This window comes from Aspergillus brunneoviolaceus (assembly GCF_003184695.1).
Source record: "Aspergillus brunneoviolaceus CBS 621.78 unplaced genomic scaffold BO95scaffold_13, whole genome shotgun sequence".
NCBI lineage: Eukaryota > Fungi > Ascomycota > Eurotiomycetes > Eurotiales > Aspergillaceae > Aspergillus > Aspergillus brunneoviolaceus.
The window spans coordinates 51,647-307,856 of record NW_020290743.1 but is presented as its reverse complement, the minus strand read 5'-3'; the positions used below and the strand labels follow the sequence as shown (position 1 = coordinate 307,856).

General features: G+C 52.9%; 87 protein-coding genes and 2 non-coding genes across 89 annotated transcripts; 40 read left to right on the top strand and 49 right to left on the bottom strand.

Moving 5' to 3' along the window:
- Positions 1 to 903: 903 nt before the first annotated feature.
- On the top strand, positions 904 to 2,615 carry BO95DRAFT_489980 (S-adenosyl-L-methionine-dependent methyltransferase; the record flags this gene model as incomplete). The annotated part of the gene is made up of 5 exons (XM_025590594.1): positions 904 to 1,155; positions 1,217 to 1,346; positions 1,424 to 1,547; positions 1,666 to 2,114; positions 2,293 to 2,615. 5 exons carry the CDS (start codon positions 904 to 906, stop codon positions 2,613 to 2,615), a joined length of 1,278 nt encoding a protein of 425 aa, XP_025445185.1.
- Positions 2,616 to 5,956: 3,341 nt separating this feature from the next.
- On the bottom strand, positions 5,957 to 6,913 carry eng2 (putative GPI anchored endo-1,3(4)-beta-glucanase; the record flags this gene model as incomplete). The annotated part of the gene is made up of 1 exon (XM_025582289.1): positions 5,957 to 6,913. A coding segment is annotated over one exon (957 nt), but the record flags the coding sequence as incomplete, so codon positions are not given.
- Positions 6,914 to 9,977: 3,064 nt separating this feature from the next.
- BO95DRAFT_460916 (uncharacterized protein) lies at positions 9,978 to 11,587 on the bottom strand (the record flags this gene model as incomplete). The annotated part of the gene is made up of 3 exons (XM_025588777.1): positions 9,978 to 10,069; positions 10,124 to 11,096; positions 11,156 to 11,587. The coding sequence occupies 3 exons, from the start codon at positions 11,585 to 11,587 to the stop codon at positions 9,978 to 9,980; spliced, it is 1,497 nt and encodes a 498-aa protein (XP_025445183.1).
- Positions 11,588 to 12,363: 776 nt separating this feature from the next.
- On the bottom strand, positions 12,364 to 14,233 carry BO95DRAFT_440152 (O-phospho-L-serine:2-oxoglutarate transaminase). The gene is made up of 10 exons (XM_025585891.1): positions 14,076 to 14,233; positions 13,881 to 13,999; positions 13,644 to 13,818; positions 13,422 to 13,590; positions 13,242 to 13,364; positions 13,168 to 13,193; positions 12,930 to 13,115; positions 12,689 to 12,881; positions 12,546 to 12,636; positions 12,364 to 12,490 (listed from the first exon to the last, which is right to left on the bottom strand). The coding sequence occupies exons 1-10, from the start codon at positions 14,180 to 14,182 to the stop codon at positions 12,408 to 12,410; spliced, it is 1,272 nt and encodes a 423-aa protein (XP_025445182.1). The 5' UTR covers positions 14,183 to 14,233; the 3' UTR covers positions 12,364 to 12,407.
- A 473-nt stretch (positions 14,234 to 14,706) lies between these two features.
- On the bottom strand, positions 14,707 to 14,796 carry BO95DRAFT_t74. Its single transcript has one exon. It is a non-coding gene; the product is annotated as a tRNA-Asp (tRNA).
- A 310-nt stretch (positions 14,797 to 15,106) lies between these two features.
- BO95DRAFT_383394 (uncharacterized protein) lies at positions 15,107 to 16,708 on the top strand. The gene is made up of 4 exons (XM_025583419.1): positions 15,107 to 15,480; positions 15,562 to 15,794; positions 15,853 to 16,214; positions 16,378 to 16,708. The coding sequence occupies exons 1-4, from the start codon at positions 15,376 to 15,378 to the stop codon at positions 16,620 to 16,622; spliced, it is 945 nt and encodes a 314-aa protein (XP_025445181.1). The 5' UTR covers positions 15,107 to 15,375; the 3' UTR covers positions 16,623 to 16,708.
- Positions 16,709 to 16,945: 237 nt separating this feature from the next.
- Positions 16,946 to 17,347, bottom strand: BO95DRAFT_429259 (uncharacterized protein; the record flags this gene model as incomplete). The annotated part of the gene is made up of 2 exons (XM_025584885.1): positions 16,946 to 17,121; positions 17,182 to 17,347. The coding sequence occupies 2 exons, from the start codon at positions 17,345 to 17,347 to the stop codon at positions 16,946 to 16,948; spliced, it is 342 nt and encodes a 113-aa protein (XP_025445180.1).
- Positions 17,348 to 19,919: 2,572 nt separating this feature from the next.
- Positions 19,920 to 20,810, top strand: BO95DRAFT_44339 (uncharacterized protein). The gene is made up of 2 exons (XM_025586659.1): positions 19,920 to 20,642; positions 20,695 to 20,810. The coding sequence occupies exon 1, from the start codon at positions 20,070 to 20,072 to the stop codon at positions 20,532 to 20,534; it is 465 nt and encodes a 154-aa protein (XP_025445179.1). The 5' UTR covers positions 19,920 to 20,069; the 3' UTR covers positions 20,535 to 20,642; positions 20,695 to 20,810.
- Positions 20,811 to 21,934: 1,124 nt separating this feature from the next.
- Positions 21,935 to 23,558, bottom strand: BO95DRAFT_450918 (FAD-binding oxidoreductase; the record flags this gene model as incomplete). The annotated part of the gene is made up of 6 exons (XM_025588050.1): positions 21,935 to 21,962; positions 22,041 to 22,085; positions 22,165 to 22,489; positions 22,545 to 22,788; positions 22,818 to 23,173; positions 23,228 to 23,558. 6 exons carry the CDS (start codon positions 23,556 to 23,558, stop codon positions 21,935 to 21,937), a joined length of 1,329 nt encoding a protein of 442 aa, XP_025445178.1.
- A 550-nt stretch (positions 23,559 to 24,108) lies between these two features.
- On the top strand, positions 24,109 to 24,958 carry BO95DRAFT_407804 (phosphoribulokinase/uridine kinase family protein; the record flags this gene model as incomplete). Its single annotated transcript, XM_025584081.1, is given in 3 exon segments — positions 24,109 to 24,184; positions 24,250 to 24,375; positions 24,389 to 24,958. 2 exon segments carry the CDS (start codon positions 24,250 to 24,252, stop codon positions 24,956 to 24,958), a joined length of 696 nt encoding a protein of 231 aa, XP_025445177.1. The 5' UTR covers positions 24,109 to 24,184.
- A 102-nt stretch (positions 24,959 to 25,060) lies between these two features.
- Positions 25,061 to 25,731, bottom strand: BO95DRAFT_450916 (GFA family protein; the record flags this gene model as incomplete). Its single annotated transcript, XM_025588049.1, has 4 exons — positions 25,061 to 25,092; positions 25,152 to 25,272; positions 25,347 to 25,508; positions 25,624 to 25,731. 4 exons carry the CDS (start codon positions 25,729 to 25,731, stop codon positions 25,061 to 25,063), a joined length of 423 nt encoding a protein of 140 aa, XP_025445176.1.
- A 706-nt stretch (positions 25,732 to 26,437) lies between these two features.
- BO95DRAFT_356384 (translation initiation factor eIF-2B subunit family protein) lies at positions 26,438 to 28,190 on the top strand (the record flags this gene model as incomplete). The annotated part of the gene is made up of 2 exons (XM_025582300.1): positions 26,438 to 26,598; positions 26,651 to 28,190. The coding sequence occupies 2 exons, from the start codon at positions 26,438 to 26,440 to the stop codon at positions 28,188 to 28,190; spliced, it is 1,701 nt and encodes a 566-aa protein (XP_025445175.1).
- Positions 28,191 to 28,758: 568 nt separating this feature from the next.
- BO95DRAFT_356267 (alpha/beta hydrolase) lies at positions 28,759 to 29,658 on the bottom strand (the record flags this gene model as incomplete). The annotated part of the gene is made up of 2 exons (XM_025582294.1): positions 28,759 to 29,157; positions 29,212 to 29,658. 2 exons carry the CDS (start codon positions 29,656 to 29,658, stop codon positions 28,759 to 28,761), a joined length of 846 nt encoding a protein of 281 aa, XP_025445174.1.
- Positions 29,659 to 30,291: 633 nt separating this feature from the next.
- BO95DRAFT_356498 (uncharacterized protein) lies at positions 30,292 to 31,684 on the top strand (the record flags this gene model as incomplete). Its single annotated transcript, XM_025582309.1, has 5 exons — positions 30,292 to 30,444; positions 30,515 to 30,551; positions 30,607 to 30,674; positions 30,742 to 31,115; positions 31,255 to 31,684. 5 exons carry the CDS (start codon positions 30,292 to 30,294, stop codon positions 31,682 to 31,684), a joined length of 1,062 nt encoding a protein of 353 aa, XP_025445173.1.
- A 668-nt stretch (positions 31,685 to 32,352) lies between these two features.
- Positions 32,353 to 35,722, bottom strand: BO95DRAFT_440143 (putative kinesin family protein (KlpA)). Its single transcript, XM_025585890.1, has 6 exons — positions 35,474 to 35,722; positions 35,276 to 35,420; positions 34,902 to 35,219; positions 34,392 to 34,523; positions 32,768 to 34,332; positions 32,353 to 32,708 (listed from the first exon to the last, which is right to left on the bottom strand). Exons 1-6 carry the CDS (start codon positions 35,489 to 35,491, stop codon positions 32,532 to 32,534), a joined length of 2,355 nt encoding a protein of 784 aa, XP_025445172.1. The 5' UTR covers positions 35,492 to 35,722; the 3' UTR covers positions 32,353 to 32,531.
- Positions 35,723 to 36,289: 567 nt separating this feature from the next.
- BO95DRAFT_383377 (coronin) lies at positions 36,290 to 39,080 on the top strand. The gene is made up of 9 exons (XM_025583418.1): positions 36,290 to 36,467; positions 36,538 to 36,566; positions 36,625 to 36,684; positions 36,745 to 36,887; positions 36,946 to 36,994; positions 37,060 to 37,163; positions 37,239 to 37,700; positions 37,749 to 38,436; positions 38,506 to 39,080. Exons 1-9 carry the CDS (start codon positions 36,434 to 36,436, stop codon positions 38,743 to 38,745), a joined length of 1,809 nt encoding a protein of 602 aa, XP_025445171.1. The 5' UTR covers positions 36,290 to 36,433; the 3' UTR covers positions 38,746 to 39,080.
- A 1,660-nt stretch (positions 39,081 to 40,740) lies between these two features.
- BO95DRAFT_440142 (uncharacterized protein) lies at positions 40,741 to 41,090 on the bottom strand. Its single transcript, XM_025585889.1, has one exon. It carries the CDS (start codon positions 41,082 to 41,084, stop codon positions 40,914 to 40,916), a length of 171 nt encoding a protein of 56 aa, XP_025445170.1. The 5' UTR covers positions 41,085 to 41,090; the 3' UTR covers positions 40,741 to 40,913.
- Positions 41,091 to 42,188: 1,098 nt separating this feature from the next.
- Positions 42,189 to 43,376, bottom strand: BO95DRAFT_44101 (uncharacterized protein). The gene is made up of 3 exons (XM_025586087.1): positions 43,005 to 43,376; positions 42,822 to 42,931; positions 42,189 to 42,758 (listed from the first exon to the last, which is right to left on the bottom strand). Exons 1-3 carry the CDS (start codon positions 43,046 to 43,048, stop codon positions 42,364 to 42,366), a joined length of 549 nt encoding a protein of 182 aa, XP_025445169.1. The 5' UTR covers positions 43,049 to 43,376; the 3' UTR covers positions 42,189 to 42,363.
- Positions 43,377 to 45,587: 2,211 nt separating this feature from the next.
- BO95DRAFT_429247 (uncharacterized protein) lies at positions 45,588 to 50,031 on the top strand (the record flags this gene model as incomplete). Its single annotated transcript, XM_025584884.1, has 10 exons — positions 45,588 to 46,107; positions 46,190 to 46,417; positions 46,567 to 46,654; positions 46,698 to 46,758; positions 46,812 to 46,870; positions 47,156 to 47,168; positions 47,242 to 47,349; positions 47,404 to 48,083; positions 48,148 to 48,369; positions 48,423 to 50,031. The coding sequence occupies 10 exons, from the start codon at positions 45,588 to 45,590 to the stop codon at positions 50,029 to 50,031; spliced, it is 3,588 nt and encodes a 1,195-aa protein (XP_025445168.1).
- Positions 50,032 to 51,299: 1,268 nt separating this feature from the next.
- Positions 51,300 to 52,518, bottom strand: BO95DRAFT_429246 (lysophosphatidic acid acyltransferase LOA1; the record flags this gene model as incomplete). The annotated part of the gene is made up of 3 exons (XM_025584883.1): positions 51,300 to 52,146; positions 52,190 to 52,430; positions 52,488 to 52,518. 3 exons carry the CDS (start codon positions 52,516 to 52,518, stop codon positions 51,300 to 51,302), a joined length of 1,119 nt encoding a protein of 372 aa, XP_025445167.1.
- Positions 52,519 to 53,069: 551 nt separating this feature from the next.
- Positions 53,070 to 55,340, bottom strand: BO95DRAFT_440132 (putative MFS transporter). The gene is made up of 3 exons (XM_025585888.1): positions 54,615 to 55,340; positions 54,223 to 54,469; positions 53,070 to 54,170 (listed from the first exon to the last, which is right to left on the bottom strand). The coding sequence occupies exons 1-3, from the start codon at positions 55,078 to 55,080 to the stop codon at positions 53,153 to 53,155; spliced, it is 1,731 nt and encodes a 576-aa protein (XP_025445166.1). The 5' UTR covers positions 55,081 to 55,340; the 3' UTR covers positions 53,070 to 53,152.
- A 1,325-nt stretch (positions 55,341 to 56,665) lies between these two features.
- Positions 56,666 to 59,145, bottom strand: BO95DRAFT_43918 (putative protein kinase). The gene is made up of 2 exons (XM_025585674.1): positions 57,514 to 59,145; positions 56,666 to 57,456 (listed from the first exon to the last, which is right to left on the bottom strand). Exons 1-2 carry the CDS (start codon positions 59,003 to 59,005, stop codon positions 56,909 to 56,911), a joined length of 2,040 nt encoding a protein of 679 aa, XP_025445165.1. The 5' UTR covers positions 59,006 to 59,145; the 3' UTR covers positions 56,666 to 56,908.
- A 2,102-nt stretch (positions 59,146 to 61,247) lies between these two features.
- BO95DRAFT_383360 (uncharacterized protein) lies at positions 61,248 to 62,649 on the top strand. The gene has a single exon (XM_025583417.1). It carries the CDS (start codon positions 61,558 to 61,560, stop codon positions 62,446 to 62,448), a length of 891 nt encoding a protein of 296 aa, XP_025445164.1. The 5' UTR covers positions 61,248 to 61,557; the 3' UTR covers positions 62,449 to 62,649.
- Positions 62,650 to 63,560: 911 nt separating this feature from the next.
- On the bottom strand, positions 63,561 to 64,790 carry BO95DRAFT_512140 (cysteine hydrolase family protein; the record flags this gene model as incomplete). The annotated part of the gene is made up of 4 exons (XM_025591499.1): positions 64,356 to 64,790; positions 64,012 to 64,285; positions 63,780 to 63,847; positions 63,561 to 63,720 (listed from the first exon to the last, which is right to left on the bottom strand). Exons 1-4 carry the CDS (start codon positions 64,586 to 64,588, stop codon positions 63,561 to 63,563), a joined length of 735 nt encoding a protein of 244 aa, XP_025445163.1. The 5' UTR covers positions 64,589 to 64,790.
- Positions 64,791 to 66,558: 1,768 nt separating this feature from the next.
- Positions 66,559 to 67,702, top strand: BO95DRAFT_440126 (uncharacterized protein). The gene has a single exon (XM_025585887.1). The coding sequence runs from the start codon at positions 66,994 to 66,996 to the stop codon at positions 67,501 to 67,503; it is 510 nt and encodes a 169-aa protein (XP_025445162.1). The 5' UTR covers positions 66,559 to 66,993; the 3' UTR covers positions 67,504 to 67,702.
- A 698-nt stretch (positions 67,703 to 68,400) lies between these two features.
- Positions 68,401 to 68,868, top strand: BO95DRAFT_512138 (uncharacterized protein; the record flags this gene model as incomplete). The annotated part of the gene is made up of 1 exon (XM_025591498.1): positions 68,401 to 68,868. The coding sequence occupies one exon, from the start codon at positions 68,401 to 68,403 to the stop codon at positions 68,866 to 68,868; it is 468 nt and encodes a 155-aa protein (XP_025445161.1).
- Positions 68,869 to 69,272: 404 nt separating this feature from the next.
- BO95DRAFT_471552 (uncharacterized protein) lies at positions 69,273 to 71,306 on the top strand. The gene is made up of 5 exons (XM_025589602.1): positions 69,273 to 69,667; positions 69,712 to 69,997; positions 70,019 to 70,051; positions 70,126 to 71,000; positions 71,051 to 71,306. The coding sequence occupies exons 1-5, from the start codon at positions 69,348 to 69,350 to the stop codon at positions 71,202 to 71,204; spliced, it is 1,668 nt and encodes a 555-aa protein (XP_025445160.1). The 5' UTR covers positions 69,273 to 69,347; the 3' UTR covers positions 71,205 to 71,306.
- A 789-nt stretch (positions 71,307 to 72,095) lies between these two features.
- Positions 72,096 to 73,668, top strand: BO95DRAFT_471551 (phosphotransferase family protein; the record flags this gene model as incomplete). Its single annotated transcript, XM_025589601.1, has 2 exons — positions 72,096 to 73,511; positions 73,561 to 73,668. 2 exons carry the CDS (start codon positions 72,096 to 72,098, stop codon positions 73,666 to 73,668), a joined length of 1,524 nt encoding a protein of 507 aa, XP_025445159.1.
- Positions 73,669 to 74,219: 551 nt separating this feature from the next.
- BO95DRAFT_356427 (uncharacterized protein) lies at positions 74,220 to 75,527 on the bottom strand (the record flags this gene model as incomplete). Its single annotated transcript, XM_025582306.1, has 2 exons — positions 74,220 to 75,077; positions 75,141 to 75,527. 2 exons carry the CDS (start codon positions 75,525 to 75,527, stop codon positions 74,220 to 74,222), a joined length of 1,245 nt encoding a protein of 414 aa, XP_025445158.1.
- Positions 75,528 to 78,269: 2,742 nt separating this feature from the next.
- On the bottom strand, positions 78,270 to 79,574 carry BO95DRAFT_440123 (protein transporter TIM23). The gene is made up of 2 exons (XM_025585886.1): positions 78,784 to 79,574; positions 78,270 to 78,721 (listed from the first exon to the last, which is right to left on the bottom strand). Exons 1-2 carry the CDS (start codon positions 79,375 to 79,377, stop codon positions 78,698 to 78,700), a joined length of 618 nt encoding a protein of 205 aa, XP_025445157.1. The 5' UTR covers positions 79,378 to 79,574; the 3' UTR covers positions 78,270 to 78,697.
- Positions 79,575 to 79,769: 195 nt separating this feature from the next.
- Positions 79,770 to 85,323, top strand: BO95DRAFT_407754 (THADA/TRM732 family protein; the record flags this gene model as incomplete). Its single annotated transcript, XM_025584079.1, has 10 exons — positions 79,770 to 80,024; positions 80,129 to 81,069; positions 81,121 to 82,090; positions 82,141 to 82,377; positions 82,424 to 82,652; positions 82,708 to 83,018; positions 83,068 to 83,579; positions 83,628 to 83,768; positions 83,823 to 84,448; positions 84,502 to 85,323. The coding sequence occupies exons 1-10, from the start codon at positions 79,870 to 79,872 to the stop codon at positions 85,321 to 85,323; spliced, it is 4,944 nt and encodes a 1,647-aa protein (XP_025445156.1). The 5' UTR covers positions 79,770 to 79,869.
- Positions 85,324 to 85,398: 75 nt separating this feature from the next.
- Positions 85,399 to 86,506, top strand: BO95DRAFT_440122 (uncharacterized protein). The gene has a single exon (XM_025585885.1). It carries the CDS (start codon positions 85,673 to 85,675, stop codon positions 86,396 to 86,398), a length of 726 nt encoding a protein of 241 aa, XP_025445155.1. The 5' UTR covers positions 85,399 to 85,672; the 3' UTR covers positions 86,399 to 86,506.
- Positions 86,507 to 86,606: 100 nt separating this feature from the next.
- On the top strand, positions 86,607 to 89,253 carry BO95DRAFT_383340 (PX and BAR domain-containing protein). Its single transcript, XM_025583416.1, has 6 exons — positions 86,607 to 86,909; positions 86,966 to 87,246; positions 87,298 to 87,564; positions 87,622 to 88,677; positions 88,730 to 88,843; positions 88,900 to 89,253. Exons 1-6 carry the CDS (start codon positions 86,819 to 86,821, stop codon positions 88,993 to 88,995), a joined length of 1,905 nt encoding a protein of 634 aa, XP_025445154.1. The 5' UTR covers positions 86,607 to 86,818; the 3' UTR covers positions 88,996 to 89,253.
- A 253-nt stretch (positions 89,254 to 89,506) lies between these two features.
- BO95DRAFT_440116 (Arabinanase/levansucrase/invertase) lies at positions 89,507 to 91,653 on the top strand. Its single transcript, XM_025585884.1, has 4 exons — positions 89,507 to 90,990; positions 91,107 to 91,315; positions 91,386 to 91,414; positions 91,499 to 91,653. Exons 1-4 carry the CDS (start codon positions 89,744 to 89,746, stop codon positions 91,556 to 91,558), a joined length of 1,545 nt encoding a protein of 514 aa, XP_025445153.1. The 5' UTR covers positions 89,507 to 89,743; the 3' UTR covers positions 91,559 to 91,653.
- A 166-nt stretch (positions 91,654 to 91,819) lies between these two features.
- On the bottom strand, positions 91,820 to 92,732 carry BO95DRAFT_440115 (uncharacterized protein). The gene has a single exon (XM_025585883.1). It carries the CDS (start codon positions 92,469 to 92,471, stop codon positions 92,268 to 92,270), a length of 204 nt encoding a protein of 67 aa, XP_025445152.1. The 5' UTR covers positions 92,472 to 92,732; the 3' UTR covers positions 91,820 to 92,267.
- A 165-nt stretch (positions 92,733 to 92,897) lies between these two features.
- Positions 92,898 to 98,547, top strand: BO95DRAFT_471545 (putative ubiquitin-specific protease UBP12; the record flags this gene model as incomplete). Its single annotated transcript, XM_025589600.1, has 5 exons — positions 92,898 to 92,956; positions 93,266 to 95,187; positions 95,253 to 96,613; positions 96,678 to 97,377; positions 97,435 to 98,547. 5 exons carry the CDS (start codon positions 92,898 to 92,900, stop codon positions 98,214 to 98,216), a joined length of 4,824 nt encoding a protein of 1,607 aa, XP_025445151.1. The 3' UTR covers positions 98,217 to 98,547.
- Positions 98,349 to 99,270, bottom strand: BO95DRAFT_43702 (uncharacterized protein). The gene is made up of 3 exons (XM_025585258.1): positions 99,025 to 99,270; positions 98,673 to 98,888; positions 98,349 to 98,623 (listed from the first exon to the last, which is right to left on the bottom strand). The coding sequence occupies exons 1-3, from the start codon at positions 99,087 to 99,089 to the stop codon at positions 98,482 to 98,484; spliced, it is 423 nt and encodes a 140-aa protein (XP_025445150.1). The 5' UTR covers positions 99,090 to 99,270; the 3' UTR covers positions 98,349 to 98,481.
- BO95DRAFT_512130 (uncharacterized protein) lies at positions 99,038 to 100,479 on the top strand (the record flags this gene model as incomplete). The annotated part of the gene is made up of 2 exons (XM_025591497.1): positions 99,038 to 100,185; positions 100,460 to 100,479. The coding sequence occupies exons 1-2, from the start codon at positions 99,453 to 99,455 to the stop codon at positions 100,477 to 100,479; spliced, it is 753 nt and encodes a 250-aa protein (XP_025445149.1). The 5' UTR covers positions 99,038 to 99,452.
- A 101-nt stretch (positions 100,480 to 100,580) lies between these two features.
- On the bottom strand, positions 100,581 to 102,792 carry BO95DRAFT_440111 (uncharacterized protein). The gene is made up of 6 exons (XM_025585882.1): positions 102,181 to 102,792; positions 101,585 to 102,095; positions 101,476 to 101,515; positions 101,219 to 101,381; positions 100,953 to 101,157; positions 100,581 to 100,875 (listed from the first exon to the last, which is right to left on the bottom strand). The coding sequence occupies exons 1-6, from the start codon at positions 102,481 to 102,483 to the stop codon at positions 100,781 to 100,783; spliced, it is 1,317 nt and encodes a 438-aa protein (XP_025445148.1). The 5' UTR covers positions 102,484 to 102,792; the 3' UTR covers positions 100,581 to 100,780.
- A 220-nt stretch (positions 102,793 to 103,012) lies between these two features.
- On the top strand, positions 103,013 to 106,039 carry BO95DRAFT_383329 (uncharacterized protein). The gene is made up of 5 exons (XM_025583415.1): positions 103,013 to 103,236; positions 103,303 to 104,257; positions 104,353 to 105,162; positions 105,230 to 105,258; positions 105,340 to 106,039. Exons 1-5 carry the CDS (start codon positions 103,126 to 103,128, stop codon positions 105,874 to 105,876), a joined length of 2,442 nt encoding a protein of 813 aa, XP_025445147.1. The 5' UTR covers positions 103,013 to 103,125; the 3' UTR covers positions 105,877 to 106,039.
- On the bottom strand, positions 105,942 to 107,415 carry BO95DRAFT_383326 (uncharacterized protein). Its single transcript, XM_025583414.1, has 8 exons — positions 107,192 to 107,415; positions 107,067 to 107,108; positions 106,984 to 107,010; positions 106,795 to 106,867; positions 106,416 to 106,711; positions 106,289 to 106,358; positions 106,099 to 106,236; positions 105,942 to 106,032 (listed from the first exon to the last, which is right to left on the bottom strand). Exons 1-8 carry the CDS (start codon positions 107,369 to 107,371, stop codon positions 106,001 to 106,003), a joined length of 858 nt encoding a protein of 285 aa, XP_025445146.1. The 5' UTR covers positions 107,372 to 107,415; the 3' UTR covers positions 105,942 to 106,000.
- A 1,327-nt stretch (positions 107,416 to 108,742) lies between these two features.
- BO95DRAFT_489878 (uncharacterized protein) lies at positions 108,743 to 109,363 on the bottom strand (the record flags this gene model as incomplete). Its single annotated transcript, XM_025590593.1, has 1 exon — positions 108,743 to 109,363. One exon carries the CDS (start codon positions 109,361 to 109,363, stop codon positions 108,818 to 108,820), a length of 546 nt encoding a protein of 181 aa, XP_025445145.1. The 3' UTR covers positions 108,743 to 108,817.
- A 515-nt stretch (positions 109,364 to 109,878) lies between these two features.
- BO95DRAFT_512126 (uncharacterized protein) lies at positions 109,879 to 110,807 on the bottom strand (the record flags this gene model as incomplete). The annotated part of the gene is made up of 3 exons (XM_025591496.1): positions 109,879 to 110,069; positions 110,171 to 110,278; positions 110,360 to 110,807. The coding sequence occupies 3 exons, from the start codon at positions 110,805 to 110,807 to the stop codon at positions 110,041 to 110,043; spliced, it is 585 nt and encodes a 194-aa protein (XP_025445144.1). The 3' UTR covers positions 109,879 to 110,040.
- Positions 110,808 to 110,976: 169 nt separating this feature from the next.
- Positions 110,977 to 111,407, top strand: BO95DRAFT_460879 (uncharacterized protein; the record flags this gene model as incomplete). The annotated part of the gene is made up of 2 exons (XM_025588776.1): positions 110,977 to 111,136; positions 111,217 to 111,407. The coding sequence occupies 2 exons, from the start codon at positions 110,977 to 110,979 to the stop codon at positions 111,405 to 111,407; spliced, it is 351 nt and encodes a 116-aa protein (XP_025445143.1).
- Positions 111,408 to 111,967: 560 nt separating this feature from the next.
- On the bottom strand, positions 111,968 to 114,828 carry BO95DRAFT_440107 (F-box/WD repeat-containing protein). The gene is made up of 2 exons (XM_025585881.1): positions 114,030 to 114,828; positions 111,968 to 113,930 (listed from the first exon to the last, which is right to left on the bottom strand). Exons 1-2 carry the CDS (start codon positions 114,381 to 114,383, stop codon positions 112,218 to 112,220), a joined length of 2,067 nt encoding a protein of 688 aa, XP_025445142.1. The 5' UTR covers positions 114,384 to 114,828; the 3' UTR covers positions 111,968 to 112,217.
- A 1,215-nt stretch (positions 114,829 to 116,043) lies between these two features.
- BO95DRAFT_356144 (autophagy-related protein 17) lies at positions 116,044 to 117,702 on the top strand (the record flags this gene model as incomplete). The annotated part of the gene is made up of 1 exon (XM_025582288.1): positions 116,044 to 117,702. The coding sequence occupies one exon, from the start codon at positions 116,044 to 116,046 to the stop codon at positions 117,700 to 117,702; it is 1,659 nt and encodes a 552-aa protein (XP_025445141.1).
- A 372-nt stretch (positions 117,703 to 118,074) lies between these two features.
- On the bottom strand, positions 118,075 to 120,139 carry BO95DRAFT_440105 (serine/threonine-protein kinase RIO1). The gene has a single exon (XM_025585880.1). The coding sequence runs from the start codon at positions 120,060 to 120,062 to the stop codon at positions 118,341 to 118,343; it is 1,722 nt and encodes a 573-aa protein (XP_025445140.1). The 5' UTR covers positions 120,063 to 120,139; the 3' UTR covers positions 118,075 to 118,340.
- Positions 120,140 to 125,190: 5,051 nt separating this feature from the next.
- BO95DRAFT_450885 (cytochrome b5 reductase family protein) lies at positions 125,191 to 127,523 on the top strand (the record flags this gene model as incomplete). Its single annotated transcript, XM_025588048.1, has 4 exons — positions 125,191 to 125,237; positions 126,536 to 126,609; positions 126,684 to 127,309; positions 127,374 to 127,523. The coding sequence occupies 4 exons, from the start codon at positions 125,191 to 125,193 to the stop codon at positions 127,521 to 127,523; spliced, it is 897 nt and encodes a 298-aa protein (XP_025445139.1).
- Positions 127,524 to 127,774: 251 nt separating this feature from the next.
- On the bottom strand, positions 127,775 to 129,074 carry BO95DRAFT_440100 (phosphatidylinositol phosphate kinase family protein). The gene is made up of 2 exons (XM_025585879.1): positions 128,679 to 129,074; positions 127,775 to 128,588 (listed from the first exon to the last, which is right to left on the bottom strand). Exons 1-2 carry the CDS (start codon positions 128,949 to 128,951, stop codon positions 127,833 to 127,835), a joined length of 1,029 nt encoding a protein of 342 aa, XP_025445138.1. The 5' UTR covers positions 128,952 to 129,074; the 3' UTR covers positions 127,775 to 127,832.
- A 290-nt stretch (positions 129,075 to 129,364) lies between these two features.
- Positions 129,365 to 131,998, top strand: BO95DRAFT_440099 (arginine--tRNA ligase). Its single transcript, XM_025585878.1, has 4 exons — positions 129,365 to 129,849; positions 129,954 to 131,248; positions 131,298 to 131,711; positions 131,809 to 131,998. Exons 1-4 carry the CDS (start codon positions 129,436 to 129,438, stop codon positions 131,813 to 131,815), a joined length of 2,130 nt encoding a protein of 709 aa, XP_025445137.1. The 5' UTR covers positions 129,365 to 129,435; the 3' UTR covers positions 131,816 to 131,998.
- Positions 131,999 to 133,216: 1,218 nt separating this feature from the next.
- BO95DRAFT_429220 (glycoside hydrolase family 28 protein) lies at positions 133,217 to 134,418 on the bottom strand (the record flags this gene model as incomplete). Its single annotated transcript, XM_025584882.1, has 3 exons — positions 133,217 to 133,675; positions 133,734 to 134,150; positions 134,203 to 134,418. 3 exons carry the CDS (start codon positions 134,416 to 134,418, stop codon positions 133,217 to 133,219), a joined length of 1,092 nt encoding a protein of 363 aa, XP_025445136.1.
- Positions 134,419 to 138,413: 3,995 nt separating this feature from the next.
- On the top strand, positions 138,414 to 140,813 carry BO95DRAFT_471532 (putative ABC transporter; the record flags this gene model as incomplete). Its single annotated transcript, XM_025589599.1, has 8 exons — positions 138,414 to 138,597; positions 138,657 to 138,897; positions 138,952 to 139,210; positions 139,259 to 139,718; positions 139,770 to 139,849; positions 139,912 to 140,065; positions 140,144 to 140,421; positions 140,529 to 140,813. 8 exons carry the CDS (start codon positions 138,414 to 138,416, stop codon positions 140,769 to 140,771), a joined length of 1,899 nt encoding a protein of 632 aa, XP_025445135.1. The 3' UTR covers positions 140,772 to 140,813.
- A 1,019-nt stretch (positions 140,814 to 141,832) lies between these two features.
- Positions 141,833 to 142,915, bottom strand: BO95DRAFT_339441 (uncharacterized protein; the record flags this gene model as incomplete). The annotated part of the gene is made up of 1 exon (XM_025581953.1): positions 141,833 to 142,915. A coding segment is annotated over one exon (1,083 nt), but the record flags the coding sequence as incomplete, so codon positions are not given.
- A 4,599-nt stretch (positions 142,916 to 147,514) lies between these two features.
- BO95DRAFT_43198 (uncharacterized protein) lies at positions 147,515 to 148,430 on the top strand. Its single transcript, XM_025585035.1, has one exon. The coding sequence runs from the start codon at positions 147,697 to 147,699 to the stop codon at positions 148,312 to 148,314; it is 618 nt and encodes a 205-aa protein (XP_025445133.1). The 5' UTR covers positions 147,515 to 147,696; the 3' UTR covers positions 148,315 to 148,430.
- Positions 148,431 to 148,969: 539 nt separating this feature from the next.
- BO95DRAFT_43196 (uncharacterized protein) lies at positions 148,970 to 151,316 on the top strand. The gene has a single exon (XM_025585031.1). The coding sequence runs from the start codon at positions 149,178 to 149,180 to the stop codon at positions 151,125 to 151,127; it is 1,950 nt and encodes a 649-aa protein (XP_025445132.1). The 5' UTR covers positions 148,970 to 149,177; the 3' UTR covers positions 151,128 to 151,316.
- Positions 151,317 to 152,134: 818 nt separating this feature from the next.
- On the top strand, positions 152,135 to 154,117 carry BO95DRAFT_43194 (uncharacterized protein). The gene has a single exon (XM_025585028.1). The coding sequence runs from the start codon at positions 152,443 to 152,445 to the stop codon at positions 153,982 to 153,984; it is 1,542 nt and encodes a 513-aa protein (XP_025445131.1). The 5' UTR covers positions 152,135 to 152,442; the 3' UTR covers positions 153,985 to 154,117.
- Positions 154,118 to 154,535: 418 nt separating this feature from the next.
- On the top strand, positions 154,536 to 156,799 carry dbp9 (ATP-dependent DNA/RNA helicase). Its single transcript, XM_025585877.1, has 4 exons — positions 154,536 to 154,822; positions 154,879 to 154,955; positions 155,028 to 155,506; positions 155,568 to 156,799. The coding sequence occupies exons 1-4, from the start codon at positions 154,603 to 154,605 to the stop codon at positions 156,703 to 156,705; spliced, it is 1,914 nt and encodes a 637-aa protein (XP_025445130.1). The 5' UTR covers positions 154,536 to 154,602; the 3' UTR covers positions 156,706 to 156,799.
- Positions 156,800 to 156,876: 77 nt separating this feature from the next.
- BO95DRAFT_512111 (uncharacterized protein) lies at positions 156,877 to 159,010 on the bottom strand. The gene has a single exon (XM_025591495.1). The coding sequence runs from the start codon at positions 158,902 to 158,904 to the stop codon at positions 156,997 to 156,999; it is 1,908 nt and encodes a 635-aa protein (XP_025445129.1). The 5' UTR covers positions 158,905 to 159,010; the 3' UTR covers positions 156,877 to 156,996.
- A 153-nt stretch (positions 159,011 to 159,163) lies between these two features.
- BO95DRAFT_440090 (tafazzin) lies at positions 159,164 to 160,931 on the bottom strand. The gene is made up of 4 exons (XM_025585876.1): positions 160,455 to 160,931; positions 160,350 to 160,368; positions 160,140 to 160,250; positions 159,164 to 160,063 (listed from the first exon to the last, which is right to left on the bottom strand). Exons 1-4 carry the CDS (start codon positions 160,666 to 160,668, stop codon positions 159,250 to 159,252), a joined length of 1,158 nt encoding a protein of 385 aa, XP_025445128.1. The 5' UTR covers positions 160,669 to 160,931; the 3' UTR covers positions 159,164 to 159,249.
- A 137-nt stretch (positions 160,932 to 161,068) lies between these two features.
- BO95DRAFT_440088 (mitochondrial 54S ribosomal protein mL60) lies at positions 161,069 to 162,232 on the top strand. Its single transcript, XM_025585875.1, has 3 exons — positions 161,069 to 161,186; positions 161,360 to 161,589; positions 161,698 to 162,232. Exons 1-3 carry the CDS (start codon positions 161,143 to 161,145, stop codon positions 161,748 to 161,750), a joined length of 327 nt encoding a protein of 108 aa, XP_025445127.1. The 5' UTR covers positions 161,069 to 161,142; the 3' UTR covers positions 161,751 to 162,232.
- A 130-nt stretch (positions 162,233 to 162,362) lies between these two features.
- BO95DRAFT_356288 (uncharacterized protein) lies at positions 162,363 to 163,151 on the bottom strand (the record flags this gene model as incomplete). Its single annotated transcript, XM_025582296.1, has 1 exon — positions 162,363 to 163,151. One exon carries the CDS (start codon positions 163,149 to 163,151, stop codon positions 162,363 to 162,365), a length of 789 nt encoding a protein of 262 aa, XP_025445126.1.
- A 6,267-nt stretch (positions 163,152 to 169,418) lies between these two features.
- Positions 169,419 to 170,651, top strand: BO95DRAFT_440086 (uncharacterized protein). Its single transcript, XM_025585874.1, has 2 exons — positions 169,419 to 170,279; positions 170,334 to 170,651. Exons 1-2 carry the CDS (start codon positions 169,850 to 169,852, stop codon positions 170,420 to 170,422), a joined length of 519 nt encoding a protein of 172 aa, XP_025445125.1. The 5' UTR covers positions 169,419 to 169,849; the 3' UTR covers positions 170,423 to 170,651.
- A 1,721-nt stretch (positions 170,652 to 172,372) lies between these two features.
- BO95DRAFT_512106 (uncharacterized protein) lies at positions 172,373 to 172,852 on the bottom strand (the record flags this gene model as incomplete). Its single annotated transcript, XM_025591494.1, has 2 exons — positions 172,509 to 172,852; positions 172,373 to 172,450 (listed from the first exon to the last, which is right to left on the bottom strand). Exons 1-2 carry the CDS (start codon positions 172,689 to 172,691, stop codon positions 172,373 to 172,375), a joined length of 261 nt encoding a protein of 86 aa, XP_025445124.1. The 5' UTR covers positions 172,692 to 172,852.
- A 1,602-nt stretch (positions 172,853 to 174,454) lies between these two features.
- On the bottom strand, positions 174,455 to 175,720 carry BO95DRAFT_42981 (uncharacterized protein). The gene has a single exon (XM_025584910.1). It carries the CDS (start codon positions 175,520 to 175,522, stop codon positions 174,746 to 174,748), a length of 777 nt encoding a protein of 258 aa, XP_025445123.1. The 5' UTR covers positions 175,523 to 175,720; the 3' UTR covers positions 174,455 to 174,745.
- Positions 175,721 to 176,592: 872 nt separating this feature from the next.
- On the bottom strand, positions 176,593 to 180,132 carry BO95DRAFT_407688 (uncharacterized protein; the record flags this gene model as incomplete). Its single annotated transcript, XM_025584078.1, has 5 exons — positions 176,593 to 178,327; positions 178,381 to 178,738; positions 178,788 to 179,000; positions 179,054 to 179,293; positions 179,797 to 180,132. The coding sequence occupies 5 exons, from the start codon at positions 180,130 to 180,132 to the stop codon at positions 176,829 to 176,831; spliced, it is 2,646 nt and encodes an 881-aa protein (XP_025445122.1). The 3' UTR covers positions 176,593 to 176,828.
- Positions 176,611 to 176,696, top strand: BO95DRAFT_t78. Its single transcript has one exon. It is a non-coding gene; the product is annotated as a tRNA-Val (tRNA).
- A 1,475-nt stretch (positions 180,133 to 181,607) lies between the features above and the next one.
- On the top strand, positions 181,608 to 183,041 carry BO95DRAFT_450873 (toxin biosynthesis protein; the record flags this gene model as incomplete). The annotated part of the gene is made up of 5 exons (XM_025588047.1): positions 181,608 to 181,793; positions 181,861 to 181,990; positions 182,061 to 182,169; positions 182,231 to 182,756; positions 182,811 to 183,041. 5 exons carry the CDS (start codon positions 181,608 to 181,610, stop codon positions 183,039 to 183,041), a joined length of 1,182 nt encoding a protein of 393 aa, XP_025445121.1.
- A 444-nt stretch (positions 183,042 to 183,485) lies between these two features.
- Positions 183,486 to 185,460, top strand: BO95DRAFT_471524 (uncharacterized protein; the record flags this gene model as incomplete). The annotated part of the gene is made up of 7 exons (XM_025589598.1): positions 183,486 to 183,681; positions 183,754 to 183,931; positions 183,987 to 184,135; positions 184,213 to 184,321; positions 184,382 to 184,521; positions 184,572 to 184,758; positions 184,812 to 185,460. The coding sequence occupies 7 exons, from the start codon at positions 183,486 to 183,488 to the stop codon at positions 185,458 to 185,460; spliced, it is 1,608 nt and encodes a 535-aa protein (XP_025445120.1).
- Positions 185,461 to 186,206: 746 nt separating this feature from the next.
- Positions 186,207 to 187,576, top strand: BO95DRAFT_440082 (EXPERA domain-containing protein). Its single transcript, XM_025585873.1, has one exon. The coding sequence runs from the start codon at positions 186,308 to 186,310 to the stop codon at positions 187,307 to 187,309; it is 1,002 nt and encodes a 333-aa protein (XP_025445119.1). The 5' UTR covers positions 186,207 to 186,307; the 3' UTR covers positions 187,310 to 187,576.
- Positions 187,577 to 188,856: 1,280 nt separating this feature from the next.
- Positions 188,857 to 189,557, bottom strand: BO95DRAFT_440080 (uncharacterized protein). Its single transcript, XM_025585872.1, has one exon. The coding sequence runs from the start codon at positions 189,412 to 189,414 to the stop codon at positions 188,989 to 188,991; it is 426 nt and encodes a 141-aa protein (XP_025445118.1). The 5' UTR covers positions 189,415 to 189,557; the 3' UTR covers positions 188,857 to 188,988.
- A 766-nt stretch (positions 189,558 to 190,323) lies between these two features.
- On the bottom strand, positions 190,324 to 192,637 carry BO95DRAFT_407678 (Zn(II)2Cys6 transcription factor). The gene is made up of 6 exons (XM_025584077.1): positions 192,468 to 192,637; positions 192,326 to 192,406; positions 191,834 to 192,259; positions 191,542 to 191,760; positions 191,202 to 191,491; positions 190,324 to 191,131 (listed from the first exon to the last, which is right to left on the bottom strand). The coding sequence occupies exons 1-6, from the start codon at positions 192,563 to 192,565 to the stop codon at positions 190,461 to 190,463; spliced, it is 1,785 nt and encodes a 594-aa protein (XP_025445117.1). The 5' UTR covers positions 192,566 to 192,637; the 3' UTR covers positions 190,324 to 190,460.
- Positions 192,638 to 193,159: 522 nt separating this feature from the next.
- Positions 193,160 to 194,189, bottom strand: BO95DRAFT_42860 (uncharacterized protein). Its single transcript, XM_025584852.1, has 2 exons — positions 193,434 to 194,189; positions 193,160 to 193,373 (listed from the first exon to the last, which is right to left on the bottom strand). Exons 1-2 carry the CDS (start codon positions 193,962 to 193,964, stop codon positions 193,275 to 193,277), a joined length of 630 nt encoding a protein of 209 aa, XP_025445116.1. The 5' UTR covers positions 193,965 to 194,189; the 3' UTR covers positions 193,160 to 193,274.
- Positions 194,190 to 195,428: 1,239 nt separating this feature from the next.
- BO95DRAFT_42857 (uncharacterized protein) lies at positions 195,429 to 196,445 on the bottom strand. Its single transcript, XM_025584848.1, has one exon. It carries the CDS (start codon positions 196,314 to 196,316, stop codon positions 195,522 to 195,524), a length of 795 nt encoding a protein of 264 aa, XP_025445115.1. The 5' UTR covers positions 196,317 to 196,445; the 3' UTR covers positions 195,429 to 195,521.
- A 465-nt stretch (positions 196,446 to 196,910) lies between these two features.
- On the bottom strand, positions 196,911 to 198,395 carry BO95DRAFT_356402 (uncharacterized protein; the record flags this gene model as incomplete). Its single annotated transcript, XM_025582303.1, has 1 exon — positions 196,911 to 198,395. The coding sequence occupies one exon, from the start codon at positions 198,393 to 198,395 to the stop codon at positions 196,911 to 196,913; it is 1,485 nt and encodes a 494-aa protein (XP_025445114.1).
- Positions 198,396 to 199,350: 955 nt separating this feature from the next.
- BO95DRAFT_460849 (uncharacterized protein) lies at positions 199,351 to 199,689 on the bottom strand (the record flags this gene model as incomplete). Its single annotated transcript, XM_025588775.1, has 2 exons — positions 199,351 to 199,500; positions 199,558 to 199,689. The coding sequence occupies 2 exons, from the start codon at positions 199,687 to 199,689 to the stop codon at positions 199,351 to 199,353; spliced, it is 282 nt and encodes a 93-aa protein (XP_025445113.1).
- A 368-nt stretch (positions 199,690 to 200,057) lies between these two features.
- On the top strand, positions 200,058 to 200,888 carry BO95DRAFT_450868 (ankyrin repeat domain-containing protein; the record flags this gene model as incomplete). The annotated part of the gene is made up of 2 exons (XM_025588046.1): positions 200,058 to 200,679; positions 200,728 to 200,888. The coding sequence occupies 2 exons, from the start codon at positions 200,058 to 200,060 to the stop codon at positions 200,886 to 200,888; spliced, it is 783 nt and encodes a 260-aa protein (XP_025445112.1).
- Positions 200,889 to 201,363: 475 nt separating this feature from the next.
- BO95DRAFT_440072 (SH3 domain protein) lies at positions 201,364 to 204,915 on the top strand. The gene is made up of 2 exons (XM_025585871.1): positions 201,364 to 201,556; positions 201,779 to 204,915. The coding sequence occupies exons 1-2, from the start codon at positions 201,494 to 201,496 to the stop codon at positions 204,695 to 204,697; spliced, it is 2,982 nt and encodes a 993-aa protein (XP_025445111.1). The 5' UTR covers positions 201,364 to 201,493; the 3' UTR covers positions 204,698 to 204,915.
- A 135-nt stretch (positions 204,916 to 205,050) lies between these two features.
- BO95DRAFT_440070 (GNAT family N-acetyltransferase) lies at positions 205,051 to 205,939 on the bottom strand. Its single transcript, XM_025585870.1, has 2 exons — positions 205,443 to 205,939; positions 205,051 to 205,353 (listed from the first exon to the last, which is right to left on the bottom strand). Exons 1-2 carry the CDS (start codon positions 205,885 to 205,887, stop codon positions 205,112 to 205,114), a joined length of 687 nt encoding a protein of 228 aa, XP_025445110.1. The 5' UTR covers positions 205,888 to 205,939; the 3' UTR covers positions 205,051 to 205,111.
- Positions 205,940 to 206,371: 432 nt separating this feature from the next.
- BO95DRAFT_440069 (putative mitochondrial carrier protein) lies at positions 206,372 to 208,742 on the bottom strand. Its single transcript, XM_025585869.1, has 2 exons — positions 208,440 to 208,742; positions 206,372 to 208,315 (listed from the first exon to the last, which is right to left on the bottom strand). The coding sequence occupies exons 1-2, from the start codon at positions 208,458 to 208,460 to the stop codon at positions 206,849 to 206,851; spliced, it is 1,488 nt and encodes a 495-aa protein (XP_025445109.1). The 5' UTR covers positions 208,461 to 208,742; the 3' UTR covers positions 206,372 to 206,848.
- Positions 208,743 to 209,471: 729 nt separating this feature from the next.
- BO95DRAFT_356280 (histone H4) lies at positions 209,472 to 209,768 on the bottom strand (the record flags this gene model as incomplete). Its single annotated transcript, XM_025582295.1, has 1 exon — positions 209,472 to 209,768. A coding segment is annotated over one exon (297 nt), but the record flags the coding sequence as incomplete, so codon positions are not given.
- Positions 209,769 to 211,410: 1,642 nt separating this feature from the next.
- Positions 211,411 to 213,492, bottom strand: BO95DRAFT_356423 (protein phosphatase regulator GAC1; the record flags this gene model as incomplete). Its single annotated transcript, XM_025582305.1, has 1 exon — positions 211,411 to 213,492. One exon carries the CDS (start codon positions 213,490 to 213,492, stop codon positions 211,411 to 211,413), a length of 2,082 nt encoding a protein of 693 aa, XP_025445107.1.
- Positions 213,493 to 225,527: 12,035 nt separating this feature from the next.
- BO95DRAFT_42472 (uncharacterized protein) lies at positions 225,528 to 225,888 on the bottom strand. Its single transcript, XM_025584689.1, has one exon. It carries the CDS (start codon positions 225,777 to 225,779, stop codon positions 225,564 to 225,566), a length of 216 nt encoding a protein of 71 aa, XP_025445106.1. The 5' UTR covers positions 225,780 to 225,888; the 3' UTR covers positions 225,528 to 225,563.
- Positions 225,889 to 230,808, bottom strand: BO95DRAFT_42486 (uncharacterized protein). Its single transcript, XM_025584694.1, has 2 exons — positions 230,807 to 230,808; positions 225,889 to 230,736 (listed from the first exon to the last, which is right to left on the bottom strand). Exon 2 carries the CDS (start codon positions 230,612 to 230,614, stop codon positions 225,998 to 226,000), a length of 4,617 nt encoding a protein of 1,538 aa, XP_025445105.1. The 5' UTR covers positions 230,615 to 230,736; positions 230,807 to 230,808; the 3' UTR covers positions 225,889 to 225,997.
- BO95DRAFT_42465 (uncharacterized protein) lies at positions 230,758 to 231,442 on the bottom strand. The gene has a single exon (XM_025584680.1). The coding sequence runs from the start codon at positions 231,335 to 231,337 to the stop codon at positions 230,933 to 230,935; it is 405 nt and encodes a 134-aa protein (XP_025445104.1). The 5' UTR covers positions 231,338 to 231,442; the 3' UTR covers positions 230,758 to 230,932.
- A 2,524-nt stretch (positions 231,443 to 233,966) lies between these two features.
- On the bottom strand, positions 233,967 to 235,242 carry BO95DRAFT_42441 (SAP domain-containing protein). Its single transcript, XM_025584670.1, has one exon. The coding sequence runs from the start codon at positions 235,017 to 235,019 to the stop codon at positions 234,114 to 234,116; it is 906 nt and encodes a 301-aa protein (XP_025445103.1). The 5' UTR covers positions 235,020 to 235,242; the 3' UTR covers positions 233,967 to 234,113.
- A 978-nt stretch (positions 235,243 to 236,220) lies between these two features.
- Positions 236,221 to 240,407, top strand: BO95DRAFT_512088 (U2 snRNP complex subunit HSH155). Its single transcript, XM_025591493.1, has 2 exons — positions 236,221 to 236,351; positions 236,429 to 240,407. Exons 1-2 carry the CDS (start codon positions 236,342 to 236,344, stop codon positions 240,127 to 240,129), a joined length of 3,711 nt encoding a protein of 1,236 aa, XP_025445102.1. The 5' UTR covers positions 236,221 to 236,341; the 3' UTR covers positions 240,130 to 240,407.
- A 308-nt stretch (positions 240,408 to 240,715) lies between these two features.
- On the bottom strand, positions 240,716 to 242,981 carry BO95DRAFT_440058 (Sec1 family protein). The gene is made up of 2 exons (XM_025585868.1): positions 242,454 to 242,981; positions 240,716 to 242,396 (listed from the first exon to the last, which is right to left on the bottom strand). Exons 1-2 carry the CDS (start codon positions 242,673 to 242,675, stop codon positions 240,840 to 240,842), a joined length of 1,779 nt encoding a protein of 592 aa, XP_025445101.1. The 5' UTR covers positions 242,676 to 242,981; the 3' UTR covers positions 240,716 to 240,839.
- A 694-nt stretch (positions 242,982 to 243,675) lies between these two features.
- BO95DRAFT_383237 (putative plasma membrane SNARE protein (Sec9)) lies at positions 243,676 to 245,413 on the top strand. Its single transcript, XM_025583413.1, has 2 exons — positions 243,676 to 245,031; positions 245,084 to 245,413. The coding sequence occupies exons 1-2, from the start codon at positions 243,829 to 243,831 to the stop codon at positions 245,141 to 245,143; spliced, it is 1,263 nt and encodes a 420-aa protein (XP_025445100.1). The 5' UTR covers positions 243,676 to 243,828; the 3' UTR covers positions 245,144 to 245,413.
- A 2,427-nt stretch (positions 245,414 to 247,840) lies between these two features.
- BO95DRAFT_320791 (DUF3455 domain-containing protein) lies at positions 247,841 to 248,583 on the top strand (the record flags this gene model as incomplete). Its single annotated transcript, XM_025581793.1, has 2 exons — positions 247,841 to 248,371; positions 248,476 to 248,583. Coding segments are annotated over 2 exons (639 nt in total), but the record flags the coding sequence as incomplete, so codon positions are not given.
- Between the last annotated feature and the right edge of the window lie 7,627 nt (positions 248,584 to 256,210).

Sequence of the window (256,210 nt, the reverse complement as noted above, 5' to 3'; positions counted from 1 at the left end):
TGTGGCGCTGGAGACCCCGGGAAGGAAGACGATTGGAAGCTTCTCTCCGAAGGAGGGATTGGCATTGATAACGCCCGATGGGGGGGGTGGAATGCATCACGGTCGGATTCTTTCTGAGTCAGCTGTATCTGGCTGGTTGTTCGCCCCATTGATGTAATCCCACTCGGCTGGCGTGCAAATATACCTCAGCTTGCAGAATAGATTGAAGATACAAAGTATACTACATCACCGTAAACACCACCATTGAACCCAATGTGCTAATTCAGCTCCGAGGTATTCAGACAGAAAACCAGTTTCAACGTGCACCCATTCAACCCCCACAGAGATAATCCCTGTCTTGCAGCTTCACCTCCTGCTGGAAGTGCATCCAACGTGTAACACCGTCCCACGTAATCCGTCTACTCTCCCGTTTCGTTTCTGAAGCCCAAAAAGAAAAAACAGACCACCCCCAAAACTAAATTAAATCTCCGATTCCTTCGCCCCCCTCCCCCCTCGCGGGGTCTAGCCCTGTCATCAGCAAATTATTGGAAACCCTATACCCTATACTGATAGAGTACCCCTACGCATCCGTCTTGCACGGATAGCTGCACGCATCAGGCCGCATCCAAGGATAACCCCCCAGTGCAGGGTCCATCGATATAAAAGCCCTAGGGACCATGCCCGATGATTCACACCGCTGTTCACACCCCCCGAGATTTCTTCCACCGCTGGAAAAGCAAAACCAATTGCTCAGACTTTGTTTTTTTTCCTGCCTGCGTATACTTCCTGCCCTAGACGCGCTCTAGACATTCTATAAACCTTGTCGAACTGCAATAACTGTCATTGCCATCCTGCCTGTGCATGAAGCATACGCCCTCACTTCTTCTGGATTGTCTCTGCTTTTGCTAGCACCGGTCCAGCAACATGGCCCCGATTTCCCTCGGTGACAGCAGCAACAGCGGCCGCAGCAGCAGCAGCAGCAGCAGCAACGAAGCTCCCACGCCCACCGCACCAGAATCCTTCCTCCCGCTCCTCGAGCAAATCAAGCAAGCCGTACTGCAGGAAGAGAGCCCCGACCGGACGGCCAAGTCCCACTTCCAGCTGCTGGGACTGGTGGACCAGCTGCGCCTCGCTATTGAGAGCCCGACCGAGACGCTGCTGCGGTTAATCTACCAAGTGAGAACCCTTGACACCTGGCAGCAGTAATCCCGGTTCGTCACTAACTACCCCAAAAAAGCCCCCGCAGAACGCTGCCCTCCGTACAGTGATGGACATGAACCTATTCCCACTGCTCATGGACCACCGCCCCGCCGGGCTGTCGGCGACCGCGCTGGCAGAGAAGACCGGCGCAGAGCGGGCGTTGATCGGTACTTGACCCCACCCACATTTTCCAGACCAAGACAATAATCCACATGCCCTTACTGATGCTTGACGGTGTGCACAGTCCGACTCATGCGCGTGATGGCCTCATTAGGGCTATGCACGACCCCGACGGCGGAGCACTACGCCGCCAACGAGAAGACCGCCGCGCTGATCGCGCCCATTGGTCGGGACGGGGTGCCATGCATGTACGTTTACCCTTTACCTTCGTACCTATGCAGCAGCAGCAGCAATATCTCCCCAAACCACCATCAAACCTACAGTCCCTCTCAAACCAAGAAAAAACCACTAACACCCCGCCCAAAGCTACGACCTAACACTACCAACCCTCTCCACCCTCCCGACCTACTTCGCCACGCACGCCTACACCACCCCCAAAGAATACGCGCACGCGCCCATGAAATGGGCCGTCGGCGCCAGCCAGTTCGAGTGGCTGGCGGCCCACCAGCCGCGCCAGCAGCGGTTCAACTCGTACATGGCGAGTCGGCGCGCGGGGAAGCCCGAGTGGTTCGAGATGTATCCGGTGGCGCGGCTGACCGATCCGGCGTTGCCGGCACTCGAGGATGACCCGGAGGCGGTGTTGATTGTGGACGTCGGCGGGAACCAAGGGCACGATTTGCTCGCGTTTCAGGCCCGGTACGCCGATCTCCCCGGGCGGCGGGTGCTGCAGGATCTACCGAAGGTGGTGAAATGGGATGTCGGGAGCGGGATTGAGGCGATGGGGGTTAGCTTTCTGGAGGAGCAGGCTGTCAAAGGTACTTTCCCCTTCCCCTCCCCCCTCTCTCGGTGGAGCTTTGCTTGTGGGCTGTGGTGGTGGTGGGTTGTGGTGGTGTATGGGGTTCACCCACCCCTTGCGACATCCAACTTTACCCCCCGGGCTTAAAACTCGGTGAGCACCGCGGTCACCGGCCAAGTATATGCTAACGGTGGCAGCTGCACGAACCTACTACTTCCGCGCCATCTTCCACGACTGGCCCGACGCCACCTGCCTCCGCATCCTGCAGAACACCGTCGCCGCCATGGACCCCGCGCACTCGCGGGTGCTGATTGTTGACATGGTCCTGCCCGACACGGACGTGCCGCTGCTGCAGGCCTCGCTGGATATCCAGATGATGAGCATCGGGGCGGGCGTGGAGCGCTCGGAGCGCCAGTGGCGGGATCTGTTGGGGAAGGCCGGGCTGGAGGTGACGGGGATTTGGAATACGAATCCCGGGATGGAGTCGGTGATCGAGGCTGTTATCAAGCCAAGGCAGTAATCTTATTCTCTACGGTGGGCTATGGTTTGGGTATGTGTGGGGAGGAGGGGGGGGTGCTCTAGAGGCAAAGACAGTGATCGGTGTTTCAACTGTGAATAGGGTGGTGTCTGTGCGTCTCTGGGTCCTACTGGTACATAACTTATCCGGGTAGGGAAGTTGATAGAGAGATAGATAGATGGGGATGGGGATGGGGATGGTACAGGTATGAAGGAAGGTCGGCGTTAGGTTGACATTTTGGTGTTGCGTGGGTTAGGGTTTTTTGACAGGTCCAATAAACTAAACTAGAAACTTTGTTTCCACCACTGATGCCTCCCTCATCCACCACCCAAACACGAAATTCCAGCACGATATCCAGAGTCTCCGGCGAACACGAAGTTGCCTTCAATCCTAGGAAACCTCCTTACTGAGTTTGAGGTGTTACAACAGCAGCAGCGCAGCCTCAATTGACTTCCTACCACCCTCCTCCAACTATCCCTCAACCGCAACGCACCAAAGCAAAAGGTAACCGAACGTTACTAATTCCAACTCGGCTCCAAACCCCAGACCTCCAACCCATACACTTTCCGCCCCTTGCATAACCACCACCATCTTGCAACGTAACCCCCTTCAAATAGACTAAACACCTCACCTCAGTGCCGCCGCAGCGGTCACGATCGGTATCGGTATCGGGATCTTTCATCCGCCACGCACGCACCAACCACACAGCCTGCTCCTCGTCGCCACGGCACCCCCCCCCCCCCCATCGTAGAACAAGCACTCCACGACGACCACGCAACCCCACCCCGAAAAGTGCATATGAATTAAATCCACGGCCAGCGTAGCTTGCCTTTCCGTCCTCTGACTTTTCCTCTGCACAACTAACAACTAACATCGTATCATCATGCTTTATTGGAGTTTGAGCCCCGAACCGATGGACCAAAGGTTGTCAGTTGGAGCTGTCATATTGGTTTACCGCAAGGGGGTGGCTGCGGCGGCGGCGCGGTCATGGGGTCACGGACTGGGAAGGTCGGTTTCACGGCACTCGAAGCCGGATGGGGGGACTACCTTCGCACCGTGAGAAGCACCAAGGGATGTGGAGGCGGGGTCGGAGACTGGACTGGATGGGACTGAACTGGACTGGTTACAGTGACTATTGTTTTGAATGGCGCCTTCTCGGTTCGTTTTGCTTCCGGATGGGTTGGAGAGAGAAGAGTCAGGGATACGGTGTGGACAAGCACTGCATTGGCCCCTGGCTCTCGTGTCGAGGCTGCACTCGGTCGATACTTCCTTCGAAATGGCATTGTGGTTATGTGGAATCGGACTGCTGATGAAACAAGCTGGTCATTGATTTTCCTGACAGGTTTCTGATACGACAGCTAATACTTCCGTGTTTTGGGTCAACTGATGGTTTGCCTTGTGGCTATACTGCGTTTCTGTGAACCTCATTGTCTACACTATCACTTCTGAACTATTCTAAACAATCTTTCGGACTCAATTGATTCAACTATTTAATCTATCTAGATCTGGCAAATAACAAAGTTGAAGCCAGCAGTATTGTAGCAACAGCCATCAACATGCCAGCACCAGCAAGTGGACAAAGTTATAATACATGATTCCACGATGAAGGGAAGATAACTTCCATGGGATATATGGCAACAAAAAACATTTAAACAATTATATCAGTGGCTCTAAACCAGCAAAATCATGGCGAGAGCGCCAACGATGCCGGACGCACCGAGGGACATCTTACTAGCACCACCGGTGAAGAGGGCGGCGGCAGGAGTAGTGGCAGACGAGGAGCCCGAGCTGGAGCTGGAGCCAGATCCCGAGCTGGAGCCCGAGCTGGAGGTTCCAGAGGTGCTGCTAGACAAGGTAGGAGCACTCGTGGGAACGCCAGGGGCGGCAAGTCTGCTAGACGAGGGAGCGACGGAGAACGAAGGCACGGCAGAGCTGGAGGCGCCGAAGCCGACGGCATCAGCACCGGACGGGATAACGCCAGAAGAGCCGGATCCGTGGCTTCCACTGGAGGAAGCAGAGCTACCCTGGCCGTTGGCTTCGGCGCTGGCACCGCTCACAGTAGAGCCATTGGCAGATGCAGCCGCAGATGCGGAGACACCAGAGCTGCCATTGGCTTCAGCACTGGCACCGCTTGGGGCAGAGGCCGAGCCGGAACCAGAAACAGAGCTGCTTGAGCTGCCGTTGGCTTCGACACTTGCTCCAGAGGCAGTGGAACCAGCGGAGCTACCCGAGCTGCCGTTGGCCTCAGCACTTGCGCCAGCAGTAGAACCAGTGGAGCCGGAGCCAGTGGAGCCAGTAGACCCGGTAGAACCAGTGCTAGACTCGGAAGAGCTGCCAGTGGAGGAAGTGCCAGCGGAGGTGTTTCCAGAAGAGCTACCAGTTGAGCCGGTCGACCCAGTGGAGCCGTTGGAAGAGCTGCCAGTGTTGCCAGAGGAGCCAGTAGATGTACCCTGGCTACCGTTGGACTCTGCACTAGCACCGCTGACAGTAGAAGAAGGAGACGAGCCGGTGCTAGACTGAGTAGACGAACCACCAGTGGAAGGGGTGTTGTCGGAAGAACCAGTGCGCGACTCTTCAGATGCAGAAGCGTCGGTAGAGGAGCCGGTAGTAGATCCGGTCGAGCCGGTAGAGCTGGTAGAGCCGGTTGAGCCAGTAGAGCCGGTTGAGCCAGTAGAGCCAGTAGAGCCAGTAGAGCCAGTAGAGCCAGTAGAGCCAGTAGAGCCAGTAGAGCCAGTAGAGCCAGTAGAGCCAGTAGAGCCAGTGGAGTCAGAATCAGAGCCAGCCCCAGAGCCGTTGGCCTGAGCGCTAGCACCGCTGACAATGGTCGAGGAGGCAGCAGGAGAAGAACCGGCCCCGCTGGCGTTAGACCCAGAGGAAGCGCTTCCGCCGGTAAGACCAGCAGCACCAGTCCTCTCTGCAGAGCAGACAGTGGCAGTAGCAGTGACGGTCACATAGCGAGTGGATCTGGACACGGAGCTCGAGTTTTCACCGGCAACGGAGATAACACCGACAGTGGCGACCTGAGAAGTGGATTCGGAATCGGCAGAGGCGGACTCGGCGGCGGCAGCGGGAGCAACGGTGGTGGCGGCAGATGTGGCGGCAGCATTGGTAGCAGCACCGTTAGTAGCAAAAGAAGCGGTGGCAGCAGCATCGGTGGCAGCAGAACTGGCAGAAGCAGCGGTAGCAGCAGCGTTGGTAGCAGCATTAGCAACAGAAGTCGTGGCAACAGTAGCAGAGGCGACAGACTCGGTCTCGCTGGCGGTAGAGACAGACTGAGCAACAGAAGTGGCACTGCTGGCAGCGACAGAAGCAGAGACAGAGGCAGAGGCAGTCGAGTTACCAGTCTGAAAGATCTTGATGTAGTTGATCTCCCAGAAAGACTCCTCAAAAGCAGAAGGGTTCTCGGCAACATAGGCAACACAGCTCTTGGTAGCACTGGTCTTGTCGCTGATAGGGCAGCCGGACGAGAGGAAAACACCACCGGCCCAGTCACCGCAGAAGGTAGTGTCGAAGATGAACTTCTGAGATTTGAAGTGTTCGGCGAAGTTGCAAGAGCCCTGCAAGTGGCCCATGGGAGTGCCGAAGGCAGAGATATCGGGGGTGCCAGCAGTAATCGACGTGGGAATTGAGTCACGAGCAAAGTACCAGAACTTGATGTAGTCCTCCTGCCACTCCATAGCATACACACCACCACCTTGCTCGTTAAAGGGGGTGCCTGAAGAACCCTCTGAGCTCTGGACGACACAACCCGTGGTTCCAGCATCCTCACCACAGTGCGTGGCGGTCAGGGTACCAGTCATATCACTTTGGGCGGAGACATCGCAGGTGCCGCTAGTGTGAAGGACAATCTCGCTGGCCGTGTTCAGGTTGACAGCCTCGATGATATCAATCTCACCATCGGCTGGCCAATTGGCACCGGTCGACCAGAAAGCAGGCCAGGTACCGCATACGCTCCCGGGCATGTGTGCAAGATCAATAATGAAAAGTCCGTGGTCATAGTACTTCTTGCTCTCGATGCGGACCGACTCACGACCGGGTCCGGTGGTGCTTAGCTTTGTTGTGTGGTCAACACCCATGTAGAAGGAGCCATTGTTGTTGACCTTGACTAGTCCGGAACTCTCGGCATAGCTTTGGTTAGTGTAGGTGACAAAGCCGTTCGTGGGGTCCGCGCCGGTGTAGAAGTCGAAGTATTCGAGGAAACCTTCGCCTTGCCAGGTTTGAACGAGGTTGTAGCTGGAGGCAAGGGCAGGCGAGATAAGAGCGAGTGAGCTCAAGCTGAGAAGCGTGAATGAAGAAGGCATCGTCACTGGAGTGAGGTCAAGCGAGCGAGGGCGATGCAAATGTTGAAGAAACTAGGCCCTGAGGGATAGGTAGAAGATGAGATCGCGGAAGAGGCTTTCCCGCAACGATTGGCGTCGGTAAGGGTGGTAAGGAATGATAGACAACAGCCTTCAAGGCCGATGACGTGGAATGAGAACGAGAGATCGAGGCGCAGAAATCAATCTGCAGCGAAAGGAAACAAAAGAATGTATGGGAATTATGAACAATCGGAAAGGGAGAGAGAGGAAAGGAAGGGAATGTACATCGAACCAAGAGAAAAGGAAGTATGCGAAACCCGGCTCACGGCTGGGGGCAGGTCGGTCAATAATATAATAGGATAGTAAAATCCTAAATAGAACCATAACACACACCCTGCCTAGCCAGAGCTCCAATGTTGAGTGGCTGCGGACCAGCATGGTTGTCGCCGGCCATAGCGAAACGGCTAGTCATTGTCGGCTGGGCCCATTCACCGAGCGTCAACGGAACACGGCCATTGGAGAGGGGGAGAAAGGGTGGTTCGTGCCGCGTTACTACTACTAGGTAGCGGGCTTTCCAGGCACGGAACGAATCAGCAAGCGGAGCTGCATGAGTTTAGTTTTCCTTTCATTCTTGGGCTCGGCATGTCGGGTGGATCGAACAACAGAGCAGAGACGTGGTGGTGGAAACCTGAAACGCGACGAGACTGCCCGAGGGGGAAGATGAAACAGGAGACTGTCTTGGGTGTGATTGCGCTGCTAGCTGGTCGAGTTCTGCATGCAACGGACAAGTCGATATGTAGAATGAACCAGGATTGTTGATCTATTGATTGTATTGCATCTTTGACCGATCGCAATTGAGCAGTGTTGTTGTTGCTGCGCTGCGGAGCGGGAGGGAGATAGACGATGGTGTGCTTGGGGGGCAACCATCAGCCCGTTCACATTCTCGACCGGTCCAGCAGCGTCGCGGGCAGAATTGCCGATCCGGGGCACCAGTCCGAGGCAGAAGCAGAAGGCATCGTGCGAGGACCAAATCTTAATGGCGGGCGGGGATTATCAGGTTGACCGTCGACTAGATAGATAGACTATGCTCCTATGCTCCATTCCCGCGTCGGGGTTGAGTCCGTCCAGAGTCCAGAGTTCTAGACACGGAGAGGGTGGAGCAACACGGACGACGCCGTTGTTTCTTTGAGACCAAGTGGAGGAGAGAATAGAGACAAGAATAGCATCAAAGAGAACTGGAACCGTGTATGAGAATTACCTTTCCTTCAGCAATCATCTGCGCAATCCTCTGCACTGAATGAATGGATAATCGATGAAGAAACGAAGGCGACTGGAGATGCCATTCCAGTAACTGAGGTTGTTGCGGAAGAAAGAATGTCAGAAACGCGTATCCGCGGCACGATTCAACTGGTGCCTGGCTGCCTGGCTGCCTGGTTGATGCCTCGAGAAAGCGTCAACTGTGGCTGGGGTGGGGGTGGGGGAAATTCTCCCGCGTTGCTGTGGCTCAACCGCGCCGACGCGTGGCTGACCGCCCCTCCCATCTCCCTCCAGGAGTCGATCACCTCATGTAGATTTCCTATGCTCATCTATCCCATGAAATTGGGCCTTAGTTCCAACTCCTAAGGTCATTCAATTTTTCTACTCCAGTCTCAACTCTTATCATCATTCCTTATCACTGACAAACCACTTTCCCTGAACCAAATCTCCGTCCCCAGCACGAACAGAAGTCTACTTTTTTTGTCCCGAGCTTCCCCCTGAGCTACCCAGAAAGCAGGTGTTCTGCCCATGGGCTGAGAAAAGCCAAGCCAATCCGATGGAGACGGCCTTACGGTCCTGGACATGTGGTCCTGTGGTGCTATGGGTCCCTCGGCCCAAAGAGCCGTAACTTATCAGCAGTAGTAGTACTATTTCTAGCGACCACAGAGGTTTTCAGCCGACTGTGCTGGCGGGACAAAGACAGACCTGTGATGCATCTAGCTATGGGGACTGCTTCCCCCTCCACGCAGTACTGACAACGCCTGTCATATTCTCTTGGCTTTGCTCCCATATCTCACATGAGTGTCATGACACATGATAATCCTATCTTGACAGAGGCCTAAAATCTGACATGCAGGGTTGAAAATCTCCGTGCTCGCCAGTTTACTCCGGTAGTCTTCCAGATTGAACCCTGATCCGCGCTAGTCTCAGATTCTCGTATCCCCCTCGCTAGTCGCTACTGTTGACTTTGGGGAACAGTCATGACTTGACTGCTCGATTTCAGGTACAGCTCAGCCAAGAGAACCCCTGGCTCGTGCTATGGGTAGAATTGGTCGACCTAGGGACTTTGCTCGCTCTAATTGTACACTTTGTGGGATCGGAATCGCTATTCAGGTCCCTGGCGACCTGCATGACTCGGTCAATGCCTGGTCTATCGATTCGGTCATGTCCGGACCAAGAATGGGGCATGTTGCGGGCTTTTGTACGGTTGGCCACAAATTGAGAAAGCCTCCATAGAAGACCCTGTGATCCGCAGGGTGTGACTGGTTGTCAGATACTTCGTAGACCCTCGCTAAAATGGTGGAATCCGACCTATTCCATCCACCATCGTAGAGTTGCCACGAACACCATTCTAGGACGTTCGATGGAATTCAAGGTCGAACACAACCGACGCATGGTAGCGGCGGTATGTCATTCGCATGTCGGGCTTAGAGCCACGCGACGATTCCTAATCCCCGGAAGAACCTTCCTTATTGATGTCGGTCGCCGACCGTGGCTTTGAGACAAGTGCTCATTTTTCCCAGACACATAGGATGCACTTGTTGCCGACGGCTCTTAACGACCACACGCTCCTCATATTCCTGACATCGCATGAGTTATTGCAAGGCGGTCTTTACTAAGAAGTCGATCACCTTCGCAGGAAAGATCCGACCTCAGGCAGGCGTGCCGGGAGAGGGCCCTGTTACAGTAAATGAGCTGAGTTTCCCTCCCGTGTCACATCACATGCATGGAGAATGCGAAACCGGTCTGCTCGTCGAAACGAAGGCCACCGCCTGCCTTAACTTCGAAGTAAGTACACCTAGTCCATGCCTCAGCCCCCAGTACACTCTCGGAGAGCCTTTTCCACATCGCGACGACGGAAGCCGGGTGTCCATCCAAGGCAAATGCCACACCCCGACAAAACTAGATCGCGTTAGCAGATGATTCAACACGATGGTCAACTCTCGAAGCACATACTTTTGATTAACCGCTTCGCGTTCACCGCCGGAGCAGGCTGACAGGAATCCTTCTCGACTTCCGGCGGAGCATGTGCAAACAGGCGAACGCCCTGTTCACGAAGATAGCCCTCCAAGTCACCCATGTCGAACCAATCGCCCGCGAGAACTTTCTGTAGATGCGGTGGGAACTCTAGCAGAGGCTCCGGCAAGACCACCCATCGAACACCAGGCCGATGTAGGTAACTCGCCAATCCAGCCTTCGCGGCAGTCCACGGGTAATGGGTGCCTGCTCCACCCAGGCTGAAGAAAGGGATGTCCTTCCAGTCTTCGTAGCGTTTCTTTCCATCTTTCGTGTTAAGCGCAGCATAGAACAGGCCCGTTAGGGTCTTACGGTCTACGATGGTGAGAGGCAAGCAGAAGTGTCTCATTATGCGCTCCGTGCTGATGTTGTCGTCGCATAAGGCAAGACAGCCGTGGTAGATGCACGACATGTGCAATCGACTCATGAATACAGACAGCTCCATCTCCTGGATATCCGGCAGCACCAGCTGCTGGGGAGGAGGCCTGAGAGCCGGCCTGAATGGCGTCATCTGCTTTCCAGATTGGAAGATGGGTAGAACAGGAGGATAGGTCTTCCCGAAGTCAATAGGCACCGAGAACTGAAACCCATTCCCCGGAGCAGAGGACTGGGCAGAACTAGTTTTCGAGGATGCCGACGAGGGCACCAGGGCTGTCGAGTCTGCTCCGTCCTTGTTGGCATCTTTTGCCAGATTAAGACACGTCTGCACGGTATGGTGCAGATGCTCGGCCAGATGAGGGTTCGACTCTAAAGCCCCGGACTGAACGAGCTGGTCGCTGAGCGAAAGTACAGCAGAGCTCATCTGCTCGACCACGGACTCTAATTCTCCGATGCGACTCTTAAGGGAAGACATGTTCGCTTCCTTCCGCGAGCGATAGGCGCGCTGCGCAAGGCGAATCTGCCGCCGTCGCCTCTGAGCAATATTTAAGCAGCTGCATGTCGGGTCAGGCGATAATGATAACAAAGACATACCTCTTCAGGGTCTTCCGCCAAGGATTCATCGAGTACTTTTCGAGGCCGACCTCGTTTAGCAGTCGTACTTGCCCCCGATGCAGGCTTCTCAACCTCGGCGCGTTGGCGCTTGGGATGCTCTGCTACAACATGATCTGCATGCGTCTGCTGGCTGTCGATTGTGCTTGAAGTACTATCGATCTCAAAGACATGGTCGGACGTGATGCCACCGGATAAGATTGGCTGGGTAGAGTCCCCAGGTAACGATTCAGCAGACTCGGGCACCGGGTACGAACAAGCTGAGAGCAGCGAGGTGATCTGTGGTGACGCCATGGAATCCGACGCAGGGTGGGTAGAACCAAAGAACTGATCGTGAATAGTCTCCCAGGGCACTAAAGTGGCGTCGGTTTCCGATGCACCTTCTTGTGTTGCGGCATAATTCAGATGCGCCATAGCATCATAGGTGGGGGTATTTATGTCTTAGGTGACAGGATGCTACTCTGTCGAAAGATATAAAAGCCGCAGATGAGCTGTTATAGAGACGGACACTTAAGTTTGTATGCTATCAGCCGGTTGCCACGCGCGAGGATTCATCAGCATCGTCAGCAAGAAGGATGCCACCCAACGGGGCGACTATCGGCGCGGTCAGATTGTCAACGGTTGGGTAATATAATCTGGGACGCCCCAAGGCCTGTGCTAATGCACGCATAACTCTTGGCTATGCAGAAAACGAAGTTGTCTTGTTGGGAGGCGGGATGGGGATTCGTGGGATCCCGCCTCGGCCCCAACTGTTCACTAATCATTTTTTTTTGCCTCAGGCGAGAACACGCTCGTATTTTCTGCCTGCTTTGTCACTAAGTCCAAGTTGTGCGCGAGAGCGAGCCCGAGAAGGCGGTGAGGAAAAGAACAGTTTCGCCCGTTGTTCATCGGGAGTCACCCGCTTTTTAGATCCGAGCCATTCTGCCTGCCACCGCCTGTTTTGAACAGGTTCGCAGGGCCGAGTTTCGTCCCTGGCATGGTAAGGAGCAGATAAGAAGTGCTACTTCTAATGTTCTTTGGATTCTGGTCTTACGACATATAGTACGGGGTGGTCCGTTTCGTGAGAAATACGAGATTATATTAGTTGACTGTTGAGCCAGACCTGGTAAGAGCTCGGGAATATATTCTCAGTCTCTGTTTATAGCCTTTTAGCCTTTTAGCCTCCAAACGCCCAGTCATCAAAACATGATGGCTATTTATGTGCAGATATCACTTTTAATCTCTCAACGACCTCTTAGGCAGCGAACTCCTTCAAGTAGGCAACAAGCTTCTCAACGCCGGACTCGGGGATCGCGTTGTAGTTGGAGGCACGGATACCTAGATGTCTCGTTAAACACCATCATGAGTGATGCCAACCAACAACTAAACTTACCTCCGACGCTTCTGTGGCCCTTGAGACCGGTAACGCCACGCTCAACAGCGCCCTTCAAGAAAGACTTCTCCGACTCGTCGACGTTGCCACCCTGCTCGGGTTAGTGCATTTCGCGTGCAGCTTCGTTTCTGCGGTAGACATACCTTGGTCACACGGAAGCAGACATTCATCCGCGAGCGGACGCTCTTGTCCGGAACAACGCGGTAGACCTCAGGGTATGCGTCGAGAGTCTGGTAGATAAGGTTCGCCTTCTTCTCGGCAACGGCCTGCTGTCCATCAACCTTGTTGGGGAACTCGGCAAGGAGCTTCTTCAACACCTGACCGGCGATGTAGACACTAGATGACATCAGCCACGCACAGTTGAAAGAGCTTCACGTTGCATACTCGAAAATGGGCAGAGTGTTGTAGAGACTGTTGTTCTTGGCGATGACGGAGTAGTCGAGGATGGTGGGCGCAATGGGCAGACCGAGCTTGCGCAGGATAGCGGGAGAGGCGGGAGGAGAGACCGGGGGCAGGAGGTCCTTCTTGATGATCACTCCAGTAACTCCAGGCGTACCGAGGTTCTTCTGACTTTTTGGGGGTTAGTACCATAATTGAGGGGATGGTATGGATCTGCCCTTACGCTCCGAAGAAGATGACGGAGTAGTTCTGTTCCGAGTTAGCGCATGCTAAAACGACATTTCAGGTCATCCTTACCTCGACCGGAATCCGTCTGGAGAGGATGTTCGACGAAAAGTCACCGATGACAATGGGGTCATTGTCTGTGCCCCTGGGCTCCAGCACCTTGGGGAAGCCAGGGAATTCGACACCATCGACAGTCTACAAAGCACACATTTTAGCAGGGCTTCAACCACGGTCGGAGCACCGGGTGCCTACCTCATTGTCGCACATGTACACCATAGCAGCCTTGGGGCTCAACGACCAGGTTGATTCGTCCGCGATCTTGCCGAACTTCCCATCGTTGATCGTTCTCGAGTCACTGACGACATTGACACACTCGGGTCCGAGGAGGCGGGCAGCTTCTTGGCTGGCTTTCAATGACCATCTGCGCAGGCCATTAGTCCAACAGCGCCGTAATTGATCGGTCGGGACACTCACGATCCAGTCACAAGGTAGTCCAACCGCAATTCCGATTCGACCTTCTTGAGAACCTCCTTCAGCGCGTCCTCCTCGCTGATCTCGGGGTGTTCCTTCACGATCTTCTGTCTTTGCTTCTCGACCCAAACGGATACGATATTGTAGACGACTGCGGAGAATTGGCCGGAGCCACCACCTGCAATGGACGAGTCAGACGACCGAGCCGTAGCCGCAATGACGAAGGAGTGCCGCAAATACCTTGCATGAACAGGATCTCGTAGGAGGAAGGGATGTCGAGGAAGTTGGCGAGGTCAGCCTTGGCAGTGTTCAGGATATTCGAGGCCAGCTCGCTGCGGTGGCTGTGCTCTGCTACACCCCTATAGAATTGAGCTGTCAGAGAAAAAAATGGTTGCACGGGTTGGCGATAAGATCGCCGGGATCGGAGCGCCTCACAAGCCAGTGTCTTGGTAGTTCAACAAAGCCTCAGCGGCGGTGGTGAGAACGTCGGTCGGGAGGGCGGCGGGGCCGGCACCCATGTAGGTGATGTCTTCTCTTCTCATGATGGCAGCGATTCTGTGGATTGGTGGTGCTGTTGGAGATGTCGGGGTTGGATCGTGGGGAGGGATAAGATGAAATTTAATGACGTGCCCCTCGCTCGTGACTCACTAAGGCAGGTACTGGTCAGTCCCGGTCCGACGTTACATAATTGTGGTACGAGAACCCCACCACAGAAGGGAGCTGTTTACATTGTGTCTGTTGAACTAGACTCCGTTCTTTGGCCTTCAATTGCATAGTTCTGGAGTTCGATACCGAAGGGTGGGGCTATCAATGGCGTGATTGAGAGAGGGATTTCCAGTACTGGAGCGTAGTGCATAAAAAGCTTTAGACCGAAATACAAGTCAACATGAGCCAAGAAGGCTGTCCATGCTAGCTTGGATTGTGTACAGGATTTCAATTACTGGACATCAATTAAGTTCCAGACCAAAATCTACCGCACGTGGCAAGAGACGATAACAAAGATCATGATGATGATGAAGCGTGAGTGGTAAAAGCATGACGCAAAAAGAGTGACGCAAAAAGAGATCTCCCCGACTGGGAGTCGAACCCAGGTCTCCCGCGCTTGTTCCTGTTCAGGATTGACAAGCGGAAATCATGACCGTTAGACCATCGAGGAATTGATGAAACAAGTATGTAATCTTTGGTCTTAGGTTAGGGAATTAACACAGATGCAAAAAAAAAAGAACCCAAATCACCCTGCTTCCTACAACATGTGTTTTGGCGCATGTCTGAAAGTAGCAAATGATACCGATTTAAGAACGCATTGACAACGAGACTTTATACCAAGTCAGGACTTGATTGTGGCTTATTAAACTGAAAAAGGACGCACTTATGCCCATTGAACTTACCGTTGCACGTGGCGGATGATCAGCTTGAGATCCCGCTGATTGCCCTTTCAGACATGTAATTCTAGTCCGCGCTGATGGCCAACATCAACATAACACTTCGTACAAAGCATATCTGCTTCGACAACCTAGACTCTCGAATCATGGTACATACAGTACACTAGCGACCAGCAAGGTCAACACCAAAGCCACGACCGCGGACAGGGGCAAGTGGATCCCCGATCTCCAGCGGCCCGGGGCCACCGGATCCAAACCATTCATCATCGGCCTCCTCCACATACGCATATATCACCCTCAAACCTATCCTCCCAATACACCCCAGAACATACACCCAGCCCCCACCAACCAAAATGACAGTCATAGCAGTAGCAGGCGGCACCGGCGGTGTAGGCAGAACGATCGTCGAGACCCTCCTCCAAGAAACCACCCACAAGATCATCATCCTAACCCGCAGTGTGCGTAATTTGTCCTCGGCCTCAAAATACAAAATTCCCAGGCCCCCAGGCCCCCAGTCCCCAAAGCTTACCCTCATGCAGACCCCACAAGACCCCCCCACCTCCCGAACCCAGCACCTCCAAATCAACTACGACGACATCCCCGCCCTCACGGACCTCCTCACCACCGAGGGGATCACAACCATCATCTCGGCCATCGGCATCACCACCGACGCCACCAGCCAAGCGCAACTGAACCTCATCGACGCCGCCGAGCAATCCCCCACCGTCACCCGCTTCCTCCCAAGCGAGTACTCTTTCATCCAGACGCCCGAGTAATCTCCTACCCTACCCTCCCCCCCCCCCCCACTCAATGCTGATAAACATCAAAAGCCTCCTCGAAATCGACCCCAGCATAAAACACTGGCTCGCAGCCGCCAACAAGCTGCACCACGAGGCCCCGTCCCTCAACTTCACCCGGGTGATTCCCGGCTTCTTCATGGATTACTGGGGGATGCCGCACGTGCGCACGCACCTGCAGCCGGGGGTGTTTGGGGTTGACGTCCAGAACGGTCGGGCGGCGATCCCCGGCGACGGGAACGACCGGTTGTGCATCACGTATACGTACGACATGGCGCGGTTTGTGGTACGGTTGCTGGAGGAGGTGGATGCGGGCGAGTGGCCGGAGTTCAGTGTTGTGGTGGGGGATGTGGTTACTTATAATGAGTTGGTGGGGTGGGTGGAGGATATCAGAGGTTTGTTTTGCCCTTTCCTTTGTAGAAGTTCTGGAGAGAAAGAGGGGGGGGGGGGTTAAGGTCGGGGGCCAAAAGTGAAGCAAGAGGAAAAGGAACGGAAGACACCGTCAGAAAGCACGCGAACGAGACCAGGATCCATTCTAACCAGACTTTCCACATCCAGGTCGAAAATTCTCCGTTGTATACGACAGCCCCGAGAAGATCAACCAAGGGCAGGTCACCGTCCCTGCCGTCCCAGAGGGCTACACCGAGGCGGAAGCCCACGAGGTGACCGTGCTGGTCAGTCGGCTCACCATCGCGGGGGTCTTCGATCTGCCCGTGGAAGGGCGGCTGAATGCCCGATTCCCCGGGATCAAACCGGTCAAGATGAAGGAGTTTCTGGTTGATGCGTGGAAGGGGAAGAACTGAACCCTACTCCCCGGCTGTATCCTACATCCCACTATCTAGTCTTGCGTATCTTACCGTTGGATAGGCTAGGCAAACGAAACAGATGAAGATTTTCTTTGCTTTATGCGGATCTTAGGTATATCATAACAACACAGTCTGAAACGCTGCGTGGACTTTTCTTCCGAACCCCAAGCTAGAACAGAATTCAATGTAAAGTATGTCACGCACACCACGGGCAAAACACGTAAGACAACACCGGAGGAGCCCTCGATCAGTACCCCATCGATCGAATCGAACCAATCTCTACCCCACGCGCAAATCGAGATCCCATTCTTACACCCTACCTAGACACTCACCCACCAAGGACCGAGCCAGCCATCCATAGCCTCGTTGTAGTAAATCTCATCAACACCATCATCGTCCTCCTCGTCCTCCTCGCCCTCGTCCTCCTCGCCCTCGTCCTCCCCATCCTCATCGTCCTCATCGTACGCATATTCGACGAACAAGTCTTCGAGGTTAACTGACACCGGCAATGAACGCAATGCACGTTTGGCAGGGCCAGGAAAAGGTCATCACGTACAGGTAACAGTAGTTCCTTGGGTAGGTGCCGCCGCCGCCGCAGCAGCAGCAACGGCAGCAGAGGTAAGAGGGTCAGTGGCCTCCACCAGCTTGGCCAGGTCAGCCTCGGTGATTTCGTCGCCGGGCTCGCGGGTGTGCAGGGGAATGTTTTCGATCTGTCCGGACATTTTGTGCTGGTCTCAGAGGGGTTTGAGTTGCCACAGAGTGAGAGAGGTCAAGGGCAGGGCAGGTGGTATAGAAAAAGTTGAAGGCACTGGAAGTTAAAGGGAGGTCGGTTACTAGCCAGAGGAGAGATACGTCTCTGCTCTCGCGGGATTGTCTATTTATAAATGTCTTGTCCACTGTCGAGATGCCCGTCTAAGAACATAAGTCCTTGACATTAACATGAAATGCTAAAACGCAATGAAGCAGGTTCATTTGGACGGTGGGAGGTCTAGACCACCAGCTCAAGCAACACTCTCGCCTCAGGAAAGAAAAACGTGTGGCCTTGGTTGGAAGACCGACAAGCCCTTTTTCTCACAAATTGATTGATGGCGTATAATAGCCAGGGATGTTATATCGACAGACACATTGGACAATTCGCCGCCACCACAAAGATTCAAAGCTCAGCCACCAGCCACAAGACCAAAGATGCAACCCGCTGTATCACATGCTCATCAAACAGATAAAACCAGAAACAAGAATCCGCGTTAACGTGGCTCTGGTTTTCCTGATCTCTGGTGTGGTGAGGCTTCCACAAGTTTCCAATCTGGAGACCACGGGACCCCAAGGTAAATCGAACGGCGTGCTGGGTCCTAAGGGCTTCGTATCCTCCATGATGGATGCTGCCTCTAAGTTGCAGAAAGGCTCGGCCCGCCTGTGGACATCGTGGTCAGTCAAACAGACAATTCTCTCAGAGTCGCAGCACACCCACCCCAGTGGAAGGCTATCATGGTGCTATCTGGAGTTGACAGCAGATATCCGATGGTATCCATCAAAGTGAAGGAGTCGTGAGCCTCAGCAGACGTGCGGCCCAGGCGCCTTCTCGCAGAGCGTTTGCGACCGTGTCCCTGGGTTGGCTCCTGGTCGGGTTCGCCCAGGGCAGGACTGACTTCTTCTTTCGGTTCGGAAGCGTGCATGACTGCGACGGACGGTCGACCGTTGGATGCGAAGGCTTCTTTCTCAATTGGCGATAAACTTGTATTTGGCACGAGCAATGTGTACGCACAGTTAGGAAGGGGTCAGGGGACAGATCTTGCCATTCAGGATAGTGTTCGATCTGCGGACCCCCTCTCTAAGCTTCTCTGAGTTGTGGACTGTGCGGACAATTCGCAGTCATCGTGTGGGCGCATAGCATCTTTAAGTGTTCTTTGGGGCTGCTGGCTCCTCAGGGGACGATGCAGGCAAGGCCGAAACTCGGCAGAAGACACGCGAGCAGCCTGAGCCGCTTTTACCGGAACGGCGCTGCGGGTAGTCTGCGCGCTGCAGACGAGCTGACAAGTCATCCACCATGGAGACAACTCGACCGAAGGAAAAACTCAATCAGGCATGAGGGAGGGGATTGAAGGAGGGGAAGAATGTCTGTAGGTGCAAGAGGCTGCCGCCATCCATGTTTGCTATTGGCTTTTAAGCTTTTGACAGAAGCTCCTTGCTTCTTGCGTCCACGGAATCACATCGGAAAATTCGAACCCGGCCTGCATTTCTGCCTGTCGAAACTAGAGATCTCTCGGGAGTACTTCTAGCACAAAAGACTGGACTTGGGAAGTCTCTGAGTTGAAGAGTGGGAAGGTCTGAGGGATCAAGCATGCGAAAACCAGGATCGAGTGCCCTGCTCGATGGAAAGATCTCCCGGTCGCAGTGGAACAAAATCGATGCTCGGGTGTTGCCGAGATGGATTACTCTAGTGGTAATCGATTGTTGATCGTGCGACTGGATGAGTCAACTGTGTTTCTGGGTCAAGGGTCAGATGATTCTGGTCGATCGCTTGGCAATGTGAGGTATCATACAGGTATACAGGTACGGGCGGAGTGGATGCGAGTGGTGTTGCAGATCGCTGTCAGACGTGGCCCACTTGTTAGTGGGTTAGTGGTTGCCTCGACAGTTTTGGCGGTTGTGGTATCAATGAATGAATCGTCCAGGAGAAGAAAGAAGAGAGGGACAAGTGCAGGTGGGGTAAAACACACCGATGCCTGAACACACTGCAGTTGCCAGTGCCCCCTTGTCCTCCTGCCCTAACCTCCAAACACACCGACTGATATGTAGGAATGTACGGAGTACATTGCAGAGTACTTACAATTTCTGGAAAATACCAAGGGGATACTCAGTCTACAGTCAACCCCGGACGGATATCTCGGTCAATAATCGAGTCATTCATAATTACATGGTGCCATGCATCAAACCTCAAATCAAGGCGCTGCCCGGAAGGAACAGGACCAGGAAATAGTAACCGGTTCCGCTCGTGTGTCACTTCGGTCATTTCGGCGGATTCCCAACAGCCAAAGACCCCGTTTTATTTGTTCGTCCCCCGCCCGCTCGAGCCTGACGTCAGGTCAATCCCAAGGCTCACACTCCAATCATCGTTCCAAACCCATGGAATGGAGGGGGATTGAAAGAGCCCGTGCTCGTGAGTTGGAGTAAATCGGCCAGGGCGGAGCGGAGGGAATGTCCACCTCTCCAGCAATGACAACAACCCCTTGATTCATTACTTACTACTGGGTATCCGTAGTCCATAAAAATTCCCCGTCTCCCATGCGATGGTCTGACAGTTGTCTGACTCTGACACTTGTCACCCTCGTGGTGTTGCCAACGGTGCCATAAGTTACCGACTTTCGCCAGCAAAACCTCCCTACCTACCTCCCCACCTACTTGCAAGAATCGAATGATCACAGAACCCCCGAGCCAGCAGCCATCATGACCGACACCGCCATCACGCGTCTCCAGAACCACCTGAGGTGCGATCTCGCACGCAAGAATCGCATCGGACGAGCATGCGTTCTCAAGCGCTTCTCCCAGTGGCTGTGGTCGGTATGGATGATCGACAGCCCCCAGACTTCGGCGCGTCGCGTCGAATGCACCGGTCGCACCGAACCCACGAACTATATATGTTCGACCACAAAGGCCCCCGTCTATACACTCCCTGCACCTGAACAGCCAGTCCACGCCCCCCCGCAGCAAGACCAACCGTGCCAGCCCTGCAAGGCCTGCAAGGCCTGGGGCGTGCCGTGCGACCAAGTGCGCCCCCGCTGTTCGCACTGTTTAGATCAACAGATCCTTTGTTTCTATGTAGCCCCGACCCGGAAATCCACCAGAAAGTCCACCAGATCGACGAAACCGAGCCAAGTCGTGGATCCAACCCCGCGATTGCACGAACCTTGATCAGAGACCGATGACTGCATGAGGCAGCCTATGAAAGACGTCGGTTTCCCCGCACACGACAAGAAAACGTGGGACACGCGGGGGAACATCAACCCAATGATATGGCAGGTACTTGAAGCACCCTTCCATTTTGATTTGGCGGCCGATTATAACTCTCTAGTGCCATAACGCATCAGATGAAAGCCATCCGTGTTTAACTGGCTTAATTTGGCACATAAGGAGAAAATAAGATATCTGTCCATGATGAAGACCGGTCCGTGCAGTCAGATACATCAACGAAAATAGCTTCATATGCTGTACAAAGTCATGTGAGATGAGCTTATCTGTCAGAACCCCCCAAGATATTGGTCTGTCCATGATAAATAAACATGATGTTTGAATTTTAATGAAGCTCATGAATGAAATATTATAAGGGGGGATATTCTTATGGCAGTCTTATCAAACCCAGTCAGGTCGATGCATAAGAGAAATAGACACTTAGTAGCAGACGTAGAGTTCTCTCACAAAACGGAACAGAAGAAGAATGACAAGCAACAAGTAAGGAGTAAGCCTTGACCTTCAGCTCCTTGACTAAGACCAACAAGATAATGAGACGAACAAGAAAAGCGGTTATCATGAAAGACGAACCCACAGGATTTACTGTGGTAGTTAAACCGGGCTATACGATATTGTTCTAGCAAATAATCATGATAAGAAATATCGGTTGCTAAGATCTCTTCTTACTTCATTAAGCGTCACCAGTTTCTTGAGTTAGAATATGATATATATATAAAATATATAACCTCTGATGGTTATACAGTCATATCCTTAGTACTAGCTTACCTCAAGCCTACCCTACCACGTATGTAAACCAATTCATTAGCCCTATCTAGCTGCCAGGCGGGTTTCATAACATGGAACTGTTTCTTCACTGCTAGAACCTTGCCCGTGCACCCATCCTTTTCTTAATGGCCGGATTTTATGCTTTACCATTGACCTGTTCAAGCGATCTCTATATTGAGCTAGTTGGGGGTTTGAGAGTCGTGACGAATGAGCTTCACCAGATACATACAAGCTACTGTGCCAGAGAAATGGATCTAAGCTAATGGGAATGGAATGTTTAGCTAATCGGTGCTTGCAGAGCAAGCTCATTACACCAAGACAATAAAAGTCGCAAGTACCTACACAAAAGGCTTAATGTGCATAAAGTGAGACCTTTCGGAGGTTCATATTATCTAGTTCCATTGCGGATCCCCAGGATATCTCGGGACCGTGCCGTTGCCGTGCTAAGTAGGGAGTCCGACTTTTTTTATACCTCTACGCACTCAAGGTCTAGGAAACATTGGTAATGGATACGAGTTAATACTAGTACTTCCTCGCTTATGATGCAACGCCAGGATCCCGAGCTCTATTTGGTATGTTCACCGATCAAAGACCTTCCCGGGGTTCCTGCAGTAAAAGAAGTGTACAGGTCAGTTACCACTTCAATTTAGAAAAGTTAATCACGGCCAGAGGAGAAGATCATACAGAATCCAATGGGGGTCCAGAATTCCTTTCAGGATTTTCTGTTTACTGGTCGTAACGTTAACAAAGCTCCTCGGTCTGCCCTTTATATCGAACCAGCACCGCATTCGTGCGTTGGGCTTTGGACTATGCCAGGGTACAATGTATCATAAATGAGATAGTTTTATCGCCAAGCTCTTGTTCAAGGGCTTCCTTTTTGCCAAAACCGATACCATGCTCACCAGTACAGGTGCCGTCCATGCCTATGGCTCGACTGACCATATTTTTCACGGCTGTTTTGGCCTTCTTGCACTCCTCTGGACTTGTACCGTCGCATGTGATATTTTCGTGGAAATTGCCGTCGCCGACGTGGCCCTTCACGCATGCATTAAGACTCAAGGCGGCTGCTTCTTCTTTGCTCGCAACGATAATGTCGGCTAGACGGCTTAATGGGACAGCGACATCAGTGTTCCCTACATTGACGAGATCGATTTAGCGGTCTTCACATAAGGACGACGGATATCCAACTCCACTGATACAATTCTTCGCCATCCTTCCGGAGGGCGAGCAGTGAATATAATGACTCTTTCCTGGCAGACCACAGAAGCTTCTGTTCATGCTCGGTGTGAGCAAACTCGAAGTCCTCAGAACCGTGGGATTCGGTGATTTCGCGAACTCTCTGAATCGTCTCGTCCAACATCAGTTTCGAGCCCGCAAATTTCAAAAACAGGGTGGGTTTTTCTTTCCAGACACGTGGTCGAGTGATCCCGCCCTCGTTAACAATGCGCATCTGGGTCTCACATCCATAAGCTCGAGCGCCGCCACGGGAATACCTCTGCGGATGACCTTGGTGGCCGCTGAAACGGCATCATGAATTGTATTGAAGGGAACGACTGCAACAGAATAATTTTCGGGTATGACAGCCAGTTTCAGTGCCGCTTCGGTGATGATGCCCAGCGTACCCTCGGAGCCGACAAACAGTCCGGTGAGGTTATATCCGGCACTACACGTACGCGGCCGTTGGCGAGTCTTCACCATGGTGCCGTCGGCAAGTACAACGGTCAAATTGATAACCCAGTCACGCATGGTACCGTAGCAGACTGCATTCGTGCCCGAGCAATTGGTGCTGATCATGCCGCCAATCTTGGCACTGGGTGCTGTGAAGATCACTAGCATCAATAGACAGATATGAGTTTCACCGGAGCTACAACCTGGATCCATACGGAAGAAAAGGCCACTGCCCATCTGCTTCAGTTTGTCATTCAAGTCTACGCACTGAACGCTAGGTTGAACAATCACATCCATATCTGTCTCATGAATCTGAATGATTTGGTCCATGTAAACGAAATCCATGCTCACACCACCAAACGGTGCTGCCGTACGGCCCTCTAGACTACTACCGCCGCTATACGGGATAAGGGGTACTCGCCATTTATGGCAGATTCTGGCAATTGTGCTGACTTGTTCTGTGCTGCGTGGATAAGCAACAGCGACAGGCAGTGTATCAAGCTTGACGGAAGACCACTCAGAGAATCCGTGCATTTTGGGGTCCTCATCATCCGTCGAGTGGTTCCCTAACTTATTTTAATGGAAAGCCCTGTAGATTGTAGCTTCCAGGTCTCCTTCTAGGTCTCATATTTTTGGCTATGGGATAACTCAAAATCACGAGCCAGATAGATACTTAAGGAACGATGTGTCCTGGATCCTTTCCCATAGCTTCTATGATATACAATGAAACCTTGTCTGACCCATTTGCATTAGCCCTCACTCTCATACTGAACGTTTGTGTCTGAGGAGGCAACTGTTTTTGAAATCCACAGTAAACACGTATGACTGGGCCATTAGGTAATGTTACAGGGCTCCCACATGTCTATTAATCATAACCATGCTTACACGATCTTGTTTCCCTTGATGCATAGTTACTTCACAGGAGCATACGTTCAACGAAAGAAGAAGTTCCTCAGAAAGCTGGAATGCCGAAGTCTAGCCATGTTGCCACGCACGAGGTCACTTTGGACATCGGAGCACTGTGAACCGATCCCCCTCCCAATGGTTTAACATGGCTATCGAGCAAATTTCGTGCGATATGTCGATGGCTCTCAAGGAGGGCAGTCTGTGTCTTCTCTGCATACCCAGGTGTTGCTGGCGAACGGGTCTGTTGAACAGACGTATGGAAATCACCCCATCCGGACTCTAATATCCTCACCAAATTATAACTGACATTCTGGCCTAGATGGAAGCCGAATACGCTAAGATTGCGGACATCCTCCGCCAGAAAGCCCGCTCTCACCACAAAAAAAGGCTCCTCGTAGCTATCGCTGGCATTCCGGGCTCGGGAAAAACAACCACTGCAGCGGCAGTCGCTCGCTCAGCTTCTGCGATCTACTTCTCCCGCTCTGGCCCCGGCGCTTCTGTCCATGGACGGCTTCCATCTCTCGCGGGCTGTCCTAGACATGCTCCCCAACCGAGAAGAGGCTTATCTCCGTCGCGGTGCGCCCTGGACGTTCGATGCATCCCGTTTCGTTGCCGTTGTCCGACAGCTACGCCAGTGGGCAGACCTAGACCCTCAAGCTAACCTAAGTGTCGAACTGCAAACCATCTATGCGCCCTCATTTGACCACGAGGCGAAAGACCCCGTGGAGGACGGCGTTGTCATCACCCCAGACACGTCCGTCGTCATCATCGAAGGCAACTATTGCCTGCTGAACGAACAAATATGGCGCGAGGTCGCGCAGCTAGTTGATTATCGCATCTTTGTCGACACAGACCTACAAGAGGCCCGCCGGCGTGTCGCCAAGCGGCACGTTCAGGCCGGGATTGAGGCCCCTCTCGACGCGGGGCTCCGTCGGGTGGACAGCAACGACTCCCTCAATGCTCTGATCATTCAGGACAAGCTGATTACTCCCGACTTGGTGGTGCGAAGTGTAATAGAAAATGCATAACATTTCGCAAATAATTCACATTTCTCACTGAAGGCTACAAAATACACGCACCCCCCCACCCCCCCATCAAGAAACAATTATATCCTAGACCGTAACCCGACATTACTCCTTGATCTTCTGCTTGTGAAAAACATCTACTAAATTAGCCTCTCTCCCACATCACATCCCAGAAGGGGGTATACCCGCAACTCACCAGGAATCTCCGGCATCCAATTCGCTCGACTCTCACAGAAGAACTCCCCCTTCGGCGGCAGAACCTCGGGGTCATCCAACGTCCCCACGCAGATATAACGAAAATCATTCTTCACCGCATCCTAGCCATTCCCCAGAGACATTAGCATGCGTAGCCCAGACAGATCCCAGCAATTAGTGGACGCGAAGAACGTACCCCATATTCGAGAATAAAGCTTCCACAATCCCCGCAGAACTCCCGATGGATGGTCGATCCCGAACCATTGTCCCCGACGAATTCCTTCGGTTGGCCGGATTTGAGCGTGAGCGCGTCTTTGGGGACCTTGGCTGTTAGACCGTAGTTGGTGCCGAATGCTTTCTGTGATGAGCACCATGGCCCCATCGCCGTCAGTGTTAGCCCGTGGTTTTTTGGGGTGGGGAAGGGACTTTGGGGGATAGGGTTGGAGGTATAAGGAAAGTAGAGGAGCTCGAACCTTGCAGCTGCTGCAATGGCAGAGAGAGGTGCGGGCGTCGTCCGGGGAGGAGAGCGAGAGGTCATAGGTGATGTTGCGGCAGTAGCAGGAGCCGGGATAGGTGGGCATTCTGGCGGCTGAGCTGTGGAATTGCGAGGTATGAATGGAAGGGAAGTGTGGTCGTTGTCCTTGCCAGTGTCTTGTAGTGTTTAAAGTATAGGTGGTGGAGGGAAAGTGGCTGTGGTTGTTGTTCTCGTTCATACACTTGTTGTATACAGCGCGAGGCCGGGCTGCTTGCCGAATGTTGACGTCATGTGCAGCAGCAGCAGCCGCTGTTGTTGTCCATCGCCGCCAGCCATTCTCCCTCCCACCACCACCTCCTCTTCCTCCTGCTCTTGTCACTCCCCGCATCAGCCCCGTCGAACTGGGGCCTGTCGCTTTGTACTTGTACATACTGCTCAATGGCGTGGTCCTAGCTTTCTGTCATACTCGGGAAGCTGCGTTTCTCGTCTTTCTTTATGCACAGTCGTTCGTTTGTTCTCGCCCCCCCTCCCGTGGCGTGATGTGACTATGACACACCAAACGCCCGCGATCATCCGACTGTTCGCGTGGGGATTTATACCTCTGTTTCTTGCCTCTCGGCTCTCTGGCTCTACTCCACTTGATTCCGTCAACCCAACGGAGTGAACTTTGGCAGCAATTCGACGGGGGGTGTTTCCCGCGCCCGCACTCTCTCTTATCTACAGAGTCAGACCCAAACCCGCTTCCATGAGTGTACACCCAACATTTCTATACTACGTTCGACTATAATTTTATCCACGTTATCCTCAACACGATGACAACATCCCCACCACCGTATCACCAACCTCCCGGCGACCAATCTCAATCTCAGCCTCTCGAAAAGCGCGCCGTCGTCTCATCCTTCATCTTCAATTTTAAGGATGGGAACCCGCTCGTAGCGCTGTTCAAACGCAGCGACAAAGTGAGAACATATCGGTTTGTCTCCTGATCGCCTTGGGTAGAAGTGCACATCTAAGAGTCAAATCAGTGGCCACCTTGCCCCAATATCCGGCAGCATATCGTCCGACGACCGCGACCCGCTCGCAACCGCCTGGCGCGAACTCTCCGAAGAAACAGGTCTCACTTCCTCTAACCTCACGCATTGGCGCACCGGAAAGCCATTCACATTCAGTGATCCGTCAGCCGGACGCGAGTGGACTGTGCATCCGTTCGGCTTCCTATACAACGCAAACACGCCTAAAGAATCAACAGCAAATGAAGAAGAACCGTCCTTCAAGACCGACTGGGAGCATACAGGCTGGGAATGGCACCCGCCATCCGCGATCCTCAATGAAGAGCTCTCGCCCACCGTGCCTCGACTTAAGGACAGTTTCCGCCGCGTATGGTTCGAAGGCGATCTCCGCAGTGAACGCGCTGGCAATATCCTCGCCACGGGACTAGAGCGTCTCCGCAATGACCACGAAAGCGGCTCGCAGGAGCTCACGACCATCGCGCTGATGATCTTCCGCGACTTCCTCGTCCAGACCCAGAACGGGATGGACGCCCGATGGTGGGCCAACGTGCGCATGGCGGCGTGGCACATCATCAAGAACGGACGGGAGAGCATGGGCGCCGCGACGATGAACGCGCTCGTCGCCGTGCTCGCCGAACTCGACGATATCCTTCACCACGACGAAAACCACAACCACAGCCCTGGCCCTAATAACAACCACTCCGACGAGCAAAAGTGGGAGCGCATGCTCGCGGTGCTGGACCACCACCTCGCCAGTCGCAAGAGCCGGGCAACGCAGGTCAAAGACGCTTTCACCCACTACATCCGGTACCACTTCCTGCACCATGGCGAGCCGCGGGACAAGCTCACGATCCTGACGGTATCGGCAAGCTCGACGATCCGCGACAGCATCCTGGACGCGTACGCTTCGCTGGACATCCACCTGTTGGAGCTGCGGGTGCTGGAATCCCGGCCCCTTTTCGAGGGCGCCAGCATCGCCTCGTCGCTGATCTCCAACTTCAAGTCGCGGTTCGCGGACACCCCCCACAAGAACCTGCGGGTCAAGGTGTACACGGACGCGTCGGCCGCCATCGCCGCCGCCGGGGTGGATCTGCTGCTGCTCGGGGCGGACCGCCTGTCCGCCACGCGGGGGGTCAGCAACAAGACCGGCTCGCTGCCCGCCGCTCTGTGCACGCGGCACGTCAGCCCGGACGCCCAGATTGTCGTCCTCAGCGACCTCGAGAAGATCAACGGCGCCCCCAGCGTCATCGACGACGACAAGCACGAGGGCAACTCCCCGCTCGAGGTCATGACCACCTGGCGCAGCGACGGCGTCAAGGGCGTCGGCGTGTTGGAGGAGGGCATGAAAGCCGCGGCTGGCCCCGGCAGTTCCAAAAAGCACGACCCGGGCAACTCCGCTGCCACCGTCGACGTGGAAAACATCTACTTCGAATGGGTGCCCCTGCACATGGTCGATGCCTTCGTCAGCGAAGAGGGCGTCATGGACGAGGGCCGCATCCGCGAGAAGTCCGAACAGCTCGGGAACAAGGTCGATAAGTTCTTCCTTGACTTATAGGGCAAGGGCTCGGCTCAATAAATAGAGATATCGACCCTGATTTGCATTGGGAGAAGACGGTTTTTAGTTCTTCTATTCTGCCCATTTTCCCACCCTTTTCTTTCCTTCTTTTCTTCTACCAGAGATGTGGGGTCATGCAACACGACTACACCATACCATCCAGGGCAATTCTGGCATTCCACCTTAGCGCATAGTGAGATTACATAGTGCAGTCATCCTGGTATCAATTCTAATCCAATACAACAATTCCATGCTATAAGTCCATCCCCGCTCGAGTCATTTTCACCCCCTGCACAACTTCATTTAAAAGCTACAACATTGTTTCCCCCCAACAACAGCCGAGATATCCCGCTGGGATCTGATAGGGTCAACCCCAAAATCACGGCGGGACAATGCTGGAGCAAGAGACAAAGAAACCGGTAGCACTATCTACAGTAACCCAAAATGATTGGCCCCCTCGCCCCTGTCAATAGCCCTACCCTTGCACGGACTAATGGTACTATATGTATCTTACCAGGATATAAGTTATATCCCTCCACCCTGGTCGGAGACCACTATACTATCTAGCTCATAACTGACTAGCGCGGTTAGTCACACCAGGAGCGCCAGCGCCAGCACCAGCACCAGTCTTCTCTAACCCCCCTTGCAACGCCAGCTCCAGCCCGTCGGCCACATGCTCCGGCACACTCAGAAACGCCGAGTGCGATGCGTCCACGTGATAGCGGCCGGGGTTGCCCAGGGTGTGGGCGAAGGCCTCCTGCGCGGCCAGGGGCAGCGCCTGGTCTTGGTCGCAGAAAAGGTAGAAGGCGGGGATCTCGCGCCAGGGTTCGTGGAGGGCTGGCTCGAGGAAGGAGGGCTTGGGGTGGCGGTGCAGGTTGGCGATGGCGCGGCGCTGGGCGTCAGGGGTCAGGTCATGGTAGAAGATCCTCTCGGGCTGGGTGGTGTAGACGTATCCGTCGTCGGGGGTCTGCATTGTTGGTGGACGAGTGTTAACCGACGGCTGTTGTTTATGCAACAGAACGTTTGCGATAAATGGAAGGGGGCCACTTGCTGTGAAACTCATCCAAGGCTCCCACTTCCCTCCCAGCATCTCGAAGAGGGACTTGCCCTCGGGCGCGACGAAGGCCGCCATCCATACCACCTGGATCACGCCCCCGGGTTGACCTGCGCGGGCCCGAGGCGCGTAGCCGAGACCCTCGACGGCGCCCGCGGCGACGATCCCGCCATAGGAATGGGCGACTACCACGATCGGACGTGCCTGGTCGGCTAGACCCCGGAGAACCCTCCTGGTGTGGGCGATGTCGGCATGGAGACCGATTGATGGATCGGCCGCGCCGACGGACTGGTTCGCAACGGCCTCGGACTCGTAACCTCGCTGCCGTAATACAGCGCGGATGATGTCGAAGGTATCTGGGGTGTGCCATGCACCGGGCACGAAGACGAAGATGGGCTTTGTTTGGACAGTCATTGTGATTGTGGATATTCGGATGCTTTTATCACTTTTGGGTCATTCTTTGATTCTCTGGCCCTTTCTGCGGGCCTGGACAGTGTACTTATAGCGAGGAGCGAAGACTGACTATGGGGACATCGGGTCTCGGCCAAAGGGGAGGGAGGGGGAAAGCGGAGATTGTATGGCGTTCATTTAAATTGTTTAGATTGTTGTCCAAAGATAGGCCGCAGTTTCCCCCCGGACGGTAGGCTAACGGCCGCTGTCAGACCCACAGGCGGGCCTGTCGCCGAGACACGATGTACAATCGGCAGTCGCACCATCTTGGAGGTCCCGTACTAGGACTATAGTGGTCCATCTAAACTGACTGGGGTCTAGCGAAGGACTGGTCGCGGAACGGAGGTTGTCCGCCGCCCACCATGACACTCTGTGTTGTTGGTGGCCACTAGGCAAACAGAAGTACTGGCTGACAGTGACTTGGGAATGCACTGTACTCCCCTGCCAGGAGCACCTAAGAGCACAAAGGAACTTTCGAGACTATGGGCCCCTATTCCCTTATTCTGGACATTTCCCGCTTCTTTAAAGCATCAGCCATGATTGAATTGAGCTTGTTCGAGCCGTTGGGCAAGTCTGTGGACAGCAATGGCATCGACGATGGATGTCAACGAGAACCGCCAGCGTGAAAACCGAGTGCTTTGCATTTTCATGACCGCCCTAGGCTTGCTCTTCGTGATCTTGCGACTTCTAGCGCGGTGGAAGAAGGGCTTATCGGTTGGACCGGACGATTATACCATACTGTTGTCAATGGTGAATTCGAACTCGAATGCTTCGAACTTATTACTTCACCACTAACTTGGCTCTGGCTCGCCGAGTGTAGGTATTTCTCTGCGCAATCTGCGGTCTCAATTTGGCCAGTAAGAACTCCACAGCTCAGGGCTCCAATGCTTCCTCTCGCCTGATGATTGTCAGTGATTCACTATGGAATGGGCCGACACGCAGACGCCCTGCCGACCGAGAACGTCATAAAGATCTCCAAGGTGTGATCCAGCCACGCCATGTGCATAGCACCAGAGCCCAGCTATGCAATAACTGATGCACCCACAGCTGCTCGTGGTTTACGAATGCGTCTATTGCACAACCGTGGGCATCATCAAGGTCTCCATCCTCCTCATGTACGCGCGGATCTTTCCAACGCGGAACTTCCGCATCGCTTCTCTCGTCCTCGGCAGCATCGCAGTCTGCTGGGTCATGGCAATCATCTGTGTGAGCGTGTTTCAGTGCGCTCCGATCGCGAAGGCCTGGGACCAGCGGCTCCCAGGCAGCTGCATCAACCTGAAGGGATCGTTCATCGGCAACGCAGTCCCGAACATTGTGACTGATGTGGCGATCCTCTCATTACCAGTGCGTGTAGTCTGGGGTCTGCACGCCTCCCTTACGCATCGACTGTCGGTGATCGCCGTATTCCTGCTGGGCAGTTTGTGGGTTTCTCCCTTCCATCTGCCTCCGCCTTACCTCCCTCTATCTACTCCGCGCCGAACGCTGTCAAGTTCGCGCCGTCTTAGCGCCTCAGGGTATCGAGTTAGTAGCTGTCCAAGAACTGACACATGCACACCACAGCGTTGTGTTCACCAGCGCCTACCGCTTCTCCACGCTCTTCCAGTTCGAACCAGCCGACACCCCCTGGACACTTGCCACGGCCAACACATGGTGTCTCATCGAGTGCGCAAGTGGGATCATCTCCGCCTGTCTCCCGACCCTGCGGCCGCTGTTTGTGGCGCTCTCGTCCAAATTCGCCAGCAGCGTGGGAGGAGGCTCGCGCGGACGATCGGTCGAGAATGGCATCAAGGACTCCGAGCTCCAGAGCTTAGATGCCCTCAACCCCACATTGCGGCCGCCTGGCGAGCACCTATCCAGACAGCTTGTGTTGATGGATGTAAGCCAGCGGGATAACGCTTACGGGGATGAGGTGCCGCTGAATACAATCCGAGTACAGCGCGAGATCACTTGGCAGGAGACGAGGGACATCCATCCGCGAGAACGTAAATGATGAGATTGTGTGTCTATGAGCAAAATGCGTTCACCATGGGACTCGGGCTGTATCAACGAGTAGTATGTATCTTGGCTAGATGAGTGGACAGTGAGGAGGGGTGAGCGCCAGGCAGGCGAACAGGAGCGCTTTCTCGCTTAGGAGGAACCATGGGGCATTTCTAGTCCATCTTTGTAATGTTCCGCCTTTCGTTTGTGAAGGAATCCATACGGTGGGACCACTCAAACGAGACAAACTGATCTTTGAAAGTATTTCAAGACAGTGGCATCGAAGCATCCGGACAAATGTGCAGATATAGTTAGTTGGTGTGTGGTGGTAGCTCTTCCAGTCGGCCCGAGCCGCGAGTGAGCCCATCGAATGCGGCATTTCTGCCATCTCTTCCCGCTTTGCAGCTATCCGTCTTATCGGCTTCTGGGAAATCCAGAAAGGACTGTCTTTTGAAGGATAGTTCATAAGAAACTTGCAGAGCATGTAAAGACGATTGTAACATGTCTTAGTTCAGAGAATTTCAGAAGCTGCATTGATCTCACCTTCTATAACAGCGAAACAAGAAGCAACCCAGCCCGAGCGGAGGCTTTGTGGGTGAATATATAATGGGTGCTGTAAGCCCACCAAGGCCAAGCTACAGAACAACACATTATACACAAACAAATAGTATATTCTCAGACCGATGAAAAGCAACAAGGCTGATATTGTCCATTACCCTATTCACAGAAGAAAGCATACTCCAAGACTCCGCTGCCAAGGCCTGGTTCATGAAGGCCAACATCCCACATTGTAAAAGCACAACAGACAAACAGAAAGGAACTCAAAAGGTATCATTCAATCCACAAAAGTTTCTCCGCAGTCAGCACTCGCGAATCCGCGCCTGCCGCTTCGCCGTCCCGATGTGCGTATTATGTACTTTGGTAGCGAATTTGAGGCTGGTCAAGGTCTCGGACAGGTGGGCTTGCAGCGGGCTGACCATGACGAACATCAGGGTCTTCGAGTTGCCGCCGAGGGAGAATTGGAGGAGGTAGGTTAACTGTTAGGTTGTTGTTAGCTGACTGATGCAACACCAAAAGAATCATCTGCGCGGCGTACCTTGCTGTTGCGGTAGGGAATATGTCCACCCTCCTTGCCCTGTCCCAGAGCAGCGATCACATCGCCCAAGCAGCTCAGACTGCGATTGATATTCTGTGTCTCGCGCAACCGCTCGCCAGTTGCACCACTGTGGCTGAGGCGCTCACTACCAGCGAGATCGACGAGGTTAAGGGTGCCCTCGCTGCGCTCACCCGTAATATCGTTCTCACCGATGAGCTTGAGAATAAAGACCGAGTGAGACCGAGAAGACCTCTCGTTGGCTTTGGTTGCTGCAACGGAGCGGTTGGAGGCGGCCCTCTTGAGGATGGTCTCAACCATCTCAGGCGATTCTAGGCGGACAGTGGTAGCATCGGTTATGATGGTCTTGCCCCTCTGCATATCATGGCGGATTTCGAGCTTCTTTCTATCCAGGTCGTCGGGGTTGCCCAGCAAGTCGTTGAGGTTCTCGTTGTACACCTCCACGAAATTACCTTCCATCGTGTACCTCCAGCCTTTCTCCTCGAGGCCAGTGGCCGTCTCATAAATCTGGTGCACGGCCCGAGGAATCATACCGTCAAGAGATGACATGGTATAGGTTTTACCACTGCCGGTCTGGCCGTAGCAGAAGATGCACACATTGTATCCATCTAGAGCACTCTGCACCAGCTGGCTGATTTCATCGAAGACCTCCGCGTTCTGGGTAGACGGCCCGAATACACGATCGAATGAGAAGTTGCTGTTCTTCCTCGAGATTGCTCCAAGGCTGCTCTTCTCCTCCGGGCCCAGCACTGCTATCTCTTTGCAATCCTCGGCGTCATCCGGAAACTGAATCTGAGCGACTTGATTGACAGGATCCGAGGGCAGCGAGGGGCGGACTCGGCAGAAGACTCGAATATTGCCTTTGAGCTCTTGTACCTGGTTGTGAAGTTTCCTTCTCAACGTCTCTTCCTTGCGGAGCTTTTCCTTTGTGGCATTCGTTTCAGCCAATGCGTCCATCATTTGTTGGTTTAGACGCTCAAAAGCCTGGGACTGCTCTTCGCGACCGGACTCCAAGAACTCGATGCGGGCTTTTAACGCACGCACGGATGACTCCATAGTTACAGTGTTGGTGCTGGCTGCATCCAGATTGTGCCTCAGGTCTCGGTTGGCCTTACGTTCACGCTCCAAATCAGCCTTCAGGGCGTGTATGTCGTGTTGCAGGGTGGCGACTTCTCGTTCCTTCTTCTCCAGCTCGGCATGCGTGCGCTGTGTGTCAAGTGCAGATTGCGAAGTGATCTGACTGAGTTCGCGCATCCGCGCAGCTCGTTCTTCCTCCATCTCGTCATCAAAGCGCCGCTTGAGTTCCTGAATTTCCTCTTGGTGCCGCGAGTGCATTGTCTCCATTTCTCTTCTGCCTTCCAATCGTACTGTCTCCAATTCCATACGTCGGCGGGCGTTGATGTCGTCGACGATCATTTCATGGTCTCTCTGTGCGTCTTTGAGTGCTTTCTCCGCACCAGCAAGTCGATTTTCCATCGAACCCATTTCGATACGCAGGGTAACATTTGTTTCTGTGAGTTCTTTTGACGATGCCTCTAGTTCACTCACTATGAATGGTTTTTAAATTAGCACGGAGAGCCACGATCAGCGCGCACTTCTCACTTACCTCTAGACTTGTATAAATCCACTGCATCTTTCAGCGCTGTGCTCGACTGTCCCTGTTGACTGACACGTTCTTCCATGCTTCGCACAAGGTCATACATTCGCCTTTCTCGGAGATCCAGGTCCCAATCGCCACCTATAGAATAGTTAAAAGACTTGATCATTGAATCTTTGGTAAGAAATTGTGGCAAACGGGATGGCTTTCGGGAAGAGCGAGTAATGGACAGAAGAGGGGTAGATGGGGCTGGTCTGACGGGAGTAGTGAAGGGAGATCTAGAAGACAGGGCATGATAACGCAATTGACTCATAGAAGCATGATGCGCAAGAGGGAGTTTAGAAGCCAAGGGATCAATGGGGCCAGGAACCAAAGCCAGTCTGTCCAACGGCGAGCATGGTGAGTCCTCACGCTGGGTCCATGGCCAGATCCGGGAAGTCTCATTGCTTGGTAGAGTCCTTGTGGCCTGGGGTACAGTAGCAGGGGATGAAAAGCAGTCAAACTCGCGCCTACCCTTACGTTTTCCAAGTATGGTACCCTCCGAGTCCTCTTGTTCACGAGAGCCCATTGCCGTGGCTGCGCGGGGGATGGCATTGGCCATTGGTCTCCGGGAATTGGTAACCGTGTGTGATCGTGACATACTCGTGTGCGGTCGTGCGGTGGGTCCGGCGGAAGATGAGACGGTCGATTTCGTTCTTGAGACAGTAGATGCGGAGCGGCCAAGGATATTGGAGCTGTAAGTGTTCGCACGGCCGTGCGTCTTGACTGTGCTGCTGGCGATACGGGATGTTGAAGGCGCTGCAGCGGACTGGGTTGTGCTTCGTGGACGGCCCGGTTCTGATCTTGTTAGTGTCGAAACTCCTCCACCCCCGAACAAACCTCCAGGGACGTACGCGACAGGCCTGAAGTCTTACTTGTCACTGTGCCAGCGATAGTACCGGGTTGCACGAGCCCCGAGCGGGCGTTTGTTGAAGCCGGATTCATTTCCTTCAGGCCGACTGTTGGGATTCGAGTTCGTGACGACGTCTTCGACTGGATCTACTGTCGCGTTAGCCTGACTGTGTGGCCAACTGAATGCCACTTGCTATTACCATGTGATCGTTCTCCATACTGAGGGCAGGGAGCCACGAGCCCCTAACTGGTCAAGAGAATTATTAGGACGAAATTGACAGCGGACGAGGACAAAATCTGGCGCAAAGCAAGGTCGCACTCGAGACGCGTGGGATAAGCTAAGCAAGAAGAGCAATTCGCAATGGGTGGAGACGAGACTGAGACTGCAACATGCCAGGAGGAGCGGCGGCTGTGTGTAATTAAGGTGCAGGCTGGGCCGGCGTTCGGATGAAGAGGAGTTGAACCCGGCAGTAAACAGGCTATCCAAGGCCGGCCGGTGGTTTGTCTCTGTTGCAACTTGCCGTTTCTCCAGCGACGGGAGGGCGGTAAACAAATTCGGCTGACTCAGCTGCTGACTGGCGGGAGAGAGAGGCCGCGCTAGGTCAGGTGAAGACTAGTGGTATTGATCTGATTGTCGTACTCGTATTTACTCGATTCTTACCATTTTCTAAGCTTCGTTAATCAATTCGATGGAGGGGGAGGCTTTGTACAACTTCATCTGACAAGTGTCCGTGTTCACAAAAGTCACAAAAGTCAATTGCTATTGTGAAAGCTTCAGTTGTTTACATCTCTGGATACTCCATCAGACCCTTTCTCATTTGTTTCCTTGGGTACTTGACTTGACTGGACCCGTCAATCTGCGATTATTTACTCCAGTTCTGGCCCGCCCGCGCGGGTTTCCACTTGTTCCCTTCTTTCTACGGAGTAGTCTACCACTACTGAACTAGTAGCCGCTGCGCCGCCGCTGCTGCTTTGCAGACCGACCAAACCAAGAACAAGAACAAGCTTGCCTGCCCCGTTCCACCACCATCCACTCTCACTCCTCCTCTGTTCCTCCCCATTGTCTCCTGTTCTCTTGCTTCTGTCATTGCCTTGCTTCCTTTTCGTTTCTACTTCCCCCACTTCATACTATTCTAATTGTCATTTGACACACCAGCGTCATGTCTGGTCGTTTCGTGCGTTCTTCTAAGTACCGTGAGTTTCCCCCCCTACCCCCCTCCCCTCCACTTTCCCCTCCGATTGCCCGCAATCTGACAGGTAGCAGGACACGTCTTCGGACGGCCGACGAGAAAGGTGCGCGACCTCCCTTCTGATCTATCGCAACCCGAATCGATCCTCACAACTTGAACAGGAGCAATGCTATGATAATCTTCGTGTTTCCAGAAATGCCTGGGATACCAACCTCGTCAAGGTCCGGCCGCTTTCATCGCCCCTAAGCCGCCTCCGCCGGATAATCTGACCATGCGACTAGGTTAACCCCAAGTATCTCTCTGTGAACTGGGAGGCTGGTGGTGGTGGTGCTTTTGCTGTCATCCCCTTGGAAGAGCGGGGCAAGCTGCCCGAGCGCATGCCTCTGTTCCGTGGTCACACTGCTGTTGTCTTGGACACCGACTGGTGAGCAATGGCCGGCATTCGCAGTTCCGGAGGAGTAAGAGTGAGCTGACGTGGCTAGGAACCCTTTCAACGACGACCTCATCGCGTCTGGTTCCGACGACGGAAGGGTACAATAATCCGATCACGTTTGCGATACCCCATCGAACAAACAAACTAACAGGTCGCGTGATAGGTTCTGCTCTGGCGTGTACCTGAGGGATTCACCCTCTCCCCGGATGTTGATCCCGATGAGATTCAAGATGTGGCTCCTGTTGGCAAGCTTTCCGGTCACCCCAAGTATGTCTCTCATTCAAGCATCCTTGTTGCGCTTTCCTTTATAGCGCTGGGCCAAACTCGCTAACGCTATCATAGGAAGATCGGACACGTTCTCTTCAACCCCGCGGCCGAGAACATCCTGGCCACGGCTTCGGGCGACTACACTGTGAAGATCTGGGATATCGAGGCCGGCGCCCCCAAATTGACCCTGAACTTGGGTGATATCGTGCAATCGCAGTCCTGGAGCGCAAACGGTTCCCTCCTGGTCACGACCTCCCGAGACAAGAAGCTTCGCATTTGGGATGTGCGTCAAGAGCGCCCCGCGCACGAGACACAAGGACACTCGGGAGCCAAGAACAGTCGCTCCGTCTGGCTGGGTGAACGCGACCGGATCGCGACAACCGGTTTTTCCAAGATGAGTGACCGCCAGCTGGCGCTGTGGGATATCCGCGCTCCTCGCGAACCTATCAACGGGTTCAAGACTCTCGACTCCATCTCTGGTGTCTGCATGCCATTCTGGGACGAAGGCACTCAGATGCTGTACCTGGCTGGCAGAGGGTGAGTGATCCTCCGTGATAGACTTGGGGCTTATCTAACCTGATACAGTGACGGTAACATCCGCTACTTCGAGCTGGAGAACGACAAGTTCGAATACCTTGCTGAGTACAAGTCCGCCGATCCCCAGCGCGGTATCGCCTTCATGCCCAAGCGCGGTGTGAACACCCATGAAAATGAAGTCATCCGTGCCTTCAAGACCGTCAATGACTCTTACATTGAGCCTGTCTCCTTCATCGTCCCCCGCCGTGCCGAGACCTTCCAGGACGACATCTACCCCCCAACCATTGGCCTCAAGCCTGCCATGGGCCCCGACGAGTGGTTTGCTGGCAAGGAGGCCATCCCGCCCAAGATCTCCATGGCCAACCTCTACGAGGGTGAGGGAATGAAGGAAGTGACTGGAGTGCAGGAGAAGCCCACCTCTTCTTTGGATACTCCTGCTCCCGGCGCTCCCAAGGCCGAAGAGCCCGCCCCCGTCAAGAAGGAGGCCGAACCCGCCCCAGAGCCGACCCCTGTGGCCAGACCTAACGCCTCCATGAAGGACCAGGGTGCTTCCATGGCCGCCATGGTGAACAAATTCGCCGATCAAGAAGAAGAGGCTGAGCCCGAGGAGCCGTCCGCTTTCGACGAGGCCCCCAAGCCCGCCGCTCGCACTCCCGAAGCCGCCTCGCCCACCATCAAGGCCAGCCCATGGCACCAGAAGGAAGAGGAGGCCAAGACGCAACCCACTTCCTCCAAGGTACGAACAATTCCTAATCTTCTTTGCTACCATCTCACAACCCCCGCAAAACTAACGCATAAATAACAGGCCTCCCCCGCCCAAACCCCCCGCGCCGCCACCCCCACCGTCGCAGCCCCAGCCCCAGCAACATCCACCCCCTCGCCCAGTATCTCCACCAGCGCCGCCAACGCCGCCGACGCCGTGCAACGGGAGATCGGCGCCATCAAGGAGCTCATCGCCGAGCAAACCAAGACTATCGCCTCCCAGGCTCAGCAGATGCAGAGCCTGACCGCGGAGATCGAATCCCTCAAGGCTAAGCTGGGCTAAGCCTTTCCCTTTCGCTCCCTCTCGCCCCCCTTTCCCCATCTACATCACCCATAATCCCAAACTCAGCCAACCTACCTCCAATTAGGTACTGCATGTATCTATTATGACTCTCTTTTTCTTCTTAATCACGGAGCACACTGCGTTTCCCCTCAAAACCAAACCCATCAACGGACAGGACCTCTGATGTATACTGTATTGTGTGCGTGTGTGTTCATGAAATGTAACTACTTTCTCTTTTCACCTCTCAAGCTCTATCCCCCCTTTGCCGGCCCGACGGCCCCTTTTGCATAGTGATGTCTACATAACTTATAACTTGATAGAGTTGTGCATGGTTGTCTTGTTGCTAGTGTGCATATGCATGCTTTGCGTAGCTATCTTATACTCATAACAACTACATCTACGAATATCGGGGTATTCACGGATTGTAGTCATTATGCGACTCTTGATCGTGGAATCCATACTTATCGGTAGCAGCCGAATTTCATAGATGGCTATTTCATGTGAAGGTTGTGATTTTATTGTTCATACTATTCCCATCTTCGCTTTCGCTTGCGTCTTCAACCTGTGCTATGGTGCCTTGGTTGGAAACGACACAAGGAGATGAAACTATCTCTCGCCACTGGCTGCGGGTGATTCATTTACTCCGATTTAAGAGGGGGGGATGCTGCCTTTTGACCATATGAGTCTCAGAGGATGGGGACGGAAAAAGGGAAGATTCAATAATCAAGCTCAGATGGATGTCCGCTCTATATGCTCTTTGTCAATGGGAAGAATATGGAGGATGTGAGAGGATGATAGGTGGTATGATATGCAGAGGGTGGAAGGGGCGTGGGAGGGAATGAGATGAATCTGGAGATTGTGACGGAAATTCAATCAATGAAAAGAGATGAGCTGTCTCTTTGTTCGACCGTAGTCATGATATGGCAGTCGAGCAGGGAGGTGGACAACTACCACCGGCCTGCTTCTCTCTCCTTCTCCACCCGGGCGGCACGAGCATCGTCCGTCTCCTCATCCTCATACTTGTAACTGAGACGGCGGCCACCACTCAACCCGCGACCGTCCCGCTTCCGCGACGACGAGGATTTGCCGCCATCCCTGTCTGCGTGCATGGCCTCGCGACGCTGCTGCTCCTTGAGCATGCGCTCGCGGTTCCGGGCTTCGCGCTCCAGGGTGTGCGGGTCTTTCTCGGGCTCGCCCGATTTGGCGGCGGCCGAGGCCGTGGTCGCCTTCTCGCGCAGGCGGTCGCCACCCTCGTCGTCACGACCACGTTTGTCCCTTCGGGAGGAGTGGTGGCGAGAGGAGTATTCACTGCCAGCAGGGGATCCGGAGCGGTCGCGGCGGGAGCGCTTCCTGTCGCGATCTCGATCACGGTCACGATCACGGTCCCTGTCACGATCCCGGTCACGGCGGTCTCGATCACGGTCTCGGTCACGGTCCCGATCACGATCACGATCTCTATCTCTGTCGCGTTCACGGTAGCGATCCCGATCCCGGTCGCGGTCACGAGTACGATCGCGGTCCCGGTCCCGGTCCCGGTCCCAGTCGCGGTCTCGGTCACGGCGCTTGGAGTCACGGTCCCGATCCCGCTCGTCGTCGTAGCGGCTGGAGCGGTCTCTACTAGCCCGATAGCTGTCGCCCGTCTTGCTGCGGCCGTTGTCTTCAGGGATGGCCGAGAGCCGATCGGCGGTGGTGGTGCCGGCGGCATCATCCCCATTGCGGTTGGGGCTGCGACTCCAGCTGCGGTGGCGACGGGAGCGATGCGATCGTCGACCATTGCGCCTGTCCCGGTCCCTATCGCGACGGCCGTGGGCAGTCGAACGGCGAGAATCGCGCGAAGGAGAGCGGGTGCGATGGCCGTCGTCTGCACCGGACGCCTCGTCGTACTTGTCGTCGCGACGGGGTCGTCTGGGTCGCTCGCGGCGTCGCTCGGGATCGTCTCCAGGCATGTCCACGCTGGTGGAGCGTTGCCGATACGAGCGACGAGCGTCCTGTTGGGAAGGAGGCTGGGGCGATTGTGACCGGCTCTTGGCTCTGGATGTCGACCTCGGTCGTGACCGTGAGCGGGAGGTTGATCGTGGTCGCTGATCGTCCTGAGTCGGCGTAGCGCTTGCGCTGGGAGAAGGACGGTTAGTTAAGAGTTGAGCTAAGCAGGTTGAGAGTTTCGTTTCTCACCTATGAGGGGTCGCTCCGAAGGGCTGCGCAGATGAAGCCCCGGATCGTGCCCCAGAAAGCTGGAAATTACGCTGTCGGAGAACGCTGGTGTTGGGCAGACCCTCTCGCATGGCTCGAGGCGCGGCAGGTGCGCCTTCCACGCCTTGACCGCGAGGCTCGGGATACATTGCGCTGACACCAGCTCCCATGAAGGAAGCTCCTCCTCGTCCTCCACCAGAGAAGGCGCCACGCATGAACCCTCCGCCTCTTCCAAAGCTACCTCCCATCGGTCCTGGCACTGGCACTGGCATTCCCATGGGGAAGTTCGACATCGCCTGCATGGCATTGACTTGGTCTAGACTATCAATGGTGGGGATGCCCTGAAGCTGAGTCTCCTCCTGTGCCGAAGTCTCCTGTGCAGCAGCAGCAGCAGCAGCAGCAGTAGCATCTGAATCAGTGGGATTCGATTCACCATTTTCAGCATTTCCCTCGGTGGCTGTGCCATCATTGGGCACATTATCGTCATGTGTGTCGACCACTTCACCGTTAGGCGCTGATTCGTTGACCTCCTGAGCGTCTCCTTGAGCGAACTCCCCAGACATATCAGCAGCGCCATCCTGCGACTGAGCGGCCGCCATGTCCGGGTTCATATTAGAGGCATTATGGTTAGGGAACGCTGGGTAGTTAGCATTAGGGGGGTAAGCGGCCTGCATATGTCCACCAGCAAGACCGCCGCGGCCACGACCACTAGGGAAATATCCACCACGACCGCGACCCCGAAAATTGCCTCTGCCATACCCCGAGCCATACGACCCGTTCTGATAATCTTGGCTAGGGAATTGTTGCTGCTGCATTTGAGCAAGGTTGGGTTGAGACATATTATATCCACCGAAGCCAGAGGGGCCCCCGTATTGCGGACCCATACCATTTGCGAAAGCATTTGGATTGAATTTATCTTGGCCTCCATTCCACATATTGTTCTGTGAGCCGTCCCATCCCCCATACATCCCCTGACCCGCGTCGAAACTCATTCCCATGTTCATACCATTCATGTTCATCCCGTAGCCCCCAAACATACCCTGATTCGCGGCCATCGGGTCCATCGCCATTCCAGGCATTCCTGAAGTAGCATGTCAGTAAAGGAATGGCAGACAGAGATGACAGGGCGGAGACTGACCCATGGGAAAATTGAACATGCCATTGTTCATATACTGGCTCATCGGATTGAAGCTTCCGGCGTTCCAGCCCATGTTGGGAAACATGCCGGCGCCCGCGTTAAAGCCCATACCGTTGGGAGCCACTGACCCCGGCTCGCCGCCCTGAGAGATATCTTCCTCGTTGGCCTGAGCGGATTGGTTCTCATCGGTCGGACCATCCTCCCGAGCTCCGTCTTGGGCGGTTTCATCTGAGTGATCCGGTAAAGGCGCTGAAGAATTCTCGTCATTTTCGCCCTGCAAGAATATCGTGTTAGCAGGGCAAACTATACTTGTTTCGGAGGCCTACCAGAGCAAAAGCCTCAGCAGGTTCGCTGCTGATGGCGTTGTCCGCATTGGGCTCTGGATCGTTAGATCCAGTAGTGGGCTCTTCAGTGACATTATCAACAGGAGCAGTGCCAGATGCCGGACCGTCCTCTGCGGGCTGATCCCCAGCACCAGTCGCTGCAGCCGGAAGTTCCTGTTGAGCTGGAGTCGCATCCGCGGGCGTCGCCGGCGTCGCCGACTGTCGTTCCTTCTCGCGCTTCTTTTCCTCGGTGCGAAGGAAGGCCTTGAGGGTAGTTCGAAGGGCTTTGTTCGGTTTGCATAGATCAGAAGAGAGGGGCGTATGCGCGCAGACGGGGCATGTTTCGGGGAGAGACACTTGGCCTGATCATTGCGGATTAGTTGAGACGACTGGGAAAGAATCAAACTGGAAGAGGTCGCGCGTACAGTTCTCGCAAATGGCTTGATCGCAGCACGGAAGGCGGAAAGCGTTCACAGCCAGTTTATTGCAAATGGCGCATCGCAGCTTGAACGGAATCTCATCCTGCGTCAATGAGCTGCCCGGCGCAGGGAGGGCTGATCAGTCATCACGGTAAACAATATAACGAAGACACAAAAGATCTAGCCTACCTGGCGATATCCATCAGGCCCGAAGGCTGGTCTGCGACAGCCATCGCGAAGATCACCACCGGCTCTTTTCTGGAGGGTAGTGGAAAGAGAAGAGATCAATCAATGGGGACGAGAGACGTCCGGGCGACTGATGTTAGGAGAAAAGAGAGGTGGAAGCCAGAATGGCGAAGATAAACCACATGCTCAGTGCGCCATCAACGGGAGACAAGGGCCATGCCTGCTGGCGTCACCACAAGTGAAGTAATGTTGTGATTTGGGGAAGATTAGCTCAGGTGGTGAATAGCGATCGCGATGGGATCACGCATTTGCCTGCCGGGACCAAATTTGGAGGGTCGGACAGCGGGCCGGAGCGGAAGAATAATACTTCCTCCCCGGTCCCGGTCTCGGTTTCATAACTGAGTCTCAGCTCGCTCTCTATCAACCACTTGAAACACCCACCACCTGCAGAGGAGGATAAGTCACCTCGTTTGACTCAACTATAACTCTATGTATTCTTCTCGAATCCAACAGCAACATTCGCAAAGCAAACCAAATTGAACAAGTACTCTATGGGTCAAGAAGCTTACAGTCCCCAACCCCTTCGTACTCTTGATTAATCTTATTTGACTATCAGTATGTACATGTACAACCTAAATACCGCTCAGAACGTGTTGTTGTTGTCGATCGCACGCGTCTGATACATCTACAAGTACTGTATTAAGACATGTCATGTTGGTGACGATTAATCTACACCGCCCGGCGTTTACGGCGTAATCAGTGTTATAAGATTCGCTACATTGATCCCATGTACGGCAAGGCTCACGACAGAGCAGCAACATCATGAAGGATGAGAAATTGGTTGCAAGTGAGTAAGCACTAGGCTATGCGCACCTGGCAGCCGGAATTGTCCTCCCTTCCGGTGACTTCCAATCTACCTATGAAGGATCGCAAGGTGTTCATCAACCCGCATGCATCCCAAGTTCTCATTCCATTAACACGCAAAACACTAGGCAAGGCAACAGGGACAGGCACCACAAAACAATTAAGCAGCACATGGTCAGATTAGATCAAGTTAATTTTATGCCGTCAGTGACTGAGGATGGCTAGAACAAACTGGCCAACAACGAGAGATCCCCCCAACAATGGCGATACCCACAAGTTGCGGTTTCTGCCTGATTGTCGGGTCTCTCGCGCCCCTCTGGAGTCTCAAGAGCTCTTTGTATCATCATCAAGTGCCGTGGGTAGTAATGGTGGTGCCTTATTTGAAGGCAGGAAAGGGAAGGGGGGGGGGGGGGGGGAAGGGTATTACCCCATGATCAATCATGATCACGAAGGGGAAGTAAATAAACACAGAACACCGCAAAGACTATGAAACTATGGCTCAGCTCTTCCATGCAAGAGTTGAGTTGAAATGTATCAAATCACCTGTATGACTCCCCTCCCCCCGAAAAAAAAGGGCATAGGCTGTGTTAAGGTAGACAGGCGTCGGAAGCAGGGATGAATTTGCATCATCGACCTCGCTGACTCGACGGAATGAATCACGCGCGGTAAAGGTAAATGCAGTCAAGATCCAATCAGTGGGTGAACCAGATGCCGGAGTTCTACGGGCGGGGTGGCAAGGAGGAAGTGGTTCGTTCGCTGGGGAGTGGGAGGCTGCGGCTGTGGTGACTGGGTGGTTGTAGTCATCGTCATCAAGCCTGCAGAAGTTGAGGTGAGGTGAAAGAAAGGGAAAGAGGGTGGGTGTGGTGGATGGATGAGTGATAGGGCTATCTATTTTTCCAACTGACCAGTTGAACCCAGGTTGAAGGAAGTGGGAGAGTTGAAATTACTCGGAGTGCTCGAGAACTGGCTGCCAAAAGAAAAAAGCGAAAAAGGAACAAGGAAAAAGAAAAACGAAAACGAAAAAAGAAAAAGAAAAAGTAAGGACGAAAATAGGCAAAATCAGGCCTAGCGTTGCAGGTGTAACGGAGGCGCAGGGTTAAAAAGGGCGGCCGCTGCTCCCCGGAAGGAAAGACACCCGGACCTTCTCTTGTCTGGCTGCTTGTAGCTGCTGTAGCTGCTGTAGCCACCTCCCCGGTTGCTCTTGGGCACACGCACTTTGCTGGCTCTTGACACTACTTTACACCACTGTTACCGTATTGCCCACCTCCCAAAACACAACACAAGGGACAAAAGCTCGGGCCATCCGCTGCGCGCGATCTACAAAAACATCCCCTTCCTATCCTCTTCATTGTTCGACAATTCTTGATTATTATTATTATTATTATTATTATAGTAATAATACTAATCATCAAGAAAAACACATCGAGTTCTTGACTGTCTCTCTTTGATATGATCATCACTCAAAGGTTTCATGTCTTTCTAAAACCAGACTGAACCTTTTCAATATTCTATTGATTCTTCACTTCTTGTGACCCTCGAACACGATTTCCACCAAGTTTACTACTGGCGGTAAAGGTACGAGAAGAACCAGTTCCCCATATTTATTCTATACTAGTCTGTTTTTTTCTTGCTTCTAGGCGCGCACGCGCATTATTTTGTCATTGTCTTGTTCACAAAAAAAAATAAGTAATAATAAAAAACCCCGTTTAATCCCCACAGGCGATGACCGAACAAGACAATTCCTACCGACCACGATCCCCTGATTTTTCCACCTTCCAATCCCCCATCTCCCCTTCCGTCAACCACTCCGTCTACCCGTTTGGGAATCCGCTCGCCCATCGCGCTTCCTACGACGCCTCACCTTTCTTCACCCCGCAGTATCAACAACAACCCTCGGCCCCGCCAAGCAGGGTTCCCCAGCAATACAATCAATATAATCTCTATCCCTTCGCCGACGCGACACATTTACACCCGGATATGGCTCGCCGTTCGACGCGTATCGCCCACCAGGCCGCCGAGGTCGCGCCGCAGCCCATATCCAAATACATCGACCCGGTGGTCTCGGAGGAAGAGGAGCCTGTCCGACCTCCTTCTCCTTCTCCTCCCCCACCTGCTCCTGTTGTTGCTCCCGTGGCGGTCCCCGTCGAGGTCAAGACCAAATTCCCCGTTGCGCGCATAAAGCGCATTATGCAGGCCGATGAAGATGTCGGCAAAGTCGCGCAGGTTACGCCAATTGCTGTCTGTACGTACAATTCATCCTCCGTACGTCTCGCGCTTGTTGTGAAATTTGTACTAATCTTTTGTTTTTCTTTCTCTCCCCACAGCGAAAGCCCTCGAGTTGTTTATGATCTCTCTCGTCACCAAAGCCGCCAAGGAAGCCAAGGATCGCAACTCCAAACGCGTCACTGCCTCGCACCTCAAACAAGCCGTGGCCAAGGACGAGGTACTTGACTTTCTGGCAGATATCATTGCGAAGGTGCCCGACCAACCGGCGAGTCGGAAACATGAAGATGATGGCAGTGATCAGAATGAACAACCGAAACGAAAGAGAGGTGGCCGTCGACCTAAAGATGACAGCGATTGATTGGTATTGGGCAACGGTTCTCCGGCGCATTTTCATCTGATGATTGATTCTGTACTTTTTTGTTTTTTTTTTTCTCGCTTTCTTTATTCGTGGACTATCTGCTGGGCTATTCTCTAGACCGGAATGGAGAACGGGCGCATACTATACTCTCTAGGCGTTGCGGTGGTGGGCATGGGTGGGCTTGCATCTCTCGCGATGTGAACAGGTACTTTATTCTTTTGGCTCTCTTTCTGTACTCGCTTCCTTAGGTGGGGATTGGGGATTTCGCTCTTGTCCTTTTTCTACGTCCTGGTTGATGTGACAATCTCAGTGAGTGTGACAAAATCTCTTTGTACTGTAGAATAGGTACTCGTTGGTTGCAGGTGTTGAGCGTCGACTGGAACTGGCGCTCGAAATGCGACGAAGAAGAATACTTACTAAGGTACACACTGCACTGCACTTGATAAGGTTTCCTTGGAACGTCGCAGTGGAAACACGACTAAACCCGTTCGGGTGGCATCCGGGTCCGCATCAGACTAACCCCTTTTAGGTGCATGTTTGGGCCTGAGTTCCAGCCCCAGGCACTCGCTCAACTTAGTACTGCTGCTGCTGCTCTTGCCTTCTTCCTGCACATCGTTAACCTTCCCCCCCTCCGACTCTCCATCCCCTCCCCCTCCTCCACGCTCACTGATCATGTTTGAGACATAGTATCATGCTGGTCCTTCAGAATCATGGACTTTGTATGTTTGACTCTTTCCTCGTATTCTAAGTCCTCGTCATTTCCGTCAAAGCAAACAAACTGATATAACGCAGTGGTCTCGTATTATCGGGGGCTCCCGCTCGCTCTCTACTAAGAGCTTTCGGGCAACTACTCCCACAGAGCGATTGACCTCGTTCAAGCGAACGTGTAATACTCTACAGGTATACCATTGTCTTTGGTGGGAGCAGCTCGCGATCTCACGCTGATCTTTCTAGCAAATATGGCGCTCCAGCAATTCTCCCTCCGGCGAACAGTCCGCGACAGTCAACGCGCGCAACTGCATTGATCGGCTGATTTCCGTCCTGAGCGACGAGTCCCGTGGCCCAGCCCCTCATCCATGCCTCGCATACGCCTCCTCCTCGCAGATCTTCGTCACCGTCACCAAACTCGCCCTCTCCTCCTACGACGATGGCATGCTCCGCTCTGCGACCGTGTTCTTCAACACTCTGATCGATTCTGAGGTCGACGGGGTGGTCGATAACCGTCTCTTCGCGCGGGCGCTGGTGGATCTTGTCCGGCGGGCGGACAAGCATTCAGAAGATGTGGAAGGGAGACTCGTCGAGCTTCTATTCGGGGTGGCCAACAACATCCGCCTGCAGCCCAATATCCTTCCGGCGTGGTTCGCTCCCCGATCCGACGAGCAGGTACGGGAACAGCAGAGTACCAACGGGGCGGAGTTTGCCGGTGCCATGAGAAAGGATGACTTTCCGCTGTTCTACCTGCTGGTGGAATATGTGCACCACGCGGGCCGCGCTGGCGATTTCGCTCGCACCGGTCTACTTTACCTGATCGAGACGGCGTCGAGGTCGAAGAATCTCGAGCGATGGCTGATTGAGAGCGATCTGGCGACGTTGATGGCAACCGGTCTGGGCGCGCTGTACAGCCAATTGGGAAGGTGCGTGTGCAATCATGGATGGGTGTTTCAGGTCTGCCAGGCCTAATTAACCATGCCGATTTAGCTTGACGTTCCCTGAGAACACAGATGAGAACATTCCGCATATCGTCGCTCTTTCGGACCATGCCAATCAAGAAACGGCTCTTCCCCCGCTGCTCGGCCCGTCGATGGACTCGTTTATGTCGTATCTACTGTTTTGGCAGGACACGATCGACCACTGCAAGTCGGCCGAAGTGAACGGGTCACTGTTGGATCATTTCCAGGTACTGTTCCTGGAACAGCTGCTGTAAGTCATTGTCTACCCAAGGTGACTTGTTGTTATACTGAGTATGCCCCCAGGTACCCATCGTTGCTCGAATCTTCAGACGTCGAGGGCGGTTCGACGGCCGCGGTACTTACCTATCTCTATCGGATTCTAGAGTCGGTGAATCAAGAAGACCTTGTACACCGGATTCTCCATTTCCTTCTTGCCTCCCCCTCGGACTCAGAGCCCGTCACCATCGACATGTCTGCCAGTCGACGGAAGTCACTAGATGTGTTGGCTGCGTTTTCCGAAGAAGCCGCGAGACCTTCACCATCCTTATTCAACCTCCGAGACCTGACTTTGCTTGGACTTCAGTCGGCTAATCGTCAGACCACTTTGGCGACACTGCGTCTCATGACTGTCGTGCTACAGAGACATCACTCTTTTGCACGGTCGTTGGTCCGGACCGTCCCAGGTCAATATGCCAAGCAGCGGACCGTGGGCGCTCTGAACGTCGAGCTTCAAGGACTGCTGGGCATGGCTACGTCAATAGTCGACGACCCGACATTAAATGATTCTTATGACAACTACCTGAAGGATGGGCTAGCGATCCTAGAATCCCGCCTTTGTATGGCCCTTTCGGAGGACAACCCAGAAGACCACCTTCCTCTCGAACTTCGACAGGATGACCCTATCGTGCACGAGCTGCTCCACCGCCTGGGAAACTTCTTCACCAATAGTGTAGTTGTGAACCTAGCCCTTACAGAGGTCTTGGGGAGTATCGTTGCATCACATTTGATATCTCTTGATGGATGGCTTCTAGTAGATCCGGCGAAATATGTCTACACAGCCGAAGAAACGGGCGCATCCAATCTTCTCGACCAAATCAAGCATGCTTACGAGGAACCAACGTGGGATCAAGCCGACACGCCGGCTCTCAAGTCGACCCTTCAGAAGCTCGTGCAAAAAATCCAAACCTGGCGTCAGGAGATTCCCGATTTCGATATCCTTGTCGCCGCGCGCCGGGACCTACTCCATCAGGACGATGAGCCGGCCCAGACCCCCAACCGTTCACAAGGGGGCTCCCAACCGCCCACCCGCTCTCCCTCACAACGACCGATCCCGCGCGTTGAATCTGAATACGGCTCACCAACGCCCAGAGGCAGGCCCTCTAGTCGACCCTTCGATCGAGCCACCGCCAGCCCCTCCCCAACTCGGAATAGCTCCAGGGACTTTTTCTCCGCCCAAGACCCTCCCTTCCGACCCCCACGAGAAACCTCTGTCGCACGGAAGAATGCCGCCGACGAACTCCGTCGACGGCTCGAGCAGCCATTCGCAGTGAACCCTCTTACCCCAGGTGAAACCATCACCACCGTCACCACCGACAACCTAACTGGACCCACTCCAACTGAGTCCACCTCGGCTGAGGGTGGGAGTTCCGACACCGCTCAGACCCTGGCCCCAACTCCGGCATCCGAAGGTGTTCCTGCGCCTGATGAACCCCCCACGAATTCAGCCGTCCTCGACGAAGAGGATGACCAGCAGGAAGCAACCTTGGGCCATGTGCTGACCAACGTGATCTTATTATATGAGTTTCTCCTCGAGGTCTCAGCCATCGTCCAAGCACGCGGAACCTTGTTTGAGGAGGCCGGATACCCGGGTCTGGGGATTGCTCCAGCAGCGGCTCCCCTCGAGATAGAATAGTCCTCAGCCACCAGTTCGGAGAATTGGGGAGGCAACCGGTTCACAAATCTGGGCAGGTCCTGTGTGAACGAGATCAATAACGGTGACAAGGGTTATATGTATGTTCTATCTACGGCTCGATGTTTTGGTCCGAAGAGTCCTAGTTATGTGTTTACTTTCGTCGTATCTGTCTTAGTATATCATGGTTAGGGCTAGGATATATCAACCGAGGGGATCGAATGGATGTACAGTATTGCCATGTCTATATCAAGAGTGTTTCATCACTCTTTTTCTCAGTATTCCAAGCATTAGAGCCGTTTCGAAGCTTATTGCGCCTGATTTCAGGCCTCAGGTGCGTGTTGTCCGTTTCCTTACACATACACATACTAAGTCCCCATTCCCAAATATATAGTAAGCGTCGCGCACGTCACTAGGAGTTGCTAGATTGTCGTCCGTAATTGAGCACCTCCAATAAGCCAGGGTTCTATATACTGGCTTGCTGGCTTTCTGTTGACAGCTCTTCTCAATGCTAGTGAGCTCTTCATAGGTATCTAGAGAGGGTTCCTAATGGGGGCGGGGGCGGGGGCGGTCCACCTTCTAGCAAACCTACTCATAATTGACCGTCATCATCATCATCATCATCATCGCAGCAGATATCTCCGATCTGCATCGCAAGTACCTTCGCCTTGGAGCAGAGAGTTGTACATACATATTGCCATATACAACGATACCTGTGTTGCGACGCCATGGATAGACACCGCTTGAACGATGACCCGCCTGTATTATATACCTCCAGAGAGACCATACATACACCCAGCACCTGACCCCGAACGTCCCTACCTCCCTACCGTCTTACCTAGCTTCCTACCTGCTTACCTCTCTGCCGTAGCAAGGCCTAGCCATAGCAATGACCATAGCTCCGGGTAAGAAGCAAGAACCCCCGGAATCCCCGAATCCATAGGTTGAGGCGTAAGAACAATCGGGCCACCGCCACCACTAGACACAGACACCCGCATGCGTACGCTCACGCTTTCCCATTAGCTGGAGACCGTCCACTCCCACCCTACACACCATTCAGGTCCCCACGAATCTCATTCCACATACAGACTTACTGACAGTCCCTCGAATCTGAGACTGCACTAGCATGACCGAGGAAAACGAAGGACGAAGAAGAAAGAATACATTCCACGAGGCTCCACTATCAGGAGAATACCGGGTTCATTTCATACACAACATGGGCTTTGGACCAGCACGTGAGAAAGGGAAGGAAGACAAAGGCCAGGCTAACCCTACCAGACCCACCTGCCCCGCGTCCACACGCGGACGAAATCCACCTTCTCCTTCACGCCCAGCCCGACCCTCTTGACGCGGGCCAACCGCGCCAGCGAGTCCGCGACGTGGTCGAGGAGCGCCGCGTCGGAGACGCCCGTCGCCTCCGGGGAGGACGAGGCGCTGCGGGTCGAGGCGTCCAGCGTGTCCAGGTAGTTGGTGTCGTAGTTTCTGCGGGTCGACGAGCCGGTCGATGCTGCGGCGGTTGTTGAGGTTGAGGTTGAGGTGGTAGGCGTCACGCCGCCGGCGATGCGGACGCGGATGCAGTGCGTGGGTTTGCTCAGCAGGTTCCACAGGAAACTGAGGTAGCTGCCGGGCAGCGGGGTGACCACGTCGACGGGGGTGTAGCGGAGACTGATGGGGTAGATCTTGGTGGCGGGCGGGGTGGTGAGCAGCGCCGGGCTGAGGGGCAGGATGGCGCGGCCGTTGGTGGTCGTGCACTCTGGGAAGGTGACGAGGGCGCGGCCGGGGTACTTGCGGAGGAGGGCGTCGAGGGTGGTGAGCTTGTGGGCTGGGGGTGCGGCGGGCCGCGGGGCGCTGAAGGCACGCAGGATCGCTTGGAAGAGCGAGATCTGTTCGACTTCCGAGGTGTTGGGGTAGCAGGCTGTGAAGATGGGGTCGAAGATCGCGGCCAGGTAGAGCGGGTCGATCGGGGAGGTGAAGGACGAGGCGATGATGGATCGCGGGCCGGGGAGGCGGGTCTGGTCTTGTCTGTGCAGGGATCTAGAGGCAGTTAGACTTGAGGGATTGATGTTCGTGCGGGATGTTGTTGTAGGTTGGAGGAGGTTCTGGCAGATGGCAGATGGGCTGATTCTGAAAGACATCACCCACCCGCCCACTTTGCACTCACCCTTTTCGCACACCGTCCACCTGCAGATCGATCCACCAGATACTAGGGATCCCCAGAATGCACCAGAGGGAGGCCTTCTTGCCCAGCGATCCGATCGGGAGCCATTGTAGCACCAGGAAGTAACTCAGACAGGCGAACACAAAGAGCGGCAGTCGGATCCAGAACAGCACAATACGGACGGGGATCTGGAGGTAGCTGATGGGCTGAGGAGGGATGGGGAGGAAGGGTGCAATGCCCGAGCCTGGTAAAAGTCAATTTCTGAGCCCGGCAGATACCGGGACAGGTACGGAATGCTGACCTCGATCTCGGAATTGGGTGAATTTCTCCATGGTTCGGTAGGAATGGTCGTGTGATGGTGGTGGTGGTGGTGGTGGTGGTGGAGGAGAGTGGTGGGTTATGGGGGAGGTTGTGTGATCGCCAATTTGGCCATGTGCTAGCACATTACCAGCAGTTTGCCTTTAGTAATAAGTAGGATCTAAACTAGGTTTGAACCTCGAGTGAGAAAGGAAGAGAGAGGGTCGAGGAGCAAAGCTTGTTGAGCTCAACTGTTGAAGTTGGAGTTGGTGATTCTCACATGTCCACAACAATGTTCAGGTCACAATCCCACTAGCCTCCTTTGGGATGAGGCCGGCCATGACGGACTAAAAGCCGAGGCTCAGCCACATTTCCCTTTTGGGAGTGCTGCACATCGCAACTCGTTCATTGTTGATCACGGTATAGCTATAAGACCACGGCATAATTGTCTGTCATTGATGGAAAAACTATACCGTGTTTTTCTTCCTAGGCTAGAGCCCCACTGGCACGTGGTTGACATGACTGCCGGACATGACGTTCAGCAGCATCATCGCCATATCTCAAGCGTACATGGTTAACAATCTGTATCTATATTCAAGCCCATTTATACAACATTTAAAATTTTATACAAGAAGGATAATGATACGAGTCGCTCAATAAATTCGCCTCTCATGAACGAGGCAAGCGGAACATATAAACCGCCACTCCCACCATCATGAACGCCGTGGCAGTCATCATCCACGCCAGGCCAATCCACCGCCCTCCCAGCTCCAGCCCAATCTGAAACACGGTCGTGATCGACAGACTGGCAATCACGTTGCCCATCGACTGCAGGACCTCGATGATCGTGAACAGCCGCGCCGTCTCCTCCCGCTTCACCAGCGTCGTGATCAACGAGCGCGTCAGGAAGACGAACCCGGACCCGGAGGTCTGCAGCAGCAGACTCGGGATCAGCATGTACACGTGGCTCGAGAGCCCGATCCCCAGGGTCCCGACTGCCAAGAAAACGATGCTGATGCGCATCAGGGTCAGATCCTTCTGCGTGGGCTTCATGGACTTGAGCAGGCGTCGCGAGATGGCCGGGAGGACGAAGAGGAATAGCGGGATGGTCAGGGCCGGCTTGAAGGACATGAGGAAGTTGGCTTCCGCCAGAGTCCACTTGAACCGGGTGGAGATGTACTGCACCAGAAACCAGGACGAGCCGCGGCTGAGTCGGTAGACGAGGAACGCCGTCAGGAGGAGCATAATCTGGCGGTTTTGTACAATGAAGGCGTAAGGAGCGAAATAGGCCTGGACCCGACGTTTTACTGCGGCGAAGAAGGTCCGTCTGGTTGCGGTAGCGGTGGCTGCACCGCTCTTCTCATCGACGTGCGACTCCCCCGGACCAGAGTCCTCGTCATCACTGGACACCTCCTGCTCCTGCTCTTTGCTCGGGACGGATTTATATTCGGAGTGGCTGGTGAAGATCTGTCCGAGTTCCAGATTATTCGACTTCTTCGACCCACGCCCTGGGAAGGCGCCCATGGTCTCCGGCAAAGACAAGGCGAAGAACATCCCAATGATAGCGAGAGCCCATCCCAGCAACAAGGGCAGCCACGGATCGAGGGCCATCAGCCACGAGCTGGCCGCGCTGGACGCGAAATCAGCCCCCATGCCCGCCACCCCAAACTTGAAGAAAATCGCCGCTCTAACGAACTAATCAGCTAGAAAAACAGCTAAAAAAATCGCAACAAACATACCGTTCCTCTTCAGTCGAGACATCCGACATCATCGTCCAGATAATCGCAAACGCGACGACAGGTCCCCCGCCCAGCAGCCAGGCCAACGACGACGCCCACACGGTTCGCAGGGGGAACGTATCCGGGAACCACATGACAGCCAGCTGCATGAGGCAATTGAGAACGAAGCCGGGGATGCTCAAACAGATGGTGGATTTCCGTCCGAATCGGTCCGCCATCAGACCATAGGGGATTGCCAAGATAGCACCTGCGGGTAGAACATGAGCAAGACGATTCACACGCGCGCCAACAACCGCACCCATTTCGCAACCAGATGAGAGGTGCCAACGACAAGAATAGGAAATAACAAAGGGAGGACGAGTCAGGGTCATCAGGCAGGTATGGAAACATACTCAAAGTCCCGTCGAAAAACTCCATGTACCCCTTGACGGCGGCCAGATCCTGCTGGACCTCCTTGATCTTGCACAGATCCTCGTCGACCTGCCCGTTGGCGCCGATTTGCGTTGGGTCGTACTGCGCATAATACTCGCGGCAGGCGATCGACTCGAAGATGCGGGTGACGGGCCCGTTGGACATGCAGATGCCGACCTCGACGGCGAGGATCATGGCGAACAATGTCACCATGAGGCGAAAACGGATCTTCTTGTTGACCAATTTGACATCCTCCTCCTCATCCTCCTCTTCCTCGTGGTGGTGGTGGTGGTGGTGCGAGTCGTCACTCTCATCCCCATCGTCATTGTGCTTGTGGGCTGCATTGGTCCGGTGAACGTTGGAATCGGAGGCGACGCCGGCAGCAGCAGCAGCCGACAGAAACGGGGCATCCTCGCGGTCGAGGGATTCTTTGAACTGGGTCGACATGGCTTTCTCTCAGCTCCTATGGGACCATGGCCCGTCCGGATCGGATAGAGAGAAGGGGGAGGACAGCGGCGTGTGGTGAAAGGACAAAAGGGCTTTTGTATATATACGAAGGAAGAGGAAACAATTTTACATGTGGACAAAATTTCAAAATCTATCCATCTAATCACGCAAATACTCAAATCGAGCCATTTTTGGGGGGCATTGGGAAGAGGAGAAGGGGGGAGGGACATTCAAGAGAACAGAGAGGGGGGAAAGGGAGGGAGGGGGTGGGGAGGGAAGGCAGACTGAAGATGAAACCTCCGGGATAGGGAGTTAAGAAAGAGAGAAAAAGGACAGTCAGGGTTCATTATTACATTTCATTGCAGTACGGAGTAGAAGACAAGACAAGCCCAGCCTGGCCCCAGTCTCCGCCAAGCGGGAATTCCAGTTCCAGTTTTTTTCTGTTCTTATTATAATTGCCAGTACCAGAAGGTACACATTCTGATAAGAACTCCACTGCAGGCATGCTCAAACCCTACTAAGACCACCTATGGCAGACTAGCTGTCAATCCGGAAATGGGGCCAGGTCTCCTATTTTGAGACGGACTTTTTGGGGCGGAAGAGAGAGAGAGCCCTTGCTCGTCGGCAGGATGGACACCACGGAGATTCCTCGAGAACCGGCGGGAACCTCGGGAGTAATCGAGTGTCGCATCTTGTGTCAATTGGGAGAGTTATTGTGACGGATGCGGTGTGGTCCCGACGAAACAGAACATGAGTCTACAGCACTGTAGGACTGTAGTGCTGATGATGCGGAGCTGGCGCGTCCTCGGATGCGTACGGCAGGCAGCCAAGGCATCAACTAAGGAGGCAGCCTTCCGCGAGTGCAGTGCTTACCCAGAGGGAAAGCGCTGCGTAATTGGTAGTATGAATGTACTGTACGGAGTATTCATCTGGGTGTTCGTTCAATAGGAAAACCATGCTGACTTCAAACCGTCCTGACTCCTGACCCAGTCGATCAGGCTGCTGATCGAAGCGAGACTCTTCATTGGACTGAAATGATCGATTACACTGGTTTGGTCTATCCAGGGGCTGATACTGACTCAGCAATCTCCATGCGATACTTACCTAGTACTCATGTAACTACCGGCCCACCCTGTGCCCGCTAAGCCTAAGACGAACGTCTAGACTCCACCGCCCGGGTAATTCTGCCCTGCCAAACATTCCAAACGATTGTCTTGGTGCGTCTGGCCGCTTGCAGGCTCAACATTCTATCGGGATGCTCCAGCTCCAGCCAGCCAGCCAGCCAGCCAGCCACAAATGCCAATCAACTATCATAAAACAGATGAGACTTTCTGCGAGATGATGTTGGGTATATCTAGCTCTCTCAATGGGTGTTCCTCGCCTCGCTGGATTAACTTCCATGTAGCAGCCTTGGAATGTGCACTCGATGCTGCATCGTGACTGATAAATGCCTCTAGAATGATGTCTCTTCTCATTCTTCCCTGTCTTCCGGGCTGGAAGTGACTCAAGATAAGATCTATCAAACCATTACAATTAGTGGTAATTGAGAACAGAACGCTCGACCAAATTACACTAATACAAGCATGGCCTAACAAGTCTAATGCCTATAGCTTCGTTGTGGCAACTATCTCTCCGTGGAAAAAGAGAGGTCTAGACTGAGGAAAATCACAAAGTCGCGTCGTTAGCGGTTGGGATCGTCTCTCGGAGTCACGCCGTCAAATCATGAGAAATGCAGACACAAAACAGAAATAGAAAAAGAAAGAGGGGGAAAAGTAATGGTTAAAACAGAAAGATAAGAATGGTAACATGCAGATCCAAGAGGCCAGCTCTAGGGCACTTCTTTGTCTCCCCTCTTCAGCCCCCCGGGCACATCAATCGCGTCCTTCACCCATGGCAAGGACGCGATCTCGTCTAGACTCTTCCTCTTGGTGTTGCGTTTTAAGAGTCCCTCCACGCATTCTCGCGCGCCTTCCAGATCGCTGCCCTTGGAAGGATCCCACTCGCCGTCACTGTCCGCATACCGATACCAGGACCACTCCACCCGCGCGATGCGATGGGGGGTCCGTGCGCGCAATTTCGCCGGGTCACCTCGAGTACCCGGCAAGGCGTCGAACGGCAGCCGGTTCTCCATCATCGCATACAGTAACACGCCCAACGCCCACGCGTCTGTTGACCGTCCATCATACGATTGGCCCATCAAGATCTCCGGCGCCGCATAATCCTCGCTGCCACATCGGGTTTGTAGGAGTGGGCTTTCCGGAGGCTCGGGTATCCGTCGGGATAGACCCAGATCGCTAAGGGTCACGATAGCTCGATCGTATGTGCGCCAGTCGCTGATCGTATCCATCGCGGAGACAGGAAGATTGACAAGAACGTCTGCAAGTGAGAAGACAAGTTAGGCCTCGCACTATGTATCAAGTCCGAAATACTCACTCTCTAACTTGATATCACGGTGCACAATGTAGTGCTCGTGTAGGTAGCGAACGGCCGCTACCAATTCGGCAAACATGCGACGAATCACAGGGGGGCTCAAAGGCCGGTTGCTGGAAGACGCCACATCGAAGAGGTCTCCACCCGGACAATAGTCTAGGACGAGCAGTGCGCGTTTCTCGTCGCTGCCAAAGGCTTTCAGCTGGACCAATGAAGGGTGATTGACGGATTTAAGGATCTCCACCTCGCGCTTGAGGGAAACTTCCAAGCGCTCTTCATCCGCGCCTCCCGCCGGTCCATACTCGATAATTTTGACCGCGACCAACTTCTGGGTCGCAAGATTCAAGTCCTGCAAGCTAGAGCCGTACTGTGTTGGATCGCTATCGCGCGTCTCCACGCGCACGGCCAAACTGACTTGACTGAACGTTCCATGACCAAGCTGACGAAGTTTGCGATATTTCCGGCGCTGCTGAGTGCGCACCGAACGCACCGAGTAAATCTCATCCGCAGTGTCAGGAACAGGTGTAATAACAGGTCCACTGTCGTCTTCATCGAGCCCACTACGGCTACTGCGTGGCGGACTCGGCGGGCGCACGGTCGGTAATGCAATTCCACGATGTACGGCCAAATATTGCTCCCGATGGAGGTTGTGCGCATTTGAGTCTGTGCTGGTGGAGGTGGAGATTCCCGGTGGCGCGCCGGTTCCCGAGACCACAATGGGTCGTGGTTTGACAGTGACACTTCGGCCCGGGGGGACATATTCGCTCAAACTGCGGTTGCGCGCGTGCTTGGGAGCGGATTCGGCCCGTGGTTTCGTCGGTGACTCAAGCGGCGATTCGTACAATTTGTCCGATAGTGTGTAATGTTTGTTTCGGCTTCGTGGTCGGGGTTCACAAGCGCCGAGCATGTGCGATGAATCGCTTAGTCGCAGGCTCAGATTTGAGCCCTTTCGTGAGACCGTCGAAGGGGTCCGGGAGAGGGATTGGGAATTGCGCCGGGGGTGTTTCCATGGCGACATGCCACTGATGGGCGACGGTAAAGGGGTGATGTCGCCCATTGCTACCAATTGTGGTGACGAGATTATAGAGGCCGGCGACAGTGAGCCTCCACTGTTGGGAGGCGCCGCGAAGAGACCGCGTAAGCTAGGGGTGCGACGGGGCAGACTGCTCGAGGAAAGGCTGTGGTGTACCAGGGTGTCAGCGTCCCTGGGAGGGCTCATTTGACTGAAGATTGGCAGGTCGGTACGGATTTGCAGCGAGGGCAGAGGATGATGAGGGTTGTGCTGGGCAGTCGGGTCATGAAGGCGGTTCGACGGGGGCTGGAAACTATATAGAGGAGGGGAGTCGAGGCTCCCTTTGGCAGGGATTACTGAGGCATTCCGATCGACTTCATCGTTACTCGAGCCGGTTGATTTGCTGGCCTCGTGCGACTCGGATTGAGGCGTCGTTGCAGATCCTGACCTCTCGGTCGGTGGAAAGCAGTCTGAGTAGACCATCGAACGTGTTTAATTGGAGACTTTGGTTTGAGATCTATGGTATTGTTCGAATTGTGGTTCTGAATCAATTGCCCGAGCGGGAGTTTGCGACGGCGCGCAATGGCAGTACTAGAATTGCGGGTAAGGTCGGGGCTGCCCAGAAAAGAAAAATCCCTCGGATCAAGCTTAAGCAAAGCCCGTCGTCGAATTTGGCACTAGAGCTCGGCAGGATACCGCTTAGATAGGACAAAGTCAAGAGAAGGTATTGTAGGTATTGTTCATTTAGGAGACAAAAGGACAATCAAATGAGTAAGAAGAATAGGAAGAATAGAATAGAATAGGAGTGAATGGGATAGGAGGGGGAGAGTGAAGAGAATGAACGAGACAGGGGATGGAGGGAAGAGAGAGTAGAGAAAGAAGAGGAGGGGACTCGGGGGGGGGACGGGAATAGGAAAGTCTTCTTCTGAGCCTGGCAGGACAAGTGAGAGCAAGAGTATAAGCAAGAAAGAGCAAGCGCAAGCGCAAGCAAGTTAGAGAAGGGCAAGAGGCAGCAAGCAGGAGGAAAAAGAAGAAGCAAGTAAGGTACTAGGTAGGTAAGTAAGCAAGCCAGCCAGCCCCAGCAAGCATGAAAGCAAGCAAGCTGGAAGCAAGCAAGAGCGCGCAAGCAAGCTCTAATAAGAAGCGGAGAATCTCGTTTCAGTCGATGCCCTGATGATGACGCTGCCCTGCAACGGAACGAAAAATCCACGCGGGGGTCAGCTGATAGCACTTGCCTGCTTTGAGCCTAGCTCGCACAAGTCTAGCCTCCACGAGGAAAGACGCTACCCCGCATCAAGTAATACCGTTGGCGGAAGGTCCAGAAGAAGGATCGGATCTTGCCTGTTCAAGTAAAGGAACTCGAAGAGTTCAGAGACAAGTCCGGTGAATTGACCCTATCTATCATTTTTCCTGAGTCAAGGACCCAAGGGCCAGCCACTTAACTTATCTACCTTACTCCGTAGCTCGGTCCGGACTGTTTGCGACGGCCGCGGCACAAAAGATAAGTCGAGCTTACTCCGTCGATAGATCAATAACAAGATCAATAAATCCATTATCTCTCCCTCTCTTTTTCACTATCTGATGGCGACCCAGCAAGGATCTCACTTTTCTTACAAGGTTCAAGGCTCCAATGTGAAGCATTCACCCCACGACTCCGAAGTCGCCCTCAGCTTTTTCCTAACTTGGAAACAATCCAGAATTTCAAGGTTTCTCGTCATGTGCCTTGCATCGCCTAAATCAATTGCGGGAAATGAATCGCTTGAGCTTCCTTTTCCTTACCTAGGTTTTGACAACAAGCCTCTCTAACCGGAAAAGTGTCAATAGCAGATCCCAAAATGGGGGGGGGGGGGGCGCTTTCAAGCCTGCAACGCTGGACGTCCGTTCGAACCATGCGATGAATGGATGTATCGCCGCTTTACCTGTCATTACAGTGGCGATCTGGCAGATCGTGATACCGACGGATAATGCAGAGAAATCTCCGTGAAGACGCACTGTCAATACCGTACAGTGCATTCCGATAAACAAATGCCCTACCTGCACATCGCACTGACATCTCTCTTGTCGCACAATTGGCTGCGGAAGTCTATCGACCTTGCTCTCCTTAATCTGGCCGGTCGCAGCCCGTTCACTTACCGCGGGACCAGCCCAAACTCATTTAACTAGTGGACAGCGATAATACCCTCATTTTATTACTTTCCAGCCCAAGGTCATTTGACGCACTGTGCACATCATCATCGGCGGCCACGCTACCTTAGCGTCGGCACTAAGTTGTAGACTTTGACCAGTGAGAATGGTGGAAGCAATCGCATCCTCCCTGCTCTGCGTTTCCTTATCCCGTTTCAGAGTCATGGAGCCGATCCTCCTGCAGTGCTGCCAGGCTACGTAAGCCAACAGAAGGGGAAGGCGGTTTCCTGCTCCAGGCTCAACAGGCTTCAACTTCTCGCATCGAAGACTTGAACTGTAGACTTTTCACGGTCGCTTTCTCCTTCAGAGCAATTTTCATAGAGCATCTTCATGGCTCCCAGCTACTTGAGTATGTATACTTTACAGCAAGCCATCTAACCAGGGCACTACTATGGAGTACTACGATGCCAGCGCTTTCAATTAGCAAAACATGTCAGATGATGAAAACAGCATAAACACATTGACTTCCACAATCACAAGAGAAAAGGTAAAGAAGAAAGGTTATGCTTCGATGTCTGTATTGTGCTGAGGTACCGCAAACAGAAAAAGTTGATGTAAAGTCAATGCAGAGCAGCGGTGGAGCCTTAAGGACAGTCAGTACCACTCAGAATGAGTCAACATGCGTCACTCTGAGTTACCCCACATCAGTGTAACCAGCTCGACTGTGAAGAATCCTTAGGTACTGTACAAGACTATGAAAAGTGACCTGGGGTAAGAAGTATATAAACATATCCCAACCATCACTATCAGGCTATCAACCTCCTCAAAGACGTCAAATCCAGCCCAGAGACGCAAAGGCGCGAACTCCTTCTATCAATCCATTCTCATCAACAATCACCATTCCCGGCAAAATGCCACTAACCACCACCACGACGACTACCACAACAACCACCCCCACCAGCCCCCTAATCTTCTACGACATCGCCACACGCCCTCCCGCCGCGAAGAATGCCTGCTCGCCGAACCCCTGGAAGACCCGATTCGCGCTCAACTTCAAGAAGCTGCCGTACCAGACCACCTGGGTGCCGCTGCCGGAGGTGGCCCGCGTGCGGCAGAGCCTGAACGTGCCGGCGTGCCGCCAATTCGCCGACGGCAGCGACTTCTACACGCTCCCGATCCTCCACGACCCCAACACCTCCGCTCTCCTGGGGGACTCCTTCGACATTGCCACCCACTTGCAAACCACCTACCCAACCGCCGGCGACGGCGACCTCTTCCCCGCGCAACCCCTGGACTACACCTTCCCGCTCGACCCGCCGCCCATCGTTCCGCTCTCCGAGTGCAACGCCAAGAACCACCCGGCGCTGGCCGCGTACGCCCGGTTTAACGTGCACGTCGACGCGGCGTTCACGGCGCACGTCCAGCTGACCGTGCAGGGGTTTCCCTTCGACCCGGCCACCGAGGCAACGGCCAAGGCGGAGTTCGTGCGGCGGGCGGTGCTGGCGGGCGCGCCGGTGTCGAGCTGGGAGGACTTCAAGTGCGAGGGCGAGTATCGCCAGAACTTGATCACCTCGCTCGAAAAGACGCTGGGGGAGTTGGCCAAGTTATTCGGGCAGACACCAGAGGGCGGCCCGTTTGTGTTGGGGCATCGCGCGTGTTATGCGGATTTCTTGGTCGGCGCGTGGTTGCGCATGTTCAGTGTCATGCTGCCCGAGGAGGAGTGGGCGTTGATCAAGGGGTGGCATGGAGGTGTCTTTGGGCGGTTGCATGATGCGTTGCAGGTTTATGCGGTGATGAAATAGGTACCCAGGCTTAGTATGGATCTGGGTTGGGTTGGAGTCTGGGTGTTGTGGTTCCAGGTTGGGGGGTATTACTTACGAACGACCTGTCTAGCATTGTTGTAAACGGGTGGCTGGAGAAGGGCATCTGGGAGATGCTTAACTAGTGTTAATAAATACGAAAGTGGAATTGATAGTAATGGAATGAAATGACTTCTTGCAAGCATTCGGGAAGAAAGAACCCTCCCTGTATGAGGGCTCAAAAATTAGGGCGGATGATGTCCCGCTACCCTTTGGAGTCCTTATAGTAGGCAGTCAGGGCATGGTAACTTTGCTTGTTGACTCGACTACGGAGTAGTGCAAATGGAGTAGGTGACTAACCATACTTGGATAAAATCATACACCATCGACTGGATCCCTTCGGAGTTCAGACCCTTCCCACAGGGTCATTTCTATCGTGTAGAATGGCGAGAGACGACCCCGAACCTCGAATTGCGCTTTGCGCTAAAGATTGCGCGGACCAGACAGATCCAGAATACAGTCCCAACCGGGCTTATCAGCGATAAGCTTCGGTCGAGGCCTGGGCGCCAACAACCGTACAGTCAGACCACGATTGATATCATCCTTGCCTTTAGTTAAAGTCTCATATCTTCATAGCCATCGGAAGTCGCGTCATAATGCATTTGTAATATTCAAAAGAGGAAGTCTCACTGTACGCGAGTCAGGATGTCTACGGAGTATTTTGGAATTATTCTGCGCGATCTGGTAGCACAGGGCCACTGCCGTGATTTCGGCTATTTATTCCCCTGGTGATGACCCTGCATGCATCACGCATTGTGGCTTGCTTTTTTTCTTTCTTTTTCTCCTTATTCTTATTCTTTTCTTGGTTGAGCTTCCCCCCTTTTCCGGGAAATTACGGAGTACCTTGGACTGCTTTTATCACGCCGTCTATGCATATTTCCGAATGTCGTGATGTCTCCTACAAATACCCTGGAGGAGAAGCCTCCGGTCCAGACTCGGATTACTATCTGGAATCATCGAGCATCATCTAAAACCATGTCTGCTCTGTTGTATACAGTGTATGCCACTAGACGCCTAACCCCATTAGCCGTCCGCCGATACAAAATGAGTCGGAACTAGTATACAGCCGGACCCGACCGATTCAACGCGGCGATGGCCTGCTCGATCGTGATGACGTCGATAGGATTGGCGGGCAGGATGCCCTGCAGGATCGTCTGCTGAATCTGGGACGCGTAGGTTGAGGGCGTTTCGATGGTATTGTTCGAAATAACATATCTAGAGAGAAGGCAATCAGTCATCCAGCGTCACCCGACGCAGAACGCAAGCAGACTTACACCTTGTAATTGAGATCAAAGAGACGAAGAGCGGTGTTCAACACCACCCCCGACGTGCGAATCCCAGACTAGAAAATCGGACCAACGCGTTAGTTCTACCCGATCGAACCAACAAAACAAAACAGAAAAATCATGGTCGATCCGGCACCACAAGCACTAATGAAGCACTAGCCGGAGCGCTAGAATAGGGAAGGTCCACCCCTCCGATCGATTTCCTTTCGGGGCCACTCACCAGAATCACCGTGTCGATCTTCTGGCTCGCGAGAATCTCCTCTAGCGAGTTGCCTGCACCGGCGTAGTACCGCACCTTCTGCAACACCACGTCCCAGTTATCCAGAGGCCGGAAAGCAGGGTAGATCTGTCCCGCGGGGCTCGACTCGGTGATGTTGCCCAGGAGGGACACGGCCTCTGCAAAAGGGTCGTTGGCGCTGATTTCGGGTCGCTGCGTGTTGGCGAAGTAGATCCGGGTGAAGATGCTCAATGGTGGGGGCGACTGCTGGTGAACGCTGTTGGCTGTCAGCTTCGCCTACACGCTGCACAGTGCTCGAGATAGCCCATGGAAAAAGTGCAACTTACGCGTCAATCCACCGCGCCGTGTTATTGATCCAGCTCGCTCCCGCGGTAGTAGTGTTCACATATGAGACCACAATATCGATCAGATCGAGATTTAACACCGCGTAATGTTCTCCGAACGAGAGTGAGTCCCCGCTGACGGTCGAAGGGATGTCCCATGAGTAGCCGGGACTGGTTGTGGCCGTGAAGGCTCCTGCCGCGAAGAGGGCCAGAGAGGTGAGTGTATGTTTGAGCATGTTTGTTGCGATTGTACGGCGGTCCAAGTGCGATGGGCGGGAGGATTTCAGGTCAACACAGAATAAGTGACCGAATGCGCATCGAGGGGTATTTAGCTGGACAGTTCGCTGGGCTTCTTCTACGCAACATGTTTCCGACTTTCTCCACCTTGCTCACATCATTCAAGACTATGTCCTGACAAGCATTAGCGGGTAATGTTGGTTCCAATCGGGGGAACCACATGGGCTCGAGGCGTTCGTGCGGAGGGGACTAAGCTTCGGAGCGATCCCAATCGATACGAGCTGAAGAATGGAGCAGATGGGCTTGGTCACCGCACTTTCATGATGGGATTCTGGCTCACATAGTCGGTGAGATTGTCGCATTCGCAGAGCTTACGTTTAAACACGAGTCATCCGTGCCTCGGAGGTCTGTCGCCATTGTGCTGGATGGAATGTGGGAGGGTATTGCAGATCATCGCCGGCGGGTGGGACTGGAAAATGCTTAGCGTTTGTGACCTAGTCCAAGCCAGCCAGCCAGCCGGCCGCCTTCGACCGACAGCCTCGCACATTGCATGTCTGGATGGAGAAATTGCGCTCGAATAGTTTGACTCAAGTGAGATGGCCATGTGGTCATCCGTGTCTGCATGACGTCTTATTTTGACACATGCAATGGCCGGCCGGATAAGCCTTATACGTTGCCCTGGAGCACCCGTGAATTTCCAGGGAGCATAGCTCTCGCAGTGCATGACTGCCATTGACAGCTGCTTCGGTGACAGACATACTCCGTGTGATAAGAGCAGTTTTTCTTGAAGAAAATTGGCCAAACTTTTGTCGCTGAATGGGTATCCTGTCGTCGAGATGGGATGCTGTGTGCATGTCATTTAGTCCTGCCTTTACCATTGGAGACTTTATGCTCCCCTGTGGTGAAAAGCTTGAATAAATTGCTGGGTTCCTGTGTTATGTGTAGCAGGGAAGTGGCTTGAGTGAACGATACCAGCAATTCGATGCAGCAGAAACCATACAGGATTTTATTGCTATTCTAGACAATCAATTACTAAGGTAGACGTTGATACACTCCAGATAACTCGACTAACGCAAACAATGTGTCCCGTCCCATAAGTGTCGGACCATGGAAAGATGCATCCATGCTGCATCGGTCTGAATAAACTTTACCCGGCCTCTCCACCTGGGCCTTGGATCGACCTTTCATCGACCCCGTCTTCAATCCTTAACCGCCAGACCCGCTCTCATCTCTCACACCACACCACTATTCGAAGACAGATCAACGAATCTATTTAAAGCCAGACAAAGTCTCAACTTCATGGTGGCTATGTCCCGTCGATATCAATAGCCAAAGGCAACACCGGGCTATGCCAGGCTATACCTCTTGGCAGATGCTAAGCGAAGGCCATGTCCGGGTCTGTCGCCTCACCCGACAACCACAGATCCTAGACTAGGGGATCTGGGAAAAGTCATATCCTCGATATCTTGGCAAGGAAGAAAAGCTTTGATGCCAAGAAGCCCGGCTCGCTATTCCTTCCTGTTCGTGAGGTGGCTTCTGCTGCTAAACAGGCCGTAACCTGTCGGAGTAGTGTGCCATGCATGGCGGAGTCTTCCGACGGATCATGAGCGTCAATGGCACATTCTCGTTGATCGAGGAGAGCCTGTTTGTCGACAGATTGCTTCGACACCGTTCCTGAATTTCAGGCTGCAGACCCTACGGCGTAGATCAAGACGCTGGCGCCTTCGAAGCCGTGTACATGTTCCTGAATGAGGCTACGCCTGACCGGTAGCCATATGCCCTGTCCCTGCATGCTCAACTAGCTATTGAATACGGACAAGATAATTGTCAATGCTCATCGATCGAAGCAAACGACGCGTCATCTGAAACCTGCCTATCTGATAATACCGATATAATTGCCCCAGGGACATGAAGTAGCTCCGGCACAGCCATCAGACAACCTATAGTCCTCGACTGAACAACCAGCCAACTGCATTGAGACGGGATCGGCTGGAATCGCCGACCCATAATTAGCAGAAATGGATACACCCTGGCGGCCACTGGTCCAAGGGACCAGGCAGCGGGTCTCCCAGTGGAGTGTAGGCAGGCATGTGTGTCCATCAGGGGGCCAGTCGTAGCGGTCAGCCCCCTCCCTGCCAGTAATCTTCCGCTTAGCCATCAATCCATGGCTAAGGATTCTCCAGCAGTCCCTGTTCTGGAATCCAGGCAGCTGCACAGAGCCCTCTCTTCCTTATAAGTACCCTGCGTAAACCTGAATAACCCTGACCAGACCACTCCACAATCGTTCAACCAACTGATTCATTCAATTCACACATTCGTTCATTCTATACCTACCTACCTTTTAGAGTCCAATCATCATTCCACAAGACAACAATCGAGACTCCCATTCTTTCATTCGAGAAAAATGTCCCTCACAACCACCGCCACCACGACCGCGGCCTCCGCCACCTCGACCTGCCACCAGCAGCTCTACGAGATCCCCATCAAGGACGCCGCCTGCGCCATGCCCAGCACCGGCAACAACTCCGCCATCATGAGCAGCTGCTGCGGCGCCGCCGACGTCGTCTCCTACAGCAGCTGCGACTACTACTGTCTCGCCCAGGGCCAGACCGTCCACACCCTGGCCGAGTGCCTCATTAAGGCCTCCGAGGCCGGCGAGGTCTGGTGCAACACCGGCGCCAATGCGACCGCCACGGGCACCGTCCCGGCCACTGGGGCCGGTACCATCGTGGCGACGGCGTCGGCGACGTCGTCTTCCTCCACCAAGAAGGGCAAGAGCTCCGGAACCGCGACGGGGTCGAGTGCGTCGAGCAGCTCGACTAGTGGGGGGAATGTGGCTGTTGGTGTGAGTAAGAAGGCTGTGGGCGTGATTGCGCTGTTGGTTGCTGGGGTTGTTGGGGGTGGATTGTTGTAAGGGGAGAGTGGCTTGGGTAGATGGGTGGTATATTTATTTTTTGGAGATGGGGGAGGGGTTGATTTGATGATAAGAATGGGGTGGAGGATACCAGGCAGATTGGGAATGATGGTATTGTCTTTTGTGTTGTTGTATTGTATACTGTTATAGCCGGATGGTGCGTGATCAATCAATGGGTCGAGAGCTTGTTAGTGTACAGCTTGTTGGTTGCTCATTGCAGCTCTGACTTCCTTGATATTTCTTTCAAGATTGTGAACTATTTACCTTCATCTTCTTGCACATGCATTGAATAATGGCAGTTGCAAACAGCCAACTCATGGCGTGACACTCTGTTGCAGGTAGGAGAAAATTAGGCCATCTGCCGATAACCTATCCGCTGCTAGCAAGGGACCTGTTCAATGCTGCCTTCGGCTCATGCTGGACGCGGGAAGGTGCTGTAGGAGTGACCACTGCAGCGGCGACAAGCAAATGGCATTATAATAGACCTCATCGATGAAGAACAGGTGAGTGCGAATGTCTGAAGGCGTCACCTAAATCTCTCTACAATTGGTATAGAGGTGAGCCATCTATGATATATTATTTGGCTTCAACAGGTCATATGTCGTCATGAATGACATTCAACGACCTTGAGTAGTAGAAGTCCGTCCCAAGTCTAGTTTTATTCCTTCTCAATACGGTGTGGATACAGGTGGAATCACGTGCAGGAGGTCGAGGACATCCAGCACGAGTAAGAGCGAATTTGCATCACTATTCACCAATTACTTTCTCAGAGAACGTCTACTTTGAGACAACACACTATATGTTCCAGCTATCATAAGCCCTGGAGATATCATTGGCAACGGCTGGGTAAGACGAAGTGAGGAATCAAAAGCCAAGCTTCTCTCGGCTCTAGCAAGAATGATCCGCGAGATGCGGGATCTCCGGCCCCACGAAGGCATGGGGGTTGCTTCAGTGGATGGTGGATCGTTACATGACTGCCGTATACCAGGCCCTTCTTTGGCTTTCGGGCCCTTTGCCACAATTCAGGACTTTCATCGTCATCTACGCATGGGATTGGAGTTTAATCCTAGACTTCACGTTGATGCCCAGGAACTCATCAAACAACAACAAAGCAAATCTTGGCCGTTGGCCTTTACTCATGGTGACCTCAGCAGCCTTAATATTCTTGTTCGCGAAGACGATATCGTCGGAATCATTGACTGGGAAACTGCTGGTTGGTACCCGTCATATTGGGAATACACTTCTGCCTACCAGGTCAACCCCCAGAACTCCTTCTGGGTCCACGAAATTGACAAATTTCTGGAGGCAATGCCTGAAGAACTGGCTATGGAACGACTCCGTCAGAAATGGTTTGGAGACGTTTAGAGTCATCTTGGACCGTGCGTTATGCAATGATCTCCTTCCCCTCCATCAAACGTAGAAACAATTGAGCGCTTCGGGAGACTATTTGCTGTAATTGTCTCGGAGGGAGGGCGCTGATTTCGGCCTCCTAAAGTGTGTACCTAATGTACTGTTAGTTGGCGATAAATCGTGTAGTAGGTCGAGTACAATCTCCCTTCCCGGCGGATACTATATCCGTCTACGGAATTTAATTTTAACCACGAACTCGGTTGAATTCGACCCTATGATTTATAAGTGCTGGGTAAGTCATCCAAGACGAGGTAGGTCTGTAGAGATTGTATCTCACCCGTTAGCTTGAACCTCTTCCTTTCACCGCCTGTCCCGCCGTGGTATGTCTGTCCCCTCGGTTGTAACCCAGTGTTTCCTCCTGCGGTTCAAGTCATCCCTTCACCTATACACCCTTCGAGGACAGCTCCCTCTATGGCATTTAAAGCTCCGCTGTTATGATGGAAATCGGCGACTCGGGACTTCAACTGACTGCTAGCATCTCGAACCAGCAAAGGAATATTTTAAGCGCAAATCCATTCGATGACAGTGATGAATCAAGTAATGACAGCGACGTGACTTGGTCCCCAGGTGACAGGGTCTGCCCGACAGCAGCACATTTCAACCATTGCTGCCAGTCAAAGATCGACGACTGGCAGAACGCCGCATCTACACGCCTAGAAGGCACAGAGTCTCTCCATTACTACATAACAGCTTTCTTAGACCTCCTCAAAGATGTCCCTTCGTTCTATGCCTGTCCCCCAGGGGCTGTCCAACTGTCAGGAAGAGCAAAATCTTTCCTTGTTCTTCTCTGCAAGTGAGAACGACAGAAGACTCGAACTGCGAGCAAGATCACAAGTTCATCGATTATCTCCAGTGCTTCGGAAGCCCCGCACCTGTATTTTACAGGACGAAAGCTGAGACCCAACCAGAAGTATCTATTCCTACTTGTGCCAGGCCTCTTCGCTCTGGATTCCTTACAAGCATTATTCTGGCCTGGTCATACATCATCTCCTGCCGTTGGGTGGAGATATTACAACGGGCAGGCGAGAAAAGCCAAATCCTGCATGATCAAGGCATGCAGATCGAAGAATCCTTTTGGGACATCGTCACGCAGGACTGATGGAAGGCCCGAGTTGAAAATCAGAAAGACGCTTTGGATGTTTAGAAGAGAAGGGACCTCACGCAAGCGGTATATTCACCGTGTAAATCGTGGCTTTCATCGGCTCTAATAAGCCTTCTAGACGTGATTGGAAACTCGCTATACCAAATTCTTTCTTCGCATTCAGCACTCTTCTAGACTTCTGCGCATCAAACGGCCTGGAAGGAGAGTTTCTCACAGGGTTTGCTTGTGTTTTAATTTCAACCTCACGGCACGCGCCTCCACCTAAACTCGCTCCTCCTACAATGATTCCGGCAGTCCCTATGCACTCTCCGCCAAGTGCAAAAGGTACGATGCTCTTTGAATTGTTTAAATCTGTCGAGAATTGTATCTCTCTGAGCTCAACACAGGATGCTCTGGATTCATTGCTCTGCAGCGCCTTTTTCGACCCATGTGTTCCATGTAATTTGTTTGGGGCCGCATCATTGGGAGTGAGAAAAGCTCTCTCCACAATGGAGGAAATCGATAATCGACAGTTACTCTCTGCAATCACCAACAAGAAACCTCAATCGAGTCTTCTATGGGCTGCTGCAGTGTGCAACGGCCAGGCAACCTCGTTCCTGAATTTGAGTCTTCACAGTCTCCCGCCTATATGTCTAGTTGCCGCCTTCTGGACCAATACAATCCAATCCTTCCTTCAGATAGCGTACAGTGTACGTGACTCAGAAGAATCCATTATAGCCAGAGCGAATGAGTTTCGGACTTCCTACTTCTGCTGGCCCGATTTGTTCGTGCCATGGTCGCCCGCACCTCCTTTCGGTACAACGCCGGTTCATAATCTCAGCCTGGAAGTAAGGGCGCACCTTGAACACATGCACGTGCCTCTTTCTTGGAAAAACCATTGGTTATTAGACTCGGGAGAAAGAATTCCGGCAGGCTCGCAGCATGACCTTGAGGTTGTGAAGGCTGACGGTCTCTGTCATTCTTGTCCTGCGGGTCAAAGCAATGAGTGAGTGCAACGACTGATTAAATACTATCGATATTCTGCTGACCATTAAGCACGCCTCATCCTGAACGGTATACTGCTGATGAGCAATCGGGGTTTGCAACATCGCGCTTATTTAACTGGCATAGAGGCTACGACGACGGCATTTGGCTCGATGATGGTAAAGCGAACATCGAAAGCGTTCGTCAACTTCAGATGCATCCATGAATTATTGACCAATTCGATGATCGAGGCGATGAGCCAGTTGAGGAGCCTAGACACCGTGGGGTCTCTGTTGAGCGTATCCTGCGGTGGAACCAGGAGGTTCAAGAATATTGGCGAGCCGGTAATGGCATACCATGAATGGTTCGTTGTCTACGCATCTACCACCACCTTTTGAGGACTCATGTTCTCGCATGAAGAGAAATAGTAATCGATATAGCAAATGTAGAGGCCTCCATGCAGGTGACAAGAAAAATTTGGACACTGTGCTCGAAGTCCCAGTGTTGGGATGGCTCAAGTATTCATCGAGGCTGAGTCAGTTGCCGCAGTGCACTTGCATGCTACCTTTATAAGAGGCGCATCACTTACAACACATCAACCAATCTCGGTTGCAGGGCGGCATGGCGGAACCCAGGTTATATTCCATGTCCAAAGTGGGGTAGCTGCATGATAAATACCCAGAGGCGACTCGCATTTCCTGTCCCCTCCTACTCTCCAAAACCATCGGACAACAGAGGCGCCAAGTTCTCCACCTCTTCCTCAGTCAGATCACTTCTCACTTCTCGAACCATCTCAACTTGACTCGTGAAAGCGGGCAATTCCATACTGTGGTGTGAAGGCAGATTAAAACATCGAGCAGCTTTCATTGATACCTTACCACAATGACCTCCAATCTACAGAACGACGAACAGACAGAGCATGGGGCAACACTACGGAGTCTCGAAGGAGTGGACAGCAAACCAAAAATCATTAGACCTGAGGGATCAGGTGACGAATGCAAGGCACGGCCCGGGATATGTCAAAATCCGGGGCAAATAGCCTCCTGCCAATTGGACGCGACTACTCCTATTGGAAACTTCTTGAATTCTCGTAGTGGTTAAGTTTGACTGAGACATCATGGACTTCGACGATATCAAACTCGCCGCTCTCGACAATCGGAGACATGAATGGATCAAACTGGCTTCCAAATCAGGGGCCGGAATCTGCCAACTCGCGAATCGCTATCGACAACGGGATGACTGTATGCTACGTTCCATGCATTGCGGGTCTTTCAACTTCAGCTTCCGACTTAACTGGGACGATCAGGATGAGGACTGGTTGATTCGATTCCCACTCCCTGGGAAATCCATGTTTCTGGATGAGAAGGTTCGTGGGGAGGCGTTCGTGATGAAATACATCGCGAGAGAGACCACGATTCCTGTGCCGCGCGTCATCACTTATGGCACGAGCGACGAGAATCCAACTGGCCTGGGTCCTTTTATTATGATGACCTGGATCGACGGCAAGAAGATGTCGGACATACTAAGACAAGACGATCTCTCCGACAAGCATGACGTTCTGGATCCCGCTATCGACCCAGAGACGCTCAAGATCCTGTATAAAGAAATGGCAGAGGTACTGCTGCAGCTCTGGGGACTCGACTTCAGTAAGATCGGCAGCATCAGTGAAGACCACCTGGGGAAGACGATTGTTGATGGGCGACCCCTGACTAGGGAGCTGAACGAGTTGATGCGGACAAGTGGATTGAAGGACTGCACACCACAAAGAACCTTCCATACATCTATCGACTACATCGCTTCACTCTTGGAATTGCAGTCAACTCACCTCGAACAACAGCGCAATAGTGTGTACGACTCCCAAGACTGCAGGGAGAAATATGCCTGCCGACAGTTGATGAAGGCCATCGCTCTGAACTTTATCCCCGAGGACGGCTGCGGCCCCTTCAAGCTGTTTTGCGATGATCTCTGCCCTGGCAATGTCCTCGTAGACGACTCACTGCGGATTGTGGGCGTCTTGGACTGGGAATTCACCTACGCGGCGCCTTCTCAATTCGCAGCCAGCATTCCATCGTGGTTACTCTTGCGCCGGCCTCATTCGCTAGTCAACGAAGACGGACCCGATGCCTTCTTGGAATCCTTTCTCCCGAAAGCGAACATATTCTTGGAAGCACTGGAAGAGCGAGAACGGACTCAGGGCTTGATTGAATCAGAAGACCGCCTGTCAGGTCGAATGCGCCGGTCGCTCGAAGACAGATCTGCGTGGTTCACGTTGGCATTGCACATGGGAGCCTCTGTTGATCTCATATATTGGGATCTACTCGATGAATATTGCTGGGGCCCGAGATCAAGCATCGCCCACAGGGTTCATGATGTAACCACATCGCCAGAGATGCACAGGCGACGGGAGGAGTTTGTGCGCGAGAAAATCCGGCAGCTTTGGGAATACCACAAGGAGCTTGGGAGGAATGATGAGGTGGAATATGAGCCAGAGCTACCTCTCGAGCCGGCCATTGAGAGTGGCCATGCGCCACAGGTACGCCGTCTACCCTTTTCTAATGTGACGAGTGGACTGATCGTTATAGTCTCCGCAAGCAAATAGTATCGCAAACAGAGGGTTTCTGGAGGGAGCTCTTGCCGGATTGACTGTTGGGTTGGGCTTTACGATTTTTGTCAAGTGGTATCGGTCGTAGCTATACACCGAGAGACTCGCCAGATTGAACAAGCATCGCAACGCGGATGTGGCATCGTCATTGTTCAGCCGCGATGTGGTCCGATGGGTAACTTTCATAGAAGCTTCCATAGCCACCGAGCTTGTGGTCATTTATGCTCCAATAGGCTGTGCGTATTGGATATACAGATACGCTCCACCAACCTGCTGCCCTCCGCCCCGTCATAGCAGCCGGCAACGCGGTCATCAACACCGAGGCTCGACAGCCGCCTGGGTACGGTCCCCAGTTCCCCATGGAATAATCCCGAGCACATGAAAGTCCTCATCTACAATGGTCTTGCTGGATCTAGGTTCAAGGAAGTGACGATGTATGAGCAGGTGTCTGCGGGTAAATACACCGCTGGCTTGAACAAAAATAAAAAGCCTATGGGCTTGTGGGTAGCATGATGCGAATTATGTCGATTACTCGCTGCTCAAGTTGTTGGATACGCAGGAAGATTTTGTTCATTGTTGATTCTTAATACATTTTCATCATGAGCGCTGTTGGATCAAGCCTGTGTTTGGGTCGTTCTATCATCCGAACAACCGTTCGCGCCAACCCTTCTTCCAAGACCCTCCGAACCGATGGTTCAGACAAGCATGTGGACTGTTGAAACCCTCGGCCTTGCTGTGTCGCTGCCCGTTCCCCCACACACTGATCGGCACCACGCAAAGCCCTCCCATAGGCGTCTCGGGGACGGCCTCGCTGGCATCAACGCACAGAGGCTCATGAAGATCATGGAAGGGCGCCCAGGTGACTCTTCTCTCCATCTTGCCAGCAGGGGCTACCAAATCGCCGGTATTCTGATCCATGCCCACAGACTTCTGGACCAACGGATGGGAGCCGGGGAGCGATGAGGAGAGGGCGTCGAGAATCGCGTCTGTGAGAACATCCGGGCCCGTGATCCCCAGAATGGCGTTCTTGTCATAGCTGAATCTGTTAAGAAGTCCACTGTGCTGGCGGTAGTATTGCCGGGTGTGCGACAAGCATCGAACGATGATCTCTCGGAGCAGAGGGCTGAATCGGCGCGGGGCGTACATCGTATACTGGATCAGTCCGTAGCTTCGAGTCCAGCGCCAATAGCGCATGGTTTGCGGGGAGGCATAGGGCTCGTCCAGTTCAACTCCTACCACAAGCGACACGTTGACTGAGTTTATTGAGGCATCCCTTGAAGGTTTGGGTATCGATTGTAGAGCTGGACATTCGTTGATGGGTCGCGCTGGGTAGATGTCCATGTCGGCATAGAAGCCCCCGTAATAATAGAGGAGAAGGTAGCGGAGAAGGTCGGCTCGGAGGACGTGATAGGGATACGACTCGTAGATCTGGGCAATTTCGGGGACAGCGGAGAACTTTTCGGCGACAAATTTGGATGCCTTCGCATCGCTCATCAACTGAGAGGCATAACTTTAGCTGGATACAATACATATGAACGTGAGGCTTGACGGAGTACTTACAGTGTACCCCCAGCCAGGATTTCTCTCCTGAAGATAAGCCGAATCCGGTCCTCGTTGGCTTTCGTCCTTGGCTATCTGCCATATCCTGTCTTCCGCCACAATGTTTCCTCCCTCCTGATCTAGCACCGTGTGTTCTAGCTCCTGCAGAGCGTTGGCGAGCTGTCTCTCATACTCCAGGTCCGGATTGCGTCGAAAGGGTGAAACATATAGGAATCGACTCCCATTTTCGCCTCGACCGTGATCCCTGACCACTTGTTGGTTCGCATAGAGGTCAAGACCGGGAAGGCGAGAACAAAGGAGCCAGGCCGCAATGGCTAAGGCGAGGAACGTCAATCGGCGCGAAGACACATATGTGAAGAGCAAACTTGTAAGTCTTATAAGACCCATCGTGGTGAGATGGGGAAACCCTTCGAGCGACTGCCATGGCTGGTCTTATAACAGGGGTTTCCAGTTCATGGTCCAGCAAATGAAGGATTGGGACGGGGTCAAGCGCCATCCGGCACCAGGAGTACTGCGAGGATGGATCAGGGTCCAAGGTGCGGAGTAGTGGCCTCATAGCCTCACAGGCTCCACGGCCAAGGGCGGCCCACTTAGGGCATCTTGAATGCTGCCGATCGACCAACGCTGGGGGAATGTACGTTACACTGACAGCCTTGGTTGATATTGATCGATTGAGAAGCCTAAAGTCTCTAGATGTAGGCAATGGCCGGTTGAAACATCTACCTCCATATGGCTTGCACATTCAGTAATGAGGCGTCCATGTCCATCGGATCATGATGTGACTGTCACCACAGCCAGGCGCCCGCAGTTCGTTATGGCTTGAAAGCCCGTCCATGGCCTTATTCATTCAGGCAACCCTATTCTTCTTGAAAGTGGACCTTCGCCATGTCCAAACAAACCAGATGCCTGTTCTGCGATTTCCAGGGAGGAACTGGACTGATTCTTCGTATCAGTTCCTTATCCACCATACCAAATATAGGCACAAGTGGCACACAACAGCTTGGCATAGAGTTTTCACTGGAGGCTTGGCTAAGACATACCTCGAATTGATCACCAGAAGAAGCAATTGGTGATTCCTTCAACCAAGTCTGTTACGGAAGCGCCAATTGCTGCCTGTTGACACGAGCAGCGGAGAAAACAGGCCGAAACACAGCCATCGTGGACCCTGACTTCGGCTTCCGGGGGCAGCCTGTGGAGTTTCCCAAAAGAGTAACTCCTCTCAAGCCCCCATGCCAAGCCTTGGACATTTATCAGATCGAACCAGGTCGACGCTTTACAGGACCTACCGTTCCCTATTTACAGAATGCCAAGCTCCTGCTAAATCAGCCTAATCATTTGCAATCACATCGGACAGACTATGTCTGTGTTCATTTGCTTCTGTTCTGAGGCGATGTTGTCAGCTTTACTACTGACGACCGGGACAGCCGAACGGACGCTTCCGCGGCTAGCAAACGCCACCGTGCGGCACGCATCGGATAGCTCGCCTTACTATATGGGTATTATGAACATGAGGCCTATACTTTGCAGACTACTATAAGCCAGCGCTGGAGACTTTTGCTTCGATGTTCTCAATTGAATCCAGGTATAGACATAAGGAAGGGAGGTTCCACCCGAGAGTCGCATTGACCCAAAAAGCAAGTCTGCGCAGCCGAAGAAAGGTCAGTCCGATTTGGTCTCATATATCCACTAGCATGGGTGAATCCTACATGGTGAATTATACTTCTAGATGCTGTCTAGGATTGTGAGTTCTGGTCTAGCAGCTATACATCCAGCGAGTGCAAGTCATGGAGTCGAAAAGGGAAACTTTCGTATTGGGTAAAATATATAACCTGTGTGAATGAACTGCCGAGGCTCAGTAGCGTGTCCATTTCGCATGCCTCCACCTCGACACTATAACCTTCTGTTCTTCTTTACTTACCCTTGTCTCACGTCCTCAAATACTATCCAGACCAAGCCCATCTTCTCCCTTTAACAGTTTTCTTCTCATCTCTTAGTCTCTAACATCTGGGCAGGTCATATCGCCCTCAACAAACTAAATAAGGCTATGCTTGAGTAGGCTGAGCTGTGACTTGAAAGAGGCACGCTTCTTCAAGGTCTGTACATCTGGCCTTGACATAAAAGACTTTAGCGTCTTGAACTCGACGTTGACAAAAGTCACTTTTGAGGTACAACAAGTTGTTATTCAAGTCGGCCGTCTAGAAGTGATACGGCGTCGCTACATAACAACCTTTATACTTGATGACAATATAGTGTTGATAACAAGATGTATTCATCTATAGAAGCGCTCTGAGCAGAAGCATTCGAAATCAGTCCTATACTGATAGTAATGTTAGGTATCTTTCTTGGAGGGGCAAGAAGCCTATTTCAAGATGCAAGTATACATACCAGCAACGCTAGCTTCAGAAGCATATCGAAGGTAGTTTGATATATACTCAAGTTATTACATCTTCACTTTATCTTTCAAGAGGTCATAGGTAGGACTACAACAGCTCTAATAGATAGTTCAGCTCTAAGGGTGGTGTGGATCACAGAAGGATGTATCAAAGCACAGAAAAGCTACAGTGGTCGAGGTATCGTAAACAACTAGAAGCTCAACCTCGCTGTCATCACCGGACTTTAAGCCACAATGTCCAAGTGACGAAGAGCCGCAGTTTGAGATACGAAGAAATACCAGCACAAGCCATAAATCTCCCCGTTTTGAGTTCCAAGATGACGTGCAATTGGTGTAGATATCGTCTTTTGAATGGTCTCGGCGTTGGAATCCACTCTGGTATGCGCAGAGTGAAGGCATGTCAAGATTCTGCTCAATTCTCTGAGATCTTAGAAGCCGTGACAATGACTGTAGCGTGTCACAGGCGACTGTGGTTGGAAGCACAAGTTAATTTGAGGCTGTTGGTTCCCACGCCCGCTTTCCGTCATGTAGCCTGAGGCATCCGTCGACAGGACGAGCTCGGATATGCCGCAGTCCGGTAGTGCAGGCAAACTACAAGTATCCCAATGCAATGCTCGGTTTGCACCTCATGCGACCCTAGAGCGTAGCGACTGTCACTGCTATGCGACTCCCCAAAAAGACAATCCTACTTCCAACTTGAACTCGTAAGCGCAGAACCTGATCTGAAGTCGCTATTAGTCCCATGCTTTTTATTGTGTGAACTAACATTAAGGTTGCTTGAGATGACGAAAATGAAACCTGCAACAGTTTCGCCCGCAAGAACCACAAACCCAGGAGTCCGTTATATGTACAGAGAGTTAACGAAACAAAAATCCATTTCCATGCCGGTCCAAAACCATGGAGAATGCGAATAAGATGCTTTGTGCGCCAGAGGGAAGAGATCTGTAAGACGAGAGAATTGGGGGCGAAGGAAAAAGAAAAGATAAGAAAAGAAACCGTTCTAATACAACGTGAACATGTCGAAGTGAAGCAACAAATCAACCTCTCCCGCTTTGGTGAAACAGGCCATACACATCATATGGGTTCTCGAACGCATGATCGGATCAAGGTCGTCGTCTCGAGTTCGAGTGCTAAAATACAACTGAATCGACTGATTTAGAGACATCTACAGGAATGCCTTGCGCGCCACCTATGAGAGAAACCGTTAGCGATTGTGAGCAAAACAGCGAAACTAGGACGATTGACACGTACAGCCCAAGATCCCGCGATACCCGCGACGATGCCGCCGGAGATCAGCATGGGCTTCAGGCCCCGGGTACTCTTGAAGACCATTCCACTCAGAGCACCAGCGACAATGCTGTTGGCCGCGTCGTGCTTGCCACGTGCGTATCCCAGACCTGAGTTGAAGCCGTTGTATACCATGGCCACCACACCGGCGGAGTTACCGAGGAAGGGACCTCTTCTCGTGATCGAGTTCAGGACACCGTTGAGGCGGATCTTCGGGGGTGCCGATACCGGCGTCTTCTTGAGGCCCTCAGCCAAACCCCATGCACCTCCGATTGTCAATCCAGCAAGATAAGTAGTTCCGGTTCCGTAACAGAGATCGTCCGACCATCCGCGGGAGGGCAGCACCGAACGGTCACCGGGGAGCTGGTCGAGGGCGGAGTCTTCGAGGGAGATGTAGTCGAGGGTATCTTGGTTCAAGCCAGCAAGGGGATGAAGCTGAGTAGGATCGGGAATGGCGATTTCGGAGAGGAAAGAAGTGGCATCTTGCGCGCTGGTAGGATCGAAGGCGCCGGGACCCTTGTCCTGTTTGCGACCACTGAGCGAATCCCAGATAGACATGTTTGGGGAGGGATGGGATATATTATAAAGAATACAGAGAATGAAGTAAAGGAGGAAAGAGGAAGGAAAAGGAAACGGGGATCTGTGGCCAGCAGGCGCTTTGCTGAGGAGGGGGAGGTCTTGTCGCGAGGAAGAGGAAGAACTTGGACTGAGCTTCTGACAGTTCAAATGGAACTTGCGGGTTTGTTAAGGTCTCTTCTCGGAGAACAAAAACTTCAGCCCCGTGACTCGGCGTGACGGAATTCTGCTAACCAACCTTTCAACCGCCTTCCACCGCCTTCCTCCGGCGATGCGCGGCGGCAAAAGGAATATGGTTCTCCCGACGCTAGGCCTCTTTGGGAGACCCGCTCTCGAAAATCCACCAAGAGGCAAAAAGTCATTCGCTCAGGAACGCGGGGATTGATAAAAGATCTTTAATTGGACTGGATTTCGTTTTTTGTCGGAGTCGTCGTCGCAATTGCCTGGACATGCGATCTCTGTAAGACACAGCTCATGGAAGGGAAACCCAATTCTGCGGCCCGAATGGAGGCGGCATTCATAGAGATGGAGCCCATCGCACAGCATATGCAAATCTTGCCGGAAGAGACCCTCAAGCAAATCGGCAAGGGTGCCTTAGTGAATTTCACCCGGGCATGTGATGACTCCGAGTAAGACCTCTGTTCATCTCATCCACCATTGCGTTCATTGTGTTCTTTCTTGGTTCAAGAGCGTTGTCTATCTTTGTGTGATAATCTCCTAACATCCTCAAAAGGAAAGTGAACCGGGTCTATCATAATCTACTAGACACTTATGCAACCGCTTCTCTGTCGCATTCCCATACCACGGCAGCTTGTAATGCGCTCAGCGCCTTTCTAGATGCAGCTCTTGTTTCTAAGCATGAGTCCACAAGGCAAATCGTCCATTCTGACGAGACCTGGTTGTCTGTCTTCGATGTCTTCATGACTCGATACAAGGATGCCAAGCCCAAGCCAATGAAGCAGGTTATGGAGTCCTTGGTTCTGCTCCTGGCGAAGACTCGCAAGCAATTTGATAGGAGCTCCCTTCAAAAGAAGATTATCGAGCTCACGATTCCCAGTATCCTGCTTGGTGAACCTCGTGCTCGCCTCAAAGCTTCCTTCGCTTCCCTTGAGATGATTGTCCGCAAGAATGCGATTGCGCCTACGGAGCTGATTTCGCTCCTCGACCAGTGGCTACACGCAAATTATGAGAGCTGGGCCCCTATGTATCAGGCAGACTGCGACGCCCTATTGATTGATGTCTCCCCCTATAGCCACAGTGCCTCTATGAATGGTGTCTCATCACACAATACCTCGCGGACGACAGTCGAGATCTTTGTTCTGGGTCTGTTGGCACGCGCAACCAAACCGGAGCTTGCGGCCTCATCCGGGGATCTGATGGCTGCTTTTCTTCAGAAGATCAAGGCTACATTTGAACTCGGTCACCTGCTGTCGCTCTGGGTGGCACCTGTCCGTCACGTCACACTGAGAACCCTCGATGACCTGGAGTATATGTCGAACTACATTCTTCAGCCTTGCTTTGAGGTGGATGCAATCGGTTTCCGGACTTTCATTGAGAAGTTCCCTCTCCAAAGTCTGCTAGCGGGTGACATGAGCGATGCGCCCATAGCTGAATTCATGGTCTTGTTCGCTTCTTTACAGGTAGCAAAGAAGATTGGACTCGTTCACGAAGATCGTAAGTCTAAGACCCTGCCATGTCTACTGCCCCTGCTCATGTTGCGACTAGACTATATCGGTAAACCCAGCTCTACGGCTGCTGACGCCGACCGTGCGCTCGTGTTGAAGAGTGAGGTGATCGGACAATTTCTCTTCCACCACGATATGACTATCAGGATTGCAACCCTATCCTTGTTGATCAGTGCACCTTCCTCGACCAAAGCCGTCTCATCCGCTACAATGAAAGCCATTTTGAATGGATTGCCCTCTCTGCATTGTGAATCAGAATCTTATTCGAGAGGAGAGGTATTGAGCTTAGTCCGTAAGCTGGTCGTCCGTCTGAAAGGTGGAATCCTAGAGGACCAAGATCGCTTGAAGAGTGAGAAGGCCACTGCAAACAAGGACGCTCAGATGAACTTCTTCGATGCCTCCGTCACTGGGAAATGCTTGAATGAGTACTTCAACTTTCTCAAAGCTGACTTGCGACCTACGGCCTCTTATCCACGCCACATTGCTGCGCTGAAAACATTTATCTTCTTCATCGAATCTGGACTTGATAGCCGGTACAGCGCCACAGATAATAACAAGACTCGTTGGATCTGCAACATGGACATCTTCAGTTCCACCTTGCTCAGGCTACTGGTTGATTTGTTGCTTGACCCATTCGAGGAAGTGCGCGCGACCTCTCTGTACCTCTTGAACCTTTTTCCCCGTAAGGTTCTTTTCAGCAGTGATTCGCAGCCACAGGGCGAGCCACTGACAGGGCAACCTCAAATCATTGATGGATTGTCAAAGGCGGAGCTGCTGGCAAGTAACACTAGCAGAGCTGATTACGCCGATACAGTTGCTCGCCTTTACCACATACTCTTCTGTGCTGCAGCGTCTGAGAGCTTGAACACTTCCACATCGTGGTGGGAAGCTAAATCAACGGTTGTCGAGTATCTCCTAGCAAAGCTGGAGCAGAAGCTTTCCTCCGCAGGCGGTCTGTTCAACTCTTCAATGCGTGATGCACCTCTGCACGGCTATATCTCTGCGCTCAGGTACCTTCTTTCTGCCTGATTCGATTAGTTCCTGCTAATCCGCTATCCAGATATATTGCCTCAACCTCCGATTTCTATTCCTTGGTGTCCGAGAAGTCCACGAACTATGATAAATGGAGGGCATTCCACCTTAGAATCGTGCACGTCTGTGACCGGATATGGGAAGAGGTTCGACCTGTCCTGTGCATCGACTCTCCAGAAGGTCATACAGACGACCCGATCGAGGATTTAGGCGTCGGCCCCAAGGACATCCTCTCTTATTCTTGGCGCGCTCTGCGAGAATCGAGGTATGGGATTCTTTGATGACCCAAGACACATTGCTGACCCATACAGTCTTCTTCTCCACGCGACTCTTTCCAACAACTCGTATAGCCCTCCAGGTGACCATGGGCTCACGGAGCAACATTTTGATAAGCTGGGGACTCTTAGCTTCATTCAGCTCGCTGAGCTTCGGCATAGAGGTGCATTTTCAACGGTATCGCAGACGTTTGCTACTTGTTGCCAGCGCTGTGCGCAGTCGAGCGATCCAGCGATTTCCGGGCTTCCCCACCGATTCTATCAGGTAAGAATCTGGTCTTCAGGTTACTTGACTTGGCGGATGCTCACATACTCTGTAGGAAGCCAAGAAAACCATCTTTGAATCGGCGTCTAAGCTCACCCGCCGTTCGGCTGGTCTTCCCGCACTGGTTGTCGGAATTCTTTCGTCGAAGCCTGGTGGGCCACTGTTTCAGCAGGTTATACAAGAGCTTCATGAAATTTCCCATCTGCCGGCAGAACAGGACAAGACTAGACAAGACACACCTTTGCCCCAGGTTCATGCGATGAACTGCCTTAAGGACATTTTCACGAATACCAAGCTTGGCCCCCATACAGAGCCCTTCATCATGCCTGCCCTACGTCTGTCGGCCGAGCGTCTTGGTTCTCCTATGTGAGTATTCCTTTTACCTCCCTAGCTCAGAAGACTCTGACCTTGGTAGATGGGCCCTCCGCAACTCTGGTCTCATGCTGTTCCGCGCTTTGTTGACACGCATGTGCCGCACCGGCACCGGCCTGGGTTTTGGTGGTGAATCCGGCTCTGAGCCCGGAGCTAGAGTTTCGTTCCAGAAGTACCCTGGCCTTCTCGAGCTTCTTCCCACCCTTCTCACTCCATCCGAAAAGACCAACTCCAGCGACACTGCAATGGTCACTGAGCGTGTCTTCCCAGCCTTGGAGTTGATCGCTGAGAAGGTCCCCAATGTGACTGGTACCGATGACGAGGTTTTGCGTGGTCTTGTCCGCGAACAACTCAAGAGTCCTGTTTGGGGTATCAGAGAGCACGCGGCTCGAGTCTACGCATCATTGTTGAAGCGTGTGGACATTCTGACCAATATCAAGACCTTAATCGGCGTCGAGAGAGATAGCACAACGCAGGATTACCTTCATGGCGAAGCATTGTGCATCAAGTACTCTCTCCGCCGGTTCGCGGCCAGTTCAGTTGCCTTTTGGAACGGTATGACCCTTTGTGTATGCTTATGCGCTTTCTGCTGACAATGCGCAGAAAACATCGACCACGTGGGCTCTCTAGTACGGGAGACTTTCGCCGCATCATTTCAGCTCGCAGAATCTCCATTCATCGCGACCACGCTTCTGGAGATTTTGAGTGACGTGGTTGAAAAGAGTATCGACTCGGGCTCTGAGCGTAAGGAGGTTCCCGACGTGAAATGTAAAGCATTGCTAATTTCTTTTTCACTAGTCCGCTTGGTTTCTACCTTTGAGTCTCTGACCACTGAATATGCCTTTGAAGACATCTTGGGTTTCGTATTCGACACATCTCATCCATCCTGGAAGTCACTGAGCACGACCCGAGCCTCGTCGCTCCTCCGTCGGGCGATCTCGTGGGTCACCGTCTTGCATATGCTCATTGGAGGAAGGGTCAACGATCTTGAGCCTTTCGTTCGTACTGTCTCGAATTTCGACCCCAATGCTGGTCAGTGGTTGTTGGAAAGGCTGCAGGAAATATTCGGGCCTAGAGAGCAGTATGGAAAAACGTTGATCGGCCTGTACTCCTCTGTCATTTTGGGAGACTATCCTGAGGAAGTCAAGGCAGTAGCCATTGCGTCCTTGGCATCGAAGTTGCAAGTTCTCTTCGACTGCCGCAATGAGGCTCTCCCTCAGATCGATCTTCCATGGGGAGCACTAGAAGGCCAACTTAAGCATGGCTCAAGCCAGCACATCTGGAACCGGGATAGGTCTGACGCCGAATTACAACTTCACGGCAGTCTCCTCGCTGCCAAGGTTATTGCTTCCAATAACCAGAGTTCTGAGAACGACATCAATGAGTGGGCCACTCGTCTTCGCTTCGCTATGCGAGAAGAAACGGTACGCACCTGACTGTTTATTATGTCTGGATCGTATGTGCTAACAAATCACAGGAATTTACCACCCGTCTCGCTGCAGTATTATCCGTCTCAGCATTTGGCCGTATTCTGCGTCCTGCTGGAAAGGCCCCACTCACTGATAAGGCGTTTTTGGATATTTACCTGGTCCTCTACGACATGTTGAACGATGACGACGAGGAGCTGCGTGACCTTGCCGCTCCGACTGCCTCATGGGTGCTGTCTTACTCCTCAGTATCCCCGTCCAAGGCAGTCGCCTTGTCTCCTACAAACGCCAGCGAGCTTCTTTCCGCGTTCATCGCTCAAAGCTACCACAACTCGCAGCAGCTTCGCAAGAGAGCTGTTGCCTATATGACTGGCTCCGAACCACGGATCAGCACTTCCATCGCTCAGTCTGTGCCTGTTTCCACCGTTCTTTCTGACCTCCGCAAGGAAAGCACAATTTTGTTCGAGGAAGAGAAGCAGAATCTGTTCATCGATGACGTTCGTGAAGTCGATGTGTGGACCAAGCAAATGATCCGGTTGACGGAAGCATCATATGATGATGCCTCCATCCAGGCAATCTTCGCCTGGGTATCGAATGGTTTGTCCTGCTTGGGAGATGTCTTTATGGACACTGCCGAGAAGGACGGGCTGTTGGGCTGGGCCTCGAAGCCTGAAACATTCACTTTGGGAGTGCGACTTTTCAGCCTGGCGACCGTAGCAGTCTGCAAGGAGTCTGCTGCCTCCCGACTCTTGGGACAGGAGCGCGTGGCCGAAATGAAGGAGAAGCTTCAAGCTTTGCTTGCACACGGAAAGACATCCTTGATACACGATGATTGGATTTCACGTATTCAGGCGGCATTGGAATCTTCATGAACGCATGATGTTATTAAGAGGTATAAATAAAAGTGTGGCGGGGGAGGGTGTCTGGATAGTAATGATTCACTTGTACGCAAACTGAACGTTCCACCATGATAGAACACAACTCAGCACAGAATTTACCACAACTGGTTTTCAGCTCACTGCCATGGCAATGGGCATATCAGCCAATGTTTACGTCCTCTTTCTACAACTAGCAAAAGCCCATATGTTCTCAGACTTTCCTGAACAGCCCACCTACGCTTGACATAGCCTCTGTAGCGGTACGTGAAAGCATGAAAATTGTTATGGCCCTCAATATGACTGAGACTTGAAGCAGGCCGTCCGTCCACACGTGAAAGCCAAGATGAACGGCAACGTGGTGATCATCGCCATACTCCTCTCCCTCTTACTCTCCATCATCATCGGCGCCTACCTGTTCAGCGTGTGGTGGTCCAAGCAGCTCCATGGCCGATCCGTGCGACGCCGCGAGGGCGCACGCGAGCTCGTCACCCTCACCCACTCCAACGCCAGGGCCAACGGGAGACGCTGGGTGGAAGTCCGCGTCAGGGAGCCGGGCAATTCCCGTCGTACGAATCCTCCTGGCCCGGCTCTAACGAAGTCCCAGCATACAGCTACGCAGAAGAAACCCCCCCGGCACGATCGCGAGCTCAACATGGACCACAGAGCGGAGACCCACAGGAACGATCACCAGTGGGACTCGCATGCCAACAACCATGGCAGAGTCGAGACCCAGAATAACAATAATGAGTGGGGTCCTCCTGCGAATGACAATCACGATAACGATGCTCGCCATTCGTGGGGTAACGCCCCTGATCCTGATCCTGCTCCGGCTCACCCATCCCCTCAGGCGTCAACACCTAAGAGCTGGCATCCGGATCAGGGACCGGCGCTGGCTCAGTCCTTACATGACATGTTTGGTGGTCGCGCGAGCGGGCATAAGAACTCGAGAGCAGCGAGCAGCGTTGGTTCGAATAAGCCTGATCATGGAGCTGATGGTGGTGAATGGGAATCATATCCAAACAACAACCCAGCTGACGAGGGTCGGCCCGCGGGAGAAGTCAGTTGGTAAAGTGGTAACATTGGGGATGATGGCTGGATGAGATCTCGGAGGGAGGGATGCATCCGTTCTTGTAATGTAGTAACTGAGTAGTAGCAGTGATGCTCGAAATAGTAAGCGACGACGGCGATGGTCTCTGCGGACGGCCCGAGTCGGTGACGTTGATCCCCGCGAATTGCATCTCCAGGCGGTGACTTTCCTGCCGCCGACTCCATCCAGTGTTCTCCTTCCCCCCCTCTCTCTCTCTTGCTCTCTCGCTTGTTTGTTCCACCATTCAATAGTCGCTCGTATCCTTCAATTTATTCCGTACCTGGCTTGAATCATCCGATTGTCTCACATAACTCAACTAGCATTCCATGACCCTCATCCCCCTGTCTGTCCGCTGAGAACTAGCAAGGCTGCTCTGACCAGCCACTCCCCCACCGGAACACCATGTGGAACGACGAGGATAACAACCCGTACGGCGCATTCGACACTGAGGCGCATCTGTCGGAATCTTTGCACTCGGCCAATCTCTCTCCTCGTATGAATCCTACGCTCTGCACTTTATAGCCACGCTCGTCGCTAACGTGCCTTAAGCTCTCTACGATCGCGAATACACCCCGCCCTCTCCCTCCAGCCGATCGTCCACCCAAGACCCTCCCGACTTCCTGTCGCAACAACAAGATTTGAGCGACGAAGATGACCACGGAGCGTACACGAACCAACACACCGGCCAGGGATACATGCGCAAGAGCGTCTACGACAGCCGGATAGAGCAGATCTTATACGAGAACCCCGACATGCCAATCCTCATAACCGACGCCGGAAAGAACCACGAGGGCGGCGGCAGCTTCATCGTCTATACGATACGTACAGGAGTATGGCAAATGCGGTAGCTCAGTACTGGAAATGATGCTAACGGCATGCAGGACCTTGAAGTCCGGAGACGATACTCGGAGTTCGCCTCGCTGCGCCAAACCCTTGTCAATCTTCATCCTACGCTGGTCGTTCCGCCCATTCCGGAGAAACACACCATGGCGGACTACGCCGCCAAGCCCACCAAGGCCAAGGAAGACACGGCGATCATCGACCTTCGGAAACGAATGCTGGCCGTGTTTCTGAACCGGTGTCGTCGGATGAAGGAAATTCGAGAAGACGGAGTCTGGTGGAGGTTCCTGGATCCCAATGTCAGCTGGGTAGGTTGCGCCAGCCGCTAGTGCACGCCCGCCCAATAGGTACTGATAACTGCTCAGAGCGAAGTCCTCCATTCCCACCCCGCATCTTCTGTCCCCAAGAACAACCTCAAAGCTCCTCCCCTCGATCCCGCCAACCCAACACCCGCTCATGCTTGGCTCCCGGTGCCCTCGGCCTCGGCGAAGCTCAAGTCGGCGTCCGGGACTGCGCCGTCCGGCACCCCGAACGATGCCCCCAGTCAAGATGTGCTCGGCCGTTTCCCACCGGAGTCGCGGAAATTGAGCGAGAAAGAGCTGGATCCTTACTTCATCAATTTCGAAGCCTCCACCCGTGAGCTAGAACTGCTCCTTCAAGGCAACATTGAGAAGGTCAACCGCCGGACGCTCGCTCATTTGTCGTCCTTATCGGCGGACCTGATGGAGCTGGGGGCACGGTACAACGGTTTCTCCTTGTCAGAGCAATCCCCGACCGTCGCAGCTGCTATCGAACGGGTCGGCCAGGCGGCCGATACGTCTTATATTGAGACCGAGGAGCTTTCCGCCGCCTTGAGTGCAAGCTTTGCAGAGCCCATGCGGGAAAGCGCGCAGTTTGCCAGCGTGGTGCGCAGCGTTCTACGTTACCGCGTTCTTAAGAGGGTGCAAGAAGAGATGACTCGAGACGAATTGGCGAAGAAGAGAACATTGCTCGAGTCACTTGAGCGCAGTGAAATGGAAGCTCAACGAATCGAGCAGTACTTGAACCGCTCATCTCCTCAAGGCGCAACCACGAGACCGCAACGATCGCTGTCGGTCTCGTCAGCCGCCAGTGCTCCGGGCGGGCCCGAGAGCGAAGGACGTCCTGGCAGCCACGAGGACAATGCTTCGGTGGACTCAGACTTCCCCCCTACACATGGCGAGTCTATCAGCTCCCATCCCTCCGCCCCTCAAGCCGCCTCTCACCGCCGTCCAGACTTTGGCCCGTCCTCGCCCCCCGCACACCGCAAGACATCTAGTGGAACGTTTGTGGCCAACAAGATTTTTGGACGTATCAGTCATGCGGTGCATGGATTTGTGGATGTTGATCCAGAGAGGACTCGCCGAGATCAGATTGGAAAAACGAAAGAAAGCTTGCAACAGGTAAGGGAGCCTGACTAGGTGTTTGAAAGAACCGTGACTGATGACGCGATAGCTGGAACAAGCTTTGACGGTGTCCGAAAAAGACGTGAAAGATGCAAGTGCCGGAGTACTGCAAGACTTGAAACGCTTCCAGAAAGATAAGGAGATGGACCTCCGCCGCTATATGGTAGGGCTCTTCTCGCCTGAACTAGGTTTGAATCATGCTGACGAGGATCGTGACAGGTCGCGTATGCGCGGTGTCACTTAGACTGGGCGCGCAAGAACTTGGAGACTTGGACGGAGGCCAAGGACGAGGTGGAGAAAATCGAAGCACGGTAGTAAGTAGTCGTTAATGGTTGTCGTGGTCTGCGGTTTGGCGCAGAGTTGAGAAAGGAAAGCGCTGGGCGTTGGTGTTTATGTTTTAGAAATGCTGGGAGCTACGCCATTCGGGATACTGATGGATCGCACTGCAATTATTAACATGTGCGATTGACTGCGTTGATGTCTTGACTGCAGATCTGTGATGTCTTTCTTGCATGTGAGGAGGAGTGGTTTTCGGCTCCACCGCTTCGGCAATTAATTTATTTCTCCGCCCTGATAGATTGTTCCTTTAAAGTCCTCGTTGACCTCGATGTAGCACCATAATTCCTGATGTACTGCGCCTATTGAAGTTAGCCTTGGCAGGGCGGGTCGGAGAATAGAGATCCAATCCATTTGGGGCGTGCAGAAATTGGTCTTGATAACCAATGGCGACTGAATCACTGACCATGACGGCAGATGCTGCTCTCCTGTAGGAGGATTTCTAATGCTTAGCATTGACTTGTCTTCACTAAGCAAGCTATAATGATAACGACAATCTAAATCTACTTGTTACACCATTCACCGGCGATTTTCAGGGTCGCATCCACATATACGCAGCAGCAGCAGCAGCAGAAGCTGATAACTGCACCACTGCACCACTTACTAAGATCCAGACCCTGCGGTCCTGATCTGCACCCACCAACCCAGCATTGGCCACCAAAATCGATGAACACAATGTGCTGTTAGCCATCCTGCGAGCTCAGTTCTCTCAGTCGCGCTCGACAGGATGAACGCTACCGCACCCACCAGACCTCGCCTATTGAGCATGGGCTCGACGTACTCGGAATTCGACGAAGAAAGCAGCGGGAAAGCATCACCACCATTACTTTCGCGCCACTCACTCCGTCGCCTCATCCGCGTCTCCGCTCTGTTGTCGCTTTTCTTCTTCGTGCTATACATCCTACGCAACCACTTCCGTGCACAACCACCCAGCTCACTTTCAGACTCTACCGACACCGCGAACGACGACGACAAAGCTAATAAAGCCCATGACGACCCAGTATCCCCGGTCTATCCCCCGACCAACCCAACAGAACTCCACATCCACGACCCCAGCATCATTATCACTTATTCTCACCCCGAACCCCAGCCAGATCAAAACTCCAACCCCAAGCCAAACGCAGCCCACCAAACCCGCACAGCACGTCCCGTGAAGACATACTATGCCTACGGCTCCGGCCCGCACATCCCCATTCACACCGCGCCGGCCCTCTCCGGCCCCTGGACCAAGATCGGCACCGTCCTAACCACAGACAGCGTCCTCCCCATCGGCGACCGAAAAGCGCCCTGGGCGCCCACGGTCGTCGCCCACAATGGCACGTACTACTGCTACTACGCGACAAGCCACAGCGGCTGCCGCCGCAGTGCAATCGGGGTAGCTACCTCGTCGGACCCGGGACCCCGGGGATGGGTGGATCACGGAGTCATCATCCGGTCCGGCGTAGGAACAGGGTCGGGGTTGTACCCGATGGATCGCGCGAATGCGATCGACGTGAGTGTTATAATCACTTCTCTCCCACCGGAAGAGAAGGAACCCCAAAAAGAAGAAGATGTGGGAGACAAAACGCATCCCCGCCTCTTATTCTCCCGAGAAGAAATCCCCCAGACCGAAGGCGAGGGAAAGGGAGAAGACCCCAACCCCCTCTCAACCTCTCCCTCTAGCCCCAAGCCAACGGAGAAAAAAGGCTACCTGACCTTCGGCTCCTTCTGGACAGGGATCTGGCAGATTCCGCTCACCCCCGACCTTCTGGGGAGTGACTACACGGGCAACCGCGAGGTGCGGCACCTCGCCCACGAGCCGCGGGCGGTGCACCCGCCTATCCCCAAGTCCAATGGGATCTGCGGCGACCCCACGGGGATGCATCCCGTCGAGGGCCCGTTTATCTCCTACCGCGCGCCGTGGTATTATCTGTGGTTTAGTTGGGGCAAGTGCTGTGGGTTTAAGCCGGAGCGGTTGCCGAGGAAGGGGATGGAGTATGTGTGCCCTTTTCCCTTTTTTTCCCTTGCTCTTGCTTGGAGCTGTGATGGGATAGACTCTCGCACACTTGCGTATACGTATAAAAGCTGTGCTAATCTGCCGCGCAATGTAGGTATAGTATCCGGGTCGGCCGCTCGAGGAGTCCCCGCGGCCCATTCGTGGATAAGCAAGGCCGGGACCTGGTGGAGGGCGGCGGGGAGGTTGCGTATGGGTCGAATGGGGAGGTGTATGCGCCTGGGGGCCAGGGGGTCCTGGTTCATCGTCGATACGATGATGTTCTCGGTGTGGAGGTGGAGGAGGATGTGCTTTATTATCATTATCGTGAGTTGCTCTGATTCTTTTCCCATGGATTTGCTGGGGCTTGATGCTGACTTTTCTTTGTGGGTGGTAGTGAATACCTCGGTGGGGTATGAGTTTCATGTATGTTTTTTTTTCCCTCTCTTTCTGTGATTTGGTGTCTGTTGTGCTAGGGAATTTATAGCTAACTTGATGGTTTGTGGATAGGAAGCGCGACTGGGTTATAATGTCCTGGATTATGTGGATGGCTGGCCGGTTCCGGTATAGAGGATTTGGGTGTTGTAGGGGGTGTGATGGCAGCCTGGTGCTGGCTTTTTTGACTTCTTAGCTTGGCTTGGCTTGGTAGATTGTCTTCTGGCGAGATAGACTCTAGCTTTTCTTCATAGAAATGAAATGATAACAAGAACACTCCTATTAGAGCTGTAATATAGGTATAGTATATGGCCGGCACCGAACCTACAATCGCCCGCAGAGCAACCCGGCCTCGGAAGCAGTCTGCCATTGGGTGACTAACCACCGTCGTCCCCATCCAGGCCATACGTGGTGTTGCTGGGGGAGGATGCAGTAGCAGACTCTAAGTTATACGGGCATTGGGGCTTCTCTTTGCAACCCTCTTACGGTATAATCTAGCGCTCGATGGCTGCCAACTGGTGTGAATGTGTTGCATCGAAGATCACCGGATTTGACGAAGGACTGTGGAAGTGGCAGCAGACTTTGATGGTAACCTCCATGAGATCGGTGGAGGTTATTTCGAGAATCGCCACGGATCCGGCTGAGCCTTGCACGCTAGGAGATCCCAATCATGTAAGGCACATGATATAATTTCGCGGAGCAGTCGTAACAATCGCTCAAACTATGCGGATATCTGGAATGGACAACCCGCTCATACCAGTGATGAGCAAACAATCTGGAGATAAAGAGATAAAGGAGAGGTGACAGCCTTAGCATCTTGTACTAGGCCCGGCCAGCTAGTCTACTACCGATTGTGCTGGACACTGTAGCCAATGACAACCTGGGCAAGATCTGGAGATCTCGGTAAGTAAGGTACAAAGTAAGGTGGATGATGCATGCCAGTGGACTTAAATGCAGTCGTCAAGCTGATTGGCGGGTTTTGACTGTAAGATTGGACCGGTCTATGCCTCGGGGTCCGGAGCGATAAACAGCTGTGCGACCAGGCCATGTGTGATTGATCTTTTGATCGTGTTATGATGGTACTGTATAGTTCAGTGCATGTTTGTTTGTTCTAGGGTTCTGTTGCTATAGGGATGCCTTGTAGCCTTTGGACGCTTGTAGAGGGTCCGCTCAGTCTTGAAAAGTTCAAGCTTTTATTAGAAGTGAGACCGATGTGAGAGGTGCAGGGGACTGGCGTCTAGAGTAAAGGCATTCTCAGTCAGTGAACACTTAAGAGGTTAGATAAACACTAAGAGAGAACAGTGCTGCACAAGGTACTGAGTAGGTGAAGGTATATGCACAGTCCCGGGCTGGGAACATACAAAGATATAATTAGTAGCAATTCTACGTAAGAGAAGAGAGAAAAGTAAAATAGTGAATTAAAAATAAGAAAAAGCAAATTTAAGCAAATTTAAGTGTCTGTCTGACACTCTACATGTGTTCTAACGGTATGCAATTAGTTACCTCTGTAGTTACCGTGACTATGTACTCGCAGTCAGTGACTAACCAAATTCCTCCCGATGATTGAACGGAGGCCGGAATTTCTTTTCAACAGCGAATCCACCTTCTTTCCTTCCCTTTCATCGCGTTTCCACCATCCACCGTCCACCGTCCACCGTCCACCGTCCACCATAATTCCACGGCTTCCACTGCCCTCCACGGACCCTCTCCTTCCCCTCCATTCTAGTCTAAAAGTAACTTAATTTCTTGCTTCGGATTCGACCATATCACCACACCCCTACCTCCTTCCCTCCCTCCCTTCCTCCCACCTACACCATACATATTTCGATCTTTCTCCGACAGGTTCCATTTTAAAATCCACCCCGAACCCACATTCACTCCTTCTCCCCCAATTATCGTGCTACCTCGAGCTGCCACGAGACGTGCGCAGCTCACCGTCACGACGTCTTCCACAAAGCGCCGTAAGGTAGCAGAGCCTCGCAGACCAGGAACACTTCCGGGTTTGTCGTTCGCCTCGCAGGCCGGAAGACGTCACGGTCAACCTCCTAGCTCCGACCGCTCCTCCAACTCCCACTCTTCCTCCTCGGCCTTGCCTCATCGCCGCTCCTCGCCCACCTCCCCTTCGAACCGCAGTCAGAGTTCATCGACCTCACCGCCTCCCCGCTACATTCCCGCCCACCTGCAGGACGAAGTCTTGGGAACCAGATCTCATTCCTCCGCTCCTCCCTCCCCGACCCCGGATCCCTCTGGTAGTGCCGTCGACTACCCCTCGGCCGCCTGCGCTGGGTTGACTCTACACAGCGATCCCGCGACCGATATGTCGGGCTCGGACGAAAAGCTTCACGCTCGCGGAGCGTCAGACACTGAACAGGATGTGGTGATGGAACAGGTTCCCGCCTCGAAGGATAGTCAACCTCACTCCGACCAGCCGGATGCGATGGACACCTCTGCATCGGAAGACGACAACTCAACTGGCAACGAGGACAGCTCCATCTCGGACAATGTATATCCTACTCCGTCCAGCATGTCCACCTATACGGCGTCCACCGAGACACGAGCCCACTCAAAAGCGGAGGCTTCCGTCGCATCCGCTGAGCCTCCTTCCTTCGATGACCAGGTGGCGCAAGTGACCCGGTTCATGATGCAACCTATGCAGAGGAAGCAGAAAGGATATGTGGTATCCATGTCGTGGTTGAAGCGCGTGTTTGCGCGAAGCTCTACCCATGCGGACCAGGCGGACAAGACCGCTGCCGAAGGGGAGATCGGCCCGGTCGACAATTCCGATATCGTCCTGGTCACTGACCCCGCCAACACAGGCTTCAAGGACGAAAATGGAGAGCCGTTTGTCCCCCTGCGACCGGGCTTGCAGCTTGGAGAGGACTATGAGATCGTGCCCCAGGGAGGTTGGGACCTGATCATGCAGTGGTACGGCCTTGCCGAGCAGTCTCCCGCCATCGTCCGCTACGCCCACAACACCGCACCCCCGGGCGAAGGCGAGAACATTCAATACGAGATCAACCCTCCGATCTTCACGATTCTGAAGCTCACGAACCCGTCCGCTGGAACCACCCCCAAGTCACTCAAGGAGAAGAACATGCTGCCTGTGCGACATCTTGCCAGTCGGCACACAAGTTTCCAAAAATGGCTCAAGCAAGTAAAGAACCTTGCAAGAATCGAAATGTCGACCAAGGTCCGCGTCTGGAGAATCCTGGATGGTCTTGGAAGTGCCACCACCTCCGCTGCGGTCACTCCAGCTGCCTCTCGGACTGCCTCGCCAGCGCCTTCCGCATCAACTGCGCCCCACGCTGGGGGCAGTCTTGTGCTTGATCTCAACACCTTTCTTTCCCTTTCCGAAGGCTCGCAGCGGGAGCTGCTGGAAGACGCTACTGATCAAACTACTAACCCCAAGTACAACGGTCGCATGCCGTTAGATCTTGTCGGGCTGGGCGGCAGTGATATCGTGGTACTCGAAGAGAGACTTCCTGGGAAACAGGGCGACTGGGTATCCGAAGCTTCTAAGCAGACTCTGAACCGCCTGGGGGTGCCAACCGGGAACCTCAAGACCGAGGTTTCTACCAAGACGAAGACTAAGAGCCCTGCTACAAGTGGGCGCTCATCGCCAGTCCCAGAGCCTGCCAGGGGAAGGCGTAAGGATGGCAAACCCCGTGGCAATACGGGTCTGAGTAACCTTGGCAACACATGCTACATGAACTCTGCCCTGCAGTGTGTCCGTAGCGTGGAGGAACTGACTTACTATTTCTTGAGTATGTATCTCGCGCTCACCGGGCTGGTCCGATCTTAAGTATCTGTACTAACAGGTGGGTTTTAGATGAGGTGTACAAGAAAGATCTCAACCCTAGCAACCCCTTGGCCCACAATGGTGATGTGGCTAAGGCCTATGCCAACCTGCTCCGCCAAATCTACGACGAGGCAGGCCAATCATCTTTTGCGCCTAGGCAACTGAAACAAACTATCGGCCGCTATGGTCCGGCATTCTCTGGTTACGGACAGCAGGACTCACAGGAGTTCCTTCTGTTCCTTCTTGATGGTCTGCAGGAAGACCTGAACCGAATCCAGAAGAAGCCCTATATCGAGAAGCCAGACTCCACGGATGACATGGTCCACGACAAGGCGAAATTGAAGGAGTTTGCCGATAAATGCTGGGAAATCTACAAGGCTCGCAACGATTCCGTGGTCACGGATCTTTTCGCTGGCATGTACAAGTCTACTCTCGTCTGTCCCGCTTGTGACAAGGTCAGCATTATCTTCGACCCGTTCAACAATCTTACCCTTCAGCTTCCGATTGAAAATCTCTGGAGCAAGGAGCTTTTCTACTTCCCTTTAAATAAGAAGCCGGTCATTGTGGATGTGGAGATGGACAAGCACGCCAGCATCAAGTCTCTTAAGGAGTTGGTCGCCAAGAAAATGGGATCTGATCCTCAACGCCTGGTCATGGCTGAGATCTACAAGCACAAGTTCTACAAGATGTTTGACAACGCAAACTCTATCGCCGAATGCCAGATCAGCAATAACGACGATATCGCCATTTATGAGGTGGAGTCTGTTCCGACCAACTACAACCCAGACAAACCCCAGAAGAGTTACTTCTCTTTCAATCGGTCAGAACATGAGGCGATTCCGGATATCGATTCTCCCAGGGCGGATCGACTGCTTGTGCCTATCTTCAATCGTTATGAGAAGCCAAGGTCGAACAACCCGAAGAACACCCTGCGGCCCCTGTTCGGTGTGCCTTCCTATGTTGTCATCAACAGGGAGGAGCTCGGCGACTATGATGCTATCTTCCGGAAAGTTCTCGCGCAGGTGGCTTCCATGACAACGCGTGATTTCCTCGACGAAGTCCATGATACCGAGTCCAATCAGGAAGACTCAGATACTGTTGTCATGAACGATGATGACGCAGAATCAGCTGATTCCAAGATCAAGACGTCTTCAGTCGACGGGGAGGACGGGATTGTCGATGTTTCGATGCGCGACGCAGAAGACACTCAAGCAGATGCTCCAGCTCGCCGTGAAGGTGGCATTCCTTCGAACCTTCGTGGCTTGTTTGAAATGAAGATCATCAGATCGAACGAGGTAGTCCCTCTTGGCTTTTCCTCGGTCGATGACCACAAGGAGTACCCCCGGATGTCTTTCAGGATCAAGACAAAGCCCGTTCCGAAGAAGCAGGAGGTATGTATTACTGATTCTATTGCCTTTTCGTTAGTTCTGGGAAATCACTGACTCGCATTGCCAGACGGATGCTGCTTCGGAAACAGCCACTGAAAAATCCGATGAGGAAAGCTCGGGTAAACAGAGTCCGGACAGCGCTGCTGGCGATTCTGACGTCTTTACCGACGTCAAACGCCCTGCGCCTGAACCTGTTAAGCCAGCTCCTCCCATGATCCGACCGGGCGAAGGCATCGTGGTCGACTGGACAGAGGATGCCTACGATGCTCTGTTCTCTGGCGACATAGGCAGAGACTCTCTCCGTGGTAGCCCGACGTGGACCAACGTTGAGAGGCACCCGGATCCGGAGCTGTCCAAAAAGCGCGCACTTCGGCAGACACGCAAGAAGAGAGGCGTCACTCTGTACGAGTGCTTGGATGAGTTTAACAAGGAAGAGATTCTTTCCGAGAATGACGCCTGGTACTGCCCTCGCTGCAAGGAGCATCGCCGGGCTAGCAAGAAATTCGAACTCTGGAAGACGCCTGACATTCTGGTCATGCATCTCAAGAGATTCAGCGCCAGCCGCGGTTTCCGAGACAAGCTTGATGTTCTGGTCGACTTCCCAGTGGAAGGTCTCGATATGAGCGGCCGAGTCGAAGCCCCGGAGGAAGGCAAGAGCCTTATCTACGACCTCTTCGCTGTGGACAATCACTATGGTGGACTTGGAGGAGGTCACTACACGGCTTACGCCAAGAACTTCATGACCGGTCAATGGAACGAATACAATGGTATGCTGCCGCAAGTGCTGCCGATCTGGTTGACTCTAGCTGACTAACGTAACCTAGATTCTTCTGTGTCGCGACCCCTTGATCCGCAGAGTGTGGTCACCTCGTCGGCTTACCTCTTGTTCTACCGCCGTCGTTCCGATCGTCCCCTGGGTGGCAAGGTTCTCGAAGAGATCACCGAGGCATCGACACGTCCAGGTAGCGACGCAGACTCCCAGAGCGAGTCGCGCGGGCAGTCTCCGTCGGGGGAAGGTCGGCGTCTCGGCGGCTCCTCCCGCAATGGGTCGTCGAGCGCATTAGCCGGAGTCGGAGCAGCTCACCAATTGGGAGATGGTGGTTTGCGAACTGGAACGCAAGCGAAGAGCGGGGATGAAGACTCGCCGCCGGAATATTCCAACAGCCCCTCGTATGGCGAGCAGAGCATGGGCCAAGCCAATCGACTGTCAGGTATGGATTTCGAAGACGAGGAGTTCGGACACGGACCGCAACCCAGCCCGTTCCGCCACGTGGACCCGCCCTCGTGGTCGTTCAGTCAAATCTCGGATGCTCACGGCCCTTCACAGATGACCGCAGCGCAACGGGGATCGATCTCTGATGATGATTTGCTCGACGACGATGACAGTAACAAGGCCGTTGGTGGCGGTGACGTCAGCGACACCGACCTCCGGATGGCGGCTCTCACTGACAGCCCCGGAGGGGGGTTTGGCTTCCCTGGCACGCCCACGGAGGAGACCTCCTTCCAGGAGCTGCACCCATTCGGTGGGGATGGAGATGACGACGACGATGACGATCTGCCAGTGGTGGAATTGCAGGTGAACGAGGAAGACCGAATTTTGCCATAATTTTATGGCGAGATGATTTTCTTTGTTATTTTCTTTTGGAAACGTGAAATGAATGATACACGGTGTTCTCTATACAGCGCCAGGGTCGGGTGATTGTTAATTTTTGGGCCTTGTGGGGATTTATATGATATCATGGTACGAAGTGGATGAGTTCTTATGGTTGCATTCGACTTCTGATGGACTGGATGGGGCCCACTGGGAAGAGATGATGGCTTCGTCAGGTCTGGCAAGGATGGGTGGCGAAGGTATGGGGGCTGCATTGCATTTATGGGGATGGATGGCTGAGAGGCGTCCCTGCATTATATTTGTGGAATGTTTGGGGCAACTGGGGGGGGGGGGGGGTTGCCTGATTAAAAGCTTGTTCGTGAATGAAGATGGTAGAGCAGCAGTTGCTGCATCGAACTCTACTAGGTACTTGTCAGGTGGTGTCGTACGGAGTAGAGAGGAGAGATGTACAGACGGCCCACGTGGTTGTGATACGCTGGTGTCACAATGAGGTTGATGCGTAATTGGCTTGCAAGGGCTGGATAGCGGTACAGTACATAAGTGGTTGATTGTGCCCTCGGGATGTATTCCAGAATAATTAAGTGTTCAGCATATGCAGCCAATACATATTCAAATTCAATGTTTCTTATAGTCCATCGACATGAACAGAGCCTCAAGTGATCAGCGCTATACGAGTCCCAGTCAGCTGGTAAGGTCGGGGGCGTTAATGGGGGCTACTATAGATAGCAGGGAGGTTGTGCTGTGGAACGATGATCTGAGGAAGTCTAAGTGAACAAAGAGGCAGCCCCGACAATGAACGTACCTGGTGATAAAGAAGATAGTTTCATGGCCAGCCAGACATTTGAATAGGTGCCTACCACATACCATGTAAGGTACAAGTACGACAGCCACCGTACTGTACCTGTAGGACCCAGAGTCTTCAGACAAAGAGCATATCACCCGATCAGGAAGGCACGGGACTCATTCACTCGCTCACTTCTGGCCTACAGGCTCAGGCTCTTCTCTCATTCCAAAAAGCGTCTACTCTTTTTTCTCTCTTGCTTTCGTCATCTATCCAATTTTTGGGGCTTTAACTGGATTTCCATCTGGGACTGCAGTTAACCTGCTATCAGGTCCGCCTCTTTGCTGCGGTGCTCATCCATCCATCCTATCTCGTCTCCTCCAGACTACAGACGAGAAAATCTCCAGTACCACGAGCATCCCACCACCAACTCAACAACCGAAGAGAGAATGAAAGACAGCCACGAAATGCATCGCGCAGCATCGCCATCTTCACCTCCACCTCCACCTCCGTCAGCATCATCGTCGTCGTCATCTCCTCCTCTCCGATTCACTCGCACCCTCAACAACAAACACAGCACAGCCACGCCTACCTCCCCGACAACCATACCCACAACTACCACAGAGCAGATCTACACTATGATGACTACGGCCTCGACCCCCACCCCAACCCCAAGCCATAACCATCTCCCATCCCACCATCCCAAACGAACCAGCATACACCACCACCCAATCACCATCCCGCCCCGCCACCGCGAACTCTCCCTAACAGATAGCGAAATCAGCATCCTGGATCTGGGGCCCAGCCTTCTTGTCCTGGGCGAGGAAGGGGAGGGAGACGGAACCCCTCGGGAGATGTATTCGCTGGTCTATGATCGATATCCTGATACCCTTGAGGAGGGGACCGGGAGTTGGGAGGGTGGCAGTTCGTTCACGTGGGAGAAGGCGGATGGAGAAGGGATGGGAAGTCGGATGGGAAGAGATACGCCTATTCTGCGGGAGGGGAAGGGCAAGGGCAAGGCCAGGATGGATGTTGCGGATGTTGCGGACGCTGCTGCTGCTGCTGAGCGGGAATGGGATGGTGACGGGGACGCGGGATTGGAGGCGCATGCTCATCCTTCTTCGGGTTCGGCGAGTTCGGGTGGTGATGCTGGCGGGACGGGGGGGTGTTGGTCTGTGGTTGGTACGCCTGGGGGGTTTGGGGTTGGAATCGGGGTCGGGCTTGGGCTCGGGGTTGTGGGGTTGCGTCGGGGTGGGGGTTTGGATACTAGGTAGTGTAGTGTATATATGGGGTCTGCGGGATGGGTGAGCTGGAGGTGGGCTGGGCTGGGGAGGTTGGTTTACGAGATGCTGGGAGGTTGCGCTGGCTGGATACGAGTGTATGATTTATGAGAGTGAGTGGAATCGATTGCTTTACTGGAATGGTTGGCTGTAAATCCTCTTTGCTTGTTTTGTAGGGGTGCCGCTGCTGCAGTAAAAGTAGTATATGATTATTTTTAAAACTTTCATGTACTTAGATAGGGGTATAGTATAAGTTTTGTTAATCTATATGATAATAAAGTTGAAGTATAAGCATTACGTTAGGTATGTAGAGCTTTAGAAAATATCTGAGATGAAAATTACAATATAGAAAGTACGAATATGCAGCTTACTTGCATCTCAGACGCATCAAACATAATCAGGTTCGGACCCCGTATATTATGGTTGAAGAATGCAGATTTGACGGTTTCCCTACTACCTTCCACCGCTCATTACCCGGTTGGTGTCCATGCGCAGGCTCAATTTATCAAGTCCTTAATCTGATCATGGTAGTCACCAATTGACATGACATCAGTATACGGTACGACTGGAGCCGTTTGGATATACTCCCTGACTGAGTATTGCATCATCGCATTAGCAAAGGACATATATGTGGAACATAAGTAGCGCAAAAGGGGAAAAGATGCATACCACCCTTATAGAGCTTTTTCCACTCTCCAACAATAGCTTGGAGCTGGTAATCAGCCAAATCCACGCCGGGGATCTTATGTTCAAAATTCTCCGCGGCATCGTGGACGAATCCGATCTCATGTGATATCAAGTCCCAGCCACCTTTAAGCTTCCCGGCCGTATCTATAGCCGGACCGATGAGTGCTTTCAGGTTCTGGCATTGTTTCTAAACATCTGATGTTAGTTCCGGGATTCTCTGTTAGGCAACCCAGGGATGGTGAGCTTACCGACATCGCAGTGACATGGCCTTGGAGTTGCTGATGCAGGGCAACCTTTTCCTGCTCGGAGCTGACCAGCGCCTTCAGGCCCGCAATCTTCTTCTCGTATTTCTCAATATCCGCCTGTCTTTCCGCGAATACGACGGGGCCAGCGATTGTCCCGATGACAGGGCTATGGCCAACAGGTTAGTTTTGGAAGGGGGGGGAGGGAGTGGCAGGGGCGCACAGGATGCTACCTGGTGAGTGAGAGAGTGAGCCAAACTTACATCCAAACGTATGCCGCGGTCATTCTTTGATCATAGCGATCTAAACGTCATTCACAAGTCAACAGCCTGAGCGCGAAGAGTTTAGACGGGCTTTGTTTCTGGGACTGACCTTTATCGATGATAATCTGGTCAGCAGCAATATCCGCCAGCTGCGAGTCGATCTTGTCCCGCAAGTCGTCGATGTCTCCCAGATCCACGTTGAGGATGGTGGTCATGCTCGTCTCAGAGTCCACGAGCGCATTCTCTCTCTGCTCACAGGCTGTTTGGAACAATTCGAGGGCATCCGAGACCTTCTTAGCGTGGAGCTGCATTGGTGCGATATCACTCAGCAAATCCTCCGTAACATCCAGAATGGCTTTCTGGGCCTCCCGCCTCTGCTCCTCAGTTGCGTTTTTATCATTGTACTTATTGCACTGCTGGAACATGAACCGATAATAAGAGTTGTCATCCGCCCCGGCGGTGTCTGCGTAGCCGTAAATCTGCGACGCAAGGGTGTTCATCTTATCGAAAGTACAGAGGGCATCAAAGGCGCTGTCATCGCCATCATCCTCTTTCGTCCACTGTCTGGGTTTTTCGGAGCTGCTGCCACTACCGAGGAAATCGGTGCAGTCCGTGTAGATCTGCATAGCCAGGTCAGCGGGAATCGACTTTATTATACTGGGTTGCACTTGGGAAGGCATGAACTCATGAAGAGACTCGACTTGCCTCCTTGTAAGTCCCGATCAAGCTATTGATCTGGGTCCAGATGTGGTCGGTGATCTTGCTCTGGTCCAAGATGCCGACCTTTTGGCAGAAACTGTCTTTGTCGCGTGGTAACACTCTTCCACCATGGAGATAGCGGTTCAGTTTTCCCATGTCCACGTCGGCGTAGGCAAAGGTGGGCCCATCATCGTCCTTGTTATCACTATCCTTCACGGTTTGGCCGGTCCGTCGAGCAGCGCGCGAAGGCGTTTCCACCATCTGTCCGATGGGGAACCATCTTGTTTCGTCGTCGCGGGCCGTGGACATCTTGGGCCGTGCGGATCTAGATGGTGTGAATGTGAAGATGAGGCAGGTTGAGGAGTTGTTGACTCAGATGCTGAGGACTCGACATGGTCATCACTTCGAGCGAACTGGTTATTTATGGTCTGAGAAGATGCTCGACACGGATGGTGGGTATAATCTACTGATGCCAGCCCCGCTCGAACTGTACTGTAGCCGTCTGGTTCCGAGTTGCATGTGCAGGGTTTGGCGTACAGCTGCGAGTCATGCTGTTGAAGTGTAAAGCAAGGCTGGGTTGCAGCATCGGGTCGATCGGCTGCCTTATTGTTGCCCGAACCATGGAAACGCAGGCTGCATGCTGACATGATGTGGGGACGACCGGGGGTATGTACAGATGATGCGAGTCTGGCATGATGGATGATTTATTCCACGAGAGAATTTGTTGTGGTGTTTGTCTAAAACAGGGAATCAAATCACGCACTGCATGCAGTGCAACCTTCCAGCAGCAGAATGATGTAGCTAAGTTGCTAACAGTCACAGTCACTGCCAGCGAGACCCCAATCGAACTTAAGAACATCACCCGCGTTAAGCAGTCCTCTCCGATATACAAAGCAAATTCTTATCGCCAATTCAGTTTATACAGTTCTCATGCAAATCAATTGATGCAGCATGTCTACCGACACACATCCTAACAATCCTGCACAATGGCAGAAATTCAGCCAGATGAAGCAGGTGGACGACATCCCAAACCATGAGTCCAAGGATGAAGACAATGCAATGGTATGAATCGATCCCTGTCGTATTTTCCCTTTCAATCTGCTCTAAGAATCCCTCCTTCGCGTGCAGGGACCAACCTACCGTTCTATCTTTTGCGATGGAACACCCATCCTGCAGCAGCTCCCCCGCTACTGTGAGATCTACACTGATGTGCTCGCATTGACCGCGCCCGAGATCCAAATGTCGGCCGAGGAATTGACCGAGCTCGAAGTCAACGCCCGGGTGATCACCGCCGACCAGCCCGTCCATCTCAATATGTCCAAGAGTGGCGCCAAAAAGTGCATCATGGTGATTTATGCCGCCGTTCTCGATCAGCCGATCAGTGTTTCGATCGAGGGCGATCAGCGCACGGAGCTGGACCTTGGAGTGGATTCTGACCACTTGCAAGCACAGATCAAGTTCGAAGGTGGCAAGCTGGAGGTCTCTTACAGCGACCGACACGGAGATGACCGGACCGCGGCCTACCAAGCCTTCTTGGACACGGAACTGCGAGTCGCCCTCGCGGTCTGCTGGTCATCCCCCGCCGTCGCCATCTCGATCTGCTCGTGGGTGGCCAAGTCCGTGGCCACCGCGGGCTCGCACACGCTGTCGCAGGCCCAAGCCGTGTCCCTGGGCCAGCAATTGGCGGCCCATGCCATGACCGGGCCCGACTCCTATTATGCTCCGACCCTCACCTTTGACGAGTATGTCCTCACGCTTGAGACCCAGCGACAGGCCGCCGAGGATTTTCAGGACCAGTACGAGCGCTTCCAGGCCGCCGAAAACCAAGTCGATGACGCCAAGGCGGCGGGGGAGGCCCTTCTGAAAACCGTTCAGAACACACAGTCAACCAGAATCGATCTACAGGCGCAGGCATTGGCCAAATATCAGTCGGCAGCCGCTACCGTCGAAGCCTGCGACAAAATGCTTAGTGATGATGATGAAGAACTAAGACTTGCACAGGACAGGTTCCAAGACGGTCTTGATGCATGGATAAAGAAGCAGACCTTCCTGGCAATCTGCACAATCCTCGGTGCCATCTTTCGTTAGTGCCCCCCTCCTCCCCTGTCCCTTGTTCTAATCCCCGTCAGGGGGGCCATATTCCTTGCACTGACATGTCCGTGGCGCCGCCGCCTTTAGAATTTGCGGCCGGAATTTACGCCGTAGGGAAGGGGGCGGGCGACCCAGCCGCGGTCGAAAAGATCGTCGAAGACGTTATGGAAGCAGAGAACTCAGCAGGGGCGGCGGAAGATGTCATTCTCGATTTCAAGACCTTCAAGAAACTGTGGGAGTATACCAAGGCATTGGGGAAGCTGTACCCCCATATTGCCGATATTGTCAGTGCGGCGGGCAAGATTGACCGTCTGGGAGATCATGATGATATTGACCTTCCGACCTTGGGCGGCGACGTCTCCGGCTCCGATGGGACCGATGCAAACGCCAGCTTGATCATGAGCCTGGCCGCTTGGGATGAGTGGGAGTTGAATTCCGACAAACAAATGGAATGGGCCACATCGCAGCACGATCCCGCGATCGAGGGAGCCAGTGAGTACCGCTTGACCCTGCGCAAGCATGCGGTGCACGGCCGAGCACTAGCCCAGGCCCAGGCCGAGGCTGTCAAGCAAGGGCAGGAATACGTCCAGGCCACCCTCCTCGTGCTCGAAGCCAACCGCGACATCGAGGCCATCGACGAACTGCTCGCCCACTACGAGGAAGAGGAAGATGCTTATGCTCAAGCCGAAGCGAAGTTCTACGATCGATACCTCCAGCTGCGGACCACGCTCGCCATTCAGTTGCAATATGTGGTCGATGCCTGTCGCTTCTACACTCTGGAAGAACCTGAGGTCAATCTGGACTCACAGATGTCGGTGGAGGATATAACCAACTGCATTGCATATCTACGGGGTGCGATGCAAGATGTCAAGAATCAATATGCAAATGGATACACGCGTGGGTCGAATCCAGGTTTCGGTGACGTTCTAGGAGTTCGCACTGCTAATCCGTGTCTTCGACTCAGCTACCACTCCTATCACATTTTCTGATGAGGTACGAGCCCCGGCGGCCCAGGAAAGATTCAACTCTGGCTAGGTATTTGACGACCAAAACTGACGAGAGCACAATTCGTAGTTAGCATCCAGTTTTCCCGAGACGGTTATCGCAGGGCTGAAGAGCAGTGCGCAAGGGTATAGTGCCACGTTCACGCTCTTGCCCATTCCAGGCGCCAACTACGACCCGGGCCCGGAGAACTACGCTTACCCCTTCACCGGGGGATTCCACTACCGTCTGAATGGCCTGGAGCCTCGCCTGCTCGGGGTGAAACCTACGCCCGACGCGGTGCACGATGGCCGCGCGTTTGTGAGGTTGCGCATCGAAACCTCCGGGACCTATTCGGATCTCGGATATGACGCCGACACGGAGGAATCCAAGGTCTGGCATTTTGTCAGCAAGCCCCGACAGAACCGCTATGTCTACGAGGTTGACGAGTCGGGCGCGTGGCTCCGCGACGTGGAGCGAGCCACGTACGATGACCACGAGCACGCTCAACCTCCGCCGTTTACACTCTGGAAACTCACCCTTGAAAACCCCGCGGACCTGGATTTAAGTACACTGGAGGAACTGGAGCTGCACTGGGACGCGTTCTACCGGCCGGTCTTCTCATTATGATTTCATGTGTTTTCGTCTCAACTACCGTTGCATCTTGTCCTCTGTGGAGCCAATACAAGAGCTTTGGTTGCACACGGTAGTCATCATATGTGCCCAATCACTGAACTACCTATCAAATATATTCTTACTGTTTGTATGCATCCAGAAAATCATTGACTGGGCAACTAAATCAGCACCAGGCAGTTTTCTTCACAAAGCAGGGTACATTGGACCTTGACATACCGTCATTCTCCAGGTTCTTCCATTTACGCAGAAGGGTCGCTTGTACCAGGCCATCTAACGGGTTATCACCGGGATCAAGGTGATCCTCAACGTACTTCAACAGCACGTCTATATCGTCTGCAATAAGGTAAGCAGCTCCTGCTTATCACGTTAACGCAGAGGCTGGATGACCACAAATGCCAGGACATACCAGCCATCTTCTGGACCTCCTGCAGTGAATCCTGCAAGTCATCGATCATGGCAAAGTTCTCGAGCAGATTCTGATTGGAAGTCAATTATAAGCACGCAGTCCAGCGCCTGTCAAGGTCGGAACCTACTTTAGTCCAGTCCAGAGCATCAAGGTCCATTTGCAGGTCCTCGGGATCGGAGATCTCATCTTTCAAAATGTCGGCCAGCGTCGTTCCCTGAAACGGGGCAGCCAGTTGACGCACATTGGTCTCGCAATCCTCCGCATCCAGGCTGTAAGTTCTGAGATTCGAGCTCCAGGCGTCCGCCTGGTCTTTAAGTATGTCGATTTGGTACTTTCGATCGGTGATCTCTTGTTGGACCTTGTCCCTGAGGTTGTCGTTGTCGGGGTCTTGTCTCAATGCCTCCATGTCCTGGAATATCTTGTCTGGTTTTTTTTTTTTTTAGGTCAAGTGTGAGTGGTTAAGTTTCGATGTCTCTTTTGGGGCAGAGACAAGAATGGACACGTACCGTAATCGTCCGACGCGGCGGAACAAAGTTTCAAGGCCGTGCTGCACACAGTCTCGGTATAGTTGTACTCTCCCTGTCACATGAAGACGTGTGATTGTCAGTTTGTAGAATGGGAACCACGTCTGGGGGAGGAGGGCTGAGTTGTCCTCTTCCAAGTTAAGCAGCAGCGATGCGAGATTCTCGGCGTACATTGAGGTTATTAGCGACTTGCCGGACCTGTCTACCGTTAGTGAATGAGTGAGGGGCAGCGTGGAATATGGACTGAGCAATACCGTCTGGAATTGAATGGGGATGGGCTGCAAGTAAGACGGAAGCTTGACACGCAGTTAGCCAGGAGGGGAGAGTGCCTTTGTCCGTAGGTGGAATCTGTGTCAATGATGTCTCAGAGAGGACATACCACCACGTTATAGGCCTTATTCTCAAAGCCGGCTTGTTGCATCAGGCTGTCGTCAGAATCGGGCAGTCTTTCATTCTTGATGCAGAGATCCCCCAGTTTGCGAAAGGAGGCAAGCTTGCAGACAAACCCATCATTGACCAGCAGCTCGCGGGGGCTGAGGAAGTCTGCGTCGCGGGGCATTTTTTGAGAAGTGTTCGGTCTAGTCTAGAGATTCTTGAGAGGCGTATGCTGTATCTAGGGGGCAAGAGCAGGTTTTAAACTGGAACAGAGAGCAGGAGGGTGCTTGTGGCATCCATGATCTCATTATTAGTAGTCCTTACCCCGCTCACAAGAGCTGCAAGGTGAGAAGGTTTTTGGAACAACGCATAGCTCGCAAAGATCATAGAATCATGAATTATTTCTTTACATTAGCAGGGTGGATGAAGATACAATAATCGGGATAGTAAAGTATAATAACAAGTAAATTGTTGGCATATACTATAGCTGCTGCTATTTTTGTTTTATCTGTGTCAGACCTAGTTGTCTTTCTGAGATATTAGGATAAGTTGGTATGAGCTTGTACACCTGCCCTATCTGTTTTGCAAGATGAAAGGTTTTCCTCTTATGTTTGTTTAATGAACTGGGTCAATTGATTCTATTTTTGGTAATTATATATGCAATTTACTAATCTGTTGATTTTAGTTATTCTTTATTTCTATTACGTGTGTCTTTCACGCTTTGATTTTACTTCTACCTGCTTTTACACAAAAGTAAAAATAGAAGTCCCAAAACGATAGTTTAGACTTGGATACTGTTTTGTTGTTTTTTCTATAGAAGGGTCTATTAATTGCACTAAAGACTCAATAGATTGCCGACATTGATATTGATGTTATCGCTGCTGCTGTATAACCTATAGTGCTTTATGATCAAACAGCGGTATTCTTCTTCTTCTTCTTCTTACAGTTCAGATGATATGGTTATGATGATTGCCTTCTGTGTGCACTTCTACTCTAATATCCTTGATTTAATCTGTGACTTTTTGGCTTGAAGACAGATCAGCTACTGATTATAGGGGTGAATACTGTACATTCTACTATATACACAGATAGAAAAGAAGTAAGAATAATAATTTCAGCTAAGCTTACACCAACAAGTGAATAGCAGCATAACCCATCTACCCCAGTCTTGCTTTCTAAGCGCGATGTCAACACACCTCCTACACACTCACCCACTCCACCAAAGCTCTACCCAAAGCACCTCGCTTCTAGAATGCAAACCCAACCATCAACCCAATTTAGGCCATAACTCCATGCCCCAAAAGCCCACGACAGCAAACAACCTCTTAACTAAACGCCAACCGAGCAAGCCCTACCTACCGTGGACCCCACCCAAACCTCCCAATTCCATCACCGCCTCATGATCACGAAAACCAAGTCCAGGGGCTCATAGCTATCACAAAGGCGCCCCAGAAGTCAAGATGAGTAAGCCCTGCTTCGGCCTCTCTCTTTTCTAAACTCGGAGAGAGAAGACTCTGTTAGTTTTTTTTTTTTTTTTTTTTTTTTTTTTTCGGGACAGCATTTTCAGCCCAGGGTCTTCTTTCGGGGGCTTTTTCTTCAACGTAGACGAAGAAGGGAATGGAATGCAGTTTTACCTTCCCAATTGAGCAAAAAGCATAGGCCGCCGATGAATAAGCCGATGGCACTGAGCAGGATAACTCCTATTATGATACTGCTTCTGGAGCAGGGGCATACGCCTGGGTTGAGGTTTAGATTGGAGGATGCATTGGAAGGCTTGGTATGTGATGTTATGGCAGCGGGGGAGCTCACGTTTGCGGAGTAGGGTTCCTGCGTATGGATATGGATTGCTGTTGGGAGGGTTGCGTTTGCGTTTGCCTTTGAGAGCGGTGGTGGGGATGGTGATGGGCTTGAATGAGAGGCTGGGTTTGGGTAGGGCTGCAGGGGGCTGGTGGAGACGTTCTGGTTCTGAGATGGTGGCGGTGGCGGTGGACTTGGCTGGGTTGGTGAAGCTGGCTCCGATGTCGTCGGATTTGGGTGGGAAGTGGTCGAGCTTGTGGACTTCTTCGCTGCTGGATGGGTCGATCGTGATGTACGCGGGTGGTGGGATGGTTATTGTTGACGAAGGGTGGTCTTGAGGGTTTTGGTATGGCGGTGGATAGGATTCTTCGGGTCCCATGATTGTAGACGAGAGACTTCTGAGACTTCTCTTTATAGGTTTGCTTCTTTCTGGGGAGTAGGTCAAAGGAACAAGGAAATGCTGAAGCGAGATCAGTCAGTGTAGAGATACTTATATAGCTAGGTCTGCAGCGCGGTTGCTGGTCAAGTGACGAAGTGACTTCATTAATCACTCCTGTCGGTTTGTTATAGTGTAGAGATGATGTAAATCCTCTTCAACGCGTAGGAAGCATGTAATAAAGATATCAGCTGCTGGAGCTTGGAGCAGAATGTAGTACATCTTGATACTGGGCAGAATCTTGATCTTCGGTGATAAACTGATACTGATATAGACTTCCTGAAAGATGTGTTAAGCAAAAGCTATTTTCAAAGTACCTAGCTTGCAGTATATGAGATCGACGATAAATTATAAGCCAGGCCCTCTAAGATAGGGTATTAGCCCAACTATAAACTTAACCCTATACTCTTCATATTGCAAGAACCAAAAACACCCAGCAAATGATCCCCTCGACCCCTAAAAGTCATGAAGAGCAGAGCAAAGAAAACCCAGGCCCCATTCCTGAAGCCAACAGAGCAAAGCCCTACCCAGCTTAATCCCCCAATCACATCACCCACATTTATTACCCTGAAGACTAATCTAGAGGGTTGAGAGCAGGCAGAAAAACGGAACCGTGGCTTTCAAGAAGCAGCTTTGGCAGCGGCTTTTGCTGGATTCGGAAAAAGGGAGAGGACATCGTCAGTGCAAACTTCCACGCCATATGGAATTGCCCATAAAAGTGATCTAGGGGAGGGAAGAAATGGAGATTACCGTCTTTCACTCTGAAAACAATCGCGACCACTGTGAGGGCAAAGGCCCCGCCGATTATGGCCGTCATGACGATTTCAGTGATGATGGAGGAAAGGGGGGGACATTGTCCTGCAATTTCATGGGTTAGATTGTTGGAGGAAACTGGGCAGGATGGTTTTGTGGGGATATGTGGCGGTGGGAAAGACTCACGACGTCTTCGTTCGGGTTCGGGTTCTGAGACAGTGGCGGTGACGGTGACGGTGGACTGCGGTGGAACGTAGATGGGCTGAGGCCTTTCGTCATTGTATGTGGATGGATATGCTTCGAGGCCGTAGACTTCTGCGCTGCCAGATAAGTCGATGGTGATGTACGCGGGTGGGGGGGTGGTCGTTCTTGGGGTGTGGTCTAGCGGGTCTTGGTATGGTGATAACTCGGGCTTCATTGTTGGGGATGCTCTCTTGATCTTTTCTATAGGCTTCTCTATGCGGGTTGAAATGGTGAGAACTGGACGGCACAGGTCGGCGTGGAAATACTTATCCTTATAGGGCTGGGGCTGGTCGAGTGTCCAGCTGACTTCATCATTATCACCACCGCCGGTCCTTCTGGTGTAGGGAGACTGTGAATCATCTTCAACGTGGAAAGGACGTAATGGGGACATCAGCCGCTGGATCTTTAGCAAAACGCACCTCGGTAGTGCAGGATCTTGATCTTCTGCAACAAAATTTCTATCTATCTTCAAGTCCTTCTCCAATATCCATTCCAACCTCCTCTGAAACACTACATCCTCTCCTTCTCGATATAGCTTCACTCAACTGAACTGAAGAACCATGTCCTCATCAAGCTCCAGCTCCTCCTCCTCTTCCTCCTCATCTCCACCCCCAGAAACCCACGAGATGGACTACATCGTCATCCCCATCCCAGGAGGACATGGCTCCTTCCCTTCGACCAGCCCACGAGTCGTCGCAACACAAACGCTCAGTCCAGCTGGTAAGAGCAGCCATAACATCCAGAATAGCATCCAAAACATCCACTCAAAGCTCGAGTCTCACTAACACCGCATTCCACAGCCTCTGCAGCCCATGCCAACTCTATACACCTCAAGCAAGCCAGTATGGATGAGCACCTTCTCAGAACCAACGAGGCCATCGTCCGCAACCAGCACTGGATCCTGTTCGGCCAGATCGGCATCATGATTCTGATTATCGTGGCTACGCTGCTCGTTGCGCAGCAGTTGGAGGGGTTGGCGTGCAAGCCTTGAGTTTGGGGTGGGAGTTGTGTGGGTTGGAGAAGATGGGATATATACTGAGTGTTGGGGTTGTATGGTTGTTTGGGTTGGGTTGGTTTGTTTTGATTTGCTGCGGCTTAGCTATTACACTTTAGGTTTTTTTTTTCTGGTGATTTTGGTTGCTTGTCGGGCTGGGGTTAACTGCATTAGGTGGTATATTTGGAGCATGGGGGTTTTATATAGCTTGGTTTACTACGGGAATGTGTGGTTTCTGAATGAACCTCGAAGCTCTATACTCTATTATCAAAGATTTGAATGGATCAATACATGATGTGGAACGTGTGTGTGTCTGTCTATGAGTCAGTAGTATGAGCATCTTCCAGGGGAGATGATGTGCATTTTTGGGGAGAATATTTCAGTGTCATACTCTTAACAATGGGATGTGTGCGCTTTACTTCAGGGCAAGAGGAAGATGCTACCTAGTATTGTTGTGCTTAAAGCCATTCTTAGGCATCTCTAAGCACCAACACACTTAGCATCAGTCTAAACCCCAAGAGATTTCACAAAGACTTCTTCAGTTTTTAGTTTACGTAGCACACTCTAAACCATGATAAACCGCATTACCAGATGAATTGGAAATAGGTCATAACCTAAGAAGACCAGCAGAACAACACAACACCAACGCCAGGCTTCCTCCAGCCATCCGAACCCTCCAGCCACGCCTGAAAATAGAAAACATGATGGGTATTTTCATAAAGTTTCAATGACAACAAACATTAAACCAAGCCACTCGTAGCTTTTAGCGGAAGGAGATTTGTAGAAAGAATTAAAAAAGAGAAGGCATCAGCTCTGGAAGCTGTACATTCGGACCTCGCAGTCCTCGCTGCCGGTGGCGAAGCGACTGTCACCGAGTCCCATGCAAGTGACGGGGCCGGAGTGACCAGTGAATGTGCGCTCGCATTTGCCCGTTCTGGGATCCCAGATCTTGACCATGCGGTCTTCGGCTCCCGAGACAATGCGAAGGGTGTCGGCGGCAAGAGCCCAGACACCCTCCAAGTGGCCGAAGAACGTGCGCAGGCAGCGACCGGTGCTCGTCTCCCACAGACGGATCGTCGAGTCTAGAGCACTGGTGACGATGTAGCGCGGTGGTGCTGGACGGCCGTCTGCGAAAGCGGGTCCAAAAGGCGAGCTCTGCGACATGACAGAATTGGACTCTAACCCCAGTGTAGCCTGAAGAGAGGCCGGCTCGATGTCCCCGGAGATGGTGCTGACATTGTCGTTTTCACACTCCGCATCATGCTCCTCGAATTCAAACTCCCGAGGAAGCGGGATCACCTGCTGGACTTGACCCACATGCCCGTGGAATGTCCTAATGCAGGTCTTGCTATCCAGGTCCCAGAGTCGGACGGTGCAATCGTCCGAAGCTGAGAACACTGTACGAGACATCGAATCCACCCGCACTGCGTTGACCCAGTCTGCGTGTCCCCGTAGAAGGCAGGTCGACTTATCCTCAAAGTTCCAAATCTTGACAGTCTTATCAACAGATGCAGAAGCGAGAATAGTGGCATCAAAGTGTAGGCCAATGATACCACCGCGATGGCCGGTATAGGTGGAAATGCATTCGCCGGTGCGCCAGTTCCACACTTTGACGGTGCGGTCCATGCTACCACTGATCAATTTGGTGTCATCAAACTGCAAACAACGAATGCCAGATTCGTGTCCACGAAGCGTGCGCAGCTCTTGGCCAGTCTCGGTATCCCAAATCTTGATCGTAGCATCATAAGACCCCGTGGCAAGAATGTTGTCCTCAAATTGGAGACACATCACACCATTTGTATGGCCCCTGAAAACTTTGACGGAGCAGCGTCCATATTTCCAATTCGTTCCCACTTTGAAACGATCCTTGTAGACTTCCTTCCAAGGTCTGTATCGTGTCTTGAAGTAGGCGTCGTCATTCCCAAGGCCCGGGGCCGGAGCAAGCGACGAGCAATGGCGTTTGATGAGAGTGGACTGTTCCTCGCTCGAATCAGGCTTTCGCTTGGCTGGATTCGCTGGGTTCGCTGGAACAACCGCTGCCGCATCAGTCTCCGCGTTGCAGGTGGTAGCAGCACCCGCTGCCGGTCCGCTGATATCCCAGTTTGTGGCGCGCAGTTCAATTTCACGCTTCGATTCCCGCAAACGCTTTCGATCTAGTAGAGGAAGTCCCCAGCCGCACTTCTTGCATTTGCGGTGAATATGCTGTTCGCACATCCTGTGCCAAACCACGTCATCATCTGCGAGAGCTCTCCATCGCCGTGATACTTGCGCGGCCTTGCACAGTGAAGTTGTGTCCAGGTAACACAGAATTTTGAAAGAGATCTCCGGGGGAAGTGCCGCGATGAAGTCGATGCGGATGAGATCTCGAACGGTCGCGGAAATGAAGGAAAGTTGCGGAAAGCAGCATTGAGCCATGATACCCTGAAGGAGCAATTTTCGGTGTTTTGCTGGCGCGGCGGAGAAGAGGGACCAAACATGTGCGATACCCTGCTGATCGCTCTGCGGCAGTGTTTCCAATTCCTATGCAAGAAAACGATTAGCTTGAAGAAAAACTAGAATTGCATGCTGCAATTGTCAAAATAATCGCGCAATAGATCGGCGGGGTATGGCAAGACTCACTCGCTGTAATTTGTCCATGGTCGGCTCGTCTGCTTGTCGCCTGCATTTACGGTCAGGCCTATGGCGATAACAATAGCGTGAATCCGCGCCGCTCAGCTCCATCAGGCCCTTGTTCTGGGGTCCAAGAGCGCCGTACTGTTCGGGAACGTGTCGAGCGAGAAAAGGTGCCACGCTTTGATCGCCGAGGGTCGCAGAAGTTGCTTTTAGGTCGGGAGGGCTGTGGGGCTCGTGCTGATGAGTGTCGGAATCGGCATCGTTACTGTAGTCGACGGCTTCAGCTGGTCCACCGAAGATAGACTGCACCGAAGACTGCGAGGGGACGATCATATCATCTTCTTGCCGAGCGTTTTCCATCTCTGTTGTCGATGCGAAGTAGTGGACGTGCCCAAGCGCCTGAGTGTTCACAGGCTTGCGTGGCCTCGGCTGTCGCAACGATCACTGTTCTAAGGTCGCTGTGAATTTCAGAGCGTCTGGTCAACCAGTAAATAGCTTGAAGAGATTTGTTTCTGCGATAAAAGAGGGTGGGGAGGAAAGGCGTGTAATGAGGACCCTGGTAAGTAAAGGTTCTTGTTTGATTGAAGCAGTCGTCAAGGTCGTAGTTGCGCAAAGGTAGTGTGACTCGGGGTCAGGGCGGGAGGCGGGAGGCAGATTTAGTGTAGTATATTGTAACTATGGTTGGTTGGTCGTTATGTAGTAAGGGTAAATTCAATGCGGGATATAATAGTCGTTCAACGAAAAGATATGGACCAGCCAAAATTCACTTCGAGAAACAGCGCAAGGGTATAGGTAGATAAATAAGAATTGGAGGAAAAAAGGGATGTGTTCTTCCACGATCGCGACATCGAGCAGCGATCACGCAAAGCATGCCTCGTCGGCTACTGACTGGGGGGGCGGCCGAGTCACGTGCGGCGATTGCGCCATCGCGGCTGGAGTTCACAACAGCGGTAAAAGCGCTTTGCCACGGCAGAATTGAGCCGGCCGTCTCCATAATCTCCATAATTCTGCCATCTGTCGCCAATGTCGCCATCTTCTCCCACTCTTTTGCCAACTGCGGATCCTTGTTTCTGACTCAGTGGTGCACTACTCCAGGCGATTGACGGCTAGCTGGGCTTAGCTGCATACCACGCCGGAGCTCCGGATCTGGGGTCAATCTAGGAAGATAAGCAATCAATTCTGAGTATTCTAGAGCCCGTCTCTACATACTCTCCGGAGCTCATACGCTGGGCGGTGACGATGCGGGCAGGCTGACACCTGACCTCTAAGGCCTCTCTTCTCCGCCTGCCTATCGTGACATCTCCGTCATCTCGAATCCCCCGACTACAACAAACTCAGGATGCACCCGGACATAACCTATCCCTCCGTCCCGTTCTAACCCCCAGTATCACTGGCGATCCCGATCACTTCCATTTGCGTCGAATCGCGCAATGATTCTACCTTAGTCATCACTTTGGATTCACCTTAGGTTAGTTACCATACTCTTGTTTTGCCCTGACGCGGGACAGTCGGGCAGTAGCTCACCAAGGTCAGTCGGCCCAGTGCCCAGTCCTCTAACCTCATCCCCCTTGATTCATCCTTCTGCCTTGCTCGGTGACTTTCGATCGACTCCTGAGACAGGGGACTTTTATGACCTATAATGGAGGCTTACACCGCTGTCGCACAGTCAGACCATATCTACCAGTCAGCGTCCATCAAACTCACCGCCAGATGCATAGTTAGCATGGGATTGACTCTCAATATTGGATTAAGGCGTCAACAGACACAAACAAACAGGGGGCGAGACTCAACATATGCTTTATGAGGTGATTGTGTACCAATTTTATCCATTCTCGCGACATATCCTACCTAGGGAACACGTCTCATTGGGTCACTGGTCCTCTGTCTCAGATCTCGCATTCAAGGACCTGTCCAAGCACGTGAAGGAATTCATTAGCCGAGCACTTGTCGCCGTACGAGCTTCTGCTCAACCTTACTCTTTATTCTGTCTTTGATGTCGTGATTTCGTGCCCGGTCCATGATGTCGTCAGCCATGGAATCCTCGGCCGTATCGAACGATGTGCACCCTACGGGCGAGACCGCGAAAGACCAGGAAAGCTCAATTCCGCAATTGGACACTCTTATCTCGCATCTCGTCGCAGCGAAGCGTTCGCTATCTTCTATCAATCATGTCTGGCGAGCCAATGAGATAGTCACTGCCGCTCGTTCCGCATTGGAGGAAAGTGTCATAGTCTCTGCACGTACAGGGTTCCTCCGACGTGGGCTCAACAACCAACTCCGCCTTCTTTACAGTGTTCGGTCCGAGGTGGAAGAAATATCTCTCCGAGGTCGATCGGAGTTTGCCAGCGTTCTGAAGGATCTGGACGCAGCTGATGCCCGTCTCAGAAAGACCCTCGGTCTCTTACGAGAGACAATCGTTCATTCTTCCTTCCGGCCGAATGGAGAGGACCAAAAAAGCTTACATGATTTTGTTGATGAACGTGGTGTCGACGAGCTTCATGCGGCGCTGAAGGCTTCAATCGACCGCACCAACGCTGCTCAAGCGGAGCTGGATTCTTCCAACTATGCTTTTGACGATGAGCTTCAGTCGATCAAGAAAGCCCTGGGCAACTACCGCGAGGCTACGAAATTAGCCTCCTCTCGCTCCTCCTCCTCTTCATCGCCGTCTGCCTCTAGTTCTAGCTTACCTAGCCTGTCATCCATGCCATCCATGCTGCATTCGCTGGAAATGCATGCGCAGGAAATGGCCAATTTGCTAGAGTCATTAGTGCGGCACTTCGATCTCTGCGTCACTGCCGTCAAGCATACCGAAGGCGGAGGTGCCGCAGCCCAAAACATCACTGGTGATATGCCGGCTGGTGTTAATGTCAGCGGCCGTGGTGGCCCTAACATTGAGGAAGAAATTAACGCTCATCTAAATGCCCCTCTAGATCCTCTGAGTGAGTCTGGATATCTGGAGATGGTCAACGTACTCATGAAGGATGCTGCTGAGGCGGAGGATGTTGTGATGGAGATCCAGGATCGCATTGGCGAGATGGAATCTGTTCTGGAAAGTCTAGTCTGTAACCGGGATAGTCTACTCTCTATTTACAGTGCAACGACGGACGTCTTTGGTCACATCTCGTCGCTAGCTTCAGCACGTCTACCCGGTTATATTGCGCAGGCACACAATTTCACGCGTGTATGGAACGAGGAGCATGAACGGATTGACGGCGGTCTTTCGGACCTCTCTGACCTTAATTCACTATATGATGGCTTCCTGGAGGCCTACGACAGCCTCATTCTCGAAGTGTCGCGGCGAAGACATGTCTGGCAACGTGTTGAGAAAGTGCTACGTGATGCGAAGCACAAGCTGGACCAGCTCTATGAGGAGGACGTCAATGCTCGCGAAGCATTCCGAGTGGAGCAAGGTGACTACTTGCCGTCGGATATCTGGCCTGGCATTGGCCGTGAACCCATGCGGATTGAGTTCCGACGCATCCTTGGCGGCCATGTGAAGAATGGAGATGGAGAGCCATCTGAGGCACCTGATCGTGCTGCCGGCGAGTCCATCGATGAGCAGCGGCCATCAGCAGCTGAAGAGCCCATCGTCGATGATGAAATCATCCCTGACCTACCGAAGTTGATCGTTGAGCAAGCTCTCGCTCGCTTGCAGGCAAGGAGCAAGCAAGTCGGCTAGTCGTTGACATCTCATTGACAGAGCTTGAGAATTTGTTTGAAACACAGATCTCGCCCCCCTCCTCTGTATGTTCCAGTCAACCTACATGATGAAATCACCGATAGGCGTTTCCTCGCCCTGACGCACAGAGCCATGTCCTGGCTAGGTGTCCGTATAACATGGACATGAACTTTTCATTGGATGCATACTCCTGAGCCATGGTCGTCTCTGCGACGTAAGCACCTGCACATTGTTATCGTTTACCTAGTCCCGTGCATGGCTTAGTTTGATGTTCAAAGAGAGCTCTGATAGGTTGATTGGTTCATACTTTGAGGAAATTGATGGAGATAGTAAATGCTTAAGATATCTTCAGATTTGTGTCCATGCAGAATCCCAGAGTCCTATTCACATTTCCGAACGCTTTCTACGTATGCGTATCTATTTACTCCCAAGTGATCTATATAGACATAGACAACAACCGACCATTACTACCCAGAACGAGACAAGAACGAAACCCGGAGTCATAAAGTATATATCATGAGATCGTGCATAAGCAAAATGAACTTTTCCCCCTTTTCCCAGAGCCAAGGGCGGGGTTGACTTCCCAACCCAGAAAGATAAAGAGGGTGGATTTAGGAAATGAGCAACAAGGGAGTTGATCATTTCTTCTTGCGCGAGGAACCCGATACCAAGCGCTTCTTCATGTGCTTGGGCATCTTGTTAGCGCGCTTTTCCCGCTTCTCCTCCTTGACCTTCTGCTTGTGGTCGCGCTTCTCGTCCTTGTCCTCGAAGCGCTTCCCACGGGGTGGCTTGGGCGCAAACGGGTCGACCTCCACCCCTTCCCCGGACTCGGATCCCTCGACTGAGACGCCACCACCGCTGACATCGGAGCCGGCGTCGCTGGCGTCCTCGTCGACATCGTCAGCGGACTTCTTCCCGCCTGCGAGAAGATCCCGGTACACTAGGTCGGCGCCCTTGCCGGCGCGGACCTGCTCGGCGTCGCGCTCGAAATCGTACACCTGCTCCAGGGTCTGGGGGATGTACTGCTGGCGGAAGACGGCGGTGTCGACCTCATCGCCCTTCTCGGCGCGGGTGGCGTACAGGTGGTCGATGGCGGCGAGCATGGGCTCGACGGGGGTGGGGACGGTGGGGCCGCTGTCCTCGGCGATGATGAACTCGAAGACGGTGCGCTCGGGGAGGACGTCAACGTTCTTGCGGCGGAAGAAGTCGCTGACGTTCTTGATGTCCATGCGCAGAAACTCCAGACTGCGGGGGTGGTCGTGCTCGACGGACTGACTGACGTCGATGATGTGGAGGCGGTTCTTGTGGTAGAGCATGTTGTACTCGCTCAGATCGGCGTGGACCAGGTGGCAGGTCTGGTACATGACGCGCATGTAGCCGAGCAGCTCGTAGTAGATCTCGCGCCACTTGGCGTCCGGGTCCGGGATGTCGAACTCGACGTCCTTGAGGCGCGGGGCGGCGACCCCCTTCGAGTTGCCCAAGAAGCCCATCACCAGCACGTGCAGGCGCAGGTGGATGGGCTCCGGGCAGGGGATGCCCGCGGCGTGGATGCGGCGCAGGTTGCGCATTTCCTTCTCCGCCCACAGTTTCACCATCGCGCGGTTGTTGCTCTTGCTGTAGCCGCCGCGGAAGCGGAACTCGCCCGTCACGTACTTGTCGCGGTCTTTGAACACCAAGATGCTCGTCTTGTAGACCTTGATGGCGCGGTGCACGGGGGTCAGGTCGTCGGCGTTCGGGTACGAGATCGAGTAGTAGACGTTGGCCTCTTTACCGGTCGACAGGCACCCGTGGATCTCCGAGACGATCTCGCGATTTATCATCTGCAGCAGGATCATCCGCGTCCGGGGGTCTAGCACCTGTTCGGAGGTCGCGCGGTCAGCCCGGTCGCCACCGCGGTCCCCGCGGGCGGCCATGCCCGACTGCATGGCGTCCAGCTTGATCTTGCCGGCGTGTTTCGTCAGCGACTTGATCTGGTCGTCGACCAAGGCGTGTGTGTTGACGGTCGGTTTCTGCGTGTTCGTCTTCGGGTAGGTCCACTTGGGGACGTTGGAATCGGCGGCCAGCTCGTTGACCTTCCGTTGCCGGTTGTAGGCTTTTGTGAGATCCGCCGGGTTGGAGGAGTTGAAGTCTTCTTCGTTGAGGCCCTCATTTTCTTCGTCCTCCTCTTCGAAGATGTCGTCGTAGTACTCGTCCTCCTCATCTCCCTCGCCGCCGCCGTTCTGCGCTTCAGGATTTTGCCCCGCCATAGCGGGGAGACTGCCATCGGCGTTCACATACCCTTGATTGGGAATGTAAGTGTGAGCGAGGGCCAGTCCATCGGCCAGACCAGATGCTTGCGCATCAGTGCTTGAAGTCGCCATGGTCGACAAAAAGGTATTCTCCAACAATGGTGGCAGAATTTCCTCGAATTTGTCGCCTCCCAAAAAAATGATTGAACAATTGCAGATTGGGAAAAAAATAGCCGGCGGGCCGGGTACCTTGAGTGCGGGCCCCAAAAGTGGACGGTCACCGCCCGGCAGAAACCCCGCGGCTCGCTCTCAACGCGCGTTGCGAAGAACACCGACAATATCGGGTCGTTTGTCACGCGTGGTTTCGCTCGCATAGCTCACCACCCATTCGTCGCAAGTGTCATTTAAACTCCTGGTGGTCGTGATTAGATCCTTGAACCAGCCCCCAATCAACCTTCAACTAGGGTGCAGGCTTTTGTGGTCTTTTTTGTCTGTGGTTGACGCGTGATGACTTGGTTGTTGTAATCGACTGCCATTGTTTCTCGTGTCTCATGCGCGCCGCTTCGTCAAGATGTACGTCAAACAGATTATCATCCAGGGCTTCAAGAGGTAAGAGATCAGGTTATAGTTCTTAGGTCAGAGACGCCTAGCTAAGGAGAATTTACCACCACAGCTACAAGGACCAAACAGTCATTGAACCGTTCTCGCCGAAACACAATGTGATCGTGGGTCGCAACGGATCCGGCAAGAGTAACTTCTTCGCCGCCATCCGCTTCGTTCTCAGTGATGCCTACACGCACCTGGGTAGAGAAGAGCGCCAGGCGCTTCTCCATGTACGTGGCTTCGGGAGCAACTCGCTCCCCTCCGACCGTCGCGCGCGCGCGAGCGAAAGCTGACAAGTCAATAGGAAGGATCGGGGTCCGCGGTGATGTCGGCGTACGTGGAAATCATCTTCGACAACTCGGACGACCGATTCCCCACCGGCAAGCCTGAGGTGGTCCTTCGTCGCACTATCGGCCTGAAGAAAGACGAATACACCCTCGACCGTAAGAACGCCACCAAATCCGATGTGATGAACCTGCTCGAGTCGGCCGGTTTCTCCCGGTCCAACCCGTACTACATCGTGCCCCAGGGTCGCGTGACGGCCTTGACCAACATGAAGGACTCCGAGCGCCTCAATCTCCTCAAGGAAGTCGCCGGAACCCAGGTCTACGAGGCCCGCCGGGCGGAGTCGCTGAAGATCATGCACGAGACGAACAACAAGCGCGCCAAGATCGACGAACTTCTGGATTTCATCAACGAGCGTCTGGCGGAACTCGAGGAGGAGAAGGACGAGCTCAGGAATTATCAAGAGAAGGACAAGGAACGCCGATGCTTGGAATACACCATCTATTCTCGTGAGCAGCAGGAGATTGCTAGTTTCCTCGACAGCTTGGAGGAGCAAAGGCAGACGGGTGTTGAGGACACTGATATGAACCGCGATCGCTTCATCCAGGGAGAGAAGGAAATGGCGCAAATTGACTCGGAGATCGCCGAGTGCAAACAGCAGATCGAATTCCTGAAGGTTGACAAGGCTCAATTGGAAGACGAGCGTCGCGAGGCTTCTAAAGCTCTCGCGCAGGTTGAGTTGCAGGCCAAGTCTCTGTCCGACAACCAGGCTGCCGCTCTGGCGCTCAAGGCACGTCACGATGAAGATCTCAAGACCGTGCAGGAGGCAATCCAGGAGCGTGAGGCAGAATTGCACGAGCTTCTACCTCAGTTCAACGCTGCCAAGGATCAGGAGGAGACTGTCAAGGCCAAGCTCACCGAAGCAGAGACGGCACGCCAACGGCTGTATGCTAAGCAAGGTCGCAACTCCCGTTTCCGCAACAAGAGTGAGCGCGACAAGTGGCTCCAGACAGAGATCAAGGAGAATTATGCTTCCATTTCCTCAGTCCAGGACGTCATGGCGCAGACCCAGGAGGACATCAAGGAGCTTGAGAATGAGATTGCGCTTCTCGAGCCGGAGACTGAGCGCTTGCGCAAGATGATTGATGGGAGAGGAGACACTATGCAGTCCGTGGAACAGCTGGTTCAATCCGCCAAGGATGAGAGGGACCGTTTGATGGACCAGCGAAAGGAGCTGTGGAGAGAAGAAGCCAAGCTGGACTCGATTCTGTCGAACGCCTCGAACGAAGTGGAGCGCGCGGAACGCAATCTATCTCAGATGATGGACCACAACACAAGCCGCGGTATTGCGGCCGTCAGACGGATCAAGCGCCAGTACAATCTTGAGGGAGTATACGGTACCTTGGCGGAACTCTTCGAGGTTAGTGATCGGTATCGGACCTCCGTCGAAGTTACAGCGGGTCAAAGTCTCTTCCACTATGTTGTCGATACCGACGAGACTGCCACGAAAGTCTTGGAAATCCTCCAGCAGGAGAAGGCTGGCCGAGTCACATTCATGCCTTTGAACAGGCTACGAACCAGACCCATCAATATGCCCAGAGCAAGCGACACGATCCCCATGATTGAGAAACTCCAGTTTGATGCGAAATACGAGAAAGCTTTCAACCACGTCTTTGGCAAGACCATCATCTGCCCGAACCTGCAGGTGGCTTCACAGTATGCCCGCAGTCACGGAGTCAATGCGATTACGCCGGAGGGGGATCGTTCTGACAAGAGAGGTGCCCTTACTGGTGGTTTTCACGATTCGCGGCAGTCAAGACTCGATGCCGTGAAGAACTTGACAAAGTGGAGAGATGAGTATGAGAACAAGAAGAGCCGCGGAACCGAGATCCGAAAAGAATTGGAGCAGCTTGACCAGCTCATCACGAAATCTGTAGGCGAACTGCAGAAATTGGAACAACAGAGACACCAGGTGCAGAACAGCAGCGGGCCGATGCGACAAGAGCTGAAGGCCAAGCGCGATCTTCTCCAGAAGAAGACCGACAATCTGGAAGCCAAACGCCGGGCTATCCGCAACATTGAGAACAACCTGGCTGCCTTGTCTGATCAAGTCAGTGCTTTCGAGGCAGAACTGAAATCACCGTTCCAGAAGGCGCTCAGTAACGAGGAAGAAGCACGCTTAGAGACCCTCAACAACACTGCGCAAGAGTTGCGACGTCAATACCAAGAGCTGTCCAGTCAGCGTAGTGAGCTCGAGGCTCGTAAGTCGGTTCTTGAGGTGGAATTGCGAGAGAACCTTAACCCTCGATTGGATCAGCTCATCGGCCAGGATATGGATATGGCCGACGACGATGGCCAAGGCAACCTGAAGGAGACACAGCGGGAGATGAAGCGCCTGCACAAGGCCCTGGAGAAGCTTGCTCAACGACTGCAGCAGGTGGATGACTCGATCGACCAGGCTACTGCTCGTGTTTCCGAGCTCGAGCAGCGGAACGCCGAGACCCGCCGTGAACTCGAAGAACTGGCCAAGTCCATCGAGAAACACCAGCGTCGCATGGAGAAGAGCATGCAGAAGAAGGCGGCTTTGACAAAACAGGCGGCTGAATGTGCTGCCAACATCCGTGACCTGGGTGTGCTACCGGATGAAGCGTTCAGCAAGTACAAGAACACGGATTCGAACACGGTGGTCAAGAAACTGCACAAGGTCAACGAAAGCCTCAAGAAGTACTCTCATGTCAATAAGAAGGCCTTTGAGCAGTACAACAGCTTCACCAAGCAGCGTGAAACGCTGACGAGCCGAAGAGAGGAGCTCGAGGCATCCGAAAAGTCCATCGACGATCTGATCAGCGTCCTCGACCAGCGCAAGGACGAGGCCATCGAGCGTACCTTCAAGCAGGTTTCGCGCGAGTTTCACAATGTCTTCGAGAAGCTTGTCCCGGCTGGCCGTGGGCGCCTGATCATCCAGCGCAAGACAGACCGCGCTCTCCGCCAGCCCGACGACCTGGATTCCGAGGACGAGGAGAACCGCGAAAGCGTGGAAAACTACATTGGGGTTGGCATCAGCGTCAGCTTCAACAGCAAGCACGATGACCAGCAACGGATCCAGCAGCTCAGTGGTGGACAGAAGAGTAAGGCCCTCTATCTCTAATACAGTTTTCTTTGCCAATCGGCTAACCCTCTCCACTAACAGGTTTGTGTGCTCTCGCCCTGGTCTTCGCGATCCAGGCCTGTGACCCGGCCCCCTTCTATCTCTTCGACGAGATCGACGCCAACCTCGACGCCCAGTACCGGACGGCCGTCGCGCAGATGCTCAAGTCCATCTCGGACTCCACCAACGGCCAGTTCATCTGCACGACCTTCCGGCCGGAGATGTTGCACGTGGCCGAGAAGTGCTACGGCGTCAGCTTCCGGCAAAAGGCCAGTACGATCGACGTGGTGTCGAGGGAAGAGGCGTTGAAGTTTGTGGAAGAGCAAAAGACATGATCAGTAGGGTGGGGTATTGGTTTCCGGAATGGGTTTATTTTCAAGGGAGCAGGCGCATTTGATGGGTTTTTCTTATTGTGGCAGTGGCAGTGACACTATTTACATAGTTTGATGTAGAGGGAGCAATGATTATTTCCTCGATGATGTCATCTTCCTTTGTTTCGGTTGTTGTATTTTCTAAGCTGTCACTTATGTATGCTTTGTTTAGAGATGTACGATTCCCAATGCTATGTAGGTTCGATTGAGGATTTCCCATCAGTGGTTCCAGCTGGGGTATGCGCCAAACGCGACAAATCGTTTACTTTATTGGCAGTAGATAACGAGGGCATGGATATATATCTTCTATATGCATACTGCCCTTCCATCCCCCTCCCCCCTTCCATTACCCATGGAGGACAAATATCAATGCTGCGGCGGCCCCTCCCCCGTCCACTCCAACAAGATCGTTTCCGGCACATCCCGCACCAGCACATGGATATGCTCGAGACTGCGCACACTCTGCAAGGCGGTCCAATTCTTGAACCAGAGCACATGGTCGCGCGGCGAATCCGGGAACAGCCCCGCGCCGCCGCGCTGCTCCGCCGCCAACCGGCCCACGAACGTGCGCAGCACGAACCCCTCGATCAGCGCGCGCGACTCGGGCGTCAGATCCCCGTCGTCCGGGTTCACGGCCACGGGCGTGCGGAGCCAGACGACCAGGTGCGTGATCCCCGGGCTCAGGCCGTAGGGCCAGTCGTTCCGCAGGATCTTGTAGTCGGCGGGGTCGGCGAAGGGGGTCGGGTTGTTGTAGGGGAAGACCGGGCCGCTGTCTGCTGCGGTAGGTGTTGGTCCTGGCTTGTTGTTGTTGTTGTTGTTGTTGGTGGTGGTGGTGGTGGTGTTAGTGGCGGTGATGGTGCTGGTGTCCGGCAGCGCCCAGTGCAGTCGCTCCTGGCAGATGTAGTTGGTGATAGAGCCGTATTTTTGTTTCGTGGAGGCGGACCACGACAGGTAGCGGTGCAGGTCGGAGGGTTTCCGCTTGAGGATGCCGAGATCGTTGCGCGCTTTGGGGTTTGCCGAGGGCCGTTTGAGTTAGTGGTTGGTGGTTACTTGTTCCGGGGGAGGGAAATGCGGAATTGGCGGGATTGTGGTTGGGGGAGAGGGGATTAGGGGGGAGAGGGGAACGGAATGAGGGGTAACAGGAGAATCTGATAGAGATGGTGATAGAGGAGAGCGGAGATGTGATTCTAAATTCAAGCAAATGCACACACCTATGATGGATTTGAGATCATCCCAGTCGTGGAGTTTAAATTCTTCATCGGTCTGCGCGAGGACCTGACGATCGACCTCGGTTAGGTTGAATGCTGGGGGCTCTTCGGCCGGGTTGGTCTCGATCGTCATGGCTGGAAGAGGATGTCTGATTTGGAAATGGAGGGGAGAGGGGGGAGAGGGGAAGAAATCTATGATTATGGAGTATGGAGCATGGAGTATGGAACTAAAGGAGAATGGCGAAAGAAGAATGGAGATCGGAATTGTTGAACAAGATAGGGAAAATCAGGGTCGGAGCCTGAAAGTGGCGTGAGGGGGAGATGGATTTACTGGGTAAGACCTGGAACGGGTTTCTTTACCCCAAGTGAAGAAGAGGGAAAAGGAATCCCCAACAGGGCTGGATTCCGCGCGGGCCTGGGTGTGTGTTGTTCACAACAGCTCAATAGACGTATTGTTTAACCTGTATAAGTTGACGAGTTCAGTTATTTCAATGTACTTTATTGTACTCTGATAGTGTAACTCAATAGGAAGGTATTATTCTCTTGTGTTGGAGTTCTGTACATGTTCTGTATGTCTGCTCTTCATCTATTTTTCTTGCAGCAAACAAATTCAACAGACTTCAAGGTTATCGAGTTAACTTATCGATTATCGATAAGCAGCCGATCCGGACCCCAGTGAATTACCCAATCGGGAACTCGCCCTCCCGTGACTTGGGATTGCCGCTGTTTTTACCGTCACAAAACATTGAGTCTCCTCTTGCCGGCTGTCCCTTTACCGACTCACCTATATTTCTGACTTTCTTCCTCCTCCTCCGCCTCTTCTTCCTTCCCCCCATCCCTCCTCCTCCCTCCTCCCTCCTCCTCTCCCATTCGGTTGTCACTCAATTTTCAACTTATCGGAGGAGCCGCCATTATGAGGTTTGTGGCCTTCAAGCAATCTCTCCACAATGCGCATGCCATTGGCGACTGACAGAAACCAATCTTGATCAGTTCTTTCTCGGCCCTTGTTCCCTTCGCGGTCGCGTTGGCTGCTGTCTTCCTCGGCTGGAAACTGTTCAGCAACAGTGCGTCCATCACCATAAGCTTACCAGATTTGACTTGATTGATCAAGTTGCTGACCTGAAACCGCATTTTCCAGAGCAGCGCAAGGTCCTCAACCCCACTGAGTTCCAGCACTTCACCCTGAAGGCAAAGACCGACATCTCCCACAATGTGACCATCTACCGTTTCGCTCTCCCCCGCCCCACCGATATCCTGGGTCTGCCCATCGGTCAGCACATCTCCCTCGCTGCCAACATTGAGGGCCAGCCCAAGGAGGTTGTCCGCTCCTACACCCCCATCTCCTCCGACAACGAGGCCGGCTACTTCGATCTCCTGGTCAAGGCTTACCCCCAGGGTAACATCTCCAAGTACTTGACTACACTGCAGGTCGGTCAGACCATGAAGGTCCGCGGCCCCAAGGGTGCCATGGTCTACACTCCCAACATGTGCCGTCACATTGGTATGATCGCTGGAGGTACCGGTATCACTCCCATGTACCAGATCATCAAGGCTATTGTCCGCAACCGTCCCCGCAACGGTGGCAACGACAACACCCAGGTCGACCTCATCTTCGCCAACGTTAACCCCGATGACATCCTCATGAAGGACGAGCTGGAGCAGCTGGCCAAGGAGGACGACCGTTTCCGCATCTACTACGTCCTCAACAACCCTCCCGAGGGGTGGACCGGTGGCGTTGGTTTCGTCACCCCCGACATGATTAAGGTTCGTCGCACCCGTCGGTCGATCCAATTCGGTTCAAGTGCTAACAACACTTGTTTGACTACAGGAACGCCTCCCTGCCCCTGCCAGCGACATCAAGATCCTCCTCTGCGGTCCTCCTCCCATGGTCAGCGCCATGAAGAAGGCCACCGAGTCTCTTGGTTACACCAAGGCTCGCCCCGTCAGCAAGCTCGAGGACCAGGTCTTCTGCTTCTAAGCGGTTTGCGCCTGGGTTGCAGCGTCTTGTATTCGTCTCGCGATCGGCTGGACCGGTGCCTGAGTGCCGGTACCTTCACACGTTATAGATATGATAGAACGTTACTTCATGAAAGGTTGTATCATTGGTTATCCTGGGGTTGCAGATCTACGGTGTTATGAGTGAATGCGCAAAAGCGAAATCTACCTAAAACGAAACGATATTGACAGGGCCAAGTTGCACTTGGTCTTTCAAACGATATAATCTTATCATAAATACTCTGTGCACGGGTATAGGCATTATGAGTGGTATTAAGTTCTCTGGCTAGACTTACTCCTGTACTTCGATCATGGCTTTCACCATGGTCAGAAACTTCTTCCTGTACTCATCTGGCGTGGTTGTAATGGTCATTGGGCCCTGGCGCCCAATTACATTGAAGGTCTGAATCACTCCTGTCATGGCCTGAGCATGCAGCTTGTGCCTGGCCCAGAAGAAATCCAGGATAACGGCGCGGTACTTCCACTTCCCATCGGCCGATTCCAGCCCAATCCGCCACGGAACGGGCCTCCCGACGATATCCGGCGTCGAGGAGGCCGGGAAGCGGACCAGATACAGCGAGTAGTCCACCGCGTTGGCGTCCTCGAGGAACTGCGTGTCAGCCTCGACGGTCTGCATGAGGGCGACATACGCCGACTGATTGATGCGGACCTTGTCATCGAAATTATCGGCGATCTTGCTCAAGGTGGCCTTGCTGACCAACGGGTCGGGCACCAGATCTCGCTCGGGGAAGAAATAGTCAACCGGCTTCAGGTCGTAGGTCTCCCACCTATCCCCCGCGGGATCCGTATCCCGGCCGCAGAGCAGGTTCTCCATGATGATGTGGTGGGCGGGGGTGGTGCCGACTAGATTCCCGATCGTCCAGTACGGCGAGTAGACGTAGTCGGTGATCCACACCAGCAGGGACTCCGGATGCTCCGTCATGTACCTGTAGTACGGATCGAGCAGTTCCTCGCGGAAGAAGGAATGTTCGAAGTGTCGCGGCAGGCTTTTGACCAGGAAGCGGGAGTTGGAGGTGCTGAAGAAGGTCTGATTGCGATTGCGGCAGCACACGTAAAACTTAGCCTTACGCATCTAAAGCAGAGACACTAAGACCAGAATCTGGGAGGCGCGACATACCGATCCCGAGAGACCCAGGTCGCCCATCGGCTTCAAGGGCACGGTCTTCTTGCTATCATTGCGAAAGCTGGCCTTGTACTCTTCCTCGTCGATCTGCCAGACCTCGCTGCGCAGCTTCTGGAATTGCACGTGGCCGTACCGGATGAGTTTGATGTAGAGGATGGTGAAGAAGGCGAGGAATCGGCCAATAACCGTCTTGCGGAAGCTGGCTGGGTCGCGGAAGATCGCGCGCTGGATGGACTTGGACAGGGCCGCGTGGCGGTTGTTACCCATTTTGGAGTCGCGGAAGGTGGGCTGAAGTGTTGTGGGAGAGGGGATTGGAATGGTGACAGTGCATCATGAGGTGGTAGAGTGGTCAGTACAAGTGAAATCGTGTTGATGAACTCGCGGTCGAACAGGTGACCATGGGAAGGCCGCTGCGCTGAAGGAGTGACGTCAGGAGAGGCTATACTGAGTTGGGCTATGACAGGGGTAGGGCTTCCCCAAGGGCTGGTAAAAGTCACGTGGATACCATGAGTCATGTGACAAGAATCAATCCATTCACCGCCCATGGCAGAATGGTGGACTGCCTGCCGCATTGAGTCAGTCAATGAGCGAAAGAAAAAAGGAAAAAAAAAAAAAAAAAAAAAAAAAAAAAAAAAAAAAAAGAGTTCCCCCCTCTCTCTTAATTGTTGTATGGCTGAGGCGTGTTCCAGTTGGTGCTTTTCCCTCCCTCAGCTTTCTTCCCTTCCCTTTTCCCTTTCCTTCCCCTCCATTGATGGGTCGCCTTCTGGTAAGCGGGGCCCGGCGATTTTCTAACGCCGTTTTCAAGACTGTTTCCGCCCAGTCATACTGTCCACAAAATAGTCGTCGCTTCTTCCTTTCCTCCTCTTCCTTTCAATTAACCCCTCCCTGGCGTTCCTCTTTTGCTACTGCGACGCATCAGAAGAACGTAGCTGCCGTCATGTCTTCCTCCGCTGCCGACCTCGTCTCCTCCGTGGAGGGACTCTCTCTCCAGTCCACCACCGAGACCTCCAAGTTCCCCAACTGCTACCCCTCCTTGAACGTCGTCGATGTCTACAGAGAGCACATCGCTGAGAAGCTGAGCGCTGCCACTGACATTGACGCCGAGAAGATCTACTCTCGCCTGTCATGGACGAACTCCCTCGACAAGGGTGACTTGGTGTTGCCGGTATGCGATATACACCACAAACGTTTCACCTTGGGCTCCAATATCTCTTGGGCTGCCAAGGCTCTTCTGCGACAAACAGACTAACATAGTGTTACGCACTGTAGGTCGCCGCTCTTCAGATCAAGAAGAACCCCCAGGAGCTTTGCAAGGAACTCGCCGAGAAGTTCCCCGAATCCGACCTCGTCCTCCCCCCCGTGCCCTTCGGAGTCCACCTTCAATTCTTCTTCAAGCCGGAAATCCTCACCTCCGATGTCATCAACCGCATTCTCAAGCAAAAATCCGCCTATGGTACCAACGGCAACCAGGGTCTCCGCGACGCCGCCGATCCCTCCAAGGGTCGCAAGAGAATCATCGTCGAGTTCTCGTCGCCCAACATCGCTAAGCCTTTCCACGCTGGTCACCTGCGCAGTACGATCATCGGTGGTTTCCTGGCCAACCTCTACACCGTCATGGGATGGGATGTGATCAAGATGAACTACCTCGGTGACTGGGGTAAGCAGTACGGTCTGCTGGCCAACGGATTCAAGCAGTTCGGTAACGAGGAGCAATTGACCAAGGACCCCATCAACCACCTGTTCGACGTCTACGTCAAGATCAACAACATCGTCTCCCAGCAAGAGGCGCCTATTAAGGAGCTCAAGGAACAGATCAAGGCCAAGAAGGAGAAGGGCGAGGATGTGGCGGAGCTGGAGCAGGAGCTGCAGAAGCTCGTTGATGCCAGTGAGGACGAGAGTGCCCGTCGCTACTTCAAGAGCATGGAGGACGGCGACCCCGAGGCCCTCGCTCTGTGGCGCCGCTTCCGTGACCTCAGTATCAAGAAGTACGAGCAGACCTACGCTCGTCTCAACATCGAGTTCGACGTCTACTCCGGCGAGTCTCAGATCAAGCAGGAGAGCATGACCGCCGCTTACCAGACCCTTGAGAAGACCGGTGTTTCCGAGAAGTCCGAGGGCGCTGTCATCGTCGACTTCACCAAGCACGGTGCCAAGAAGCTCGGCAAGGCTATCATTGTCCGCAAGGATGGCACGCCCCTCTACCTGACCCGTGATATCGGCGCCATCACCGAGCGTGCGGAGAAGTACAACTTCGACAAGATGATCTACGTTGTTGCCGCTCAGCAGGATCTACACTTGGCTCAATTGTTCAAGATCACCGAGCTGATGGGCCACAAGGACTTGGCCAACCGCTGCCAGCACATCAACTTCGGTATGGTCCGCGGTATGAGCACCCGTAAGGGCACTGTCAAGTTCTTGGACGATATCCTCCGTGATGTGGGTGACAAGATGCACGAGGTCATGAGGAAGAACGAGGAGAAGTACAAGCAGGTCGAGAACCCCGAGGAGACCGCCGACATTCTGGGTATCACCTCCGTCATGGTCCAGGACATGACTGGCAAGCGGTATGTGTTTCTTCCTTGATTGACGTGTAGTTTTACTCATTGGCAACAGTATCAACGGCTACGACTTCAACCTGGATGCCATGACCTCCTTCGAGGGTGACACTGGTCCTTACCTCCAGTACGCCCACGCCCGTCTGTGCTCCATTGTCCGCAAGTCCGGCCTCAACGTCGAGGAGCTCGGCGACGCCGATCTCAGCCTGCTCAAGGAGCCCCACGCCATCGACCTGGCCCGCCAGCTCGCCCAGTGGCCCGATGTCCTGCTCAACACCACCAAGACCCTGGAGCCCACCACCATCCTCACCTACCTCTTCCGCATGACCCACGTCCTGAGCTCCAGCTATGATGTCCTGAAGGTCGTCGGTAGCGAGCCCGAGCTCAAGAAGGCCCGTATGGCGTTGTACGAGTCTGCCCGCCAGGTTCTTCACAACGGCATGCGGGTTGTCGGTTTGAGCCCCGTCAACCGGTCTGTTTTCCCCCCATCTCGGCTTCGTCCAAGATAACGTGCCCCAAATAACACGTCGTCCAAAATAATGTTTTCTAACGTTTTATCTTTATTCTAGTATGTAAACGGACGCGACGAGGAAACGAAATAAAAAAGTCATACTAGAATCTTGAATAGCTCTTTTTGTTATATGTTATGAATACCTAGCATTGGATCCAGCCGTCTCTTTTCTTCCAACTTACTCGGACTTTTTTGGGGATTCAAATAGGAGAAAGGACTTCTTCATCGAATATAGATGCAGTAAAGTGTTACTCTTTTTCCAATCCTAGAATCTGATTACCGACTGTGTAAGCAGTTCTACACCATAACCCATATACCAGGATGCCAGGATACCAGTTAATCCCCTTTTACCAAACTCATCCCATCCCACCCATCTCACACCAGGTAAAACCAACCTTCATCGCAAATCCAAATACAACTAGCCCCCATCTCAAACAAAAAAAAACCCTTAGAAAAAGATAACCAACCCGCCTCTCAAAGGAGAAACCGCCGTCCTCACGCACTCCCCACCCTTCCATCTCCGAACCCACCCCGTTGCGCAGACCCCCAAGCCCAGCAAGCACGGTCCAAACAGACGCCAGCAGGGCTGGGTATCAGTTCTTGTAGCCCTCACCCTTCACAGGCATGGTTGGCAATGTCGAACGCTGCTGGGTGTTCGACATTGCCGATCATGTCTTTTGTCCCCTTACCTCAGCTTTATGGGGCGGCGAGATTGCGGGGTCGAGTCTTGTTTGTGGCATATTGTTTCTTTTGCGCATTTTTTCTTCTAATCTGGGAGGGGGGGGGGGGGGGGGGGGGGGGGGGGTTTTGCGGGGGGGGGGGGGGGGGGGGGGGGGGGGCAGGGGGGGGGGGGGGGGGGGGGGGGGGGGTGGGGGTCGGGATTATTGCGGTGGGCTTGGGGGAGGAGGAGGGGGTTACGGTGGTGTGGGGGTAATGGGTTGGGTATGCGGTTTTCGGAAATGCGGAGGTGCGGAGGTTTAAGATGGTAGTAGATGGTGAGATGGGGTTCTTGATGGAGGGAGGGGGGGGCTTCTTTGCTTTTTTCTTCGGGTTGGAGGGGGTTTGGGCGTGCGGGTAATGGTATGTCAGTGTGATATCAGGGTTTGGAGATCCGGTCGTGGGAATGGCGGCTGGGGTGAGGCAGGTACCTTAACCTATTTGCTGAGTTGTTGATCGTGAGTATGAGATTCAAGGCTGATAGAGCTTGGCGATGCTCTCATTTATACATTTTCTGCACATGCAACTTTGCTACAAATACAATGCAAGGCCACAAAACATATTGGCTGCCAATCAAGGTTGTATTATTGATGCCCTCGACTGAATTATAGATTATATGCACAAGGCCTCACTCTCGGGATGAGCGTAGAAAGAATTATATTCCCATCCCCTTGACAGGCTACCCCATCCACCTCGAGATCGCACTCTGATGGCCCAAAAAAGCTTCGAGCAGGAACAAATCCACCCGCTTAGCAAGAGGCACCGGAAGGAACGTTCTTGCACTTGGAGCTCTTCTTGCCGCCGGTGACGCTGACGCCAGACCAGGTCCAGTCAGAGCAGCTGCCGGAACCGCAAAGGAGGTAGATGTCAGTGGCGGAGCTCTTGACGGTACCGGTGACCTTCTCGAAGGTGATGTCCTTGACGCTGATACCGTTGGTGGGGGTACCGGTGGGGGAGCCGTTCTCGTAGTCCTGCTCGACGACGATACCGTACTTGGTGATGCCGGAGAGGGTGATGTCCTCGAACTTGACGTTCTCGACGGTACCGGTGGCATCGTAGACGGTCTTGATGCGGACACCGTTCTGGGAGTTGACGACCTGGGAGTTGGAGATGGTCACGTCGGAGACAGTGTTGTCACTGCGGCCACCGACGGAGCCGATGGAGAGACCGTGGCCACCGCTGCAGTAGCCGTTGGTGAAAGTGATGTGCTAGAAGACATTATTAGATGCTTGAATCAACAATATAGTCGGCAGGCCGAGCAAATACCTCTCCGGAGTTGATGGCCAAGCAGTCGTCCTGGTTGTAGACCTTGGCGCCATCAATGGTGATGTAGGTACTGGAGCCAATGTCGAAGGCATCGGTGTTGTGGCCCTCGGAGGTACCGGAGGAGTTGTCGATGGTCACATCGGTGAGGGTCAGGTGGTCGGCCTGGATGCTGAAGCCCTGGACGGGGGTGTTGTAGACCTTGAGTCCAGTGATGCTGGACTGATCCAGCTTGTGGGCATAGAAGAACTTGGGCTTGGTCTTGCCGCCGTTGCTGCCCTTGCCGTCCCACCAGCGGGAACCATCGCAGTTGATCTTGGCGCCGGAGGCCTGCTTGACAGTGATGTCGGTACCGGACATGGAGATCAGGGGACCCTTCCACTCCTTGTAGCCGAAAGTGGTAGTACCCTCGAAGATAACCTGGGGGGAATGATTAGCTTTCACCATGCATTCATGAACAGGGGCATCCTACAGTGGTGCCCGACTTGAGGCCGGTCAGATCAAGGGTTTCACCAGCGGGAACCTCGATGTTGTTGAGGTAGATGGTCGAGCAAGAGGTCTTGCCAGACTTGGCCTTGGCGGCATCGGTGAAGGTACAGCTGGAGCGCTTCTCGATGTCGGTGGGAGCAGCTGCGACCAGCGCAGCGCCCATGGTGGCAGCCAAGATAGAGGACTTGATGAAATGCATTTTGATGAAATGAATGAAAACCTGGATCAACAGGAGAAACTGATTAAAGAGAGACTGGATGGGGTAGGAAAGAGAGCAAAGGAGTGCGATGAGGAAGAAGAAAATCCATCATGGCAAGCAGGCGGGAAGAAGGTATTTATGGTACCGTGGTTGCGCTGCCTCAAGCTGAGAAGGGGGCACGTTTCTGAGCTATAGCTATTAGAGCTATATCGAACGGTTTCTGGCATGGAAGATTTCCGGTAAATTGAAATGAAGGTAGGTACATTAGCAGGCCCAGAGCAAACTGGGTCCGAGCGACTAAATCGTATAGGGCTAGTATGAGGTCGTCGAGCACCCCGATTTGGCTCTAAATAGGGTCCTCAGAGTTTCGGGGTGGTTTGCAACCGATTCCCAAAGAGTTCGTCTGTCGAACTTGAAACGCAAGCTTATCCTTAGCCGCGAGGATTAACCATTCACACCGGTTGGAGCTTGTCTGCATTCGCTTTAGACACCCCTGAAGTCTCCCATTCGGCAGGGCGCCGAGACATCGAGCCAGACCCTTTGGCCATGCAATATAATTTACTTCCATGAGTGGCGGATGGTTTCATGATCGCCGGTGAGTGGTTGCAATATAACACCCTGAAAAAAAATGCCGACGGAGCAACAGGCAGAGTGGGTTAGTGCCTGGTGGCTTGCTCCCCGCCCCGCTCGGCTATCGGCTTGCTGTAGGCAACAATGTGAATTTCTATGCGACTCATTGCAAGGAGCTTTGCGAGATGCTTGTTGACAACAAGAGAGACAAGCCTTTTCAAGGTCTATTGCCAATGCGATTGACCCACGAAGAGAGTCAGTCAAGCAAGTCAAGCTTGTTAGCAGAAGCTTGGCTTATGGGCACCCTGAGGAGATGTTTCTCACCGAATGCAAGCTTAAATGAGCAGTTTCCACCATAATCCTGGGCGGTTACTCTGCCCTAGAGTATTTCTGGAAGCTCGAGCGGGTCCAGTACCCATCCCAAGAAATAAGGATAGAAATCTTGTGGCGGACATTGGTCGGTGGGCTGCTCAGGTAAGACATCAGACCCACGGTCCTTCTGGGCATGTTCCGGCGGCACCGTCCACCAAACCATTCGCAAGTTGAAACCGTCGTGCCTGCGTCGATGGCTTGATGACGGACTTCTTGGCAGTTGCTATCTTCAATGATCCTGAGAGTCCTGACAGGATTTCATAGGCCCCACTACCTCAGCATAAATTGACTTGTAAGAAGAATTATATTAAGGAGTATCGCGAGTTCGGATTCGGGCTCTGCAGAGTGCCGTGAAGCATCCCCGTCTCGAGACCGGCAGTTGCCAACACTCTTTCGACTTGATTGACGGAATGATAGGAAGCGTCGGAATAAGCGGAAAATTGTCATCGCGGCGGGTCTTCAAAATGAGGGATTTCTCGGTGTTTACTGATCAGTTCATCTCTGCCCAGACAAGATGGTGAAGCCAAGTAGTGCAGATTTGCCGCTGACTGTTGTTCTCAAAGCTCGATGTCTCATTCTGCTGTGGTTCGGGACTGAGAAATACGGAGCTGTGCAGGAGTATCATCCCTGATGGTCGACGACTGATCTGATTCTGCTCAGAAAGCGATGGAGAAGGTCAAAGGAGTTGGAGATTGGATGGTATTGACTGTAGAAAGATGGAGGAGGGAAGGGAAGAGAGGGAGGGAGTAAGTGAGACAATGCCGTAAAAGTGGCAGGAGGAACGAATACGATGCTATGCCTTAGGCAGCTCACTCAGCGTACTGCTGCTTGCGGAAGTCTCCAAAGCCTCTCTCACTTTGTCATACAACAACATATAATAGTAGCCAATCCCAATAGAATCCAAGGTTTAATCTGGTAGTCGAATGCAAGCTCGCAATCAGTCACACATATTAATCCCGTAGTTGCATATCGGCCTCCATCCTTGAGCACTTTCAATGCAGCACTCGCCAGAGTTTCAAGTACTGTAGGTCAAGAAAAGACGAAAGTGTGATGCCCTCATCCAAGAACCTCAGTGTATAAAAGTATGCGCAGAAGGTATCAGAGCTCAAAAAAGATATATCGTACATAAAAATGATATCACATAATCTGTGTATACAGATATATACGATTGACTGAGGCACCTTTCATGCTTCGGAACACCACATTTTATGTATATTGAGCTTGAGGAACTTACTTTGACACTCGGGAACGCCTGGTAGTATGCCGCATTGCCTGGCCTACTTCATAGTCAACGTCAATCACCCACATTGAAGACATTGAAGATATGCTTGATGTCTGTTGTTGAGGGCTGTCAGTCGTCCTTGGCGCTTCCCATCTCCTCCTCCCCATGCCAACTGCATGTGGCTTCCGTCAGCATCTCCAGTTGTTCACAGCACCCAAGACAGGGATAATTACAGCAACAGCAGAAGCAGCAGCATTTTCGTTTCATTCTACACCCATGCAAAGAGTGGAACAATATCAGCATTTTTTGACCCCAGCTAATGACTTGCTGACGTTTCCTCTGGGGTAGGTGCCATCCCAACGGGTGACGGCAGGCGCATGAACCAGCCACGATGGCGCAGCAGCACCGCGCAGCGTACTTCGGCCGAAAGATGTCACTCCGGCTTGGAAAGCTGCCTATCGTTTTGCGGCTCTTCTTGATCTGAGTGAAACAGACACACTTCCCCAATGCATCGCAGACGGTACACAGCGTGAGACGGATCACCAACCATCACATTATGCTCAGAACACACCCCGCCTCATTTCCACCCTTTCGCTGAGGAAAATGGCAACCAAGCGGCAAAGAACTCGACGGGGCTGATAGCTAGACTGGTTGCTGAGCAAGTGTGATCTAGCGAGGGGTTTTCACGTCGCACAAGGTGTGTGATGGCTGATCAGAAACGGTTTGTTCGGGCGCGGCTGCAGCGACGATAAACCGTCGGCTGAAAGGGAGTTGCAGACCAACGACGAGCATTTGGCCGCGTTAACCTGAGGGACCTTGCTGGCTTTGTCCTGGCCCCGGTCATCGCTTATAAGTGGCGTCCAGCCAGCAGCAACCGAGATACGACGGCGAGAGTCTAGCCGAGGGCTGTGGTTGGGTGTCCGTGCTAACTGGCTAACTGGCTAACTGGCTAACTCGCTGACTCGCTGACTGACTGACTATTCAAGCACAAGGCGCAAGGTGAGAATGCTGCTCGACAGGATTCAATCACAATCGACTATCGGCAGCATTTTCAGTCCAGTTCAGCTGGTCAAAAAATGTGCCCTGTGCCATTTGCCCAGAGCTGTTCGGGGGGGGCGACCAGGCCAATCATGAGTGCGGAATCACCGACTATCGTACGAAGCCAGCGGACTAGGGGGGATAGCTCCCTTTTCTTTGTTTTCCCTTGTACTGTTTTCCCCCTTCGAGTCTCCACGCCTCGTGTTCGACCAGACAACCACGCTCCGCTCCCCGAGAGAACAATAGAATGGCAAATCAATGGGATTGTTCTTACCATCAAAAACTAACTTTCGGGCATTTCGGGGACTGGGAACCTTATCCGACCCCACGGACGGCGACACCCGATCAGCGGGCATCAACTCTCTCGGGCTTCAGATCCATGGTTCGCTGGATTTGTCCCTGAGGTCTGAAGCGGCGGCGGCTGCTGCTGCTGCTGCTGCATTGGAATGCTGACTCACTGACTGTCTGACTGACCGACCGTGACGTGCAGGGTTCCCCTCCCACTATGGCTGCGAGGCAGGATGACCCATGACGCCGAGCATGTTCGGCGATCTCATTCCTTCAGAGATCGTATAGTGGGCTCGGCCTCGTCTTAAGTAAGACGAAACCATGGGCTGGGCTGGGACCCTATAACGGCTCTTTTCTGCTGTTTAGATCCAGCCTAATCCCTGTTGCTGTTTTCTGGAAATTACACAAGTCTGAGGTTATAGTTTAATTCTCTCTCGTCTTAGTTGGCGTACATCAAGGCCACATACCTGCTTTCGACGACCTGGTGTAGCCCCCACAGCTGAATATGGAGGCCGAATTACCAACCAAGAAAGATGATTTCGATCTCGAGCGGAACGAAGCGCATCAGTTCTTGATGAACAACACTGTTCAAAGCTTCGCCTGGAGTGATCTACGAGTCACAGTCAAGGACCGTCGAACAAAACTCCCTCGACAACTCATCGATGGCATCAGTGGCTCAGTCCAGCAAGGTAGGTTTCTCTACTGCCTTGTGCTTGCTGAAGAAGGCCAACTCATGCATTGTGAGCAGGAGAGCTGGTCGCACTGATGGGACCGTCAGGATGTGGCAAGACGACCCTCCTTAACGTCCTTGCTCGGCGTGTAGCATCCTCGGGCGCAACAAAAACGGGAGAGTGCTATGTTAATGGGTCGGCAATGGATAACACCACCTTTGGACGACTCACGTCCTATGTGGAACAAGAAGATGCCTTGATTGGTTCATTGACTGTCCAGGAGACATTGAAGTTTGCAGCCGATCTCTCTCTTCCAAGGTACTTCTCTAATTGATCTCTGGCCATTTTCGATCGAACCGCTAATACTTCCAGTTCCGTCTCCAAATCGCAACGGGCAGAGCGCATTCGCACTTTGTTGGAGGCCTTCGGTATTCAGAATCAGGCCTCAACGTTGGTTGGCACTCCAATCCGCAAGGGAATCAGCGGTGGGCAAAAACGGCGAGTCAGTGTCGCTAGTCAACTGATCACCTGTCCGAAGATCTTGTTCCTGGATGAGCCTACCAGTGGTCTGGACTCAACTGCCAGCTTTGAAGTCATTTCCTACATCAAGAAACTGGCCGTGGCAAATAATGTATGAATTCTTCAGGGAGGAATGACACAATATGCTAACCTCTGCTAGCTGATTATCATCGCCAGCATTCACCAACCATCATCAACCACTTTCCAACTCTTCGATAAGCTGCTTCTGCTATCAGGCGGACAGACCTGCTTTTTCGGCCCTGTCACTGGTGTGCCGCATTATTTCGACCGACTTGGTCATCCTGTCCCGCTGAACACAAACCCAGCGGAGTTCATTCTCGACCTGATCAGCGCCGACTTTGGCAGTGGTACGCTCGATGCGCCGGAGGATCAAGTGGAGGAGATTTGCGCGGCTTGGCAACACTCTGCGGAGCGTAACGCATTGAGCGAGCAGCTATCACAGGACTTGGGAGGCCACGAGAAGGGCTTCAGCAAGGTGGACATTGCGGAGCTCGGTCATCCAGGGATGTTCAGTGTAATCCTATCCCTCTTGCACCGCGCCTTCATCAAGAGCTACCGTGACATTGTGGCATATGGAATCCGTATTGTTATGTATATGGGTATGTTCCTGCCAGAAAGAGCCAGCCCTTGACCTCACTGACTTTGTTCAGCACTGGCCATAATGGTGGGAACTGTGTGGCTGCGTTTGCACACTGAACAAGCCTATATCCAACCATTCATCAACTCAATAGTAAGCCACCGATTCTACCTGCGCGGACATAGCCAACTTATCGCCTATACTAATGTCTTCAGTTCTTCGGCTCCGCGTTCATGAGTTTCATGGCCGTTGCATACGTTCCTGCCTTCCTGGAAGACCTAGCAACTTTCACCAAGGAGCGTGCGAATGGTCTCTACGGCTCATTTCCATTTCTCGTGTCTAACTTCATTATCGGCCTCCCTTTTCTGTGTACGTTTTCTCGTCCGCAACCGCATGGTCCTTGGTTTGTCGTTGCCTGCTTGAACGCTAATCAAGTCTCCCGTCTAGTCCTCATCTCCCTCCTCTACTCCGTGATCGCCTACTGGCTCAACAACCTCACTCCAACCGCCACGGCGTTCTTCACCTGGATCATGTGGATTTTCCTCGACCTCGTGGCCGCCGAGTCCTTGGTAGTTTTCGTCTCCTCCATCTTCCCCAACTTTGTCATCGCTTTAGCCCTAGTCGCCTTCGCCAACGGGCTCTGGATGGCGGTGGGTGGGTTCCTGGTGACCAACACCATCCTGAATCCATTCTGGAAATATGTCTTCCATTACATCGATTATCAGGTTAGTTCACTTGACTTGATTTGCATTTACCAACCACACTCATCTCCTTGCCCACCTCCCCCCAATCCCCAACTGCACAACCCCACTAACACAACCCCACAAATAAGGCCTACGTCTTCCAAGGCATGATGGTCAACCAATTCTCCGACCGCATCTTCGCCTGCGCCGCCGACTGCACATGCATGTACCAGACCGACCTGGCCGCGCAGTGCCAGATCCGGGGCACGGGCGTGCTGCACGAATACGGCTACGCTACCGGCCGCACCGGCAAATGGGTCGGGATCCTGCTGGGGATCATCGCCGTGTATCGATTATTCGGGTATCTGGCTCTTGTGTTTCTGAGACGGTAGGCTTTTGCAGGATGGGTGTGTGCATGCGGTAAATACTTCGACACCTTGGGGGGGGGGGGGGGGGGGGTGTTTCTCTGGGTATGTGGTTTGTAAATGCCTTTCTTGGGTCGTGAAATGGGATTTCTCGGGTGGTTTATGTGATGGTTAGGAATGTTCAGGGTGTTTTATGTCATTGTATTTGTTGCGGTTGTTTGCGCTGTTGGGGCTGAGGCTGAGGCTGAGGTTTTATGCTGTACTGGCGTTTTTGTTGACTCTCTGGATGGTCCTGGAGGAAGGGAGGTAGGTAGGTAGGTAGGCGGGGGCTGTATATCAGATAGAATGAATTTGATCTTCGGACTTTTTGAGGTTTTGGCTTTCGTAGTGTAGTTCTGTCACATGAGTCCTCGAATTATTGCACATGCTCGGTTCACTAAGATTCTTGGGAGGATGTTCTCGAAGATTGAAATTACGGCGTGGATAGGCTAGACGAGTGTGGTGGTGATTCTTCTATTCTAGATCTCATAGTCTAACTTACTCCTTGTTAGTATGCTTGACATAGGACAATCCAGCGAGATTGGATGGGCGATGGGACAGACTACCTAGTACTCATCGGGACAGATAGAGCAAAAAAAAAAAAAAGAAGTCAATACCTATCGCTGAATTACCATGTACGAGAAAAGAAATATTAAGAGAAAAAAATCGCCATCCTATCCATAGTGAAACTCCTGCTTCGGGCACAGAAAACCTTTCATAACGTATTCGTTCATATCGTGTTGAGTTCTGCATTGCATTGTATTGCCTTGTGTGGTATCCATTCATCCCATGTCCCATCAATCATAATCCCGTGTGAACAATTCGCAGTTCAATTTGAACGCATAGAAAAAAACGGCAAAGCCCGAAGAAGTAACGCGCATGAACAGAAAGCATAACCTGGGCCAAGGCCATTTATTTACAAGCAAGCCCCCCTTGTTCCCTCCATTGGCGTCGTCCTTGATGAAGATGTTTCGGCGTGAGGGAGGAGAAAGCGAGAGAGACAGGAAGTGTGCTGCAACCTAACGTCTCGAGTACCGAGTCTCCTCGCCATCACTCTCGCTCAGACTGTCGCGACGACGGCCCCGACCCCCTTCCCGGCGGTAGCCTTTGCTCAACCCGGGAATCGGATGGTGGTAGCTCTTGGTGCCCGAGTCCTCGGTGTCGACGTTGGAGTACTGATACTCGGAGCGTGAGGCCGCGGAGGAGAAATCCAGCGGCTCGGTGTAGTGGCCCGTCACCGACGGACGCTTGCGGGGACTACTCTGCCGGGACGAGCGGGACGGGCTACTGGTACTGCCAGCACCGCCACCACCACTGTCCGTCGGGGCGTGTCTCCTGCGCTCGCGTCGTCGATTATGTCTTCTGGTCGATGGCTCGCGGATCGTGCGATGGTGATGATGATCGTCCGCCTGGCTCAGCAACTCCTCACTACCGGCCACAAATGAAAAGTCTCGCCGCTTGCTCTGCCGTCGCTCGACCACGGGATCGTACGCGTAATCCCGCACCTGGCTGACCTCGCTCTGCTCGCGGTCCTGCCAGTAACTCGGCGGGTTGGACAGATCGTAGTCACTGCCGTCGTAGTAGGTGGTCCCGTCGCCCTCGCGGTTCATGCCGCCGACGCGCGCGGGCTTCTCCTTGCGGTACGCGGCGACGTCCTCGTCGACCTCGTTCTCCCAGTTGGCGGTCATCTCGTCGTCCTTGCGGCGGCGCCGGAACTTCTCGCGCAGCCTGCGCCGCCGCTTGCGCTCGGCGCTGCCGCCGGGGGCGCCCGTCTTCTCGGTGATGGTGGTCGCGGTCTCCGTGTACGTGTACCCGTCGTCGCTGTAGCCCTTGTGCACGATGCTGCCGCCGCCGAGCTTGGTGCTCTTGGTCGCGTTGCTGAGCGTGCGCCCGTCCGGCCCCTTGCGGCGCAGCACGGTCGACTTGTACTCCTCCCAGTCGCCCTTGCGCCACACGAACCCGCCGTTCTTGGCCCAGAAGAAGAACCAGATCGCCGCCAGCACGAAGGCCGCGCCGATGATCGCGAAGAGCGCCATCAGGCCCTTCATGTTGATCTTGTGCGCCTCGACGGTGCCGCTGCCGGGGACATATTTGGAGTCGCGGGCGTGGAGGAGGTGGCTGTGCGGGGCATTGCTGCTGGTGCTGGTGCTGTCTTGAAGACTGGGGTGGGAGTACGGTGAAGCGGCGAGTTCGGGGGGGTGGGTGGCTGTGGTGAGGGTTTCGAGGATGGAAATGCCGGGAAAGTCACCGGCGGTTTGGACGGGAGGCATGATGAGGAAAGTGGCAGTGAATGTCAAGAGCGTGGTGCTCGAGACGGGCACTCTGTAGCTTGGTTAGGTGGATGTTTCTCTAGATAGATTGATGGATGGTGGATGGATGGATGGATGGAGAGTAGATGATTGATAGATTGACTGATTGATCTTTGATGGATAGAGATGGTTGGATTGACTTGAGCTGGAATGCGGGATGTCTTACCCACTGAAAGTGACACTTTGGGTATCCTGGTGGGCTCGATCTCAATCACCCGATCCACTTGTGAGATGTATATGGTATGCTCGGGTACCAGAATCTAGATAGTAGACCGATAGTTGGAATGCAGTGTGCAAGGTGGATGTGAGCACAAATGCTAGCTTGGTATGCACTACCAACTGTGTTAGCACTGGCTTGCTCACAGTAGCTTAGAGGATGAAGGCAGAGCAAGAAACAACGCAACGCAAGCGGCAGAACAAGCGACGCCCAGACGAAAATTGAGGTGGTTGGGGAGAGGCTGGGGATGACGCTCTTTTGTTTGGGCGGTTCCCTCGTGGCCCCGGCAACTGGCATGACTCAGCAGCCTCCCCTCGTTAATTACTAGGTAGTTATCTTATCGGCCTTTGGTGCCTGAGGCTCCACTACTGTACTATGCACATAAGTTACCATACTTCTATGCAAACTGGAAGTTACAACAACTACTCGTGAAATCCAGAGCAGGCATTGGACGTTAAACTTCCACTATATCAGCAACTCAGCAGTAACCCATCTCTTGAGACTCATACTTTATGCTAAGTCTATCTTTCTCGGCAGAATTGGGCATATGTAGTGGAGTTGGATGAGAACAGGGGATCCTGGGTATTATTCCTACGGTGTATCACCAACACGAACAAGGACGGCTTCGAGCAAATGGTTGATGGTCAAAGCAGTAAGCAAAAGCTGCTGCCTTTGATCCGGCGGCTAGCACTATGCAGGAAGGTAATCACGAGCATTGGGCATCAATAGATGCTTTGGGGGGGGGGGCAAGCTTGCAAGCGCCGAAACGGCATGGAGAGAGGTAATCTCACCCACGAGATCCAACGATCAAGAATCATACACAGCCAAATTACAGGGGCAAGAATTGACTGAGTCGAATACCAGATGCAGACGGAACGCCCCGCTAATGCACTGTGTCCCCTTCAGGATCATTGTCATTGACAGTTTGGCAGCACGCATAAATGACGCAGAGAGAGCGATAGAGTTTCGTCAATCAGCCTCCACTGGACGAAATTCACCCGGACTATCTGGCCCTTTATCTGAGCCAGCGTTTCGGACGTCAATTTTTCCGTGTGTGGGCGCAATGCACACCGGTAGATGTATTCATGGTTCAGGAAGGGTTACCACAGTCTGGACAGCTTAATCTTCATCCTTGCCAGATGTATGGAGACACGACCCAACATCAGTCGCTGTGGTGTGAGTCACAGGGTCCAGGGTATACCAGACTCTAGGTCATGTGATTAATGGAAGAATAATGCCCGAGAAAGCTTTTTGTGAAGCAATTGGAACGCAGAGTATTCATTCATCGGAGTACAAGCCTTCTAGGAGACTTGGATTAATGATGGGTGAACCCGGATAAGTCAAGGTTTGTTGTTGGACGGAGACACTTCTCGGGTTCTCAATAAGTTAGTGCAGTATGAATAACGAAGCAAACATCACAATAAACATTGATTCCGCCTGGCACTTCCGGCCTGGAGAATCGGAGAGTAAGTGAATGGCTCACTTACCGGGATCATTGCTTTCTAGCGCGCTTCGACACAGTCTTCCATGCTGCTCGCTCGCGGGCCTCCCCACCAGGATAGCAAACTTATCAGCCCATCAGGAGAACACCGCAAGCGGGGGGTGAGGACAGATCATGGAGGACTGAAAAGGGAGTGAAAGCAATTCTTTGTGTCATGACGATGACATGAGCGAAGTAAATCTGCCTGTTGAGTCGGTGGAATATACCGGTTTTCTCTATCCTTTTTTTCTGGGCTAGATCAGGTCGGCTGAAGAATGCCTGCCCATGAGCTCGAATAAACTCAATAATGAACTTTGTAACCTAGATCCTTGATGCTGAGAGGCTTTTTGCCTCCACTTTCTTTCCTTTTGTCCAAACTGACCTTCGTCTCCGGAATGAGAAAATTTCACCAACGAGGTGTGCCCCGCGGGGTGGAGGCCACCGTCATTGGGCCGCAATGGGAAAGTTCCTGGTCATCGTTCGGGACTTTCGGGCAGCCAACAGGACGGGATTTTCTCGGAGGGGCCAGGTAGGTACGAACAGTATGAGATTGAAGACCTGTGACGGGCGACAAGAGTCATCCAGAGAGGGTCACGAGGAGATTGAGTAAAGATTGATGAAAATGATGGTGGAAGAGAAGTGTAAAGTTACCTAGAGTAGAGTAGTATAGATGTTGGGAGAAACTCCGGGTGGTCCGTGGATGGAATGGATGGAATCCGCTCAGACCCAGGGGTTCTTCCCGTCGAGATGGAGCCGGGTGGGGATCCTCGCAAACCAGCAAACCATCGCTTCTTATTTCCACCCTCCCCATTCTCCCATCCTTCCACCGCCGCCCTAGCCACGCCCTCCACCGCGATTACGGATCGATGGTACCGTACTCAGGTTCAACCTTACCTTTACTCTTAGATTCTGAGATATCTCAATCTCATCTGTCCGCCTAAGACACTAGTGGTTGGGTGACTTCAGCCACCGGACCGACTGAGACAGAACACCGGAACGATTGACGATCTTACTTCTTCGTTGCCTGCGAAACATGTCCGGGTCACGAGGCACTGTTGTTCATTCCCACGATCATGAGGTTACACCAAGGCGACATGGCAATAAGAACTGGCCGTTACTTTAGCGTGAGAGGCATAGCGGTATAGCGTACTCTCGTGGTATCATGCATAGCCACTATCTTTCAGGAGCCTGTCAGCGCGTGCTGCAAGCAATCTATTTGGTGGTGAGCTGCTATACATAAAGATCTCGAATTGATTTGCACTCAAGAGATATTCTTTGCTTCAACGCTACGATATGCCGATCCGCACGTGTGATGTGCTCTCCATTGAGGAGAACGATTGACACATCCGGTGATGAGCATTTCTGCAATGACTCTAAAGCGAAAATGAGGTTATCGCGAATCTGCAAGGGATGGAATGATCTGATGAGATTCTCAGGATGGTTGAGGCTCCCCCAAACAAGCCCATTGATGTCACTGATCCATGTGTGGTGTGCCGTGCGTGGGGAGCCGTGCCCCAGGATAAAATGCCACGCACTGAGGGTCTGAAACCGCACGGACAAGCGCCTGGGGTATCGCGGATATCTAGTGTTGATTACCAGCCGTTCCATGGAAAGCATGGATGCAGTATACTCCGGTTATCAAAGTCACCCCTGAAGCTCATTGCGACCGATCTAATGACCCTTCATCATCGTGCCGCAACTCGCCTGTGATGGGTATCCTGATACGCCAATGGAGGAATTCCGATTTCACCTTGCAGCTGCAGGCCTCTTGTTCCCTGTCGGTCGGAAGTCGCAGTGCGGAATATACCATGATCGCATCATGACTATGAAATTAAATTCCATTCTACCATGCCCGTGACGTATGCAAGACAGAAGACATATCGCGGATAGAGATGACGGCTTTTTCCTCAACATGCTCGACGACCTGTCAATGAGGAATCTGCGATTGATGGTTATGAAGGATACAATAGCTCATTGAGTCATGCTGATCGAGTCATCTCGACCAGGATGATCGAGGTGACCGGAGTAGGGTTTTTCTCCTTTCTCGTCCTCGTCTGCTGTAGTTATCTCCCATCAGTCTGTCAGTCACCAGTAACCAAATGCATAATTAAAAAAATGTTAGCGGCCGATCAGGCAGCGGCCAGCAGCCACTCAAGGGAGAACCCCCACCTCCTCCTCTTGTTTTCCTCTTCGATTTGCTCTGTCTCGATACCTTTCCATCCGGATTGGAGAGGACCATCCAGGAGATGAGAGGCAAGTTTGATGGGGGGCCAAAAGGCAGTGGTTGCGTGGGTACATGGGAAGATCTGAGTAAGTACTGTACTATCCTCATCTGCCGCATATACTTTGTAGTTTCAAGAGGCCGCGGGTGAAAAAATAGCCTCTGGACAGGGATGTGTTCGGATGTGAGATGGAACCACTTTCCGTTTCTTTATCTTGATCGAATTTATATTCCGTCCTCGCTCGGGTTGCGATGATTGATTCCTTCCGGGTTCAACTCTTGCTCGTGCTGACTTTGGGGTTGGAATCGTCGGTATGCTCATTATAAATCCACAAGACGACGGGTGAGATAGTCACTGGAAGAAGCAATTCACAGTAGATCGAAAGAAAAAGAAAAGAAAAAGAAAAACATAAATAAAATAAATAAAATAAAAGAAGTAATAGATGCAAACACATAGAGCGGCAGCGGGCTCAGCCGTGTGTGTCCATACTGTGTGTAATCATTCAGGTATACATTCAGTCGGTACCAGGGCTTTTCCCTCAATCTTTTCATTTTTTCCTTTTTTTTCCCCCTCCCCCATTTTCTTTTATATGGTAATTGTAGATGTAAAATCATGTAAGAGAAAAAAGAAAAAGGCAAGGAAAAGAACTGACTCAACCTACTCTTCATCTCCAGTACACTGATGAATGAATGCAATTAAAAACCAAGGCGACGCACAGCACAGTTTTCCAACCCATCCAATCCTCCGTACCTTACCTCCAACTACGTTACCTACTCTACCTATTTCCATACCTCTTTCCTCCCTCCCGATCCTCTCTTGCTGCTACTGCTACCAACTAACTCAACCAGTGGCAGTTCATCAAGTCAGTCAATCAGTCCCGGATCTCCTATCGCAATCCCTCCTTCTCTCAGCTTCTCCCCCTCCTCCTCATTGTTTTCCCGTCTCCTGCTTTCCCCTCTTTGATTTTCCTAACTTCTACTTCAGTACTACGATAATCTCTTATCGTCTGGTGTGGAAGATTCCCACCTGTTCTTCCCTTACTCCACTTAGTCTTTTGTTTTCTCTCTCTCTCACCACCTTTTTTTTTCCCTGCGCATTCCTGCTTTTGCTCCTAGTCTACCTAGTACTTACTCGCTTCCCCTCCTTCTGTCATCCCTCACCCCCCCACCCCCCCCCCCCCCCCCCCCCCCCCCCCCTCGGACCTTCAAACCTAGAGAGTCAAATTCTACTGGAAAGTCCCTTTGACTCTCTGCATCTTCTTTCCCCCCTTTCTTCCCTCTGCTTTTTCCCATCGCCTTGGTGACTGTCATCAATCATCGCGTCCCAAGGCCGACGACCACGAGTGCTTAGCCAGACGCACCAGTCATCAAAGCCGTCGGTTACACGCTTCTGCTGGGTGCATTGAAGGACTGCAGCCCCGTCGGTTGTTTGGTTAATCGATCATTCTATTCTAACTCCCCTCCACTCACCGGCTGCCAACCGTTCACTGCAGCTTTCTTTTCCGGTTGACCCACGCTGGGCTTGTCCACTACGGGTTATCTATTGAGTCTAGTCTCACTCTTACTGACTGTCCGCCGCCCGACTCGTCGTCTCTTCATCACCAGTCCTCCACCACCACTTTCCACAGTCCACTTCGTCGCCTGCCCCCCCCCCTTCCACCCCGAACCAACCCCGTTCTTCCTTTCCTCTTTTCGATGGAGACATTGCAGACTGTGGACGACGACTATTCTTTGTGCCCACCAACGACTCATCGTTGACACTCAACGATCTAGACGCTCTGTCTTTCGGACTATTGTCTGGCCCGTCTGCATCTCCCGGTTGTTTTCTTGAGGCGACTGCCGCCAAGTGGATTTGCAGCCCTCACTTCGAACTAAGAGGGAAGAGGGAGAAACAAATCACTAACCGCGCCTAAAGAAAAAAAAATCAGAGGGCCAGAAAAAAACGCTAAAAAAAAATCTCCCAGGCACTGATTGAGTCATATTCGGATGAGCAGCAGTTGGTGGCTGCTGTAGGCCACCAAGCAAGCATCTGAAAGCCTGTTGGAGCACCACGTTTCAGGTCATCCACCTTCGTGCCTTTCCCACCCCCCCCCCCCCCCAAATCAAGCCAGACCCCTCTTCCCTTTTCCCCTCTTAGGGTTGGGCCTTAGGCCGCCTTCCAGAAGTCATGTCTAGCAAAGTCCCCCACGCCGCCTTCTGTGAGGAATATGACGAAGACACCCATGTTATCCGCCCCGAAACCCGTCAAGTCGCTAACCTCACTACCAAGCGCCATAAACAGGCCGTGAGATCGCCTGCGGAGCCCCTGGTCGACGTTGCAAGTGACTCCGGGTATTCCAGTCGTACCGCCGCCACCGTCAACAGCACCCAATCTGGGCCGTCGGGCCGGAAGAGTCCTGTCCCTCATAAGCCAGACACCACCCTCAAACGAGTTGACCTCGAACGCGTCCGATCCAAAGGCCACAAAGAACGTCCTTCCAAGGACAGAATTGCTCGTCCACCACGTGAGGACAAAATGCAGGTCGGGAGTTTTCCCACTGTGGGCCACCCGCACCCTCATGCCCATGATCAGCGTTCCCCGTCCAGGTCCCGCCGACGTGATACTGCTCAGTTCAGGCATTATCCGGGGCAGTGTTATGATTGCGATCAGGGGCTGTACCATTCTGCCTCCACACCTCTAGAAGCGAGACCGATGGATTATTCGTATTTCATGCCGCCGCCGCCTCCTCCAGGTCATGAATATCCCCCTCCGGCACCGCAAAACTCTCGATACCCTCCTTCTGTGATTCAGGACGTCAACGTCACCCGCAGTAGCCGTCCTCATGCTCGCGGAAGCTCGTCCGTTTATCATCCCAACAACCGGCCGGCGAGCTTTCATGGTACCATGCCTGGAATGAACCAGATGATGTACCCTCCGGGTTCCATGGGTCGCTACGACCACGGTCCACCGCTGTCTTCTTCGGCGTATGCCAACGCTCCGCCGTATGCCGCCTCTCATTACCCGCAGCAGTCTCCCTATTACGGCGTGTCCGATTATGCAGCCCCTCCTGATAGCCGACAAGAACGATCGGCTTCGAGGTCTCGAGACCACGGTCGGGGCCGCCGATCGTCGGCTTACGCGCCTGCTATGGACTACGATGAAGCAAGCTTTGATGAAGATGAAGATGATGACGACGTGGTGGACATTCCTCCTCCGCCTCCTCCTGCTCCAGGCCGACAGACACGGCCTCGGATGTCCGCTCATTCCTCTCATGATCGCGACGAAGATTACTACCGCATGCCGCCTCCACCCACGAAGCACAAGGCGGCTCCGCACATCATCCAGAAACGGCCCGACCCGCCTCGCAAGTCCGTGACTGCTCCATTGATTCCTTCCGACCGTCGCTCCTCTCGATCTCTAGACCTATCGGAATTGGGCGACGCCTTGCCTGAATACGGGTATCGGCAGTCTTCTCGCGAGACCATGATACCCGAACGCAGCCGAAGTAACCGCGACAGCCGTCGCTCTAACGCTTACCACGAGTCTGCGCGACCGGCACGAATTGCTGTCGAGAATTCTCGTCGGCGCCGGCCCGCAGTATACAACTACGGCGATGATGATGACGAAGACGAGGATGATGAAATCGTCGAGAAGCAACGAGAGGCGGAGGAGTACCAAGCCTCCCGGTCGGGCAAGCCATCGGCGCCTGTTCCCCTGACCGAAGACGCTTTGTACAAGGCCAAGACTTCTCAACGCGCTGAAAGTGACAGCGGCAGCCAGAAGAGTCGCTCGAACAGCAGCCGTGGCAGTGACGCCCGGACTCAAACTGGAAGCAACAGCGGTCTCAAACCGGAGGAGGACAACAATATTATCATGACGATGAACGGTGTGACTATGAGCTTTAGCCAAGGATCCGTTGGGGGCAAGAGGCTAATGCTTCGGACCGGGGACAATGGTGCAGTGGAGCTGAACATCGAAGGCAAGCACCGACCGAAGAAATACCTCACTGGAGGCTCTGACTACACCGGAAGTGTTTCTCGAAGAGCATTGGAAGACCCGCGCCGAGCCATGAGTGACCGGAAATCGGACCGGGCTAGTCGACGCTCGAGTCGGTCCACCTACAGCGGTCAATACTAGATAAGAGGCTTGAATTGAAGTCTCATGATGCGATCCATGCTGGTTATACAATCTCCGGTTTATGCGTTACTTTTGCGATCTTACAAAAGTTATGGTTTAGATCTCTGTCTTTGACAACGCACATCGGTTTTTCAAAAAGTTCTTTTTTTTTTTTTGTGGTGGGCTGAACAATTGGCAATGAGCCTTTGGTTCTGCTCGGATGGTATTGAAGGGATCACCACAAACAAAGGAAAAAATGTATGGATGTCTGATATCGACATTGGGCGGTGATGCTTTTGGTTCTCTTTGGTTTGGTTTGGTTTGGCCTCGGTGTTCAAAAAGAGGAGGGGCGGGTTTGACGGCTCTGACCGATCACGTCCATCATGGCGACATGATTGTATGATTCTTGACGACCTGCACGATTTTCGATGTCTTATGTTTATGTTCATGCCTGGCTCAGCTCTAGCTGATGCGATACTCTTCGCTCATGTCTATGCCTATGCTCATGCTTATGTTTCATGTCTCATGCCTGATGCTCGTCTTTCTAATGTGGTGATGCGCGTCAGGGGCGTTTGTGTAAAATTCTTCTTCGGACTCGTTTCTATTTTGTGGCATTTTGTTAGGGCAGCGTGGAAGGAACGAGTACGAATGAGAGCAGAGGAGAGGAGCGAGGTATATACCCCGGCGATTGCTGCTTTACTTTGGACGATTTCAACTTGATGCATCAGCTATGTTGTTTCCTATCTTCTTCCTATATATCCCCGCGTCATGTTTTACATATTCCCCTTCAGTTATTACTGCGTAGCGTTCAACACTGATCATGTACCTTGTTCTATCTATTGATTTTTGAAACTTGTCTTGCCAGTCATTGTTGAGTTGTGGGTTAAGACGAACTACGGCCTGGATATCCTTGATCTTTGATAAAATACCCTGATCATATTTCAACATCACGCGTGTTCGCTACATGGAGCTCAATACTCGACCGAATGTCTCTATAATGACTTTGTACCTTTGAGGGAGGCGCTCTATTCATAAGAAATGATTTACTCGAAGAAAGTCTGTGCATACCTCTTTCCATTTGTTTCCTTGCTTTGGGTTTGAGACCTCGTCACTATCGCGCCTGCCCATCTTGTCGTCAATGCGGGACACAGAACTACCTACTAGCTTTCAGATTGCTCATCGAGGATGCCTACTTTACACGATGTGTATGCCTATCTTGCTGAATTCTTACATTCCCCCGGCCCAACTCACAGTCTGACTATCGCTGGCCTGATCCAGACTTCATTTTCTGTGCCACTGCCTTCTCTCGTTGCACAGCGCATCCACAAAGAAAAAGATGGAGCCTAGCAAGGTCGAGGCGATCAGCTCTTTCTTCAGTGACGCCCTCGGCTCCCCCCGAACGATGCGTAGTGGTGCGCCCACGCCGCCGCCGCCGTCCTCCTCCGTGCCCCTCCCGGTACCCTCATGGGACGAACCGGAGGTCCTCCTATACGCATCGCACATCCCGACCACCCACGAAATGGACATCGACAGCCGTCCACCTGAGCCCGACGTGACCCCGCATCGCGGATGCCAGCAGCCAGTAGCAGCAGCAGCCATCAGTCCCAGCGATCCCGCCGGACCGATCGACAAACGGACGTTCTCAACCTTGGCTACTGCTGCTGGTAGTAGTCGCAGCAACAGCGGTAGCGGCGGCGTCAGAAGCAGCAGCATGCGGCAGGAAGTCCGGCTGAGCTGCGCGCAGGTCGAGCAGATCCATGCCACCAAGGATGTGTTGATGGCGCAGGAGACTGAGATCGCGGGCCTGCGGACCACCCTCCGAGAGATCCACGCTGAAATGCGACGGGAGCGGCTCGAGGCAGAGAGGAAGGTGAGGGAGCACATGATCTCGGGGTGGATGACGACTGATGTTGGTGCGGATGGCGATGCCCGGGTTGCTTATGATAATCATCGTGATGATGCTTGGACGCCGGCATTAATGGAGGTGGATTTGCTCCTTGCAGAGCTGGAGGCGGAGTACGGACGTGTCGATGGGGCGTTGACGGAGCGGGAGAACCAGCTGGTTCAGTCGACGGAGGACTTTGCGGGCCTGCTGGATCAGCTGCGCGGGTCATTTCCCAAAGGCATTTTCACGGAGGAGAACTGTGAGAGGGCCGCTTTGGGGAATGTCGGAGCTGAGGAGCTTCTGGGTCGCAACGAGTATGCTTTGAAGGCGTTCTCCCAGTCTGCGGCCGCACAGAGGCTGCGAGAGCTGCGGGGTCAGTTGGTCGAACTTGACGGGCAATTGGTCTCGATCGTGAAGCTCCAAAATATTGAAAATCCCTTGGTCTCAGACAAAGGGCTTGACAGCGATGCAATGGACTTTCTGCGAACCTATGATGAAAAACGGATGAATCTGTTTCATGAGTACTGGGCCAGACTGTCGGATATTGAGACCCTCACGGAAGGGCATGGCGATACGCTGCAGCTGTCCTCTCATGAGCTCAAACAGAGCAGCATCTTCGAGCCGGTGCTGATACCGAGCTCGCCGTCGAAAGTCTTCGTCAACCAGTGGCTTCTGTTCCAGCTGAGGACGTCGTCCTTGGAAGAGGCGCGCATCCGCTCGCTCCCGGAGTGGGAGACACTGCGTGGCCAAGGGTGGACCAACGCCGGCATCAGCCGCCTGGCGCTCACGCTCTGGTTCTCGGATGATACCGTCCTGCCGTACAGAGATTCCAAGACCCCGAGTCAGTCCTTCAACTTGAGCGAGATCCCCAGCATTGACTTCGAGGTCAGTCCGAGGAAGAGACGAGCCAGATCCGCCAGCTTGCAGGGCCCGGAAACTCAACGGGAATTTACGCAGTCTCCAGTCAAGTTTGGTCGTTACGATACCACTTAGAATAAGATTCCCTCCTTTCAGGTTATTGTTTTTCCTCGGTGCAGACTGAGTTTGGATTCGTATCCCTTATTCGCTGTGGGCGGGACGACTTTGGATCCTTGCATGCGGAATTCTTTTGTAGCGTTTGTATGATATCGATGCTTTGGCCTGATCCGCTTGCAGTCTCGTTACTTTGTTTATTGGTTTAGACGATAGCTTGGGAATCGAGACGATGTCTTCATAGTTTGCCTGTTGGTCGTTGATAACGGTGATTGTCGCTGTCGCTGTCAAGGTGGAGCAGCATGGTGGACAGTCTGTGTCGAATCCAATCCATTATTCAATGTGACTATTTGGTATCCAGCACAGGTAGTATTGAGCTCGGCTTGAGCCGTGTTGACCATATTCACGCTGTTATTAGTGTATAGATGGAGAGGGCTGATATGATAAGAGTGGATCGAAGGCAAGTGGAGACCCGCTAAAAATACTGCCTCGGAAAATCTCACCGCCCGACAGAATTTCCCAGCCCGCCGCCCTCCACGAAAACTCTCCCCCCCAGTTCATATCGTCGCTTTCCTCAAAACACTCCCCCTTTCGAGAAGATACGCACGATCTTTTGTCTTTCCAGTGCTGTCTGTCACAATGAAACGCAAGTTGGACGCCAACGACGTGCCCTCCCCGGAGGGCGCCGAGACCATCGCCGAGACCCAGACCCAGACCCCCGAGGTCAAAGACGCCGACTTCGAAACCCTCAATCTGGATCCGCGATTGCGCCAAGCCCTGATCAAAGAGAAGTTCACCAAGCCGACGCTGGTCCAGGCCAAGGCTATCCCTCTGGCGCTTGCCGGAAAAGACATTCTTGGTGAGTTTTACTTCAATTTCTCATTATCGTATTCAATCAAGCTGACCATGAACCAGCCCGGGCAAAGACCGGCTCCGGCAAGACCGCTGCCTACGTCCTCCCTATCCTCCAGACTATCCTTCAGAAGAAAGCTGTGAGTTTCATTTTCCGGTCCTTCCCAGCCTGTAGACTTGAAACTGATGGCCGGAATTACCTGAATGTTTAGGCCGACCCCTCCCTGAAAGCGACGACAGGGCTGATCCTCGTGCCCACGCGCGAGCTGGCGGAGCAAGTGCAGAATGTGGTGACGACGTTCGCCGCCTTCTGCGGTAAGGAGATCCGGTCGGTGAACCTGACGCAGAAGGTGTCGGACGCGGTGCAGCGCACGCTGCTGGCCGACTACCCGGACCTGGTGGTGTCGACGCCGGCGCGCGTGATTGCCAACCTCGGCAACTCGGCGTTGTCGCTGGAGCACCTGGCGCACCTGGTGATCGACGAGGCGGACCTGGTGCTGTCGTACGGGTACGACGAGGACATCAACGTACTGGCCAAGGCGATCCCGCGCGGGGTGCAGACCTTCCTCATGAGTGCGACGCTGACCTCGGAAGTGGACACGCTCAAGGGTCTGTTCTGTCGGAATCCGGTGGTATTGAAGCTGGAGGATAAGGAAGAGCAGGGGGCGGGCGTTAGCCAGTTTGTTGTCAGGTTAGTTTGTTTTTGTGAAGGGGGGAGGATACACCGTTTGCTAATGTTCATGTCGGTCTAGATGCGCCGAGGACGAGAAGTTCCTCCTCACCTACGTCATCTTCAAGCTGCAGCTGATCAAGGGCAAGGTGATTATCTTTGTCGGGGATGTCGACCGCTGCTACCGCGTCAAGCTGTTCCTCGAACAATTCGGCATCAAGAGCTGTGTCCTCAACTCCGAGCTGCCCGTCAACTCGCGGATCCACGTCGTCCAGGAATTCAACAAGGGCGTTTACGACATCATCATCGCGGCTGACGACCAGGAGGTTCTCGGCGCGAAGAAATCCAAGAAGACGAAAGACACGACCGCCGACGCGGTCGAAGAAGACGAGGAAGGACTCGTCGGCTCCAGCGACGACGAAGAGGACGTCGAAGACACCACCACCACCACCAAAAAAACCAAGAAACCCACCACCCCCGAAACCAACAGCAAACGCCGCAAACTTTCCACCAAGGACAAGGACTACGGCATCTCGCGCGGCATCGACTTCCAGAACGTGGCGTGCGTCCTCAACTTCGACCTCCCCACGACCGCCAAGTCTTACACGCACCGCATCGGCCGCACCGGCCGCGCCGGCAAGACAGGGATGGCGCTCTCCTTCGTCGTGCCCGCCGACCAGTACGGCCGCCACAAGCCGACCTCCTTCCCGACGGCCAAGCACGACGAGACGGTCGTCGCGCGCATCGTCAAGCGCCAGGCCAAGCTCGGCCACGAGGTCAAACCCTACCACTTCGAGATGGCCCAGGTCGACGCCTTCCGGTACCGCATGACCGACGCCCTGCGCGCCATCACCCGCCTCGCTGTCCAGGAGGCCCGCGCCCGCGAGATCCGCCAGGAGCTGATCAAGTCCGACAAGCTCAAGCGCCACTTCGAGGAGAACCCGGACGAGCTGCGCCAGCTCCGCCACGACGGCGAGCTCCGCGCCGCCCGCATCCAGCCCCATCTGAAGCATATCCCCGAGTATCTGATGCCCGCCAAGGGACGGAAGGGCATCTCGTCCGAGACGGTCGGGTATGTGGGCTTCCGGAAGGTCGGCGGCGAGAACCGCATCCGCAAGGCCCGCGAGAAGAATCGCGGCAAGGGGAAGGGCGGCAGGAAGCCTGGTGGTGGTGGGCGGAAGGTCGATCCGTTAAAGACGTTTAATCGCGGGAGGAAGTAATTTTATTTTTTACTGGAGGGTGGTTGGCATTTATGTTTGGATGGAGAGGGTCGGCACTGTACTGTACATAACTTGGGATTTGGTTCATAGAAAGAAAAAGTTTCGCGTGAGATGCATTGATTATAGTGATCGTGGAGTACCCATAGCTGAAGATTAGAAAGATATCTCTTTCCATTGTTGCAGCTGCAGCTGCTGTATATTCTACCTAAGTTGCAGTTATAGATTTTTCCCTACTATACAGTATATGCTGCACCGTACACCCCCAAAAACGCTACCGCCGCACCCCAAAAATCAAGGCAACAGATCCAACCACCTCGGCCCAAGCAACCTCTTCAAAGCATCGTCCTCCAATCCCTCCAACCCGAACGAGAACGTCACCCACTTCCCCTTGCCCTCCTTCCGAACGCGCTGCACGTTCCGCTGCACCTCCTTGGCCGTCTCCACGATCTCGCGGTACCGCTGCACCTCCTTCATCCGCCGGTACTTGATCCTCTCCTCCTCGACGTCCCAGGGGAGATTATCACCATCATCATCATCATCATCATCATCATCACCGCGGGCGCCAGCACCCGCCGGAGGGGGGGCATGCATCGACGCAGCCAGGGCTCGTCTTGCCCCACCTACACCTTCTACTAGAGTTGCAGGTCTAATGCCTTCTGGAACTAGCTGCTGCTGCAGTAGCGCAGGATCATCATCCCCCTCAAGCGAAGGCACCCACCCGGCGCCCAACCGGATGAACTCGACCTCGCGCCAGGAGCCATTCCACTCCGGACCGGAGGGATACACCTCGCCGTCGGGGCCGCGCCCGACCCAATTCAGCGCGGGGAGCCACTCCCCGCAGCCCTCGAGGTCCAGCCATTTCAGGCAGTAGGTGGCGCGCGACAGCCGGCGCAGGAGGCCCGCGACCTCGGCCCAGTTGTTGTCGCTGGCGGCGTAGGCGTCGGTGCCGCCGTAGGCGAAGGTGAGGGAGCGGTGGGCCGGGTGGCGGACGGTGGCGGTGCGGGCGTGCGGGGTGGCGGTCGGGAGGGGCCAGTGGGCGAGCGAGAGGTGGGTGATGCGCGTGAGGCGCGCGAGGAGCGTGATCAGGCTGTTCCAGTTCGCGGAGGCGGGGGTCGGGTGGGCGAGCGAGAGGTACCGGAGGTTGGTGAAGCGCGGCGTGCGCAGGGTTGTTGTTGTTAGGGATGTGGGTGTAGTAGGTTGTGGGGGTTGGTGTTCGTCGTATTCGTCCTCCCAGGAGGATGGGACGGCGGAGGTGGAGGCGGAGGCGGGCTCGTTGGGTGTTTGCTGGAGAGCAGGGGTGGATTGCTTGGTCGTGAGGAGCAGTTCGCTGGAGATTTGCTTGAGCGTGAGCCAGCGGCCTAGGGCGCTGCTGAGGTCGAGGCGGGTGATTTCGTCGTCGTTCTCCTGCGCTGCTCCTGCTGCTCCTGCCTCGCTGCTGTGCTCATGGGAAGCCGCGAAGTCATCGTCCAACGGCTGCTGTTGCTGCTGCTGCTGCTGAGAGCGAGGGAACAAGACCCGCAGCCCCAACCCAGACGGGATCTGATAGTCCCGAGTGTATACACCAATGAAACTGAGCAGTCGGGCCTTGACATGATTAGGCAGGTCCGCGAGAAACGGGCCGTCGTACTCGAGATGCCACGCCCAGTACAGCGCCATGGCCTTCAGCACGGTATGCTGCAGACTTCCCCTGGCGGGGAACGTCGTGCCGGGCAAGCGCTCCGCCAGTCGGTAGATGGTGCGACGACTCTCCGTCGCGCCATCTTCCTCCAGCTCCTTATCCTCCTCCTCCCGGCCGTAGTTCCCCACGAGCCAGCTCTGAGGGGCGGGGGGTCCGGCGGCGGTTCGTCGCGTGCCCCGGCGTGCGCCGACGACGGCGTGGCGGCGCGAGCCCGGCCGCGGGCGCGGGGGCGGGGTCTCGGGGAGCTCGAGGAGATTGCGTAGAGACGGGTGGACCGAGCGGGGGACCACGAATCGATAGGGGTTTTCGGGTCCGTGGTCGGGGGTTCGTGTGATTTGGGTGCGTCGGAGGTGGTCGATCAGCTCGTTCACGGAGGGTTGTTCTTGTTGCTCGGCGGGGGAGGAGGTGGAAGACGGGCGGAGGCGATCATGGTCTTTGGGGCGGGAACCACCGGAGACCAGAGTGTGATGGGCTGTACTCGCTGGCTTCGCATAGACATTCTTCTTGAACTTCTTGGGCATAGGGGATAGTGGTGGTGGCGGTGGTGGGTGGCATGGAGTGTGAATGAATCGGCGAGAGTAGGAGGTGGAAGCGGGAGTTAAATTAACATTGGTTATTGTCAAGAAACAATTGACGTCGGCGGGTCGAAGTAAAGTTGCGGAGCGGAGTTAACTTGTAAGCAAGGCTGGAAGGAATAATGAGTCGAATTGACTCACGGTGGGCCTGGCCTGGCACAGCCTCCATTGGCTGACTGGGCACCCTGGCTTGATAACTATGTTTCATCGTGAATCTGTACAGTACACTTCGTCTATCAAATATGCTCTAATTTACACTGAAAATGGCTTTGGCGTGTCGCTGTAGTTGCTTCAAAGATCGCGCACCCAAGAATCATCCAACATCTTCCCCTCCCGATTGGGGCCTTCTCGAATCCACGTTTCAGCGAGACCCGCTTTGGGGTCTTCATCCGAGTGGCCTCGAGACCGCCGCACCTCGAGAACCAGGTTTCGAACCTTCATGGTAACCTCCTTGCGCAGCTCAACCGCCTCCGTCCCGTACAGGAGCTCGTCATTCAGCACTCCGAGCGGGAGGTCGCGGGTGTCGGGCGATGTGCGCTCCGCCTTGGCCCTGATCTGCTGCCACTTCCTCCGCGACTCTCCGAAGACGGCTTCGGTATCGACCTTCTTTCCGAACGTGATGCTGACCTCCTTGCCGACCCGGGGCAGGAAGCGCGGGAACTCGCGACTCTCGTGCATGACCTGGTCGAAGCCCTCCAGCCAGATGGGCACGACATCGGGACATTCACTGGCCTCGAGGATGAGCCGAGCGACCCCCCACTTGAAGTACCGCATCGTCTTGTTAGGCGCCTGGTGGATCATGCCCTCGGGGAAGATATGGAACCAGGAGTAGGAGTTGCAGGCGAAGGAGGACGGGGACAGGTGGGAATCGTGGCCGTCGGTCGTGAACGCCATCGGGAGATCCGAGAACGGGTCGACGCAGACATTCTGCAAGCTCCACGATTGCCGCTCGGGGCGGGCGAGATGGGGATCGGCGGCGAATGGGCCCTTTGACAGCAACCGAATCGCCTGGGTGACAACGGGTTGTGCCAGACCACCGTGTGGCGAATGGGCCAGTCGATGGGTGGGAAGGACCTGGCCCATTGTAAAGAACAGCGCCAGGGGTCTGATGTCGATTCGCTCACATTAGCCCACCACCCTTCCCAATATCAATCTCGGTGGAAATGCCCAGGATCGCATACCTGGTCTGGTAGCAGATATCATGGCTCCCAAAACCCCATCGTTTGTTCGACGAGGAAAGGGTCAGCCAGTATCGCATAGGAAGAAACCCCCACATGATCGGATCATCCATCCTGCTCGGGGTGTCGCGTCGCGACCATGATCAGCCATCTCCGTTGTAAGAAGTAAATTGGAATCGCCTCGGACCTCAAGGCGCATTTGTACGCACGTACACGCTAGTATGGTTCGAAACTATTGCAGGAGATCATAGAATTAGCCACTTCTGTTCGAAGCCTTGGCGCAACTGCGCGGCAAGAGAATCCGGGAGGAGAAAATACCTGTTAACAACCCTCTTCTCCTCTGGGCCGGATCGCGTCTCGAATCGAGCAACTCCAGAAATGGCTCCAAGCCGTATACCTCGGGCTTGCTGCACACGTACAGAAACGACCGGCACAGCGATGCGACCCCCAGCATGGTCGTGGCGGACAGAGTCCTCCATGGGAGCGAGGGGGCCTCTGCCGTTGCGCCGGCGTCCGTCGTCGAGCGCGACATTTGTACTGTATGTGTGTGAACTCGGTAGTAGTTTTAGTAGGTTGGCCTTTGACGGGTTAAACCACGCCCGCATCCAAGAACTCAAAACTCTCAGAGGAAAGACAGAAGAAGACACCCAGAAGTTAAAGAGATAAATAAGATAAATAATCTAAATCACGCACAAAAGGGAAGAGACCCCGAAAACCGACAGCGTGCGACCAAGTAGCACCTTCATTGGGCGAAAACAAAACCGAGGGAAAAGAGAGTGTGTGTGAGAACTTGGAAGCAGAGAGAGACAGAGAGAGAGAGAGAGAGAGAGAGAGAGAGAGAGAGAGAGACGGTCCCGCGGAGGTGAAGAGATGGCACGGACCAACTTTCCCAAACCTCGACGGGATTTTCGTCCGCTCCTCCACCTCCAAAACCCGCAACGGCTATCCTATCCCACATCTTCCCCTCTCTCTTGCAACCCGGTGTGTGTGTGACGCTCTGTTCAAGATGATGTTCAAGCCCTCGTCGCCGCTCTTCTCGGGTCTTCTCTGGTAAGTCGCATTGTTCTAGTTTCCAGACTCCCTCAACCCCCCCGATCGAACTCCGCACTCTCCGTCTCCCTCCCATCATCATCAACAAGTTCTTTCCCACGCCACCGCTAGCTATCCCCTCTCCACCCAAATCCAACAAAGCAATCACTAACTCCAACCCCTGAAAAAAACAGGAAGATCCCCTGGCGCATCTCCGCGCCCCAGAAAGCCCGCCAGCGGAAGCGCCTCCGCGCCGTCGACCGCGTCGTGGACACGGTGAGCGCGGCGCTGGCCCGGAACGGCCAGACGGCCAAGCCCGTGACGCGGTGGTTCAACGAGATGCCCCGCGAGGAGGAGATGCTGCCCAAGGACAAGTACACCATCTTCGACAAGAAGGAGAAGAAGTACCGGAAGGGGATTCACAGTGAGTGTTCCAGCAGCCGCCCTCAATCAAAGCTTGCTTCTGTCGACCCAAGAGCATTCCGGCAAGGGAGGGAAAGAAAGCTAACATTGCAAATCCCAATCCAAACAGAGCTGCCCAAGTGGACGCGAGTCAGCCAAAGAGTCAACCCCCCTGGTTTCTAAAACGGTGTTCGTTTACTGGATCATTTGCGCCCGACAGAAAACGTATCATCCGCTATGAGAAGAAACAACCTTCGTCTCACTACCGAACTTCTTATCTTGCACACAAAACGATTTTGGAGTTGGCAACGCTGTATTATACACCATCATATTATCACCACACCGTCCATGTTGATTACCCCTTTCCCATATAAAAAGGCTTTCCGAGTTTAGGGGGAAACGGGATACGGGCAAGGGCGACTATCGGAGTTTTTATCTTTTGGCAACTGGGAGATGACACATTATAGCTGCATTGGTATTCCTTGATATTCACAATGTTCAATTTTTTTTCTCGCCTTATACCGTCCGTACAACCACTATGTTCGCATCGCTTGATTGAGCTGCGTGTTCGGTATCTCGACAGTGTAAAGATAGGTGGACATATAGTCATATCAAAGCAAGACAGCTCGGAAATAAGAATATGGCAAGAAAGAGCCTCGGGCTGGATCACTTCTCCCATACATTGCCGCCTTTCTAATTCCTGTCCCCGCATTCGCAAGAGTTGCCGTCAATCACCCTTGTGTCAAAGTGACGCCACTGACTATGATTATGTTGTTACCCGCGAGTAGCCAGATATCAGGAAATTTTGGAGATGCCCAGTCGATAGTATCTCGTAATACCAAGCGCAATCTCTTTTGCTCGTCTCCGGTTTGCCCTTCCCTCGTGGATTGCCTTCCGGATTCGATAGCCACGGCGAACCTTTTGCCAGTCGTCTAGCGTCTCCTGCCAGCCTGCTCCTCCTTCATAGAATACGGTCCCCTGGCGAGAGGACATGCTAAATCCTTGAGGCGGTTTTCGAAGGATCCAGCATGCAGGGTCAACCTTGCCATCCGGGGGTGCGTCGTCTGAACCCTCAAATAGCTCAACACCTTTAATGACATCGTCCAGCCCGCCTGCTCGTCTGTTCCGATTTACAGCTGCTCTCCAGGAGTTGATCTTCGGGACATTGGCGGTTCTGCGTTGCAGCTTGGGGTACTTCGGCTTCGGGGTCCAGTCAGGGGCTGGGTATGGGTCATTGAATCTTGGGTCCCCAAGTCGGCGTCTAGCATCAATCGAGATTCGGGTCGGGGGGTCAATGACGATCCATGTCTCAGGGTTCAGCCAGTGATTGGCAAGGACGGCAAAATGGTACGGTCTGCGTCCGGGCATGAGCTGGTTGGAGAGCCACTCAAGCCTCCGGTCTAGGTCAGCTATCAACCGTAAATCACAATCTCCCAGTCCGATGCCAGAAGCTTTGGGTTGGTCCACATTGAGGGCTTCCACGTTTGCCTTTAGGCGAGATGCAAAGCCTTCATGTGAACTCTGCCCAAGCCCTAGACCCTTGGGTCCAATTGGCAAGCAGTCTCTCGAAAAGCTTTGATTCATTCCAGCCTCAAGGCTTCGCAAAGATAGAATGTTTCTTTCTTTGTGGTAGAGGTGCTCAGAATATACCGTCTCGGAGAATCGTCTCGCGATTTCAGAATTGAACGCCGTATGTCGAAGAGGTGTAGCATTTGCGGCAGCACTGCGTCTTCTGTTTTCGAGGGGTAAACTGCTCCATCTCGAAGATGATATTCGGCCACCCCACTGTCTTGTCATGTCACACAGTCCAGGGACAGGATTAGTATCTGACAGAAGTCCCGTGAGTCTGTCAATTTTTTCGACACGGACAGGTGGACAAAGAGATTCCTCATGGGTTGTGTGTTTACTCATCCGAGTGCAGCGTACGCGATATGGGCACGAGTAGCGAGACTTATGCCTGGCACTTGAGTTGTTATCAGGACTGGTCATATGATGACGGGCCCAGTGTGTCATGAGGCCGTCCTGTCTCCTGAGGCGCTCTGCCACGGGGTCGAAGCACGGGAGGGAGCGACTTTGCGACAGTCTTGGGACAACAGCAGGAATGTTCCGCTCACACAGAGCCAACTGAAAAGAACAAAATGAATGCTCTAGAGTCAATGTTCTTCGAGCCTCGATCTGACAGCGAATTGGCCTGCGTAACTCTCCTGTTGCGCTCATGAACCCATCCCCAACCGGTGCGGGAGCATCAGGCCGCGTCACCGCTCCGCGACATCCATCCTGGAGATAGACCTTGATAGAGACCTGCGTGCAGATACTCGTCCTTGACACAGTGTGTCTGTTCCCCACGACACGTTTCAGGGTATGACAAGAAGAAAGTGCTCCGGCCATTCGGAACGACAGCGACTGACGACTACTGCTCGGCGCAGCGATGACACCAGCAAGGTCAGCGGGCCCAGGATTCCAGATAGCATCCGCAGCAGTGAAACTATAACTCCTGATCCAACGAGGCAACCACCGCAACGGCCGCCTCGTCTCTCGGTATTTGTTCAGATCCCTCTGCCCCGGATCCCACCACACCCAGCTGTAGTCCTGGTTCGACGATCGCCACGCCGTCCACCTGCAGAACTTCTCGAAACAGGTTCGGAAGAACTTCTTGAGTCCAGCATGCTTCTCCGCTGGTACCCAGCCGTACCAGGTCCGGGCGTAACGGGCGGTGGTCGCGTTGCCAGGCTGGGTAACTTTGGCCTGGGTGAAGCGGCGGAAGAATCTCCCGAGCTTCCAGAAGAGCACCGCGAGGACGAAGATGGAGATTGTGATTGCGAACAGCTGCAGCAGCACCCGGAGACTGAAGCGCTTGGGGCCGGTCATGGGAGCCGTGTCGACGCTTCGCGTTGCGTGGGAGAGGAAGGGACCATGGTAGTATGGTTGTATAAGGACGGGTGCCATCGGACGCGTGAAAGGAGCGTAGCAAGGCAGTCATTCTGATAAGAATACTATTGCTTGCACTGGTGGAAGTGAGTTTCGCCTCAGCCACTCCATGAGTGTTTGACTGGCGTGTAGTAGAGAGGCATCGTCGCAGAGGAAGGAAGGCATGGCGGTAAGGAGAGCCCAGAGCTCCGTCACCTTCCCTGCCGGGGAAACTTGACCAGTTACCTAGCCTTCGTATGACTTCTCCAGAGAGGACTGGCGAAAAGTCATGCCAACCATTTCCTGCGGTATCTTTGAGCTGGAATGCTTAATGCAAAGCCCCTACTCAAGCACTGCAACAAGTTATCCAGATTATGTTCAAACCTGTAGCCTTCACAATCGGAAGCTCTACACCAGACGGACAGCAACAATCCAACGATTGACCCTGGCGCGCGGAATACCTTAGAGGCTTTGAGATTGACTGACAGTCTATAACTTCATATCTCGGTCTGTATCCATAGCTTCCACGAGCTGTGGTTTGACATGCAGGTACGGCTCTCGACCTCGCCCTGAAACTCTTCGATTATGCCGAGAAGAACCAAAGCTACCACAAGTCACACATGGCGAGGATCGAAGAATCACAAAACGGAGAAACTCGTTGAGATTCCAATCACTCGCTCCAGTTCTTGATCAGCCTAAGAACAGTCAGATCGAAAAGTTCAGAAGTCATTGCATGAGCCATAAGTGACGAGAACCCTTCCCTACATCTCGTGTCGTCTCATATACTAAGAAGAATTCCTAACAGCGCGCAGTCTGACATCAACCTCTTCTTCATCGTATACAGGACAACTGCCAGGACTGTTGCTACAGATGCTCAAGTGCAGGGAGCATGTCAGGTGACCGTTCTCTGAGCAAAGGATGCAGCGGTTTCTCGCCTCACTATTACGCCTCATTTCAATTTCGCTGACAGCCATCGACGGAAATACCTCTAGATCCTTACTACGATCCTTTTCTGCTCGTTCAGATTCTCCGTCCCTCATCTCTCTCTCTCTCTTTCTCTCTCTCGGCGACATTTCCCCTCCACAGTGGGATAAAATCACTCCGAGGCCCGATATTACGTCGGTCTCAATTTATTGAACTTTTTGAATCCTCCCAGAGGGGAGCCCCTCTTTGCGAACGATTTTCCTTGTTTTCCACGTCAAAAAAGCAAGGTTCGGCAACTAAAGTAGTAGACTAAGATCGAGAAGGGCAGGACTCCACATGGACTACGGCATTTGCATCCGGCCTAGCTCTGAATCTGATCCATGCGCCAACTTTGAACCCCGGTCCCGGACAGTATGTCTTGAAGTCTCCACAATACTTTATACGCTACTATCTCGTATGTAGTACCTATTGTAGTTATAGTCAATCCTTGGGATGCAAGGATAGCCGCAATGCCAGGGCTTCCTTGATCAGGTCTTTAGAGTGGAATCGAAGTTCTTTGACCTGAGACGGTGGAGTGGATCCCGAAAGTTGCTGGATTGCGCAGGGCCGCGAAGCTCGTATGACAAAGACATATGTGATGATCTCGCGGATCGCATATCCAGGTTCTGGTTGGCAGCGGGGGATTCTTAAGAGCTTCCGTTCCAGGGCTGCAGACGCCACAGCGTGTTGCCTCAACAAGTCAGACTCGTATCTGAGTATGAGAGGCTGATGGCTAGGTGTCAGCTCGCTGCTGCCGCTGACTTGACGGTCAATCATCGTGCCAATGTTCCGCCCACAAGAACAGAAAGGGTGATGAGGACTTGACGTTGAGCTCTCACGGCGCATCTCATGATCAAGAATGATGAGTGGTAGTGCAGAGGAATGTAGCCTAGAAGGTCCAAGCGGTCAATGGAAGCGTGTCTAGAATCTGTACGCCACCTGCGCGGGAACGGAAAACAAAGCCGGCTTTTCTCCCTTTGTCTCCATCGAACAAATGAGAACGTCCGGAGCGACACCTAGCCACTCTGCGGACTTATTTACCTCTTCCAGTCAATCGCAGGTGAACAAATCGTGTCATCTGCATGTCGAACAGATCTTCAGATCGATCTCAAACTTTGTCAAGCATATCTGCTTCTGCGTAGGCAGGCTGAAAGGCTATCCGTGTTTACTGTGGTGACCTGAGAATTAGGGAGAGAATGGCAGAAGCACGTAAGTCAATCGTTGAGGTCAATTAGTCAGTCGGAAAGGCAAGCCACAACTAGCTGAAGGCTATCCTCAGGGTCAAAAAGTGTGATATCTAGGATCGGTGCATGGTACCTTTGTTGCGCAATCTTTCGCCCCGCCTAGCTGTTGAACCTTGCTAATGTTCGGCCGAAGCGGACTTTAGTCGACTAAATGTATGATCGTCCATGATGTGCACATAAACTTCGGATTGCCAGGATCGGCTGAAACAATATTGACACTCTCACAGAGCAGGTCAGAGAATGGACTCATCACACTCATAGGTGCTAGCTTCGTTGAGGGCTCAGGCTAAGATACACGCTTTCGCAGTCGAGCTTCCCTAGCCCCAGCCTCCGTGCAATCCCTATTCGCCAGGCCAACCAAGGCCGAATCATCATAGAATCGTTGATGGTGCCGGGATGTGGTACTCAGAAGAGGGGTTCAGGCCGCACAAGGGTAGGGAGGAGCATAGAAACAAAGAGAGAGGAGGAGAAAAGAAAAAGAAAAGAAGCTAGTGCATCCTGAGTTATGTGCGGGCCTCGTCGTGTGTGCTCGGGGACCTGCCATCAAGCAGAAGCCGAAGAGTGACCGTACAGAACACCCTCATTCGACAGAAGATCACCCTCGTGACAGCCACACAAGTAGCTCACTGTGGGCCACGCTTTAGCGTTCAAAGTGTTTATCAATGTATAGAGGGATCCATCCTGCAAGGACTCCACTGGGTTGTGCTGAGTGACACCCTGTTCACCGCCACAATCAGAGCCGTTGATCCTCGGTAAGCCATCTGTGGCTGGTGGACCACGTTTCTAGCCCAAAGGGGAATGAGCGTACCTCGACCTCGGACGGTCAACACCGTCCGCGCATGGGACTAGAACTCAATCAGTAGTCCCGATCATCTCGCATTACATTGCAGGTCAAGATATTGGGTTGAGTCCTGGTATCTGGGAAAAAGCAAGAATTGTGGCGTCGATGACGAGGTCTTAGGTGTCAAGACATGCCTCTCTTCCCCCGTCATGTTGTTCTCCGCTTACGAGACAAAGTAACTTGCTCGTATTTTTCGTGTTTTGATAACACTGGATTCTCTCCTAGAGTCATCAGTGAGACTCATGTAGAGCAATCACAATGCCATCGGTTTCACTGCTTTGCATGAGCAATGTAAATACGGAACTTGGCCGCCCTGCCCTGTTTCAGCAGTCAAGGGATGTCGTCATCCATCCTGCGGTCTAATCGGCGATTGCATCTCCAAAACCAAAAGTACCGTACTAGCGGCAGCGCAGAACCGTGGTGGTGTTCTCCGTCGGCGCCAGATGATGCATAGTAATCCGCGGAATCGAATGACTCCACCGTGTGTGTGTGTGTGTGTGTGTATCTGTGTGTGTGCACATCTTAGCGCACTGTGCATGGCTAACTCTGGAAGTAAAGGGCGCGAAGTCAAGAGCGTTAGCCTGCATTGCAAGGTGGATTGGCTTCCAATTATTGAGTTTCATGCAATTAGGTTTCATTCTCAATAGGCCCTCTATGTCACAACAAAAGCCGAAGAACAATGACCCGTTGGTCCGACCGCGAAAGTACCATGATGGTGAAAGAGAGAAGAAGTTATCCGGACCGAGTAGCGGGGAAGAGCCAGCAGCGTTAGGGGGTGTGGGGCTCGTAACATCTGCTCTACCAGGGCTATTGTTTTTGATCTGCGCGAAGCACGATTTCCGCCATACTGAGGCTGAGGTGAGCTGTGGCTGGTCGATCCCTCTTGACCTAAATAGGCATGTAGTGTGGCGAAGTCTTCCTTGAATTGACTGCCAGGTGTGGCTTTCCCCCCTCCTTTTCCTGCTTCTGTCAGCAAGACTGGCTTTCTCAGGGCGGATGTGAGAAGATCATCCCTTACTAGCTTCGGTCTGTGGCATGTACCACTGAGTTCAATTGCAATCGATTCACCGGCCAAGCTGTGTACGTGACGCCGAATCGGGACTTCAGTTCGACCGCCGTAATTTGCTAGACAGGCGCTTGATTCAGAGTGACCGGCTTGACTAGGTCTGGGGTTCTGGTGGGGTGTTGCTGGGGATGTGAAGGTGAAGATCGCCCGGGAGGTCACATTTGAAGCTGTCAAAACGTGGCTTCGGTAGCTTGACGATCACAAGGCCTCGGGGGTTCTTAGGTACCTAGTAGTGTACAAATCGTTTCAGGCCGCAAGGAGACAAACGCAAGTGTGGTCGATTTTTCTGACTCTCGGACTTTCCACGGAGGAAGGGGGGAATGACTGGAAGGGAGGCGGGGAAAGAGGTGGAAAGTGAAGGGAACTTGGGGAGATCAACTCTTCAGATGGAAGGAAGGCGGAAAAAGAAAGACTGCGACGAACCATAGTTCGTGACTAGTCGATCAATCTCGGGTCTACTAAATTGTCTAGTCAGTTTAAGCTTCACATTCATCTCCCCTGGCATGCAGTCATTCCATACAGTACACAATCTGACATCTCCCATTGCAGGCGAGGTGCCATGGGGATTTCCAGGAATGCCACTGACACCCTTCGTCTCCATCGAGATAGGACAGGCAGTGATAGACAATTGTCTTTTGGCGCTTCTCTTATCACGCTAAAATGGGTCTCTAGGTTTGCGCTTACGGATGGGGCAACAAAAGCAACTAGACTCGATGCAGGGTCAGAAAAAGTAAAAGTTTCGAGTCAAAGCAATGGATCTCACAGTTTAGTGGGTAATGATGATGCAGGCGCCCTTTCTTCTGGATCGTGCAGGCTTTATCTGTGCCTAACTTCTAATAACCTCTCAGTCTCCTGCATAACAGGGGTCCAGAGACTTCACTATGCAGATCTGCTCGGACTAGAACTTCAAAGGTCTAACCGAGATTGATTCCATCGTGGTGGCAAAGGTTCATTGACACAGTGAGCATTTACCTGGCCCAGATTGATACGGTCAATATTGCACCCTAGTTCACTCCATTGGTAGGCTCAAGGGTTCAATGCATATATGAAGGGCTCGGAATGCCTTCCCATCGATGCTTCTTTTCCTCATCCACAGATTCCAATGTCAACTGAACACACAGACCTCTCACGAATACTTCATCGCCTCATTTGTGTTGTGTTGAACGCAACTCTTGCATTGTTGAGCGGTTACAAAGCATTTCATCTTTATCTCATAAGTCTATCAAATAGACCGCGCTTCGTCTTCAGTCTAGAAACAACCATGGTTCAAGGCAACGCAAGAGCAGATGCTGGAGGCTCTAGTCGGGAGTATGGAATCAATTTTGAGGTCGCGCCTCCGACCACTGTCTCCCCTGGGGTTTCCATATCATTACCAGTGGTTGTTGTGGTGAGACCGGTAGGAGCTCCAAGAGCCCCTACACAGCAGCTAGTTGCGCATATATCGCTCAGGAACGAAGCCGGGACCGCCCCTGCTCCAGGGCTTACGGGAGTGCTTACTTCCAGTGTGCGCAGCAGCAGTGGGAATACGATCAGCGGTTATGCGCGGTTTGGGCCTCTCAAGTTCACTCAGGCTGGGAGGTTCCGGATGCGGGTCATGCTCGGTGCTGCCTCGTCCAACGGTGTATCTACGAGGGAGTATGTTGATTCTGGAATTATCACGGTACAAGCGGGTGCTGCACCTCCGCGTCCAAGTACGTACACCGTCAAGCTTGGCCCAGGTTGCCCTTAACTAAATTGAGTGATAGCACCTGCACAAGTCTCCAAGCTACAGAGCCTGATATCAGAAAATATTGATATCACAGTCGCAGACATCGCAGCATGGCAGGCTGCCTGAAGCTGAACTAGGGCACTCCCTGTTTCACCGTTTGCCCTTCGCGTTGATCGCGAATGTCTAGAGTGAATTCTGAGCTATGAGTTCTTTCTTCCTTTGCCGTTGGCGCTGTTTCCAAATCAATTCCAGCTAAAGAAAGCAGCCTGCTGTGACTGCCGCAGTGTGGAGCTCCATGTTGCAAAGTCTGTGAGAGGATACGTACCGGACATGACCCCCAGATACAGAAAGCCAGCCATCATTAGATCTTAATCTTTAATTCGATGGAAAGGGACATTCTACAGCATATTAGATACCACAACTAGAAGCAGCGACATAAGTTCCGCTAGGTCTTTCCTAGGTTGTTATCTTCTCTCCAAAGCCGATGGCACTTTATTCCCTCTCCTACTAGCCCTATATCACTTCCACCACGACCTCCACCATCTCCTCCCACCACCAAAAATCTTCAATGACCAGAAACGCCAACCAAGCAGCATCACAGGAACAATAACTCCCGTCCCGTTTCTCATCCACCCGAAGCACGAACCAGCCCCCTCGAGACCCCGCTCCCGCCCTTGCATTCCTTCATTCCGATCCCATCCCGATGACCCAAGATCTGCGTGCATTCCAGTGCGACGCGACACACGTCAAGAAACCTCGCAGTCTTCCTTCTTCTATGCTTAAATACCGCAATCAATCTGCTGTGTTATCGTTGGTAAGCACTCGCGTTCCGCAAGGGATGCACCCAGTACGGAACCATGGATATACTGAGTAGATACCGGTGGTTCCGAATGGCCATTCCTCTCTGGCTTGCTTCTTCCTCGGTTGTTTTCTTGCTTTGCTGTGTACTGTGAATTCTTACAATAACGGACTTCCATCAAAGACAACCTGGATCTAGTTGATCTCCTTCTGGACAGGGGATTTCACCCTCGTGCCGGGTTCATTAAGTTCATCTTATCAACCTCATCACCAAGATTTGCGTAAGTCGATGAAGACTAAGCATAGACCGGGAAGACGGAATCCAGAACTCAAGGTATACAATCAAAGAGCTCGTATACTCCTTTATACAAGGCGTGGGACAGAAAGTCACATAGCTGCATGACATCTTGTGAGATCTGATCCAGATGTCGAGATGATGATCAATCGCGGGTCGATCCGTCGGAAGTGGAGTTTCTTTCGAGTACGGAAATCTTTAGTTCAGGAACAGAGTCGTGAGCGAGGTGTTGCGGTGGGCGGGTATAGTAACCACTGGTACAAGCTATATACGACAAGTCGCGGCTCTGGGTATTGTTTACTGGTAAGTGAATATAGTGTTCATCCACAGCATCTAAATTCTGGACTGGTGTATGTTAACGAATAGGACTATAGGAACAATCAAAGAATATGAGTGGTGGTGACACCAGTTTTCAATACTAGTAGAACTGCTATAAAAATCGACATATGCACCCAATCCACTCAATTCCGGCAGATGATCTATACCGACAAACAGAACCATAATTCGGGTACAGGACATTCACATGGCATCCTTCCAACATAAACGAGCCGAACGCTCAAGCAGAGTATCGGAGCTCCATGCAGTCTGCCAAGCACTCCGAAGTCCCTAAGCCCGACAATAGGCCCACGACACTGGCACATCCTCAACTCTCGATCCGCGAGGTCCGAAACAGTTCCCCTGCCCAAGGCAGGAGTCAACCCATCACGACCCTCCCCACTACTCGCCTCCATATGAAGCGACATGCTCGCACCTCAAGACCAATCAACGGTAAATGAACTGCTGCGAACCCTCCTCGCCGGGATATGAGGACAAGAATGAAGACGAAGACGAAGATCGCAAGGTGACCTTTCTGCCTCCATGAGGTTCATGTTCCGCTAAGCAGGGCGAATCAACCCCCGATTGTACTTGCAATGGCGGTGGAGGGACCCTTGACTTAGATCGGAAGACTCTTCGGGATGGAAACCCCTTTGTGAGAAGAGGATCTAGAGATCGTGGGTATTGTTGTTGTTGTTGTTGTTGTTGTTGTTTGTGTTCTTGGTTTTCCTTTGGGTATCGCCCCACTGGGATTCAATCCTTGGTGTGGTGGTTGTGCAGCAGGCGGTCGACGCCGCCGCGCACGGTGTCGCGCAGACTGAAGCCGCCGAATAGCCAGTCGTTGGAGTGGCGGCCGCAGTGGTTGACGGTGCCGCTGTAGCGGCGGTAGTCCTCGGTGCTCTTGCGGGAGTAGGCAGAGGAGGAGGAAGAGGAAGTGCGCTTGTGGGAGTGGTCATCGTGGACCTGGGTGGCTCTCGAGGGGGTCATTTTGAATGTTTTATTGTGAGACTATGATTATTATGGTGGTGGTGGTGGTGGTGGTTGTAGTTGTCTTAGATAAACAAAGCCTGATCACTCAAACCCTCGACTCAAATTTCCGATAAAAACACAGAAGAGGAGAACAAAAACCTCAACGCAGCAAACCCCCGGGAACAAGAAGGGTATTTATGCACCAGAACACCAACGCTCTAACCCCTCAATTTCAATTTCAGACTGCCGACTTGGCTACGCTATCAGCAATCGGGGGCCCATCTGGGGCCTAGCGGGCCAGCGGGCCAGCCTTAGTGTCGGACATAGGCGGGCTGGCGAATCGGGCGACGCCAGCAAGGAGGGAAAGGGGCTCCATCGATAGGGCTTTCAGCAAGAGTGGAGCGGTGAAGATGCAGCGTGTTCTCCACCCCTCTGCCCTACGAGTCGGCCAGTGTGCCAATCACATTGCCATCCCGGTACTGTCAACCCCGTCAGGAGGCTCCAATTCACCGCTGCCTGTTCTTTAGTCTACACAGTAGCACTTCGTATTCGGCATGCATACCTGTTCCTTCCCCCAAGAAAACGTGGACAACTCACACACCCAAACCATCATCATTCCATCTCACTCCCTACAGTAACTTAAGATGTTACCACCAATCCCAACACTACATGAAATCAAATCCTTCCAGAACCCCCATCTGACCACCACTGCACTGCACCTCGGCTGGCACGCACCTCTCTCCCTCTCCCTCCCCTCTCACACAAAGCAACAAAAAAAAAAAAACACGATCACGCGTAAATCCGCCCCCACACCGTCGAATGTGCTAACTGGGTTCCCCACTCCCCAGACCGGCCAATCCATCCAATAACCCACCACAGACAGAGTGATAGGGCTCACTAGGGCTGATAGTGCGGTTGTTAGCGCTTCAGCTTGGGGGGGATCTTCATTCCATTGATTCCGTCCGTTCCGTGAGCAGGTCAATTTTCTCAGGGGAACACACTTCCAGTAACGAGACAACAGGTTACCGTGAGGGTAAGGAGGGTTGACAGGCAATAATTCAAGGTTCGAGCACAATGTTTCACCACGTTCCACGGACCAACTCACTGGCCAGGTTGGTGTGTGCGGGCGTAAAAATAGCAGCGGGACTTGTACAGTACAGATGTCTCGGTTTCGGCTGGGTTAGCAACGCAGCAACAACGGTTGACTACGTTGCTCTGGCCCGGATACTGACGCTCAGTGGGACATGCCAGTTCAAATCAGTTCTATCTGGTCTCGATTTCGAACACTGCTAAATCCTCATACACGAACTCGGTGTGAACTACTCTGTATGCACTCAAGTCAAGAAGTCAACAAGACAGCATCCGCGGAGATCCACTGCATCTGTCACCGAGTAGACGAAGCACCCATTCACACCCCGAAAACCCCGACTCCCATCCCCACTCCACTCCCAGCAAGTGGGCACGTTGAGGCTCTTTCTCGGACCCAGTGACATCATGTTCAGCTGGAGTCACAGAAAGCCAAGCGCGACAGCATCTCCATGCCGCGTGAATTCGGCACGGTCGTTCCGGGCGCTGTCTACTGTCTGTCTATATCTTTGACAGGTCCAAAGCACGGTCTCGTGCACTGATACAAGGCAAAAGATGCGCGGTTGCCCCGCGGTAAATCGCTCTGCAAGGGTTACAAAAATGTTTCTGCAAGAAGCCTACCTAGTTTTGAGGTGTTATTATTTGTGTCCATGTCCAATCTAGCTAGGCTACCGACCGACCGTAACATCACGCGCCGCAAAACCACGTGAATAACCCGACCGCCCGACCGCCCGACCGCCCGCGCGCAACTCTGTCCTTCATGCAAACATGCAAATAACCTATCCCCGTATACCATGTATACCAGACGCCCGAAGCAGAATGCTAACAACGACCAGAACAAAATAGAACACGGTGAGAATGAGAAGCAGCAAAACAGGCAGAAGAAAAACCTACAAGACTCTCGAGCACACCAGCCTGAAATAGAATGAGAAGAGCCCCAATTAAAAGACACCATGTAATGAACAAACCACTAAAGCAGCAGCACCTCACTCTTCTTCAAGCGGCCACAAGCTCGCACTTGGCCGTTTCCAAGACCGCGGCTGCTCCGAATGACACCGCCGATGGTTCCTCTCCGACAGCAGATCCATTGCTCTCCCTCGCCGACCACCACCAGTACCACCACGACCACCTGCAACATCCACTACCGGCACTGACAACAACCCACCAGAAGTCGCGTCAACCTGACCTGCAGCGTCTAACTTTCCGGCACGCGGCGAACTCGGCGTCGAAGGCACCAAGTACGACGTAAAGAGTACCTCCTCTCCACCGCCGACCGGATACTGAGTCGTCGTTGTGGGCATTACAAATAGCGACTTCGCCTTATCCAACGGCGGCCGCACCATCTTCCTGAACGGTCCTCCATGTTCACTAGAGGATGTATGATCATCCTGCGGCGAGGAAGCCCCTCGCGCGGAGGACGACCACCACCACGACCACCACCGTCGAGAACGAGTATTCGGTGCCACTGCAGGCATCGCCCTCGTCCTCGTCAGCGAGGGCCCAATCCCCGCGGACGCAGCATCGTCCTCAAGTAAGTCTTCCGATCCAACTGGGACGAGGAAATGCTGTTCGAGGAGTTGCTGGTAGGACTTTTGTTGCTGCTGCCGGTACTGGTACTGTAGCTGCTGCTGCTGCTGCTGGTGTGCAGACTGAAAGACCACCCAGTTTCGCCCCAGCGGCTGATGCTGTGTTCCACCACCGCAATAAGGCCAGGAGTGGCGTCGTCGATGATGCTCGCGATGATGATGAACCAGATATGGCATATCCACACTCCCACGCAGCTGCGATCAATGTCGGAATGACAGAACGCGATTCGTAACTCGAATATCCAGTGAATATTGGGACGTTTCTCAAGCCTGAGAAGCAGGAGAACGCAACAGCGGAAGACGGAGTAATGATAAAGAAAGACTAAGAGTCACCAGGCTCTGCAATTAGTGAGTAAATGAGAAGTCAGGCCAAGTACCACATCAAAAATCCTTCTTGGATAGGAAACAGAATTCGATTCACCCCGGGCTTCAGGGCAATCAAAACCAACCAGTCATCATGCAGTAAACTAGATAACACATATCAGTAAGGGAAAGCGTAGCTAGGCAGTGACTCTTTTTAAAAAGGGCGTACCAGCCGCAGCCGCAGCAGCAGCCTTTTCGTGTATTAGAGTCATGAGGCCTGCACGTGCGAGGCGCACGCGGCGCAGCGTCAATGTTCCCCGATTGCCCAGAAGAGAAGTAGGCAGATGGAGATCACCCGCTCCAAGTCAAGCCCGGTGCACTTGCAGGTGTGGACACTTAGTTTTCTGGCTTGACGGGGGTTGTCTGCAAGTCATACGGGACAAAAGCGGACAGGAGTTACCTGCCAGCTTTAGTTTGAGTCACGGAATGACTACATTTTGTGGCTGGTTTTGGTCGTCAATAACAATTACCAATTGATCAAAAGATCTTGAGTGAATTAAGCGAAGTTGATTTGTCGAAAGAAACAGGTCGGTGTAACCATCATTTCTCAGGCACGCTGGGACATGAACCGCAGCTGTAGAATCGATTTCCAAGATTTCGAGGATCTCCTGAGGCCCATCTTCAGCAGCAGTATGATCAGACGGGCTATAAATCTTGTTCATTCCAAGGCACAGACTCCCCCTCAATCCTAATCACAAGCGTCGTAGGAAAGATGCCCGGCTGGCCACTGTTCTCTGTCCCTGACTTGTCCCTGTCTGCGATCATATGGTGATCGGCGGCGGGTTTGCCTTGCAGCAAGGGACCGACCGACCGTACCGTGCGTGGTATCTGCAGACCAACTTGCAGATGATGCGGGAAAGGGGTTGAGAAGACAAATAAGAACTCTGTGATCAACAAGAAACAGTCACGTGGTCTAATGGTTATGATTTCTCGTTCACATCAGCTGAACGACCCGAGAAGGTTCCCGGTTCGATCCCGGGCGTGACTATTTTTGTCGATCTCAGACGAGCATCGACATCGCATCATAGGCCGCAGTCGTCGGTTTTGTTTTAGGCTCCTTTTTTATTTTCATCGGAATTTCCCCGCAGTATATATGTCCTAGTCTTCCTTTCATCTAGTCTTATGACGTAGGCCTGGTTCGTAAGGCGAGAATGAAATCACTTTGATCTGTTCGTTCATTGTTGATCATTAGCTTCGAAGCGGAGAGTAGCCAGGATATATACTTGCATGCCTCATCATGCTCATGCGGGAACCCACCTTTTGTTGTTGGAAAATGAATCGTCACAGGACCTCGCGATCGTTCCTTACTTGGGTCCTTCGCTTTTCCAGCGGCTATCTTAGCCATATTGAGGACCATCCCTCTTGAAAACTCCTGCGTGGGAAAGTTTATTCGATCACTGTGGTCTCGCGTCGGCTCCCGAGCTGGCATCCCCAGTGTTAACCACTTGTCCGCGATTTGATCACTTTTCCATCGTGCAGCAAGACGCAGATTCTCCCCATCTCGCCACAGCTGAACCTCCAAGTCTCCCTTAGATGACTTTTTATGGCCGAAGAAGAGCTTGGACTTGGTTGTAAGAGATGTGGCACGTCTGGAGAACACGAGTTCGTGGGAGGATGCCAGTGAGCTCATGAATCCCTGCAGGGTGAGCACTTCGTCAAAGCTTATCGCAACGCTTCTCGTCACCTTCTCGCTGTGGGAGAATCGAACCTGGGAGTCAGCACGGTACAATTGATCCACGTGTGATGATATGTAGTGGGTGTGAAATATATGCGGAAATCGAACACTGCGGCTGCCATGCTCATAGCTGTAGTCGATGTCTCTGTAGACATAATATACACCACTAGACTTCCAGCCCGCGTGTGCTTGACACACCATGATGGTCTTGTATTTCTTGTGATCCGGAGTGTCGTCCACTGCGTCGTAGACGTGACCCGAGCTTTGGGTCTGAGACCAGGAGAATATCGGTTTCGCGTTCAGACTCATGATAGCCTGCTCAAACTCCTCTGCTGCCTGCTCGGTTGACCATTCTATACTAATCCCGACGTTGGGATTCTTCTCATCATAAACATTGGAGTAAAGGGGGTTGTAGTTCCCATCAGTCTTATCGGATCGTTCTTGCCCAGTATCTGACCACTTCAGTAGCGCCTGCCTCGATCCTTTTTTGCGGTTGATTTGTACACAGCTCAGAGGCATGAACCAATCAATACACATTGGATCTTTGTCGGCCACAGAAGAACTGACGACCATTCTCCGGATGGATCGCCATGCTTCGCCAAATGATCTCTCTAGAATGCGCACTTCACAGGATCGGTGAACCAAAGCTGGACTCATGGCTACCATGCTGGGTGCTTTGAGCTGCTCCAGTACCTCAACAGTGCCTCTATAGATCATAGTTTCGGTAATCTCATCCGAGCTTACTGGCTCCCGGGGCCACACCGCATCGAAGTAGGCTTTCGGAACGCTGATGAACTGTACCAAGTCGGGCAAATACTGAAACGAGATAGAAACGCTGACCGTTTCAAACATCAGCGTCACCGGTTCCGTAGACTTGGCAACCGAAAGAATGTTGAGAGAGGCTTCTGAGACTTGAACAAGCTGGGCCAAATCTGCTGGCGTGACTATGACCGGGTCAGATTCAACCAATGTCTGTAATGAAGGGGGTATAACTCACAGTCCCGTTGGAGGCAAAAAGTGCCCATTTGATTGCATATGGTAATTTTCGGCTCATTGTCACCTTCCTTGGTAGACAACAGAAGCATGTATGGGGCGCCTTTCGTTCTCATGCGAAGCTTCTTGCTACCTACCCCGGCGTTGACGAACGTGCGGAAGAAGACTTGTTCGTCCTCATTGCCTGCGTCTTCGATCTCGACCGTAGTATAACGGACATCGCCTAGACCTAAACTTGGATTGATATTCCCCGTACTTTCTTCGGGTTGTATTGTTTCCAAAATCTCCTGGTTGTGTGAATGAATGGCAGCATAGTCTGGAACATCGACGGAGCTGAACTGGGAGAAGTCTTCCCTAATTCCCTATAGTCCAGGTTAAGTGGAATCCAGCATATGTGCTCGAGCTACTCACTTCCGACAAATCGGAGACCATTTTCCGATTCTCATTCAAGAACAATTCCTCCGGATTGCCAGTTCTGAGCACAACATCATATAGGATATATGAGGCCTTGAGCAGGTCAACATATGCTTGATAGCTGGAGGACCACGATAAAGTTGATGGGCTAACGCTTCCACGATTATCCAACGGGCTTGGCTTGTCCGCGTTGGCAAGGACTGCACGGGCCTGAGACTCTGTTAGACGTCGAATTACAGAAGCCAAAACGTACTGTGCCATACCTTCAGCAGCCACCACACAGCAATGTGTAACCAACCGCTCGTGGTGAGATTCCGCACTTCCTGCCCTTTGACCACAGACGCATCGAACTTGAGAATGAGCTCAGCGTCCGGTTGGTGGAATCTATCTCGAGGCTCATAGCGCAGTGATCGACGAATCTGTTCCCGCGTTCGAGAGTGAGGTGACATATCTGTGTCTGGCGTGCCTTTCCCCACGAAGGCTGGAGTCCGAGAATGCAACACCTCTTTTTCGGTTGAGAATAGATTCATAGAGGGCATGTTGAAGTTTGTATTCCCCGATACGCTACTAGAAGGGGTAAGCGTACTTCCCGACATGACGGAACCATCAGAGCATCCGGAGGCCATCGACTCTGTGGAGACTGACCCACGTGTGGGATCACTGCTGAAGCCATTGGGTGTCTTCACATCTGAAATGGTCGATTCAAAGATGGAGCTTCCCTCTAGCTCGGAGATCCCGACAAGGTGAGGTCTTCGAGATGATATTGGGGGTGGTGGTGGAAAAATGGGAGATTTTTCGGCCTGTGGCGGCGGTGATGGTAAGGGAGACTCGTCTGTTTGTCAATTATCCAGCACTGAGTTGTTGAAGCTTCCTCGTGAATAACTGAAAGGGTTAATAACCATGATCCCAAGCCTTGGCACGACCAGGGTCCTTACCTCACAATCGAACTCATGCACAAGCCTAAATTATGCGCATGGGCGGATACCTCCGATCTCAACTCTTCAACTTGTCCTTGTTGTGTTGGCCAGTCCATCTTCTCCCAGAACTCCTTCTCGCTGCTGGCGCCAATGGCCCTGTATCTGGCCACTAGTTTATGGAGTGCATGCAGGGTCTCTAAGCAGGCATGAAGAGAAGGCTGCAGATCAACTCTATGATCACCTCTCACACTTTCGATGCTGTTTTTCAGAGCACGAAGAGTGTTATGGAGAGAGAGTAATCCGGCCACGAGTTGTTTGAAGCCGTCAGGCGCCTCGCCACGAACAAGATTGCAGTTATGATACAAATCCCATGCTATTCTGATCAAATTGTATAGGGTGACATCCACATTATCGACGGAAGTCATGATGTCGTAGAAGTATGTCCGAGGTAGAGTCCCTGTGAGCATGAATGACCGGAAGTCGAGAGAGATTTCAGACTTTTGAGATTAAGCCCTAGCTGTCCTCACTTGTTCCAAGCGCTTTCAGTGAGGTTCTCACCCAAGTGTCGATCTCACCTATGGTCGAGGGACTAGACCATCGTGGGCTAATGGCATCTGGGATAGGCTTTGCTGCAATGACTGAGCAATAAGACACTAGGAAGAGCTTCTCAGAGCCAAGTCTGGTTCGTCGAGGAGTGATCAGGTAGTTTCAACGAATGGGAAAGGTGACCGAAGAGTGGGCTGTGTGCGTTGCGGTTGGAAGTTCTTTCAAGTCGCGGCCACCAAGAAGGCGACAAAGAGCTGAGGCGTGGTTCGCTTTCAAAACCTGCACCCCACACAAATCCCACATCCCACATCATGCTGCGATCGATTCTTCCTCGCTTATAATCACTGAAAATGAGAGTAATAGGGTACGCCGGAGAGACAAGATTGGGTCGCATGGTAATGTTCAGCCAAGGTTGATGGCTCCGTCAAGGGTCTTGGAAGGTGCAGTGCGGAGTCAAGCATTCCAGAATGATATGGGTACTAGTACTAGTAGGTTTATCTGCTACAACTGAGTCGCAGAGCCAACAGCAGATTTTAGAAATTTCTTCTATATTGCACAAAGTCTCAGGCTATCTCAAATTACTTCTTGCATGCATTGCCTTGAGATACTTTTTCTTCTCGAATGCTATGTGCAACATCGCAAGCATTAACCACCACTACGATAAGACATGACAGGGATGCGAAGAAACAAAGCAGCCGGGGTTTGCGTCCTCAATGGCAACTATCGTATTGCTTCCCTTGGCATTGGCCACCCGGAATTCAGATCGCAGCATTGATAATAGCGAAGCAGCTATGGTTTGCTGGCATCACTTGCTATATTTCGGATCATGATGCTAGAGTCGAAACGAATAAGAAACGAGAGTTATTTCGAAGTTGGAGAAGACTAACGTAGTGGTCGCAACAGGACGTGACACAGCCATGATCATGTAGAGAAGAAGCCTTTGGTGATGCTGTGAAATAACTAACGTTAGCTATGGTGAATCAGCTAGAATGTGAAACAATGCTAGGTTTGAGCTTTTGAGTACAGCCAATAAAACCATAATAAAATAAGACAGAGACAAAGTGACCAAGGCATGTGGATGAGAGAAATTCTAGCCGAGGCGACCATTCGAATAGCGGATTTGGATACTGGTAGCTTGAGACTAGGTAGGTAAGATCTTAAGTCTGGTGCTATGCGGAATTTGGTTGGTGGCAGGTCCGAATCACTGTACTACCTAACACCTCAGCTTCATTCTCACCATCAGCTCTCTTTTCTCGGTAGACCATTTCCTATATAATAGCGTGGAAATTTCTTCCAGAGACAGTGCATGCGGCTCCTTCTCTTCATGTCCATACCCAAACCTCCGAAACACAAAATGAACTCCCAGTTCAAAATCATCGAGCACGCTATTCCCTGCTCTTGCATCCGTGAATACCACCACCAAGTCAAGACAGACAGACCATTGCAATTGGAAAGCAAGCAATACATCGCACTCAACAACTCCAACCACAGTCAGGATGGCATATCGATCATAGCAGGACATGCGAATGGGACTCGCAAGGTCAGGAACAACTCTATTCAGAGTGGCGCACTGTAATAGCCTACTAACGATCAAAACCTTAATGTAGGAGTGTTATGAGCCTCTTTGGGATGAGCTGATGACAAGCTTCGAGGGGAAAAACAAGGCTATCTGGTTCGCGGACTGCTCCAACCAAGGCGCCAGTGGAGTGTTGAACGAAGATAACTTTGGCGACGATCGTGAGACAAATCTCCCGATGCACTACTCGCTCAATGATGGGAATGGTTCTGCTGATCATGGTCACTATAGCGAACTGGTTTGACCACTCTCGAGATCTGCTGGGTATGGTGAACGATTTCAGTGATCAGATCGAGCCTCCAATCGTGGGAGTTGCACATAGTTTCAGCTGCTCGCAATTGTACTTGTCCAGTATTCTCCCGCATAGGAAAAGCTTTGGCACTAATATCTCTCAATCTCAGTGTTCATCTGTCAATAATGCATCCCCGGCTCTTTCATTCTCTCATCTTTCTCGAACCCATGATTCAAGTCGAAAGTCCTTGTAAATTGGGTGGACGAAGTCCGGCTCTCTGGGCCAGCACCCGACCTGATCTGTGGTCCTCACGGCACGAAGCCGAGATGTATATCCGCAGTGACCCATTCTGGCGCCGCTGGGATTCCCGTGTAGTCGATAGATATATACAATATGGCCGTTGTGCTCTCCCGACGGCGCTCTACCTCCTCCACGCCCCAGGAAGACCCCTCCTACCTGAAGCCGTGACTTTGACCACTACCAAAGCGCAGGAAGCCTGGACATACTTACGCCTCAATGCAACGCCTGAGATAGATAGTGACGACAAGAGTGGTTCTCCTACAAGGACAGAGCGTTTTCTAGGCCCGGACTTATCCCTCTCTGCCAAGGAAGGCGACAATAACAACCGGAGTTATGTGACAATATGCCCGTGGTCATGTATTGCCTTTGAGCTTCTTCCATACGTCCGGCCACCGGTATTCCTCATCTACGGAGAGAAAAGTCATATCAATACTCCGGCACGGAGATAGGATAAGATGAATCGAATTGGGACTGGGCTTGGCGGAGGCAGGCAAGTTCGAGCTGAAGTCTTGCTCGGAACCTCCCACATGGCACCGCTGGAGATGGTGCAGGATACAGCTTGTCTGATGTCTGGCTGGTTAGAAGTTCAGTTGAATGCATACCGCGAGGAATTGGAGTTTTGGATGCGCCACGACAGCAAGAAGTCTGAACAGGGTGGAAAGGCTTTATCGGCCCAATGAATGGAGTACATGCAGTCGCCAGTGGATACTAAGCGTGAGACGAAAAAAAGGCCGAGTCATCTATAACTTGATGATAGTACTCGGATTAGGTAGAGGCATGAGAGACTAATCGTGTATCATTGACACCTGATCTCGCCAGGTATTACTTCTCCCACACGAAGTGTATGCTGCTTCAAGCAGTACTCCGGGATCCTGGATGTTGCATCATCACCATCAACAAGAGAGAATTTGAACAATTATGAGATATTTCCAAACGCTAAGGATACACTTTTTGATTGACACCACGATTATAATTGCACTGATAAGGTCCAGCATCAGCTCTTATCCAGCTCCGAACACCGAATCTATTCCGACAAACGCCGACCTAGATGCACTACACATAAAAGCGACGATAATGCATCTCTCGAAATCATTTTAGATTCCAAGCTAAGACGGAACAAAACCATGAGTCTACACTTGGAGAAGTCAAACCAATGCAGCAATGACGCATTGGAGGAGAATGAGTCCTCTTCCGCCCATTCTGACGATGACCTCCAACACCTACTCCATGTTGCAGACTCTCTACCGCCTCGGGTCTGGATAGCAGCATTAATCGCCATTTTCGAAAGATTTACCTACGAGGGCACCCAAAGCATATTTCGTACGCAAATTGCAAAGTTCTCCACATGGCTTTAGCGTCTAGAGCAGCATAGCTTACCGGTTCTTCTTCTAGAGAATTACCTACAGCATAGCCCCTCTGATGCAATCCCCGGGGCTCTCGGCCTTGGAGAATCACGAGCCACGACGGTCAATCTGGCATTCACAGTCTTGGTAAATATCCTGCCGTTGCCGATTTCGATCTTAGTCGATGGTCGATTAGGACGGTACCTGGCTCTGCAGATCTTCTTCGTGTGGGGGCCGATCAAAGAATCTTTTTGGATCCACACACTCGCTGATGAATGGTAGCATCTATGCACTGGGATCTTTGACTCTCTTCATCACTTCCCTACCTGTCATAATACATAACGGTGCTGCGGCACCGGGTTTCGCCATGGGAGCTGCGCTGATTGCCATTGGGCTTGGAGGGGTCCTGGCCTCACTTCAACCTTTCATCGGTAAGTGATCTCATTGCTGTTTACTCACCCTCTTCAGGCAAAGAAGATGCTTATTGAGTTAATTCTTGACGTTGCAGCGGATCAATATACAGATCCCGGAGGGCGCATTGAGACTCGGCCAAATGGCCGGCAGGTAGTGGTGGACCGCGACCTCACCATTCAATACATCTACAGTGTCTACTACTGGTACGCCAGCTATACCACTCCTCGATCTCCATGACTGGCTCCGAGATTAACTCGACTTAGGATGACTAACCTTGGGGCCATGGGGGCTTTAGCCACCACCATGATGGAGAGATATGTTGGGTTCTGGTCGAGCTATCTCCTGGCTCTTTGCTCCGTGTTGGTGTGCCTCGTCATCGTGCAAGCAGCAGGGAGGATTTTCGGCAAGTGCTGCCTCTCAACCATGTGAACAAGCCTGACTGACGATGAGCAGTCCATCCTCTACCACAAAGCTCCGTTCTTCCCCAGGCCGCCCAGTGTCTCTGGTACGCATGCCTGAGTGGTTTCAACCTCGAAGCATGCTATCCTCAGACCCAACTCACAATGCACCAACGTGTCGTTCCATGGGATGAAGGATTTATCGCCGAGCTTCGAAGCGGGCTATCCGCCTTCAAAATCTGGTGAATTGTCCCAGTAACACAGCACCAGGTCTTAGCTAACCAACACATCCTAGCATGGGCTGGCCCATCTTCTGGCTCTGCATGTCCCAAGCCTCTCAGCAAGGCATATCTCAAGCCGGCACAATGCAGAGCCACGGTATTCCCAACGACGTTCTCAAGGTTTCCAACCCCATGGCATATATCCTCTTCGGGATTTTGGTCCAGAAGATATTATACCCGTTTCTCCAGCGCATCGGGATCTTGTTCATCCCAGTCAACCGCATCACCCTTGGATTTTTCATCATGTCCTTAGCCATGACCTATTTTGCCGTTCTTCAAGCTGCAATCTACCACACAAGACCCTGCTATGATCACCCATTGGCCTGTGCTGCATCGAACAGTGATCACGGCCAGATTCCAAATCAGATCCACATCTTGATCCAGCTCCCAACATACATCATCATCGCGCTGGCCGAGGTGTTCTGCTGGCCGACGGGCGCAGAATACCTTTACAGCCATTCGCCAAAGAGCATGAAGTCGGTGATGCAGGCGTGCTATGTAGGAACGTTGGCGCTCGGCTACGGGCTGGGTATGGCACTGTCACCGCTTGCAAAGGACCCCTACCTTGTGATTCTTTGGTCGTTGGCAGCTGGATTGGTGTTTGTCTGTGCTTGTGTCTTTTGGGTGGCCTTTCGTCGGCTAGGACGGGAATCTAGTGGTTAGAACAGGGTGTATCCTTCGGAATTTCACCATTGAGAAGTGTTTGAGAATTATGACATTGAACTGAGGGGAGCCAAGAACAATAGGATCGAGCTAGCGGAATTGAGACTACATACACACAAGGAGTTGACCAGCAGGCGGGCTCGTCAATTGAAACTCATAAATTTGGTCGATATTGAAGAGAAAGCTCGTTGCTAGTTGAATTGCTGCTACGCCCTTGAAACAAAAGGAGAGCATGAAAGACTCGCCTCTTCTCAATGAGATTGATCCGGCTCGCTGCAATCCTGTGGATGGTGCAGTACAAAGCAAGGAGTTGGTTTTACGACAACAAGGTGATATAGCAACAGACGCAGATTATGAGTAGATCTGAGAAGCCTTCAGTGAGTGTTGTCAGAAAGCACACAAGAGAGCTTCGCGGTCTGGTACAATCGACTGTGCAAGTAGCTCTTTGTTGTCTTCAGGCGGGACATCCAGACATCGGCACAAAGAACTCGAACGACAACATTGGATTCCTGCGAGAAAGCCCTGGTACTGTACTTCGGAGAACGAGGTTGTTTATACTGCCTGCAAAAGAGGATTCCCAGGCAGAGGTGAAAGAAGCTGGAAATAGCATGAAAGAAAGCACAAAGCATCGAGGCATCGTGAGTGGGGCGCCACCATCCCCAAAACAGACAAGTCCAACCTGCCTGAGGCCGCGGGATCGCGCATCGACGCGACTTTCTTTGAGGGCGAGACCTTCTCAGGGGGGGGGAAGACCACTTCCTCTTAAACCTCAAGAGATTCAACTGACTTGTTCCTTCTCGTTCATTGTCCTCCCCCGATTAACCACCACGTCTCCAACCCGCCCACCATGAGACTTAAAGACTCGGTCGAGTCCATCCTCACGACCGCGCAGTCCCACCTCACGAATATAGCCTCAAACCTGCACTCGCACCTGCTCAGCACCACCATTGCTGCGCAGACCGTTGATCGCATCACGAACCCCGCGCCTCCTCCCGCCGTGGCTTTCCCCAACCCCAACGCACCCGTTCACACCGACGATAACCTTCTCCAACAAGCCCTCCTGTACGACTACAGCGCGATCATGGCCCAGCCGTTTGTGCTGGACGTGCCCACCGTCAGCTGCCTCGTCATGGCCTTCCTCCCGATGCTGGTTGCCTACATCATGGGCCGCCGGCTCATCCCAGCGCACCAAGACCTGGCCAGCCTGCTCTTCTTCTGGCACGCGTACGACGCGCTCACGCACTTCCTGATCGAGGGCTCCTTCCTGTACCACTGCTTCTTCAGCTCCATCACCATCTCCGCCACTCAGTCCCGCTTCGGCCCCGTGTTCCTGAACCAGCGCGACCGCGCCTACGGCGCCACCTACGGGGCCTCGTGGGACCCCACCGCCCGCCTGTGGCAGGAGTACGCCAAGGCCGACCACCGCTGGGGCGGCGCCGACCCCACCGTCATCTCCATCGAGCTGCTGACCGTCCTGCTCGGGGGCCCCGCCGCCGCCTACATCTGCTACAGCCTGTACCGGCTGTCGCACGGGCGGCTGGGCAGCAAGCAACGCGGCGTGGTCGTGGCTCGGACCTGGCTGGTGGCCGCCTGTCTGGCCACCGCCGAGCTGTACGGCGGGTTCATGACCTTCGTGCCGGAGTGGTTGGCCGGCAGCCCCGCGCTGAACACGAGCCACTGGATGTACGTGTATGTCTACCTGACGTTCTTCAACGGGCTGTGGGTCATCGTGCCCGTCTGGGTCATCTGGCGCGCGCAGAAGGAGATCGTCCGCGCCTTTGTCGGTGGCACGCCCGAGTTGATGGGCGGCGCTGCTAGCTCTGCTGCGGCTCCTTCGCGGAAGAGATAAGTGAAATTCTATGGACTGTATAGTTGGTTTCGAGTGTGCGACTTGCGCCGTTCTGCTTTGTATTATGGATCTCTTTTCTTTCTTATCCAATAGACTGTTGTTCACCTATCATGTATATTTGGTGTATATACCCTGTAGCTAAAAGCTGTGATTGTTGTTCCTGAGACGGTACTTGTGAGGTTAGGAAAGAGTAGCCGAGGCAGCGAACTAACCTCACTAGTCGTGGCGGTCTCGTGATATAACCTCTAGTCGGCAATCAAGTCCTCGTCGTTGCTTGGATAATAGATCCCTAAGCACATATCTATGAAGATTACGTGCGAATCCCCCACTGCTCACTCTGCGGCCGGAAGTTCTATAGAGACATTCTCGGGCAGTGGTACGAAGGTCTTGACCAGGTCCAGCCATCCATTCAAACAATGCGCACTTTCCATCGTAATGATACACTCCGTTTCTATCAGACAGGCTATCTAGTCTCTCGTGTCGAAGCCTTACCATCTACCTCTCCCACTGCGCGCGACCAGAGCCATTCGGAGATATTCTATGGTGTGAGGTTTTTGGGCTTAATGGATTGCTGACAGCGGGCTGATCCGAATGCAGGATGAAATCAAATGGATGTTCGGAGGCGATGTTGATCTCATTTCCCGCCAGATTGGTGAGCCTTTTATATGATTCAATATGGTATTGATCTGATTTGTCTTGTAGAAGGGAATACTTGGTGACAGCTGCTGTCACGGAGCGGAGACAAGGGGGCTTGGTTGGTCGAGAGGCATGGCAGAAGTATGTTCTCAATCATTCAGCATACGTACCAGGACTTGAAATCGAAAGAGCTGTACCGGAATACCCAGAGAACACTTCTAGCCCAGCCCGATCATGAGGGCGACGTGTGCTTGTCCCAGCATGTCTCGGGACACAATTCGCCCAATTCCTGCACTTGCGTGTCTGAAGAAAGCCCTTCGTCTGGACCAATATGACAACGCAAAAGACATGAGCTATTTTTGATACCCGGCCGGGTAAATCTCTATCGGTTAAGAAGCCAGAACGCCAGGTTCACCTCTCGACTTACACCCAAGTCGCCGGGTATCAATATAGTACATTCTCACATTGTTCAGTGATATGCGGGGAACGCTCATTGAAAAGCCTGTGCATGGGTTCCCACAAGTAAATTCAAGTTCGTCAGTCCGTTCGAAGGAAGGACGTCTTTTTGAACGGATCAAAGTCGAATATGGCACATATCAAGGCAACTCATGCCTCAACTGATCTTTGTGGCCCACCAGCTCAATCCGCGTGGGCTCACTATGCAGCTCACCCAGCCTCGATTCCCCGGTAGCCTCATACATATACCCTGCATTCTGTGGCTGCGACGACACACCTGGCTGGTACCCGGGGGACTGCGTCTTCTTCCGGCGTCGCATCAGCAGCCAGATGGCGGCCGCCAATGCAGCGACACCTAGCACCCCTCCAACCACGCCCCCGGCAACCGCCCCTGTATTGACCCCGTGTGAAGGGGCAGTCGATGCAGCCGTTGTCGTCGTCGTCGAAGATACCGCCGCCCCGCTCGTTCCAGTCGTCGTTGCAGTTCCTGTTATCGTCGCTGTACCCGAACTAGCAGTCGCACTCGCGCTCGCAGTCGCAGTCGTTTCTAAGCCAACACCACCCAAAACACCCCTTAGCCCTCAGACTCATATCCCGGATAACCCCCAAACCCCAGTGCAGGGAGGATGGAACGAAATACCTTGCGCAATGACATTCAACGCCGAAAACGACGCATCCCCCTGAAATCCCGCCGGCGCACACCCGACCCACGTCTCCTTCTTCACCCCAAACCCTTGGGTATCGCCCTCGCAGCAGAAATACCCGCTGTAGTTGTACAGGGCCCACTGGGCGTCGGCGCACACGGGCGGGTCCTCGATCTGGGCGGTGCAGTCGGTCCAGCTCGGGCAGCAGACGTTATTGGGGATGCTGACCTTGCTGCCGGGGCAGTAGGAACCCGACGGGCAGCAGGCGTACCAGGTGTCCCAGGTGCGGCCGCAGCTGACCTCGTCGGCGAGGCAGGTGTTGTTGCGGCGGGAGGCGAAGCCTTGGATTTCGGTGGTGTTGTCGGTCATTGTGTAGTCCTTCGTTGTGAGGGTGAAATTGGTGGGTGGGAGAGGATGGGGGGAGTAAGATGAGATGTGAAGAAATTAGGAGTAAGCGTGGGGAGTGAGACTGCCACTAACTTAACTACCACTGCCACTAGTACATTAGTTAGGGTACGGAGAAAGGAAGGTGTAAGAAGAGAACAGGAACCCTAGGTACCTTGCCTACCTACTTAAGCTATGCTATGTATTTCCGTGACTTTTCCCACTCCCCGTCTGTCCCTGCGCTAAAATGTCTAAAATGTATCGGGCACGGGCAACGGGGCCAGGGTCAAATCGAGTGGAGAATTCGCATTGACATCGACGGTGCCCGTAGGCTGCTGGCATTCCTCGCGCAGTTAGTGTGATTGCGATCGGCGGGTCGCTTACCCTGGTGATGAAGATGGGACAGGACTAGTCCAACTAACCGACTCAGTGCTCGTATGTGTAGACTATCTCACTAGATGAGGGAGGTTAAGGTGTGGTGATCTCGGTTTGATCCTTTCATCCTTTTGAACTGAGCAGATGGTCTTCCATTTGCAGAGTATCCGCTATCCGGCGGGCGGACCTGTAGGGTAGCTGCCTCTGCCATCCAAACAATGTACAGCGATGTTCTTTCGAGACAACCAGGGTAGAATTTACGGGTTAATCAATGCTGTCAGAATTGGTAGATGACGTGAGCCCCCTCCCCCTCCCCCTCCCCCTCCCCCTTCCCACCCCCCGCAAAGTGATGGATGGATGCAGACCCACTTATGCGGCTGAGGCTGTGTGAGCTGCTTATGAGCTTCCACTCATGCCTTGCACATAGCGAATGAGCGCGAACCATCTTGGCAGGTACAGTCGGTGCACAGGTGGTATATAAGCAGACAGCCAAGGTTCCGGGAAGAAGCGAACGGAATCCATATCTATTGTATAGAAACCATAATGCCTTCCTCCACCTTTGCCTCGTCAGCCTTATTCCATCCATTTTCGCTCTAGCCCTATAGCCTAACCAACCAGAGTCCAACCATGGCACGAAGGATGCCTCTTCCCCTGGGTTAGAAAGGCAGAAACTCCCACATGGGCCCAATCATCAACAAATCCTCCAAACCCATACCAGGCACCAATTCCTCCGCCTCCGTCTCCGTCTCCATCCCGACAACAACAACCTCGGGGCTCGTTGTCGTCGTGGACGTCGTGACCGTGGACGCGGACAGAACCTGACTTCTCTGCCGCTGCCGCCGCCTCTGCCGCAAGGCCTCCTCCTGCCTGACATGGGCATCCCGCCACATGGCGATCCGAGAAGTCACCTTGCTAAATACCCTCGGGACAAGGGTCCCTTCCTCGCGGGCGACCGTCACCGCATCCGCCACCTTCTGCGTGAGTCGGTCGACCGTCGCCTGATAATCTATGACCTGGCGTGCGTACTCCCTGTCCCAGAGATTCTGCGCTGGGCCATCGTCGTCGTCTCCATCGTCGTAGACGGAGATGTGGGATAGGATCAAGAAGCCGTGGCCCAGTTGGCACCAGAGGAGGTAGGGCATGTGGAAGAAGGCGGAGGAGGGGATGGCGAAGAAGGTGTCAAAGAAGGATTTTACGGCATGGAGACAGGCGTGCAGGGTGGTGAGGTGGGTGGGAGGGTAGGTGCTCTCCCTGAAGTCGGGGTCGCGGCGGAGGGCGGTGCGGTAGACGAAGAGTTCGAGGTTGTAGTATTGGAGGAGGAGGAATGCTGTCGCATTATTGGGTTCTTTGTTACAAGTGCTCTTGGTTTTCTTGTGATGCGGGGGGAGAGGGCTTACAGGACTGTGTGGGATCATCGAATGCAAGCGCAGGCTTGAGCTGTTCGAGCTCCTTCTGCAGCCATCGGATGGCAATTCCTCTGTGTGAGCAGCCCGAGGAGCTAATCGAATCATGCGGGTGGTCTGGCTGAAGGGTACGGTGGATTTTCTCCGCCATGCGAGCGAGATCGACCAGACATAACAGGTATCGATCGGATTCTCCTTGCGCCGCTGCTTGGAGCACTTGGTAGCTCTCTTCCATGTAGCTTGTATACTGCATGGGCTCAGACTCCCCTAGACACATCGAGATCCTGGCTGGGTCAGTCGTGGCATCGTCAAAACCGAGGCTGATTAGAAATACATCGTGACGAGGTAGAAGCACCCCAGATAAGCCTTGCGTTCTTCCAGAGTCCGGCCCGGGCCGGACGGCCGCTCAAACTGTCTGCACTTCATATACGACAACACGGATTGCGGCGCCCCGCTCGACACATCTCTGGATAAACCCAGGTTTTTGCTCTGAGCCACCAGAAGATGAAGATAATTACACAGTTGTTCCGGCGAGGGGACGTGGATATGCGCCCTATTTCACACACACCCCCACGGCGGTCAAAGCTGTAATCAAATAGTGAACGATCAAAATGGGGGCGACTCACCACGCAAGGAAGAGGAGAAACCCCTGAAATAGATCCAAACTACCTTCCCCGTTAACCACGACCCGTTCAACCAGGTACGCCTTGACCTTCCCGGCGATGTCCCACTGCGTCTCCTGATCCTGGCAGGTGATCATGGACATGACCATTTGGAGGAACGGTTTGCGGAGAAGCTCATCATCCGACAGAGGGAATGCGCACGCAACGAACGGGAAGCGCGTCGCCATGCGCTGGTGGAAGACGGCGATTGTCGCCTGCGGTGTCTCGTCGGACCCGCTCGAAGAATGGGTCTGTGGTTGTGGCATCTGGGGCATCTGGCCGACGGGTGTCAGGCATCCGCAGTTGGAGATTATGCCTTCAATGGGCTGCTGTGTGGCCCCCAGTAGCGAGGTCATGTTTTCCAGTTTCTTCTCTAATCGTCGCACGTCCCTGGAAATGGAGGTATTTTAGCGTCACATACACATATGGCAGTGCGAGAGAATGGACAGCACGTACGTCAACGTTCTGGTTCGGGGTTTACCGAGACTATGCGCTCCTGGGGCTTGCTTCGTGCATTCTTTCCGTAGACGATGGCATCTGCTTTGCTGTCAGTATGACTCCGGAAATACATTATGTTTCTCAAGCATTGCACCCATACCTCTGGCAGGCTTGGCTGGTTGGCCCGGGATCGCAGCGGGTCTTGGCTTTGGAGCATGGCCGGCATGCTTTGAGTGGCGTAACTTCCTGGCTGCGCATGACGAACACACAGTTAGAGTGAGAATAAACTCGCTTGGGTGAATCTAGAAGAACGAGGCAAGCTCCAGGCTGGGAGCCGGTTGAAGAGCGTAAAGGACAGGAGCTGATGACTCTTTGAGCGGGGACGGGATTCCGTGTCCGTTGTTTCTGCCTGAGGCGTCAGGGCTCCGTTCTCCGACTTGGGGGCGGAAATATAGGCATGGACCGAAGTTTATTATCGTCAAAATTGTGAATTGGATTCGATACACTGGTGGTCAATTTGATGTTGAGCACAACCTGAGCTATGAAGAGGATTCATACTACATCAATTATGCAACTGTCGAGTCTCACATGAACTCATCCGACAAATCTTATCATTGGCCTAGATTTCCGAAGACTTAGTCTAAGTATATCAACAACACCTTATCAATCTCAGCGCGAAATCAGCTGTGTGTATGACGTACCACGTGGAAACTGTCCATCTAGAACAACGAGCCCCGCCAGAGATGGGTACAGTAACCAGGGATCCTAATGACATCTTCTGTCTATCCCAACAACGCTATTGCGTTTGAAACGGAGAGTAGAGTGCGTATGAGCATAGAGTTCTACAAGAATCCGGAGAAATACAAGATCAGGAGGATGTTTAAGCAACTTGTCGAATTATGATTTCTGATTGTATTGGGTATTTGAGCCATTCAATCATGGCAAATGTATGTGATGCAAGACATGCTCAACCACAGTCAAATCCAACAACGTATGTACAGTCCAAGCAAGCTTCAACTCCTGGCGAAGCGCGGTGAAATGGTGGTCGGAGGTAGGTAAGATCGTACTATTCAGGCGTTAGTGATTGATCGTGGTGCATATGATGTGACTTGGTTGGCTAACTTACTTTACCAGCGTCCGCCGGGACCGCCTTGAGGGCCACCGTGACCGTGAGGGCCGCCGGGACCACCAGGGCCTCCAGGGCCTCCAGGGCCGCCGTGAGGACCACCGTGAGGGCCGCCAGGACCGCCAGGGCCACCAGGGCCGCCGGGACCGCCGTGAGGACCGCCTTGAGGGCCACCGAAGTGTTCAGGACCGCCAGGACCCCCGGGGCCTCCAGGGCCGCCGTGAGGACCGCCTTGAGGACCACCGTGAGGACCGCCGGGACCGCCAGGGCCAGGAGGACCGCCCTGGGGGCCGCCGTGGTGAGGGGGGTTTTCGTGGTGGTTGTGGTGGTGAAAGAGACCCATTGTGAAAGATGGATAGAGGATAGATGGTTTGTTTGTTTGATGAGGAACTCAGAAGGAACGGGGTGGTCAGCCCCTCTTATATAGACAGACAGTCGCTCAGCCAAGCAGTGGAGCTCGCAAAGCAGACCCAGACTTTCCCTTCCTCCTTCCAGAAAAGTGGCACACATCATAGCCACATACGACATCATCGGGCTAGACAGGCAACGCAGATCGGGGCTTGGCTATCAATCGAAACAGCCTCTTGAGTCAATAAACCCCGATGACACTGCCGCTGACAAAATTCCGGCAGGGGAGCTGCTGAATTCTCGAATGATGTTGCCTATCCAGGGGGAGAGAGAGCTGGGGAGAGTGGGCGCCCCCCCGATCTATCGCCCCAATCTTTGGGAGTCTTGGCATTTCCCGCTGCCACTCATTGATTTAGGGTTTTGCGTGCCTTTCGAAGTCCACGGGTGGTACGTACGCGGTTCCTGACGCGTCAGGACGGGTGCTGCCAATGACCCGACTAACGCCTGTTGACGATGATGTCTCGACGATGCGCAATTGCTGCAAACCTTGATATAAGACAGATAGACAGAGAACAGACAGGGTCTTGCACTGTTCCTCCATCCACGTAGTCAACAGACTGCGCCATGATGGTTGATGTTCCCACCGAGGGCGTCGCTAGCCGCTCCAGCGCCACCAAAAGTGGATAGAGGCATACGTACGCACGCAGCTCGACGGTCCCCACTCCATCCGCTGCAGCCCTTCAGCCTTAGGGGCGACCGGCTAACCGCTTCACCATCACATCATCCCATCGGTGCTTGGCAGTCCCTCTATGAGAGGGGCGCAGTGGCACACTATTGTTTCCAATGTTGCAAGAGCTGGAGTCGAGGGTATCTTGGCAGCACGTTTAAGCGATGCGATTTATTTGCGTCGGAGGGCAGTCATGCGTAGGGGGGATATGTAGGAATTGAGGTGTCCAGCGCCAGGATGTTTCATCGCTGAGCCAAGACTGATAGCTAGGTAGTCTTCATAGCGGCCCTGACTTCTGTTCTATCGAAGCCTATCGAAAGGAGGAAGATCAGTTGCTCCGAGGACGATCGACGTGCCGCCCGACGATTTCCGGGGAAATGGAGCGCCTGACGGAGGGCAGGATCCCTTGGATGATTCTATAATAGGTAGCAGGACGTCATAATGTTCATCAGCTGTGCAGAGGGTAGACTGTGGCCACGTCTACCATGACAACACCGACATCATTCGAGAGGAGAGTCGACATCACAGAATATTTTCGTTGATGCTTATCGGTCACGTGTCGATAGTCTAGGCCGCTTTTGATTCCGCTTAGTCATGGGGAGTCTCCACACCTCGGGAAATCCCCGAGGATCTTCCCTGCGCCTCGGTGACCGACCTCGGAAGTCGGGCTCAAATTCCAGTTCGGGACTGAGCGACCACCTCCGCCCCCGACATGGTACCTGTGATCCATCGAAGAAGCACAAGAAGACTTCTACCGAAGGGGAAAGGCCCCATCTTCCAAAGAGCTCATGAGGCGCGTTGCAAAGCAAGCAGGACAGACTTTGCATTTACTTGTGTCAGGAAAGCACACTGCACTGTTTAGTCCGCAATCGTTACACTTCATCCACTATTTGGACAAGCTCAAATGATTCATTGTGGAAGAATAGCCAAAACTAAGCTAAGCAGAGTTACTCTAAGCTGGCTTCCAGATACTATGCAACTGTATAAATCCACCATCCTACCTACTCAGCAGATCAGTGAAACGCTCTTCCGGCGAATTCATCATTGCCAGTCATCCCGCTCGACCTATCGCTCCCAGTGGCTGCCGCCGATGGCAACAATGTGTCCAACTGCTCCTGGGTAGGCGCGGTCACAGCTTTCAGAATGGTCACTGCTCTACCCGACGGAAGATCATAACGTGCCCCCGTGCAGTCAAAGTCAATAGCTCGGATTTCCTCCTGAGGATCCTGCCTGACCACCAGCCCAACCGTATTCTCTCTCACATCGTCCATCAATTCCCTATCGAAGAGTGACCGGTAAACGTCTCGCAGGCCCATCATCTCCGATGGCTTAATCTTCGAGAGGACAGCGCCCATGCGCTCAGAATCCATCACGCCCACTGCGAGAGCACGATTAAGGCCTGGGACGGCGCGAGTGGTACTGCCTCGTCCCAACCAGTAAGGCTCATGGTAAATGAAAAGAGGGTAGGTTTCGACGGGGGCATTGTTCACGGAATCGATCAGGCTGGCTAAGTTGGCAAGCTGTTCCGCTAGCTGCTCAACGGTTGTCGGTCCCTCCTCGGTACTTGCGTCCGGTGCCTTGGTTGTTGGCTCCTCTTGTTTGGCTTGCTCTGTTTCTGCCGTTGGGGAAGTGGACGAAAATTCCACTGTCGAAGGATTAGCCGTTGACGCCGTGGCTGCTCTTTCTGACGCCTGCTGAGCCTTTGCTGCTCTCCTCCTTTCCCTCCTCTGCCTTGCCTTTGACTTTCTCTTGGCCATGTATTGCACTTCAGGCCACCTTGGTGTCGAAGCAGCCTCTAAAGGCAGCATTAGGAGTGCTCAGCAGACAACAGGCTTGGTGATAGGGCAGGCTTACGGGAAAGCCAATCTTGCACTCTTTCGGCGTGGTCAATATCGTTGGAATGACGCAGTAAGCTCGGCTGAGGATGACTATGAGCGGAGTGATCGACGAACTGCTGATTGCGAGATAGATAAGATGCTGATGATGGATAATAATATAGATGACTATTTCGATGTGCTGTATAGAAGGAGGAATAGATGGGGGAATAGAGGGAGGAATCATGTCTCCACGATGTATTGGTTTTCTCCGGATGGACCTTCGCGGTCTTGAGGTAGGATCGACCCGAGACATGATTTGGATATAGTAATGGTAAGTGGATGAGGGTTGTTGGGAGATGGGGTAGAGTTGTGCATTCCTCCTAGTCAAACCCATCATAGAGGGACATCAACCTGGCTCGGAAGGCGCATACTTCCCTAGGACGGTTGCTAGTTTGTTGCCTAGGTAGGACTGGCTCCTGCCCTTCTATCTGAAATGGAAAAGGGAGCCTCCCCCTCCGGAACTCATTTCCTAGCTCACGACAAACACATGGTACCTGATATACAGAAGGAGGGGGGGGTTTGCCTTCAATCCATGGTTCCGTGCAATGGGGAGGCACAGTAACCATGCTTGACATGCCCATCACATTCACTCATTAACCAACGAAATAGACGATGGGTTTTGACTGCTTCAACTTGTTCTTCTTGCAGCATGAACTGAATGTCCCATGCTTTGTGCTGCCCTTTGGGAAGAACCACACACAGCAAACCATCCAGTAGCCCCACGTGTAGGCAAAAGTCGGCTACCATGCCCAAATCTCCGCCGAAGTTGAAGCTATAAACATTCAAATGCCGAAGGCTGGTGACGGAGAAGTGACCGCCTTTGATGTTCATTGCTCCCCAGTCGCGCTGCAGCCGCAAATAAGTAATCAAGCTGCGAATGTGCGGGTCCGTCAGGGTTCGGATCTCCTGACGGACTGCGGCGGCTGTGTTGGCAACTTGAATCAAATCCTCATTGTGCATGTTGAGATGATGTGCCGCGATGATCCCTTTGCCGATGTTGACTTTCTCTGTCAGGGACGACTGTGGCACGTGCAGCATGGCGACCATGTTCCCGAGATATAGGTCGGGCCAGGGGGGCCTCATGCGAGGTCGAAGGTTGGCCGCAAAGGAGATTGTGTATTCACCCTGGTGTAGTGCTGTGCCTTGATCCTGACGCAGACACACCGCAAGAAGGGAGGTCAGCACATCATGGCATGAGATGTAGTCCGGAGAGGTCACATCTGTCTCGTGCTGGTGGTTGGTGGATAGTAAGGCAGTACAAACACCTTTCAACCGACGGATCGTTCGGTCCGGCACGTTGAATCGAAAGGATTCGAGGAGCGGCGGTGCTATTTCCGAATGGCACTTTGCAGGGGGTAAGCATGATAAAGGGCTTTCCGCGCTGTAAGTGGCGGAAAAGTCTTTCCATACGCTTTTGCCGGTTGCATTTTCAAGGCACAATTGCTGACGCAATTTCATGTTGACTTCATGTAGGTCTGCCGTGCTCTGCGTACCACTGCAGCAATGGCTTAGAACACCGAGAATGTTACCAACCCCGGTGCCGTCAAAGACCAGGTGGTTGAAGCTGACACCCAGAAGAATCCCTTCCGTCATCATGTTGGCGGCAAATCTCATAGCAGGCTGGGGTTGCGTGGGATCCAAAACCGTCGGCAGGGGTGCGTACTTCTTGGAAAATTCCAATTCTTCATCTCCCGTGCAGGTGGAGATGCTCCCAAGTACTGTTACTGATTCATGAAAATGGTCCCGAACTTGGAGTAAAGATACGGACTGAGTTGAACTAGAGGGAGGTCGGATGCAGTGAACGTTCTCGGGAAATATGATATCGGAGGACACCACATCGTACGTGATAAATGGAATGACCTCGGTGAGCTTTCTAATGCCGCTTCGAAGTGACCCCAAGCCCTGTTCTGGCTGCTGTAGGCTGAAAGAGAGGTGGAAGGTGAAATACACCTTTGGGATGCTATGGTCGAGGGGTGACAGAACGTGCCCGTCGGGTTCGGAGATAGACATCTCTTGGGACAATTGGCCGAGTGAGAACCACAGAAAGAGGGCAATAATCTTGAGATCTGATTGTAGTCAGTACTCGTGCACTTTCCAGCACTTTTCAGTGCCTCTCCCGCGTCACGATATGAATAGTCTCGAAGTACCTATGGGCATGGTCAAGTGCCAACGGTCTTTCTAATAGGACCGGGGGGCCGTTCGACTCCTTCCTAAAATATACTAACACGTGCCTTGATATCAGGATTCTCCCTTGATGACCGGAAAAGCTTGCATAGATAGCTGAGTCAAATGCCTTACCCGCTCGAGCAATCACCAAGGAACCGATCTTAGATGCAGATAACCAGGGTTGAGCGGACAATGAACTGATTATGGAACAGGTGATCTAAGTAGAAAGAAAGTAACGGCCCCGGAAACATCCGGAGAGAAGAACTGCTCATGGGAAGATCTGAGGTGGCATGGGGAGGTCGTGGTAGAGTTTTCGTGTTGTCTCGCCTGCAACCACTCACCCTCCCTGGAAACCTCATCCTCTCCCCGATGGGGGTGAGCCGCGAGGAGAAACCCCCAAGCGCTTTCGGAACACCCCATAGTTGTGTACGTATTCAGTCTCGCAGCTGTTATCAATGATAAATCTTCAGTCAAAGCTTCAATCATAGCGGTTTGCTGCCTTTGAAGATACATCATGGTCCAAACTGCTTACCCGTTCGTACTATCATACAATTTCGCCTTTATGACAAACTCTCCCAAACGTGGTAGCTCAACTAAACAATCTCAACCTATGAGCCCCCACCGCGGGAATATCTTCCCCAAAGTTTCCAGAAAGGAACCATAAACAGTCCTCTAACTCACTGACCATCAAGGACAACCGAAACCCGCCAACCGTCCGAAGTCCGAAACCTCTAAGCACCCGCAGGCTTGCTCTCCCCTGTCTTTCTATAGACCATAGTCTCTCCGACTTTCACTCATACTACTTCTGGTGGATCTTATTCTTATCGATCCAGACAATCTCGACGTTTCCATGGGTGATGATCTCCGGTAGCTCGACGCTGTAGAAGATGCCGGTCATCGCGGGGGTCTTGTCGTGCGGAAAGACGAGGTAGGCGGTGCCCACTGTCTGCTGCGCGTATTACTTGGAGAAAGCCTGCTGGGAGCGGGTGAAGGTGGCCGTGTCGACGTCCTTGTACTGGCCCTTCTGGAAGAAGTTGGCGTTCTTCCAGATGTCGCGCACCGAGGTAAGGTGCTGCCCGTTGGCCCACTTGACCAGCTCGTTGATGGACTTCTCCGGCTGGCCGGTGAAGAAGCTCATGAGTAGGTTCCTGCTTGGAACATCGATCGACGATGATGGTGAGGCTCAACATCAAGTAGAAGTGGTTCGTTGGGAGCCTATGATAGTCTTAGTAAGCCACCTAAACCAGTCAATGGAGACTAAGTTGGGAATCTGACAGGATTCTCATCCCTTTCACTCAACAGGCGCAATGTCACAGCCGTGCTGGTCTAATCTCCGAACAATTCTCGCCAACATCAGCAGCTCGACCCAGGGCACCCCAAAGCTCTCCATCATCCACTCAGTAGGGAGCTCCTGCTTAATTGAATCGTGAGACACGGAAAGCGAACCTTTCTTTCAGACACCGTTCTCGTTCTCTGCTCTCTCATACAAAGACGCACATCTCTATTATGGGGTCATCTCTGGGAAGGCACGTGCACGAGAAAGTTGAAACAGACACCACCAGCGGCGATCTTCAAGCCATTCGAGACCTGCACCAGTCAACCGATTCCAAAAAGCAACCCAGCCTACTAGCCCACATCGCCGCCCGGGCGGCAGGCAAAGCTCAGCTCGAAATATTGGATTGGGTCTTCAGCGAGGGGTTTCGCGTCGCCCCGGGCTCCTTGAACAATGAGTTCTACCATCAAGCCTGCTACGCACAATCCCTTGCCGTCTGGAAGACCCTGGTCAAGAACGGGCTCGATCTGAACGGCCACCACAGCGAAGTCGTCGGCGATGCGCTGAGTCTAGCAGCCTACTACGGCAATGTGGAAATCGCGCGCTTCCTGCTGGAGAACGGACAGGATCCCAACGAGGCGTGGGGCGGGTACGATGACCTGGAGCCCGGCGTGGCCGCGTTAGCTGGCAAGAAGCCGTCAGTGGAGATCCTGTGGTTGATGCTGCAGCATGGATGGCGCCAGGGGAGAAGTGCCGCGCACATTGCCGCGGCGGAGCTGGGTAATATGGAGGCGCTGGAGTTGCTGGTGGAGCATGGGGCGGATCTGGAGGAAGCCAGTGGGTGGTGGACGAACTGTGGAATCGTGGAGGCAGATCAATGGGGCACGGCACTGTAACGTGCAGCGTATAAGGGCCAGCGAGAGCCGGTGATGTATCTGCTGGGCAAAGGGGCGAATGTTCACTTTAGAGATGAGATGGGGCGATCGATTCTGTGGGCTGCAAAGCAGGGAGGGAATGAGGAGGTGGTTGAGTTGGTGAAATTAGCTGGTCTGGAGGATGAGTGAGTGACGGTCACAACATGCTAATTGCTGATACGGTCTCAGAACGATGGTATAATCACGGCCTTCTTCAGTATATCTTACCAATGTAGTTCATCTGAAGGTGTTTGACAAAGGCTTTCCTTTGAGGAAACACAGACTTATTCGTCTCCTTGATATGGTAGATCGAGAATGAAAGATTAATTGAGAAGCCAAACGCCACTAGAAGTCAAATTGTTGATCTCTGGAATTTCACTCGCGTGGACGATTCTGCATAGATGTGGAGAGATAGAGAATAAGTTAAACATGCTCGTGCATGGTGGAACGGTTACGGTTACGGTAGCGAGTGGGCCTGGCGGGGTGTTTGTGGTGCCTGAACCGACTGGCCGCCCAGCCCAGCCCCAGACCCAGACCTATTCCTAGTCAGTCCCACTGCAATCCCAGCCTCTTCCAGGTCTTCTCCCACTAAGCTCCCGCTCGTTCCCTTTCTCTTCAGGCCTCAACTCACTCCATCTTCCTTCCTGTTTACCTTGACTCCGGTTACTCTGGTTGACTCCGTTTGACTCTTTTCTCCTCCTAACTCCTCCTAACTCCTCCCATTCCTCCAGATACTTCCTCTCTCTGGTACCTCCATGTCGACAGCACCGCACTCAGGTCCAGGCCTGAAAGATCTCGAGAAAGAATTGACTTGTTCGGTAAGTTTGATGACATGAACCACTGGAATGCTGCGGGAGAGTTGAAGGGTGTCCCTCCCCCCCCACCACCACCATGATTCGACGCTCTCCATTCGCCTCCCTTGCGTGCCAGCTCATCTGTCAGAACTAGACATAATCTCCATTCTCCTTGGAACGGGACGGAACAGGAAGATCATCGATCGAAAAATATGCAGGAAACTAATGACACTCAACTCCACCTAGATTTGTACCGACCTTCTCTACCAACCCCTCACCCTCCTTAACTGCCTCCACACCTTCTGCGGCTCGTGCCTTAAGGAGTGGTTCGCCGTACAAGGAACCCGTTCCCGACCGTCTTCGTCCGCCCGCTTCACCTGCCCATCATGCCGAGCTACCGTGCGCGACACCCGTCCCAATGCGACCGTGACGACATTGTTGGATATGGTCTTGGCGGCCAGTCCCGACCGGGGCAAATCCGCCGCGGAGAAGGAGGAGGTTGCGCAGAGGTATAAGCCGGGCGACTCAGTCTTTCCGTCCACGGATGCGGGTTCAGATGCGGAGGATCGAAGGGTGCTGGAGGAAGTGAGGGCTTTGAGTTTGCAAGACAGTCGGTCGGGATATCGTCAACAACAACAGCAACAGCGCTCGCGACATTCGTCGCGGAGTCGTCATCGGCGGATGGAGGGCACGGGTACCGATTCGGATGAGCGTCGAAGGGAGGAGGATGGTCGGTCTCGACGACGACGGGAGGGCTCTTCACGACGACAACCACGGCGGACGACAGCTGGGGAGGAGGGTCCGGAACGGTCGACAAGGCGGGTGGAACATCAGTCGAGCTTGAGGTCGCTGCTCAGCTTGTCGGATACGGAAACGATGCAAGAGGAGATCTTGCGACAGATTTTTGAGGAGGGGTTGTTGGATGATATCGATCTGGATAACATGGGTCCGTCACAGGAGGAAGAGCTCAGTGAGCGCATTGCGGATGCGTATCGTCGAAGGCATAGGCTACGAGCACGGTCTCAGCAGCAACGGACGGAACCTCGAGAAAACTCGCAGACCCCGTCTTCTCGGCCTCGCGCGCGATCCCAGTCTGTGCAAAGGGCGGAAAATGGTACAGGTGCTGCTGCTATGAGGGATACGCGAGAGTCGAATGGCGGTCCCCCGGTATCGAGACCATATCTTCTGGATCCGCTTGTCGCGCGTGATGGGCATTCGGGCCATCAAAGACGTCTGTCAGACCAAGGGGGAACTAGGACTCGTCGAAGGACGTCGCCTGTACCGGTCGGCGCGGCGTCCTCTTCGGAAGTCTCGCTGCGGCCTGCGGCGCGATCGTCAAGTGACATGGTTGCTGATCGACCCCGAAACTCGCAAACTGGTCGCGTCCGCACAGCGGAGGCTTCAGCAGCGTCCCGGTCACGCCGTGCCACTGCATCTGAACAGAACGTTCCCAACATCTGGGTTGAAGGAGCAAGGGAGAGGCAGCTTCGCCCGTCTGGAAGATCATCGATTGATTCTCCTCGAGTGGCCACGGCTTTGAATCACAGGGGACGCAACGGCTCTTGGCCTTCAAGCCCGGATGAGCCCTCAACAGCGTCGCCTCCAACCAGCTCTTTAGTGGCCGAGGTAGGTGTCGCAGCAAGGCAGGAGCCTCGTTCACGACCTTCATCCTCTCGATCAAACGCGCCTCCTCGTTCTGCGACACTGTACATGGAACCATCAATCAAATGCGACCGGTGCGATAAGCCCAACATACAGCATGACCTACATAAGAAGTGTCCCACATGTAACAACGGAAACTTCTACCTATGTCTGCGATGCTATCGCACCGGGCGCGGCTGCCTCAATTGGGCTGGCTTCGGAGCGTCCGCGAAAGCGGATCTCGAACGCATTCGCGCATCGTCGACCGGTGAGCCTCGATCCCCTATCGATACATCGCATATACTCCAGTCTTGCAAGTATCTTCGAGCACCAGAATCTGCCTATCGATCCGACAGAGACGGGCGAATGGTTACCAACGACGACCCCGCCCGAAGATTGCAGACTGGGCTGTTCTGTGACAGCTGCCATTCATCAGCAAACGACTGCCTCTGGAGGTGTAATCAATGCAACGAAGGAGACTGGGGCTTTTGCAACCGCTGCGTCAACCAAGGTCGCTGCTGCACGCACGCCCTGCTTCCCATCTGCCGCATCACCCGCGATAGCCCATTAGCATCGCCAACAGGGGCATTCACAATCGCCCCAAATGGCGCCTCAAACGACTGCAGTGACGCCTCCGGGTCAGGAACTGAGATTTTCAAGATTCTTTCTTTCACCACAAATTGCGACATTTGCACGCACCCGATCCCCGCATCAACGCTCCGCTTCCACTGCCTTGTATGCAATGACGGCGACTACGACATCTGCGCGAATTGCTACCTGCGCCTTGTTGCCACTGGCAAGATTCGCAAGGAGAACGGTCACAATGGCTGGAGGCGCTGCATCAAGGGGCACCGTATGATAGTCGTTGGCTTCGAAGATCACGACGAGGGGCAGCGCCGTGTCATCGTCAGGGATCTAGTAGGCGGATGTGCCTTGAACGACGACCACCTTCAACAGCCGTCATCTTCTCCATTTGCTGTTCCTACTCCTACAAGCATCCATGCGACTGCGTCGACTCCTGGAACTCCGAACTCTCCTTTCCCTCATCACACTACACCATTTTCGTCGTCTGCTGCAACTGGAACAGGACCAGGAATTGCATCGCCCGAATTCGCACCCGGAGACTGGCTTTGGAAGGAAGGGTCGGAGCGACGCAAAAAGGCCTCCCGTCTTCGTCCCTGGCCACTTGGCGGCGAGCGCGATCGCACCGCCCTCACGTCTCCTCCGTCCTCCGAACCCAGCACCCCAAATACGCCGACATTCGCTGCTCCAGTCCTTCCCACCTCCGCTGTACCGGCATCGGCATCAAGACGCTTTCCTCCAGATGGAGGCGTTGGGCTGATTGTCCATGCTCTATGGTCGTGGTACCCTGAAGACAGCGTCAAAGATGAACTGATGTTCCCTCGCGGTGCTGAAATCACCGAAGCCGAGAACATCAACGATGACTGGTACTGGGGCTGTTATGCCGGCTTGACGGGGTTGTTTCCGGGCTCGCATGTGCATGTGGTGGATGAGGTCGTCTAGTATCGGTGATGGCGATGGCTGGAAGGTCTTGATACAGGTACTCGAGGCAGGTTTACCTGGGGGGTTGTGCTTGAGGGATCGTTTCTTTTCTGTTTTGCATGCTTCTGGTTTTGTTTCTGATTTCTTATGACCGACTGACATGGGCGTGAGACGGGCCATTTCTTACGACGTGCATGAATGATGTAGCATATTATGACGATTATGAATTATGACTTACCTTCGATATCATGAGAATGACTGTCTTATATTGCGCTGATAAGTAGTGTCTAAGTCGAATCAACATCCAGGAACGGTCTATCAAATAAGACTTGGACCAGGGAGATCAATGCAGTCTCTCAATCCGACCCAAACCCACCAGAAGAGAACCGAACCTGAACGCCCAACTCCCACAACCAGACATCCATCTTCCATCCTTCATCCTTCATGAACACCGGAAGGAGCCCCTCCCGGCTCCCTCACCATACTAAACAACCCCGCCTCCGCATCCTCGCGCACCACCACAAATCCCAACCGCTCATACACGGGCACCCCGGCGCGCGTCGAATCGATATACACGGGCATTCCCGTGCGGTCCGCCAGCTCACACCCCCACCGGACCAACATGGTCGCCGCTCCGCGTCTCCGGTGCTGCGGGTGCGTCACCAACATATCGAGGTCTATGTTTACGGTCAGTAACTTATCATCATCAACATCCCCCTCCCCCTCCCCCAAAAATCAACGAGAAAGCAACCCAGGGCAGAAATACAATAATACCCCCCGCTCCTCGGCGCCATAACCTCCCTCCTCACCCGCTCACACCCGCCAAAGAACCGCTCACACAACGCCGCATCCGAGTCCGCATGCCACTCCGGGAACCGGGCGCCGCGGTGGCCCGGATCGAGATCCCACTTCCCGTAGGCGATTATACTGGTGTCGTTTTCTGCAGCATGACCGTCGGCGTCCGGTGCGGCAGCGGCAGCGGCACCCGCAGGGCCGAGCCCCGGATCCACCACCTTCAGGTACCGGACCCCGGCCTTCTGCTCCAGATCCTGGCGGTTGGCGGCGGCCCACCAGGCGCGCAGGCCCGGCGTGTCGGGGAACATCTGGCGGTCGGTGGGGGTGGTGAAGCCGGCGTAGAAGAGGTGGGTTAGGGATGGGAGGTCGGGGTCGGTGACGGGGTGGAGTTGGAGGGGTGGGGTTGGGATTGGCATTGTTGGTGCTGGTGCTTTGGTGGCTTGGTGGTTTGGGGATCGGGGGGGGGGGTTGTTGAGTTAGCTGAGGAGGGGAGGGATTTTGTCGTGCTGTGTGCTACACTGTGTTGTGCTGTGGGGGTTGGTGGTGGTGGTGGCATGCAGTTCTTTTTTAGCGGGAGGACAGATGGATACTTATATCACTTCAAGGCTCTTACTTGGTAACAGCTTTGAACTGTACTCGCGAGAAGATGCTCTTGTGTGCCGATGGACGGAAGAATAAATTAACTTACTACTGGGTGACTTACTGCGTACAGTGCTAGATTTATTAGCTAGCTAGCTTAGTAGCCCGTCGGACTAGCCCGCCTTCATTATCGTCAGCGTCGGCGTCGGCGTCAGCGTCAGTCAGCTTCCAGCCCATTCTCACCCTCACCACCCTCACCACCCCCCTGCTTATCTTTAGATTAAGACTAAACAATCTGTCGCAGACACTTCAGCTGTCCCGGTCGCGCTTCCAGGGAGAAACCTCACTGATGGGTCTGTGTTCGGATATAAGCCTGAGGCTGAAAACACCTTATTGATGGGAACTTCCTAGGTGATGTGTAGATATAGGCCGAGACTAGTTTGCAGGATGCACTGTTTGTTGAGGACTATTGTGGATTGGGGGCTGTAAGAACCCTTCCATACCAGTGTTCCGTGAACTAGGAACTACTACGCATACAGCCCTTGGGATTGAACTTGGGAGATGTAAGCCGCTTCGGTATCATTCAGGGTGCTTACTGGCAATAGTCAGCCCGGGATTTGTTGCTGCAGACTACCGACTCCCCGGCTTTGCAGGCAAAGTCCGGAGTTTGAGCAATCGACGAGAAACAGGAAGTGTATGCAAAGTCAATGATATCGAAACTGCAGCTCCAGGAAAATTAGTACAGATGTAGATGAACGCTCAATCTCTTTGAAACCCCACCCAACCCCAAACCCAACATCAGTAATTCCCCTCCCGGTCCTTCTCCCAGAACCAATGATACAGATCCTTGTGGGTGCCATCGTCCTCGACATAGTCACCCACCATCTCCGCCGTCTCGTTATTCCCCAGCAGATTGGCCTCCTCGGGCTCCCCCTGTGCGGTCAGGGAGTGCATCACCTCCTCCGCGCCCTGCTTGGTCTTCTCGGCCAAGTCGCGAGCCCCCTCCCGCGCGACGTCCGCATACTCCTCGGCCTGTTCGCGGGCGCGTTGGATCAGCTCCTCGGGGCTCGGGTACTTGCGCAGCGCGATCAGCAGCAGGTAATAGCTCTGCACGATGGCCGAGTACACCGCGTCCTTGGCCAGCATGGTGAAACCATGCGAGAAGAAGCCCTTGAGGACCTCCGCCGGTAGACCCGCGTACAGGCCCGCGACGCCTTCCGAGCGAGCAATGTTGATGACATTGCTGACGATGGCCGGCGTGAACGAGATCCCCTCGTCCGTCTCCGCGTTGCCGTTCTCCTTCGCCTGCTCCCCACCCGACGCTTTTTGCGCCGACGACGACAACGAAGAGTCATCGCCCATGACCTGCGCACGGGTCTTAGCCTTGGAGAACGGATACGTCACCGCCGAGGCCGCCGACTTGCTCAGCGCCGCCAGCAAGAACGTGACCGCCGGCGAGAGGGACCTTGAATTCTGCGTCGGATCCCGCCGCCGCCGCCGCCGCGACAGCAGCGCATACTTCAGCACCTCATTCAAGAAGAACGTCAACGACGGGTTGAGCGTCAAGATCAGCGAGGCCGAATACCCGGACCAGAACCCGCGCAGCCCCTTCTCGGCGCGAATCCGCGCCGCAATCTCCCTCGTACTGCTTCCCACCGACCCTTTCTTACCAGCAGTCTGCTTCCTCGCCACAATATTCGCCAACGGCGTCGTGAACAGCTTCGCAAACGCCCCCGCCACCACCCCGATCACCAACTCATCCAACACCGGCAAGACGGTACTCTTCCTCCGCGCGCCGCCACGACCACCACCAAATCGAGCCCGTATCCTCCGCTGCCGCAAAAACTCATACGCCAGGAAGAACAAAAACGAGTCGAACACCGACTTGGCGGTATCCTGCGCGAGACCCGTATAGAAGCTCCCCAGTCCCCCTTCCTGCGCGTAGATCTTGCGGGCGGCGTCGAGGACACCGGCGTAGCCACCATCATCATCATCGTCTCCAGCATTTAGGTCTTTCGACTTCGCCTTCTTCCCATTTTCTTGGTCTTGCTGGTTTGGGCGTTTCGTCTGCTGCGTCTGCAGCCGCGCGACGATCAGACTCAGCGGATACGTCGCCACATTGCTCAGGGCCGCGCCGATGGCGCCGGCCAGGGCGTTGCCCAGCGCCGGCAGAGCGGGGCCCCGCAGCGCCGCCTGCTTCCAGTCTTGATCCTGCGGTTGGGGTCGGCGAGGCTGTTCGTAGCGGTGGTAGAGTTGGTAGGAGTCCTAGATGTTTGAATGACGCTTAAGTTAGCGCTTGCTATCAGGTGTGGTGAACCATTTCCCAAGTGATGCGTAGGCCGCATTTGGAGTCATATAAGAGAGTCAACGGGGAAAGGGGGTAACGTACCAGCTCCGCCTCATAGGACATCTTGTATTCTGACATTGTTCATCACGGTGTATACCTGGGGCTAGATTGGTCGATTGCTTTTGGGAGAAGGTAGTCGCGTCAGGACATGGGGCGGTCTGTTTGGGAGATCTTGGTCTTCTAGTATGTTTGCGTTGTGGTGATGAATGGCAAGCGCAAGAATCTGGCTCAAAGATACTTGATAATTAAAAGAAAAACCAGGAGATAAGGTGGAGGAGTACCAGTCGACGGTGCATCGTTCCACTTTGTTCTAGTAGCCCATCCATCAAACGGCATGGTGTGATGACCGAGGTTGATTGACCCGAAAGGGAGAGGACGGGAGGGGGGCCGGGGCCCATTACATCATCGCCCCGGGGCGGGTCGTGCGACTCTCACTCTGGAGCATGTGATTCTGTCCCGTCCGTCCCTCGACTGCATAGTAACTCTGCTAAAGCACCGTGAGATCACAGAGAGTCGGAATTTACGCATGGGAGTGACCGACAACCCGGCAATCAGACTGATTGCCATTAATCTGGGAATCAATAGGAAGACACGTCACAGGCTGATGGAAGTTCTTCATTCATCTATCCACCCAAAGAATGCTTGACGCGACCGATCTACACGCAGACAACGAGATCGACAACTTTGGGTGCTGCAGCTCATATAGAAAACCTCCCAAGCCAGAATCCACCGACCTGGTAAAAAAAAGGAAAACAGGAGGAAATTAAAAACAGATGATATTAACGACCAATGCCCGACCAGATCCTGAAACCCCGTAACCCATTGCATCAAGCGAAAAGCATCCCAAGCAAAAGAAGACCGAAGACAAATTTGTCGTCTCTCGTGATCGTCGCATTTCATCCGTCCATCCATTTCATGAACCCATCCTCCAGTTGTACTCCAAAGATTGGCGCATGGCGACAGAAAAAGAGAATACGTCGTGTTGGCGAGCCAATTGATGGGCAAGCGATGGAGAATAAGGTGAACAGACGAGATGATGTGACGATAGAGAGATCGAAGCAGAACAGACGGTGTTTAACCACCGAAACCGTAGAGGGTACGGCCCTGGCGCTTGAGGGCGTACACAACGTCCAGCGAGGTGACGGTCTTGCGCTTGGCGTGTTCGGTGTAGGTGACGGCATCACGGATGACCGACTCGAGGAAGGACTTCAGAACACCACGCGTCTCCTCGTAGATCATGGCGGAGATACGCTTGACACCACCACGGCGGGCGAGACGGCGGATGGCGGGCTTGGTGATACCCTGGATGTTGTCACGCAAGATCTTACGGTGACGCTTGGCACCACCCTTGCCGAGACCCTTTCCTCCTTTGCCACCTGTTGATTGAAGAGCGGTTAGTATTTGGTAGCAAAGATAAGAGAGCTTGAGCTTGAGATAGTGTGGCGTGTGAGGGACGGAGCGTCAGGCAGGGCTGCGATCACGTGCGGTCGGAGCAGGGTGCTGCGAAGCAGCCTCATCCAGCCACAGCAGACGGGCAACCCACGTAACAATTCGCGTAACAGCAACACGATAAACAGAAAGGGAAAGAAAATAATAGAAGATTACTTACGTCCAGTCATCTTGGCAAAATGTGCGTAAAAGTCGAGATGGATGAGCGAAGAAAAATGATAAAACGCGGGGTGGAAGATGGATGGATGGTCGACGTGACGCGTAGCGGGCCAGAGAAAATCAGAGGGTGTAAGAAAGGGGGGAAAGGAGAAGAGAAACGGTTTAAATAGGTTTGCGGAGTGGGCGGCAAGCGAGAGCGTGATTTTGAGTGACTAAGCGTCAAAGGGTGATCTGGGAAGGATCAAAATGGAATGGAAACGGCTGATTGGTGGGTTGCGGCTGAAAAAAAGGGCGTTATGAACGGCCACTTTGGAGACGGGTGAAAGGGCACTGGGCACTGCAGCTGGCAGCCCTGGGAAAGGTACATACAGTAGGGTATGGCTGCCAACGCGTCCGCCTGGAGCCGCCTTCCCGCTGCGGGTACGCCGGTCACGTGCCCCACTGCCCCTCTTCCCCAACTCAAGGCCTGGACCACGCACCCATGAACTTCAAAGTTACTTGTAGTTAATACTTGGAAAGCAAGCTTGTATGCAGTGAAGAAAGGAAAAAAGAACTCACAGATCTAGCACCATCCTATTTCCCATTGACAACTGGCCTAGCACTGGCTACAACATGCAAAACTATTATCCTACATCTACATCTACATCTACTCGCAACCTTCATGTGCAAAGTGAAGATGTTCTGTGATTCACCCAGTCAGGCTTCAGACTGCATCCGGACATCCCAAAAACTCCTCTCGTCAAATGACACATTAAATAACGACAAGCCATCTTTGCCGGCCCCACCCACAATAGAACATGTACGAACGCTGGCAGAGGCAGGAGGAACAAGATGCTGAGCACGAAGAAGCAGATAAGGCCGATGCAGATCGACTTTTTTAAACAAACGCCTTCTGAATCTCACGGACATACAAGTAATCAACAAACAACAAGTGATCTGAACAGAGTTGGGACAGTCGAGGAGAAACGATAAAAGCCATCAGGTCATAATAGTCATCGTAGTGAACCACTACTTGGTTAAATGTAAATTAATAAACAGGATAACTTGTCCGGCATCATCCCGGATTCTCGCGGTTTATTACACATCGCAAAGAATCCGGGGCCTGACGCCCCAGACCGCGTATCCGAGAAATATACCGAGAGCCAAAGGGCGGCTGAACCCTGACTGCTCGCGCTGAAAATTTGCCAAACAGTTTTGCAAATGTGTCTGTGGCACGCGCATCTGATTGCGGAAAAGTAGAATGACGTCGTCGAGATAATCGGACCGGAGGTGGAAGAAGTCGCATGTAACAAGGCGATGCCTGCCCATCCAAACAAGCATCGTATCGTCCGGTTACAAAGTCTGAGATATGTATCGACATTCAATGGAGGAAGAGGACGGTTTCGGGAGGATGGGGGTTCTTGGTTCATCCTTGGATAATTGCTGGGGTGTTGGTTTCTTTGAGGAAATTATTCTGAATGTAGGGGAATCCGATGTGACTAGGGGAGGAAGTTCGTGAATCGGCACCATATGCCGCCTCGATGTGAGGTGACGAGCATGGAGAACCTGCGCTGGAACTGCTGCTGGAGCTTGTTCGGCTTGCAAAGTCCTTGACGGCCGTGGACTCGTTCCCGTCCGTCGAGAAGTTAGGCGAGCCGAAGAAACAATACTTATCCACCAGCTCCTTATATACGGAGGACTCGCGATGTGGTTTGCTCGATACTAGGGTGGAGGGTTTGTGACTGGACACAGAACTTGTTTGATGGCCATTGCCGTTTGCATGGCTGGAGACGTTATCACGAGGACTCATCCGCTTCTCTGAAGTGTGCTGATGATGACCATGCGGCGAGGGGTTGGATTTGGCGCGGGCAGCCAAGGTTGTTCGGTCATGCGTCGGTTTGGTCTTCATAGCCGCCGTCAATGATGCCTCAAAGTCATAGCGGTTGCCAAAAACCTGATGATTCTGCTTATCACGACGAATGGGAGCAGCAACCTCAACATCATGCGGCTCATCATCACACAATTGAGTTTCCTTGGCGGGCTTGGGTGAGTTGCCGAAAGATATATACTTATCCATCTCGGAAAAGTTGTCAAACGACGGAGGCATCGAATGGGGGCGAGTGGTGGACACCACAAAGCTCCTGCTGCGAGGCAACGCGGTGCGAGGCTTCGTTGGCTGGGGGTTCGTCTGCCCGACCTTCGGTTTGGTGATCTTCGTGAAATTGACTTGAAAGTTCTTGTGGTGGTTGTTGTCCCAATACTCTTGGCCTTCGACATTGTAGCGTATGCACACAAACATCGTCTTCTTTTCAAGGTTTGTCTGATCATTCAGCTTGATATTAAATGAGAACCTGTCATAAGCATCGTGGGCATGCTCCCGTCGAGATTGGTTGTTGTACTCTGCGGTTACTTCTGATACCGTTTTCCAATGATCCAGGGTGAAACGAGCCGCAACATGTTTGTGAAAGGCCAAGTTGGCAACAGCCACAACACCGATCAGGGTATGCTTGTCAGGAGAGAGATATAGACGTTCCAGGCGGACACGCTGATGGGCGCGGGAGGAGACATCAGTAGGGAAGTTGTTGAGCGTGATCTCCCATTCCGAAGTGCTGTCATGAGGTGTGTGACGGAAAGGAAACTCCCCGGCAGCATCATAGTCGTCGACAGGAGATGTGTCAGCACTGACAGCCTGGGGTTTGTCCAGCTGCAGAAAGTGCCGGATGTGTTCCAATTGAGCATCGAAGTGCACAGCCTTGGAAAATGTCGGCGTTCCCGGCATACTGGACGGACGCCGTCGAGCCGAAGCTGGACGAAGAGCGGGCCGAACGAGCTCTCCTGACTTCTTGCGTACCATTGGGTGCTTCACACGAGGTTCGTCATCCCGATCACTTTCTTCCGGGGAGGTAGTTAAGACTTCATCTTGCTTGTGGTCAACTAAAGACTCGGTCGCCGAACGTGAATGAGAGATCTTGCGAGCTTCTCGAGAAAGAGGCGGCCGCATATGTTTCACGGAGTCGGCGGTTGAAGCAGCCATGCTTGAAGACGACGTATCTTCATCAACCGGTCTCTCTGGTGAGGACATCCTTCTTTGCTCAATCGACCTCACGGCTGCCTCTAATTTCTCCAGTTGCAGCTCGCCCTGCGGTCGATATGATGTCTCTTCATCACTGGAGTTAGGAGCAGAATCAGGAGGAGAGATCAGGGCCCCTGGAGGAATGACCGCGTCACTCAAGGGAGGAGGAGACTTTCGAATACTCGACTGGGAGTAGCTGACATGGTCTGGTTTTGACGAGTGATCGGGCTCAGGGAAGACGAAGGCTTTGCTATTGGAAGGGCTCCTCCGATGCCTCCGTACATAAGACGTCGAGGAGTAGGAGCGAGGTAGGTGTGGACGGGGAGGGTGTGAAGAGACCACGGTGGGCGAGTTGGGACAGGAATTGGAGGTGAGTGGAGAGTGTTCAATGTGCTGCGCGGAAGGCGACGTCTTCAATGGCGCAGTGTAGGGCATCCGGCCGACCTTGTGTGATGCAACACAGAACGGGGGGGGGTGGATAGTGAATTGATGAGAGTCCTCCAGAAGCGAGGTGAGTTGCGAGAGAAAGAACGCCTGTCTTTGATCAAGAGACTAGAGGTCCGGGGATATGGCGTCTTTGAAAGTGGTCTTATCTTCCAGTCAGTTCCGAGCATCCAAGTTGGAAACGCAGCGTGAGACAGTGGAGCAGGAGGGACAGAAGCTTCGACCCGCGTCAGGACGAGGGAAATAAGTGGGAAGGAAAGATGGTTGAGTGAGTTGATGACAGAGCTGGGCGTGCAGCGAAAAGTGGAGGAAGAGTGGTGTGACTGGCGACGTTCCAGTGGGTGCCGATAAGTAGAAGGAGCGTTGGAGGCAAAGGCTTGGTGCGGAGGGCAGATGCAGCAAACAAGGTGTTACGACACATAACAGGATCCCAGGCAGTGGTACGAATTGAGAACGAAGCGATTGCGACCAAACAAATCACCGGGGATACATCTTGAAATCTCTAATTGCGCGAGGGAGGAGGGAGAGAGGAAAGAGGTTGCCATTGGAAGTGAGAGGCGACGCAGACAGGCGGAGGAGGCTGGAGATTCGGTTCTGTCAAGCACGTACTTACCTTGGAGATGCGACATCAGTTTGATTGCGACATTGATGAGATTGACGTTGAAAGAAACAAGACAGCAACCGCCAGGGATATAATTGATCGGAAGTAAAAACGTGGAATGGAAGAAGAGGAGGAGGATGTCAGAAGAAAAGAAGAAAAGAAGAAAAGAAGCAGAATAATAAGAAGAACGGAATTCGGGTTTGGTTGGTTGGGTGGGTTGGTTGAAGGCGAACCGGGATTGAAGTAGATACAAAGAAGTAAATCGGGATGGAGGGGAGGAAGGGAGGGGGAGGGAGAACGGAGGACCAGGATTCGATGGCGGGCTTGTCGGGGAAGGATGGGGAAGGAAATGGGAAAATGGAGTGAGTATATGAAAGATGACAGGCCCAGGGCGGAGTGGGAAATGGAGTGAGCCGCAGTTGACGGTCGGTATAGAGAGAAGATAGTCGAAGAAGATTAAGAATAATAAGAAGATTCAGACTCAGAAAGAAAGAGAGAGCGTTGAAAAAAAAATAAAACAAAAAAGAGGATTTAATTACATGTCTGAAAATAAATTAAAATATCCGGAGAGTCAAAAATAAGGATAATAAAAATAATAAATGAATATTTATTATTTAGAGAGAAAAATAAATGTCCCACCCACCCCAGCAAAAGAGATTCCTAATCAGAAAAGCTCGACATAATTCAGGAATGATATTGATAAGGGAAGGAGGAGCTCGGACGTTGTTGCAACTTGCAGCAGAGCAGGTAGGCAAGCAGAAGAAGAAGTCGAAGAACGAAGCCGCCGCCGCCCAGGCAAGGAAATGGAAAATTCGGTACCTAGTACGGTCTCGTTCGTCTCGTTCTGCAATGGATGTCTCTCTTTCGCTCGTTCATTCACCCATCGCCCACTGCCCACTGCCAGCCAGGGAGGGGCAAAAAACTAAAGCGGGCAGTAGATGAAGCGGGTCCGTTCTTTCAGACTGCATCGACTGCATCGAGTAGTTGCTTCGTAGATTTCCTTCTTCCATCGCTCCAGATTCAATTTTGACTTCGAGATCTCCGAAAGCAACAGATGTCTAGCCCCTCATCTCTTCCTCCTGGTGTGTCTGTCTCTCTGTTCTTACCCCTCCTGAAGCAAACTGTAATATGAAATGACTACTTGAATTGGTTAATCTATGAAGATGAAGGCGAAAACGGGTGGTGACATGACAGGGGCAGAAAGCGATAACAGAGTGGGATCGAAGCTACAAGTCGGTACCTTGGACTACCAAGTTGCCGCCGTACCCGGAGCGGGAGCGAGAAGATGAGAGGATGATGGTGATGAAGGTGGCCGTGGTATTAGTGGTAAATACGAGTGCTGGGATGCTACTAACCAACTTAAAATAGGCGATCGAACGGTCTGGGACTGGGGACGATCCCCAACTGTCCAGTCAATGCGTTCCGGCCTGGTGGACCCCATGAATATCGGTACGTCCACTGTCGTATGTCCGTACGCATGGAAGGGAGGGAGGGAGGGAGGAGTAGGTAGTGTAGTGAAGGGATCAAGAAAAAATTAGTAAAGGAAAAAAAAAAAGAAAAAAAAAAAAGAACAAAAAAAACCTTGGAAAATGCAAAAAAGAGTTAAGATTGATTGATTGTATGATGGCAGTAGGATTGTAAGACGGTCGGTCGGTCGGTCGGTCGGTCGGTCTCTAACAAACTACGAGTAGTCTACAGTACTACACTCTCATTCAATCACTCACAAACTCCCTCTCCCTCTCTACGGGTATACCTTGGCCTGCCTTGTCCTGCCCGGGTTCCTTCGCCTCCCGATCGCATTCCCTATCCCTTCGGTACCCGGATGGCACCATGACAATCAGGGATTATCAATAATGATCTCCTTCAATCCTCGTTCGGTTTGACATCTTGAACACCCCTCCCCTCCTTATCCCCGTCATTTCCTCCCCATTCTGAGATAGATTTTCCCTGGTTCCTCACGTTTGCGCCATCGGGAACCCTAATCGCACATCATCACCACAACTATGGTTATCATGACTATCACTGATATCAAAGCACTTCACCACATGTGGCTGGAGTGGGGGACAGGTGATCTTCAAGGCTGCATGGCCGGAGTACTCTAGTTAGTCTCTTTTAGTCTCTCATATCTAGGTTGTTGTTCATTGGAGGTATGTGTGTAACGATGTAGGTAGGTCCTACTCTAGTCCGGTCGGAGAAGGTATGATGTACGTGCTAGTCCAGAAGAATGTCGAATTTCAAGGCATGGCTGCATCGCTTCCGAGGGCTTCCATGATATCGGTCACCATACCGAAACGGTCCTTTCTTTGTCGGTCTCAGATTACGACACCAACCTAGAATGATGACGATGATGATGAGTACGATTTTAATGGTGATGATGATGATGATAAAAGACGAAGAACCTCTTCTTGACCATTCGGAAATGGTGATAAATTCACACCAGTCCCCAGTCCCATGGAATCGGTTATCTCGATCGATAAGAGAACTCGGGGTGTCGTGTCTGATCGACCTATGCAAGGACTCACGTTCTCCCACCCGACCGTGTCTCGAGAGAGTCTGAGAGCCAGCCAGCCGAGCGACCAAGCGAAGCGACCGATGGACTGTTAGACTGTTACTGCTGCTGCCGGTGGTGTTGCTAGCTCAAAAGACCCTCCCGATCAAACCATGTCATGGTACAGCCCGCCTTGACCCGATAAATTGTGCGCAGCCGTAGGCAGCATGTCGTAGTACAGTACATAGTTACATAGTGTTAGAGAAGAGAGAAGGTTAAGGGCTATTTACGTATCAGTAACCATGGTTGAGTCTCCACCCCCAGTGTTCTTCCTCCATTCCCCTCCTTCCTCCACCCCTCCTCCGGGCCTTTTTTTTTTCTCTTTCTTCTCGGTCTTCTCTTATGCCTACCTAACTTACATGTTCAGGGGCTTCCAGGCTCTTGGTTAGCGCCGGTCTAAAAGTCGCCACCGCCCAACCAGCGGTTCCGGAAGTGTCTGTCGAAGGTCTAGAGGGCAAAAAATGTTGGGGAGCGTTAGAAATGCTGCCCACACCAAAAGTCTGTGTTCGATGTATATTAGACTCCTCCCATCACTGGTGTCGACCACCTGCCAATCACGGACAGTATCTTACAGCTTCATCTGGCCGGACAGCTTCCCTCAGTATCATTGATTGATGAAGCGCTTTGCTAAAAGTTCCCACTTCCATGTATACTCGGCCCTGCCTCCTGGCTTGTCGCGTTCCCAGCCTTGGAACAGTGACCCCAGCTTCCGGCCGGTGGTCCCCGTATGGCGTAAGTACCGATGGTCGAGTGGCCCCTCCGTCAATTGGAATGAAGTGTCTTCATTTTTTATTTCCACATTGAGGGGGGGGAAGCTGATCAGCGTGGGATTTTACAATTTGGGATACTGAAGCGAAAACTTCTACAGACCTAGACGCAGATGTGCGATGGACGAGAGAAGCAAGCAAAGTTTACAGGCGTGGGAGATCTACCAAGATACAGCTGCTGGAGCTGCACGTCTAGAGTAGCAGAGGCACGCACAGTACTTAGCTAGATTACAATACAGAGAGTATATATGATATATCCCCTTTTCGGGTGTGGTTTTGCTTATTCTTCTGGTCTCGAAGAGTCGGAGACATGTATGAGAGTGAGTATCTTCTCCTCGGACTTCGGAGCCTAGATGACTTTTCTACGTACTCAAGTACATTTCAAGTGGGGTGCCCACTGAGGGGGGTTACCCACCCGTTAAGCTGGAGTGGTTAAATTTGATTGATGTGCTAAGCACTAGCGTCGTTCGGGCCAACGACTGATTTTCCAAGGAAATTCCCGGACTATGACATCAGTACCCTGCACTGCTGGAGCACTGTTTGCCGGGTCGAAGGTCGAGACGCATTCTTGGTGGTGTCAGGTCTCCAGTCGTCACGTTCAAAAAATTTTCTGGAGTCTGCACAGACCATGAGGGGAGTTGCGAATTCCACTGTCCTCTGTGCTGCCTTGGTCTGGCCAAACAGATTGGCCGACTGCTCTGCAACCGAGAGCCGAGACACAAACGAAGCATGCGTGGAGTAACTTATGGATGGAGCCTGGAGATGAACGCTTGCTTCCGTTGTCGGGCGATGACCCTTTTAAAAGTCTCGAAGGCCCTCTCCATGACATATTTCTTGGCACTAGAGGCTCATCATCGATATGAATGATATGACTGATAACCAGTCATGATAACCACGATCGGGCTATGATGCTATCCCATCATTGCGGGATCGGACTACGCACAGAACCACCACTTTCGCCACCCAATTGAACAATCTGACACCTTGAATCAAAGACTTCATCTTCGCTCAAACTACACGGTACTGTACATATTCTTATCAACCCATCCGAGGAGTTTGTAGCAATGGTGCGACGTGCCGCATGTAGATTTTGCTCATTGATCAATAAGACTCGAGAAAAATGAGGTATCTCGAATATCATGCAATTCCTGTTTCCAAGTAGGGTTTTGTGTGTAACTGGTTGTAATGTCCAGACCTCTTTTTTCATTAATTAACCTTCTCGCTAAAATCGGAAGCTGAGGTGAAGGGCTTCGCCCCCATCAGGATTGGCCGGGGATCTGGCTCAGTTTCCCCAAAATAGGTAGGTATATCGTTCACTGGCACAGTGGACTACACCTCTCTACCACCACCACCACCCACCCACCATGGACTGCACCAACCACCACGGCCACTTTTCCAAAACACGGATAACCCAGAGCGAGATCGTTCGACTGTACCTGTCGCTCTACCTTCATTTTCTCGTTCTGAAGGGGGTCTCCGTCTCGGGCGGGCGCTTGTCTCACCCACCCTCATGCCCCATGCCGGTCTTATCTTGTCTCGACTCACCGCACGACAGGGCGCCTCCGGCCCCCCGGTCGGTCTCCTCCTCTATTGCGCGACTCCGCAACTCAATTCGCTCCTACTCAGGACATCATGTCTAAATTGCCACAAGCCACGGCGGAGACCCAGCATCTCTCTCATTCATTGACGGGACAGCAATCTCATCTGGGCTGATTGACAGGCGGACTAACCAAGCCGACTGGACTGTACATAGCGACCAGACCGACCAGACCGTTCCTGCTGCATGGGGGGCGACATGAGAACGAGATATCTACTGTTTCTAATGCAACTCTGGTCTCTTGGCACTTCCCGAAGCGCGATCGACCTTCCCGCAAGGACCTCTCCGAGCTTATGAAGTTGGCTTAGAGACACCTAATTTGATTGCGCCTTGCACATTCCTGCAGATCCAGAAGCATACTAATTTTCTAGCATTCAAGCCATCCGCTGCGTCGCTGCTCAATCTAGCCCCAATACTCACACCGCGCTGACCGTCTGTCTCACGCAGGACTGAGAGAGAAACAAAATCGAATCCCTGTTCCTCCCATAAGGTGGCCAAAAGGGTATGGAAAGGGGGCGCCATCCCGACTTTTCTTGAGCGCGGAGGGAAGCAGATCAATCTGCAGATAGAGGATGTAACTGTTATCGTGTTTTTCCCCGAGCACAACATACAATGCCTTTCTTACCGGAGCTTTCTGGTGGGTTCCCACTGCAATTGACGTGCATCACACTAAATTCCCACTCAGACGCCGTCCGAGACGCGAAACCCCCAAGCCCCCAAGCCCCCTGAAACTAGCAGAGTTTGAGCACTGACACTGATTATAGACCCTAGCTTTCCCCTCTTTCTTAACCTTCGTCGTGCTAAAAGTCTGCTAGTACTGCTAGTACTGCTAGTACTGTGGCAGCTCTGCTACAGTTGGCACTACGGCGGGTGGTCGAGCGCCCTGGCGGAAAGGCGGCGCCGAGTAGCACCACCGTAATTCGCTGATCGGCCCCTACCGCCACGTTCGAGCCCTGGCGTCTTTTAGTCTTTAGTCTCCGACTTCCTTCTCCTCTTTTCTCCTCCTGCTCCCAGCCCTGTCAAAGTACGGGCGTCTCCAAAATCAACGAATTTAACTTTTTTGCGTCAAAGCTTACGAAACTCTCCGCACTAGGCGGTCAACAAAGTCTGTCAACTTCCTCTGCTCGTATCTAGAGCTTGTCCCGTGAGTCCAGATTGGCTACCCGCGGCCAGGGTATAGCATGACAGAAGTGGAATCCAACCCATTGCGTCCAGCACAGGATATCTTATCTTCCTTGTCAGCGGAATGTTGGTGGAGGACTAGCAGCAGCAGCAGCAGCACGCGATACAGCTTCAGTTTGATCCGATAACCGACGTGGTCTCGACCTCCCCGGTGCGTCGCAAGCTCCAATGCTTTGCATGCAAGCTAGGAATTTGTGGAGATACTGTCACGCACGACTGTCTTCCGAGCAGCGTCTGAAGCTGGGGACCCCATGGGGGATCTGTCTTCGTGTTCTGTTGAGCTGCGCTGCCCTCGTTGAATGAATCCCTTGAGGCAATCAGGGTGACCGATTGGTTGTTCTCATCATTCTCTCGCCGAACTGACGCAGTGACGGCTATGCTGTGTATCGTGATGCAGGAACTATTGCGTGCTGTTGGTTCTGACCGGCTATTGAGCTTCACGAGCCTTGCGATGAACTTTCGGACTCGGCCGTGATTGTTTGCTCCTAGAGATAGGCGGGGTTCCTTAGACGATTTTCATTACCCGACAACCGCAGCTCTCGCTGAATGAGCAGCTTTGGCCGGACGCGAGTAATGGGTTGCATGGTAGAGCGGAGTTTTGAATTTGTGTAGTCGTGGACCACATGATTGTTGATCACTGGGGTACAGGAAGGAGACCGTGTCCGTAGGATCAATTGCGCGGTGACAGACATCGTTCGTCGGGCTACAAACCCAGAAACTATAGACCTGCGGGGGTTGTACGGGACATCTCGGAATGATAGCGAGGATGGACAGGCCCGTGCGTGGTAGTTGACCCCGGATGCGTGGTAATTACCCCATATCACTCTATCTCAATAATGCCCAAGGCTGGCAACTGCCGCCATAACCCTCTGGCACCAGAACGCTTATCAGCACGATCTGAGCATGGACCAGAGTTCTGTCCCCGTGATCTGCGTTCCAAGGAGTTCCGGTCAGAGTCACACAGGTGGTTAACGCGTCTACCATATTGATGTTTGCGGAGAATGATCTTCTGGGCGAAGTTTGTTTGCTCTGTTGTAAGATAACGCAATCATCAACATGATATGGCCGATGAGTTCTGATCTCGAGGGCAGCTGAACCCACGCATGCAAGATAAGGGCGGGCAGTAGACCCTCATTTGGAAGTTCACCGTGGGTTTGATGCAGGCAATGGATACCTCGGGCATTATTCTCGAAAGCTTGTAAATCACTCTATCCCGTTGATCTTTGATCATGGTGGCACAGCGTGCTACCGTTATGCTACTGAGACCCTTGCTACTTCAATCAGTTATCCGCGATGGCCACGGAAGAAATTCTGCGGTGTCAGTGTCCGTCGAAGAAGGAGTCGTGAAGATAGAGCTGACCTTCTTTCGCATTTCGTTCTTCCTTTCTACGAATGGTTAGATGCCCGATCTTGGCCTAATGATTCAACTTTGGTAGCCCTTCTGGTGGTTAGACTCTCGCTTTGGATTGAGAGAGAGTCTGCAAGCCTACTAGGCAGTCGTTGCCTCAGGCCACTCGCTCTTAGCCCGTGGTCACTGCAAGAGATAGCAGGCTTCAACTATATCTCCATTGCAAAGCTTTGATTGTGTCCTGTTAAGCTCCATGCATACAATCTGGGGTTGAAGTCCATCTTTACTTAGTCTACGTCCGCCATGCAGTAGATACTGCGGAGAAGATCTCCGCAGCTTCATTGTGTGCGTCAATGTGATATGTCTGTAGAAGCAATGTACTGTAGAAAGTGTACTGTACTGTACTGTTCTGTTGCCGGGCCAGCAGCTTGGTTGCAGTATGTATAGTATGACATCATTATCTTATCTCTCCACCCATTCTGCCGCCTTTCACCGCGAATACCCACAGCAGTGGGCTTGTCACGTGGCACTGTCGTCATTTTCCAATTGTTTGCACCGAAAGTGCATGACTTCCGCTTTCCTCATTCTTCATTCTCCACATTCCCAGACCAAGTTGTGGTTGACCCCTTGGATCTGATCACTCGCTTAACAGCCCACCCCCACACCCACAGGTGAGGAGGGAACGAGACCGGATAGAGGGGGATCCGCGGAGAAGACAGAAAGATGCAGTAGACTGAAGCCTCTCCGGACAGAGAGGCTGTCACAAACACGGATCAGTCGGAAGGGCAGATCGATGTTTGAGAAACGACTGTTTACGCTCAGCAGCAATGCAATCTAACGCACGTTATACACTTACTAACCACATTAGCCAGCAGCAAATAACCCCGGTGTTGACCATCAGCACAGCAACTGACGATACAACAAGGGATGGGCGTGCATATCCGACCAACCGCAATCTGCAATCACACCGCGCCAGTACACATGACAGCTATACCCTCATGCAACAGACATCCAAGCCGCCCGTCCTGTCCTGTCCACCCCGCCCCAAAACCTTCAATTTCATTGATCTCGGGCATTCAGACTCTCAACCTCGACCCGGAGGAGAGTGTCCCATTAGCGCGGGCTTCATCCTTCCGCCACGCAAGCCTGGACGGTAATGCCACTGGACCGGGGGTCCCGTCGAGCACAGACACCACTTCTTGACTAGCAGGGAAGAGAGAAACGCCTAGGTTAGCAGAGTGACAAACATGCCATACACATTGTCTGAGCGCGCAAAACCCCTCCTCCCCCTGCTGTGTGTGAGTTTCAGTCCGACTTATCGCCAGCCGACCGTGTTTCCCCTCTTTCTTTTCTTCCTCAATGGGAAACGTTGAGCGTCGCGGTCCGCGAATGTGGGGTGTGCAGCTATAGCAGCCTTCCGTTAAGATGGCCGTACAGGATGGCTTCGATCCGTCCCCTCCGCACTGCAATATCACGACATACAGCTTTTCCCTCTCTCTCGCACTTTTACTGGGTCCCAACCGCCCTATCCTCGAGCTAGTCACTTGACAAGAGCACAGCCTTTGCGGGGTACAGATACCCTGGAGCACATCATATACGCAACAGTGTGGCCCCTGGTCTGCCAACTCATGCTCTCTGCCTGCGTCTAGTCGCTTACCCTCAGTCGCGACAACGCCATTACGGGAGTCTATACCATACTATGGCCAATTATACAAGTACCCACAGGTATATGGGCACCCTTGGCGCTTCTTCACCCTGTCATGGCTTAACAGCCACCATGCTATTGTCAACATGACCATCGGAATTTCTCATTTGAACAATCTTGCAGGCAAGTCGCCTGTCACCAAGATCATTCAGCACTCGTTCTTTTCTTCCAGAACGGTGCAGGAGGTTATCTCCGTCTCATGGGGTACGCCATTCAATCTCAGTGTGGACGCTACATCAGGCTACCAAGCCAGACAACACATTGAACTTCAAACCACGGACGCAGCAAAGGTGCATCAAACCTTCTTCCTAGGCCTCTTGGCAGTCTCTAGCCAATGCTTACAAACCTCCAACCAACCAACCAACCCGACCCGTAAGCACATATCGGTATAGACGCCTCCACTGTGACTTTCTCAACCTGCGCCGTCTGGGGGTCCACTTCCCAAACGTTGTATGTTTCTCCTTGCCACAGCCACCTCTCCTTCCCCGCCTCGTGAAGTAGTCCTATTCAGATAGAGCATCACCTCGTGCAGGGGCTCGCCACTGACATGAGACAATACAAACGCCCTACGTTTACGACAGTACAACGCCTCCACAATGGGAATGTATCCCTACCCGCTGATCGAGTGGTGGCAATGGACCACGGGCGACCCTTCCAAACGCCGCCCCTTGATGCGCCTACCCGCCGTCCAGATGTCAATAGAACCAGTAGAACCCCCTCCGAGATGGACAATCTTGACAATCCTTGAGCAAGCCAGAATCCTCTGTAGAACAAGAGAGGCAAATCATTTTTGAGCGGCAAAAGGAGTACATGTTGTACCATCTAGAATTAGAAGAAGAGACCCTCGAGTACATCCATATACATCGATGTCCTAGAAGACAGACAGACCAAAGAGGCGAATCCCATCACTTTTTAAAATAGATTCACCCCTGTAAGCCACTCAGTACAGTAAACCTCGCCGCTTCCGCCTCTACCTTCCATTATATTCTTTCAAACTAGCCAGTTACTCTAGCCTAGTAGTATACCAAACCCAACCAGCCTGAGGCAAAAACAATCCCTTCGCCCCTTTGCCTCTGCTGCACACACACACAATCTCCTAAATCAGTCATGACACTCACCTCTCCTGATATCATCCTACACAGCTTTGTTTACATTCTTCAGCTAGATAGACATCATACTTAGAGCTGTTGATATCATCCTCTGCACCATCGATATCATTCCCCCTACCTCTCTCCCTCGCCCCCAGAAAACAAAGTTATGCTGTGGCGCCCACCTCGCCTTGCCTCGCCTCGCTTCGTTTCGAACATTCCAGATATTCCGTTCTTGCCAGTGAGTGTGCGGGTGTGGGTGTACAGTAAAATGTCTTCACATCCTGCGAGATGATGCAAGTTCCGTGGCGCTGGCTGCGGTCTGGACGCGCGGGATATGCAGTGGGCAGAGGGCGAGAATCCGAGGGAAGCAAAAGCATATGTTCTGTACTGTGAGTCGTGATAGTACAGTGGGACTGGGACCGGGACTGGGACTGTACACTAGGTAAGGTTCGTAGAGCAGCGTACAGAAGTGCTCACTTAGGCTTGGGGTTCCCCTTCCCCTTCGCCTTCCCTTGGGGTGGGGTGGGTCGGTTCTGTCGCTGTTCGCAAGATGTTAGGGTGCGAGACATCGACACCGGCATCGACATCGACGTCGACACAGAAAAGAGAAATTGAAGCAGAAGTGAAAAGCAAGTGCCACTGTGAGGCGGTCTGCCCTTCAGTAAGTTAACTTATTGGAGTGTGTTTCTTCTTGGGGGGAAGGGGGGGAGGGGCGAGGGGCGAGGAGGAGCGGGGGATGAAAAGTTAGACACATGCACCATCACCACCACCACCACCAACCGTCACTGTCACTTACTGTCTTCGGGTCCGGTCTCGGTGGGAGTGCGATTTTGGGGGATAATTGCAGGTGGTGCATGGTACTGTACTGTACTTACAGTCCCCTGGGTGTGTATGCAGTGTAGTCTGCTGAGAAGGAATGCTTGACCGTTCTTGATTTCCTGCCATTGCCATTACCCTCTTGCTGGGCCCTTGGAATTGGGAATTTCTGCACGCAGCTGCGTGCTGCACTCTGTACTGTACACTACACTACACTACACTACACTACATTTACCTCTCCCCAATGGCAATGGCAATGGCAATGGTCACAGCTTGCAGGTTGTAACTGGGCCTGCTTTTGGTCGCCGGAGGGACACCTCGTAAAAGAATCAGCCCCGATTACAATTGTTGTGCACCCTTCGATGAAATTTTGTTTGTATTATTGTGTGACCCAATTAATCCGTCGCTCATTCAGGAATCTCGACTTCGTCTTGGTATACTATTAAAAAGAAAAAGAAAAAAAAAAGCAGAATTCCGCCCATCAAGCCAGCTTCATGGAAGACATATAATCGAATCGCAAATGCAACAAAAGGTTCAGACAGCCGCCCAGAGACAATAAAAATTGAACACAGTATTAGGCATAATAAAAAAATGGGTAAGGTCGAAAGGTACAATATATGCATGAGGTGAATAAAGCGTCTTTAAAAGCACCCGTCTGGTCTCTCTTTTCTCTCTTTCTTTCTTTCTTTTGTCTTTCTGGCCTTGGTCGTTCGAGTTGCAACACCTAAAGGTATGATCATCAGGCGGGCACAATAACCGTTTTCATTTCCTTCATCAACGTTCGTATGTATCATCAATTGTCGTTAGTCTTTCATATGATCATTCGAGATTCTGACATGCACTAAACACTCGCCGTGCGGCGTTTCTCGCTAGGTTTCTGGGCGTATGCAATCCACAAGCGAAAGCCCGTGCCGCGCTGTTGACACTCACGGATCACCTTCCGGTCCGACCAGATGCTGAGAGCTATATCGCCATTCGGGAGGATGGGGATCTCGTAGCATCGCGTGTACCACCACCTGCCTACCTTGGCGACTATCTTGCGGATCGATTCATCGTTTGTGGGTGATGGGGATGGATCAGATAGAAGGTCACCCAGAGATAGGTCGGTGCTATTGGAAGATGACTTCCCATGAAGCTTTTGGTAAACAGTCGCAGAAGTCTCTGTGAAGGGCGAAATACTGTCTGAAAGGCCAGTTGTTGCAGCAAGCACAAATGGGTCCGAGGATGACGTGGAGGTGGATGATGCTGACGATCTCACGATCACTCCTGCAACGGGAATTCGAACCATACATCGTCGGAGATTATCGAACCCATACTTTCCAAGCAGCTTCTGTATGCTATCGCTCGTGGGCTTCAGGCTGATATTCGGGTCGGACACATACGTCCTTTCCTTCAATGTCCTCAAAGCTCTCCGTGTACGGTTGCCCATGTTCACCATATCACGGTCAAGGATGCTCATCTCCAGGTAGCCTCCCGCGCGCAGAACACGCTTGCATTCAGACACAAGTCTGGCTTGCGTGTTCTCCGCACAAGCTGCAGGGAAGCGCAGAACAGCAACAGTAAAATATCCTTTGGGGAAAGGCAATCTGTCGTTGAGGGTCGACTGGTAGAACGTGTGGTGATTTGATGGTGGCTGCCATGCTGCCGGGTGCTTGAACGTAGCGGTATTGGCTCCCTCATTGAGACTATATACACTGGCTGTAGGATACGTCAGGGCACAGTAGAAGGACCAGTCGTCGTTTCCGAGTCCATCCACAACCAAAATTCTTTCCTGATCTCCGCTTTGGGCACGGCCATGTCCGGGACTAAATAGAACCCTCCCGAATGATAACCAGCGACTGGTCATGAGCGAGCCGGACCTGATGTTCGTGAGAGCAGTTGGCCCTTCACGATCACGTTCCGCTATGTCGAATAAGGCAGTGTTGCGCTGACGGCATTCTTCGAAACTGAGAGGTGCAACTAATGCTGGGGAGCCAAGCAGGCCTGACGGGTGCTCCGCAAGGGGCAATGGCATCACGCTGTCGGGTTCTTGCTCGGTCAATTCCTTGTTTTCATCGCGGTTGTCACAATAACAAGCGATTATGCTACTGAAGGAAGGCTGGGAGGACGGGGCAATTGACGTGCGAGATTCGGCAGGAACATTGGACCTGCGGAGTCGGACAGAGCCATTAGTCGACACTGGAGAGGAAGGCGTAAGCTCGACTTTTGGCCCATCAACCGAACCAGCCGGGGGCTTCATCTGATCACCAGTCAGCTCCGCTTGGAGCGTTTTGCTAGCCATTGTCGCCATCTCGAGGTTCCGATCCGACTCTGAGCCAATTGAAAACAACGTACTTGTTGTCTGGGGCGACAGAACATGATCAATGAGGTCATCGTACTCCCCCCATACTTCATCTTCCATCAAATCTGCCCCGGGGCTTGGAACCACGGCTGTGATTGCAGCAAGGCTCTCGGAGCCACTTGAAGTAGATACTACCGATTCCTTCCTGGGTGCAAACGTCATAAACTCATCCTTTGCATAAGGACCAGCAATGAAGTCTAGGACACTGAATTGAAAAAGGTCGGCAAATGGGTTCGCTAGGTCAAAACCGTCAACAGACAGCTTTTGCGGGGATTCGAGCTGTTGCACTGTGGGTGGTTGTGAGATGGACGGGGAAAATTCGTTAGGCTTCGGGCCAACTGGAGCGAGTAATGAAGGAGAGTCCGCCACGCTAAATGGTCTCGAGAATGACTGCAGAGCCGGCTTGTGCGGTCGCTCCCTTCTCGAAACAACCCGGGGGATGCGACCGATCGATGTGAGGCGACTGGTACGTTTAACTTCCACTCGATCGTCCAATCTACCTTCGGGGCTCCGAGGAGCAAAGCCCTTGTCAAAATAGACCTTTGGAGACTCGGCTTGATCTCGAAACAAATTGTCGTGTAGCTTCGGTGGTGAAGGTAGCAAGATGGAATCGGTAGCGTCTCGTATATTCAAAGCAGCTGGCACTTCAACTGGGGAGGCAATCTCGGTCTCTTCGTCCTCGGTCGGAGGTGAGTTCTCAACACGATGGACTATCTCTTCAAGTGGGTCCGAGTCATCGTCCAGCAGCGCATAGTACGGAAGAGGCCTACGGGCAGCTACGGGAGATACCGTAGCATGAAGCTTTGGGCCAGAAGGGGCGTCAATGTCGACAGGTGATCGAACTGTGTCCGGTTTTCTGTGAAATATATTCCATTTGAGCCCAAGGCCTCTCTTAGATGGCTTTTTCTGTGGGCTCTGTGCCTCAAGAGCTCTGGGCTGTCTATCATCGTCGGGCACTTGAGGTTTCTGATATTGCCGACTGACCTGAGCAAGCACCTGCGGTTTGACAACTCTCGTCTGCTCTGGTTGGGTGACGGACATATCCGCAGGCTCGGAAAATGCTAATATGCTCGAAGTCTTTTGCCCTTCCGAGCCTCTCCAGACTGATTCGCTCAGTGTCACCGAAGTCGCCCTAGATGATGGCAATGTCTCCGTGGAGCCGCTTGCAGATGGAGAAACCTTGGACTGTTGTGTCAGAATTGAGTTTGTGCCTGTACTGAAATCACTTGTGCTCTGTTCGCTCTGCCTTCTCAAAGCAGCAGTGCCGTCCATACCACCGCCTTGGATGATCACAGGTTGAAGACGCTCCAGTAGAAAGTCATCAAGCTCGAACTCCGGACGGCCTTTTCCAAGAATGCCTTTGCTGCTGGAAACAGGCTTTGGTCCACTTCTTACTGAGCTTGACGATCGTGCTCGACTGGTCGTACTGCTAGTCGTGCTCATCTTGCGGCCTCGCTGCGAGTACCTGCCGTAGCCTTCGTGGCCTGTTCCGGCAGCTGGTCCTTTGCGAAAAGATCTACCTTCGTTATCCTTTTCTATCTCTGGTTTAGATCGTCTAGAGAACAGACCAAGGGTGCGGGTTTTGCCTGGACTGACAACTTCGTGCTGAGCGTTAGGACCCTTGGTCGGGATTCGGGGGCTTTTCCATAGGAGTTCGGGCGACGTGGGGATGCGTGAGGTGGTTCCTTGCGCAGATAAAGTAGAATACAGAGAATCCACAGACGTGGCTGCAGACAAGTTTGAATGTGTCGCTCCCTCAGGTACTGCATTCCGATCGCCTGAAATCCGACGTCTATGTCCTGTCAAAGCTGTAGGCATTATGTTGCTCTGAATGATCGGTGAGGGCTCCAGCACCAACTGATGGGTCCCTTCCCTGCTGGGTCGTGTGGGAATATGGACAGAAATCTTCATCCCGTCCGCTCTCTCCTCACGAAAAACAGATTTGGGTTTCTGTGCTGCTCCAGAGTCCGGCTGCATATCGTGGCTTGGCTGCTTCTCACTGAAGAGGATCGGTTTTGTCCAAGTGGGTAACTTTCGTGGCAGGCTACTTCCAGCCACGTTCGGCGCATTAACCATTCTCGTCCCAGACTCTTCATGGTAGCTATCACCATGTAAATCGCCCCGGCTTGCTCTGGGGCGTGGTTCCGATTCATCTATAGCGCTTCGTGCAGGCTTTCCTGCGGATGAGCTCGGCTGGTGTTGCTGGGGAGAGAAGACAGGGAGCCTGCTTTGAGTTGGACTTGGCTGTCTTATACGAGGACCCTTAGGAGGGATCGAGATCCCTGGTGAGTACGAAGACAAGGTAGTAGGTGTGGATGTCCTACTCCACATGCCGGGAGACTCAGAGTATCTCGTCGATGGGCTGCTGGCAGAAGGGATGATTGGGGTTGGGGGTGGGAGGCTCTGTGTGTTGATCGTGGTGGTCCTAAGACTGGCGAACTCCTTTGGGACATCGTGAGCTGTGATATTCGATACGCTGCTCAAAGGAATCTCCGGCGAGGTCATTGGTGATGAAAGTTGTCCGATCAGACTAGCATTACCTGGCGGGGACCGAGATAGAGTAGTCGCTGGACGACCAATGGAAGATTGCTCTGGAATTATAACATTCAGCTTCTGAGGCCTGATTCTATCCGGCATGGGCTTAATTTGTGCACTATGCTGGCCAATTGTGGGCGCTCTCCTTCGCAGAACATTCCGCAGTCGACCTTGACTTGGGGTCTGTGGTTCAGTTCCGGAGTGACTCAGGGGTCCAGCAGCCATGTGGGATGCCAATGATACACGACGATCTGCCTTCGGGTCCGGGGTCGAATGCGGCGAAGATGAGTGGATCGTCCCTTGAGAGGATGAGGGCGAGCGAGCCATGAGACCAGTCGGAAATCTCGACGTCTTCGAGGATGCAGAGGCATGGCGACTATCTTCTGCATCGGATAGAGATGGTGTTCTGCTATTCCTGGATGGTCCATTGTTCGGCCTTGGTATCCGGGGACGGTGCAATAATTGGGCAGCAGAGTTCGAGGAACGTGCTGAAGCCATCCCGGTCGACGATACATTTCGGGGTTTAGAAGCGACATCCTTCAGCCGGGGTATTCGGCCACCGTCAGACTTGTGCGACGACATCGTATTACCAAGATCCAGTCGCCAGCTTCAGTCCGAGGACTACTAATCTAGCGATGGTATGGAAACGGACAAGGCTCGAACTCATTCCGTCTGGTTCCTGATTATCGGGATTGGAGCGAAATCTGCAGGCAAAATGCGATGTAAGCTTCTATACGCTCCGGGCCTGAGTCAGAGAACTGATTGATCACTTACATTGGTAGCTGGTAGCATCGTGTTCTGCGGGGGATATTGTATGACAGGAGCGCTTCTATATGGGGAAAGTTGAAGACTTCACAATATTGCCGCGTGGCGGGGTATTTCTAAGACACAATGAAGCGGTCAAGCACAGAACGATGTACTATACAAGGGTTTAAAAGCACCATAAAGAACCGCGTTCTTGAAATAGCAGGCACCTGAAAAACGAAAAAAGAAATTGGCCGTCCAGATAATATGATTGCACTTGAGCGAAGACGACAGAAAATATCCAATTGCTCGCGGGTATACTTGAGCCGGCGGACAGATGCACTCACTGCGCCACAGCCCGGAGACGTCGCCGGTGGCTAAATGCAGGCAGGGAGAAAAGAAAGTGGTTGAGCTGGGTCTGCACGACCACGTCAGAGAACGTGCTGCGGCAGTCTGCAAATCAGAGAGTCCGCTCAAAAGGAAACTCTCGAAGGCCAGCTGAGAGAGAAGTAAAGGGTAGCAAGTGAAGTGAGGAGGAGTTAGAGGGCGAAGGAAGGTCATGGATCAGGTTGTATTAATCAGTGACCATGAGATCTGGACCTGGGCGACAGTCTATGAGCGTCCATAATTGAGTTCAACCCCATTGTGGACCGTCGAGCGCGGCGGGAAAGCAGGATATCCATTTGCAAGTCAATAAATCCCTATAACTAAAGGGTCAACTATCACAGAGGAATCCTGGCGTCGTTTGTGCGATCGACATCGGCGCCGGATATGAGCCCTGATGTGACCGGGACGATCATTGGCGCAGGAACTACTCTGTCGCCTTGTCGCATAGCATATCAGTACGATTATCATATAATTCCCGTCATCGCCAGTGCATCTTGGAATGGTTATCGTTGGGGGCAAATTGAGCCTAGAGGATCCTCATCTTGGTCAAGGGCACGAGCGTTTTGGACTCCACAGGTATTCCCGCTGAAGTCGAATTGCGAGAGGCATAACGAGCCAGAGTGGACGGGAACGATTGTTCAGATCCACCCGCGCTTGTTACCTTCGTTATAAGTGGTGAAGACTACCGCAGCACAGGCCTGAGGACTGTTCAACGGTAAGGGCTGACAGGTCTCGATGGAGTCGAGTGGCGTGGGATAGTGGACAGTCCGTCGTCCTGGAATTTGACCACTTGCGATGGCCCAACATGCAAATGGCAGGTGCAGGCATCATTGAATGGGATCAATTCATTAAAGGAAGAATTGCCGCAGCTAGATCTGGTCTGTGTGTCAATCATGATCGACTCTGATTTGACGCCTGTCGGACATTTTCCTTCGTTCTATCTGGGATTCGGGGGAGGGGGGAGGGAGAGAGGGGAGAGAGGGGAGAGAGGGGAGAGAATGGCGAGATTGGCGATAACTGAAAGAGGGGGTGGGGTGAATTCTTTTTTTTTTTTTTTTTTTTGCATTAGTGCGGCGGTCAGGTGAAAGGCTGGAGGTCACTGATGGTCACTGATGGTCAGTGACTTCTTCTGTTGGTTATTGGTCTTGCCGATCGCGGCGAGTCCGAGTAAGAGAACGTGAAGGAAGTGACGAACCACCACGAGTGGCTACTCAGTCTACTCTATCATAGTACACTATCGATCAGGTGCAGAAAAAAGGAAGAGGGAGAAAGAAGAAAAAGGCAGCATCTTCAGACCCTTCAACTTATCCACAATGTGTGCGTGCCATCGCTGATCTTGCCAGAGGAGCAACTCTGGTACGCTGGAAGGTTCGCCCCGAACCATCCTGTCATCCCCAGTTTCCCTGCTTCTCCAATACGTACTGTACAGTACACTGCTCAAACAACTTCTTCTCCTAGGGCGAGCCATGGCATGAAATCAATTGCTGGGTAACTTATAATAGCTGGCCAGGATATACTTCGACCAGAGATCTTTGTTTTCATGGCATCCTAGCTTATGTACCCAGTACTCCGTATAGTACACGGCAGCTGAGACCAAGGGCCACAACTTAGAATGGTGGAGACACTGTCGGTCCCTGAAGCAATCAATTCATCGAAAATCAAGAATCGAGAATCGAGAATCAACCCTTGTGGGATCGAGGTTGACGGTCTATTAATATCTCTGCTACCTTTACTGCTCTTTCTCTCTTCGCCAGCCCAGTAGATGCGGAGTCGCTCAGCCCGTGGGTCTTGATCCGCCGCTAAATTCTGGTCACCGTGCGACAATCCGCCCTGATTGACGGATGCCATCCGCGCGGTCTGGCTCAGCACCGAGCCTGGACGGGGGCAACACACCGCGCAACACGAGACGATTCGCTCGATTTAGTGAAGCAAAAGCCCTTTCGCTTACCGCAGTTGTTCACTGGAGCGGAGATCAGCGGCTATTCGAGGCCTTTGCTCAGCACTAATCATGGAAGTGCTTGACTACAAATGACTCCGATCAGAATAAGCTAAGCTAAACGATGGCGATATATACCAATCACCGACCAGCCTGAGAGCGACTTCTCGTTGGGACGGCCGGGATACTCAAAATGGGTAACAGGACACGAAATGAAGGTAGTAGGCGGGCGGGAATGCGAGCGACATGATAGTGAGGGTCTTCTGCAGTCACACTATTGGCATGGCGTGGCGCGGTGATTTCGATCTACTGACGCGGATCTCATTGCTTTGAAAAGACCGAGACAGTTCTGATCTTTCCATGGCCAGCGAGCAGCGAGCACTGTCCGACTTTCTGCAGGAACCGGCGCCTGTCATGCACCTTTCAGCTGAACATGTCAAGGCTGCCGCTACCGACCGCCACAGTAACATAGCTTGCAGCTTGACACGACCGTCTAGAAACCTCCAGAGAATATTGACCGTCACAAGCAGCCCGCTTCTATCTATTCATGGTTGTCGACGAAACGGGTCCGGCTTGCTTGAGCTCCCAGAAAGCAGAGTAAACATGGCACAAGACAGGAACAGAAGACACACAAACAGATGTTGGACTGGATGTCACCCTGAACGGTGCTTTGTCCTCGTTCAGCACCAATCTCCGATCAAGGTCCGATTGTCAACATAGTAACGATAGCCCTGGCCTTGTCCCGCTCTCCCTAACTCGTCAACCCACTAGGACTGTACGACTACCGTATGGGACAAGAGCATCTGGCCGATCTGATTGACCAGGTCGAGCTTCCTCGCTGCCGTCCTATCATACTACAGAATTGGATTGACAACCATAGCAGCTTCCTTCAAAAAGCTTAAGCACACCAGTAAAAGTCTGAAGATCATTATTGAATTCCCTTAAACGCCGAGCGAGATGAAAAACAGATAGAATGAAAGGTAAAACCGCGAAGCCAGAAAGCCGAGGAACAGCCTATCCGAATCTCTTCTTCCTGGCTTCCAAAGCCTGGGCGTCCTTTTCACTCAGACTGCTACCCTTGTTTCCACCTCCATTCTGCTGCTGCTGGCGCTGAGTCTGACCTTGACCCTGGTTGCGATTCCCGCGACCCTGTCGCCGGGAGTTATTCCGGCCGCCACCGAAATCGCGTCTCTTTCCTCCCCGACCACCACCTTGTTCATTCTCACCGCGACCACGCTTGCGCGACTTCTCCTCCGGAAGTGCCTCATCCAGCTTCTTCACCCCAACCTCGGTTGTGGGGGCCGCGACGGCAGCTGAGCCGAACCGCTTCGCCCGTTCCAGCTGCTTCTCTGCAGCATCAATGGCAGCCTTGGACTCCTCCGTGATTCCAAACTTCTCCGCCCGAGCCTTACGCTTCTTCAACTCCTCCTCCATCTCCGTAATTGGAAGGCCCGCAGCGAAGTTCGGGGCCGGCTTCTGCTCGGCCTCTTCTGTAGTAGCGGTAGCGGCAGCCTCCGTGGCAGCCTCCGGGTTCACCTCCGCAGAAGCAGCAGCACCCTCCGATTCAACCTTAAGGTCGTTTGCGGTAGCAGGATCAGTGTCTAGCTTCTGGTTGGGTACAGCAACAGGGTTGGGCACTTCCCCCTTTCCACCGGCCGCGATGGCAGCAGCCCCAGCCTCTGTGGAGCTCTTCGCAGCGGCCTCCGTGGCAGGGACTTCGTCATCCTCCCAATCGATGACATCATCCGCTGCTGCTGGAGCTGCAGATTCGGTTGTCGTTTTCGTAGCCTCAGCGGCCTTGTTATCATCCTCCTGGAGGCGAGCCACCATTTCCGCCTTCTTGCCGTTATGCGGAAGATTCCGAGACTTGAGGATTTCGACCAGCTCTGCGTTGGTCTTCTTGCCGTAATCGGTCGTCATGGTGTATAGCGGGTATGCGATGTACTAAGTCAATTGACCGTGTGGAGAGAGACAGTGGATAATAGCAGGCGCAGGACGTTGACGACGTATGTGAGCGGATGTGGTATTCCAATTCGAATCGACTTGGCGCTTTTAGGACCCGCTGAGGTGGTCAATTCCGCTTGGAGTTCTAAATGTGCGCTTTGCTGAGATGATGAACGCGCAGCGTTAACGATGGAGGTCTTAGAGAGCGATGAGATAGATGGCAGGAGAGGTTTAAAAAGAGCGCAGCTGGTTGGGGGACGTGTTTGAGACGGGAGGCGACTGTTTGGCGGCGGTTTGCCCGTTCCGGAAGAGCTATCACGTGTATAGCTGACGTAAGGGCCATTGCTCCTTCATCCAGAACTATACCGAACAGAACACCTGCTAATCTTGAATTGAAGTTTTAGGGACTGATGACCTGACGGATGTCTCAATCATTCGCATGTTGGCTCCTTAGAAGCTCGAGTGAACCATTTGGCAGTTGAAGTAGAGTTTCTATGCGGCCAATGCGCAGCTACTGTATGCCGAACTATGACATGGCAGGCGAGAGACATCGGCAGCGCCAGCTTTTGCACCGCCTCCACGCAGACAGTGCAACTCATTTCTGGCAAGCCAGCGTTAGATTTACTGTTATACGAAAGCTGAATTACTTGATACCTGGACTTGTTCTTCAATATTGACAACGAAGTGACCAAGAGTTGTCTGTTAATACTGGAATCAAACAGCTCTTCTTATACTCATGCTCATGTTGTGATTACTGTCAGTAATATTTGGCTGCAGGTTTTGAGATGACAGTCTCGGGTCTGTAGAATAGCTTGAGGCTTGATATATTGTTCGCTCCGATCATGCTTGAATGTAGTTTACGAGAATCACTTGAGTGGTTAGAGAATTTACAAATATATATATTTATACTCTTTTTGGCTTCAGATCCGAAGTACTTTAACGATGACTCCTATCGGCCCGAGACCAACACATACGGACGTGTAGCATTCAAAAGAACCGCCTTAAATATCTCAACAGCACTATCAATGTTAAATTATTCTGTCCTTGCCAGGTCGACATTTCAGCTGTTGACCGATCTGGCTTAATCCATCTACACGTGACATTGCTGTTAGTCAGCAGTCTAGTCCCGCCGCCGAACTTCACCTGATGTTCTCTGATATTTTCGCCTCAAGGACGTCACTTCCCTTCACCATCAAGCTTGCTGTCATCGTTCTGTCCGATCCGGATGTAGCTGCCTTGACCCCTATCTGGGAGTGTCTGTCAAAAATCTCACACTTGGGATCTCCATAGCTGCCAACATGTCTGACGGTATGATATTTCTCTTCCCCCCCCTCTCTCTCAAACCGCCGTTGTCCTCCGGCCCTGACTGACCGCCCCTTTTCTAGCTGACTTTGAAGCCGTTCGTCGGCTCCAAGCTGAGCGCAATGCTGCTGCAGCTGGAAGTAAAGGTTCTAGGACCTTTGATCCGTCTAGCCAGCGCACTGACAACTCGACCAAGGCCTCCCTGACTGAATCCTTCGACACGACCCTCTACGAACGCGAAGGCGCCGACAAGTTTGCGGGATATGATACCTCGATTGCCGTCAATGGCGACGATGAGGAGATGGAGGACGCGGACGCGGGCCACCGCCTGGTGGGCCAGTACACTGCCACCCGGAGCCAGATCGACGAGTTCGCCCACGGCAACGGGGTGGAAGAGGAGGACATCCTTCTTGGGCGCGAGAAGGCAGCTAGGATCGCCGACCGCGAGACAGACTACCAGAAGCGCCGCTTCAACCGCGGCCCGCTGACTCCCACGCGCGCTGATCCGTTCGCTGCGAACACTCACGCCAATGTAGAGGGGGAGGGGGAGGAGGGCCAGACTTACCGTGAAGTCATGGCCATGCGGGAACTTGAGAAAGAAGAAGAACGTGTCCAGAAGCTGATCGCAGAAAAGCAGGCCCGTGGAGAGAACGATGTCACCGAGCACGAGGCTACGCTGAAGTTGGAAGACAAAGAGAACGCCGACGCCGGCTCCACGGTGGCCGTCGCCTCGGGTCGCAAGCGCAAACAGCGGTGGGATGTAGCTTCGGAGCCGGCTCCTGAGGAGGAAGAGGCTCCCAAGCCCGCTGAAGCCGCCGACACTAAGGCGAAGAGGTCCCGTTGGGATCAGACGCCCGCCCCGGTTGCCCCCGGCGCTGCCGAGGATGCCCCCAAGCGTCGCTCCCGATGGGATCAAGCACCAGCACTTACAGCCGCGACCCCGGTCGGCAACCAAGGGCTTGCCACCCCCATGCATCCCTCCCAAGTAGGTGCACCTTTGATTCCAACTAGCTTTGGAACTGATATCTCTGGGCGCAATGCTCCCTTGTCGGACGAAGAGCTTGATATGATGTTGCCGTCGGAGGGCTACAAGATCCTCGACCCTCCTCCAGGATATGCCCCGATCCGGAACCCTGCGAGGAAGCTCATGGCTACTCCAGCACCCATGGCCAGCTCCACTGGTGTTGGTGGCTTCATGATGCAGGAGCCTGAAAGTGCTCGTGCGCTGGGCAAACAGCTTCCAACTGAGATTCCCGGCGTCGGAGACCTCCAATTCTTCAAGCCTGAGGACATGGCCTACTTTGGCAAACTCATGGAAGGAGGTGACGAGAGCTCAATGACAGTCGAGGAGATGAAGGAACGGAAGATCATGCGACTCTTGCTAAAGGTCAAGAACGGCACGCCGCCGATGAGAAAGACAGCCCTGCGTCAGCTCACGGACAACGCACGGCAATTCGGCGCGGGGCCTCTGTTCAACCAGATCCTTCCCCTTCTCATGGAGAAGTCTCTTGAAGACCAGGAGCGCCATCTGTTGGTGAAGGTCATTGACCGTGTTCTCTACAAGTTGGATGATCTCGTTCGTCCCTATGTTCACAAGATCCTTGTGGTTATTGAGCCCTTGCTTATCGACCAAGACTACTACGCCCGTGTTGAGGGTCGAGAAATCATTTCGAACTTGGCGAAGGCCGCTGGTCTAGCCACCATGATCAGTACCATGCGACCGGATATCGACCACGTCGATGAATATGTCCGGAACACGACTGCCCGAGCCTTCGCGGTTGTCGCTTCTGCTCTTGGAATTCCTGCTCTTCTCCCATTCCTTCGTGCTGTATGCCGGAGTAAGAAGTCGTGGCAGGCTAGACACACAGGTGTCAAGATTGTTCAACAAATTCCTATTCTCATGGGCTGCGCCATCCTGCCTCACCTCAAGGGACTGGTAGACTGTATCGCGGACAACCTTAGTGATGAGCAAGCTAAGGTGCGAACGGTCACTGCGCTGGCCGTCGCGGCTTTGGCTGAAGCTGCCAACCCTTATGGTATCGAGAGCTTCGATGAGATTCTCAACCCTCTGTGGACCGGCGCCCGGAAGCAGCGTGGTAAAGGTCTGGCTGCGTTCCTCAAAGCTGTCGGCTACATCATTCCCCTCATGGACGAAGAATATGCCAACTACTATACCAGCCAGATCATGGAGATTCTGCTCCGCGAGTTCGGATCCCCAGATGAAGAGATGAAGAAGGTCGTTCTGAAGGTGGTGTCACAGTGTGCTAGCACGGATGGTGTGACAGCCAGTTACCTCAAAGAGCATGTTCTCACAGACTTTTTCAAAAGTTTCTGGGTGAGGCGTATGGCTTTGGATAGGAGGAATTATCGTCAGGTGGTGGACACGACGGTGGACCTTGGACAGAAGGTGGGAGTGGGTGAGATCCTCGAGCGCGTCGTAAACAATCTCAAGGATGAGAGTGAACCCTATCGGAAGATGACTGTGGAGACCGTGGAGAAGCTTATCGCAGCCCTCGGCGCCGCGGATATCTCCGAGAGACTGGAGGAAAGACTGATTGATGGTGTCCTGTATGCTTTCCAGGAGCAAAGCATTGAGGATATTGTCATCCTGAACGGCTTCGGTACGGTGGTCAACGCCCTTGGCACTCGTTGCAAGCCTTATCTTCCCCAGATTGTCAGTACCATTCTCTGGCGGTTGAACAACAAGTCGGCCACGGTTCGGCAGCAGGCTGCGGACCTCATCTCCCGCATTGCCATGGTTATGAAGCAGTGTGGTGAGGACGCGTTGATGGGCAAGCTTGGTATTGTGCTTTACGAGTACTTGGGTGAGGAGTATCCCGAAGTGCTCGGTTCCATCCTGGGAGCCCTCCGATCTATCGTCACCGTGGTTGGTATCAATCAGATGCAACCGCCGATCAGAGACCTGCTCCCTCGCCTCACGCCTATCCTGCGTAACCGTCACGAAAAGGTCCAGGAGAACACCATCGATCTGGTTGGTCGTATCGCCGACCGTGGCCCCGAATCCGTCAACGCCAGGGAGTGGATGCGTATCTGTTTTGAGCTCCTGGACATGTTGAAGGCCCACAAGAAGGGCATCCGTCGTGCCGCCAACAACACGTTCGGTTTCATCGCCAAGGCCATTGGTCCCCAGGATGTGCTGGCCACGCTGCTCAACAACCTGCGTGTCCAGGAACGTCAATCACGTGTCTGTACCGCTGTTGCCATCGGTATCGTGGCCGAAACCTGCGCGCCGTTCACCGTGCTCCCCGCCCTGATGAACGAGTACCGGGTGCCCGAGCTGAACGTGCAGAACGGTGTCCTCAAGGCTATGTCCTTCCTGTTCGAATACATCGGCGAGATGGCCAAGGACTACGTCTACGCAGTCACGCCGCTCCTCGAGGACGCCCTGATCGACCGCGACCAGGTGCACCGTCAGACGGCCGCCAGCGTGGTGAAGCACATCGCGCTGGGCGTCGTGGGTCTCGGATGCGAAGACGCCATGGTCCACCTCCTGAACCTGGTCTTCCCCAACATCTTCGAGACCAGCCCGCACGTCATCGACCGGGTCATCGAGGCCATCGACGCCATCCGCATGGCCGTCGGCACGGGAACCGTCATGAACTACGTCTGGGCCGGCCTGTTCCACCCTGCCCGCAAGGTCCGCGTCCCCTACTGGCGCCTCTACAACGACGCGTATGTGCAGAGCGCAGATGCAATGATCCCATACTACCCCAATCTCGAAGATGACGGCTTGGATCGCTCCGAATTGTCCATTATCGTTTGATTTGATTCCCCCCCTCCCCGTCAAATCTCAACCCTTTCTTTTTTTCATCGTGGTTCATGTATGTAAACAATCTGGTACTAGCTACGTATTACTGGGCTACTTTTTCATCATCATTTCCATCATCTCACTTTCACCTGTCAGCATCAATCATATCACACTGGGGACCTGTTCACTATTACGGTGTTTTGCCGAGGCTGGATTTGGCGTGTTTTATTTTTCTGTTTTTTATCGATTCTTTTATGTGGGAGAAATCAGTCCAATGGCATTTTTCAACGTTCAAGTTCAATGGTCAGAAGTGTAGTATCTGGAACCGGGGAACTCTCTGGCTTAGCCTTCTACGTAATGTCTTCTTTTCGATGTGGAACCATCGGGCTGTATCGATCTCTTTCCTACTTCTCCTGCTCCGAATGTGGGAGTTTACCCTTTGTCTAGTCCGGACATCGCACGTCTCTGGCGAAGACTATACGGTCCTGCGGCTGACAAGATTGCTGGAAAATGATGATACTTAGCTTGCCAGGGATCATCAGGCTGACTTCGCAGGGAGAATGATACACTGTAGATTAAGGAGGAACAATAGGAGAATGAACGAGTGGGTGAAGTATATTATCCTATCCTATCCTATCCTATCCTATCCTATCCTATCCTGTCATGTGAATTCCACAACCGTCACCTTTCACTTCTCATTCATTCTCCACTGAGATCATCCCTCATCACGCCAGGCGCCCCGTCTCAATCGCCGCCTCCATCATGCGATCCCCATTCACGATGCCCGTCGAGCAGATGATGATCCGGCGCCGGGACGCCTCCTGGGCGGCGATGAACCGCAGGGCGGCGATCTCGGTGAACGTGATGCCGCCCAGGAAGAAGACATAGACCGTCTTGATGGCCGGGGCGCCGCTGATGGTCTGGCGGGCGCGCACGGCCTTGTCGTCGCCCTTCTGCACGAGGCTGAACGTCGCGCCGCGGGCGCTCTTGACCACGTCCTCGAAGCCCAGCCAGCCCGGCGAGGAGGTGGTCGCGCTGGCGGGGGCCGGGGCCTGGGTTGGGGCGGCCACGGGCCCACCGCGCGCCAGGGAGAGGATGTAGGGTTTCTGCAGGACGCACTGCACCAGGCGGATGCTCAGCGGGGCGAAGCCGCTGTAGACGTAGGCGATGTCGTTGGGGTCCTTTTCGCTGACTTCCTCGACGACGAGGCGCAGGGTTTTGCGGAGGGTGTTGTAGTTGGTGCGCGGGCTTGTGCTGTGTTGGTGGTGGTGGGGGGAACCTCCTGTGGCGGCGGCAGTGGTGGTGGTAGTGGGAAGGAGGAGGGAGGTGGGGTTGGTAGGGGCGCGGGGCTGAAGGAGTTGCATCTTCTCGAGGGCGCAGAAGGTCAGGATGTGCTGGTGGCCGTAGGCTTGGACGATCTGGCGCTTGAAATTCTCGAGGTCCCGCGGCCGCAGACCGCCGGACATGCAGGATTCGAGGCACAGGAGGCGCAGGACGGCGGGCAGGGCGACGTCGCGGGCGATGAGCTCCTCCACCGCGTCGTGGTGGTAGGTCGGGTCGGAGCCTGCGGCGTAGTTCTGCTGCACTTCCAGGAGCTTGCGGAAGATGTCGGCGCGGGTGGTGCGCATGATCTCCTCGGCGAGGTTGGTGTGCACCCGCAGGCTCTGGTGCTCGAGCTGGTAGGAGGGGAGTTTGTTGACGAACTCGCGCAGCTCCGTCGTGGTCTTGGCCGAGTGGCGGCTTTCATAGTCGCTCTCGAGGCGCCGCGCGACTTTGTTGAGGATGTCGCCGACAATGGCGAAGTTGGCGTCCCGCAGTTGGCTGAAGAGCTGATCTGATGAGTCAAGTTGGATCTTGCGCTTCTGGTGCTGCTTGGAGGACGAGGGCTGTTGCGGGCCTTTGGAGGATTCCTGCGCTTGCGGAACAGTAGCCGCCCCGCCGATGATAGAGGTGTCGATATCGGCTTGGTTGTTCTTGATGCCGACTGTCTCGTCGATGAGGCCTTCGTAGGTCAGTTGAGTGAGGAGCGGGGTGCCAAAGTCGACTTCGCGGTCGATGATGATGAGGCTCTCTGTGCTTGCACTGGGCAATAGACCGCGGGCTGACACTCCGGCGAGCCCGGAGCTCTCTTCAGCGTCCAGCTCCTTTCTCATTCGGAGAAGCAGGTCGGCCAGTCGTCTTGCATGGTCACCCTTGCCGATAATCCGAGGAAAGTAACCGTGCCTCTGCTGAATGTCCATCAGGGCCTTCGCGGAGTGGAAGATGCATCCTGGATCTTTGTGCTACATGGATGTTGGTTACTTGCGTTTTGAGGAACATGCTGCACCGGGCAAGCTTACCAGGTAGAGATCACTAAAGGCGTCCTCCATCTCCAGAGACAGGACATCCTGTTCCAGCGGCATGAAATATAGCGGGAATTCGGCGATGTTCACGTCTCCGATTATGCCCGCTTCCTCGAGGATTGTGTTGCTAACAAGTGTCCGTCTTGGAACCCAGAAAATAGAGATCTCATGTTCAATGCTGCCATTGCGCTGGAGACGCTTGACCTGTTCTAGAGGCATGTTAGCTCATACTGATGACCTTCAATCAGACAAGTAAGAGAGAGAAAGCCTATGAATGAGCTGGTATCTTCAAAACTGGTTGATATTGGGAGCGCGTGACTGGCTACGTAGAGTAGAGGGGAGTCTGCGCGCTTTACAGTCTGTCCCAAGCAAGACTCTCCTGGGTAGAAGGAGAGATATCCAGCTTATCTTACGAAGAAGGCGTGCTGAGGGTGGTAAACAGGAAGGAATCGACGTACCTGCCACAGCCCGCACTTGAGCAAGCTTCTCAGCGTTCGCTAAGAAGACAACATTGCGTTGAGAAGAGTCCACATTGCCATTTTCCAGGAGGAAGACGCGATCTACACCGTACTCTTGGAGCAAAGAGAACTTGACGAACAGTCCGACTGGACCAGCCAGGTCTTGACTGACGATGAGGTTCTTCTTACCGCGTACCTGCACCGAAGGATTCAGCTGATGTACTGGGGCGACCAGAGGTAGAAGCAAGCCTTACTCACGCCTTCGAGGAGGGTCAACAGATCCCTACGCGCCTTGTCCTTGAAGTAGTCTGCATCAGACCCCGGATACGGCGCCATGACTGCCAATGAGCATCACTGGAAAGGAGGAAATTCGTTAAGATCGTTAAGATGGTCAAGTTGGTTAATTGGTTAGTTGGTTCAGATGATTCAGTCGGAGATACGCGCGCGGACGTTTCCGGCGGGCGATGGTTTGGCTTGGTTGGTTTGGCTTGGTTGGTTTGGTTGGTTTGGAAGGAGGCTTGGAAGGGTCCAGCCACTGCACTAACCATTGTAGGCTTAGTGGAAACACAGCCTGTCACAGCTCTCTGGTACCGAGACCGTCATAACAGCCTTCATTCTTCTAAATAGCAGCCATCACCGATGTAATGAGATTACCCTCCGCCTTTCCCCCCCCCTCCACCCCCCCATTCCGATCATTCCAATTATAGTGCCTGAGGCGTTTGCTCCCCTGAACGTTGCCTGCCTGTCTTTCGCCCCTCTTACATCCACCTATCTCCTTTTCTTCTTTAACCTAATTATCCCTCTTACTCTACCATTATCTGTCCTTCTTGAGAAATTGGATTCTACCACCCGCTGGTCGTTCCGACAAATTGACATTCTTACCCTAAAACCCACTCGACCACAGATCAACCGCCATGGGCAGGTTCGGCTTCAAAAAGTCCGGGGACGAGGACGATTCCTCCAACCGCCTGGCGCTGTTCGGCTCCCGATCGAAGAGCAAGAGCCCAGCACCTCCGGCCAACCCCTATGCCAAACCCATCCCCACCGATCCCTACACGAAAGCCAAGATCCAAGCTGGCGTCGCCCCTCTTCCAGCTGGGGAGCAACCCGCCGCTCCGGCTCCTGGTCCCGCCAGCATCCCCGGAGACAATAAACAAGGCTATGCGCCGAACCGATATGGAAACCAGGGTGGATATGGATCGGATCGCTTCGGGGGCAGCGCCAACAGTGGAGTGTCGCCAGCAGCCTCCCGGTACGGCCCCGGTGGCTACGGAGGGCTAGGCAGCACCGATCCCAACGACTCCGCCGCCGCGGATGCCAACAGAGATGCACTTTTCGGAGGAGCAAGGGAACGAGCAGAGCAGCAGCAGCCTCAGGCCGGCGGTCCCCCGCCGCCTTACTCGGAGGGCGGTGCGGCCTACGGCGGCGGCAGTAACGACTACAACACATCGACCTACCAGGAACGGCATCTGACCGCGGAGGAAGAGGAGGAGGAGGAGATCCAGACCATCAAGCAGGACATCCGCTTCATCAAGCAGGGGGACGTGGCTTCGACCCGCAACGCGCTCCGCATTGCGGCGCAGGCGGAGGAGACCGGTCGGGAGACGCTGGCTCGGTTGGGCGCGCAGGGCGAACGCATCCATGATGCGGAGCGGAGCTTGGACGTGGCGACCATCGAGGGTCGGATTGCCGAGGAGAAGGCCAAGGAGCTCAAGACCCTCAACAAGAGCATGTTCGCGGTGCACGTCTCCAACCCCTTCACCAGTGCCCGGCGGCGGCGCGAGCGCGACGAGCGGATCCTGGACACCCACCGACAGGAGCGGGAGACCCGCGACGGCACGCGGAACGAGGCCTTCAAGACCAACCAGCGGATGGAGCGCACATTCCGGGAGATCGACCGCGAGGCGAGCAAGCAGACCACGCGGGGCCGGACCAACGTCGCCGACCGTGCCAAGTATCAGTTCGAGGCGGATAGTGAGGACGAGGCGATGGAGAACGAGATCGAGCAGAACCTGGACCTGCTTGGCGGTGCCGCAAGCCGTCTGAACGGTCTCGCCAAAGCCACGGGTCGGGAGCTGGACGAGCAGAACCGTCACTTGGAACGTATCACGGGCAAGGTAAGAATCTCTGGCTTATGGATCCTGAACATGAGGCTAACAACCCTTCTAGAGCGACTTTGTCGACGAGCAAATCGCCATGAACCGTGCCAAGCTGGACCGGATCCGTTAGACATACCCCATAATAAACGTTTTGTTGACTGCCTGGCGCTGTCGCACTTTTCCCTTTGCCAAATGCACATATCCCATCTGCTCGGCGTTCCTAGGTATACTACATTCGTACTTGATGAGACACTACAGTTGATATTATTAAAATACTGCAGAATCTTGCTTGGCGGGAGGAAGTAATTGCAATCCAATAGAATTCTGTGCTTTGCTAGCAGCCTGGTGCCTATCCTCCCAGCTTTTGCAGAGTAAGAACGACTATTCTTAACGCTGTAGCTCAGCCATACATACTGTACACACGCACTGTACATACACCACTACACCGACCATTTCTCATGCAACCCCATAGTTGCAAAATCTCAAACAACCCCAGCACGCCCCGAACTGGGCACTCCCGACCCTGTCCCGAATATCCCTCATTTAATCAATCTTATACACAAGCCCTCACTCGACGCGTCAACCAAGTAATCTCAATCTGAAACACTACCCACCACCTGCGAGATTTAATCTTAATCCGAGGAATGTTCTGCGTCCGCTCAATACACATAGTATATTATATCGAAGACAGTCCAGTCCCACTTTCATATTCCCACATGTTTCATTCTCTAATCCAGCGCCCCCAATCACCAACACAGATCGGAGGATTTTTTTGGATCTCCCAACGGTTTCCGACTTACATAGTATAAGTGCTCTCCACACCTGCCAATTTTGATGTTAGTCTAACCGTTTCTCGATCTCAGATTTGTAGGTATATTTTCTCTTGCACTTTAAGACACGTAGTAATATTAACGCTAAAACCCAGACTACGTCAGCTTCTTTCGGGCGGACGAATACTTCAGGATGGTTAGTTAACTTGTGTCTTAGAACAATAACGGCTCGCGCGTCTGGACGGTGTGTTCTGTGTAGACCGTAGCCCGTGTCTCAGATGCCATATTGTCAAAGTCTGTCAGAGGATGTGCCTTTCTATCTGGATCTGTGGTTGGGATTGTGCCCGACGGGCAAAGGGGTAAGCTTCTCTTGACTCGGGGTGGAAATCAAACAGACACACAGTTTTCGGCTTTGGATGAAGCAGATATCCGTCTCGAGGGTTGACAATGCCATGCGAGTTCATGAATGCTCTCTGGTTAGTTCGGGGACGCGGGAATGGTAAGTGTCTAGATGTATTTACTAGTGGCTCGGTTAGGGTGATGTGAAGTTTGTCTTGGTGGAGGATGTGTAGATGGGCTTAGGCCTCTCCTTTCTCGAAGGTTCTTGCAATCATAGTATACCTGTGGTAAAGGCCTTGTTTGCGGTCTCCTCCATATATTGTTTGTGTTTGTATGTGTAGATAATCCGTCTGGGTGTGATATAGGTGTAAAGTGAACAATGGTGCAGCGAAGCACCTCGTTGAGTCCTGGGGACAGATGGGAAAGACATTGAGTGGCGTTTGATGGACTCTCGAGGTCTCCTTCGTAGCTGTAGCTTGGAGTAGTGTGTCTTTGTGGTTGAGTGCTTGTGAGGAAATTTGTCCTGTTTCTGGTAAAAGGTATTAGATTTGTGCTGGTGTTGGTTGTCTGCTACCCCAATGCAATCGGTCGAGCGAGGTGAGAATCGCTAAAGACAAGCGGGTTCATGATTAAGGAGGATATTTCAATCTTCCTTTCTCATAAGGTAAAAGAGGAAAAAGACTAGATGATGGTGTGGCGTCCTGATACTTGGCGACCTTCCAGGCGCTTAGCAGTATATTTGTCTCGATAAGAGCGAGCATGAACCAACCCGACGCCAGCTTTGAGATACCCAAGAACCTTAAAGAGATATCCAGCAAGTAGGAACATTCTGCCTGGCCAACTTGGCTCACCAGGAGTGCATGTTCTGCGGTGCGGCGCTTAGTCGAAACCTTGCGGGTTCTATCTCCGTCTCATTAGGCCTTGGCCTCGCTTCTATACCATATCATGCACTCGACTCGCCAGGCTCTCGCCATTGCCTTCTATTGTGGCACAGTTGAGGGCGTGTTGGAGTTATTGATAACGAGCTGTGCCCTGCTGAAGGATCAGTGGCAGTGATGTGGCATCTTTGGTAGTTGTAGATGTTGGATAACTTCACCATCCTCATGCCTTGGGCTTCGCCGCAACATGTCTATATTTGGCGAGGCATACTTAGGATGCCAACCTGGCACGGAGATGCTGCTCTGCTGCAGGGACAAGAGAGGGGCAGAGGTCAGCTGCTGTGGGAGGTGAACATTGGCACATTCACTGTAGAGGAAGTGACCATAGCATAATAAGAGTAACACCCTCCTGGCAATTGTCTGATATCATCTCAACTCATCTCATCTCTCAGGTCTCATCATCTCTACCACCCGAAAGTCCCTCTACACCTCCCTCTACATCCCACACTCAACTCAAGACATCATCATCCAGAAGACAAAACCACCAAGATGCGCCTCCTCGAGTCCCTCCTCAAGACCCTCCTCATCCTCCTCAGCATCCTTGGCTTCACCACCGCAGTCCCCTTCTCCTCCTCTCGCACCACCGAAACAGAAACCGAACTCGAACTTCACCCACCGAACGCCGTCCACCTAGCAACCAGCTTCATCTCCCTCTCCCACGCCCTCTCCTCGCTGCGCCTAACCAAGTGCCCCCTCGACGTGGTCTCTATCAACCAAACCACCAGCAAACGCTCAGCAGGAATCCCCAAACGAGGACACGAGGAAGCAGCAGCAGCAGCACCGCACCTCAGTCCCCCCTCCGACCACCTCTCCCTCAAATTCATCGCCCTCGGCCGCGGCACGCAGAACTACACCTGCCCGACCAACTCAAAGGACAACACCCCCAAGAATGCCTCTGCAACCCCCATCGCCATCGGCGCCGTCGCCACGCTCTACGACATCTCCTGCCTCGCCGCAACCCCGAAGGACCATGCGCTGCGATTCCTCCACGCCCTCCCAGGATTCACCCGGGCCATCCCGCAGGAAGTCCTAGCCTTCTATGCCGTGATGCTGTCCCAGTCCGCAATCATCGGGGAGCATTACTTCTCACCCTCCCAATCTTCTTCCACCACCTCGACCACCGCAGCCGCAGCAATGCCCGTCTTCGATCTCCGCCCCGCGACCTTCGGAAAACAAGGCGGAAGATACGAGTCCAACTGGGTCAAGGCCAAGAAGGTGGAGAGTGTAGATGCCCCTGGTAGTGCCCCTGGTAGTGGAGGTGATGATGTGCCCTGGTTGAAGATGGTTGCGGTGGAGGGATCTGGTATCAAGGTTCGTTCTTCTTCTTCTTCCTTCCTTGCTCATGCAACCCCAAAAACGAATGGGTTGTATAGGTGACAGACGATATGCTTATTAGACGAATGCCCCTCTCACAGGAGATATACCGTGTCCACACGGCAGGAGGGATGAGTCCGGCGACTTGCGCGGCGCACGAGGGGGAGTTTGGGGTGGAGTATGCGGCGGAGTATTGGTTTTATGGATGAGGTGTTCCCAGTTCTGTGGTTTGATTTGAACTGGTTCCATCAGGAATGCCGGTTCACATGCATGGGGTATGGTGGATTTGAATGGTGAAACGAGGGATATGATGCGATGATGAATGATGAGTGCGCCTGTTTACTGGGATTTGAGATGGGAGAATACCGTGCTATCATCATGGATTTGTCCATACCTGCTGGTCCGTAATCATGATATCGAGATAATGGGACCAGTTCCAAGCGATGGGCCTTCTACAACGTTCTTTCTTCGATCAGGAGTTGATGCCATGCATTGAATAGGTACATGCAAGACTTGCATCCCAGTCACAAGGCAGTTGAGTGGTAGATGCGTATACTCAGTTGAATGTCGCTGACACACACTGCCTGTCCGTGCCGCAGATATCAGGCAATGTGCAGAAGTATCGTAAGCAGGGTTGAATATCCATCCTCATACGCAGAATAATCAGGAAAGGCCGTGAGTGGGAGCTCTAGGGTCAGAGGTGTTGAAAGTGATCATCTAACAAGAACTCGATCATTGCACCTTCAGCCTAGAAAGCACCCTAAGGCCCCTGATATAGAAGAGATTCTAGGCAGCCCTTGATTATATCTCTGTGACTGGATATCCAATCCATACTACTGCCTGTCCAATCCTCCTTCAATGCAAGTGCGTTCGTGCCAACTCCAAATGTCAAAAGCAAACAGCCTATATTTGCAGGAGTCCAAATTTACGCGCAGTGAATGTTAGGGATCTAGTAAGTTGGAGCTACCTGTGTGGCAAGGGTGCCCTGCCCTTAAGTCTATACTCCAGCTGGCTCTGGCTCTGGCTCTGACTCTGGCTCCGGCTCTGGCTATGGCTCTGGCTCTGGCGTTCACTAGCCATATCATATACAAAAGGCCATCCACTTACGAAGAGAATGTAAGGGCAGGGTTTCAGTTATCTGTCTGGCCACCCATTGATAACTGCAGCAGAAAGTGTGGTTGCACTCCAAGTCATTCTTCCGTTCGTCCTTCCTGTTGTCAACCCATGTGTAAGACATTATTCCTTTACATGGAGGATCAATGCTCATAGAAGGGTACTGCACAAATAATAAATATCTCGACTGGCTCTCGCCTGGCGAATAAGACATGAACCTAGATAACTAATGTAATCTCCTATCTCGGTGTGTTTGAGTTGATAAAACCTCCATCTACATGCGATATCTACAATATACAAGCGAGTATACAAGTACTGGTATATCTTATCGATAAGCCTCCCGACTAGAATGACTTAAGAGAACAACCCTATTGTCCGGCATGGTCCATGGATACACAGCCAGCACCCCCAGCACAATTGACCCATCCCGTCCATCACGATCATTTCGCACCGTACAGTATCACGCAAAACCCCGAGTCCAACTCCGTAGGTACTACACCTTGACTACCAACCCTACTCCAACCCCTAACCAAAGATCCAAAATAGCAACAACAGCAACGATGATGATGATGATGATGATGATGAGAACCATCCAAGCGGATGAGGTAATAATTGTACAGTAGTAATTGTCTTAGCGAGAAAAGCGCAACAGCAGTGACTTCATTCCCTAATTGCTTCAAAAGCCGCGTAAGCCGGACTCCCCCCATTGTCAATGTGAGTGGTTCTTGGCGTGCGTCGCAACGGTCGGTTGTGATTCGATGTAAAAAGTCAAGTGGAGAATGGAAGAGGGCCCCCCGCCCCCCAGGTTCCCGAGTTCAAGAAAAAAAGTTTCCGTTTTACACACGTACATCTACTTTGGGATATGTATACTTAGAAACTTGGTATGCGGGTTGTCTCATGTAGTATACTACCGTCGTGGTGGTGGAATACCTGGTTGCCACTGTCTTTGCTGGGTTACTTATTTGGTTAAAAGGGGGAGGAGTTGGAAGCGGGAGGGGTGGGTGTGGTTGGGGTTTTTCCGTGGGTTGGGATGCAGGTATTGATTGTGTCTATGAGTATCGAAATCTACTCATTTTGTGTATAAAAAAAGGGACTTGAGGTGGTGGTGGTGGTGGATGGAGTAGGATCGATGAGTTGCTCGGGGGCTTGTTGATGATGATATTCAGTCGCATTATACAATGAATACACGCACATTGCAGACTTAGTATGTGCTATGCTGATTATAGCTAGACGTACCTTACCACATTATCCCGAGGGAAACCCCTTGAAGATCAACCCCAAGCTCCAACGTCTATACACAATAACTACCAAGCATTAGGCTCGGAAGAATAAATGTGCAACTACCATAGCACCCAGATGAAACACCACGAATGTCGTGCTCGCGATCCTGAGGGACTTCGCAAGCAGCATTACGACGCTCAATCTCAACCGCCGCGGGCGATGAGCTCTGACCCGAGGGACATGTGAAGGAAGGAAGGACGTCCCAGGAAGAAAAGGTCCAGATGGTAAAAGGTGGTAGGTATCCCGAACTTCCAATGCGTTGTTGTTGTCGCTGTACTAATTATAATTGGATATATGGTTGATCCCTGTCACCCAGTACGGTTTGTCTGTATACTCGACGAAAGAGGGGTGGTGGATCTGAGACTCGGAAATGCAGGGAAGCCCATCTACCTCCCTTATCTGGACTAAATCGTTCAGATCGTTCATTTAGTTCCCGTGTCTTGTCTTCTTCTCCTCTGTGCATGTCCAACACGCGGGACGGGGGGGAGAGAACTTATGACGTTGCGTAGGTAGCAGTAGCTTCCTATTTCCCAGCGAGGACTAAATGCAGGGTCTACCAGAATAAGAGAATGAGGAATATAATTAGATTGTCGAGAGAGGAGTATACCCGTTCTTTCGCCTTCAGATAGATTGCTTTCGACGCATTGATCCAGCGCTAGTGATTTCCGAGTAAGTACTTTAAGTTAAGTGACGTGAGTAAGTAAGTGAGAGTGGGTGAGTGGTGAGAGCGTTAGCTTGTGAATCTCAACTGATTCTACTGGACTGAACTCAACTCCGATCGGATCTACCATCCCACCGTCGCCTAAGCAAGCCACGCAATCAACACACAACCAACCATCAGATAACACCTCCAATCCCTGATGCTGATGCTGATGCTGCTGCTGCTGCTGATGATGTAGTGAGCAGAGAACAATGACCAACTGTAAACCAAATCATCAAATAAGCTGACATATGCCAAGGCCGGCCCATCTCCACTTTCTGCACACTAGGTTTGTTTTCCCGCCCACCGGAGTTCTCACGGGAGTCCTCGAGTCCTGAGGCTTGCCGTCGCAGGAAGCTTGGTACTCGAGCGGTGGTTTGGTTTTTCAGGGTCCTTGGTTCCGCGGCTTGCGGCCGTTCCTGACTGGGTTGGCCATGTCTTACTTTTGTCTGTCTCAGGATAGAACATGCGGTCGTCAACCTTGAAGACTTACGCGTCACAAGAGAAGGGTGGTGATGATGATGATGATGATGGTGGCCAGTGAGCACGGAGTAGTCAGGCCCTGAATTGCCGGACGGAAAACTGACTGACGCACAGACACACAGCAACAGAAAGAAAAGAGAGAGCTGAAGAGTGAACCTGCCAGGGATGTTTGGGCTTGGCTTGGAAGTCTTGGTCAACCTGTCCTGTCCTTTTCCCTTTTCCCTTCTCCCCCACTATTCTCCTCTAGTCCCCTGACGGTCTCTCAGTCCATCTCACGCCAGAGGATCAGTAGATTCTCAGCACAACAAACAGTCTGGACTCTACACAGTAGACTGTAGATGAGTGAGAGGGTGGGAAAAAATTGACCTGCCTATTCTAGGCCTCCCTCGATTATTCAGCCCCTTTCAAAAATCGCGAACTATTGTAACACTACGGAGTACACTACGAGGGGGGGAATGGAGGTGGAATTTCTCATAGTGACCTCTCGCTCTCGCTCTCGCTCTCCCAGCAACCTGAACTAGAAAAGAGCCAAGTGGTGGTGCGACCTTTTCAGTTGCCTCGTCTCCTCTCTCTTTCCTCCCCCCTTAAAGTGTGATACTACCTTCCTATACCTTACAAGTGTAGAAGCCAGTCTTTCAGGAAGAATCATCTGCCTGTCCACCTGTCCAGAGCAGAACGAATCACTCCAACATGACAACCCGCCCGCCGCCCGCTTTCCATTTCCGCAGGTGATATCATGGGCTGGAACTTTTACCCCCTCCCCATAGTTAATAATGCCCCCTCTGTGTGTGTGTCTCCCCAAAGTTCCCAACCAACCAACCAACCGGAAGAGCCACAATTAGCCTCTTGTAGGATAGTGTGCTAGCATGGATGTTGTTCTTGTGAAGAGAAGATAGTGGAGCCCGAAGAATAGCGGTTCAGTGTTGGCGTTGGCTGGCGGGCGGGCGGGCGCGGTCGAGTTGTGAATTGCTTGGCTGGATCCCCGACAGGCAAAAGGGAAAAGAAAAGAAAAAAAAAACCTGGACCGGCGCGTTTCAGGTGGTCACTAGTTCCTGTAACCCTGAGAAGAGAAAACAAACCACAAGTCGTAGCAGTTGACTTCTGTATGGTTCAAAATGGGGCCTTGCCGGGGGGAGGAGGGGTGGTTTCCAATGGAGCCCGACATCTCAGGGCTCTACGGAGTGTACACACACTTTCTTTTTTTGAGTTCGGACTTAATTGTCAGTTCTTGGGGGTTGTTGAAGCACTGAATTAGAGTTGTGACTTCGGGGCTGGGGATTTTTTTTTGGTCAAAAGTATGTCTTTCGGCATTGAGCGACTGACAGTTTTTACCGCCCCGGTCTTGGTAGGTACCAAGCAAAATAAGCCTCTCCTCGTCTCATTCCTATTCTGCGCGTACTATCTGTGTTGTTGACCTGATGATGATGATGATGATAATGATGAGTGTCTTATTTGAAATGTTTGCATAGTGAACACTAGTTAGTAGTCTCTCTCCCCCCCTCCCCCCCCTCAATGGGAAGTCACTAAATAGCCCTGCGCTGATTAGCTACCTATAGTCTATCACAAATATAACCAAGGAAAATCTCAGGGAGGAAAAAACAAAAATACCACAAACAACAACACAAAAAAGAAACCCTTGCGCCTAAACAGGGCAAGCCATATGCCTGAGCAGGAATAGCGCAGGGCTCCGCTCCCCAGGCTTGAAGCAGAATAGCGTGGGATGGAAATGTGCACGCGTCAGCTTGTGGGTGGGGCATCGAGTCTGATTGGGCCATCTGTCGGAGCCAAGCTCGGCTATCGACTATCTGCCGTCCCCCGGGGGAAAGTTGCGGCTGCGTTAGCATGCTCTCTCTGCCTTTGGTCTAGCGCAGGGATTTGGAGATTGATTTTCTTTTCTTTTATCTTTTTTGCTTTTCTTTTCTTTCCTTTTTCATTTTCCCTTTGCCTGCCAATAGCGTTCTGCTCGCGCGGGTTTGCTGTTCTCATCGCAGGTGGCTTGCTTATTCGGAGGGGAGCGTGATCTTACAGCTACGGAGTACTTGCTCGGGGAGTACTAGGTACACAAAGTAAATGTGCGCGGAGAGTGTCTGAGGTACTTCATTTTTTGAGCCGCCCCGCTGGTGGTGATGTTGAATCTCGAAGTTGCCACCGGGCTTTCCGCCTCATTCCGCGGGAAAGTATGATTTGTACGAGGTTGCCCGTACAATCTGTTGACAGTCTTGCTGTGGCTGAGGATTAAACAGTACGCATGTAAATAACTACTAAGCTAGACACAGTGCAGTTGCACCTGCAGAATTCAGCTTCAGTCTTTCTTATTGACTACGGGGATTTACCGGAATCCCACGCCAATGAGGGAGAACATGTATACTTGATTTCATTAAGTATCCATCCATCATATCAAACTGTGCAGAGCCTTTTTTTCCCCCGGCTACGGTCCCTGTTCCCTTCAATCGCCTCCGATTCTGCACCCCCACTTTCTTTCCTCTTCCCCTGCTCCGAGAACAACCCAAGGGATTGGAGGGACCCATGTTTCTATCCATAGGTTTACAAGAGGGCTCTCCAATCAGTGACCGGTGACCAGTGGTTACTGACCACCTACACCCCGGTCTAAAGTTAACCCCAAGTCTCCGTCTGGGCGGGACTGTCAAAAAATTCAGCCATGGGACTTGCGAAAGAAAGGTAAGCTAGACCTGCCACTACGGAAACGAACCAGATGAAGGTGATGGTTCGTTCTCGGTTCTACTCCATATCCCGAAGAAGCGGAGACCATGTGTTGGTGGCTTGTACTCATAGTTCTGAGGGCTCCGCTTCCCGCAACTGTTGAGTACGGTACCTCGAGTCGTAGCTTTTACCCTTTTCCTGATTGGTAAACTTCAAGGTTGATGCTAAAACCTATCCAAATTTCTGGACATCGAACGAGAAAGAACGCTACACCCAAAACCGCAAAAGAACATCGATGGAAAGTTCAGTCGGGGTTCGATTTCGCTTGGCACGCGTGATCTCCCTCTCTCACATTGCCTCTGGATCCCGAACGTCTGGTACAAGGAAAAGGGATTTTGCCCCTGCAGGACATCCACAATTGGGAATTGAGTTTTCTGATATCCCTCTTTGAGGTGTTTCTTGGGTGTAGTGCTCTGTAGGAGCAGTAAAGCTACTGGATCATGGGGCTAGCTGGCTGGCTGGTTTCAGCGGCTGCATGCCGAGAGATATAACCTACTGTCTGATGAACTACTGACCAAAAGGGATAATGAGTTACCTACTACTATGGGTAGGATGATTGAAGAGACGGCACTGTGCTAGGACAATCGAGCCACCGCCATGCCTAGGTAGGTAGTAAGTCGCTCATACAAGTATACTCAACCCATCCCTATACATCTATCTTTCTTTCAAACTCCTCTCATCTTACCGTACACATCTACATACACATCCCAGATCCAACCAGCCACTTTGATACTATACCCGTATATGCAGATTTCCACTATAATCTACCGTACATCCCCTTGAACGCCATCATGTTAATCACCGACGATCTGCCGCTCGGTGGGATCCTGCCAAGAACGAGAGAAAAAGGGGCCCCGTGCAGATTTGACAGATTCTCTAAAAATCCCTTTTCTTTTTTTTTCCTTTAATTCGGTTGTGATCGAATTTCCCTTTTCGTCCAGTACCCTTCGTCTCCTTTCCCTTTCCCCTGACGGAAGTGCGTGCGAGCTCAACACAGGTGGAGTCCATGAACTTCGGGCCAGGTGCGCTTCGTTTCAGAATTCTACTGGTAGGTACATAGTAGTTAAGCAAGTCCCTCTTTGCTGTCAAACTGGATCTAGTTCTATAGGTCAGGTAGTGTGAAATCAAACTCCCGAACAAGGAAAGTGTGTCTGTGTTCCGAATCAATCCAGTTCCTCCCGCGATGGCAGATTTCCTGTTCCTGAATTTTTGCAAGACAGTTTGGCGCCTTGGCTATGATCGAGACCCGGGGGGGTTGAGGTTCCAGATCATTGGGGGATGGGGGGGGGGGGGGGGGGCCGGCCGTGGAGGCACCGAGGCCGCTGGCGCCTGTTGCAGGCATGGTAGTCGACGGGGGGGGAATGTCAGCTTCACTAGGGCAGTTCAGGTACTGCAGATCTTAGTTACTCCATGCACTACTACCGTATGTGTGTGTGTGCCTGTGAGAGTGATCTTCGATCGCTTGTCTCTGATCGCTAGGGCTTATCGATACTGCCAACACTATAATCAACTATAAGTATGTAGTGTACCTAGTTAAT

Excerpts from the sequence above, each read along its gene's own strand:
- BO95DRAFT_440152 (XM_025585891.1), bottom strand. The coding sequence starts at position 14,182 with ATGAGAAGAGAAGACATCACCTACATGGGTGCCGGCCCCGCCGCCCTC. Across the intron at positions 13,365-13,421 it reads TGTACATGTGCGACAATGAG|ACTGTCGATGGTGTCGAATT; the intron begins GTAGGCACCCGG and ends TGTGCTTTGTAG. Across the intron at positions 12,882-12,929 it reads AACACTCTGCCCATTTTCGA|TGTCTACATCGCCGGTCAGG; the intron begins GTATGCAACGTG and ends GATGTCATCTAG.
- BO95DRAFT_383394 (XM_025583419.1), top strand. The coding sequence starts at position 15,376 with ATGACAGTCATAGCAGTAGCAGGCGGCACCGGCGGTGTAGGCAGAACG. Across the intron at positions 15,481-15,561 it reads TCATCATCCTAACCCGCAGT|ACCCCACAAGACCCCCCCAC; the intron begins GTGCGTAATTTG and ends ACCCTCATGCAG. Across the intron at positions 16,215-16,377 it reads GTGGGTGGAGGATATCAGAG|GTCGAAAATTCTCCGTTGTA; the intron begins GTTTGTTTTGCC and ends TTCCACATCCAG.
- BO95DRAFT_44339 (XM_025586659.1), top strand. The coding sequence starts at position 20,070 with ATGACCGACACCGCCATCACGCGTCTCCAGAACCACCTGAGGTGCGAT.
- BO95DRAFT_440143 (XM_025585890.1), bottom strand. Across the intron at positions 34,524-34,901 it reads GGGTACCATACTTGGAAAAC|GTGGCGATTGGGACCTGGAT; the intron begins GTAAGGGTAGGC and ends ACTATTCTATAG. Across the intron at positions 34,333-34,391 it reads GGATTTATACAAGTCTAGAG|TGAGTGAACTAGAGGCATCG; the intron begins GTAAGTGAGAAG and ends AACCATTCATAG.
- BO95DRAFT_383377 (XM_025583418.1), top strand. The coding sequence starts at position 36,434 with ATGTCTGGTCGTTTCGTGCGTTCTTCTAAGTACC. Across the intron at positions 36,685-36,744 it reads GGGATACCAACCTCGTCAAG|GTTAACCCCAAGTATCTCTC; the intron begins GTCCGGCCGCTT and ends CCATGCGACTAG. Across the intron at positions 36,888-36,945 it reads GTTGTCTTGGACACCGACTG|GAACCCTTTCAACGACGACC; the intron begins GTGAGCAATGGC and ends TGACGTGGCTAG.
- BO95DRAFT_440142 (XM_025585889.1), bottom strand. The coding sequence starts at position 41,084 with ATGTATCCCGAGCCTCGCGGTCAAGGCGTGGAAGGCGCACCTGCCGCG.
- BO95DRAFT_44101 (XM_025586087.1), bottom strand. The coding sequence starts at position 43,048 with ATGGCTGTCGCAGACCAGCCTTCGGGCCTGATGGATATCGCCAG. Across the intron at positions 42,932-43,004 it reads GGCCTGATGGATATCGCCAG|CTCATTGACGCAGGATGAGA; the intron begins GTAGGCTAGATC and ends TGCGCCGGGCAG. Across the intron at positions 42,759-42,821 it reads TCAAGCCATTTGCGAGAACT|GCCAAGTGTCTCTCCCCGAA; the intron begins GTACGCGCGACC and ends CGCAATGATCAG.
- BO95DRAFT_440132 (XM_025585888.1), bottom strand. The coding sequence starts at position 55,080 with ATGTCGACCCAGTTCAAAGAATCCCTCGACCGCGAGGATGCCCCGTTT. Across the intron at positions 54,470-54,614 it reads GTTTTTCGACGGGACTTTGA|GTGCTATCTTGGCAATCCCC; the intron begins GTATGTTTCCAT and ends TTCTACCCGCAG. Across the intron at positions 54,171-54,222 it reads GTCTCGACTGAAGAGGAACG|AGCGGCGATTTTCTTCAAGT; the intron begins GTATGTTTGTTG and ends TTAGTTCGTTAG.
- BO95DRAFT_43918 (XM_025585674.1), bottom strand. The coding sequence starts at position 59,005 with ATGGTCTACTCAGACTGCTTTCCACCGACCGAGAGGTCAGGATCTGCA. Across the intron at positions 57,457-57,513 it reads CCGTGATATCAAGTTAGAGA|ACGTTCTTGTCAATCTTCCT; the intron begins GTGAGTATTTCG and ends TCTCACTTGCAG.
- BO95DRAFT_383360 (XM_025583417.1), top strand. The coding sequence starts at position 61,558 with ATGCCACTAACCACCACCACGACGACTACCACAACAACCACCCCCACC.
- BO95DRAFT_440126 (XM_025585887.1), top strand. The coding sequence starts at position 66,994 with ATGTCCCTCACAACCACCGCCACCACGACCGCGGCCTCCGCCACCTCG.
- BO95DRAFT_471552 (XM_025589602.1), top strand. The coding sequence starts at position 69,348 with ATGATGGAAATCGGCGACTCGGGACTTCAACTGACTGCTAGCATCTCG. Across the intron at positions 70,052-70,125 it reads ATCAGAAAGACGCTTTGGAT|CCTTCTAGACGTGATTGGAA; the intron begins GTTTAGAAGAGA and ends GGCTCTAATAAG. Across the intron at positions 71,001-71,050 it reads CCTGCGGGTCAAAGCAATGA|CACGCCTCATCCTGAACGGT; the intron begins GTGAGTGCAACG and ends CTGACCATTAAG.
- BO95DRAFT_440123 (XM_025585886.1), bottom strand. The coding sequence starts at position 79,377 with ATGTCTATCTGGGATTCGCTCAGTGGTCGCAAACAGGACAAGGGTCCC. Across the intron at positions 78,722-78,783 it reads GTATCGCGGGATCTTGGGCT|GTGGCGCGCAAGGCATTCCT; the intron begins GTACGTGTCAAT and ends TTTCTCTCATAG.
- BO95DRAFT_440122 (XM_025585885.1), top strand. The coding sequence starts at position 85,673 with ATGAACGGCAACGTGGTGATCATCGCCATACTCCTCTCCCTCTTACTC.
- BO95DRAFT_383340 (XM_025583416.1), top strand. The coding sequence starts at position 86,819 with ATGTGGAACGACGAGGATAACAACCCGTACGGCGCATTCGACACTGAG. Across the intron at positions 87,565-87,621 it reads TGGATCCCAATGTCAGCTGG|AGCGAAGTCCTCCATTCCCA; the intron begins GTAGGTTGCGCC and ends ATAACTGCTCAG. Across the intron at positions 88,844-88,899 it reads TGGACCTCCGCCGCTATATG|GTCGCGTATGCGCGGTGTCA; the intron begins GTAGGGCTCTTC and ends GGATCGTGACAG.
- BO95DRAFT_440116 (XM_025585884.1), top strand. The coding sequence starts at position 89,744 with ATGAACGCTACCGCACCCACCAGACCTCGCCTATTGAGCATGGGCTCG. Across the intron at positions 90,991-91,106 it reads TTGCCGAGGAAGGGGATGGA|GTATAGTATCCGGGTCGGCC; the intron begins GTATGTGTGCCC and ends CGCGCAATGTAG. Across the intron at positions 91,316-91,385 it reads TGTGCTTTATTATCATTATC|TGAATACCTCGGTGGGGTAT; the intron begins GTGAGTTGCTCT and ends TGTGGGTGGTAG.
- BO95DRAFT_440115 (XM_025585883.1), bottom strand. The coding sequence starts at position 92,471 with ATGGCCTGGTCGCACAGCTGTTTATCGCTCCGGACCCCGAGGCATAGA.
- BO95DRAFT_43702 (XM_025585258.1), bottom strand. The coding sequence starts at position 99,089 with ATGGTATGTGGTAGGCACCTATTCAAATGTCTGGCTGGCCATGAAACT. Across the intron at positions 98,889-99,024 it reads ACTATCTTCTTTATCACCAG|CGCTGATCACTTGAGGCTCT; the intron begins GTACGTTCATTG and ends GGACTCGTATAG. Across the intron at positions 98,624-98,672 it reads CACAACCACGTGGGCCGTCT|TAGAGTTCGATGCAGCAACT; the intron begins GTACATCTCTCC and ends ACAAGTACCTAG.
- BO95DRAFT_440111 (XM_025585882.1), bottom strand. The coding sequence starts at position 102,483 with ATGTCCACGGCCCGCGACGACGAAACAAGATGGTTCCCCATCGGACAG. Across the intron at positions 101,382-101,475 it reads ACCGCGGCATACGTTTGGAT|CCCTGTCATCGGGACAATCG; the intron begins GTAAGTTTGGCT and ends TGTTGGCCATAG. Across the intron at positions 101,158-101,218 it reads GCCATGTCACTGCGATGTCG|AAACAATGCCAGAACCTGAA; the intron begins GTAAGCTCACCA and ends TCAGATGTTTAG.
- BO95DRAFT_383329 (XM_025583415.1), top strand. The coding sequence starts at position 103,126 with ATGTCTACCGACACACATCCTAACAATCCTGCACAATGGCAGAAATTC. Across the intron at positions 103,237-103,302 it reads AGGATGAAGACAATGCAATG|GGACCAACCTACCGTTCTAT; the intron begins GTATGAATCGAT and ends CTTCGCGTGCAG. Across the intron at positions 105,163-105,229 it reads ATATGCAAATGGATACACGC|CTACCACTCCTATCACATTT; the intron begins GTGGGTCGAATC and ends TCTTCGACTCAG.
- BO95DRAFT_383326 (XM_025583414.1), bottom strand. The coding sequence starts at position 107,371 with ATGCCCCGCGACGCAGACTTCCTCAGCCCCCGCGAGCTGCTGGTCAAT. Across the intron at positions 106,712-106,794 it reads CGCCGCGTCGGACGATTACG|ACAAGATATTCCAGGACATG; the intron begins GTACGTGTCCAT and ends AAAAAAAACCAG. Across the intron at positions 106,359-106,415 it reads ATGCTCTGGACTGGACTAAA|AATCTGCTCGAGAACTTTGC; the intron begins GTAGGTTCCGAC and ends ACTTCCAATCAG.
- BO95DRAFT_440107 (XM_025585881.1), bottom strand. The coding sequence starts at position 114,383 with ATGGAAAACGCTCGGCAAGAAGATGATATGATCGTCCCCTCGCAGTCT. Across the intron at positions 113,931-114,029 it reads CCATGGACAAATTACAGCGA|GAATTGGAAACACTGCCGCA; the intron begins GTGAGTCTTGCC and ends TTTCTTGCATAG.
- BO95DRAFT_440105 (XM_025585880.1), bottom strand. The coding sequence starts at position 120,062 with ATGGCGACTTCAAGCACTGATGCGCAAGCATCTGGTCTGGCCGATGGA.
- BO95DRAFT_440100 (XM_025585879.1), bottom strand. The coding sequence starts at position 128,951 with ATGGGTAACAACCGCCACGCGGCCCTGTCCAAGTCCATCCAGCGCGCG. Across the intron at positions 128,589-128,678 it reads ACCTGGGTCTCTCGGGATCG|ACCTTCTTCAGCACCTCCAA; the intron begins GTATGTCGCGCC and ends AATCGCAATCAG.
- BO95DRAFT_440099 (XM_025585878.1), top strand. The coding sequence starts at position 129,436 with ATGGGTCGCCTTCTGGTAAGCGGGGCCCGGCGATTTTCTAACGCCGTT. Across the intron at positions 129,850-129,953 it reads AGGGTGACTTGGTGTTGCCG|GTCGCCGCTCTTCAGATCAA; the intron begins GTATGCGATATA and ends TACGCACTGTAG. Across the intron at positions 131,249-131,297 it reads CAGGACATGACTGGCAAGCG|TATCAACGGCTACGACTTCA; the intron begins GTATGTGTTTCT and ends CATTGGCAACAG.
- BO95DRAFT_43198 (XM_025585035.1), top strand. The coding sequence starts at position 147,697 with ATGAATGCAATTAAAAACCAAGGCGACGCACAGCACAGTTTTCCAACC.
- BO95DRAFT_43196 (XM_025585031.1), top strand. The coding sequence starts at position 149,178 with ATGTCTAGCAAAGTCCCCCACGCCGCCTTCTGTGAGGAATATGACGAA.
- BO95DRAFT_43194 (XM_025585028.1), top strand. The coding sequence starts at position 152,443 with ATGGAGCCTAGCAAGGTCGAGGCGATCAGCTCTTTCTTCAGTGACGCC.
- dbp9 (XM_025585877.1), top strand. The coding sequence starts at position 154,603 with ATGAAACGCAAGTTGGACGCCAACGACGTGCCCTCCCCGGAGGGCGCC. Across the intron at positions 154,956-155,027 it reads CTATCCTTCAGAAGAAAGCT|GCCGACCCCTCCCTGAAAGC; the intron begins GTGAGTTTCATT and ends CTGAATGTTTAG. Across the intron at positions 155,507-155,567 it reads GTTAGCCAGTTTGTTGTCAG|ATGCGCCGAGGACGAGAAGT; the intron begins GTTAGTTTGTTT and ends ATGTCGGTCTAG.
- BO95DRAFT_512111 (XM_025591495.1), bottom strand. The coding sequence starts at position 158,904 with ATGCCCAAGAAGTTCAAGAAGAATGTCTATGCGAAGCCAGCGAGTACA.
- BO95DRAFT_440090 (XM_025585876.1), bottom strand. The coding sequence starts at position 160,668 with ATGTCGCGCTCGACGACGGACGCCGGCGCAACGGCAGAGGCCCCCTCG. Across the intron at positions 160,064-160,139 it reads GATATCTGCTACCAGACCAG|ACCCCTGGCGCTGTTCTTTA; the intron begins GTATGCGATCCT and ends AATCGACATCAG.
- BO95DRAFT_440088 (XM_025585875.1), top strand. The coding sequence starts at position 161,143 with ATGATGTTCAAGCCCTCGTCGCCGCTCTTCTCGGGTCTTCTCTG. Across the intron at positions 161,187-161,359 it reads CTCTTCTCGGGTCTTCTCTG|GAAGATCCCCTGGCGCATCT; the intron begins GTAAGTCGCATT and ends TGAAAAAAACAG. Across the intron at positions 161,590-161,697 it reads GTACCGGAAGGGGATTCACA|AGCTGCCCAAGTGGACGCGA; the intron begins GTGAGTGTTCCA and ends CAATCCAAACAG.
- BO95DRAFT_440086 (XM_025585874.1), top strand. The coding sequence starts at position 169,850 with ATGGTTCAAGGCAACGCAAGAGCAGATGCTGGAGGCTCTAGTCGGGAG. Across the intron at positions 170,280-170,333 it reads TGCTGCACCTCCGCGTCCAA|CACCTGCACAAGTCTCCAAG; the intron begins GTACGTACACCG and ends ATTGAGTGATAG.
- BO95DRAFT_42981 (XM_025584910.1), bottom strand. The coding sequence starts at position 175,522 with ATGCCATATCTGGTTCATCATCATCGCGAGCATCATCGACGACGCCAC.
- BO95DRAFT_440082 (XM_025585873.1), top strand. The coding sequence starts at position 186,308 with ATGAGACTTAAAGACTCGGTCGAGTCCATCCTCACGACCGCGCAGTCC.
- BO95DRAFT_440080 (XM_025585872.1), bottom strand. The coding sequence starts at position 189,414 with ATGACCGACAACACCACCGAAATCCAAGGCTTCGCCTCCCGCCGCAAC.
- BO95DRAFT_407678 (XM_025584077.1), bottom strand. The coding sequence starts at position 192,565 with ATGCGCAGCCAGGAAGTTACGCCACTCAAAGCATGCCGGCCATGCTCC. Across the intron at positions 192,260-192,325 it reads CCCCGAACCAGAACGTTGAC|GGACGTGCGACGATTAGAGA; the intron begins GTACGTGCTGTC and ends CTCCATTTCCAG. Across the intron at positions 191,492-191,541 it reads TGCTTCTACCTCGTCACGAT|GATCTCGATGTGTCTAGGGG; the intron begins GTATTTCTAATC and ends TGACCCAGCCAG.
- BO95DRAFT_42860 (XM_025584852.1), bottom strand. The coding sequence starts at position 193,964 with ATGATGTCGTATGTGGCTATGATGTGTGCCACTTTTCTGGAAGGAGGA. Across the intron at positions 193,374-193,433 it reads TCCCGGCGGACGCTGGTAAA|TACGATCTTACCTACCTCCG; the intron begins GTAAGTTAGCCA and ends ACGCCTGAATAG.
- BO95DRAFT_42857 (XM_025584848.1), bottom strand. The coding sequence starts at position 196,316 with ATGCTGCCTTTAGAGGCTGCTTCGACACCAAGGTGGCCTGAAGTGCAA.
- BO95DRAFT_440072 (XM_025585871.1), top strand. The coding sequence starts at position 201,494 with ATGTCGACAGCACCGCACTCAGGTCCAGGCCTGAAAGATCTCGAGAAA. Across the intron at positions 201,557-201,778 it reads AGAAAGAATTGACTTGTTCG|ATTTGTACCGACCTTCTCTA; the intron begins GTAAGTTTGATG and ends AACTCCACCTAG.
- BO95DRAFT_440070 (XM_025585870.1), bottom strand. The coding sequence starts at position 205,887 with ATGCCAATCCCAACCCCACCCCTCCAACTCCACCCCGTCACCGACCCC. Across the intron at positions 205,354-205,442 it reads GAGGAGCGGGGGGTATTATT|ACCTCGATATGTTGGTGACG; the intron begins GTATTTCTGCCC and ends CCGTAAACATAG.
- BO95DRAFT_440069 (XM_025585869.1), bottom strand. The coding sequence starts at position 208,460 with ATGTCCTATGAGGCGGAGCTG. Across the intron at positions 208,316-208,439 it reads TGTCCTATGAGGCGGAGCTG|GACTCCTACCAACTCTACCA; the intron begins GTACGTTACCCC and ends TCAAACATCTAG.
- BO95DRAFT_42472 (XM_025584689.1), bottom strand. The coding sequence starts at position 225,779 with ATGCATATATTGTACCTTTCGACCTTACCCATTTTTTTATTATGCCTA.
- BO95DRAFT_42486 (XM_025584694.1), bottom strand. The coding sequence starts at position 230,614 with ATGTCGTCGCACAAGTCTGACGGTGGCCGAATACCCCGGCTGAAGGAT.
- BO95DRAFT_42465 (XM_025584680.1), bottom strand. The coding sequence starts at position 231,337 with ATGACCTTCCTTCGCCCTCTAACTCCTCCTCACTTCACTTGCTACCCT.
- BO95DRAFT_42441 (XM_025584670.1), bottom strand. The coding sequence starts at position 235,019 with ATGACGACCGATTACGGCAAGAAGACCAACGCAGAGCTGGTCGAAATC.
- BO95DRAFT_440058 (XM_025585868.1), bottom strand. The coding sequence starts at position 242,675 with ATGCCTCTAGAACAGGTCAAGCGTCTCCAGCGCAATGGCAGCATTGAA. Across the intron at positions 242,397-242,453 it reads CCTTTAGTGATCTCTACCTG|CACAAAGATCCAGGATGCAT; the intron begins GTAAGCTTGCCC and ends ACATCCATGTAG.
- BO95DRAFT_383237 (XM_025583413.1), top strand. The coding sequence starts at position 243,829 with ATGGGCAGGTTCGGCTTCAAAAAGTCCGGGGACGAGGACGATTCCTCC. Across the intron at positions 245,032-245,083 it reads TGGAACGTATCACGGGCAAG|AGCGACTTTGTCGACGAGCA; the intron begins GTAAGAATCTCT and ends CAACCCTTCTAG.